The following is a 277,474-nucleotide window of genomic DNA, read 5'->3' as shown; positions in this document are numbered from 1 at the left end:
ATCCTAGCTCTGGACATAATGGGTTAGTTTTATTTAAAGCAGCAATTTTCTGCCCCAGAAAATTTCATTGTAGAAACCTGCAGGGTGGGCAATTTATGTCACAGACTGGAAGCAAACTGCTAGGGTTATCTTTAAGAGTATTCAAGGATATTTCACAGGAGACATTAAAATTGTAACAAATGCTTATGTCTAATTGTAACAATTCCTCAAGAACAACAATTTATATACCAAACAGTGACTCCTCTGAGATGTATGTATCCACCTTTGTGTTTGTAATTCATGTTAGACTGAGCCTGTGGTACAATACAGGAAATATTGGATTGGTCACCTAATATTCAAATTCATCACAATAATTGAAATGAAAGATAAGGCACTGTGTATATAGAGCAGTTTATTCAATGTTATCTATTCTGGACTACCAACAAAGATGAATTTGCAGGACTTTTGAATTGTGCCATTTTACAATAAAAATAGCAAAATCGAGCAGAGGTTTAAAGTGTATACTGCACCACTAATAACATTATACGCACTTCGTAGATTTGTACGTGAAGTATTATGGTAACCTCAAATTACTAAAATTATGGCTTTATTATTAACAAATGTTTAAAGACATTAAGGCAAGAACTCTGAATAAACATGCTGGGAATATACAACAGTATTACAAGGACTTCACACGCATTTCTCTGAATATAATTGAAGTTACTCACAAATGAGAGATGATGGCTAATTAGAAATAACATATTTAGAATCTTAGATCCATTAGTTATTATAAGTTTGCAAATTAGCTTGGCAAATCCTTCAAAGATATTTTCCACATTTTGATCAAAATAAATATGTGAATATAACTGCCAATTGTATGTGACTGTGGACCTCAGGACTTCAGAGACTCCATAGAAAATCTGATTCTCATGAGGGACAATAATTCTGAGCTAAAAATAAAATCCAGAAATAAATAAGTCTAAGAAATAGTAGGTTATGGTGAAAAACTAAGAATCGATGGTTTGGCCAATCTTTTGGGACATCAGAGTTGATGACATTTATGGTCATGTACATTTTGCTTCTGGAAAACAAGCATGATTTTGATTATATTCCTTAACATCATTTCAGTTTAATCTCAGGACCACATCCTGTTCTATTCAAACTCATTGGCATTGCTGATAAATTATAATAATAATCTGAAATATTGTTATGCAATTAACCGATGTGAAGGCTTAATCCAAAGTTTGAAAATTGGCACCATTTTAATTAAATTTCCGTTCTAAAGTACAATCTGGAGGTTGCCAACCACTCAAATAAAAAAATGCCAGGTATTTAAATTATGCTTGCTATTCATAGCTCTTTGCAAGAAAGTTTGGAAGGTATTTAACTGCCCCTTACAAGAATAATTGTCCCTTTGCAATCATGGTATCTTTAATGCATCCCTGTCACCCTAATACATGTTTTCTTTTCAAGTATAAGAGCTCGATAAGAAAGTTACTTATTTCAATGTCAATTACAATAGTTATTGTTATAGCAGAAGACTGCTATATTTTTAAGTCCATTCCTATGTATTAATTTCTTGAAGAACATCTATGGCAGGATTCTCCTTGTTTATATGTTGTTAATTATTCTCCTGGCAAGTTTATCTGTTAACACGAACTGGTCCAACCATGAAGATTCCTTCAATAAATATAGAATAATCTGCATCTTCAAAATAAGTGGATCTGCGAGGGCGATCTAATTCCTTCAATCAATATTATCTTTCAGGAGAGGGAGGGGAATGTAGCAACTCATCATTTAAATTCCATCACACAGGGTTTAATCAATTAGCAACATTAGAGACATTACACTGGACGAGAGTATATCTGTCCGTAGGTAAGGAGTGGGGAGTAGGCTGTGAGGGTCCTTGAACATCATCTTGCAAATAATAACGGGTTCCCAGCAAACAACTAAACTAAGAATTAAAGCAAAATATTAGAAGTCTTGCAAGCTCATAGAAATGACAAATTAATTTTGAAATACCAATTTCTCTCCTCGAAAACAATAAACAAATAAATAAATAAATAAATAAAGACCGCTGGGCTTTGAAATAATATTTCTCCAGGTGAATGCTGCAGAGAGTCTAGAATATTCTATGGACACATTTATTTTCATGACTGTCCCATTGTTTTATTTTGCTGTCGTCATTCATGTACATCTTATTTCACAACATTTTACTATTCCACCTTATCACTGGGTGCAGCTATGATACATCCGTTTCCTTATACTGCAGTCATGGCGGGATGGTTCATGTTGAGTGCATCATATGAGGTTATCTGTCTTTACTTTAGTGTGGCATCAAATACAGTGTGTTCAAAATCTGTTATATTAATTAAAAATAATTACAATAAAGAAACCTTTAAAGTTTTATCTTTGTTTGATGCTGATGAAGTGGCCACTGTACCGTAATTCCATTCCCAGAGTTTATAATGTCACTGGTGATAGAGAGTTGCTCACTAAAGTTCCACACAATACAGAGCAGGTGGTTGGATGGGTGGTTGAAGTTGTAGCCATGTACTCTGGCCAACGCTTGCCTGTGAATATGATGGCAGGCATGTATCAACTGAAAGTAATGATGGTCCAGTACCTGAAATGTTAGATGGAAGTATTGGAAGCCACAGTAACCCCGTGGAAAGGTGCCAAGGTGCTTGCACATTAATAGCATGCATTTGGCTAATGAGTCCTCCAATTTTGAAATTCATTGAAATGGCTGTCCTGTCCTTTCCATAACATCTGATCAGGCTGGCAAACTTTTCAATGCCCATCTGTGATCCTAACCCCCACACCCATATACCCAGAGGGTATTGTGTATAATTTTTGGTCAAGCTAAAATTGAGGCCTCACCATGTGGTGAGAGACATACCCAGAGACCAATGAGTTACACCAATTAGATGGCTTAATGGAATCCCTGCTATCAGCCCATTAATCTAGAAGAGCCAGCACCAAAGTTTCAGAACAGAAATCACCATAACTACCCCAGCACTTAACATCAGTTTAAATAATTTCAAATAAACCTATGTGGAATGTTGCCATAATGAGACTGGACACTTCTCCAGTCTCATTCAGTTATAAATATAAAAAGCGTTAAATTGTTTAATGCGGTATAACCAGACCTTCAATATATCACCGAAAATAAGACAGCCCCCTTCATAGACCTTCTCAGTCCTTGCTAACTTTAATCTGTTCGTCTTTCAATATTTGAACTAAATTTCATACTTTATATGTGGATGTTATAGCACAAGGGATCACAAACACCATTTTAACATGTGCTTTTAAAGACTATGCAAAGGAAAATGAAGTAAATTATCCAAGTCTACTACATTCTGCCTGTCATGTTTGCAAAAAGTGGATGAACAGAATAATATTTGACATTAACTTTCTTTTCATTCCTCCAGCAGTTTGATTAGGAGGACAATTTTTTGCGTAAACTCACATTCTCCTTTAATTAATTGGTATAAATAAACACACAATTTTCATTGTTAGTTAGGTTCTTCTCATGTTTTTATTATTTATTAAGCTTAATGTCTGCGCCTGACGCTGTGCAATATCCGTAGCTGTGTAAAACGCGAGTTACAACCTGCTGTATCAGTGTTACGTGTTTCAACTATTGCATAGTTTAAGCTTTTATTGTTGTTGATGTTGACGTATCTGGGCACTTTAAAAACCTTTGATAGGTTCCCAATCCTTTAGTTTCAGTTGCTTGTTTGTATACTGTTTTCTTGCTGTTTAAACATATGGCCTCCATCAGGCGCATAAGTGTTGTCTGCATCATGCTGGAATATGTTTTTTTAAATTATTTTAAATTTTTTCGCTATCATCAAATGGTAGTGCTGTAAATTCTGCAATTATTGTCCAATAAACTGCTTTTATTCATTCCAGATTGAATTTGGAGTAGTTTGTTCCTGCAGTTTTCCCTCCTTCCTCTTTATCGTTCTAGCAAAATAATATTGTTGTTTGATGAGAGGTTGAAGTTCAACTACTTTTTAAGTAAAGGTGATACCTCGAAGAGAAAATAATTTGGTCTTCTAATTTACTAAATATCTTGTTCTAAAAGTCTTATACGGTACCATTTATTCTGCTATTCGGATGATAATCCTAGGTTGAAATCTTGGCCGATTTTGGGACTGTTTTTGTAGGCTATTGCTTCTATTCTCAATTGAAACCACAGATGATTAAACATCAAATATATAGTAAGTCCCAACATTTGTGCATTCACTATCTGATCTTTATTCAGAGCACAGAATCGGTCAGTTTGACTTCAGATGAAATCCAGACTGGATGTAATAGCTCAATTTAGGCTCGGATCACCACTTGAATCTTACGTCAGGTCATAAACCTGATTAATGTCAACTGGGACCTTCGGGCAAGGGATTAAGAGACAAACGTGCAGGCAAATTGCTTTCTTTTTAAAAATATTTTTTAAATAAATCTTTATTAGAGGCATCTGCATATCATAGTCCAAACCAATACAGACTTTGTTTAACGGCTACATATTAAATATCCAGGTTTCTAGGGACCCAGTTACCAAAGTAGCTGGGATCCTCCTTTATCGGTTACATATTAACATTGCCTCTAATTATTTATTTATATTTATAGATAGAAAAAATAAAGAAAGAAAGAAAGAAATTAGAAAAATAGGATAAACTATCAATAATACAACTTAGGAGATAGGTCCATAGGTCAGAGAGCATAACTATTCATCTAGGCCTGGGTTCAGGCTTCAGTCCGGCCTAGGCGCCGGTCCAATCTACCCTTTCAAATAATCTATAAATGGAGACCGCAAATTGCTTTCTTACACAATTTCACTTTAATTTTTAAGATCAGGGGCATTTATAATAGGCTTAAATCAATTATAAATTGTCCATCTGACAAGAGTCCCATCTCTACCTTTGATAACCTTCACAAGCATCGGTCAAAACCACACTACAGGGCTTCAGGATGCAAAGGTCAGTGGACAAGCTCAGTGCAAGTATTCAGGGGGGGATGGGGAAGCATGAGAGAAAACTGAATATTATTACTTAATCTCAGGTGAGGGAAGAAAGGTGTAAAAGAAATGACAATTCTGAAATGGCAGGTCAACAATTAGAGTTCCTGTTTCTGATCACCTTCAATGGCTCTTATTTAAAATACTTGTCCATGTCGGATTCCACTGGGAAAGTAGTTGGTCTTGGCATTGATTGCCCAGTGACAGAGATGCCTATTTACTTTATCCACTGGCCAGACCTACAGTGCTCTTGGAATAATTCACATCAAGTATCAGATATAAAAACCTCTTCCTGGAAACATCTTCCACCAGGGAGTCTGCAGTAGATCAGAGGACGAAACAAATTATCCAGGTAAGGAAGCTTCTTCACACTCCACAATCCAGTCCCAAAATGTGTCATATAATGGAATTGCATCCTGACCTAAGCATTCATATTGTCAAAGTGATCCAAGGCTGAATGTAGTGCAAGACTCTGCCGATCTATTTTTCCTGTCTATAATTTGCAAGTGTAGATGGTCTGGAATACTGTCACAGATTTGGGCTTTTACCAATCATTCAAAAGAGTTCATAATGATCGATATTAGAGCAACTGGGTGGTAATCATTGAGACAGGTCACTTTATTTCTTATAATGCCCGTGTATTAAAATGTTAAACATAACCAAAATAATTTAAGAAACTACAAGGACCCTAACTTTTCCTTTGCTTCCTTTCCTGTAATCATACCATTCCTACTGAAATCAATTGGATCATGCATCCTGCACCTAATGCAGAATACAAGAGTTTAGAACCATCTCCCCAATGTGGCTCAGTGAGAATCTCAGTGAGAATTAATTCTGCAGCAGGGCTCCACGAGAAGTTCAGCTGAAGAGTGATTCAGCAGATACAGAACATGGGTTTGACTACACATGTGCAGAAATCCTGGATTTGCTGGCATTTAAATAGTTTAGGCCAGTTACCAATTTGAAACCAGGGCATTTTCCAATACACAACATCAACACCAACTGAGACATGTGACTATTTTGTACTATAGGTCAAATCACCAATATCATGCCTATTGAGACAGTCAGATATTGGGAAGGTCAATATTAACAGAAAATTGATTAGAGGAAATAATTACATAAGATTAATCTAAATGCTTTCTGATCTGCAATTTTTATGCAAAAAAAATTGCCTCTCCAGCCTATTATTCAGTGAACATTTTCTATATGCATTACAACATTGGAAAGATTTCATTTAATTTTACTCTCACTTTTTAAATGTAATTCTTATCATGCAACTGGATTGCTAGTTTTGTTTATTAGTTCATTGTCACATGTACCGAGGTACAGTAAAAAGCTTTTGTTGCGTCCTAACCAGACAGCGGAAAGACAATCTGAAGGGTCTCTAACCGAAATGTCACCCATTCCTTCTCTCCAGAGATGCTGCCTGTTCTGCTGAGTGAACAGATACATGATAAGGGAATAACGTTTAGTGCAAGATAAAGCCAGTAAAGTCCAAAAAAGATAGCCTGAGGGTCCCCGATGAGGTAGATAGTAGTTCAGGGCTGCACTGTAGTTGTGGTAGGATGGTTCAGTTGCCTGACAACAGCTGGGAAGAAACTGAATCTGGAGGTGTGCGTTTTCACACTTCTACACCTTTTATCCAATGTGAGAGGGGAGAAGGAGCGGCCAGGGTGTGACTCAACCTTGATTATGCTGCTTGCATTGCTGAGACAACATGAAGTATAAATGTAGTCAATGGATGGGAGATTGGTTTGTGTGATGGTCTGTGTCCCCAATTTGCTGCAATTGCTATAGCCTGGATTGTATGGGATTTATCAAGTGCTGTTGCAACAGCCATTTATCAGAAGAGTATTCTTTGACACTATCTGTACAGCCTGACTGAAGAATTGCTGTGTGATGTCAGTAAACATGTAACCTATGGCATTAGTGCAATTTTGCTCATAATTTATAAGCCTGATTGTTGACCGACTTCAGAACATCCTTGAGAGGGAAGGGGAGCAGCCGGAAGTAGTTGTGCATGTAGGCACAAATGATGTGGGTAAGTAGAGGAAGGAGGTTCTGCAACGTGAGTACAGAGAACTAGGTAGGAGGCTGAAAAGCAGGACCCCTAGGGTGGTTATCTCTGGTTTGCTTCCTGCACCTCCTGCTGGTGAGGGCAGGAGCAAGGAGATGGGGGATCTGAATGTGTGGCTGAGGATTTGGTGCAGGGGGCACAGATTTAGATTTCTAGACCACTGGCATCTCTTCTGGAGCAAGGGGTGACCTGTACAAAGGGGATGGGTTGCATCTTAATTGTAGGGGGACTGACGTTCTGTCATGCAGGTTTACTCGAGCTACACGGGTGGGTTTAAACTAAACAGTGGGGGGGTGGAGTCAACAACGTGGAAGCGTATGCGTGCCGTTAACGGGAAAGGGAGTGTAGGAAAGGTCACGTTTAAACTAACAGGGCAAGGACATGGGAACCAATGCAAGGAGACAGAGGGCCGTAAAAGGAGGTCAGAGGCAAAAGGTAGAAGGGAGAAAAGAAAACAAACCTGAAAGCTTTGTGCTTTAATGTGAGAAACATTCATAATAAGGTGGATGAATTGAATGTACAGCTAGTAGTTAACAGATATGATATAGTTGGAATTACGGAGACATGGCTCCAGGGTGACCAAGGCTGGGAGCTAAACATGCAGGGGTACTCAGGAAGGATAGACGGAAAGGAAGAGGAGGTGGGGTGGCATTAAAGAGATTAATGCAATAATAAAGAGACATTAACTTGGATGTTGTAGAATCGGTATGGGTAGAACTGTGAAATAGCCAAGGGCAGAAAACACTTGTTGGAGTTGTACACAGATCACCAAACAGCAGTAGAGAGGTTGGGGATAGCATCAAACAGGAAATTAGGGATACGTGTAGCAATGGTACAGCAGTTATCATGGGTGACTTTAATCTACATATAGATCAGGCCAACCAGATTGTTAACAGCGCTGAGGAGAAGGATTTCCTGGAATGTATGCGGGATGATTTTCTAAACCATTATGTGGAGGAACCAACTAAAGGGCAGGCCATCCTAGGCTGGGTATTGTGTAATGAGGAAGGATGAGTTAGCGATCTTGTTGTGCAAAGCCCCTTGGGCAGCAGTGACAATAATATGATGGAATTCTGCATTAAGATGTAGAGTGACACGGTTAATTCAGAGACTAAGGTCCTGAATTTAAAGAAATGAGACTTTGATGATATGAGACGGGAATTGGCTAGGATAGACTGGCAAATGACACTTCGGCAAGAGTTGGCGTGGAGATGCAATGGCAAAGATTTAAGGTTCGCATGGATGAACTACAAAAATTGTTCATCCCTGTCTAGCGAAAAAATAAAACGGGGAAAGCGGCTCAACCGTGGCTAACGAGGGAAATTAAGGATAGGAAGAGGCAAATAAATTGGCCAGAGGAAGCAGGAAACTGGAGGACTGGGAGAAATTTAGAATTCAACAGAGGAGGACAAGGGAGTTCATTAAGAAGGGGAAAATAAAGCATGAAAGAAAGCTTGCGGGGAATATAAAAACTGACTGTAAAAGCTTCTTTAGATATGTGAAGTGAAAAAGATTAGTGTGGACAAATGTAGGTCCCTCACAGTCAGAAACAGATGAATTTATAATGGGGAAACAAGGAAATGGCAGACCAGTTAAACAAGTCTGCCTTCACTAAGGAAAACACAAACAATCTCCCGGAAATACTAGGGGACCGAGGATCTGGTGGGAGGGAGGAACTGAAGGGAATCTACATTAGTCAGGAAATGGTGCGAGGTAAACTGTTGGGACTGAAGGCAGATAAATCCCCAGGGCCTGATGGTCTACATCTCAGAGTACTCAAGGAGGAGGCCCTAGAAATCGTGGATGCATTGGTGATCATTTTCCAAAGTTCTATAGACTCTGGATCAGTTCCTGGGGATAGCCAATGTAAACCCACTTTTGTAAGAAAAGAGGGAGAAAGAAAACGGGGGAATTATAGACCAGTTAGCCTTACATCGGTAGTGGGGAAGATGCTTGAGTCGATTATTAAAGATGTAATAGCAGTGCATTTGGAAAGCAGTGACAGGATCGGTCAAAGTCAGCATGGATTTATGAAGGGGATATCATGCTTAACTAATCTCCTGGTATTTTTTGAGGATGTAACAGGTAGAATTGATAAGGAAGAGCCAGTGGATGTGGTGTATCTGGAATTTGAAAAAGCCTTTGACATGGTTCCACACAAGAGATTAGTGTGCAAAATTAGAGCACATGGTATTGGGGGTAGGGTATTGACATGGATAGAGAACTAGTTGGCAGACAGAAAGCAAAGAGTAGGAATTAACGGGTCCTTTACAGAATGGCGGGCAGTGACTAGTGGGGTGCCCCAAGGCTCAGTGCTGGGACCCCAGTTATTTTTACAATATACAGTGCATTCAGAAAGTATTCAGACCCCTTCACTTTTCCACATTTTGTTACGTTACAGCCTTATTTTAAAATGGATGAAATTATTTATTTGTTATCAATCTACACACAATACCCCAGAATGAAGAAGTGAAACCAGGTGTTCAGAAATTTTTGCAAAGTAATTAAAAATAAATAACTGAAATATCAGTTTTACATAAGTATTCAGATCCTTTGCTATGACACTCAAAATTGAGCTCATGTTCATCCTGTTTCCATTGATTATCCTTGAGATGTTTCTACAACTTGATTGGAGTCCACCAGTGGTAAATTAAATTGATTGGACATGATTTGGAAAGGCACACACCTGTCTATATGAGGTCCCACAGTTGACACTGCAAAAACCAAGCAATGAAGATGAAGGAATTGTCTGTAGGCCTCCGAGACAGGATTGCGTTGAGACACAGATCTGGGGAAGGGTATAAAAACAATTTCACTCCACCAATCAGGGCTTTATGGTAGAGTAACCAGACGGAAGCCACTCCTCAGTAAAAGGCACACGACAGCCCGCTTGGAGTTTGCCAAAAGGCATGAGAAACAAGATTCTCTGGTCTGATGAAACCAAGATTGAACTCTTTGACCTGAATGCCAAGTGTCACGTCTGGAGGAAGCCAGGCACCACTCATCACCTGGCCAATACCATACCTACGGTGAAGCATAGTGGTGGCAGCATCATGCTGTGGGGATGTTTTTCAGCAGCAGGAACTAGGAGACTAGTCAGGATCGAGGGAAAGATGAACAAAGCAAAGTACAGAGATCCTTGATGAAAACCTGCTCCAGAGCCTTCTGTACCTCAGATTGGGGCAGAGGTTCACCTTCCAACAGGACGACTCTAAGCACACAGCCAAGACAACGCAGGAGTGGCTTTGTGACAAGTCTGTGAATGTCCTTCAGTGGCCCAGCCAGAACCCGATCGAACATCTCTGGAGGGACCTGAAAATAGCTGTGCATCGACACTCCCCATCCAACCTGACAGAGCTTGAGAGGATCTACAGAGAAGAATGGGTGAAATTACCCAAATACAGGTGTGCCAAACTTATAGTGTCATACCCAAGAAGACGTGAGGCTGTAATCGCTGCCAAAGTTGCCTCAACAAAGTACTGAGTAAAGGGTCTGGATACTTATGTAAATGTGATATTTCAGTTTAATTACTTTGCAATTTTTTTTATTATTGCTTTATTATGGGGTATTGTGTGTAGATTGATGATAACAAAAGAATTTAATCCATTTTAGAATAAGGCTGTAACATAACAAAATGTGGAAAAAGTGAAGGGGTCTGAATACTTTCTGAATGCACTGTATATTAACAATTTGGATAAGGGAATTAAATGTAACATCTCCAAGTTTGCGGATGACACAACGCTGGGTGGCAGTGTGAGCTGCGAGGATGCTATGAAGCTGCAGGGTGACTTGGATAAGTTGGGTAAGTGGGCAGTGCAGTATAATGTGGATAAATGTGAGGTTATCCACTTTGGTGGCAGGAACACGAAAGCAGATTATTATCTGAATGGTGGATTAGGAAAGGGGGAGGTGCAACAAGACCTTGGTGTGCTTGTACATCAGTCACTGAAAGTAAGCATGCAGGCACAGCAGGCAGTGATGAAAGCTAATGGCATGTTGGCCTTCATTGCGAGATAATTTGAGTTTAGGAGCAAGGGGGTCCAACTGCAGTTGTACAGGGCCCTGGTGAGAGCACACCTGGAGTATTGTGTGCAGTTTTGGTCTCCTAATTTGCTCTTGAGGTAGTGCACCGTAGGTTCACCAGGTTAATTCCCGGGATGGCAGGACTGACATATGATGAAAGAATGGGTTGACTGGGCTTGTATGAATACTGGAATTTAGAAGGATGAGAGGCAATCTGATACAAACATATAAAATTCTTAAGGGATTGGACAGGCTAGATGCAGGAAAAATGTTCCCCATGTTTGGTGAGTCCAGAACCAGGGGGTCACAGTTTAAATACGGGGTAGGCCATTTTGGACTGAGATGAGTAAACACTTTTTCACCCAGAGAGTTGTGAATCGTGGAATTCTCTGCCACAGGAGGCAGTGGAGGACAATTCACTAGATGTTTTCAAGAGTTAGATTTAGCTATTCAGGCTAACGTAACCCTTTTAGATCATTCCTTCCCAGAGGGAACATACGGAATCAAGGGATATGGGAGGAAAAACAGGAACAGGTTACTGATTTTGGTTGATCAGCCATGATATTGAATGGTGGTGCTGGCTCAAAGGGCTGAATGTCCTACTCCTGCGCCTATTTTCAATGTTTCTAAGTGCCACTTCGTTATCTGTGGTGTTCTGCATAAAATTAAGCATTACAGAAGCACCAGGAAGAACAAGACTGACCTTATACTAAAGGCAAGTGATACCAAGTGTGGCCCTTAGGTACCAATTACAGCAAGGGATAGGCCAGCACACCCCAGTTTATTAATAAATTATCATGAGTGCATGTAACAACCTTCTAATTCAGCTCGGAGGCAGTTCAGTTTATTGACACGTGCACCGAGGTACAGTGAAAAGCTTTTGTTGCACAGCAATCAAACATGGCAGTAGGCAAAGCAATTTCGTTCAAATGGTTTTGAGGCAAAGAGAATCCCTAACTACTGAAGAGGCACTCAAATAATTTAAATACGATTCATTTATGGAAACTATGACTTTAGTGGAATGCTGATTGAGTTAATCTGAATGTTAACATTTTAACTTCACATATTGGGGAAACTCCAAAGGGAACTATATAACAGAAACCCATTAATGGGCTAATTCCATTTTGAGCATTCATGGCAAGTCCTAGGAATGCTTTGCTGTGAGCTTTACATCATTGTTCAATTCAGAATCATAGTGAAGGAATCAGCAGCAAACTGTTAAATGCAAAGACATAATGAAAAGGAGTCCGACAGCACATTTAAAGGTGAAAAAAATAGGTGGGGAGGATTTGATAAGAACCTGAGGGGCAACTTAAAAAAAATACGCACAGAGGGTGATGGGTATACGGAACGAGCTGCCAGTTGAGACGGTACTATCACAACATTTAAAAAACATTTGGACAGGTACATGGATAGGATAGGTTTATATGGACCAACTGCAGGTAAGTGGGACCAGTGTTTTCAGGGGCATGTTGGTTGGCGTGGGCAAGTTGGTGCGATGGAGCATGTTTCCATGCTCTATGGCTCTAGTGCTGGCCTGAGGAAACAGATGAGATGCCGACAAACTCAATGTATTCCACACTCGCTTTGAACAGGTCAGTGAAATAAAATCACCCACTGCAACAGCCTCTGGTACAGCTGCACACAATCACCGATGCGGAGGAAAGATGAGTGAACCACAGAAAGCAGCAATCCGAGATGGAGTCTCCAGCCATGTCCTCAATGCCTGCATGGAGCAGCTGGCAGGAGTATTCACAGGTATGTTTAATCTCTCCCTATGTCAGTCTGTATTTCCTAGTTGCTTTAAGACATCTATCATCCTGAAACTGGGTAGCCTGACAATGACTACATGCCTGTGGTTCTAACATCTACTGTCATGAAGTGCTTCGAGGCTGGTCATATCGCACATCAACTCCAGCCTCTGGGACAACATTAATCTGCTGCAACTCACCTACTGCCACTGGAGGTCTGCAGCAGACGTCTTCTTTCTGGCTCTACACTCATCCCTGGAGCTCCTAGACATCTAGGTCAGACTACTATTTATTGATTATTTTTCCACTATCACCATAATTTCAACCAAACTCGTCTCCAAACACCTGGACCTAGGATTTGCCACCACCTTCTGCAACTGGAAGCTTCATTTCATGAACGATAGACTGCAATCAGCAAGAAGCAGCAAAGCATTCTCTATGATGATCTTCAACACTGGTGCACTGCAAGGCTATGTCCTCAGCCTACTTAACACTCATGATCAAATTCTGCTCTAACTGATATGTTTGTGATATGACCTGCGAGGTCCACTCCCAGATGAAGTCTGCAGTTTAGAAGTTAAACAACCCCAAGGGATACAAGAACTGGATGGTTTAAAGAGAGAGTTAGATACTCTAGGGGCTAGTGGAATCAAGAGATATGGGGCGAAGGCAGGCACGGGTTATTGATTGGGGACGATCAGCCATGATCGCAATGAATAGAATGGCCTCCTCTTGCACCAATTTTCTATGTTTCTAACTCAATCCACACCTTCATGGAGCCTTTAAGAATGCCAAGAGGGAATTCTTCATTGAGGAGTAGAATCGGTGGTCCCCGCAATTGTTTCGTGATTGGTAATGATCTAGTGAAGTCAGTGCTTTAGACTGCAGTTGGCTTTAATGAAAGGGATAAAATACACATTTTCTATTCTTACTCCCTATTCATTGACCACTGCTTCCACATATGCAATTGTGAATGCCAATATCTGGTACCACTAGGAATAGTGAGAAATTAAGCGTACTTAAAGCAAGTTGCCAATTTTATGCCCATACCTTAGTTAGAAAACAAACCACCCTGAACACTAATAGCAAACAGATAAACAAATATATATTATTGGAATAACTCTTATCCTGGGACCTCCCAGTACCATTATTTTTTTCTGTATGGGCCAACTAAATCTTTTTACTAGAAAGTGTTCCTATCACAGTGAAGACCAATAGCAACAAGAATAGTTCATTGCTCCATCGCTTCTCATTTTTTATTAGCATCTTGTACCACATCAACAAAGTTACCATAGGATTAAAGCTATTGCTCAGAACCAATGGAAGACTGTTCAAATAATGGCAACAACACTCAAGAATCAAATCGCCAGTTGTCCATGCAAATGACACTTGTATTGGAGTCGTTTAGAAAACAGAAATCCAAACTATTGAATACTGATGTACACAACAAATCTTGCAGACTTTGCCTGCATGGTTTTCAAAGTGTCAATGTTACCAATAGATTTAGGACCCCAAACTGCTTACAGTATTACAGCTTACTCAGTAGGTCTAACCAAATTCTGATTCCAGAGACGAAAGTGCAATTTCCTGTCACTGTATGCATTGCAAGCGCTCATCTGTTCCAGCACATGTTCAACCTAAATTTTAGATTTCCTGGAATGCAATTTGAACCCAAAATGCTTTCACATGAGTATTAGCAAATGAAGCAAACTGACATTTCAAATTTGTATCAATGTAAATAAATCTACCAAATAACCAGCAAACAAATTCTCTACCATAATACCTATCATCATTAGGTTTTTTCTCTCCCTATAAAGACATACAAACATTGTATCAAATCAATGGTGACGGCTTACAACATTATTTTATTTGCAACAGAAAACGATGTTAGAATCTCAATTTCAGATGAAATATCCAATCTCATTATTTTAAAGATCAAGAGGCACTGATTTTTACTTGAAGGATTATCAAAGAGAGAACCAAATATAATGAAAAATATATTTTGCATTCTTGGCATTAACACATAAGAAGGACTGTAAAATACTATTTGAATATGTAATTTAGGTGAAGAATCATCTGGTAATTCACTCGAGCTTTAACATATCAGTTCACAAATTGTAATTGTGCTTTATTGAACAATGTATACAAGTATAAGTCCGTTATATCACAGCAACAAGAACGCATCAGAAAAAGTATCTGCGTAAAGTATCATTCAGCATAGAGCAATGTATCCACTTGGAACTTATTTTCCAATTTTAAAAGAAACAATGAATTAGCAGTAAATATTGCTAGCAGGAAAAAATCATGCAACTTAAGGAAGTGATTTGCAATATATGGAAGTCCTTGATGAGAATGAAATGAACGGTATGTTTATATAAACTTAGAACATGTAACAGGCCTTTTGGCCCACAATGTCTGCGCTGAACATGATGCCAAGATATTGCGAAGTGAACCTCATTAATCCTATGTATTTCACCTTTGATTAAATGGTGGCGTATTTTAGCTAAGAGAAAATGAATATTAAACAGTCAGATTTCAGAATGTGCAATCTAAGGTTAGCATTGTGTTCACTGCTCTTGTTAATCTGCTAATAGTGTGAGGGATCATCAGATCATGTGTCCTGTACTCTTCCGTAGGGGATAGGAAAACGAGATAGCTTTCAAAGAGACAACCTACTCTGGTGGGTCAAGCTCTTCTACGATAATACAGAATGCTGATCCTTTTTCAGCACAATTTATCTTAAAAATTTAATTCAAGAGTTAAGGGCCTGTCCCACTATGGCGACCTTAGTTGCACGTTTAGGAGAGTTTGCGCTCGCCACAAGCTCGCAGCATGGTCGACACATGGTCGTAGGTAGTCACTGGTAAGTCCCCTTCATGGTGGAGAGGAGTTCCCGCATAGTGGTTGCTACTCGCGGCCTCAGTTTGGTCGAGGAAAACTTTTCTGCGAGTAAAAATTGGTCGGCATGGAGAAAATCGATACTTTTGAACTTGTAGTGCAGTGGTAGTGGGGTCGCCATGTCGTTGTAGGTAGTCGAGGTAGCCGTAGGTGATCTCCTTTGCTGACCGGGCATTTTAATTGGCTCATTTGGGGGGAAAAAAACATAAGCTCGAGTTTTCAGAACCAAGGAAAACCGACTGGTAATGTTAAATACCCGCTAAACTTCATAGCTGTGTATCTCTGGCTTATTAAAAATTGTCTGGCTTCTTAAAAGTGTCTCCATTCCTTCTTTCCTTCCCCCCCCCCCCCCCCTACCCTCCCCACTCCTTTAAAGGACTTACCGTACACTGTGCCAGCCGTCTTTAACCTTCCTGTTCATCGCGGGTATCACCTTGGCTTTGCACCGTGTGAATTTCAGACAGCGCTCCCCTGCTTTCCCTGGCCCCCGCCTTTGCGATGTGTGTGTGTGTGTGCATGAATGTTTTCAGCGCTGCCGGTCGATCCAGCTCTCGGTTTTTCAGGCGAGTGCCCCCGAGCTTGAAGGTCGAAGACAGTTTGCTGAAAAGTCGCGTAAGTGGAACCGGCCCTTTATTTGTTCAATATAAACTCAGTTAGTCGAGGTCATAAGTCAGAGATAGTTTGCCATTCCAACCTACTTTTATAGACCTCCATCAGCTATTAAGCAAAGCTGATAGAGTTGCTGCAACAGAAGATCTACCATTTGCCAATGGTGGGTAAAATAACTTCACTGCCAACTCAATGCCCATTTAAAACAAAATGGAAACATTGTAAGTGACTAAAAGAAAGTTGTGGATATTGAAGGATATTTTTATGATCCAACATTACTGTATATGTGAGCATATAATACCCACATTATTTAAATGAACGATGTCAGAAGTTATTTTATAGGTAAAATAGATAAGGCAGTACATTACCATACAATGGCATGGAAGTACATTTTCTAATGTATATTCAATGTCAGTCTTAGCAACAGATTTTGCCTTGGTATATTCCATTAATCACCTGCTGTATTTTACAGCATATTAATGGTCTCCACAGGCCATTAGTATAAATAATTGCTTGATAAGCAAATTTCAATGTATAATCATCTATAAAGCCGGTTGTGGTGCAAGGCCATTGTAGTTCACATTCCACCGCAGTGCGTACATAATTTGCTTCTCAGGTTTCCATTCATACAATATTACCTATAGTGCAGTGGGAAGAGTTTATAGTCTAAAGAAGAGATTCTCTACTGAAAAAGAATCAACATATATTAACAATGAATCTTGTTTTTTCACAGACCAAGTTTTTCCATACAGTGAAGTCATGCAATGGGGAGAATGGAGTTGGGCAGCGAGGGAGGGTCACGGAGACAAAAAGGAAGAAAAAGATGGAGCAATAAAGACCGTGCAAATATGCCTTTGCACCAGGAAAAAAACATCATGGTAGACTTGCAAGGTGCAGATCTGGCTGGTCAATTTCTGCTACACACAATTGCCTGATGGGTAAACACAGCCATCACGTGCTTAAACTCTTCATGTTATAGGAAAAGTGTGTTTAATCTGCTTAGATAATATTGTACAAATCGATTTTTCCAATAGTTTGGCCATGAAATTGAAACATGGCAAAATTTCCTCAATTTCCATATATCTGGTTAAATTTTAAGCAAAATTGCTCCATAAACGTTGTAAATACCTGACTCTCACACAGGTAAAGGTGCAAGCATCCTTAATGTTTATACCAGTATCAGATATGCAGTACATCATACATTCAGTCTGCTGCAACTACTGAATACAGTAGGCAAGTTCTTACACTATAAAGCATGCACTAGGCGGAGTTATTCTGATTGGCTAACATGCAATAGCCAATCTACATCTCTTCTTGTAGAAATGAAAAGCAACTAAGGCACTTTAAACAATATGCTGAGGGAATATGGTGGGTTAAACAAAATCGCCATATCTAGTGGGTGGCCTACTAACCCGCCCGGTCCTCGTGCGGCAGGGGGCTGCCTCATCACCCTTTCTTTCCGAAAAGATGGGGACTGGGGTTGGCAATGCCGCAGGTGACCCGATGGGCCTGAGGGGAAAGACCGCCGCGGGGGAACCGGGGGTGGACCGACGCGGGTAGCCTGGGGTGCCGGCTACAACAGGAAACGCAGGGGCGGACCGACGCCGGGAGTGAGTGGTGTTGGTCGCAACGGGAAGTGGAATAGCTGCAACAGGCGTTGATTTGAACACCAACGGTGGGGCATCAGGACCCGCAGGCGCCGGACGAGGTTCCTTCACTAGGAGGAGGTGTTGACGGTTGCGTCTGTAGAGGACACCATCCACTTCGACCAGGTAGGAGAGTGGTTCCTTCGAGGGGCTGTGAATGTGCCCTAGTTTGGTATGTCCTTTGTCAGTTTGTAGGCGTACCACTTGTCCTTGTACCAGTGGTTTAAGTGGCTTGCTGGGCTTGTCGTAACACCGCTTTTGCATGTCACATTTAAACTGCACTCGCTTTTGTACGGCGGTGGGAGAACGGACCTGCGGCTGCAGCTGTTGCTGGGGGACTGGCAATGGTGGATGCATCTGGCGCGACATTAGTCGCTGGGCGGGGGAGCCGAGAACCCTGTCCCTTGAAATGTTCCGCAGGTTGAGTAGGTCAAGATAGACGTTAGATTTTGCTAGGTAGGAGCGCTCCATGAGTTGTTTAGTGCTCCGAGCAGCGCGTTCGGCAAGTCCGTTGGACTGTGGGTATTCTGGACTGCTGGTGACAGGTTGAAAGTTCCACCGTTTGGCAAAGTTCTTAAACTTTTGACTGGTGAATTGAGTTCCATTGTCAGTTTGAAGGTGGATGGGTACGCCATGCACGGACAGGTGGATTGATAGTTTCTGGATCACTATCTCAGAAGTGTTGGGAGTAGGTCAATTTCAAACCAACCCGAGTAGGAGTCCACCAGAACAAGGTAGTGTTTCCCGTGCCATTCAAAGATATCGGCGGCCAGTGAAGACCATGGAAGGGAGGGAGCTGGCTGGGGCAGGTGTCAAGCTGTTGCAGATGGCGCACGATTCCGTCTTTTCGCATATGTACCTTGTCATCCCGGGCCAGTAGATCATGTTCTGGGCCCGTTCTAGAGTGGCCTCCGTGCCGGGGCAGCCTCCGTGGATGTCGTCGCAGTACTCACTCCGCAGAGTGGAGGGGATGACTGCCTTGTGGCCTTTGATGATTATTCCATCTTGTAGCACCAGTTTTGTCATGAACTACGAAGTAGGGTCGTATTTCAAACGGGATGCTAGATTGTTTGTTGGGCCATCCGTTCCTTATGACAGTGGTCAACAGTTGCAAAGTTTTTGTCTGCAGCTGTATGTTCGGCAAGGCGGCAATGACGGTTGGTGGGCACGAACGAGACCATCAGGACTGAGAATTCGTGTTGTTCTATAGGGTGACGTTCGCTGGTAGTACACGGGGCTCTGGAAAGCGTGTCTGCGATGTGCATGTCTTTACCTTTCTTGTATACGATGTAGCTGCATCATCATGCGTTGTAGACGAGCCTGGGCGGCAGGGATGGGCTTGTTCAGGATGGTGACTAGTGGCTGGTGGTCGGTCTCAACAGTGAAAGTTTTCCCAAAAATGAAGTCCTTAAATTTGGAGCAGGCAAAGACGACAGTGAGCAGGTCCTTTTCGATTTGGGCATGGTGTTGTTCAGTGTCTATTAGGGTGCGTGATGCAGTGGAGACAGGCATCATGTCCCCGGCTGTCTGTAGGCACGCTGCGCCTAGCCCGTACTGGGATGTATCGCAGGTGATGGTGATTGGCAGGTTGAGGTTGAAATATGCCAGTGTTGGTGCGCTGGCTAACTGGAGCTTGAGCGTCTCAAAGGCTCTTTGGTGTTGTGGGTACCAGGACCATGCATTGTCTTTGTGAGTCAGTTGTCGCAGAGAGGCAGAAAGTTCGTTGAGGCTGGGAATAGATTTTCCCAGATAGTTCACCATACCTAGGAACTGTTGCAAGCTGGTGACGTCGGTTGGAACTGGCAGCTCGATGATGGCTGCAGTCTTTAGCAGATCAGGGTTTAATCCATTGCTGGTGAACACATGACCGACGTAGGTGACTTCCGGAACCTGGAATTTGCACTTGAGAGGATTGAGTTCAAGGTTGATGTCTTTGGCACGGTTTAGTATCTTCTTTAGGTTGGCCTCATGCTCGGCTAAATCACGGCCGTAGAATAGGATATCGTCAACAATGATGGCACATGGATATTCTGCCAACACTTGTTCCATAGTGTGTTGGAAGACTTCACTGGCTGAGTTGATCCCGAAGGGCATTCTTACAAATCTGTAGTGGCCGAATGGTGTGGCAAAAGTCGTCAGAGCAGATGATGCCCGGTCCAGTGGTATTTGCCAGAAAGAGCTTTTGGCGTCAAGGACCGAGAATACCGTTGCGTTTCCAATTTGAGCAGCCACGTCCTCAGTAGTTCCCATCAGGTAATGTGGGCGTTTGATTGCTGTGTTTAGATCTTTGGGGTTGATGCAAACCCTCAAATTTTCTTTGTTTTTCTTAGTAGTTACGACCATGGTGGAGACCCAGTCAGAGGGTTCGCTGACCTCGGCAATGACTCCGATGGAGACCATTAGTTTTAGTTCAGTGTGTATTATTTCCCGCATGCCATGGGGAACACGGTGGGGTGCGTGGACCACTGGTGTAACTGTAGGATCTACAGTGATTCTCTATGTTGTGGGCAGCTTGCCAAGTTTGTCGTCGAACAGGTCTTTGTACTGGGATAGCAGTTGCTGTGTTGGCTCCTCTGTCAGGCAGAGTTTGTGGACAGCACGTCTGAAATAGACCAGTCCTAAGTCATGGCATGCACTGATGCCAAGCAGGGTTTCAGAGTTAGGATGGATGATGTAAAACATCAAGTTCTTTGTTTGCTCATTGACAATGCATTTCAAATCAGCTTTCCCCAGTGGGTGAACGACTTCCCCATCGTAGGCATGTAGGGTCGAGGAATCCTTTTTCATGGGCTCCGTGCTCCTGATCTTGTTGAACTCTGAGTGACATTACGTTGACCTTTGCACCCGTGTCGACCTTGGTGGTCAGGGCCTTGTTGTTTATCACCATGGTCACTGCAGGGTCCAGCAGTTTGCCTGAGGAGCGTAGGAGAGAAAGCACGGCTGAGTCGTTGTCTGTGTTATCGGAATCATTCCCGTGGGAAGCATCGTCGTGTTCTTGGGAGTCGGAGTCAGACAGTTCTTGTTGAAGCAGGTGCAGCTTTGTCCTTGAAGTAGTGTTCCCACGAGATCGACAACATGTAGCAAAGTGATTAAGCTTCTTGCAGTTGTGACACACTTTCCCATGGGCAACGCAGAACTGGCGCCCTCTAGAGTGGAAATTGCAGTTGGGGCATCTCGTGGCAGGCACATTTGGGCTTTTGCGAGGCACATTTGAAAAATTCCGGCGAGAGTAGTTAGCAAGATTTACGTTATGTTGCTGTTGTGGGCTGGCAGGGTCAAAATCTGCGAGCGGGGCACGACCTCTGCCATGCGACACGAATGAATGGCTTGCTCTAAAGTTAGTTCAGCGTTCCGAAGCAGTTCAGCTCTCAGCTTGCGGTCGCTCATTCCCCCCACAATCTTGTCACGTACTAGCTCGTTAGTCAATTCACTGAAGCAGCACCTTGTAGCCATGTGTCGTAAATCACTGATGAAGCGTTCGACAGGTTCATCGACCTGCTACTGTCGAGCGAAGAACCGTGTTCTCTCGAGGATGCGGTTCGAGGGCAGGCCGCTATGCTCTCTAAAGTTTCTGATTAGGACTGTCGGGTTGTTGATAGATTCTGCCGGCACAAGGACCTGGCCATTAGCGTCGTTGATTGCTGGGGCGAACTCATTTGTTGTCTGCACGAATCATTGCTTCTGGACCCACTAGATTGAGCAGTAGCGATGCCTTCATATCATCGGGGTCATTCCGGTGACTGATGCGAATGTAGTGAGCATAGTCACGTTCAAACATTCGCCAGTGCTCGGCTATGTTAGTTAAACACGAGGGGACTCGGCTTTCGACAGGAGTTGGCCATAACATTAAAAAAATAAAAATAAAAACTGATAAAGAAAATAAATTGCGGTAAACGAATGTGGGTTTGACCCAGTTATCTGACACCATGTAAGTACCTCACACAGGTAAAGGTGTAAGTATCTTTAATGTTCATTCCAGTATCACTCCAGTATCAGTATCATACATTCAGTTTGCTGCAACTACTGAATACAGTAGGCAAGTATTACACTATAAAGCATGCACTAGGCGGAGGTATTATTGCTAAGCATTCTGATTGGCTAACATGCAAATAGCCTATCTACAAACGTATTAAATATTTTGACTCCCATCCCCATCCTCAAATCTTGTTCACTCTGTTTCAGGCTTTAGATTTGGAAGGGCAGGTAGATTTAAAAACCCTTTTATAAAGAAGGCTAAAATGTTAACAATTAGAGATTTCCCTATTAATTTGTTAGAATTCATTTTGGAATGGACAATATTTTTCAAGCATGCTTTATCACAATTGATGGACCTGCATGGAGTAAGGCAGCAATATAAATTGAGCACGAGAATGGAAAAATTAATCTTTGGGGCCTGTCCTATGATTGTAAGCATTCCAGTAAATCATTAAAATCAATCTTTACTGGAATATGAATCGTATTGAAAGGTCAGCTTAATAGCACATGTTGAAATAAACTTAAGTCACATTCAAGTCATGTTCCTGTGCTTAAAAGGACCAAGAGGAAAAAAAATGTATAGAGGTGACGGAATTTCAGCATCTTTATCCATACACGAGGCTTGAGAATAGTGCAACATATAGCTTCATTTAAGATCTGTTCATTATTGTAATAAAGAATAAAACTTTAAAAGTGAAACCCACCCATAGACTGAGCTTACTTTTAAAGCTTAGCACAGATGATACAGTAGAAAGAAAATCAAAATGACCATTAGACAGAGACTCTTGAAGGGCAGAACAATCCAGGGCCGGTGATTACCATTTCAAAGTTTCTGTTTGGCAAAAAATGCCTTGGTTTTTTGACACACTGGATTAACACAAAGTGGACAACATAGACCCAACTGCTTGGAAGATGTTTCTGCAGATTTTAGATGAGTATTTACCAGGTCTGCCAGAGCCTAGAAATAGACAGTAAATGATGAGGACATGAAATTCAACACTTTTACTCAGATAAACATCAATAAGAACATTACCAAATATGCACTTCAAACTAATAGTAAATTCATAATAATAATAATACTAATAATAATAATTTCAAACAAATAATAAATAATTTCTTCTGATGGCCTCAGTTTTAAAAACACTCTCAAGCACCACTACAATGCTGCACAGTGATCAGACATCGCTTACAATCATAGGACAGGCCCCAAAGATTAGTGATCGGACCTTTGTCGAATCAGGAACACTAAATGCACTATTCTTTACTACTTCCAATGGATTAGAATTCCATCTATTGTTTCCTCTTACAATAGATGCTTGTTATTTTTAACAAAGTTTTTTTGTTAGGTTTTTGAGGGGGCATAAAAAATGAACCTTAATTGCTAGCTTGGAGCAGGCCATTTAGCAAAAGTTGTTAATCCCAACATTAAAAGGCAGCAACAAACACAATTTATGACAGTTTGGCAGCTGACATGATTGAATTTGAACATATGACCTTTGTGTCCAATGATAAAGAGAAACAGAGATTATAAACGAGGAGGATAAACGTGGTGAAGGGAAAAAGTGAGTGAAGAAAAGAATCAAAGAAAGAGAAACGGATAAGGAAGCAGCAAAAAGAAAGATACTGAGAGAAAGATGGATAATGCTGGTCTACAGCCAAGATCACAGCAGTATATCATTAACTGAGACCATGTGTAAATAAGTATCAACAAAAGATGTAGATGTCAGTAATCAAAGAAAAAAAAAGAAAAGTACTGAAAACATTTTCAGAAATATTCACTGCCGAAATTTACCGATTTCTACCAGAAAATCTGAGATAAGGAATAAAAATATATTGTCATGGAATTCAACTCTCATTTATTTTAAATGAATACATGGATAATGTGGTTTTGCACTATGGATAATAATGCCTCAGATTCCCATCTCCCCCTTATTAACACCTCCTTAATCCTTCTTAATAACACGAGGGCCACCCACACTGCATTAATTATTTAGTAGCTCAGTTACTAAATTTCATACGCTACTGCCCAGTCAAAAATAATTTATTTTTTGTAATCTGGCTACAGAATACTGAAAGGCAAAAAGTTGCTGATTCTGGAAGCTTGCGAATTAGGTTAGGTAACTCTAGAAGTTGATACAATTACAAATTTTAAAAGCCATTTCGACAGATATGGAAGGGAAGTATTTTGAAGGCTATCGGCAAATTGTATTACCCCAATATGTTAACTTGGTCAACGTGAAGAAGATTTGCTGCAAGCATTCTTAAAGTTATGAATCTATTTTTCACCAGAATAGTAAATATGTCATATTCTACCTTATGAAAGCAATGTAACAAAATACACAGTACATTTTGCTCAGCCATTTCAATTTTCAAAATTTTGCTTAACCTGTCTGAGGAATGGTTCAAACCTGTATTTTGCTTAACCTGTCTGAGGAACGTGCAATTAAATCAGAAATTCACAACCTATTTTGCACATTTATGATTATTGTATTTGTAGTTACTAATGAGCTTTGAATCGCCAAGTTATATCAAGTAAGCTAATTTAATCTTCTCTGGTTATCGTGTTATACAGCATAGAAACAGGTGCTGTGGCTCATCTTGCCCATATCGAACAAGATGCCCCATTTGCACTCATCCCACCTGCCTGCGTTTTGCCCATATCCCTTTAAACATTTCCTTTCCCAGTGTCAGTTATGGTTATGGAAATTTAATAGTTTGAATTGCTATTTCCAAAGATATATTTCAGCTTTGTTTAAAAGTAATTTCTATTTTAGTTTTATCTTTATTGTGCATTCTAAAATGTTAGTTAAAAACTATGCTTTTTACATTGTGGCTTAAGGAGGTTTCAGAGGAATTGGCTACTCAGCCTGCTTGATAACCAAAGCTGCTGGAAACCACAGATCCCCAAGAATTGATGCGTGAACAGTGAAATATATGCCTTGAATGAGATTTGAGTTCTGGGATGAGTTATTTTACTGAACAATCCAGTCTAAACTCACTGGAGGAAACAAGCATCTTTTTCAAATTATGCAATAGAAATATTTTACCTTAATAAAAAGATGATTTCCATTTAGCGCTTCAGCTCGCCTAATATTTTCCACGCCGCACTGAAATAGATTTGATGGAAAAACGAAAGAGTTACATTGAAACATCTCAAAGACTTTGTTCATTTCCAGCTTTACATAACTTGACCTTTAGCAATATTAAGTGAACAATAGCTCATAATTTTGCCTATTTACCACAGAGATCTAGCGTGGACTGATGTGTGGTAATTAGTTTGTGTAGGAAGGAACTGCAGATTCTGGTTTAAACCGAAGATAGACACAAAAAGCTGGAGTAACTCAGCGGGACAGGCAGCATCTCTGGAGAGAAGGAATGGGTGACGTTTCGGGTTGAGACCCTTCTTCGGACTGGTTTGGGATAAGGGAAACAAGAGATATGGTTTTGCAGGCTTTCAGATAAAATTGATATGTTGACCACCATTTTTTCGAAGTTCATAATATGGCAATGACAAATATCATTCACCCATTACAAATTGAAAAGGTCTACATGTATTATTTGGCATGACATAAGAAAAGAATAGACATATTGCCCCTCAGCCGCCTCCTCTGAGTAACTTGTGGCTGATTTAAACTTGGACAATGCAATTTTCCCTTTCTGTTCCCAGATACCCTCAACTTCCCAAATGAAGAGATTTATCTCAAGGTTAAAAATATTTAATGATTCAGTCTCCATAGACCTATGGGGTAGTGAATTCTAAGAATTTGCAATCTTCTGCCAGATGACTCCGCCCGCACATGCACTGCACGACCCCCCCCCCCCCCCAAACAGAGCCTTGAACAATAAGTCACCTACAGATAAACAGTTTACCCAGTATGACAAAGCGCCAAAGCACTATGATGATCATGAATCCCCAATCCAAAAAAAAATCCAAACTTCTAAATAAACTCCTGCAATAAAGATCATATATTGCAAAAACTCTGGCCACTTACCTCATTAGCTAAAACTTGCGCATATTCTATATCAAGTTCATAGAGCGTTTCAATATGATCACTGGTAAAAGCTATGGGGACGAGCAACAGATTTTTCCTTCCCCTCTCACATAATCCTTTGATGGTGACATCTGTTGAGGGGCCAAGCCAAGGCATGGGACCAACCTGTATAAAGTATTGCACAACAGATAAGGTAGGTATCATTTCATCTCCAAAAGTTACAACACAATGTAATCAATGCAAGTGATTTGTAATTTTTTGCACTTGCGACAAACTCAATGTCATTAAACATGCAAATGTACAAATGTACACCTGAACTAAATCAACTTTAATCAATGACAAATGCTAACAAATATCATTTGACAGTATCACTTCACAATGCCTCCAAAACAAACTATTTGGATTTATATTACAACAGCTCCTTTATTGTCTTGTTCAACTTGGTCAATTAAAATGTATTCAGAATTTCTAACTGGGATAACAGCAAGACAAAAACTCAGAATTAAACAATTCCCAAAAGAAAGCGGCAAAGAGAAAGTGACATATGAAGTCCTATTAAACCTATGCAAGATCAATTGCTTCCAGTAGGTACAAGCACATTTCTCCAATGGAATTACATAATTAAAATAATAAAGGTTGCTGAGTTATTTCATTTTGATAGTCAAAATGTAAGGGATTCAGTACCATGATAATACGTCTTTAATAGTTTGAAGCTACTTTGTTAATTCCCTCAAAATACAAGGTTGGATTACACTTAAAAGGTCTTGACTTTATAGTTTTATTCAACCCCAGGATCTAAACAAGGCAAGCTATGAGTGAATAAATTCCTCCTCATCTTTTTCCTAAAATATGTTCCATTCGGAAGAAGATGAGGAGGGTGTTTAGTCTTTAGTCAGAGGGTGGTAAATCTGTGGAATTCTTTGTCACAGATGGCTGTGTAGGCCAAGTCGATGGATATTTTTAAGGCGAGGTAGATAGATTCTTGATTAGTATGGGTGTCAGTATTAATATTGGTCAAATTAGAGGTATTACAAAATGGAGGACCTTTGCATTTGCAGGGCCTACTTGGCCTCTTTCTGTGAGAAGTTACAAGCTGTGAGCCGGTTGCACAAAGTCTGGACCCCAGATTGATATTCAGGATAAGGTGAGGTCGAGATGTCCTTTCCTTTGTTAAAATTCATGAAGACTTTGCAGAGGAGCTCAGAGGTGTTGCAAATGCATGGTCAGGATTGGCCAGATAAGGGGAAGTTGTAAATACTGTTAATAATGTTGCAGGGTGTTTGTACTGCTGTTTGATGATTGGCTGAAATGTGAAGCCTTGTTTAAATTGTTTATACAACCTGGGAGAATGTTGCATTACTTAGTTAACTGACTTCTTTCCAGAAGCTTCTGTAGAAACATTGTAATGGGGTACTTTGCAATAGGGTTAGGGAACTGTCAATAACTGTATAATGTGATCGATATGTGTGATTGGTTTGTAGGGGCTGCCACCCCCATCTAGTTTCGTGCCACAGGGTTCGATGACCTATAAAGAGTAGCCCCCACGAGGATCGGGGTCGATCTTCTGGAGGGGCGTTTTGGACTGCGTAACCTTTTGGAGGAGTCTGCTTGCAATAGGCTTAAGAGCTTGAACAAGCAGAGACAAGGATCGGACCCGCGGTGGTTAGGTGTTGTACAGGGAGTTCGTTATTGTTGGAAAGAATAAAGAATAGTGATCCGGTGCTTGACTCAGTGTTTTACTGAACTAGACTAATGGGGGTTAGTTCTAGGAGCATAATTACATCAGGGGTTATGAAAAGAAGGCAGGAGAATGGGGTTTGGAGGAAGAGATAGATCAGCCATGATTGAATGGTGGAGTAGACTTGATGGGCCGAATGGCCTAAATCTGTTCCTATCACTTATGACCTTGAGATCTTCAGTTCCCTGGTCATTCCCTCTTCTCCACATGGAAAATATAAAAACTTGAAAGTATGTACCCGCAAATCCAGCTTCATTGATGTTGTCAGATTATTGAAGTTTATTATTGTCACATGTACTGAGGTACAGTGAAAAGCTTTGTTTTGAATGCTATCCAACCAGATCAGATATACCATTTGATACAATCAGTTCAAATTCAAGTACAACTTTTCATGATCACGGTACACATAAATACAAATAACATTAGTGAAGAAAAATATTGAATATATTAGTAGGTTACCCTGGACTGCCACACCAGCCTGTATGGGTTACTGAAATTTATTGTTTCCATGACTCTCTGGACAGTTGCTCCGACTTCCTGAGGATAAGGGTCACCTCGATTTACAATCTAAAATAAAAATAACACCAAACCTTTCACTCTCAACTCTTGAGATGCTTGGATAAGATAATGAACAGATAATATTTACAATATGCAGTACATCAATATTCTTAGGAATAAGAGGTATCTCAGAGAATTAAACTTTGCTTCTCTCTTTGTAGATCGTTCTTGACATCTTCAGCACAGGAAGGGTGTGATTATATGATGTGGTGCAGATTCGCCAATACTTTGTCCGGGATGGAATGGTTCACTTACAAGGCTATACTGGATTTGTTTGCCATGGAGAAGAAGAGGCTGAGGGGGTACATGATAAAAGGGAATACAATTATGAAGCCTTCCTCCTTGGCCGAGGTGTCCAAGGCCAGTGGGCATTGGTTTAAGGTGAGGTATCATTGAATAAGAGGTTTAAAGGGAAGCAACAATATTTTAATCTCAAAGTTGTTGCAATTGCCCGAAAGTTGCAATGGCACGCTAGCACAGCAGTAGTTTTTGCCTTACAGCACCAGAGAACCAGGTTCGATCCTGACTATGGGTGCTGTCTGTATGGAGTTTGCACGATCTCCCCGTGACCTGCATGAGTTTTCTCCAAGATCTTTGGTTTCCTCCCACACTCCAAAGACATGCAGGTTTGTAGGTTAAATGACTTGGTATAGATCTAGGCCCTAGTGTGTGTAGGGTGGCGGGTGTATGGAACAAGCTGCCAGAGGATGTAGTTGAGACTGGGACTATCCTCTAAACTAAACTAAAAATGTGGAGGGGGCCAGTAGAAATTAAACAAGCCCAGAAATGGGATTGGTCCGATTCCCTGTCATCAGGGTCTTGTCACACCTCACACTTGCCCGATTACTCACAGACTTTCCCCTCTCCCACCATCAGGGAGACGGGCTCTGTATTTGCAAACAAGTCAGAGTTTTTTATTTCAAGTTTGTTTTAAACTGTACCGACTGTTGGCTGCAAAATGTTAAAGTTCTTGGGGCAAAAGTGAGCAGCCTCGATTCTTGCGGGGTAGTTAAGGTGCAGTGCCTCGAAAGCCACTAGCTCGACATCCTGCTTTTTCCCCTTTCAGTTTTCTTTGATTATCTGCTGTTTCTCTGCCTTCCTGCTCATCGGAAGGGTAAATCGGAGGTGTCAGTATTGCAGTTGAACAAAGGGGACTATGGAGCCATGAGGGAGGAGCTGGCCAAAGCGGACTGGAAAGATAACCTAGCAGGCAGGGGCGGAAAACCCGGGGGGGGGGCAAAGGGGACACGTCCCCCCCATGTTTTGAGAGGTGGGGGACACCCCCCCCCCTCACCCAAGTCTTTGTGATCCCGATTTTAAAATCGCCGTTTTTAGCGCTGGATTGAGCCTTCGAAGCCTCGCGCGGGTGTGTGAGCGTGCGTATGCGCGCGTGGCCGCCAAAAATTTGTGTCCCCCGTCCCCTCCATGTTTTGATAGTGAGTTCCGTTCTTGCTAGCAGGGATGACAGGGGAACACCAATGGCAGGTATTTTTGTAAATAATACAGAAGGTGCAGGATCAGTTCATTCCAAAGAGGAAGAAAGATTCCAAGGGGAGTAAAGAGCGACCGTGGCTGACAAGGGAAGTCAGGGACAGTATAACAATAAGATAAGAAGTGTAACATAGTAAAGATGAGTAGGAAGGCAGAGGATTGGGTAACTTTTAAAGAGCAACAAAAGATAACTAAAAAAGGCAATCCGGGAAGAAAAGATGAGGTACGAAGGTAAGCTAGCCAAGAATATAAAGCAGGATAGTAAAAGCATCTTTAGGTATGTGAAGAGGAAAAAATTAGTTAAGACCAAAGTTAGACCCCTGAAGACTGAAAAAGGTGAATTTATTATGGGGACCAAGGAAATGGCAGATGAGTTGAACAGGTACTTTGGATCCGTCTTCACTAAGGAGGACACAAACAATCTTCCTGATATAGTACTGGCCGGAGAATCTTGGGTGAAGGAAGAACTGAAGGACATGCACATTAGGCAGGAAATGGTGTTGGGTAGACTGATGGGACTGAAGGCTGATAAATCCCCAGGGCCCAATGGTCTGCATCCCAGGATACTTAAGGAGGTGGCTGTGGAAAATGTGGACGAATTGGTGGTAGTTTTCCGATGTTCTATAGATTCAGGATCAGTTCCTGTGGATTGGAGGGTAGCTAATGTTATCCCACTTTTTAAGAAAGGCGGGAGAGAGAAAATAGGGAATTATAGACCAGTTAGCCTGACATCGGTGGTGGGGAAGATGCTGGAGTCAATCATAAAAGATGAAATAGCCGCACATTTGGAGAGCAGTAACAGGATCGGTCCGATGTACGAAGGGGAAATCATGCTTGACTAATCTTCGGGACTTTTTGAGCATGTAACTAGGAAAATGGACAAGGGAGAGCCAGTGGATGTAGTGTACATGGACTTTCAGAAAGCATTTGATAAAGTCCCACATAGGAGATTAGTGGGCAAAATTAGGGCACATGGTATTGGGGGTAGGGTGCTGACATGGATAGAGAAGTGGTTGGCAGACAGGAAACAAAGAGTAGGGATTAACGTGTCCCTTTCAGAATGGCAGGCAGTGACTAGTGGGGTACCGCAAGGCTCGGTGTTGGGACCGCAGCTATTTACAATATACATTATAGATGAAGGGATTAAAAGTAACATTAGCAAATTTGCAGATGACACAAAGCTGGGTGGCAGTGTGAACTGTGAAGAGGATGCTACGAGGATGCAGGGTGACTTGGACAGGTTGGGTAAGTGGGTACCCGGACGTGGCGCCGACGGACGAGAAGACAAAGCAAAGAAGTGGAAGCCAAATAACCAAATGGAAATGAAGCCGAAACGCCAACTAACTGAAAGGGTGGGATGCCTAAATGCAAACTAACCGTAAGTGCGGGATGCCTAAAAGCTAACTAACCGAAAGGCTGCGTCGCCTATAAGCAAACTCACCGAATGGCCACTCTGACGAAACGCCACATACCCGAAAGGCGGTGTCGCCTAAAAGCCAACGGTGCCACTCAACAGAAAAGTAAAATAACGAACATGACGTTGCCAGGGGGCGGGACGTCAGCGATTGGTCCAGACCCCCGCGACCATCACATCACTGAGGAGGGATGAACATTGTCCCACACCTCCGCTCCATCCGACCCGCAGAGGGTGGTCGTGAGAGAGTGGGGGCTGTCCCAAGGGATGCACAACTTCGGCCGCTTACAACTTGGTGCTTTAGTTCAGATTGCCCAATCACCTATGGCTTGTGTGGGAAAATGACCCCCATGCTCCTGTCTCCCCTTCTCTCTCTCCCCCTCCCTTCTCTCCTCCTCCTCTCTCTCTCCCCCTTCTCTTTCTCTCCCCCTCCCCTCTCCCCTTCCTCTCTCCCTTCTCTCTCTCTCCCTGTCCGCTCTCTCCCATCTCTCTCTCTCCCCTCTTCTCTCTCTCCCTCTCTCTCCCCTTCTCTCTTTCCCCATCCCCTCTCCCCCTCCTCTGTCTCCCCCTCTCCTCTCTCTCACTTCTCTCTCCCCTTTCTTTCTCTCCCCCCCTCCTTTCTCTCCCCCTCCTCTCTCACTCCCCTCCTCTCTATCTCCTCTGTCTCCACCGGCAGGAGGGTGGGGGTCATATTTCCACACAAGCCATAGGTGACTGGGCAATCTAAACACAAGCACCAAGTTGTAAGCGACCAAAGGCACGCATCCCTCGGGACAGCCCCCACTCTCCCTTAGAAAGCACACAGCAAGTTCCCACGCACAAAACACCAGAATCTGTAAACTGTTTTAACCAAAGATGGACACAAAAAGCTGGAATAACTCAGCGGAACAGGCAGCACCTCTGGAGAGAAGGAATGGGTGACGTTTTGTGTTGAGACCATTCTTCAGACCTGAAGACTGGATTTTCACTGTCAAATCCATGTTGGTCGGGCTGCAAATGTGAGCAAACGAACCGATCTTCTTGGAGAGTAGCATCGCAAAGTGAAATCTGAAGCGTCTCGACCTGAAACACCACCCATTCCTTCTCTCCAGAGATGCTGCCTGTCCCACTGAGTCACTCCAGCATTTTGTGTCTATCTTTGGTTAAAACAGGGGGAGGGAGAGGGGAGGGGGAGAGAGAGGGGAGAGAGAGGGGGGGGGGAGGAGAGGGGAGGGTGGCGAGGTAGAGGTGAGGGGGAGAGAGAGAGGGGGAGAGAGAGGGGAGGGGGAGAGAGAGAGGGGGGAGGGGGAGGAGGGGGGAGAGAGGGTGAAGGGGAGAGGGAGAAGGGGAGAGGGAGAACGGGAGAGAGAGAAGGGGAGAGAGAGAAGAGGGGAGAGAGAGAAGAGGGGAGAGAAGCGTGAGGGTCATTTTCCCACACAAGTCATAGGTGACTGGGCAATCTGAATCCAAGCACCAAGTTGTAAGCGGCCGAAGGTGTGCATCCCTCGGGACAGCCCACACTCTCCCACGGCCACTCACTGTGGGTCAGGTGGAGCGGAGGTGTGGGACAATGTTCATCCCTCCACAGTGATGTGATGAACGCGGGGTCTGAGCAATTGCTGACAAGTCCCGCCCCCCCGGCAACGTCATGTCCGTTATTTCCTGTTGACCGGCATTCGGTCCGTTGGCTTGTAGGCGACGCCGTCTTTCGGGTATGTAGCATTTCGTCAGAGCGGCTATTTGGTGAGTTTGCTTTTAGGCGACGCAGCCTTTCAGTTAGTTGGCTTATAGGCATCCCGCCCTTTCGGTTAGTTTGCATTTAGGCATCCCACCCTCTCGGTTAGTTGGCGTTTCAGCTTCGTTTCCATTCAGTTATTTGGCTTCCACTTCTTTGCTTCGGCTTTTCTTCCGTCGGCGCCATGTCCGCACACAGGGTGAGTGGGCTGATGCATGGCAGATGCAGTTTAATGTGGATAAATGTGAGGTTATCCACTTTGGTGGCAAAAACAGGAAGGCAGATTATTATTATCTAAATAGCGTCAAGTTGGGAAAAGGGGAAGTACAACGCGATCCGGGGGTCGTTGTTCATCAGTCACAGAAAGTAAGCATGCAGGTACACAAGGCAGTGAAGAAGGCGAATGGCATGTTGGCCTTCATAATAAGAGGAGTTGAGTATAGGAGCAAAGAGATCCTTCTACAGTTGTACAGGGCTCTAGTGAGACCACACCTGGAGTATTGTGTGCAGTTTTGGTCTCCAAATTTGAGGATGAACATTCTTGCTATTGAGGGAGTGCAGCGCAGGTTCACCAGGTTAATTCCCGGGATGGCGGGACTGTCATATGTTGATAGAGTGGAGCAGCTGGGCTTGTACACTCTGGAGTTTAGAAGGATGAGAGAGAGATGTTGGGGGAGTCCAGAACCAGGGGCCACAGTTTAAGAATATGGGGTAAGCCATTTAGAATGGAGATGAGAAAAAGAATTTTCACCCAGAGAGTTGCGAGTCTGTGGAATTCTCTGCCTTAGAAGGCGGTGGAGGCAGGTTCTCTGGATGCTTTCAAGAGAGAGTTAGATAGAGCTCGTAAAGATAGCAGAGTCAGGGGATATGGGGACAAGGCAGGAACGGGGTACTGATTGTGGATCATCAGCCATGATCACATTGAATGGCAGTGCTGGCTCGAAGGGTCAAAGTGGCCTACTCCTGCACCTATTGTCTATTATCGGAATAGATCAGGTTCAACAAATATCAAAAGGCAATGTCAGGATCTGCAATAGGACCTGTTCAAGTTTTTCATGCTTTTAAATACAAGATTGGTTTAAGCCACTTACAGACATAGGTAGAGAATGAGCAGAGAATAAAATGACTACATCATCCCTTTTATCCGGTGGAAATCGATCAAGTTCCTGCTGTACAAGTTCTGCAAAACACTGGAAGATAAATCAAAACTGTTATGCTTAATCCATTAAAAGTAAAATAACTTTACAATTACAAATATACAATAAGATAATAATAATAATAATAATAAATGTATTTGTATAGCACATTTAAAAACAACTCACGTTGACCAAAGTGCTTCACATCAGTGCAGGTACTAATTTGTTACATACAAAGGTAGACAGACCTAACAATGCATACATAAACTGTTTACAGCGCCCCCTCAGAGGGGCTCAAAAACATTAGGGTGTAGAAATAGGTTTTGAGTCGTGACTTCAAGGAGTCGATGGTGGGGGCAGTTCTGATGAGGAGCGGGATGCTGTTCCACAGTCTAGGTGCTGCAACCGCAAAAGCGCAGTCACCCCTGAGCTTAAACCTAGACCACGGGATAGTCAGTAGCCCCAAGTCGGCCGACCTGAGCGACCTGGAGGTAGAATTGTGGGTTAGAAGATTTTTGATATAGTGGCGGGGGGGAGGGGCAAGTCCGTTAAGGGCTTTGTATATGTATAAGAGGAGCTTGAAGTTGATTCTGTACTGTACTGGGAGCCAGTGGAGATAGGCCAGGATCGGGGTGATGTGGTCCCTTTCTGCGGCGTTTTGGACCAATTGCAAACGGGACAGTTGCAAAGAGTAGGAGTAAACGGGTCCTTTTCACAATGGCAGGCAGTGACTAGTGGGGTACCGCAAGGCTCAGTGCTGGGACCCCAGCTATTTACAATATATATTAATGATCTGGATGAGGGAATTGAAGGCAATATCTCCAAGTTTGCGGATGACACTAAGCTGGGGGGCAGTGTTAGCTGTGAGGGGGATGCTAGGAGACTGCAAGGTGACTTGGATAGGCTGGGTGAGTGGGCAAATGTTTGGCAGATGCAGTATAATGTGGATAAATGTGAGGTTATCCATTTTGGTGGCAAAAACAGGAAAGCAGACTATTATCTAAATGGTGGCCGACTAGGAAAAGGGGAGATGCAGCGAGACCTGGGTGTCATGGTACACCAGTCATTGAAAGTGGGCATGCAGGTGCAGCAGGCAGTGAAGAAAGCGAATGGTATGTTAGCTTTCATAGGTAAAGAAAGCTTTTGGTGTGCTGGCCTTTATAAATCAGAGCATTGAGTATAGAAGTTGGGATGTAATGTTAAAATTGTACAAGGCATTGGTGAGGCCAATTCTGGAGTATGGTGTACAATTTTGGTCGCCTAATTATAGGAAGGATGTCAACAAAATAGAGAGAGTACAGAGGAGATTTACTAGAATGTTGCCTGGGTTTCAGCAACTAAGTTACAGAGAAAGGTTGAACAAGTTAGGGCTTTATTCTTTGGAGCGCAGAAGGTTAAGGGGGGACTTGATAGAGGTTTTTAAATGATGAGAGGGATAGACAGAGTTGACGTGGAAAAGCTTTTCCCACTGAGAGTAGGGAAGATTCAAACAAGGGGACATGACTTGAGAATTAAGGGACTGAAGTTTAGGGGTAACATGAGGGGGAACTTCTTTACTCAGAGAGTGGTAGCTGTGTGAAATGAGCTTCCAGTGAAGGTGGTGGAGGCAGGTTCGTTTTTATCATTTAAAAATAAATTGGATAGTTATATGGATGGGAAAGGAATGGAGGGTTATGGTCTGAGCGCAGGTATATGGGACTAGGGGAGATTATGTGTTCGGCACGGACTAGAAGGGTCGAGATGGCCTGTTTCCGTGCTGTAATTGTTATATGGTTATATGGTTATAGCAAAAGGATTTGAGTATAGGAGCAGGGAGGTTCTACTGCAGTTGTACAGGGTCTTGGTGAGACCACACCTGGAGTATTGCGTACAGTTTTGGTCTCCAAATCTGAGGAAGGACATTATTGCCATAGAGGGAGTGCAGAGAAGGTTCACCAGACTGATTCCTGGGATGTCAGGACTGTCTTATGAAGAAAGACTGGATAGACTTGGTTTATACTCTCTAGAATTTAGGAGATTGAGAGGGGATCTTATAGAAACGTACAAAATTCTTAAGGGGTTGGACAGGCTAGATGCAGGAAGATTGCTCCCGATGTTGGGGAAGTCCAGGACAAGGGGTCACAGCTTAAGGATAAGGGGGAAATCCTTTAAAACCGAGATGAGAAGAACTTTTTTCACACAGAGAGTGGTGAATCTCTGGAACTCTCTGCCACAGAGGGTAGTCGAGGCCAGTTCATTGGCTATATTTAAGAGGGAGTTAGATGTGGCCCTTGTGGCTAAGGGAATCAGAGGGTATGGAGAGAAGGCAGGTACGGGATACTGAGTTGGATGATCAGCCATGATCATATTGCATGGCGGTGCAGGCTCGAAGGGCCGAATGGCCTTCTCCTGCACCTAATTTCTATGTTTCTATGACAGGAATGATTGGCTGATGCCAATGTATAGGGAGTTGCAATAGTCAAAACACTGGAAGATAAATCAAAACTGTTATGCTTAATCTATTAAAAGCAAAATAACTTTCCAATTACAAATATACAATAAGATAATAATAATAATTTGTGGAATTCCCTGCCACAGAGGGCAGTGGAGGCCAAGTCACTGGATGGATTTAACAGAGAGTTAGATAGAGCTCTAGGGGCTAGTGGAATCAAGGGATATGGGGAGAAGGCAGGCACGGGTTATTGATTGGGGCGATCAGCCATGATCAGAATGAATGGCGGTGCTGGCTCGAAGGGCCGAATGGCCTCCTCCTGCACCTATTTTCTATGTTTCAAGGCGGGAGAAGATGAACGCGTGGATGATTTTTTCAAGGTCATCGAATTTGAGGAATGATTTGATTTTAGCTATTGTATGAAGCTGGAAGAAACCAGCAGTTTAATAAAACCGATTAATTTGCTCCATGTAAGAAATTTTAAAAAGAGTCTTGTCCAAAAAAATTAACACATTATGAACTGTTTTAGTCATTGTAATTATAATAATGCAATTATCAGCTCCATTATCAAGACTAAATTAAGACATGGTGTTTCCTTGAGTGACTTCCCAAAATCACAGCTAAATAACACAGCAGACCCTTCAATGCTTCCAGTTTTCAGGCTTCAACAAGAACACCCATGAATGAAACTAGAAACAGGTGCAAGACTTTGAACTTAAAGCTCCGAACACACTAATATATCCTATACCTTTGATGCCCAGCGGGTAGGTGGCAATAACTGTAAAGAAGTGTCATCAACACACTGTAACTTTACTTCGTTTTATTCATACTGTAACATTACAATGAGCACTAGCTGTACGTGGTCTCTCACGGGAACTAGAGAGAGAACAGTGGGTGGGGAGGTTGTAATTATACTTGTGATATGGGGAGTGGTTAGTAGTGGTGAGGTAACTATATTAAAGGTACATGCACATATCATCTACATCCTTCCCCTTAGAAACAAAAGCAACAAGGTAGTGACAGGGCGACCACGTCTCATTCGCTATACACGGTTACGCAAAGTCGCCATAACGGACAGGCGGCTTGACAACACGTCCCGACCGGGTTCGCATCTCGCCATCCTCCCTCCCTGCAGGAAAAAGTGGAGCAGGTGCAGGTGCAGGTGGCCGAACCGGAACAGGGGAGCTGGGAGGAGACGGAGAAGAAGGAGGCGACGCGGGCGCAGCGGCGGGCAGGCGAGGGGAGCTGAGCCGGAGGAGGAGAGGACTGATAGAGCTGAGAAGGCAGAGACCGGGGCATGCGGGGGGCGGCGGGCGGTGTAGGAGACTGCAGCGGAGGAGCAAAGGGGTCCGCGGGCGGTGGTGGAGGCTCGTTGACGAGCCGCAGGTGTTGGCGGGACCGGCGGTAGACAGTACCCGCATGGTCAACCAGATAGGACCTAGTCGAGCCCGCGGAGCCAACGACGGTAGCGAGCCTGGAGTGACCGGAGGGGGACTGCATGCGGACGACTTGACCTGGGAAAAGGCGCGGAAGGGGGCGGCAGGACTTATCATGGGAGCGCTTCTGGACCTCGTGCTTAAGAGCAATGCGTTCCTGGACAACAGCGGGTTTGAGGACGGAGGGCATGAGGGAGCGCTGGGCCACCGGGATCGGGGGCCTGGTGGTGCGAGACATGAGCCGCTGAGCAGGGGAGCCCATGGCTGGGTCGCGGGAGATGTTGCGAAGGTTAAGGAGGGCAAGGTAAAAATCGGAACGAGACAAGCGACAATGTTCCAGCAAGTCCTTTGCACTGCGGACGGCGCGCTCGGCAAGACCGTTGCTCTGCGGGTACTCAGGGCTGCTGGTGTAGTGGCGGAAGTTCCAGCTGGACGCGAAAGCACGGAACTCGGCGCTCGCGAACTGGCTGCTGTTGTCCGACTGCAGGCTGGCCGGGGAGCCGAAGGTAGCGAAGTGGCGGCGCAGCTTATCGATAACGGCCGAAGAGGTGAGGGAATGCAGCTGGTCTACCTCGAACCAGTTGGAGTAAGAGTCGACAAGCACCAGGAAGTGCTTGCCACGCCACTCGAAAATGTCAGTGGCAACTGCCATCCAGGGTAGTTCGGGAGCAGGCTGCTGTAGAAGCGGCTGACGTTGCTGGTGGGGGGCAAGGGTGTTGCAGGTGGAACACGAGGAGACCCTCTCCCGGATGTATCGAGCCATACCAGGCCAGTAGAACTGGCTCTGGGCTTGAGACAAAGTGGCCTCGGCCCCAGGATGACCGCGGTGGGCGGCCTGAAAATAGTGGTCGTGCAGCGCAGCAGGCACAACAACCTTGTGTCCCTTCACAACCACGCCGTCGTGCAGTACGAGTTCATCACGGACCAGGAAGTAGGGCACGGCGCCAGCCGGCAAAGCGGAACGCCGGTCGGGCCATGACTCTCATCATGCTTCCTGAAGTGAAGTCTCCTACCCTATAACCCATTTCCTACATACCTCGGGGTAAAACTCGATCAGCATCTGACCTACAAGCAACACCTTGAAGCTCTCCGTGCTAAAGTCTCGGCACGGAACAACCTCCTGCGTTGCTTGGCTGGATCTTCATGGGGCGCCAGGACATCTACTCTCCGAACCAGTGCTCTTACACTCGTGTACAGCGCAGCTGAGTACGCCGCCCCAGCATGGTGTCGCAGCGCTCATACTAGCAAGCAAGACGCCATCCTCAACGACACCATGCGGATCATCACCGGCTGCCTACACCCTACTCCGATGGATCTTCTGCCGGTGCTCGCAGGTATCGCACCCACCAAGCTTCGCAGAGAGTACTTCACCCACAGGCTGGTGTGCAAGGCCCCATCAGACGCCAAACATCCTTTGCACCACCTCGCCCAGGACTCACAGCAACTGGGGTCTCAACGCCTGTCATCTCGTCGCCTCTTCTCCCGTCACGCAGCGACCCTTTTCAACACACTAGGAGAATGGAAAAGCAGCTGGGAACAGACTTCGCGACCTCCGCAATTCTCCGAACACCACAGCCCCACCCGGCTCGGACCTGCCCCGCAAAGAGTGGGTCGCCCTGAACCGGCTCCGTACGGGGGTCGACCGGTACACCGCCTGGAGGGCGTTACATAACCTCTGCTGCCTCAAACGCAAGAAGAAGTGAATATGATAAACAAAGCAACCAACAAAGGACATCTTATAATTTGTTCATCCACTACCAACCTTACCTGAATTAATAAGGGATGTGTTGGCCACCTGTCTATAGTACTCCATTTCATCTTTGGCGCGATACTCTTGCTGTTATAATATCGATAAATTGCATTTAAACTACTCCCTAAAAAGAAAGACAATAATCAAAGATTCAGTACTTGAAGCGATTTCAATCTGGTCAGTGTTCATGTTTCAACATAATCTTCCAACAGTAAATAATATGAGCAGCACTTGTTTTAGTATATGTGTTTAATTTTAAATTGAGACGATATGTATGGGAGCCAGTGTGCTGAATTGTACTGGCAGTGATGAGTAAAGAAAGACCGTGAGGTGAGAAATTATTACACACTTCCAAACCTTGAAAACTGTATGAACCCAAAGTAAAGAACTAGTTCTGTGAGAGGAACTCTAGTTCTTTCATTTTCAAAGCTTACGAGTCAGAAACTTGTGCGATTATGTACAATTTCAATAAGGGCCAAGGGAGCATTTTGACGACATCAGCAAGATTGAGATAGGAGTTTAAAAGCGTAGACCTCGTGGCATCAGTATGAGGGTGAATGTGGACACAAGGGGTCAGAGTGATTTAATTCTGTGGTACATAAGTATATACATCAAGGTGATATGGGTACAGCTTAAAAATAAGAAAGGTGCAAGCACACTCATGGGATTGTACTGCAAGTCCCCCAAGTGGGAAATAGAGGAACAGACATGCAGACAGATTACTGAAAGATGTCAAAGGGTTATATTATTGGGCGAATTTAACTTCCTCAGTACTGCCAAATGCTTAGATGGACAGACTTTGTTAAGTGTGTCCAAGGAGATTTCTTGAAACGGTACGTGGGTAGTCAAACCCAAGAAGGGAACATACTGGACCTTATGGTGGGAAGTGGGTCTGGCCAAGTGACTGGCATTTCAGTGGAAGAGCAAGGGGATAGTGATCACATCTCCATTAGTTTTAGGACTGTTTTGAATAGGGAGAAGGCTGGATTTTGCAGGAAGATACTAAATTGAGCAAGTCAAATTACAACATTATTAGGCAGGAGCTGGGAGGCAGTGATTATAGGGCATATCCACATCTAACATGGGGGAGTCATTTACAGGCCAGTTGATCAAAGTTCAGAACTGGCATGTTCCAGTAAGGAGGAGGGATAAGGATAGCAAAGTAAGGGAACCTTGGATGACAAAGGAGGATGTACATTTGGTCAAAAGAGAAGCGCATGCAAAGTTTAAGAAGATGAAATCAGGGCCTTTGAGGAATATAAGGGAAAGAGGAAATAACTCAAGAGAGGCAATTAAGAGGTAAAGGAGGCCACAAAATGCCTTTGTCGACAATTTACTCAGTTAGATCATGACCAGATTCATAACTGGCTTACTGAAAGAAGATGAAGGGTTGTAAACATTGGTTAGTAAGTTTGTAGTTGACATCAAGATTGCTGGGGGTGGCAGATCGGGAGGAAGGTTGGCGCATAGTGCAGTGGGATATAGATCAGCTACAGAATTAGATGGAGAAATGGCAGATGGAGACCAAGTTCGACCAAGTGTGAGGGGTTGCACTTTGGGAGGTTGAATGCAAGGGGAAAATGTGTAATTAATGGCAAGACCCTTAACAGCATTGATGTACAGAAGGATCTTGAGGTCTAAGTCCATAATTCCCCAAGAGTGTTAAAGGAGGTATATGGTATGCTTGCTATCATTGGTCAGGACATTGAGTACAAGAGTCTGGAAGTCATGATACAGTCTTGAAAGGTCCCAACCCAGAACATCACCTATTCATTTCCTCCAGAGAAGCTGCATGTTTTGCTGAGTTATTCCAGCATTTTGTGTTTTCTTCTGCACATCCTTTCTCAATAGCAAAACAAGGAACGGTAGATGCTGGAAACTTGAGTGCTGGAGTAACTCAGCAGGTTACACAACCTCTCCAGAGGAAATAGATAGGTATTTCTGACAAATAAGAAAATGAATGAAACATTTAGAACTTGCACAATGTCAAAATCAGCAAAGGAGTGAAATTCAGAGGGATCTAAGTGTTCTGGTGCATGATTCATAAAGGATTAGCAAGTGATATTCAGCAAGTGGTTAAAAAGGCAAACAAAATGTTGCCATTTATTACATGGGGATTAGAGTTTGAAAAGTAGGGAGGGTTAGTTATAGTGTAGGCTCGGCCTGGAATACTGTGCAAAATGTTAGCCCCCTTACCTAAAAAGAGATGTAGTAGCAATTGATGCAATCCAGATGAATTTCACAAGCTAATGTCTGAGATGAGAGGATTGCCCTATCAAGAGAAGCTGGTCACCTTACTTCTGTATTCCCTGTAGTTTAGGAAAATGAGAGGTGGCCAAATTCAGACATACAAGATCCTAGAGGGGCTTGACATGGCAGATGGTGAGATGCTTTCATTTTGGGAGAGTCATGGACAAGGGGACATGATTATAAAATAAGGGGCCAGTCATTTAAAATATTATGTGTATAGACATTTCTTCTCTCGGAGTTTAGCAAATTTCTTGAATTCTCCATATCAGAGTGTGGTGGAGGACAGACCTTTTGAAATAGATAAGGTGGAGAAAGAGAAATATTTGAATGGAATTGGTGACTATTTGGAAGCCAGGGCTCAGATTAGAAGTAACATCAGTTCATTTCACAGCTCTCATCTAAGTTTCGTGGAAGAAATGACTGCAATCTCTTCAGAAATTTACAATTATTAATACTGATCTTAAAACAGGACTGGTGTATATTAAGGACAAGTTTGGCAATAAGCTTTGACAGCTATCAGTCATACCCTTGGCGTGTCTTACTTTTATGCCATTATTAGGAGATAGGTCGAGCAAAAAAAACCTGAAGCCAGTAAAAACTTCTTTAATAAGTTTTAAATCCAGAAGTTAGCCTAACACTGAAATGGAATTTTCAAAATGTGCACATTTTTATTGAACAGCAATTTTCAATATCCACATTTAACAAGTGTTACCTGTGGTAGAACAGCTATATTGAGGATACTGTGTAAATGCTACTGCTCGCTCAATGCCATCTTTCTCCATCTCTTCCACTGCTTCTTCAGTCAACGGATGAACATATCGGAAGCCAATATAAAATTTGTGTGGCGCTGAAAAAAAGAACACCAAGGTTTTGATCTCGTTACTTGGACCGAATGAAGTTGGCAGTGGATCAATTTAGGCATGGTTCAAACAAATACTGCTTAATATTAAAAAAAAAGGTCAAGTGGTCCAGCCACTTAGAAACTGAAGTCTCTCCAGTTGGCTGCGTCAACGACTCCAAGATCCTGGAAAATGAATAAATATAAATTTCTGGTGGAAAGTTTGATGTTTAACAGTGAAAATTCAGCAAGAACTAAAAAGTTACACACCATTTCGACTGTGAAGCACAATTTCTTTAACATTTTTAATAACTCTGGCACTGGCCACTTAAATCAGCTGCCCTGGACATTTTATGACTGTTTTTACTTGTATTTTAATGTTGTTGTTTTTACCTGCACTTTTTAACTATTGTTACTGTTTTATCATGGACTGATTTGTTTTTATTGATTTTATTTTATGTGTCAAATGTTCAAGTTTTATGTGCGATGCTCTGGTATTCCCTGGGAAACGTCTTCTCATTTTGCACTGTACAACTGTTGCTTTGCAAGATGACAATAAAGGTTGATTGATTGATTGTCAAATAAAAACTCGAGGAAACAGCATTTTAAGTAGGTTTCATCAAAAGGATCGCAGACCAACTTCAATGCCCATCCTTAATTTCCCTTAACAAGGTTAAAGTTCCCAAAGCAATATCCTCATCTAGTACATCAATTTAAAAGAAGGGAAGGAGATATTATTCACATTAAAATCAGCCCTTGAAGAATGAAATGGTACTTTTCTTGTACAAAATATCCCTCAAAAACTTGTGCACACTGGACCAAAATTGGCATTTCAAGAGAAGACAGATAGACCCCTTTCTCCAGTAAGGGTGCTAATATCCAGAAAAGGGCAGATAACTGTAGGTTTGTAGACATTAATATCCAGAGAAGACAAATAAACAGGGTCAAAAATAATATCAAGATGTAATTGAATGGTGGAGTAAACTCACAAGGCTGAAGGTCCTTGATCCCAACTGGTTGATATAAATGTCAAACACAAAGGCCCCAGCACTGATCCCTGAAGCACATCACTAGTCATGGACCTCCAATCCAAACCTTCCACCAACACCTTTTGTTTCCTCCCATTAAGCTATTTCTGTATCCAATTAGCTGAAACTCCCGAATCCCATACGATCTAATATTCAACCAACTACCATGCATAACCCTATTAAAGGCCTTTAGCATTTTTGTCTTTCTTCAATCTGCTGTACTTTTCCTACCAATGTCATTAGTGCCAATGTGCACAACGGCTTCTGGGTGCTCACATACCCTCTTGAGAATGTTCAGCAGCCACATCTTGCTACCACATCTTGGCATGCAAGGTTGCATTATTTATATAAGCAAATATTTTTTCAGTAGACATTCACTAATACATTTTCATCCAATCAAATCTTAAGTAATACATAGCGATTGTTGTGAGAACTTAAAAACTCGTAGATAGACACAACATGCTGGAGTAACTCAGCGAGTCAGGCAACATCTGTGGAGAAAAGGAATAGATGATGTTTCTGGTCGAAACCCTTCTTCAAAAGATTTTGCTCAACCTAAAAAATACTTTATGGAGCCTCTAAGGATTGAAATTAACGTATCTGCAGAACTGACATTTATTGCTTAATTTGTTCAACAGTTCATGATATGAATTGTTCCATGCATTTGAGAGTGCAAACATATTGTTGGCTTCTCTCTCAACTTTCAGTTCCTCTTATCTATTCAGTTCAGCCGTGTCCCACAGGGTCGTTTGCTGTCTTTGTCCATATTATCCCCTATTTAAATCAAGGAGTGGTTGAAGGGTGTTTCTTTACTACTAATTCTCAGAATTTAAAGAAAACAGTTTAAAGACTTTGACTGTCTGACAAGCCAGAGCTACAAATTTGCAAAATCCTATGTGCACAATTCACAGCAGATATTTCCCGAACATAATGTAAAGATGCAAGATGGAAAGAGTGCAGAAAAGATTTTAAAAGATGTGGCCAGGACTCGTGGGCCTGAACTATAGGGAAAAATTGGGCAAGCTGGGGCTTGATTCCTTGGTGTGCAGGAGGCTAAAGGGTGATTGTGTACAGATGTTTAAACTCATGAGGCGAATAGGTAGGGTGAATACAAGTTTTTTTTACCCAGTGTTGTGGAATAAAGAACGAGAGGAAATAAGTTTAAGATGAGAGGGGAAAGATTTAATGAGAATCTGAGGGGCAACATTTTCACACATGGGGTGGTGGGTATATGGAATAAGCTGCCAGAGGAGGTAGTTAAGCTGGTACTATAATAGCTTTTAAAATACATTTGGATAGGTGCATTGAAAGGAATGATTTGGAAGGATATAGGCCAAACGTGGCAAATAGGACTAGCTTAGATAGGATATTATGGTCAGCTAGGACAAGTTGAGCTGAAGGGGCTGTTTCGGTAATGTATGATTCTATCACTACTTAAAATATTAACTCCTACTAATTTATTTCATTAATTAGGAAGTGCAGAAAATGGTCAAAGAAATTCACATAGAATAATTTACAATCAACAAACTAATATCCAGCCCATCATGTCTATGCCAGTTGAAGAAAGGAATACCATCCCCAAATCCACCTTCCAGCATTGTGTATAACCGCACAAGTATTTGCTTTTATAGTACACACCGTACACTATATCAAATAGCACAGTCTAGACTACAATCACCCTCTGGCAATAAACATACCTACATATCCCCTCCAAGTCTTCTACTAATTACTGCACACATGCTTTTGAATCTTTTACTGTAGGAAAAATGTTGTTCTTATTAACTCTAGTTTAGATGAGTGGCACAATGTAGCAATGTTACAACATTTTGAGATTTAAAAAATCAAGTCTGCAATTTATCCCATCAGATAAAGCATAAAAAGAAGTTTAATTTGACACCTAATTCACTTTCATATCTTCAGTATTAAAAAAGTTATGGCCATTTTCATACTCGGAAATTAGCATCTTGTTCCCTATTGATTTTCTATTGACTTAACACAAAAGCTGTGATCGAGGACAGTCTAAAGCCCATAACTTTGTTAAAAATTAAGAGAACTGAAATAAATTTTCAGTTATTATAGATTGAAGCATTCTGAAACAAATTTTAAACAATCTTACTTGGATGGCCTGAAATTAAAGCATATAATTAGTTAGTTACCCAATTGTAGCTAATTCCAAAATTCAATTACTAAATCTAAACATCTATCCATTTCTTAAGGAAAGATTAACATTTTAAATAGCCTAAGTGTCCATAGAACATTCACACAAGAATTCACAATAAAACATGATTTTAAAATCTCATTGACATTAATTTATAGGCCAAATGGAAGGGATTTAGTGTTCAATTGCTGTAAATTAATGGCCATTTAAATCAGCCATTAAATGGGATTCTGTGGAACGCGCTGGTTTAGAACGCTGCCATTGCAGTGAATTTGTACCCCATGTCGGCATGAAAGATACTGCCGGTTCAGGTGGGCCCCCAAGTCAGCTACTCGCAACATAAAATGTTGTATAAAGGGATCTTAAGAAGCCCTTTTTAATGTAAAAATAAACAACCTACCTTGCGTTGTCCCCTACATGAGATCCGTCCCGTTGTCGGGGTTCGCGGCTTTAGAGGATGATTTTTAATCTACTATAACAATTAAATAACCCAATTTAGTTTAAAAATACCTGCAGCGAACGAATTTCGCAGCGATTTTTCGTCAGCAACTAAGTAGGCTGAACTACATCGATTTCAACAGCCTAGAGAAAATCGCGTTTTAAACCCGCCCCCCTCTCAAAGACGCCAAAGTCGCGCACACGGGCAGCGGCAGAACTGCAGTGCCGCTGAAGGTACGTTTTGCAACATACCTACACAATGCATTTGTGGATGATGCACTATAAACACCCTCATTATGCCCCCTACACTTTGCTGTAAATCATTGACATAGATTACGATAAGCTCTTTGTACTGAGCCAAGTGGAATCTCATTGGCAAAAAGTATACTTGTGTACCCTTTGCTTCCTTCCAATATTGGATCCAATTTAGATATTTTCATTGGGGTTTTAATTTTTTGACAAAGTAACTTTACCTCCAGTAAAAGCTTAGAGTCCCAAACTACTTAAAACCTAGAATTAGGATTCCTGCTATCTTACCTGGCACCAATTTTAATAAGAGTAAATAAGTTCTTACTACCAGTCCTAAATATAGCAGCATGAACTTTTACTCCTTTCCTCAAATGATAATCCTTCAAAAAGGCCTTTCCAATGCCGATTGGTAAAATGTCTAGTTTCCAAGTCATTTTCCAGAATGGTTTTAATCACCCAACAGGGATGGAGAATAATTATTTACAATAATTTACTGCCTAAATGCTAAGGGGTTAGATGGACAAATGGTCTATCATGAATTAGTGTACTGGTGGTTCTTAGAAAAGTATTACAATATCTCTGCCATAGAATATTTCTGCAGAAACTATTATGGTAATAAATGCCAAAGGGCTAAGTAGCAGTTTCAATGCTGATACCTGATAGAAATAGACCTGATAGAAGAATATAAAGTTCTAAGAGGCACAGATAGGTAGATAGTCAGAATCCTTTTGCCCAGAGTAGAAATGTCAAAGACTGGCTTTAAGATAAAAGGGGCAAAGTTTAAAGAACTGTTCTAAGTTCTAATGCATTAAGAACTTGAAAGTCATTAAAGAACCATATATTTATGGAATTCATCATCAGGTGAAATGAAACAGGAACAACAATGTTGATGAAAACTCCAGAGTTCTGGAAGTCAAATGAAACAAAGTCTGCTTGAGTTTTTATTATCCTTCTGCTCATTTAGAGATTAATATTCTTAGCGTTTAATTAAAGTCAAAATACCTATTAATTGCAGGAAATAGACAAAGTGAAATTGCTGCAATACTGGCATTGACCATTGGATGTATTAAAATCATTAATAAACATATAAAGGAAATTAATAATAGACAATAGACAATAGATGCAGTAGGCCATTTGGCCCTCCGAGCCAGCACCGCCATTCAATGTGATCATGATTGATCATCCCCAATCAGTACCCCGTTCCTGCTTTCTCCCCATATCCCCTGACCGCTATTTTTAAGAGCCCTATCTAGCTCTCTCTTGAAAGCATCCAGAGAACCTGCCTCCACCGCCCTCTGAGGCAGAGAATTCCACAGACTCACCACTCTCTGTGAGAAAAAGTGTTTCCTCGTCTCCATTCTAAATGGCTTACTCCTTATTCTTAAACTGTGGCCCCTGGTTCTGGACTCCCCCAACATCGGGAACATGTTTTCTGCCTCTAGCGTGTCCAAGCCCTTAACAATCTTATATCTTTCAATGAGATGCCTTCTCATCCTTCTAAACTCCAGAGTGTACAAGCCCAGCTGCTTCATTCTCTCAGCATATGACAGTCCCGCCATCCCGGGAATTAACCTTGTAAACCTACGCTGCAGTCCCTCAATAGCAAGAATGTCCTTCCTCAAATTAGGGGACCAAAACTGCACACAATACTTCAGGTGTGGTCTCACTAGGGCTCTGTACAACTGCAGAAGGACCTATTTGCTCCTATATTAGATTCCTCTTGTTATAAAGGCCAACATGCTATTTGCTTTCTTCACTGCCTGCTGTACCTGCATGCTTACTTTCATAGGCTGATGTACAAGGACCCCCAGATCCCGTTGTACTTCCCCTTTTCCCAACTTGATGCCATTTAGATAGTAATCTGCCTTCCTGTTTTTGCTACCAAAGTGGATAACCTCACATTTATCCGCATTAAATTTCACCCTGTATTCTCATAGCATCCTCCTCACAGTTCACACTGCCACCCAGCTTTGTGTCATCTGCAAATTTGTTAATGTTACTTTGAATCCCTTCATCCAAATCATTGATGTATATTGTAAATAGCTGCGGTCCCAGCACCGAGCCTTGCGGTACCCCACTAGTCACTGCCTGCCATTCTGAAAGGGACCCGTTAATCCCTTGTTTTGTTTTGTTGATGGAACTGTATGGGCAAATATACCTGTTTCTGGAGATATTTCATCAAGCAGTTTTACCATCCCATCTCCTTGCTTGGCTGTCCACATTTTAATTGGAGACCCTCCACCAATCCTGTCATACTGTTCACGAATCCTTGGAGTACGCCGTCTTGCAATAAAAGGAGCAAGTTTGCTGGAAAAAATATTCCTAAAGTTAAATTGCTATTATTGTCTCTTGGAGCATTACAGTCAACACAAAAGGGAATATGGGATATGTGTTTCTTACTTACCACCAAGATATGATGAGATTTATTGCTCAAAAAGTAACATTTAATTAAGTTTTTAGAAACATAGAAAATAGGTGCAGGAGTAGGTGCAGCATTGCCATTCAATGTGATCATGGCTAATCATCCAAAATCAGTACCCCGTTCCTGCTTTTTCCCCATATCCCTTGATTCCATTAGCCCTAAGAGCAAAATCAAACACTCTCTTGAAAACATCCAGTGAATTGGACTCCACTGCCTTCTGTGGCAGAGAATGCCAGATTCACAATTCTCTGGGTAAAAATGTTTTTCCTCATCTCAGTCCTAAATGGCCTACTGCTTATTCTTAAACTGTGACCCCCGATTCTGGACTCCCCCAACATCGGAAACATTTTTTCTACATCTAGCCTGTCCAATCCTTTAAGAATGTTTTATGTTTCTATGAGATATCCTCTCATCCTTCTAAATTCCAGTGAATACAAGCCGTCGACCCGCTCTTTTTGTTTTCTTAAATTTCTTAGCTTTTCGCACATTTTCCTTTCAAGGGACATCCAAGAAATTAGTCAATTAACCAAACAAATGCACTCATTAAGATCAACTATGTAAAAGAATTGTCGTACTTGACATAAATTTATTCCACAATCAAAATTCAGAAAGTGTACCTTATAATTGCCAAATACAAAAGACATAGTGTTACATGTAGCTTGTTTACTGAAGTATATGCAAATAATTGACCACAATAAAGAATGCTAAAACGTGTAATATTCTACTTAAACGAAGTATAGATCATTCTAATAGTTTTAAAATAGTACACCAAAAATGAAATTCAAGAGGATATGAGAGAGGACTTGCAGATGGCAAGTAAAGGAGAATCCCAAGAGAATCTATAAGTACATTAAGAGCAAAACAGTAACTATTGAGGGAATAGGTTCCTCAAAGATCAATGTGGTCATCCGTGTATGAATCCACAGGAGATGGGCAAAGTTTTAAAATAACATTTCATCAGCATTTAGCATGGAGTAGGTCATGGAAACTAAGAGATTAAGGGAAATGAATAGTTCACGTCTTGAAACATATCCATGTTACAAAACATGAGGCTTTGATGTTCTTGTTGCATATTAAAAAGGTGGATAAATCCATAGGGCCAGGCTGGATATTGTGTAAGGAAGAAATTGCACAAGGTCTGACAAAAACATTTGAACCATCTTTAGCCACAAAATGTGTTTTGCCTTTATTTAAAATTAGCGGCAAAGATGAGCCTGGGGACCTTGTATCAGCATCTGAATGTTGGAGGGATTACATTTTGTCACTAAAAGCTAAGTTTGTTAAACTTTAATACATACGTTATGCATTTACCTTTGGGCTGGAAGGGGGATCAGGTCTTTATCCATGAAAAGTCGAAGCAAGAAATCATGAACATCATCTAATGTTTCAGGACCTCCCATGTTTAACATGAGGATGCCAGTCTTGGGTTTTCTAATAAAATGATGAACAAGGAAATTATTAAGCACAGTAACATGCAATGCAAATTATCTGCCATTAAAAAATGTACATTGGTTGAAACTATATTCTTGTAAAAAAACAAAACTATTCTGAAATGAAGAGCATTACAAATTGTTTTTTGTTTTCTGCTATTTCTTAAAATACAGTCAGTATTCTCAACATAATAACCATACACGGTATTGCTTTACGGGTCTCAAAATAAATTAAAGCTTGGAACCTTTCATGGATCATGTACGGTAAATACTAAGATTATTGTAAAAATACTGCTGATCAGAACAGCCAACAATATTACTTTGACCCTGTCAATTTTGAAGACCTCTAAAGCAGGGAATGATCCCACGGAGAATACTAGAAGGAGACACTGCCAGTAAACGTACTACCATGACAATTAATCCAATCAATCCCATGCTACTTAAAAACATGCAGCCAGTGGCACCTGCTTCCTGGTTATAACACAGTATGCAAGTATTTCAACACACCTAAATAGATGAGGTGAGATAATAACCTCGTACTGACAAAATCTTCTCCACAAACTCTGATGAAGCAGAGTCCAAATGTTGTGAAAGAAAATTAAAAAGGTACACGGAATAGAATACCAGTATAACAGGAAAGAGCAGTAAACTAGTGTCAAGAAAATGTCAAGCATCTACTCTGATTCCTTGCAGTCTCTGCAAATTCCCTCCCCACCCAAAATTTTATTTTAAACACGTGGAGTATACCCAGTAGTCTCAACTGCAATTCTATAAAGCATAGGTTTAATATTGACATTCAAGACAAAAATACTGCAAGTGCATCTATCGGAAATCTGCAGTCTGATTATTTATCTGACATGCAGTGTTCGAATATTATTTCAGCCATCGCCAGTGGGAAGAGCTTTAAGGTAACAAATAGGACAGTCAATTGAATTAGCATGGTTTGAACTTGGCCTTAGGGACATTGCAAAGTCCCATTAGTATAACATGTGAGACATGGTGAACCTCCAGGTCAAAGGTGGGAGCACCTGTAATGATATGGCCACTTAAGTGGTGTTTGACTGACTTTAGGGTGAAAAAGTTTGTGGTAATGGAGCATCGAGGAAAGGAGAGTTAGCGGTGTCAACACAGAATGGCCGATAAATGTAAAGTGGAGGCAGCGTTATTCTATATGGAACCCACAAGTTTTGCAAGCAGATTATTGGTTGTTCGGACGTTTGTTGTTTTGACACATCACTGATCAACTATTTCAAGAAAAGGTAAAGGTGAACGGGTGAGTTTTTTAAATTTGAGAGGTTGGTAGTGATTACGTTTTTGATCAGTAGCCAACATGTGGCATGTCCTTATGAAGGTACTTTTAACATTGAACTAACTTTTTGGAAGAGAGTTTTTAATATCCTCTGTGCGAACAGTGGAATTTCATGCAGATTAATATGTTCAAGCTTGGGGTACATCACAATTTTAACAGTAACTTTTTAATGTGTTTAAATGCACATGCCTAGATTTGAAGAAGGGTCTCGACCCAAAACGTCACCCATTCCTTCTCTCCAGAGACGCTGCCTGTCCCGCTGAGTTACTCCAGCATTTTTGTCTATCTGCTCATATTTGAAGTTATACAAAAGTAACTAAATATTTTCCGACAGCAGCTTTGGTCCATGATGTACTAAATGGCCCATCTTTTATGCTTTTTTTCCATCACACAATAATACATGGAGAAAAAGATAACTGCAACATTTAACACCAATGCATACAATAGCATGTGGCAAGTATAATATAATTTTATTTTATGTCCTAGATTATCTTTGATCAATATAATTAAGTTAAGATTTTGATAAGTCTTTAAACATATCATGGATTTAAAAGTCAAACATTTGATGCACACACAGCAAATTAAACCACATTTAAAGGCAAGATAATTTTAAGAATCCAAAGTAACAACTGACACATTCACAAAACTATGGTTTTGCATGCCTGATAAAGTACCCACCCGTACCGAGAATTGGACACACCCAGCTTATCCAACGCAAAGATGTTAAACTATGCACTTTGAAAATCAAGCATTAGAGGGCTCCCAAATGAATAGTGTTATGCCTCAGGGTTAAAGCTTTAGACCTTATAAAAATGAGGCACTATTAACTGTTCCACTTTATCTAAGCAAGCCAAATCTCTACCATAACTCATTTTGTCATCAAACGGAAGATCATCAAAGTCAAATTCCAGCAATAATAAGATCAAAATACTAGATTAAGTGACAAAAAATGTTACAAATATCCAGCTGGCCATGCAGCTCCTCATCCTCCCCACCTCTCTCAATTCACTTGCAACAATTTAACATTAGCTTAAATTGCAGTTTACCTTTCTCTCAGCTGGGGCTTTTCTTTCATAGCCACCTGTCCCGCTGCTGCTGCTGCTGCTGCTGCTGAAGTTGAATGCCATTGCCATGGAGAGCTTGAGCATTGATTATTCAACCCGTTTTTTGCAACTGTATGAGAAGAAAAATAAGAACCCCACATTATTCACTAACATCTTTATTTTACTGATAAATAATTCCAAAACATACTAAGCAAACACAATAGACCAAACAAGTAATTTTACAACTTCATCGAACAGTTATTCATGGAGTTAACGGAAATATATCGCGCCATATCATTGTGCCAATCTAAAATAACGTTAAACCCAGAAACTTAAAAAAAACTGAAGAAGGGTCCCACCCAAAATGTCATCTATCCATATTATCCAGAGATAGTGCCAGGCCCATTAGTTACTCCAGAACTTTGTATATATTTTTTGTCTTTAAAAACAAACACGAATGTATATATTTATGCAAACTTCATTGGGTCTTGGACAAAAATGGCTCAAACACCCATGTCTAAAGTAAATGGACACCACACTCCAAGAGCATATTATTTATTGGATGCCAGCAATACAGAATATTCCATGTTATTCTCAATGTACAGAAGGTCCTATTATGAACCAACCACAATATCCATTTCAAGTGAAGTCAAGAGTCAAGAGAGTTTATTGTCATGTGTCCCAGATAGGACAATTAAATTCTTGCTTTGCTTAAGCACAACAGAAATATAGTAGGCATTAATACAGAACAGATCAGTGTGCCCATATACCATTATATAAATATATACACACATCAATAAACAAACAGATAAAGTGCAAATAAACAGATAATGGTCTATTAATGTTCAGAGATTTGTTTCAGTTGAGTTTAATAGTCTGTTGGCTGTGGGGAAGTAGCTATTTCTGAACCTGGACGTTGCAGTCTTCAGGCTCCTGTACCTTCTACCTGAAGGTAGCAGGGAGATGAGTGTGTGGCCAGGATGGTGTGGGTCCTTGATGATGCTGCCAGCCTGTTTGAGGCAGCGACTATGATAGATCCCCTCGATGGTAGGGAGGTCAGAGCCGATGATGGACTGGGCAGTGTTTACTACTTTTTGTAGTCTTTTCCACTCCTGGACGCTCAAGTTGCCGAACCAAGCCACGATGCAACCAGTCAGCATGTTCTCTACTGTGCACCTGTAGAAGTTAGAGCATACGAATACCTACATACTAATCTGAAAGATTAGTTGGACTGTGCGGGTAAAGTGACTAAAACAGTGTTAACCTTCCATCCAATTCCCAATGTCAAGAGTCCAGTTTACCTGCACAATTTAGTATCACAAAAATATAAATGTGAGTGGCAGTGGGCCTTGTACTAAGTCTTCCAGCCGACAATAAACCAAAGCCAATTTCAACTCTGCTTTATCTTCTTGCCCACTTGATTATTAAAATATAAATCTGCCGTTGGAATTTATAAAGAAAATGGATAAAAACATTTGGAAATCAATAATTCAGTAATAATTGTATGACTTCAATTCTTATTTTCAACATAGCATCACCAAATTCAATGTGTAAGAAGGAACTGCAAATGCTGGTTTAAACCGAAGATAGACACAAAAAGTTGGAGTAACTCAGCAGGACAGACAGCATCTCTGGAGAGAAGGAACAGGTGATATTTTGGGTCTGAAACATTACCTGCTCCTTCTCTCCAGAGATGCTGTCTGTCCCGATGAGTTACTCCAGCTTTTTATGTTTATCTTAAGTCAAATTCAATGTTCTCTGAATTCCAGCTGTGGCTTTCAGTTTCACATACACAGATACCCCACCAAGCACTGATCTGCAGAGCACCACATTATAGTGTCCTCGTCTCACAGCCAACACACTCTGTACTTTAAAAAACACATTTGCTTAAATTGTGGAAACTCGTGTTCCAAAAACCGAATCCCTGTCCTTCATTGGCATATTTGCAACAATGACCTTGTCCCAGTGTGGAGACGTTGGTATTGGTTAACAATGCAGCAAACCCAGAGAAGTAAACAGCAGCTTCCACCACTTCCAATGAGAGATGGTGAAAGAGACTGCAGATTCTGGGCAATGTTTCCCCCCCAACCCCCGGAATTAAATTTAATTCATAAAAACAAGTGCCGCCCATCCACAGCAATGAGCCACACTAACAAGGCCAGTCAAGATGCAACCCCAAACCCCCTCTGAACATGTGAATGTGAACTTTCCAAAACAGCCTTGAGTGAATTATGTTATGACCCAGGTTCCCAGAAGAATAGCAGGGAAAGCAGGGATTTGTATCAGGGGCCTGAAACAGTGTTACCTGTAATGCATTCTGTATAATGATGCAATTGCCCCTACATCTCAATTTCCAATAGCACTTTTTATTCCTGGAAAAGCATCCCTAGGACTAAACAAGGCTCTAACTCATTTCCCCAGTACTACATATTTTACCAATTTCTGGTTTATTGTACAAGGAATATTTCCGAATAAATGACATCAATGCAGTACAGGTATTTCTCTTGCATAAATGAAAAATACAGTGAAAGAGAATATCTGATAATTTCCTAGAGAAGCAACTTTTTCTTCATCAACCTTTGCTTCATTCATTGCTAAAAAATAGTTGCAAAATGTAAGTCAACATTTACTTGATCAGTGGGGGTTTCAGTTTTAATAAGTCATCTGAACAACTGGATCATCAACCAGGAAACATTCCCTCTCCTAAAGGTTAAGCTTTTGAGTGTAGTTTGAATGTACTTCCCCCTGATTCAAACTCCTCCACTCAGTTATGACCTACAAAATGTGTTAAGGCAGTTCCATACCTTGATATCAGGATTCAGACAAAGAGTCATACAGCGTGGAAGCAGGTTCTTCGGCCCAACTTGCCCACACCGACCAACTTGTCCCATCAACACTAGTCCCACCTGCCTGCGTTTGACCCATATCCCTCTAAACCTGTCCTATCCATGTATCTGCCTAATTGCTTCTTAAACACTGCGATAGTCCCTGCCTCAACTACCTCATCTGGCAGCTCTTTCCATAAACCCGCCACTCTTTGTGTGAAAAAGTTACCCCTCAGATTCCTATTAAATCTTTTCCCCTTCACCCTAAATCTATAACCTCTGGTCTCGATTCTCCTACTCTTATGTCTTTACATCTATTCCTCTCATGATTTTATACTTAAATTGGGAAATGAAAATGGAAAATGAGAGAAGAATAAAACCCCAATGTGAAATGTAGAAAGCAGAAATTAGGATTAACTAATTAATATTGTTGAATTAAACGCCATGTCCAGAATACCATAAGGTCAGAAGACAACTGCTGATCCTCGATCTCAGGTTTAGCTTCAATGCATCGGTGTACAAGTCCAAGAGCAAAGATCCACATGGGAATGGGGTGGAGAATTAAAATGCTACATTGGAAGCCCAGGAGTACCAGCAGACCAAAAAGAGGTATTCTGCAAAATGGCTAGTATTCTGCATTTGATGCAGCATACAAGATTGAAATACAAGTAAATCACTGCTTTACTGGAAAAACTGTCAATACTCTGAATATTGGGAAGTGGGAAACCAGCCTTGATTTCAGGATTAGATCCACCAACATTTTTTTCTTTGAATGGCAATGCTGCCTCAAGCCAATGACTGGTTGCTACCCGCTCTCTTGTGGTTTTGTTACTGTTTCAACCATCCCACAAAGAGACTGGTATAACTTGAATCTGTAAGTCATAGTGTTATATAATACAGAAATTGACTTCCCAAGTCAAACTTACTTCCTCTAATTCCATACCCTTGGAAAAAGACAGTGACCATGTATCTTATCATTTTCCCTCATGATTTTACGATACCTCTATGAAACAGACACATCAGCCTCCTATGGTCCAGGGAGGCATGTCCCAGCCCATCCAGCCACAGTCATACACCACTGAAACAAGCCCTTTGACCCAACTCATGCAAGCCAACCAAGATGCCCCTTGTAAACTAATCCCATTTGCCTGCGTTTGGCGTAAACCCCCTATCCATTACTTGTCCATTAAAAGCATCTTTTAAATGTTGTTATTGTATCTGCCTCAGCCGCCGACTCGAGCAGCTCGTTCCATATGCCAACCACTCTGAGTGAAAAAGTTGCCCCTCAGCTTCCTATCAATTTTTTTTCTATTCTCATCTTAAACATAAATACTTTGTGCATTCCCCTATCGATTCCCCTCATGATTTTATACACTTCTATAAATTTACCCCTCAGCCTCCGGTACTCCAAGGAACGAAGTCCTAGCCTGCCCAACCTTTCCCTATAGGTCAGGTCCTCAAGTCCCGGCAACATTTTCAGAAATTTTCGCAACTCTTTCCAGCATAATGACATTCTTCCTATAGCCGGGTAATCAAAGCCGAACACAATACCCCATGTGTGGCCTCGCCAAGATCTTGTCCAACCGTAACATAATGTCTCAACTTCTATACTCTGTACCCTCACTGATGAAGGCCAATCTACCAAAAGCATTCTTGACCACCCTATCTACCTGCGACACCGCTTTCAGGGAAATATGTACCTGTGTTCTTAGATCCCTCTGCTCTACAATACTCCCCAGGGCTCTTCCTTCATCGTGAAGGTCCTGCCCAGGAATGACTTGGCAAAATGTAACAACTCACATTCCTCAGCATTAAACTCCATTAACAATTTCTCAGCCCACTTGCCCAAATGATCAAGAACATGCTGTAATTTTTTATAGCCTCTTCATTATCTTCGATATCATCCACATTAGTGTCATCTGCTAACTTATTAATCACTACTGTACATTCTCATAAATATATATGAAAGAAAGTAGCTTGACAAAATGTGGGAACTAACTAAAGACCCTCATAACATCCTTGCAATTCTTTTTGGTATCCTTTCTAGCTTTAGAGTTAGATTTAGCTCTTAGGGCTAAAGGAATCAAGGGATATGGGGAAAATGCAGGAATGGGGTGCTGGTTTTAGATGAACAGCCATGATCATATTGAATGGCGGTGCTGGCTCAAAGGGCCGAATGGCCTGCTCCTGCACCTATTTTTCTACGCTAACATTTTTTCCATAGCTGGGCTAACAGATGGCACATAGTACTCCAAATGTGGTCTCATCAACATCCTATACAGGTGTAACATCTTGTCCCGACTGCTGTGCTCAACACCCTGACCAATGAAGGTGGCGCAGCGGTAGAGTTGCTGCCTTACAGTGAATGCAGCGCCGGAGACCCGGGTTCGACCCTGACTACTCCCTGTGATCTGCGTGGGTTTTCTCCGAGATCTTTGGTTTCCTCCCACATTCCAAAGACGTACAGGTTTGTAGGTTAATTGGCTTGGTAAATGTAAAAATTGTCCCTAGTGGGTGCAGGATAGTGTTCATGTGCAGGGATCGCTGGTCGGCGCGAACCTGGTGGGCCGAAGGGCCTTTATCTCTAAACTAAACTAAAAAACTTTTAAAAAGTATGCCAAATGTCTTCTTCCCCTCTGTATCTACCTGTCCCACCACTTTCAGGCAATATACTCTTGGTCTCTCCATTTTACGACAGTCTCTAGATCCTCCATGTACTGTGCATGTTTTGCCCTGGCTTGCTCACCAAACTGCAACAGCTCACAATTGTCCATGTTAAATACCGACTGCCATTCTTTGGCCCACTTTCCCAGTTGATCTAAATCCTGCTGTAATCTTGCATAGCTCTTCACCGTCCAGTAGATCACCAATTTTGGTGTAATCTGCAAATTTACTATGTGTACTCATAGCTACTTTAATTTACAGGAAGTGAGTGGAGATTACAAAGAGTTGCTCAATGCGAGAACAAGTTCAACCAGAAAAATTCCCATTCCCACACTGACATTTCTGTCCTAGGCCTCCTCGATTGTCAAGGTGAGGCTAAACGTAAATTGGAAGAACTGCATCTCATATTTCGCTTGGTCAGCTTACAACCCAGTGGTATGAATATTGATTCACCTAACTTCAAGTAACCCCTGCATTCCCTCTCTCTCCATCCCTCCCCACCCGTCGCAGCAGATTCTCATTCTCACCTAGTAATCAGCTAACAATGGCCTGTTTCCTTTATCATCGTTACTTTTTTTGCATATCTTTAGTTCATTTGCGCTATATCTCTCTATATCACATTCTATATCTCTCATTTCCCTTCCCCCTGACTGTAGTCTGAAGAAGGGTCTAGTGGAATCAAGGAATATGGGGAGAAGGCAGGCACGGATTATTGATTGGACACGATCAGCCATGGATCACAATGAATGGCGGTGCTGGCTCGAAGGGCTGAATGGCCTTTTCTATGTTTCTATGACATGAAACGTCGTTCATTCCTCTCCAGAGATACTGCCTGGCCCGCTGAGTTTCTCCAGCATTTTGTATCTATGTTCGATTTAAACCAACATCTGTAGGTCCTTCCTATTCAATTTTTTTTGCAGGTACAAGGCCTGTGTCTTTGAAGCAAAAAATTACTGGAGGAATTCAGTGAGTCAAGTAACATCTGTGAGGGAAAACAATTGCCAATATTTCGGCTGGAGATACTGGATCAAAACATAGTGTCTTTGAATGTGACAATTGAAAGATCAATTGCTCACTCACATTGGAAAATTGGCTGCATAATCTATCCCCCTCAGTCAGCACCGTTATTCAACTAAATTATGGCTGGTGTGTAATTATGAAAAATCCACTCTGTTTGGAAACGCGCAAGTGATCCATCTTCAGTGTCTTAGTGTGAAGATCAGTGTAAACATTTTCTCTATACCTATCCCTCCAAATCCTTTAATCACCTTAAACATCTCAATTAGATAATCCCTTAATCTTCAATACTTAAAGGAATACAACCCCATTCCATGCAACCTACCCTCATAATGTAACCCTTTTCGATCATTCCTTCCCAGAGGGAACATACAGAATCAAAGGATATGGGGGGAAAAGTAGGAACGGGGTACTGATTTTGGATGATCAGCCATGATCATATTGAATGGTGGTGCTGGCTCGAAGGGCTGAATGGCCTACACCTGCACCTATTTTCTATGTTTCTATAACTACTCAAATATTCCTGAAGTGGTCTAAAATAGAGCTGTGAATTATTGTGGTATAATTACACTTTTGTATTCCAGCCATGGAGCCAAAGACCACCAATCTTTTTCTTTTGTTTTCAAAGTCTATGTTTGATTCCGCACCCTCACTTTCAATGATTTTGCATATCCATAATTTCCTCAAATTCTACCTCTGAGAAATGACTCAAATACACTTAATTCCAAGTGTAAGACTTCTCCATAGTTACTGAAATACTCACGCAAGAAATTTCAACCCAAATTTACCATTAAAGTCACATATCAATTAAAGTTCAATTAAGGATCAAATTAAAGTTGAATAGGAGTCTGGAGTGTCCCAAGTCAGAGAGTATATTCAAGTTCCAACACGGAGTTAATACGGGAATCGTTGATTCGCCAGTGTGACTGATGCGAGAGGAATGCGACACCAGCAGAGCAATGACTTTGAATGTTATAGGGCCTGTCCCATTTGGCTGTCATTTGCGCGCCATTTACGAGACCTCGTCGTCGCGTTGAGACGCACGGGTAGCGTGTGGGCCGTGCGGGACGGTCGCATGGAGAAGTGCGGAGGGGTATGGAATTGCACTCCGGGGTTTTGTAGGGCACAAAATCTTTGCGCGCATCCGGCGTGACGTATCGCGTTCACACGCAGGCGTCCTGACCTCGTATGTGTAGCATATGGTGACGCATGATTACGTTAAAGGATGTTTCAAAAGGTAACATCCAGGTAAGGAATGCAGATTTTATATCCTAAAAGAACACTAGTAACCAAATTAGTTTTTTTTTTAAATTCCACCAACAATTTTACTAACACCATTTAAAAAAAAAAATTGCAAACTAATTCTTAAGTTGGGTTCAAACCCTCAAACTGCTATATTTTGTGTCTGTTGGGAGTAATTCAAAAAGTTTAAAAGTAAATGAATTTTTCCAGCAAACAATAATTTTATCAGTGTGTCACTTAACAAATGATGTCAATACGCTGACTAATTCTACTTGCAGAGCAGATAAAATATTTGATGACCTGTGCGACTGTCGCGCGTCAGTCACTACCGGCCTGTCGCGTCAATGACGGCCAAGTGGGACAGGCCCTTATGTAACGCAGTCACGTCAGTTATCAGAGGGACGGAAAAGGTCACTCGAAGATAAGGGATCACTTCTAAAATAGACACAAAATGCTGGAGTAACTCAGGCGGCATCTCTGGAGGGAAGGGATGGGTGATGTTTGGGGTCGAGACCCTTCTTCAGACTAGTTACCTCCAATGGCCTGGATACAATCTATCCTTCAAATTAACAAAAGGGGATTATTTCCGTGACCGCCTACTTAAGAACAGTAAATGCATTTCAAAAGAGAATGTAATTCTTCGCTGTGAAGCTTGGGTGGTCGTTAACAGGAAACAAAAGGCACTTTTACAATCTTTTGGTTACAATCCCGGAGGAGGCGCTGTCCTGAACGGCTGTCTGTCCTGCAGCTGTCCGTTTTTTCCCCTTCTTTTTTATTATTTTTAGTTCGTTAAGTGTACAGTCAGGGGGTCTAAATCTTTTATGTGTGGGGGGTGGTGGGGGGAAGGGGGAAACTGCTTTTCTAAGTCCCTTCCTGGTCGGAGGGGTTGCCTTCCTCCGAGCAGCGTCTTCGACTTGTCCTCGCGGCCTACCAGCGGGTCCTGGAGCGACGTTTCCCTGAGGGGACCTGGCCAGAACGTCGGCGTTGGCGGCGGCGGCGCAGAACATCAGCTTTGGCGGCAGTGCAGCGCTGGAGCGCTATTGCGGAGCGGGCGATGCCTTTCCTGGGTCGCCGCGCTGGGACTCCAGTATGCTTGGTACCGCCGAGGAAAACATCGTGGAGCCGCGGTTCTGCGGAGCGGCCAGCTGCGACGTTTGAACTTACATCTCGCCGAGATCACCAGTGTGCGGAGCTCCGTCTGGCGTGGTCTGTTGGCTTGGAAGCCGCAGGCTCCGGTGGGAAGGCGGCCGTTCCTGGCACCCCAAGCTGCTGGGGGTTCTCCCGACGCCGGCGTACCATCACCCGGCGAGAACATCGGGCGCCGTGGCGGCGACTGTGGAGGCCTCAATAAGCCCGACTATGGGTGGACAAGAGGATGGGGACTGGACTTTGTGCCTTCCCCCACAGTGGGAATCACTGTGGGGGGATGTTTTGGTGTTGAATTTCTTTATGAATACTGTGTTGTATTTTTATTAGTGTGCTGCAAGGACATCAGAATTTCCCCTGAATAAGGGGATTAATAAAGTATTTATCTATCTATCTATCTATCAATACATTGCAACATCTCGTGTCGGCTGAACTCTCTTACACCCCCCTCCTCCCCACCGTCACCCCCCCCCCCCGCCTCTCCCCCACTACCCCCTCCTCCCCACAACACAGCCCCACAACACAGCCCCACCAGCAGCAGCCCCGACACCACCAGCAGCCCCACCACCACCAGCAGCAGCCCCGACACCAGCAGCAGCCCCGACACCAGCAGCAGCGGCCGCTGCGACCACAAACACAAACACAGACACAGACACAGACCCGGCCCCGGCCGTCTCCAGCCAGGCACATCCAACCCCCGTTGACCGCAATCTCATCCCGGTGCAGAACCCATTTGTCTTTCATACAACGACGAGGCAAGTGGCCGTGAAACTCACCGACACACAGGCGACCTCTCACTCCCAGCGTCAGGCTCAGCCTCAGCAGCGCCATAGTGAGTGACTAGTAAACCCGTCCCAGGCTCCGCGCACTGCGCTCCCCACGTTCCGCTCCGCTCCGCTCCTCTGCTGACTCTTACTCACTGTACAACAAATATACTACAGGTCTTTGCAGGACAACGCCAAAAAACTACAGGGAGACGGCACCTGGCTCCTCCCAACAAAGCCTCTGGCAAGGCAGTTCATGGAAATCAAAGAGCCTTCCTTGTTTTGCAATTGATATGACGAGGCTATTCTCAGCCTCGAGTCGTACACGCTGTACATTGCTTTGTTCACTTGTTTTATTTTATTTTTTGCAGATAGAATCATAGAAAATAGGTGCAGGAGGAGGCCATTCGGCCCTTCGAGCCAGCACCGCCATTCATTATGATCATGGCTGATCGTCCCCAATCAATAACCCGTGCCTGCCTTCTCCCCATATCCCTTGATTCCACTAGCCCCTAGAGCTCTACCTGACTGTCTGTTAAACCCATCCAGTGACTTGGCCTCCACTGCCCTCTGTGGCAGGGAATTCCACAAATTCACAACTCTCTGGGTGAAAACGTTTTTTTCTCACCTCAGTCCCCTAAATGGCCCCCCCTTTATTCTAAGACTGTAGCCCCTGGTTCTGGACTCGCCCAACATGTTGCCTGCATCTAGCTTGTCTAGTCCCTTTATAATTTTACATGTTTCTATAAGATCCCCCCCCCCCCCCCCCCCCCCTCCCCTTCATCCTTCTAAACTCCAGTGAATACAAGCCGAGTCTTTTCAATCTTTCCTCATATGACAGTCCCTCCATCCCAGGGATCAATCTCGTGAACCTATGCTGCACTGCCTCAATCACTAGGATGTCCTTCCTCAAATTAGGAGACCAAAACTGCACACAATACTCCAGATGTAGTCTTACCAGAGCCCTATACAACTGCAGAAGAACCTCTCTTTTGCAAAGATTTTGCAAAACAATTGTTAAAATTTATTATTACTGAGATACAACTGTATGTTGAGAGGTATTTGAGATTTACATGTTTTTGGTTAGTAACAGCACATCAACCTATGAGGTCCAGGGTCTGACCTCCCCAGAGGAGCATGGGTGAAGCTCAACAGACTTCGTACTGGAGTTGGGCGTTTCATTGCCAGCATGTGGAGATGGGGATTCCACCAGAGCCAGCCTGTGAATGCGGAGCAGAACAGACAGCCAACCATGTCATCTCTGGGTGCCCGCTCTACCACCCACCAAATGGAGCTCAGTGCCTGGCAGACATTGACACAGAGCCAGCATATGGCTGTTCAACACCCGGCTTGAGATCTAACTATTGCTTTGGTTTATGTTTCATTCGCAAGAAGAAGAAGAAGAAGAAGAACCATATGATTGTTACTATAAGATGAAATATCGAGAGGATTTGAGTATAGGAGTAAAGAGGTCTGGATCATTGTGTGCAGTTTCCTAATTTGAGGAAGGACTTTGTTAACTTTGTTATCTTCCCTGTTTAACAAGACCTTCTCCATGTTAACTGTACTTGAGCAAATTTTAGTTTTGATTACCACAAACATTCAGTTCACCTTCTTGCACAATGCCAGGGTGACATTTATAAACTGATTTTGTGGTTTCTGACTTTTTTGGGGAAGGGAGTTAATCTTTGAGATATTTGAATTGTCAGAGGTTATGGGGAGAAGGCAGGAGAGTGGGATTAAGAGAGAGAGATAGATCAGCCATGATTGAATGGCGGAGTAGACTTGATGAGCCGAATGGCCTAATTCTACTCCTATAACTTATGAACTTATGAACACAGAACAGTACAACACATGATCAGGCCCACAGTGTCTATGCCGAACATGATTCCAAGACCATCTCTGAATTACCTGCACATAATCCACATCCCTCCATCTCCATATGCCTATCCGCCTCAATCTCCAACCATGACAGCACATTCCAGGCACCCACCACCCTCTGTGTAAGACATGTTAACTCGCACGTCTCCCCTAAACTTTACCTCTCTAGCCTAAAAGCTATTCCCTCTAGTATTTGTTTTTTCCACCGTGGGGAAAATAGGTTCTGCCTGTCTACCCTATCTATGTCTCAGAGACTCTAGTCTTTGACATTTACCCTAAAGGGTGCATAGCGTTAGCGTGAGAGGGGCAGAATTTAAAGGTGATGTGCGGGGCTAGTTTTCAAATAAAGAATAACAAACGATTGAAATCTGAACAGAATGTTGGAAAGTGTTTGTCCTTAAACTCGGGAAGCAAATGGGGAATTACAAGAAAATATGTCTGATTGAAATGACATTTCCGATGGTGAGGAGGACCAGATTGACAACATTCTATGATTCTTAAATAACGTTGAAAATACACATCACCACAACAGTAAGTATGAGTATAATATTTCACTTGCCCTATGGAAAGTATTAGTCATCAGTTCTGTTTAAACAAAATTGGCCATTCTAGAATATTTTTTTCTCTGTATTACTTCTTTTGAACAAAATCTCATATCTAGATCCCTGTAATATCCAACAATGTATGCTCGCTAATCTTGAATACACTGACCGAAATGCCATGAAACCCAAGTGTACAATTTCGAGTTACTTTACAATGGATGTAGAAATTTCTTCTCATCTTTGTCCTGAATGGCAGATTCCTTATAATTGTGCTTTATGTTCTGTCTTGTTCCCCTTACTTGCAATGCACCAGAAAATAGTTGCAATGGAGGAAATGAAACAAAAAATCACTAGACTAACATCTGTGATATTCTCACTCAAAGACAAGTGAATCTTTTGGATTGTTAACCTGGGAGGACTGCGGAGACTCAGTCATTGATTTAATTCAAAAGTCCGGTCATTAATTTTCTGCATATTAGACAATCAATGGAAATGGGGATTTAACAAAAAAACAACCTGACATATTAAATCAGTCAGGATCTAACTGAATGGTGGAGCAGGCTCAAGAGGCCAAAAGGCGTACCACTACTCCTAGTTCTTAAATTCCCCTGATTCCATACATCCCAGCAAAAAGAGCACCTTGTCAAGCCAGGTAAAGGGCCTGTCCCACTTTCACGACTTAATTCTAAACCTCTGCCGAGTTTAAAGGACATTTAAAAAAAATCAAGATTGTCGTAATCTACAAACTCCTACAGCCTTCCACGACTATGTTCACGAACTCCTACGATTATGTCTACGAATTCCCACAACTATTTCGATGCCCTCCTTACGAGTAAAAAGTTGCAATTTCTTTCATCCCAACCATTTCTTTACTCGTGGACACTTTTTATCGGGCTGGAAAAAACGTCCTGACTTACTTGATGCCACGAGTACCTACGGCTAGCATAACAAGCAGCTACGATATATCTATGAACTCCTATGACCTCCTACGGACTCGTTACGGACATTCTGTGAGTTTGAATCAAGGGGAAAACTCGGGAGAATTCGTGAATACCTCGTGAAAGTGGGACAGGCCCTTAAGTATGATGAAAACCTCAATAAGATCACCTCTCATCTTTGCAAACTCAGTAAGGTGTAGGACCAGTCTACTTAATCTCATATACAACAAATTCGACATCCCAGAACTCAATCTGGTGAATCTGTGCTGCACTCCCTGCATCATGGATGACATTGTCTGTACTCCAATCCTCTTGCAATAAGTGCCAGAGTATCATATGTTTTCCTAATTGCTTGCTGCACGATGTGCACAAGGATTTCTGGGCTCCATGATCTTTCAATCTCCCACCAGTTAAAAAGCAACAGATTTTATCTTTTTTTCTAATGCCAATGTGGATAATTCCTTACATTTTTTTTCACTTATATAATACACATAAGTCCCTCATTAAGGACATTGATATAGAGCATGGTAGTCAGGTCACATCACTAATCCCTGCGGCAGGTTTATATCAGGTAGTGATAACGTTTTCTTTAACTACATGGAAGTAAGTACTCGAGTATTTGAGTTGGATAAATGTATCTGTTAGATGGGAAAATAGGAAAGGAAACCGAGGCAAAATCTAAGACACTTTGAAAAGACATTCAACAAGCCAAACGTCAAAGCAGGTCGCAAAGCAGGTCCAAAACAACTGCCGCAACATTCTGGTCTTTCTCTACCTCTGCTGAGAAGTTTATCTTTGTAGGGTTCAGAGAAACCTTGCACACCAATTCCTTTTCATGGGAGTGGAATGCTTCAATGTTATCCAGTCATCCACATTGTTTTATCACTGGACAATTTTTTATCTATTTAATTAAATTGTTCTGCCTTCAAGAAGATATTAGTAACAGCATTTAAAATGACCTGCAGGCTTTGACTGATAATGGAGCTAGCTAACTCCAGTCTGTATGAAGTTGATGACTTGCCAAAATGCACTACTACTGACGTAACTAGCCATTGCCTCCAAAACCTCTTTTGAATTTTCTAGTCATTGGAATGAGGAGGGGAACTAGCCGATTAACACTAACTTGATAGATTTGTTCTCACTTCCCAGCTCAACATGCTTTAGTTTAGATATTGCTTCATAATAATGCTAGATATTGTCTATTGTATAATGCACAAACTAAATGTAGAATAAGATCAGCCCACAAATGGTATTGATTTATTATTATTGCCAAAGAGACACAAAATCCTGGAGTAACCCAGCGGGTCAGGCAGCATTGACTTTCAGAAGGCTTTCGACAAGGTCCCACATAAGAAATTAGTATACAAACATAAAGCACACGGTATTGGGGGTTCAGTATTGATGTGGATAGAGAACTGGCTGGCAAACAGGAAGCAAAGAGTAGGAGTAAACGGGTCCTTTTCACAATGGCAGGCAGTGACTAGTGGGGTAACGCAAGGCTCAGTGCTGGGACCCCAACTATTTACAATATATATTAATGATTTGGACGAGAGAATTGAATGCAACATCTCCAAGTTTGCGGATGACACTAAGCTGGGGGGCAGTGTTAGCTGTGAGGAGGATGCTAGGAGGCTGCAAGGTGACTTGGATAGGCTGGGTGAGTGGGCAAATGTATGGCAGATGCAGTATAATGTGGATAAATGTGAGGTTATCCACTTTGGTGGCAAAAACAGGAAAGCAGACTATTATCTAAATGGTGGCCGATTAGGAAAAGGGGAGATGCAACGAGACCTGGGTGTCATGGTACACCAGTCATTGAAAGTAGGCATGCAGGTGCAGCAGGCAGTGAAGAAAGCGAATGGTATGTTAGCATTCATAGCAAAAGGATTTGAGTATAGGAGCAGGGAGGTTCTACTGCAGTTGTACAGGGTCTTGGTGAGACCACACCTGGAGTGTTACGTACAGTTTTGGTCTCCAAATCTGACGAAGGACATTATTGCCATAGAGGGCAGAGAAGGTTCACCAGACTGATTCCTGGGATGTCAGGACTTTCATATGAAGAAAGACTGGATAGACTCGGCTTGTACTCGCTAGAATTTAGGAGTTTGAGGGGGGATATTATAGAAACGTACAAAATTCTTAAGGGGTTGGACAGGCTAGATGCAGGAAGATTGTTCCCGATGTTGGGGAAGTCCAGGACAAGGTGTCACAGCTTAAGGATAGAGGGGAAATCCTTTAAGACCGAGATGAGAAAAACATTTTTCACACAGAGAGTGGTGAATCTCTGGAACTCTCTGCCACAGAAGGTAGTTGAGGCCAGTTCATTGGCTATATTTAAGAGGGAGTTAGATGTGGCCCTTGTGGCTAAAGGGATCAGGGGGTATGGTGAGAAGGCAGGTACGGGATACTGAGTTGGATGATCAGCCGTGATCATATTGAATGGCGGTGCAGGCTCGAATGGCCGAATGGCCTACTCCTGCACCTATTTTCCATGTATCTATGTATCTCTGGATAAAAGATATAGGTGACGTTTTGGGACAAGACCAGCAAGTTTGCAGATGACACAACCCTGATTGGACTGATCCAGGATGGGGAGGAATCTGCCTAGACAGGAAGTGACACAGCTGGTGTCCTGGTGTCTTCGTAAGAAACTGGAGCTCAATGCTCTTAAGACAGTGGAATTGATAGTAGACTTTAGGAGAGCTCCCTCTCCCCTACCCCCACTCACCATCAACAACACCACAGTCACATCTGTGGACTCTTTTAGGTTCCTTGGAACCATCATCTCCAAGGACCTGAAATTGGAGGTCATTATTGACTCCATAGTCAAAAAGGCTCAACAGGGGATTGTACTTCCTGCGGCAGCTGAGGGAGCATAATCTGCCACAGGCAATGATGGTCCAATTCTATACTGGCATCATAGAGTCCGTCCTCACCTTCTCCATCATGGTCTGGTTTGGCTCAGCCATCAAGCACGACATCCGGAGTCTGCAGCGAATCGTCTGATCATCTGAGGTTAATGGCTGCAACCTTTCCCCCATTGACGAACTATACACTGCAAGGGCCAGGAAGCGAGCGGGTAAGATCATCTCTGACCCCTCTCACCACGGCCACAAACTCAATTTATCTGTCGTTGTGGTATTCACTGGAGTCCAGAAAATAGCAATAAACCCAGGTGGGAAATTAGGTGGTCATTTCGGTTGTGATGTTTTAATTAGAGTTTTAAAAATAATGCAGATATTTTCACTTTGTGTGCTATCTAGGACTTCAGTGCACTGTAAATATTAGATCCAGGTCCTTCACGTGTGAATTTGTTCACAAAGAATGCTATTCCTGTGCACTGTATACTACGATAAACATGAGATGTGCTGTGATAAGTTTGCATACCATACCAAACCCAGAAACAATTAGAAATAATAGAGCAAATGTTAGTCAGGACACTGAAGGGCGTCCCAAATCTTAATTAAATGTGGTTGTTTGCTCTAGATCTGCTTCTTATGAATTTTAGATGTATTTTCTGCACCTTTTGTGTTGATCAGCAATTCCTCTACAAATTATGTCAAGTTTATTTCACAAAATGATTTAAATATTTTGATTAAAAACTGTGGTACATTATAAAAGATATAGACACAAAAAGCTGGAGTAACTCAGTGGGACAGGCAGCATCTCTGGAAAGAAGGAATGAGTGACGTTTCGGGTCGAGACCCTTCTTCAGAAAATATATAATTAGGTGACTAGTGGGATACCGCAAGGCTCGGTGCTGGGACCGCAGCTATTTACAATCTACATCAATGATTTGGATGAAGGGAATCAAAGTAACATTAGCAAATTTGCAGGTGACACAAAGCTGGGTGGCAGTGTGAACTGTGAGGAGGAGCCTATGAGAATGCAAGGTGACTTGGACAGGTTGGGGGAGTGGGCAGATGCATAGCAGATGAAGTTTAATGTGGATAAATGTGAGGTTATCCACTTTGGTATAAAAAACAGGAAGACAGATTACTATCTAAACGGCGTCAAGTTGGGAAAAGGGGAAGTACAATGGGATCTGGGGGTCCTTGTTCATCAGTCTATGAAAGTAAGCATGCAGGTACAGCAGGCAGTGAAGAAAGTGAATGGCATGTTGGCCTTTATAAACAAGAGAAGTCGAGTATAGGAGCAAAGAGGTCGTTCTGCAGTTGTACAGGGCCTTAGTAACATGTTGAAGTGCGTTTTTTAATTTTTTTTATAATGTCTTTATGTGGGAGAAGAGGGTACGGTAAGGGGGATACCGTCCTTCAGTCGCTTCCTGGGGAGGATGCGACTATTATTCGAGTCGCATCCTCGCCCACCACCCCCCCGTGGCCTACCTACTGGATTTGCGTGGCCTTTCCTGCCGGGACCGACCAGAGCTGCAGCAGTGGCGCAGCGTTGGAAACATCGCGGGGCGGGCGATGCCTTACCGGGGATCGCCGTTTGGAGCCCCGGAGTGCTGGGCCTGCTGCACCGACATCGCAGAGCTCCCAACGCGGGCAGCGCTGATCAACATCGCGGAGTCCTGCGACTCCGCCCGGCTCGGCCTGCGGACTTGGGAGCCGCGGACTCTGGTGGGAGGTAGCTGATCTGGAGGTCCGGGACACTGAGGATGTTCTCTGTCGAGGTTCGGCGTCGGTGTTCCATCATCCTGGCGTGAGGGCCTGAGCATCGGGCCGCCCATGGCGGCGACTGCGGGTGCTCGGGAGGCCCCGACCACAGGTGAACATCTGGGAAGATCGGAGGGGTGGCTGGCTGGACTATGGTACCTTCCTCAACTTTGGTGCCACTGTGTTGTGTTGTGTTGTGGTTATGTTGTGTCGTGGACTTCTGTGTTAGTGCTTTTTAAATTTTAATATGTTTTATTTATTATTTATTTTATTTTTTATGATACTTGACTAAGGAAAATTCATTACGTTGTCTCTAATATGAGATAATGACAATAAATTGAATACAATACAATAGTGAGACTCTCTGGGTGCAATTTATTCCGTCACCTCAGCCCTAAATGGCCTACCCCATATTCTTAAACTGTGACCCTGGTTCTGGACTCCCCCCCCCCCCCAACATCGGGAACATTTTTCCTGCAACTAGCCTGTCCAATCCTTTAAGAATTTTATATGTTTCTATAAGATCCACTCTTATCCTTCTAAATTCCAGTGAATACAAGCCCAGTCGACCCATTCTTTCATCAAATGTCAGTCCCGCTATCCCGGGAATGTCCTTCCTCAAATTATGACCAAAACTGCACACAATACTCCAGATGTGGTCTCACCAGGTACCTGTTCAACTGCAGTAGGACCCACCCAGATCTCATTGCACCTCCCCTTTTCCTATTCTGACACAATTCAGACAATAATCTGCCTAGAAGGAGGAACACAAAATGCTGGAGTAATTTAGCGGGACAGGCAGCATCTCTGGAGAGAATGGGTGACGTTTCGGGTCGAGACCCTTCTTCAGACTGATAATCTGCCTTCCTGTTCCTGCCACCAAAGTGGATAACCTCACATTTATCCACATTATACTGCATCTGCTATGCATCTGCTTACTCACTCAACCTATCCAAGTCACCCTGCAGCCTCATAGCATCCTTCTCGTAGCTCACACTGCCACCCAGCGTTGTGTCATCCGCAAACTTGGAGATGTCACATTTAATTCCCTCGTCTAAATCTGAATTAACCCCTTTGTCCTCCTCTGTTGAGTTCTAAATTTCTCCCAGTCTGCTGCTTTCTCTGGCCAATTTATATGCCTTTTCCTTGGATTTAACACAATCCCTGATTTCCCTTAGCCCCGGTTTATTTTTTCGCCAGACAGGGGTGAACAATTTTTGGAGTTCATCCATGCGGTCTATAAATCTTTGCCATTGCATCTCTACCGTTATCCCTTTAAGTATAATTTGCCAGTCTATCCTAGCCAATTCCCATCTCATACCTTCAAAGTCTCTTTTCTTTAAGTTCAGGACCCTAGTCTCTGAATTAACCACGTCACTCTCCCTCCTAATGCAGAATTCTACCATATAATGGTTACTCATGCCCAAGGGTCTTTGCACAAGATCGCTAACTAATCCTTCCTCATTACACAATACCCAGTCTAGAATGGCCTGCCCTCTCCATATTGGTTTGAAAAACCATCCCGTTTCTATTGCAGGAAATCCTCCTCCTGCTACCAATTTGGTTGGCCCAATCTAGAAGTAGATTAAAGTCACCGTTGCTACACGCATCCCTAATTTCCTGCTTAATGCTATCTCCAACCTCCCTACTGCTGTTTGGTCTGGATACAACTCCAACAAGCGTTTTCTGCCCGTGGCTATTTCGCAGTTCTACCCATGCCGATTCTTCAGCATCCAAATTAATGTCTCTCCTTGCTATTGCATTAATTTCCTTTTTAACCAACAGCTCTTTAATCTTCCTACCGCAACCAGAGACCAGTGCTGAATTACTATCTACCTCTTTGATCGTAGTTCAGCACTGCTCTCTGGTAGTGATGGGACCCACTGAGTTACACTAGCATTTTTGTCTTTTCTTCAGGGATGTTGCCTGACCCGTTGATTTGTTCCAGCACTTTGTGTCTTTTTTTTTTGTAAACCAGCATCTGCAGTTCTTTGTTTCAACAAGTCCTTTTATTTACTAGTTGATATATTGGGGTAGATGCAATAAGATCTCTTAATGCATCTGGGCATCTAAAATATATTTGATGTGCTTACTGGAGCAAGGGAAGATATCAGATTTCATGTTTTAGACAAATTCCTGTAATGGTTCTATACGTACAGAACACCAATTTTCAGTAGTTAACAGTACAAACATTGCAGAGACCGGAGTGCAACAGGTTAATTCATAAATATAAAATCCACAGTAGAATATCCTTCAGACTAATTTATTGTTGAGGTCAAATGTAACACCAAAGCTATTCCGAAAATTACAATCACCTGTACATATCAAGACAAGGAGGCCCGATGATGACAAGTTACTTTCCAGTAGCTTAAAGAATTCTTGAAGTATAGATAAGCAGAAGCAGAGATATAGCTGACAAAAATCATCACTGAAATTGTGTGGTCATATGATCTCTTGAGAATTTCCAAATGCTTTATTTTATGCAAGTGATAGAGAACATGACATTTATTTTGCAGTGCTCAAGCAAGCAGACATTATGGTTTGCAACGTTGAACAAAACGTGGGTACAAAGTTACATCCCGAATATGGTATCTGTTCAGCAGCCATGTTAAGAAACGTTCCAGTCCCAAGCCATATCCGCCATGTGGACAACTGCCATATTTACACTAGAAGGAAGAAATGGCAATAAGTATCCGTTAAAAAAAAAAAATCATAGCCTGCCTAATTCAAGAAATGCTGTGTCAGTTGCAAATACATTTCAAGAAAATTAATTTGCCAAATTAATTTTAGGACATTGTAAAGACATATATGAATGATAACATTACAATTATAAGCTCTTTATTTGAGAAACAGAATTGTAAAGATCTAAAGTGAGGAGGTTTAATATTCAACTGCTCCTCTTATGGAGCTCAACACTGAATGCTCAAAATACTAGAATTAGAAAAGGGCAAAAATAACTTTTTTGGCTTGTAATTGTTGCTTTGTGAACAGTTCTGGTTGCACACAGGAGTCTGGCCTTCAACTGACACAAAGTAGTCTAAAATTCTCTCAACCATCAACAAATAGTGTCCAGAAAAATATTTTGCATTGGCATGGCATCTTAATGCAACACTTTCACATGTTTCATATCTGACTTTCTTTATTTTGAGTGATCGTTATTGTGCAACAACAATGAGCAATGAGTAAAATTTAATTTTTGTGCTGGAATATGATCCAGGACATTGCCTTACTTTATGAATAAGCTCCACTGATTGTGAATCTTAGAGGATGACTTAGGTACTCCCTTAAAATTGTAGCCTTCCCGCAGTAGCAAGTTTTGAGATGAATTACATGCTTCTAAAGCAGAACTTGACTCCCTTAAACTTCCAATGTTAAACATAAGAATGAAATAAAGGCATCAAGGCCAAATGGAGCATAATGAATGATCACTTTTGTAAAACATAAAATAACCATTCAACTATTTTTCTTTCTTCATTAAAATGGGATATGGGTGATGCTGGAAAAGTCAACATTTATTATCCATATTGCTCGAGAAGGCGGCTCATCACCTTATTGAAATGAGGGACGAGGTACTGAGGGCGAATAGCCTTCTCCGGCACCTATTTTCTATGTTTTGTTTCTATGAAATGAAGTAGACAGTGACATTGGACAAGTTTCAAAATGTTGATATAGTGAAGGTGAAAGTGTGGCCATTATCCTGGTAGGGAATCCACACCATGTGAAATTTGGAACATTGGCAGGAAAATTGTGTTTCCAGAAAATTCAGGAAAAATGTTAATACATTTAACGGTGATGTTACAAGAATTTCAGAGAGATCTGAAAACTGAGAATCTAAATAATCCAAATAAATAAACTTTGTTCAAGAACATTACCAAAATAAATCTAAATTAGAGGCCTACAATTATAGATTTGCTTATTTCAATCTCAGATTGACGGGGGAAAGAAAAATAAATTTGTTATTGTGGTATGCAACTGCTTTTTCTATGCTAGTTCAGGTTGATAAATTCACTTGAAGGGGCAATACTAATCCAGGTTTCCAGGTTTGTTTGCTGGCTCTTTGTCAAGCAACATAAGGTACTTGGGAGGAATTGCAGATGCTGGTTTATACTGAAGTTAGACACAAAAAGCTGGAATAACTCAGCGGGTCAGGCAGCATCTCTGGCGAAAAGAAATAGGTGACGATTCGGGTCGAGACCCTTCAGTCCGGAGTAGCGTCTCGACCCGAAATGTCACCTATTCCTTTTCTCCAGAGAGGCTGCCTGACCCGCTGAGTTACTCCAGCATTTTGTGTCTATAAGGTACTGGGAGGTCACACGAGGACCAGCTGCAGGCACTCATAAAAACATTATAATACATAACAAAAATTTAAAAAAACCTAAAATGCCTACCTCCTAAATCTCCCTCTGAAAGAATAGAGAGAGTACAGAGGAGATTTACTAGAATGTTGCCTGGGTTTCAGCAACTAAGTTACAGAGAAAGGTTGAACAAGTTAGGGCTTTATTCTTTGGAGCGCAGAAGGTTAAGGGGGGACTTGATGGAGGTTTTTAAAATGATGAGAGGGATAGACAGAGTTGACGTGGAAAAGCTTTTCCCACTGAGAGTAGGGAAGATTCAAACAAGGGGACATGACTTGAGAATTAAGGGACTGACGTTTAGGGGTAACATGAGGGGGAACTTCTTTACTCAGAGAGTGGTAGCTGTGTGGAATGAGCTTCCAGTGAAGGTGGTGGAGGCAGGTTAGTTTTTATCATTTAAAAATAAATTGGATAGTTATATGGATGGGAAAGGAATGGAGGGTTATGGTCTGAGCGCAGGTATATGGGACTAGGGGAGATTATGTGTTCGGCACGGACTAGAAGGGTCGAGATGGCCTGTTTCCGTGCTGTAATTGTTATATGGTTATATGGTTAAAGATAAGATCATATTCGATAACTAGTCAAAGGAATCTTTTATTGGTATTGGTATTAGTTTATTATTCCAACTTACTTGGTCAGTGTACCAGTAGTATGGAGTAGGATCAATGCCTTCACGGTCAAAGCCAGCCAAGAGCTCCTTGATGTCCCAGATACGCATTGATCCTCCCACAATCTCACCAACATTGGGCATCAGCACGTCCACCTCACAAATTCAAAGCAACAATACTTGATATTAATTTTTTTTCATGTAAGGAAAACTCCAGCATTTGTAGTTCATAAGGTCATAAAGGATAGTATATATTGAGAAGAATTTACTGCAATGACAGGCATCTTTTTTAATTACAATAATTACAATGTATTTTTAATTATTATAATAATAATTAATTACACACAGAGACACAAGAGACTGCAGTTGCTGAAACCTGGAGCAATAAACAACAAACTGCCAGAAGAACTCCACAGTCAAGTGAATGGTCAACATTTTTTGAGATCAAGTCCATGCATCAGGACTCCATAGATGCTACTTGAATATTAAACAATAATGTATTTTTTGGGGTCATAGAAACCACAACATCGTAGAAACCAATTCCAATCTATCTGCATCATCAATACAATACTTGGTATTCATCCCGGGGGTACCAAGTTAAATGGTAACACCATTATATGGGACTAAATAGCATTGCAGATAGAGAACCATTTCCTCTGGTATTTTGTGGTCTGCATGTTTCACGATCACATTTTATATATACTTACCCTTTAAGTATTACCAATCATTATGAGAATCAGTATACTACCATTGACTGTGCTATCAAAGCCAATATGCACTGAATTCCTGAGGTGACATCAGGGTACATTTGACAATGTGTGGCTTGTGGAAGATTGATAAAACCCAGTTGTGGGTGGATATTAAACACTCCAATCATTGGGAAATACCTTGCAAATACAGTTCTGCTTTGGCTACAGTGTACACCCATCTACAAAGCGCTTGCAATTACTTGCCCATGCCATTGCAGATCACCTCCCTAACCCACGATCTTTACTTTGAAGCAAGACATGACAGCAGGAGTTTGGGAACATGAGCTCCTACAGGTCCTTCCCCAAGATGTATGTCACCTGGACTTGGAAATATATCGTTATACTTCTAATTTAATCATTTTGGAACTTCCTATTCAACGGCACCATTGGAACACATTTACAGTGAGGAATGGCAAGGACTCAATGCTCACCACCATCTTCTCAAACACAATTAGGGATGAACAATTTATGTTTGCCAGCATTGCACACTTCTTGAAAAAGGAATAATTCATTTTAAAATGCTCCTCCCCCCCAAAACGCATAATTTGCAGTTAAACCAAAGAGCTAATGATTAAAATGTATAGAACAAAAACTTTCATTGGCAAAAATAATGGGTTGGTAAACATACAGAGGTTTCCCCCTGCAGTCCAGGGGAAATTGTGCAGCATTATTGAGCCAAGAAAATCAGATTTGAACTTAGATCCGGCAAACTCAATTAATGGGAGGCAGGTAGAAAGAACTGGATTAAGCAGAGCAGAGCTGGAAGCACTGAGAAGGCTCCCTCACTCACTGAGTCAGTGAGGTCAGCTGGTGACCGCTCTACCGGCATCTGCTTGCTCTCCATGCGTCTGCTTGCTCTCCCATCACAACTGTTTCTGGAAGAGCAGCACCCCATATTTCGCTTGGGCAGTTTGCACCCCAGCGGTATGAACATTGACTTCTCTAATTTCAGGTAGTCCTTACTTTCTCCTCCTCTCAGCTCTCCCTTAGCCTACTTGCTCCACCTCTTCCTTTCTTCTCCCCGCCCCCCCCCCCCCCCCCCCCCCCCCCCCCTCACATCAGTCTGAAGAAGGGTTTCGGCCCAAAACCTTGCCTATTTCCTTCGCTCCGTAGATGCTGCCTCACCCGCTGAGTTTCTCCAGCATTTTAATCTACAACGGTTTATTTGATGCTTTCCCATGTCCATTTCTGACTTACAAAAAATTCAGGTTACGTAGTTTTCCGGAAAGAGCCCTTTCAGAATGCCTATATCTATTTGATATACTACACATGACCATATTAATTGTTGGATTGACTTCATGGTCACTTTATAATCTTACAAAAGTTGTAACTGATCTTACCGATTCAGTAAGCCGGCGATCCTCCGTGCAGCGATGCATGTAGAAGGATTTGATCTCTGCAGGAAAACGACATAGGAGTATTGGCTCATTGATTGCATCAGTCATCAATCTCTCTGGAGCCTCTGGGATATCCTGTGACAAAAAAAAATTCTGTTCAATTCGTCCAAAGCATTAAACTGGTGCGAGTAAAGCAACAGATGGCTGTCAGAACACTTTTGTATTAGCTCAGATACACAAGTTACGGTACAGTCTGATTCTCTTCTACCTCTTTGTGGACATTGGACTTTGTCTCTGGAACTACTGCGCTACACTGCTGAGAACAATATTCTGCACTCTGTATCTTTCCCTTCACTCTACCTATTTTACTTGAGTTTGGCTTGATTGCAATTATGTATAGTATTATCTGATTTGATTGGATAGCATGCAAAACAAAGATTTTAACTGCATCTTGATATTTATGACAATAATAAACATAAACCTAAACCCACGTACTTGTTTCATCTAAACATTAAATGAGAAAGTTTATGCAAAATCCAATAACAAGATGAATACTAAATTAGCAAATGTATTTTTTACTTATTGCAAGAGTGTAACGCAAATAATTGAATTTACCATCTAAAATATCTTGTACCTATGCTGAATGACACACAAAGTTATCACACAAATCTAGTGGATTCGTTCGAGAGAAAAATGTTTAAGGAAATTGTCATTTCAAGCAGAATCTCTGTAGTTTCAAGAGCAATTTCAGAAATGACTTGAATAAGAACCCCTAGTGTACAGTGGTGCTTCCTGCAGTTAGTGTTTAACCAACTCACCATGGCAGTATTTACCCATTGTTCACATTCGCTTGGTTACAATAGATTGAAATAAATACCTCTCCAAATTCATAGAAAGTTCCATCATCTTTCTTAATATCATGTTCTTTCAGCCATGTGATGGCCTCACTGTAGTTCATTCTTTTGAAAGGACGCTGAGGAGGCTGGAATTCCTGATTTAAACAAAAAAAAAAAAGCAAGAATAATTACGAAAATGCAAAATTAAGAAGGAAATCAGAAAGGCAAAAAGGAGCAGCAGATAGCTCTGGTAGATATTAAGGGAAATCAAGAGATATTACATTATGGAAAAGAGGGAGATTAGAGAGCGAAGAGGGCCTCATAAAAATCAAACGAGTCAAATATGTGTGGAGCCAAAGATCTTACTGTGGAGAAAGATGCGAAGTCTGGGGACCATGGGACAATCAATATTACAGTTGAAGAGGTATATGCAGGTGGATATATCTCCTGGGCCTGACCAGATATATCCGAGGACATTGTGGGAAGCTAGAGAAGAAATTGCAGGCACCCTGGCTGAGATATACAAATCATAAGATTTGGGTGAGGTGCCAGAAGACTTGAGGGTGTCTAATGTTGTGCCTCTATTTAAGAAGGGTGCAATGAAAAGCTTTGGAACTATAGACTAGTGAGCATACAGTGCTTTCAGAAAGTATTCAGACCCCTTCAGTTTTTCCACGTTTTGTTACGTTACAACCTTACTCTAAAATGGATTAAGTTCTTTTTTTTTTAAATCATCAATCTACATACAATACCCCATAATAAAGAAGCGAAAACGGGTGTTTAGAAATTTCTGCAAAGTAATTAAAAAGAAATAACTGAAATATCACATTTACATAAGTATTCAGACCCTTTACTCAGTACTTTGTTGAGGCACCTTTGGCAGCGATTACAGCCTCACATCTTCTTGGATATGACGCTTCAAGCTTGGCACACCTGTATTTGGGTAATTTCTCCCATTCTTCTCTGCAGATCCTCTCAAGCTCTGTCAGGTTGGATGGGGAGCCTTGATGCACAGCTATTTCCAGGTCCCTCCAGAGATGTTCAATCGGGTTCAAGTCTGGTCTCTGGCTGGGCCACTCAAGGACATTCACAGACTTGTCATGAAGCCACTCCTGAGTTGTCTTGGCTGTGTGCTTAGTGTCATTGTCCTGTTGGAAGGTGAACCTCTGCCCCAGTCTGAGGTCCAGAACGCTCTGGAGCAGGTTTTCATCAAGGATCTCTCTGTACTTTGCTCCGTTCATCTTTCCCTCGATCCCGACCAGTCTCCCAGTTCCTGTCGCTGAAAAACATCCCCACAGCATGATGCTGCCACCACCATGCTTCACCTTGGTATTGGCCTGGTTTCCCTCCAGACATGACGCTTGCCATTCAGGCCAAAGTGTTCAATCTTGGTTTCATCAGACCAGAGAATCTTGTTTCTCATGCCTTTTGGCAAACTCCAAGTGGGCTGTCATGTGCTTTTTACTGAGGAGTGGCTTCCGTCTGGCCACTCTACCATAAAGGCCTCATTGGTGGAGTGCTGCAGCTATGGTTGTCCTTCTGGAAGGTTCTCCCATCTCCACAGAGGAACTCTGGAGCTCTGTCAGTGACGATCGGGTTTTTGGTCACCTCCCTGACCATAGCCCTTCTCCCGATTGCTCAGTTTGGCCGGGTGGCCAGATCTATGACAAGTCCTGGTGGATTCAAAGTTCTTCCATTTAAGAATAACGGAGGTCATTGTGCTCTTCGGGACCTGCAATGCTGCAGAAATTGTTTTATACCCTTCCACAGATCTGCACAATCCTGTCTCGGAGGTCTACGGACAATTCCTTCATCTTCATGGCTTGATTTTTGCCGACATTCACTGTCAACTGTGGGACATAGAAACATAGAAAATAGGTGCAGGAGTAGGCCATTCGGCCCTTCGAGCCTGCACCGCCATTCAATATGATCATGGCTGCTCATCCAACTCAGTATCCTGTACGTGCCTTCTCTCCATACCCCCCCAATCCCTTTAGCCACAAGGGCCACAGCAAACTCCCTCTTAAATATAGCCAATGAACTGGCCTCAACTACTTTCTGTGGCAGAGAATTCCACAGATTCATCACTGTGTGAAAAATGTTTTTCTCGGTCCTAAAAGACTTCCCCCTTATCCTTAAACTGTGACCCCTTGTTCTGGACCTTATATAGACAGGTGTGTGCCTTTTCAAATCATGTCCAATCAATTTAATTTACCACTGGTGGACTCCAAGCAAGTTGTAGAAACATCTCAAGGATAATCAATGGAGACAGGATGAACCTCAGTTCAATTTTGAGTGTCATAGCAAACTTATGTAAATGTGATATTTCAGTTATTTATTTTCAATTACATTGCAAACATTTCTAAACACCTGTTTTCGCTTCTTCATTCTGGAGTATTGTGTGTAGATTGATGATAAAAAAAGAAAGAATTTAATCCATTTTAAAATAAGGCTGTAACGTAATAAAAAGGTGGAAAAAGTGAAGGGGTCTGAATACTTTCTGAATGCACTGTATTGTCTGTGTTAGGCAGGTTACTGGAGAGTATTCTAAGGGATAAGATATATATGCATTTGGATAGAGAGGGGCTGATTAGGTATATTCAGCAGAATTTTATATGTGGGAGATCTTGTCTCACTAATCAGATTGAGTTTTTTGAAGAAGTAACTAAAAAGGTTGATGAGGGCAAAGCCATAGATGTTGTCAATATGGACTTCAGCAAGTCATTTGATAAGGCTCCACATGGTTGCTCTCAAAGGTTGGATCATATGGAATCTTGGGAGAGCTACCCGACTGGATAGGGAATAGGCTTCAAGAAAGAAAGCAGAGGATGATGGTGGAAGGTTGTTTATCGGATTGGAAACCACTGACTTGTGGTGTGCCTCAGGGCTGGGCCCTGCTGTTTGTGGTTTATACCAACGATTTGGATGAGAATGTACAAGGCATGATTAGTAAGATTGCTGATGACACTAAAGTAGTTGGCATCATAGATGCCAAGATGGCGACGCTGCCTTAACAGCTGCGGCTTGCCTGCAGTCTGTCTGATTTTTCTTTTTTTTTGTTCTTTTGTCCTGTTTTAGTTAATTTTGGTTTATTAGGTTGTGTATCTGTGTGGGGGGGGGGGGGAGAGAAACATGTTTTTGGTCTCTTCCTTTGGGGGGATGCGACTTTTCTTGTCGTATCCCCCGTCTCCGTCTCCGCCGAGGCCTAATGGCGGAGCTGGCGGCCTTGGGGCTGTGGCAGCGGAGACTCAATTTCGGAGCTATGGCGGCTTTCCGACGACTCGACTTCGGAGCTGTGGCAGCTTTCTGCCGTTTCGACTTCGGAGCTGGGGCGGCGTTCCGGCGTTCAGACGGCGGCGACCAGACTTCGGAGACTCGGCCGCGGGCCCAGTGGACGACATCGTCGGGAGCTCGCAGGTCACAGGTTGGTGACCTGTTTTTCCTGAGCTCCCGCAACAACAGCTTAGTCCGCTGGACTGAAGGGCAGCAGCTTCGACCACCCCGGGCCGCGGAGTTTAATTCAATTCAGATAATAATGAAAAATTGCAGCAGGATCGTGATCAGTTGGGCTGTGGAATGGTTCATGGGAGTTTAATAAAGAAAAGTGCAAGACGTTGCATTTTGCAAAGTTAAACCAGGGCAGGACCTTCACAGTGAATGGCAGGGCTCCGGGGAATGCCGTAAAGCAGAGGGATTTAGAAGTGCAGGGAGTTCCTTGAAAGTCGCATCGCAGGTAGTCAAGAAAGCTTTCGTCAGTCAGAATCTTTAACAGAAGTTGGTATGTTACATTAAGACATTGGTGATATTACATTTAGAGTATTGTGTTTAGTTTTGGTCATCTTGTTATAGGAAAGATGTTGCTAAGTTGGAAAGGGTGCAGAGAAGATTTACGAGGATGTTGCCAGGATTCAGGGGCCTTAGCAATAGGGAGAGGTTGAGCAGGCTAAGACTTTTTTCCTTGGAGCGCAGGAGAATGAGAGGTAATCTTAACGAGGTGTATAAAATCATGAGAGGGATAGGGTAAAAGCCTTTTACCCAGAGTAAGTAAATCAAGACCTGGAGGACATAGGTTTTCAGGTGAGAGGTGAAAGATTTAATAGCAACTGGAAGGGCACCATTTTCATGCAATGGGTGGTGGGTACATGGAATGAGCTGCCAGAGGAGGTAGTTGAGGCAGGTATCACAAAATTTCAAAAACATTTGGACAGGTGCATGGATAGGAAAAGTGAGGGAGATATAGGCTAACTGCAGGCAGGTGGGACTAGTGTAGATGGGTATCTTAATCGGCGTGGGCAAGTTGGGTAGAAAGGACTGTTTCCATGCTATATGACTATGAATAGATGGATGAATGTACAAGATGAAGTTACCTTTATGTAAACAAACACAAATAGGATTCAGTAGAAACAAGGAATTGCAGATTCCTCACAGGTTTACAGAAGACACAAAGTACTAGTAATGCAGTGGGTCAGGCAGCATCTCTGGAGAACATGGATATATGACGTTTCGGGTCGGGACTATTCATCAGACTGATTGTAGGGTTTGGAGGGGTGTGGAAGAAAGATGGAGGGGAGAGAGAGACGCAAGACGAAGTGTGGCAGGTAATAGATGAACACAAGCAAGGACGATTTTTGATAAGCAGACAGTTGGAACAAAGGCCATAGATTAAAACAGAAGGTGTGAAACAAAAGGATTGAGGAGTTGCGAATTGTGAAGCCAGAGGAAGGAATGTGGGTGGAGGGGCTTATGAGATAATGAAAAGAGGTAGTATACACAAATTTTGGAGAAGTAACTTCATGTAGCTGTTAATATAAAACTCCCGTTGAAGTGCTCAGGGTATATGTTACACAAAATACCACACACGGTCACTTACCGGGTGCAGTTCACGCACAAGCTCACCAGAAGGTGACTTGAGGATGCGGTCAACCACATCACAAACAAGGTTTTCCAAACGGTCGAGAAGCTCCTCAAAAGTAATGAATGGACATTCTGCCTCAACATGAGTGTATCTGAAATATTTAACAGAAAATTAAGACCACTAAAGTTTTCCTGACAGCATAAAGTGTTTTTAATCAGAGAGAATACTGTAAGTACTCAGCAGGGAAGACGGTATCTATGCAGACAGAAACAATTAATACTTTGACTTCATATCCACAAAGGTTCCCTTGGTGCAACACTAAACCATAAAAGTTATGGCATGAGTTCAAGGGGTCTTTGTAGCATCATCTCACATTTAACTGAACAGAGTATCACAAAAGAATAAACATTTAGTCGCATCTCCAATGTTATTGCTATACCTTCAAAGCGTTAGGTAATTGTGCTTAATTGTAATTCTTTTCATGTTGCTCTGCACTACTGGATACTATGTATATTATATAACATTGTTGTATACGAACTGGTGGGAACTATACTAACCAAATAGGAGTTGGGACAGACAAATGGAGATTAATTCAGACAAGTGCGAGGTATTTCTGGCAGGTCAAATTTAAAGGGAGAGTATACTGTTAATAGTAATACGGTTAGGAACATTAATGTATAGAGGATCTTGGGGTACAAGTCCATAGCTCCCAGAAAGTGGCAACAATAGTGCATAGGATGGTAAAGAAGGCACACGGCTTGCTTATCTTCATCGATCAGGGTGTTGAGTATACAATTTGGGAAGTCATGTTGCAACTGTATAAAACTATGGTGAGGCAACATTTGGAGTATTGTATGCTGTTTTGGTCACTACTTTACAGGAAAGGTGGAGGTTTTGGAGTGTAGAAGAGTTTCGTAAGAATATTTCCTGGATTAGAGAATATATTAATTATAAAGAGAGATTGGACAAACTTTGATTGTATTCTATCAGAGGCTGAGATCTGATACAACCACATTCAGAGGCAGTTTTCCAAATTCAAGGACAGTTTCTTCCCAGCTGTAAACATGCAACTAGTGAGCGGTCCTGAACTATCGGACCATCTTTGATCGGACTTCACTGGCTTTACCTTGCACTAAACGTTATTCCCTTATCATGTATTTGTACATTGCGAATGGCTCGATTGTTATCATGTCTTTCCACTGGCTGCTTAGCACGGAACAAAAGTGTTTCACTGTACCTCGGTACAGGTGACAATAAATGAAACTGAACTGAACATAACATACAATTCTGAGAGAGATCGATGGAAATGATAGTCAGTCTTTTTCCTTGGGTGAAAAGTTCAAACACTCGGGGGCATAGCTTTAGCATGAGAAGGGATCGTTTAATGGAAATTAGAGGCAACTTTAAAAGAAAACTCAAGAGTGATTGGTACCTGAAATGAACTACCAGGGGAAGTGGTGGAAGTATATACAATAGCAACATTTATGAGACATTTACACAGGCAGGGAATGGAGGAATACAAATGACTGCCAGTATATGTTCAATTTAATTTGGCATAATGGTTGGCACAAATGGTTGGTTCAATGGCCTGTTCCTGTGCTGACCGTTGTATGTTCTTAATATTTTATAGTCTAATCACAAATTCAGTATCAGTTTCTTAAAGAGCTGTTACATAAAAATGTTAAGTGGCAAAGTAATTTTCATCTTGAGTTAAAGCAATACGGACTAATATGGACACCGCTGGTCTAAAAATTACCGTAATTATTTTTCATTTATAGATGCAGCAACAAGCAGAAATACTTAAAGTATCAGTTTCCAATTCCAAACCAAAATGTGTTCACATAAGTCTCAATTAGGTTTTATATCCCAATCCCAAGTTATAATTGTCCCCGATAATATTAGAGCACAAAGAAATAAAACACCAACTCTGCCAGGTGTCTGCGAGTCCGGGACTGCTCCGCACGGTAGGACTGTGCCACGCAGAAAACATCCCCAAGGCAAGGGATACAGGTCTCCAGGTATAACTGAGAAGACTGGGTCAAGAAGGCCTCTTCACCAAAATAGTTCAGCTTGAATAGTGTTGATCCTCCCTCAACCTGTGTCTGGACCAATGTGGGCGGAGTGATCTGAAAAAGAAATATAATTAGTATACAAGGGTGGGGGAAACAGTTACTTCCCCCCCCTCCCCCCCCATACAAAAAAAACTGCTCACTGTAACTAATCACATCAGTTTCAAGTTATAAAATGTGATCACAAATTCAGCAAGTGTAAATGGGTCTGATAGCACGAAGTTTCATTGGAGCTCTGTAATAATGCTAGATAAAAAGAGCACTATTTGTGCAGGCAATGAGATGCAAATCTTTGACCCACACTTTGTTAACAGAGAGAACCATTAAAGTGTATTTTGTACATTAGGTGAACAGATGCATGGCATTTCTAACACACGGGTTGCACTTTCCCCCTTGTGGCCCATGGAATAGCCCGTATCTCCTTCACATGGTGAAGAGGAAAAAATACACAATACTTAACAGTTAAAGAAAATAACCATAAAAATACACAAAAAACATTCAAAAATCAAATTAGCATCAAAATACACAAAGAAAACCCTCAAAAATTGTTCAAATTTGAAAAAACGTTCTCAAAATAACCAGAGATTCTTACTGTTCTATGCATTATAAGCTTTGAATAATTTTCGATTGTATTTAAATTTGGCATTTTCTGGTAGTTTTGCCACAATGAACAAATTACAAACTATTCTAACATTTTCTGAACAAACCCCACACAATGATATGTTCTGCTTTCAATAGTTACTTCACATTGAACTCTTCATGATCAAAGAGCATGGGTGGGGGGGGGGGGGGGTCAGTTCCATAAAGCAGTAACACAAGTGGTAACCACATATTTTGGGTTCTCAATGAACGACTACGTTCAGTATTACACACTTATTTATAGCCACTTCAAATACAGCACTGAAGAAATAAGAAACATACTTCATAGTAGCTATTGTCAAAGAAGTGGTCCCTAAAGCACTGCACCAGAGCAGAGCGCACTTTGAAGATCTTGGTCATGTTTTCGCCACGTAGCATCATGTGACGGTTGTTGAGCTGGACATCAACGTCAGATTCTTCATTAAGCAGGTTATCTGCACCTCCAGCTGGAGCCAAACCAATCAGTTCCCAGTAATCACAAATCAATTCATGCCCTTCGGGAGCCTGGAACATAAGCAAAGCAGCACACTTCAGCTGGACTAGGAGTGCCATTCTGTACATTTTTCCCCCAACAAAGCTATCGGTTTCAATTCACACTGGGGCAATGGTGAGGCGAGGGGGGAGAGGAAGAACAAGAGAGAGGAACAAAGCGAGAAAATGAGGGACAAAGTAAAAAAGAGAGTAAAAGATAGAGAAAAGGAGGGAGGCAGATAGAGAGATGAGGGAGAGGGGAAAGAGCAAAGGAAAAAAAGAGGAAAAAGGGAGGAGGAAAAGCCAGAGGTGCTATTCTTGATTTTTTGTCTTTAAACTCTTTCACCCTTTTAAAATTCCCAGCTTCTCTACTTCTCTTTTAAAATTTGATAGCACTCCTTAAAAAAACATCAACCAAACCTTTGCCAAACATCACTAATATCTCCAAATATGGTGTGCTTTTCAAATTTTGTTCAACTACTAATCAATGAACCGTTTCGATTGCTTTTATTGTGATGCATTGTTACTATTTCTGCAAACATTTTCACTATTTATGTCCACTGTGAATGCTGACCAAAAAAAATCAACAATTTGCCTTACTTTTATGTTCACCTTCAATTGGACCTCTATCTGCTTATAAAGGGTCATTAAATTAAAAGGTGCCAAAGGTCACTTTAAACAATCTGATCATTTAAGACTCTCGTGTTAATTTTCCTGTAGCCTTTCTGCAAATTTTACCCGTTGTTATTTTGCATCTTTTATTTTTGTTGTTCTTCTTGATATATGGATTTATCATGTACACTTTTGTGTGGTCTGTTGTACAGCTTTATATGATCTTTAGGAGTTTGAAGCAAAAATATTACAAATATGTTTATACATTTCTAAAAACATGTACAATTTATTAATAAGATAAATATAATATAATTAATAAATATTTATAAAAATGTCTACCATTTTGCCCTCCGGCACAACTTGCAGGTTTCCATAAACTGCAATGGAGCTCTCTGTTGATAGGAGTAATCCATTGTAGCATTGACACTGAAGAAGAAAATATGTTAGAGCACATACATTACGTTTACAGAGAAATTATAATTTCCTCACATTGAAGTTATTGAAATTGGAAATTATTCAACATTCATTGTAAACTTAAAAATGATTTTGACTAGAACAGAGCAAAAGGCAGTAACATTAAGAATCAGAATTAATAATGACATCTTCACATTTTAACGATGAAATGAAGAACATTTAACAAATGTATTTGATTGTTTCGGAAAAAATGATTACCAGGTCATCACTGAGGATACATTGCAGAAATCCCGTGCCATCACGTAAAACAACGAACATTAAGTTCTTTCCTGTTAAGGTAAATATTTTAATTTTAAATGAATTGATATTAGCGAATGCTGTCCCGCTCACTTCCTTCTTACATTATAAAGGAAATTAAATAACTGAACTGACTCTCAACATTTGATAAGGTCCCACATAGGAGATTAGTGGGCAATATTATGGCACATGATATTGGGAGTAGAATGCTGACATGGATAGAAAATTGGTTGGCAGACAGGAAACAAAGAGTAGGGATTAACGGGTCCCTTTCAGAATGGCAGGCAGTAACTAGTGGGGTACCGCAAGGCTCGGTGCTGGATTTACAATATACATCAATGATTTGGATGAAGGGATTTAAAGTAACATTAGCAAATTTGCAGAAGACACAAAGCTGGATGGCAGTGTGAACTGTGAGGAGGATGCTATGAGAATGCAGGGTGACTTGGACAGGTTGGGGGAGTGGGCAGATGCATGGCAGATGAAGTTTAATGTGGATAAATGTGAGGTTATCCATTTTAGTATCAAAAACAGGAAGGCAGATTACTATCTAAATGGCGTCGTTGGGAAAAGGGAAGTACAACGGGATTTAGGTGTCCTTGTTCATCAGTCTATGAAAGTAAGCATGCATGTACAGCAGGCAGTGAAGATAGCGAATGGCATGTTGGCCTTTATAACACGAGGAGTCGAGTATAGGAGCAAAGAGGTCCTTCTGCTGTTTAGGGGTAACATGAGGGGGAACTTCTTTACTCAGAGAGTGGTAGCTGTGTGGAATGAGCTTCCAGTGAAGGTGGTGGAGGCAGGTTCGTTTTAATCATTTAAAAATAAATTGGATAGTTATATGGATGGGAAAGGAATGGAGGGTTATGGTCTGAGCGCAGGTATATGGGACATGGGGAGATTATGTGTTCGGCACGGACTAGAAGGGTCGAGATGGCCTGTTTCCGTGCTGTAATTGTTATATGGTTATATAGTTGTACAGAGCCCTAGTGAGACCAACCTGGAGTATTGTGTGCAGCTTTGGGCCCCTAATTTGAGGAAGGACATTCTTGCTATTGAGGGAGTGCAGCGTAGGTTTACAAGGTTAGTTCCCAGGATGGCAGGACTGTCATATGCTGAGAGAATGGATCAGCTGGGCTTGTACACTCTGGAGTTTAGAAGGATGAGGGGATCTTCTTGAAACATATAAGATTGTTAAGGGTTTGGACACGCTAAAGGCAGGAAACATATTCCCGATGTTGGGGGTGTCCAGAACCAGGGGCCACAGTTTAAGAATAAGGGGTAAGCCATTTAGAACGGAGACGAGGAAACACTTTTTCATCACAGAGAGTTGTGAGTCTGAGGAATTCTCTGCCTCAGAGGGCGGTGGAGGCCGGTTCTCTGGATACTTTCAAGAGAGCTAGACAGGGCTCTTAAAGATAGTGGAGTCAGGGTTGGTTCGCATGCTTGATCAATGGTGTTTTATTATTATTATTATTATTAATGTTTAGTGTTTTCTGAGTCATTCGTAACTGTCACTGTATGTCATGTTTTTATTTGTGGGCGGAGCACCAAGGCAAATTCCTTCTTTGTGAATACTTGGCCAATAAACTTAATTACTAACTTACTTGTCTAGTGTCTTACCGAGTGTGACTGAGGAGTGAATGAATAATGCGATGTAAAGCGCCTTGAGTATTAGAAAGGCGCTATATAAATCCCATCCATTATTATTATTATTGACTCAGATATTGCAAAAAGAAAACAGAAAGCAGAAGATATGGGGGGGGGGGGGGGGAGATGTCATTGAAACTTATCGACTAGTGAAAGGCCTGCATAGTGATTGTGGAGAGGATGTTTCCACTAGTGGAAGAGTCTAGGACCAGAGGTCATAGCCTCCGAATAAAGGGAGGTACTTTTAGAAAGATCAGGAGGAATTTAGTCAGAGGGTGGTGAATCTGTAGAAATCATTGCCACAGATGGCAATAGACAGACAGTAAAGAATGCAAACTCAATCCCAGCATTTATTTCAAGGAGGCTTGTATACAAAAACAGGGATGTAACGTTGAGGCTCTAAAAGACGCAAGTAAGGCCGCCTTTGGAATATTGTGAGCAATTTTGGGCACCATATCTGAGGAAGGATGTGCTAGCTCTGGAGATGAGCGTCTGTCAGCACTGGGCCTGTACCTCTTAGCCACAGATGGCTGCAGGGGCCAAGTATGTGGATAATTTTACAGCATAGATTCTTGATTGGTTCAGAGGTTATGAGGAGAAAGCAGGAGAATGGTGTTCGGAGAGATAGATCAGCCGTGATTGAATGGTGGAGTAGACTTGATGAGCCGAATGGCATAATTCTACTCCTATTCCTTATGACTGTAGAAGTCAAGTCAACGGATATTTTTAAGGCGGAGATTGACAGATTCTTGATTAGTTAGGGTGTCAGAGGTTATGGGGCAATGGGGTTGAGAGGGAGAGACAGATCAGCCATGACTGAACGATGGAGTCGACTTGATGGGCTGAATGCCCTAATTCTGCTCCTAGAACTTATGAAGTGCTAACATTATTAATGACAATTGATCCCAGACTAGACTAAAACACTATAGTCTAAAATGGCCAAGAATAAAGACTAAAATAAAAATCAACATATAAAATTCTAAGAAAGCAGCATATAATATCCAAGTTTCATGATAATGTTACAATAATAGTCACACAACATAAAACTAGCCCATGCCAACCAAGCCGCCCCATGTAAGCTGGTCCTATTTGCTCATGTTTGGCCCACATCCCTCTAGACCATTGTTATCAATGTTGATTTAACTTTTATAATATGCAACTTTATGCTCTTTCATTGATACCTACTAACTGCAGAATTCAAATGAATTATTGAAAAGGAATCCCAATGTATATGGATATTTAGATCAACACGATAGTAAAAAATGATATTGGCTCAGAGTTCTGCAGGGGTCGGTCTCGGAGTTTCGCTGGGATCGGTGCTGGGACCTCTACTCTTCACGTTGTACATCAATGATTTGGATGAGGGAATTGAAGGTTTGAATGATACGAAAATAGGTGGAGGGGCAAGTAATGTAGAGAAAGCAGGGACTCTGCAGAAGTATTTGGACAGGTTGGGAGAGTGGGCAGAGAAGTGTCAGATGAAATATTGTGTAGCAAAGTGTAGAATCATGCATTTTGGTAGTAGGAATAAAGGTTTAGACTATTTTCTAAATGGGGAGAGAATCCAGAAGGATAAGCGCAAAAGGATATGGGAGTGCTGGTGCAGGATTCCCCAAAAAGTTAATTTGCCAGACGAATCGGTAGTAAAGAAGGCAAATGCAATGCTAGCATTTATTTCAAGGCTAGAATACAAAAACAGGGATGTAATTGAGGCTTTAAAAGGCACTGGTCAGGCCGCATTTGGAGTATTGTGAGCAATTTTGGGCACCATATCTGAGGAATGATGCGCTGGCTCTGGAGAGGGTTCAGGGGAGGTTTACAAGAATGATCCAAGGAATGAGTGTAACATATGAGCATTTGACAGCACTGGGCCTGTACTCGCTGGAGTTTAAAAGGATGAGGGGGGGGGGGGGGGGACCACATTGAAACCTATGGTATAGTGAAAGGCTTGGATAGCCTTTCCGATGTGGAGAGGATGTTTCCACTGGTGGGAGAGTCTAGGACCAGAGCTCATAACCTCAGAATTAAAGGACGTTTGTACAGGAAGGAGATGAAGAGGAATTTATTTAGTCAGGGTGGCGAATCTGTGAAATTCTTTGCCACAGAAGGCTGTGGAGGCCGTCAATGGATATTTTTAAGGCAGAGATAGATAGATTCTTGATTAGTATGGGTGTCAAGGGTTATGGGAGAAGGCAGGAGAATAGGTTTAGGAGGAAGAGATATCAGCCATGATTGAATGTTGGAGTAGACTTGATGGGACTAGTGGCCTGATTTTGCTCCTATTACTTATGAGCTTATAAGATCGAGATGTAGAATCGAGCTAATTAAACCCAATGTCTCTTGACCCGAGACTCCGATAGCTGCCAGGGAGGTACCGGTTTTATTTGTCGCTCAATATCACTTCCCTGTGATTCATTTATAAATTATTTAAAAGACAGAAAACTCACCTTGTTTACGTAACCTGTGCACCCAGCCAAAGACTTTCACTCGCTTTCCTCGACTTGCTTTTGTGTCTCTGATTTTTATCTATGAAGAAAAGAAACCCAATATTGACCCTAATATGTAAACTTAACGAAAACTGCAAATATAGGGAGCTTACTTACACACTGTTTTGAGAAAATCAAATCAAGAAATCGGATGTGGAACAAAAATCATTATTTGACAAAAAAATTACCAATGAATTTACTGTATAATGGGCCAGATTTTTTTTAATTAATGCTGTCCAGGGAATCACAGAATTGAATTGTTACAATTTCCTTTTATTCATAAGTACTTTTGTTTCCTTTTATTTTTGATGTCTTCAACAATTGTAATAGAATTTTCTGTTTTCTGTATATCCATTGCTGCTTATTAACACAAATCTACAGCAGAAAATAAAACTGATCACGTCCTATCTTGGTGCCAAACTAGCCTTTTATCTGCCTGCAAACCCCACATTACCACCAACTGAATAGAAATAGGTTTTGGGGTAGTTAAATACTTTCCTATCTCTTTCAGGGAACAACTATTTTGTGAAGAGGACCTGTAGGAGCTACCAAGTGGTATAAACTGTGGACCATATCTGGAAAATTGAGTAGATTGTGGGAAAATGTGAAATTCTCCATTTTGGTAGGAAAATTAAAGAAAAAACATCCTATCATCCAAAGGGTGACAGACTGCACAGCAATTAGAACAGCAGACAGCATGTTATTGATTATTAACATTTATTAATTTATCATTATTAGTTCTATATGGCAATGGTGAGATATTTGGTGGAGGATGTTAATGCTTTGGAAGTAGTTAAGAAAAACTTGATTGATGTTTGGAAAGGCCAGTTTGCCACGATCAAAGGTTGCATAGGCGACGATAGCTTTGCGATGGATGAAACGTAGAGGCGACATGATTGAAATATTAGATTAACGCTCCACATTTCCAGATGCTGCTTCATCCACCGGGTTCCTTCAGCAGTTTGAGTTTTGATCCAGGTTTTAGCACCTAAAGCAACTGCACATCTTATCCTATGATGTTAGTCATCAGAACGATACTGCATAAAAACAGGATTTTTGACCCAACTCATCCATGCTGACCAAGACCCGATTGTTAAGGGCTTGGACATGCTCGAGGCAGGAAACATGTTCCCGATGTTGAGGGAGTCCAGAACCAGGGACCACAGTTTAAGAATAAGGAGTAGGCCATTTACAACACAGACGAGGAAACACTTTTTGTCACAGAGAGTGGCGAGTCTGTGAAATTCTCTGCCTCGGCGGTGGAGGCAGGTTCTCTGGATGCTTTCAAGAGAGAGCTAGATTGGGCTCTTAAAAATAGCTGAGTCAGGGGATATGGGGTGAAGGAACGGGGTACTGATTGGGGATGATCAGCCATGATCACATTGAATGGCGGTGCTGGCTCGAAGGGCCGAATGGCCTACTCCTACACCTATTGTCTAATGTCTAAAAGATAAATATTTCATTAAATAAATGACTTCATACAGCCAAAAAAATCTTTATAAAAAATGTTACCTGAAACGTCTCTTTGCCTAGCACTATGTGCAAACAGCACAGAAAAATCGATGACATAAGTAAAATTACCTAAACTCTAGTTTGACTTCCTCTTTGCCTGACACTTTATTTTTTGTAAATTTACTCAAAATGGCTTCCCTTTCTTGCCAGTTGAGCTGCTAACATGTTCCTTTCTCTTGGCTTCTGCAGCCATCTTCTGCTTCAGTAAGGGAAGCTGGTCGATGATTGGCCGCAATGCCCGTCGGAGACTGCGTCTGGTTGGCTGCCGAGTGATCGATGCTTTATGTGATTGGATGCAACGCCCTTGGAGACAGCGGCTGATTGAACGGCAGGAGACCGATTTGTCGATTGGACGGGAATTTTAAGAGAAGCTGGTCAGTGATGGGATGAAACACTGTTGGAGACAGCGGCTGATTAAAGAAATATAGGCCGAAGCGGAATTTAAGGGAAGCTGGTCGGTGAAGGGACGCAGCCCCCTTAGAGATAGCGGACGATTGGCCGCCAAGTGACTGGTACGGAGCGCATAATGTGATTGGACGTGACGCCCATGACGACAGCGGCTGATTGGACAGCAAAAAATAAATAAATCTGAATTCAAATTTAAATTGGAAGAATATCATGCCTGCACATAGCAACACAGTTAGAGATAAAGCCCAAGGGCCACAATGAGACACATTGGAAGACCTGGACTACACACTGGCTAATGGAACGACTGTTCAGTAGTCCGATCTGGTACATACTTTCAAGCTTTTGTATCTTCTGCATGACAGGAGAGGTGAGAAGTGGAAATGACATAGGTGAAACAAGGTCCTTCTGAATGTTGGCTTCAGAAAGTGCAGATGGAATCAATGATTGGGAAGCTGATCTATGCAATGGACTGGGTTACATCTACAACTCTCTAATTTCTTACAGTCTTAGGTAGAGCTGTGACCAAACAAACCTGTGATGCATCCAAAAAGGAGGCTTTCTACTATGCATCTTTCTATGGTGGTGAACTGGGTTCCAATTAAGCAGGTGTTTTGTCATGTTTGGTGTTAAGCTTTTGAGAGTTATTGGAGTTGTGCTCATGCAGGCAAGTGGACCTTATTCCACTATGAGAATGACAGGTACTTGGAAAGTATTGCTGGAGGGGGGTGGAAGCAGAATCACTTACAGCATTTAAGAGTCTAGCCAAACACTTAAATTGCCTACACATAGACGGTTACACAGGATAAGAGTAACAAGGACGGGGGATCAGCATGGATGTGGTGAGCCAAATGGCCTAGTTCCACGTTGTAAGTACTACGACTCTAAACATAATTTATCCAACTTGTGCCTTAGATGGTATGGCCTTGGGGTGTTAATGGGTGAATCGGTCACTGCAAGTTACCCAGCTTCTGACCTACTCTCGTGGCTAAGGTAATTATAAGGTTGATCTAGTTGAGTTTTTGGTCAATGGTGCCCCTCCAGATAATAACAGTGGGGACTTTGCAACAACAATGGCATTGAAGAAGACTATTAGCAAATTGTGTCATTACTATTGGTGTTTAGGGATTATGTCATCTTTTTGACATTTAAAGTTGCAGAGCCATCAGCTGTTATCTTTTTTTCTGACCTTCTGACAGGATGGTTATTGGTGAAACAATTGAAAATTGTTGGTTTTAGAAAATGGCTTCAAAAACCCCAATATTAATGTCCTGGGGCCGAAATGATTACCGTTTAATAACCACAACCATCTTCCTGTGTGCAAGTTGTGACTCCACTTTTACTGGGATTAGTGCTTTTTTGACAAGACAGCATTCTGGCACCACTTAAAAAGTTCGCTAGATTGATGTATAGTGGCCAATAGAGTCACATGAATGGTTATATGCAACCTGCAACTTTTTATTAAATACAAATCATTGATGACAATACCAAAATGCCACACTTGGTCAAATATTGTCACGTTTGAACCAAAGCTATGACAAGGTCTGAAGTTAAAAACTCAAACTGGCCATGGACAAGTAGGTTATTGTAAGTACGACTTGAAAATGCTGTGAACACTATCAGCATTGGCTTCCAACAATTTGTTGGTGAGATTGGATTAACTGGGTAGAAATTATCTGATTTGGATAAATCCAGTGAAAATTCAGTGCTCATAGCCATCTCCTGATATTATATGGAGAAAATAAAATTGGCTGAAAATGGGCTTCTATGTGATTGGATGTGAAGGAAATGTTCAGTCAGAAGCTGAGAAAGATAATCTATTTATCATATTTGGAGTGAAGCTTTTTCTTTAGAAATCCCATGCTATGTTGAACCTCATTGATGACAGGCATGTTCTTGCTGCTATCTTGCCTGATTAGCTGTTTAAAAGGCCATCATCATTCATAACTGGATATGGAGGGATGCAGAATTGCAATAAAATATAAATACATCATGCAATTACTGAACATCAATAGATTACCAATTACCTGACATGGCTCTGCAAGACTAGGGTCCAGTGTAATAACTATCTTTTTGGCCTCTTCCAGATTCATCTCCCGACGCAATGCATCTTCTTGCTGTTAGAAAGGAAGTTTTCAAGTGTTTGTATCACAATACTGTAAAATGCAGTTCTTCCTCTTGCCACCATAAATAATCTACAATTGTTGAAATAACTCCAAATGCCACCATCTAAGCCTTTGCATATTACGTGGCACATGCAGTACAGAAAAGGGGCACATGACTAATTATGTAGATACTTTGGCACAAATTTCACTCAATGCCATCAGACCCAAATTATTAACACAATTAATTGCATATGCTGAAAATCTGAAAAGAAAATCCTTGAACTACTCGGAAGCATGATTGGGTGGGGCAGTGAGCCACAAGAGCATGAAAGCACATACAATTTCAGGCAAAGAATGCTTCATCAGAACCAATGAAAAGGTCAACTACCTTTACTATTAACTCCATTTCTCTTTCCACTGATGGTGAGTGACCTGATGAGTGTTTCCAGCATTGTCAGTTCTTCTTTTCTCCCCCACCCCAAACCCACGCACACACCATTCTAACTGATCATTAATTATTTGATAATTCTCAGAGTACTTAAGGAAGTAGCCCCAGAAATAGTGAATGTATTAGTGATAATCTTTCAAAACTCTTTAGATTCTGGAGTAGTTCCTGAGGATTGGAGGGTAGCTAATGTAACCCCACTTTTTAAAAAGAGAGGGAAAGAGAAAACGGGGAATTACAGACCAGTTAGTCTAACATCGGTAGTGGGGAAACTGCTAGAGTCAGTTATTAAAGATGGGATAGCAGCATATTTGGAAAGTGGTGAATTCATTGGACAAAGTCAGCATGGATTTATGAAAGGTAAATCATGTCTGACGAATCTTATAGAATTTTTCGAGGATGTAACTAGTAGAGTGGATAAGGGAGAACCAGTGGATGTTATATCTGGACTTTCAGGAGGCTTTCGACAAGGTCCCACATAAGAGATTAGTATACAAACTTAAAGCACACAGTATTGGGGGTTCAGTATTGATGTGGATAGAGAACTGGCTAGCAGACAGGAAGCAAAGAGTAGTAGTAAACAGGTCCTTTTCAGAATGGCAGGCAGTGACTAGTGGGGTACCGCAAGGCTCAGTGCTGGGACCCCAGCTATTTACAATATATATTAATGATTTGGACGAGGGAATTGAATGCAACATCTCCAAGTTTGCGGATGACACGAAGCTGGGGGGCAGTGTTAGCTGTGAGGAGGATGCTAGGAGGCTGCAAGGTGACTTGGATAGGCTGGGTGAGTGGGCAAATGCATGGCAGATGCAGTATAATGTGGATAAATGTGAGGTTATCCACTTTGGTGGCAAAAACAGGAAAGTAGACTATTATCTGAATGGTGGCCGATTAGGAAACGGAGAGATGCAACGAGACCTGGATGTCATGGCACACCAGTCATTGAAAGTAGGCATGCAGGTGCAGCAGGCAGTGAATAAAGCGAATGGTATGTTAGCATTCATAGCAAAAGGATTTGAGTATAGGAGCAGGGAGGTTCTACTGCAGTTGTACAGGGTCTTGGTGAGACCACACCTGGAGTATTGCGTACAGTTTTGGTCTCCTAATCTGAGGAAAGACATTCTTGCCATAGAGGGAGTACAGAGAAGGTTCACCAGACTGATTCCTGGGATGTCAGGACTTTCATATGAAGAAAGACTGGATAGACTCGGCTTGTACTCGCTAGAATTTTGAAGATTGAGGGGGGATCTTATAGAAACTTACAAAATTCTTAAGGGGGTGGACAGGCTAGATGCAGGAAGATTGTTCCCGATGTTGGGGAAGTCCAGAACAAGGGGTCAAAGTATTAAGGATAAGGGGGAAATCTTTTAGGACCGAGATGAGAAAAACATTTTTCACACAGAGAGTGGTGAATTTCTGGAACTCTCTGCCACAGAAGGTAGTTGAGGCCAGTTCATTAGCTATATTTAAGAGGGAGTTAGATGTGGCCCTTGTGGCTAAAGGTATCAGGGGGTATGGAGAGAAGGCAGGTACAGGATACTGAGTTGGATGATCAGCCATGATCAGGCTCGAATGGCCTACTCCTGCACCTATTTTCTATGTTTCTCCTTTTGGATCTCTTATTTCTGGCTCTTAGCGTTTGGATACTCCTGGAAGTGGAAACGTCTTCCCAACCTCAAGCCCATTGCATTTGTTCCTTTCTTTTTCTCAAAATGGTATGGCAGCAATCTATCACAATAATTTAGTGCCTCAGTTCCGATACCCTTCTTAATCTATTATTTTACTCGCTCCTCACCGATGCTATGAAACCTAACATTGTGTTTTGTATTCTTAAAGTCTGATTAGACTCCTTTCAAGTTAAATTACATGGCAAGTTGTAATTGAAAACTTGCGTTTTATATTGTACCACTCACTGTTATTCATTCAAAATCTGCTGCACAACAGAGCAAAAATCATAAATTAAAAAATCTACATCAAACACAGCTGCTATTCATTGCACATGTAAAAGGAAATCCTAGACAAAAGCTTTGTAGTTCATCTTCACATGGTATAAAATTGCAAAACCAGGAAGTTTTAATTCTAAATTATCAAGTGCAATATAAAATTGAAATCAACTCCAAATCTCAACAGATTTATGTAGGTTTTGTTACGCGAAAGAATTCAGCTTAAATTTCCCAAGAGTTTGTTAAATTCCAATTTAATGTGCAGACCAGCCTCAAAAGCACCAGACATTCAATTTCCCCATACGACTCATGCAATGTACCTATTTGGATATCAAATTATTCCAAATTGTTCCATTTAAACTCAGACAGCCAGTAATTAAGGAAGCAATAGTTTTTTTTCCAATAGAATGCATTTGATTAAACCTATCCTAATAAGAAATATTTATTCTAAATTAAAACCATTGAACCTCAGATTTGTGGTGGCATTCACACCTTGTCTGAAAGAGCACCCGAGCAACTTAAGGGCCTGTCCCGCTTAGGCAATTTCTCAGCGGACTTCCAGCGACTGTCAAGCTCGCGACACTCGCCTGAAAAACCGGGAACTGGAACGGTGAGTGTCAAGAGTGGAACACACACACACAAACACATCGCAAAGGCCAGGGCCTGGGAAAGCGGGGGAGCGCTGTCTGAAATTCACACCGCGATGAACAGGAAGCTCAGTGTACGGTAATTCCTTTAAAAGAGTGGGGGGTGGGGGCGGGGAGAAGTGCGGAGGAAGGAGGAGTGGAGACACTTTTAAGAATCCAGACTACTTTTAATAAGCCAGAGATACACAGCTGTGAAGTTTGACAGGCATTTAACATTACCGGTCGGTTTTCCTTGGTTCTGACGTTTTTACGTGCTTACTTTTTTTTCTCCAATGAGCCAATGAAAATGCCCGGTCAGCAAAGGAGACTACCTCGACTACCTACAACTATATGGCGACCCCACTACCACTGCACCTACGACTACAGGATTATCGATTTTCTCCATGGCGACAAATTTTAGTAGAAAAAATGTTGGCGACCATACCGAGGCCGCGACTAGTTCCCAGAATGCAGGAACTCCTTGCAACCATGAAGGAGACTCACCAGCGAACATGTGGCAACCATGAGGCGAGCACAGTCTCCTACACTCCCCTAAAAAGTCGCCTAAGTGGGACAGGCCCTTTAAGCTCACAACTAGCCAGAAAAATAATTTCAATAATGGATGCAAACTAGATTGTTGAGTTGTTGCCTGTTGGGCATTAAATCAGAATTGCCCCTCTGGTCAGATATAAAAGAACAGGTGGCACAAATTCAAGACCAAACGAGTTCTCTTAATCATGGCTCTTACCATTATACATTAATTGTCATGACATTTATTTAATTTGCATAGATAATATGATGTGCAAATTGGTGCTGTTTTTCTGAGATTGGGGAGGGGGGGAAGAGAAAAGAAAAGGTGTTTTGCACTGATGCCTGCCAAAATATTGCAAATTTTCACATTTAATTGAGTCGGTACAAAATGCAGTTAACATTGCTTTACCTCAATCACCATATTATAAAAATTATCTGGAAATAGCCTAATAGGCTAGATACAAAAGCAAGCACTAAAACCAATTTAAATCATCCAATGCAGGAAAGGTCAAAGAAAGTGCACATAACAGTTACATTTTGTTTACCTCTTTTGTACATTTTTCTGCAGTCTTTATTTGATCACGGTGCCAAAGCTTTTTAATACTTTTCATTTGTGATTTTGATATAATTTCCCAGCGCTGAAAGACAAAATTGTTAAATGGAGTCATCATAGCTACACCATTGCATCACCATTAACAAAATCTCAGTACTCACTTCTATCACTTTATTTTCCCCTTCTCTCACCTTGCACTTTCACGGTAAATAGTGACCCAAAATAAATAGAATATCTTCCTGTGGAAATAACTGAGCAGTGACTGTGTAGCTAAGTACTATTTCAATTCAATTTACAAGGTTGTGGATAACACCACCGTAGTAGGTGGATATCAAATAATGATGAGATGGACTACAGGAAGGATACCTGGTATCAAGCAACAACCTTGCTCTCAAATGTGAGCAAGCCAAAAGAGATGGTGATCAACTTCAGGAAGCAAAGCTGTACACATAGCCCAGTATACATTGACGGCGCCAAAGTAGAGATGGTTGAAATCTGCGAGTTTCTAGGAGTAAATATCACTGGCAACATATCCTGGGCTAGACATGTAGAAACAGCCATGAAGGTACACCAACACCTCTACTTCCTTCGAAGACCGAGGAAATTCGGCATGTTCCTGTGTGTGTGTGTGTGTGTGTGTGTGTGTGGATGGTTAGTGTGTGTGTGACGCAGCAGGCCGCCCCGCAATCGCACGTTGAGGGGACGGGACCCAACGGGTCCTACTTGGTCTAGTAATATGATAAAATTCAACCTGCAGTTTGAGGGGAAAGATGAAATCAGATGTGTCGGTATTATTGGATGCTGCTGAGTTACTCCAGCATCTGTCTATCTTTGGTTTAAACCAGCATCTGCAGTTCCTTCATACATGTGTCAGTATTATTGTTGAGTGAAGGTAACTACAGAGGCATGAGGGAGGTGGCTAAAGTTGATTGGAAAGGGGCCCTAGCAGGAATGATGATGGAGCAGCAATGACAGGAGTTAGCGGGAATAATTTGGATGACGCAGGAACTTTACGTGGACGTTGTTTACCTGGATTTTCATAAAGCCTTTGAAATTGTGCCACAAGTAAGGTTGCTAAAAAAGATGAGCCCATGACATCAGAGGGAAGATACAAGCGTGGATAGATGGTTAGCGGAATTGCAGAAGGCAAAGAATGGGAATAAAGCGGGCTTTTCTGATTGGTTGTCAGTGACTAGTGGTGTTCCGCAGAGATTGGTGCTGGAGCTGCAACTCTTCACGACGTACATCAATGATTTCGATGAGGGAATTGAAGGTTTTGTGGCCAGGTTTGCTGATGACACGAAGATAGTTGGAGGGGTACGTAGTGTAAAGAAAGTATGGACACAGCAGAAGGATTTGGACAGGTTGGAATAATAGGCAAGGAAGTGGCAGATGGAATACAGCATAGCAAAGTGTGCACTCATGCATTTTGGTAGTAGGAATAAAGGCACAGACTTTTGGGGAGACGATTCAGAAATCGGAAGTGCAAAGGGACAGTGTTTTTGCCTTGGTGTTATACTATTTTTGTCTTGGTTGCCTTCAAAACCTTTCTGGCTTGATTATGAATACATTATATTCTAATTTACACTAACAACTATCCAAATGAGTTTACATTTCCTATTGATCAGTTCAAACCTCCATTCCCATCTCCAAACAAGACCACAAACCAGATGTCAAGCATATTGCTCAGTTTCAGAATAAGATACCACCATTTTATGCAGCCATATTACCCATTCAAACAAATCATGTTGCTTTATAACAAGGAGATGCTAGTGTATATTTTGCACGACTTTGTTACAAAAAAACTTGCATTTACCTCATTTTCTTTTTGGGAATCAACATAAATAGTTGGAAATGGTTCCTTCTTTACTGTTTGTAAGGCCTATAAAAAATGTGCAGAAACAATAAATTATTGAGATGCATTTTCATGGAAACAGTAATTATTTTCAGCACATCACTGATTGAAATCTTACCCTGAGGGCTGTTTTAAATGGTTTTTCTTTTGTTCCTGTTCCAATTTCATCATCTCCTTTACGATCAGAGGAATATAATTCACCTGTGAAATGTCAAAATCAAAGTCTTATTTTTTAAAGTTTTTTTCAGTGTACATAGAACCAAAATGTACAGCACACAAATAGGCTGGAGAAAACAAACTAAGAGACATACTCTCCTTCTAGCTAATGTTTTCTCATCCAGGGAAAATAGTAGTGAACGTTATCTGTATCCTCTCAGAAGTTGCCTCATCCATCCTGAAATGGGGCGAACAGAACTGCACACAATACTCGTGACCAAAGTTTTATACAGCTACAGCACGACTTTCTGACTTTTATATTCAACACCCCAACTAATCAAGACAAGCATGTTGTTGATCTGCTTTTAACACCCTCTCACCTGTGTTGCCACTTTCAGGGAGCTGTGAACTTGCACCCCAAATGTTCTATACTATATAAAGCTTCTAAACACTCTCCCGTTTACAGTATAATCTTCTTTTACATGTCATCTCACAATGGTCCAGAGAGAACACCGTCAGCTAGTTCCTGCCCACATTTCCATTGTCCACATTATGGATTCTTGAACCAACCTGTAGATGGTTTATGCATGCAACCTATAATGTAGCTACCTCAATACCACTAACCACACCTTAGTTATCTCAGTATAATTGTGATATCTTCCCCTTGCTCCTCCCCTGGTTCCAGTACGCCTGAAGACTAGATGCAGTCAGTACTGGGACGTGCCTTACATGTGCCTTTATTAAATACTCAGTAAAGTTACAAGTGTGCCAGACTTGACTTCTTTACACAACCCTACAACATCATTCCTACCTCAACATTACAATGGACTTGCTTATATGTTTCATGTGGTGGTTGAGTCAATGTGGCTGTGATGCAGCTGCAAGCAAGATTTTCATTATTCCTGTACTTCACCATAATTTTATGACAAACTTGACAATATCCCACTGAATTATTTGACAACTTTCCTCACCATCCACAACTCTACCAATTTTTGTATTGTCTATACATTTACTCATCAAACCACCTACATTTCATCTCCTCCAGTCAATATAACAATCTTTCACCAATACCTTCTGTCATCTATGGCCATTCAAGTCTTGATGGATCTCATGTGTCTTAATCTTCTGGATCAGTTTAACATCAATAAATGATTCAATGAATATTGAGAGGGTTGCTCTCAAAAGTCTTATGAAAATCAACGTAGTCAATGTCTGCTGCATTACCCTTATGCCCCTGTCCCACTTAGGAAACCTGAACGGAAACCACTGGTGACCTTGCTCGTGACCCAAGGTTTCCATGAGGTTGCCGGAGGTTTTGGTCACTCGCCTGGAAAGCCTCGACCTGGATCAACCAAAGCTTGAGCTGCATCTACCAACCAAAGATCCTATAGGATCTTTGCTACCTACCTACCGCGCACACACACACACACACACACACAAACACATTGCGAAGGTGGGGGCCATGGAGAGCGGAAGAGCGATGAAAAGGAAGACGAAGGGGTGGAGACAGTTATAAGAAGTTTAATAAATTTAACGGGCATTTTACCTACCGGCGGGTCTTCTAAGTCCTGAAAACTCCAATGAGCCAATCAAAATGGCCAGTCAGTTAAGGAGATTGCCTTCGACTGCCTGAAAGTAAATAGCGACCCCACTCCACTGGCTTCGACCAAGCGGCAACCTATTTTTAGTCAAGACCGGTTTTGATTTTGTTGAAACAATCGAAGCAACCTAAATGAAGCCTCGATCACACAGAAACCACTTTCGACCATTATGGAGAGTGACCAAAACCCCTGGCGACCTCATGGAAACCTTGGGTCAAGGGCAAGGTCACCAGAGGTTTCCTAAGTGGGACAGGGGCTTTAATCATCTTAGTTACCTCCTTAAAAATCCTAATCCAGCAATCTTAAAACATGACCTCTCCCACCACCGCAAATAAGTCTCTGCTTTTCCAGATATGGGTAGGTCCTATCCCTAAGTATCTTTTGCCATAATTACCCGGAATACTCTACTTTTCTGCCAAAGCTTGTGAACAATGCTTTTCTGTCATGTATTGGTGAAAGATTGTTATATTGACTGGAGGTCTGGCCAGTGGCATTCCAAGGAGGAGTGGGGGGGGAAGGTCATGTTTTAAGATTGAGGAGATAACTAAAATGATTAAGGGTAATGCAACAGACATTGACTATGTGGATTTTCTGCCGACTTTTGAGAGCAACCCTCTCAATATTCATTGAATCATTCATTTATAATTTAAACAAATTCTTTACTGCTTATGGCCCAAAATCAAAGTTAGTAGAACAAAAAAAAACTGCTGGAGGAATTCAGCAGGTCAGGCAGCATTCAGTCTTGCATTGTGTGTTTAAAGATGGGTCCTGACCAGAAAAATCTGTCTATTTCCCTTCATAGTTGCTGGTTGACTCAATGCGTTCCTCCCGCACTTTGATTTTTGCCGAAGATTCCAGCATCTATGGTCCCTATCATCAACATTCTGATTCCGCTTCCAGCATCCTTATGATTATGCTTTTATGAATGATTTCTTCAACATTAGTGTCCTTCAAAGCAAGTGACTTAAAAACTGGAACCCTACCAAATTATTTTATGAGATATATTAAATAGCATAACTGTTTGATAATCAAGCAACCTTGAACCGTTTCATCACACTTGATTAGTTATGCTGATAACTAAATAATTTCATTTAATACTACCCAGTGCCCTCCATAGTGTTTGGGACAAAGACCCATCATTTATTTATTCACCTCTGTACTCCACAATTTGAGATTTGTAATAGAAACAATCACAAATTGTTAAAGTGCACGTTGTCAGATTTTAATAAAGGCTATTTTAATATATTTTGGTTTCACCATGCAGAAATTACAGCAGTGTTTATACATAGTCCACCCATTTCAGGGCGCCATAATGTTTGGGACACATGGCTTCACAGTATGTAATCCCATTTTCCTGCCTTGTCCCCATAATTTATCTCTGCCTTAAAAATATCCACCGACGGCCTCCACAGCCCTCTATGGCAATTAGTTCCACAGATTAACTACCCTCTGACTAAAGAAGTTCCTTCTCACCTCCTTTCTTCAAGAGCACTCTTTAATTCTGAGGCTGACCTCTAGTCCTAAACTGCCCCACCAGTGGAAACATCCTTTCCACATTGACTCTATGCCTTTTATTATTCTGTAAGTTTCAATGAGGTCCCCCCGCAGCAGAACACCTTCGCTCAGCCCGCGTGAACCAACCTGATATCCCGGTTGCTGGACACTTTAATTCTCCTTCCCATTCCTACACGGACCCTTCTGTCCTCAGTCTCCTCCATTGTCAGAGTGAGGCTAAAAGCAAATTGTAGGAACAGCATCTCATATTTTGCTTGAGCAGCTTACAGCCCAGCGGTATGAATATTGATTTCTCTCACTTCAGGTAGACCCGGCATTCCATCTCTCTCTATCCCTCCCCAACCCAAGTCGCACTAGCTTCGCAGTTTCACTCTACAAACAGCTTACAATGGCCTGTTTCCTTTATCATCATTACTTTTTTAAATCTTTCATTCATTGTTCTTTATCTCTCCACATCTCCGTCTATATCTCTTGTTTCCCTTATCCTTAACCAGTCTGAAGAAGGGTCTCAACCTGAAATGTCACTCCAGAGATGCTGCCTGTCTCACTGAGTTACTCCAGCTTTTTGTGTGTATCTTCGGTTTAAACCAGCACCTGTAGTTCCCTCTTACACATTAGAAATCTCATTGCAGATAAGCAGAAATGTTAAGGATGATGTGCTAGATGAGGATCTGATCGGATGAATTGCAACAACCATAAGTTCAAGGAGCAGAATTAACCCATTCTGCCTTTCAAGTCTACTCCGCCAATCAATCATTGCTGATCTTTCTTTCTCTCTCAACCCCATTATCTAGCCTTCTCCCCATAACCCCTGACACACTAACTAATCAACCACAGGACCTCTGGCTCTGTTCTGTCCAGGAGGGATGGGGAGAATAACAGAAGTCTGGGCAATACAGGCACGAACACGAGTCAGAAAGCACGGAAACAGGCTCTTTATCCCAACTTGCTCATGCCGACCAAGAGGCCCCATCTACACTAGTCGCACCATGTCTGGTGTTTGGACCAAATAGAAACATAGAAAAATAGGTGCAGGAGTGGGCTATTCGGTCGTTCGAGGTAGCTGCCATTCAATATGATCATGGCTGATCATTTAAAATGAGGGTATGGAGAGAAGGCAGGTACAGGATACTGAGTTGGATGATCAGCCATGATCATATTGAATGGCGGTGCAGGCTCGAAGGGCCGAATGGCCAACTCCTGCACCTAATTTCTATGTTTCTATACTGCATCTGCCATGCATCTGCCCACTCACCCAAAACGGTCTGAAGGGTCTTGACACGAAATTCCTGCCTGTCCCGCTGAATTACTCCAGCATTTTGTGTCTAAATGCAATGGGAGTTAGCCGGTGCCCGGCGGCCAACACGAACTAGATCAACCCGCTTGGTCGCGCCGTCATTTTACCGGGGCGGGGGGCAAGAGGAAGGGAAACCAGCGCGGAAGGTGACCGGCAGCGGATCGCCCACCCAGGCGGGGCCGGGGCCGGGGTAGGAGCCGTGGCCGCCTGTGAAAGGCGACAGTCCCGCCCCCCCCCCGTCACCACCACCACCCCCATAGAGGAGTAGACGAGCCAAACTCGCTGGCCGGCGATCCAGCTGCTCCCCGCTGATCTCCGGCCCCGCCCCGCCCCGCCCGGTGTCCCGGCTCAGCAGCACCGTGTGGCTGGCGCAGGGTAACCGGCCTCACCTAATGACAGCTTCGCCGTCTCCTGACACACGTCTCCGGCAGACATTGTCCGTGCTCGCGGCTCAGCGGCTTCAGCAGTTGAAGTGACGGCGACGGCGGCGGCCGCTGATAAATGAGGAGGCGCGAGGAGGAGGAGACCGTTGGGGGGGGGGGCGGGGCTTGTGGGCCGGAACGTCATTGACCACCACCCAGAGCCGCTCTCTGATTGGACGAGCGGCGGCGTGACGGACAAGAGCAGCCCGCGCCTGCGCACAAGGGAGCTAGTCGCTGCCGGTTGCATCAGTCGGAGGGAGGGGTTGGAATACTCACTAGACGCACCGCACCCCCCTTGCTACCAGCCAACGTCACACAATGCACCGAATACTCACTAGACGCACCGCACCCCCCTTGCTACCAGCCAACATCACACAATGCACCATTTGGTGTTGGTTGAAATTAAAAGAAACCACCGCAGGTTTAATGCCGGGAAACAGCAATGTGAAAGAGAAATGAAACTGAAATAGATTTCAGAGATAGTGTCAACAGTGTTTTATTATTATATTCATTTTCACTTGCACAAGGAAGCTTTTAGTTGCTGTAGTTCATGGGCTCATTAAATGCATCAACACAACGAATAAATACGCCATTTATTAGTCATGATTGTAAACCAACCCTGATTGTACAAATCGAAATACACAGTGTAACCGTAGAAGTGCAAAGTCCATCATAGTTTGGTGCCAAGGTAGGGTTATGGTTGATGGTGCAGAGTGATGCAAGAGCCTAATGCTTGCTGCAGAGAAGCTGTTCCTGAACCTGATGCTCGTGGTTCTCAAGCTCTGTCTGATACCTTCCTGGTGGGGGCAATGAGATGAGAGAATGGCCAGGATAGTGTGGCCTATGATTGAGATTAGCTGCCCTCTTGAGGGTGTGCTTCTGTACCCTTGATGGACAGGACACCATCCACCACCATCTGCATGCTCTTCTTCAGTCTTGAGCATTCAAAGTACTAAACCAGGCTGTGATGCAATCAGTCAGTATCTTTGGTCATTATGCTCTCCATCATACACCTACGGAAGTTCAACAGAGTAGCGACACGTGACATCTCCTCAAACTTCAGAGAAAGTAGAGTAGGATTTCTGAGCCCAAGACAGATCATGGCTCGAGTGGCCGAATAGCCTACTCCTGCACCTATTGTGTATTGCTTATCATCAGAGATATGCAATTCATAAATTCTTCAAATCTACATAGCCTGGGAGAATGTGCAACCCCACACAGACAGAACCTGAAGTCAGGACTGAAACCGGGTCTCTGGAGCCATGAAGCAAACTTCACCACTGTGCCAACCGAATTGCACTAATTATTGCACTAATGGAATGTGACCTGATAACTCAGAAACACTGTCTCAGGAGATGAAGGGAAGCACACCTTTTACCACCTTAACCGCATGTATTGCAGCTTTGTATTTCCAATCCCAGATTCCTCTGTACTTTATGCTCCAATAAGCGAGTTCGGTATTCTGACTGCGCATGCCCGGGTCATAGGTCACTGGCTATAAAACAGTCTTGGCAATGGTGGTGCTGCATTGTGTGCCGGCTTGCATTTCGTCCGTGGTCAGGTTCAACTCTCCGTCACTGCGGGTGCTGTTGAGTTACTGTTGGTCCGTCCCCTCCAGGTGTCCCGTCCCTGTCTGGAGGTGTCCGGGGTGGCTCAGGGCTGGTGGGGTGGCCCCGGACTTGCAGCCGCTGGACTCTGCCTGTGGCCAGCAGCCCACCACCTCCACCCCACTCCCCTCAGCCTGACACTGAGATCCTGCTGAAGATGGGCAGCCCCTGGGTTGCGGGTACTGTTGGTGATTGTGGTGCTGGCGGCAGCAGCAACCTCCTCCCCACTCCCAAGCCCAGAGTCTGGGCCAGCTCCAACTCCAGGATGCGGCTGAAGGTCGCCTGCAGAGCGGCGCAGTCTAGCGCCGGGCCGGAGGAGGCTGAGGCCAGGCTGACGTTCTGGTGAGGCCGGGGCCCTCGCTCCTCCTTGGGGTTGTGTATGAAGTGGCAGCGGGTACCGTTGGGGCAGAAGCCGGTGGTGTGCAAGGTACGGCTTGTACTTTGCACACCACCGGCTTCTGCCCCGACGGTACCCGCTGCCACTTCATCCACAACCCCGAGGAGGAGCCGCTATCCCAGGTACGACTTGTACTTGAGGCCGTGGGCGAATTGGCACTTGTAGTTGGAGCGGGATTGGGCTGAAGTTGGGCTGGCTGTGGGTTCTGTGGGTTTGTGGCCGCTGGTGCTGTTGGTTGGCCCGGTGGGAGAGGCGGAGGTGAGGCGGAGGTGAGCTGGGCCGCGCTGGGCCTCGGGACCGGTGTCACGTCCGGATGGGGATGGGACACTCGAATGGGGGGGGGGGGGGAACGACCGGGGACGCTCCAGTGGTCCAGTGGTGGTTCGGCAGCACTTGCGGCCTACCCTCCCGCCCCCCCCCCCCCCCCCACACCCGCAACTTTGGAGTAGTGTATTCCAAGAATTGAGTATCCAGATCTGCCCTATTTTGGTCCATCTTTTTCTTCATAACTGAAATAATCCCAATGACATATTTTGCAGCCCACTAAACTGACACGTAATGGAATGCCTCATATGTTGAATCACTCTCTTTGGGTAGAAGCATTCCATTAGATTTCAGTATTTAAGTAATCCAGTCCAATTGGAATGTATCAAAGGTGACTGATGGGTGGAAACTACATAGGGTTTACCACAATCTCTCCCTTTTTGCCTCTTTTCTCACGTGGGATTGTAGCTGAAACATACTCGCCGATAATCACCCATTGCTCCGTTGCAGTTTAATATTTGGTTGTACTTTATCCTGACACACATTCCATCACATACCACTAATCGTAAACTTCCTCCATTTTAGAAAATCTAATCCAGTAATGGAAACAGTAAAGGGAAAAAGAAAAAAAGAAAAATTTAACCCAAACCTGAAGTTCCCCATCACTCAAATCTTCTCCAACTGTTGATCGATTTGATTCACCCTCGTTCCCCAAACCGCCGTGGCAATTGGCTCCTTAATTTTTCCAAAAACATACAGGTCAAGAAATTCATGTCCCTTGTCCTTCAATATTACCCTCATCAATATTGGCCAATTAAAAGCACCCTAAAAAACAATGTACAGTTTTTGCACATTTCCATAATTTCTTAAGTCTTTATGTCTCACACACACATCAGGTTTTTTTGGAATACTCAGTCTCCAAACTGTGTCTGACGCCCAAGGCCCATTCTGTCAACAACCTAACACCCACTTTTTTGTTTAAACTTTGTAGTCTTGTATTCAAGAATGAGGATTCCAGATCTGCTCTCTTTTGGTCCATATTTTTCCCCATAACTGTGAAATGATCCCTTATGACACATTTTGCAACACACAAAACCTACATACCACACTTCCTGAAACTGATATAATCTTTTCATATTTACGAAGGGGAAATCATGCTTGACTAATCTTCTGGAATTTTTTGAGAATGTAACTAGGAAAATGGACAATGGAGAGCCAGCGGATGTAGTGTACCTGGACTTTCAGAAAGCCTTTGATAAGGTCCCAGATAAGAGATTAGTGGGCAAAATTAGAGCACATGGTATTGGGGGTAGTGTACTGACATGGATAGAAAATTGGTTGGCAGACAGGAAACAAAGAATAGGATCCCTTTCAGAATGGCAGGCAGTGACTAGTGGGGTACCGCAAGGCTTGGTGCTGGGACCGCAGCTATTTACAATATACATTGATGATTTAGATGAGGGGATTAGGGGTAATTAGCAAATTTGCAGATGACACAAAGCTGGGTGTCAGTGTGAACTGTGAGGAGGATGCTATGGGGATGCAGAGTGACTTGGACAAGGTGAGTGGGCAGATGCATGGCAGATGCAGTTTAATGTGGACACATGTGAGGTTATCCACTTTGGTGGCAAAAAAAGGAAGGCAGATTACTATCTGAATGGTGTCATGTTAGGAAAAGGGGAAGTACAACGAGATGTGAGTGTCCTAGTTCATCAGTCACTGAAGGTCAGCAGGCAGTGAAGAAAGCTAATGGCTCTTCGCTCCATAGATGTTGCGGCACCCACTGAGTTTCTCCAGCATTTTGTGTACCTAAAGCTAATGGCATGTTGGCCTTCATAACAAGAAGAGTTGAATATAGAGCAAAGAGATCCTTGTGCATTTGTACAAGGCTCTAGTGAGACCACACCTGGAGTATTGTGTGCAGTTTTGGTCTCCAAATCTGAAGAAGGACATTCTTGCTATTGAGGGAGTGGCAGGACAGTCATATGTTGAAAGAATGAAGCAACTGGGCTTGTATACACTGGAATTTAGAAGGATGAGGGGATTTTATTGAAACATAAGATCATTAAGGGATTGGACACTAGAGGCAGGAAACATGTTCCCAATGTTGGGGCATCCCAGAACCAGGGGCCACAGTTTAGGAATAAGGGCTAGGAGATGAGGAAAAACGTTTTCACCCAGAGAGTTCTGAATCTCTGGATGCTTCCAATTCCAATTCTCTGGATGCTTTCAAGAGAGAGTTAGATAGAGCTCTTAAAGATAGCAGAGTCAAGGGATATGGGGAGAAGGCAGGAACGGGGTACTGATTGTGAATGATCAGCCATGATCACAATGAATGGCCTACTCCTGCATCTATTGTCTTTTCATTAAGTCTGCTTCTACACAATACTTGCTTCTATCCTATCACCGTTTTCTTTATTTATTTACTGCTGTATGCCAATGCTTCTCTCTATTAATTTAGTTTAAAGTTGTCCATGAATCACAGCTGAGATGTATCTCACCCATCAACAAGGATAGTTTCTTCCCAGGTGATATCAGGCAACAGAACTGTCCTTTCACCAACTGGTGTACGATTCCAACCTCATTGGATACTCTTAAAGGAATTTATCTTGCAATAAATGTTATACCCTCTATCCGATATCTGTGCACTGTGGACGGCTTGTTTGTAATCTTGTACAGTCTTATCATTAACTGGATAGCACACAGCAAAAAGCTTTTCACTGTACCTCAGTACATGTGACAATAATAAACTAAACTCACTGTTCAAGGTGGAAAGGTGCGTGGGTGTTAAGGTTTCAAGGCCAGTTTATTGTCACATGTACCAGTTAAGGTACAGTGAAATTTGAGTTACCGTACAGCCATACTAAGTGAAAAGCTACAAGACACACACCCACATAGAAGTTAACATAAACGTCCATCACAGTGGATTCCACATTCCTCATTGTGATGGAAGGCAATAAAGTTGAATCTTCTTCCTCTTTGTCCTCCTGCAGTCGGGGCAGTCAAACCATCTGTAATCAGGGCGATTAAAGCCCCCGCAGCCAACGATTGAAGCCCCCATCGGGGTGATCAAAACTCACGTGTCGGGGCGGTTGAAACTCTCTCCACGATATGGAGCTCCCGAGTCGGCCTCTTCTTATCAGAGGATGCGGGCTTCATGATGCTAAAGTCCACAGGCCCCACGGTTGGAGCTTCGATCCCCGACAAAAGTCACGCAGACTACTGCGGCTTGGAGCGCCAGTCGGTCTCCAGGAAAAGCTGCCAACTCCACGATATTTGGCCACAGTAGGGATGGAGATACGATATGGGAATTTTTTTTTTTAATTGCATTTCCGTCGAGGTAAGAGATTGGAAAAGAGTCCCCCCCCCCCTCCCCCCACACACACACACACACATAAAAAAAAACCTAGGAATGTTAATATTGGCCAAAATAGAGCTATAATAAAATGGAGGATCTTCGCATCTGCAGGGCCTGCTTGGTCTCTGTCTGTGAAAAATTACAGGCTGTGAGTTGGCACCAGCTAGTATGAACCCTAAATTGACATGCAGGACAGGGAAAGATCCAGATGTCCTCTCTATTGTTAAAATGGATGAGGACTTTGCAGAAGAGCTCAAAGGTGTTGCAAATGGATCAGGATTGGCCCGCTGCAGAAGGGTTGTAAATACTGTTAATAATGTTGCACGGTGTTTGTGTTACTGTTTGATGATTGGCTGAAACTACCCCCATGTAGTTCTGCCCCGCAGGGTCTGATGAACTATAAAAGGTGACCCCAATTAGGATCGTTGTCGATCTTCTGGAGGGGCGCTTAGGACTGCGTAACCTTTTGAAGGTATCTGCTTGCACGAGGCTGAAGGGCTTGGACAAGCAGAGACACGGATCGAATCCGTGGTGGTTAGGTATTGTATGGGGAGTTCGTTATTGTTTCATAAAATAAAGTTTAGTGGTCCAGTGCTTGACTCAGTGTTTTACTGAACTAGACTTTAGGGAGGTTAGCTCTTGGAGCATAATTACATTGGGGGCTCGTCCGGGATCTAAACAGGCCCCCAGACATAAGTTTGCGATTGAGGGTGTTGAGCTGTTCCAGATTGCGAGGGGAGAAATCGGCGCCACGGTGCGGTTTTCGCATCGGTTCTCCCACTTCGCTAGTCAGAGCGGATCGATTATTAGTCCACTTGTGTTGGGGTTCCCAACGAGATTGGAGAACAGTAGTCTAGCAAGCACTGAGGGCATCCTTGCCTTTTTTGGGCTTTGAGGCCCTTTAGACTTAGTCAACAGCTGTTGCAAAATTCAAATGTTAGGTATCATTGAGTTGGCCTGACATTGAAAAGTAGTTGAGGGGTTTCAGGCCCTGCCCAGACTGGGATGTCCGATTGGCTGGATATTTGAATATACAGGACTGGGTCGGAGCAGTACTAAGAGGTGAAGTACTGCGTTGTTGCTGCGGGTGCAAATTGGGAAGGCACTCTAGAAATCGGCATCGACTGCCAGCGTAAAGCGACCACGCGCTGACACCCAGTACCAAGCAGGTGGAAAGGAAGAAGCCCAAGGGTGAGCCTATGAGGGTTTGAGTCCTCGCCTGTGTGAGAAATATCTGGATCTACAGACAACAGTCCCTACAGTGAAGATGTGGATCACAAACATGTCCGAGAAACTACATTTGGAAAACATTAGGCTTGTCTTGGCGGAAAAACCAGATCAATTTCTCAAGACATGGACACTCTTCACCGAATTCTTACAAGAATAGCATGGTGCAACACAAATTTAAATTTAAATACGATGCTGGGTTGGTGAGGTGGGCGGGGGGAGGGGGGACGAGGGGCAAGGTATATCCCCACCTTTCTTTTTCTTATTTCTATATCTTTCGGCCACACTACTTTGGTAGTTTAGGATTCTTTCTTTTCTTCTTTTTCGATCTATCTTTTCACTGTTCACTTTTATCCTTTCTTGTTTTCTTTTCCTTTTCTTTTTTCATTTTCATAGTTTATGTTATAAGGTCAAATATGAAGCTGTACAATAATTGTATAATTTTAGATGCCAAATGTTTTATCTTTGTACAATTGCTTCTAATAAAAATATTAAAAAAAAAAAAAAAATCTGGATCTCCGAAAAGACGGGGGAGGAGACTCGTAAAGGTACCGGGAACTCAGTGGTTAAAGTATAAATTGGCAGAAAATACTTTTAACCAATCCTGAGAATTCCGTAACCATAAAGACATCTGTTTAAAAATTTTGAATTTGAACTTGAATTAAAAAGTTAATTGGATAAAGAAAAAAAAGGAGCTGAAAATTTTTCGATCCAAATTGAATAAATTCAAGACCTCATATTGAGGCTCTGGCTAGTTCGTATTCCAGGTTCTCATATTGGGAGCTGGATGTTGTATATTTTCTTCTAGGTTAACCTGTATATAATATAATTTTTGAAGCTGTCGTTTAAAGTAGTTTAAGATTTGCTGTTGTCGCATTGTATTTGTGTATTGCCTTTGATTTAAATTTTGAATGTTAGATACACTATTGTAATAGTGGTTCGAATCGACTGTATAAGAACATAGTTTGTTTAAGACTGCTATTATAATTGGAGTCCGACTCGTGGCTATTCAACCAGGGGTTTGTATCCTTCCGATCGTTGTATCGGGGATATTGTTCCGTTGGTTGAAAACACCACGAGGAAGGATTAAAATATACTGTGATTTACTTTTGGAACTGTACAGTTAACGAATGCGATATTAAACAAATTTTTGTATTTTATATGGGAGTGTGGTTTTGTATGATAGTAATAAGTGGTATATTCTCTTGTCTGTGTACGATTTTGCTTGCGTGTTTGGAGCTCATTTGCATGTGGAAACTGGCTGCAGAAGCATGTTTGATTGTGTTTGACTGTGTTTGATTGTTCACTGAAGCACCTTAACTTTTTGATGATTGAGGATTGTTAAAATTGTTGAGATTGTGTGGATTTGTGGAAGATTGTAGAAGAATTTGGGTACCCGATTGAAAAGATTGATTGTGCGATTGTGTTGTGAGAAGTGCGAGACTGCTGACGCGCTACGGAACTTGTAGCCATTGTTCGGGGGCGAGTTTGATAGCTTCGGAGATTGTGAGGGAAGTGTGAATTGTTAAGGAGGTGCGAGTGGCTTAGGAGTTTGTTTCCATTGTCTACAAATATGGGAAATCAAGAGGAGCAGGATATGACTGAAAACTCCGAAAGTCTATTGCAATTAACATGCAGTGAATTTCCACAAAGAGCTGAGAGATTGAGAGACCTTTCCGGGGCATTGAATAAAGAATTGGGGGATGAATTATGGCCTGAGGAACATTGAAGGGAGCGAAATACATTGAACAAACTATTTGGCAATGTAGCGACAGTGAGGAGGCGAAGGAGTTAATAGGATTGTGGAAAAAATATTATGAGGAACCGAAGGCGAGTAGAGAGGCTGGGAGAGTGGCAAGTTGGAAAGAAGCAACTTTAAAGCGTGGAATAGAACTGAAGGATACTGAAGTGTACCGACCTCCAGGCGCCTCTAGAGAGGGGCATGGATGTATAAGAGAGCAAGGGAGAAGGAAATCTTCCAAACGGAAACTGGCACCAGTAGGTCTCGAATTTGAGGACCCGATGGTTGGCGTTAGTTTTGATGGGAACGAAGATGAGTATTTAGAGGTTTGGGAAAGTGTTAAAATTAGAAATTCACGGCCTCCATCTTATTCCCCTTGCATTCCCCGCACTTCAGACACACATTGCTTAGCTTGTGAACGGAATAGACAATCAGATTCTGCAGCACAGGATTCTTTAACCCCGACCACTCCATTGACAATAGATAGTCCGGTAGTTCACGGTACCAGAAGCAAAACAAAAAAGACGACTCAAGTAGTTAAGGACAAACAATGTAGAGGAAGGGTACAGCAACCAGAGTATTCTTGCGAGCCTAAACCTAGACGAATTAGTCGAGTAGCAAGAGAAGAAAGGGACTCATTTAGAAGGTACTGTACTGTGAACCCCCTAGTGAAGAGGAAGATATATCTGGGAGTGAGACAATAATTGAAGATACCAAGATAGATCCTGATATGACAGAAAGTACAAAAGCAAAACAAGTAACTCATAGGCAGTTCCCCGTCAGGGAAGTGCCTAATCCTTCTTTTGATCCGGCCAATGCAGTGAGTGCAAATAATCCCCGTACAATAAAAGTCTATAATCCATGGAAGCACAATGAGATGATGGCAATTTTAAGCCAAGTACTCTATCGTAGAAAATCACCTGCATCCTTTGTGGATCACTTAAGAACTACAATGCGCGTATATCACGCAGACTCTCGAGATTTATGGGCAGAGATCCAGCAGATAATTACTCCAAGTGAACACACTAGATTCCTAACAACTCTAGGACACCCGACACATGAAGCACTGGCAAATATAATAGCAGACAATAGTGCAAGGGAAGAGTCAGATTTAACTGCCCTTGCGAATACTCTTCAGAAATCAATTGACCTAGCTAGAATCGTGAATGTAAGACCGAAAAAGGGAGAGGGAGCAGATGAATTCTTGGAACGATTTTCAGAATTACATACGGATCAATCGGGTGACCCAAATTATCGAAACGGAGTATATTCCCCACAATACTGTGTCATCTTATTGAATTGCCTTCCAACTAATGTGGCTGAATCCATTAAAACTATTAACATGGACTGGACAGAAAATAGTGCCAGTCAGATGGCTCGGGCAGTAAGATATCACGGGAGAGATGTAAAAAAGTCGTAGAGTCAGCCTGCAGTAAAACCGAAAACCGAATATGTAATTAGAAAAGAAGTGTCAAAATCTGACTCTGAACCATGGACCCCCAGAGTACCAGCAAATTACGGATTGGGAGAAATTAGGGTTCCAGAATATTTAGATCAATATCATAGAGAAATTTCCCCTAGAGCCAATCCCACAGAGACCAAGTTTGAGAAGACACAGAACATCAGGATTAGGCCAGTGTTATACATGTGGGAGAATAGGTCTCTGGAGTAGGGAGTGCCCAACTAGAGAAAGGACCGAAAGAGGGGGGGTCACAGAAGAAATTTCCAAGATCAGAGGGAGTGGAGAGATCCCAGAGATCAACGAGTTACAGAGAGCAAAGAGGGAACTGGCAGGAAAACCAAGAACCAAGAGGGCAAATATCATTTCCCCAAAATAATCAATTTACACGCCTATGATTAGCAAACTTAATGGTGACTGGATGCACGTCTGAAGAAGAACCTATGCTATCACTACAAGTAGAAGGGAAAAGCTGCACCTTCTTGATAGACACAGGCCCATCCATGTCATCTCTCCAATCTATTTACAATCTCCCCAAATTAAAAGAACCTATCCGCTTTTCAAGGACAAGTCTGCAGTATCCCATCTCTGAGCCAGTTGAAGTAGTGTATAGAGGAAAGGCAATCAAACACAGATTTGTGATAACAACAGGATTGGATGGCAAATTACTGGCTAGAGATTTGCTCTGCGCTTTCCAATTGAAGATAGAATGCGGCGATAAAGAAATTGTAGTGACCCCCTGGGCTCCCTTACGGCAATGTGGCCCCTCAATGGTGGTCCTTAGATCTGGACGAAGAACCCCCACTCCATATTACACTGGCTTACAACAGGAGTGGGAAGAATTAAGAGCTGGAAGCCTTCTTTAAACCACATGAAGGACAGGACTGGGAGGTAAAAGTTTTGGCACTAGTTGAAGGAAAGGAAGGAGCTGCAACATAACCAGTAAAACTATGGAATAGAACTGCAGGTGTTGCTCCTCACATTACCCGAAAGGTTAATTACCCGGCGAGTGCAAAAGACCAAGGAGCAATGGTAAAAAAAGGCAATCACCATGGCAGACCTGAATAATTACCAAAAGCAAAATTTGTCTAACCAATATCTTGTTGAATACTATCAGGCCCCAAGGACAGCTGTTACCCACCTACGTCATCATCTGGGGAGTGAGGTATGCGAGTGTGTGGACCCTCAAGTGTGGGGAGAAGACACCGCTCATGTAGGATGCGTGAACATTAATCCCATCCAAGTAACTCTCCAGAAAGGGGTAACACTTCCTTCAATACAACAATATCCACTAAAACCACAGGCCATCTACAGCATTGACAAATTTATTTGGGGATTGCTAGAACAAGGAATACTGGTGAAATGTCAATTGATCTGTAACACCCCTATTCTTGTAGGTATGTTGCAAAACCTACCTTCAGCGGGGCTGCAGATCTGTCCCAGCCCGTGTGCGTGATTTTGGCGCCGTTGAGAGGGGGGGGCGGGTTTAAAACGCGATTTCCCCTAGGCTATTCAAATCGAGGTTGTTCAGCCTACTTAGTTGCTGACGATAAATTGCTGGGACGTTGGTTCGCTGGAGCTATTTTTAAACTATAATGGTTAATTTAGTTGTTATAGTAAGTTAAAAATTATCCTCTAAACCCGCGACCGCCGACAACGGGACGGATCTCATACAGCGGACAACGGAAGGTAGGTTGTTTATTTTTACATTAAAAAGGGCATCTTAAGATCTCTTTATACAAAGTTTAATGTTGCGAGTAGCTAATTTGGGGCCCCATTAAATCCCGCAGTATTTTTCTGGGCATTTGGGGTACAAATCTACCGCAATGGGAACGTTCTAAACCAGCGCATGCCACAGAGTTCCACAGGATCCCACTCAAAAGCTGATTTAAATGGCCATTAATTTACAGCAATTGAACACTAAATTTCTTCCATTTGGCCTATAAATTAATGTCAATGAGATTTAAAAATCATGTTTTATTGTGAATTCTTTGTGAATGTTATTTGGACACTTAGGCTATTTAAAAATGTTAATCTTTTCTTAAGAAACGGATAGATGTTTAGATCTAGTAATTGAAGTTTGGAATTAGCTACAATTGGGTAACTAACTAATTATATGCTTTAATTTCAGGTCATCCAAGTAAGATTGTTTCATATTTGTTTCAGAGTGCTTCAATCTATAATAACTGAAAATTTCTTTCAGTTCTCTTAATTTTTAAGAAAGTTATGGCCATTTCAGTGTCCTCGATCCCAGCTTTTGTGTTAAGTCAATGGAAAATCAATAGGGAACAAGATGCTAATTTCCGAGTATGAAAATGGCCATAACTTTTTTAATACTGAAGATATGAAAGTGAATTAGGCGTCAAATTAAACTTATTTTTGTGCTTTATCTGATGGGATAAATTGCAGACTTGATTTTTTAAATCTCAAAATTTTGTAACATTGCTAATTCCTGCTGTTCCGAAACCAAGAAAAGAAGGCCAATATAGACTGGTACAAGATCTAAGAGAAATAAACTCTGTTGTATACCGCTCCATGCCCTAGTGCCAAATCCTGCCCACATCCTAGCCCAAATACCAGCGGAGGCAAAAATCTTCTCGATAGTCGACTTGCAACATGCATTCTTTTCCTTGCCTCTTCACAAGGACAGGAAAACTTAAAGAGATCGTTGATGCAAGCTCCGGCGTTGGGAAGACCATTGTACGACAGACCTTTCCAGCTCTACTGCACTATTTTATCCGAGTGTGCAACCTCAGTTCTGATCCAAAAACATGGGGATAGACATAGACCAGTTGCCAATTACTCTTCTAAATTAGATCCTGTAGCCAGGGGACACCCACTCTGCACCCAAATTTTAACCTGTATATATAATAGTTTACAATCAGCTGCTAATTTGACCCTCTAGCAGGAGATTGTAGTAATATAGCTCACATTCAGTGGCGGCATTGTTGGGGCAGCTCCAGACCCAGCACTTAACAATGCCTCGCCAAAATAAGTATGAGATCTATCTCTTAAACAATCCAAAACTTCAATTTAGACATTGTACATTAATTAACCCAGCCTATTTCCTTGTCTCACACCTAGAAGAGCAATCAGAAGCGGGACATGACTGTTTGTCATCGAGGAGGAAACATCTGTAACAGAGGACTTGAGGAATGCACCTATAGAGGACTCTGACATAACATTGTAGGTAGATGGGAGTGTATCTATTGGACTATGGGGTGAGAAATTGTCTGGCTATGCAATTGTTAATCAAAATGAGGAAATTGTAGAAGCAACTGCCTTTGAGTCACCGTATTCGGCACAACAGGCTGCATTGTTTGCTTTAATTCAGGCTTTCATTATTGGGGAAAATTTAATTGTAAATATTTACACTGATTCTCGGTATGCATTTGGTGTGGTGCATGATTTTGGACAATTGTGGAAAAATAGGGGATTTCTAACTTCAGCAGGGACTCAAATTTCAAATAAACAATTGGTGACAGATTTATTGAAGGCCTTAATGCTACCCAGACAAATTTCTGTTATTAAATGTAGCACCCACACAAAAGGACAGAACCAATAGATATCAGGAATCGTAATGCTGATTTAGCAGCAAAGAAAGTGTCCCGGGAACGCAAGATGGTAGTACCAAAAATATTGAGGCAGAAAGTTTAAATAACGTCCCCCTCGGAGAGACTGTTGGCGTCGCGACTCACCCGTTGCAGTGGCCCCTACAGCCTGTCTGTCTTTTTTTAATTTTTTGTCTAGTTAAATGTAGTGTTGGTGTTTTTTTAATACTGGTTTTGAATGTGTATATGTGGGGGGCGGGGGGGAACTGTTTAAAATCTCTTCCCTGTCCGGGAGACCCGACCTTTTCCCTGTCGGGTCTCCGTTGTCGTTGGGGCCTAGCACCGTGGAGTGGCCTCCAACCTGAACGACCCGGGGGCTCGGGAGACTGCGGAGCTGCGGACTAAATTAAATTAAATTAATTTTCTTTATTTATATAGCACATTTTTAGTCAACTTGCATTGACCCCAAAGTGCTTCACATAATTACATTCACACACACAGGCAAAGATGGGTGAAGTGTCTTGCCCAAGGACACACACACGGAATTTCGACTACTCACCATCGTGGGGCTGGCCGGCCTCGGAGCGTGGGGAGCGGTGGTGACTCGCTGCTGCGACTCGACTCCTGGGGTTCGGAGGCTCCAGCAACGCAGCCGCAGGTCCGGTAGACTGGGACATCGGGAGCTCGCGGGTCCGGATGGAGAGACCGCTTCCCGGAGCTCCCGCAACGCGACTTCTCCAGCCCGTGTCGCGGGGTTGGAACGACCCGGAGCGGGGACGTACATCGCCTGGCACGGCTTCATGGCCGTGGGACATTCCAGCGCCCGCCGGGGGCTCCAACATTGTGACATTTAGACCGGGAGTGGGGCCGTAAATCGCCCGGCACGGCCTAAAATGGCCGTGGGACTTAGCATCGCCCGCCAGGGGCTCCAACATTGTGACATTTAGACTGGGAGCGGGGCCATAAATCGCCCGGCACGGCCTAAAATGGCCGTGGGACTTAGCATCGCCCGCCTGGGGCTTGGACATCGGGAGAGAAATGGAGAACAGGGGAGAGAAAAGTCTTTGCCTTCCATCACAGTGGGTCCACTGTGATGGATGTTTGTGTGAATTAAATTGTGTGTATGTCTGTAGAAATTGTCTTTGTTTGTATGGCTGTGGAAACGGAATTTCGTTTGAGCCTCACTGAGGCTCAAATGACAATAAATGGTATTGTATTGTAACCATCTAAGAAATTGTTCAATTGCAGGAGGAGGCTATTAAAAGGGACAAAGAACGAAGGAGACAACTTGGGTGTGTACTGGATTGTATGATTGGACTCTGGACCACTCCAGCAGGGCAAACTTGCATGACAGATTCTTTGGCAGTATGGGTTACAGAATGTATGCACTATGCAACCCATTGTGGTGCGAGGGCAGTAGGAGACTCTTTTGGCTAATTGGTAGCATCCAAGATTACAAACTTTAGCTCAGAAGGTAAGCAATAATTGCCTGGTCTGCCAGAAATACAATCCAGGGAAAGGAATAGGATGTGAAGAGGGAAAAACACCATTGCCTATGGGTCCGTTCGAGACACTGACACTTCTATATTGAATTAGAAAGGTGAGAGGGTTATAAGTATGTACTTGTCATAGTCGATGTATCGAAGCTTATTCAACCCTTGATAATAAAGCGGCTACTGTTGTCAAGGTGTTAATGAGAGAAATTATCCCTAGATTTGGCATCCCTATTCAACTTAGTTCAGATAACAGTCCACACTTTATTGGACAAATCAATAAAGAATTTTATGAACAGCTGGGGATCCAGCAGCAATTGCACTGTGCTTATCGACCACAGGCTGCTGGACTTGTAGAATCAGACCCTTAAAACTAAATTAGCTAAATTAAAGGCGGAGACTGGACTTGGTTGGATTAAATTACTCCCCATAGCTTTATCTCAGATGAGAGTCACGCCTGTAGGGAAATCTAGACAGCCCAGCTGAAATTGTTTATGATAAACCCTGAAGAACACATTGGAATCAGAATGCAATGAAAATAATTAACTTCCATCATAGGACTGTGGAGATGACCATCTACATTCTAGCTTTGACCAGAGCATGGAGAGACTCACACTGTAGAGTAAAAGCAGCCTCTAGTTGGATGCCTTTGTTAGCAGCTTCAACTAAAGTTAAACCTGGAGACCATGTCCTTATAAAGAACTGGGTAAGGAAAGGATTAGAGGTTCACTGGGAAGGACCTTACCAGGTTCTCCTAACGACCACAACAGCATTGAAAGTCAACAGAAGGAATGCGTGGGTACATCTTCATCACTGTAAGAGTATCATTGGAAATAGGGACTAACTTACTTCATTCCAGGTTCTCTGAGAAACTTCATACTCTAAGATTGTTAAGGGCTTGGACACACTCGAGGCAGGAAACACGTTCCCGATTTGGGGGAATCCAGAACCAGGGGCCACAGTTTAAGAGTAAGGAGTAAGCCATTTAGAACGGAAACGAGGAAACACTTTTTCTCACAGAGAGTGGTGAGTCTGTGGAATTCTCTGCCTCAGAGGGCGGTGGAAGCAGGTTCTCTGGATACTTTCAAGAGAGAGCTAGATAGGGCTCTTAAAAACAGCAGTCAGGAGATATGGGGAGAAGGCAGGAATGGGGTGCTGATTGGGGATGATCAGCCATGATCACATTGAATGGCTGTGCTAGCTCGAAGGGCCAAATGGCCTACTCCTGCACCTATTGTCTATTGTCTACAATGGATCAAGCATAGATGAATTATCAAGATATATGGAGGGGAATAGCGCCCATGAAAACTCGGGAGGTGAAGACTCATCAGATGGAAATCATGATGCTACGCCCACGTAAATTCGGGAAGCTTGGTGAAATTCTGGGAAAATACATCAGCATCTTTTTGTTAAGATATCTGTTAGAATAAAGCAATCACTATTGTATTTTGGTTATCATTAATGATGGGTTATCATTCATGATAAAATGGGGGAATGTTAATATTGGCCAAAATAGAGCTATTATAAAACGGAGGATCTTTGCATCTGCAGGGCCTGCTTGGTCTGTCTGTGAAAAGCTACAGGCTGTGAGTAGGCGCCAGCTACTCTGAACCCTATATTGATATGCAGGATGGGGAAGGATCCAGCTGTCCTCTCTATTGTTAAAATGTATGAGGACTTTGCAGAAGAGCTCAAAGGTGTTGCAAATGCATTATCAGGATTGGTCCACTGTAGAAGGGTTGTAAACACTGTTAATAATGTTGCAAGGTGTTTGTGTTACTGTTTGATGATTGGCTGATGTGTGAGCCTTGTTTGAATTGTTTATACTCCCTGGGAGAATGTTGCATTACTTGATTAATTGACTTCTTTCCAGAAGCTTCTGTAGAAACATTGTAATGGGATCGTTGTAATTAGGTTGGGGAACTGTCAATAACACTTTAATGTAATCAATATCTGTGATTGGTTTGTAGGGGCTGCCACCCCCATGTAGTTCTGCCCCGCAGGATCCGATGACCTATAAAAGGTGACCTCCACTCAGATCGTTGTCGATCTTCTGGAGGGGTGCTTGGGACTGCGTAAGCTTTTGGAGGTATCTGCTTGCACGAGGCTGAAGGGCTTGGACAAGCAGAGACAAGGATCGAACCCACGGTGGTTAGTTGTTGTATAGGGAGTTTGTTATTGTTTCATAAAATAAAGTTTAGTGGTCCAGTGCTTGACTCAGTGTTTTACTGAACTAGAATAAGGGGGGTTAACTCTAGGAGCATAATTACAGGAACACTAAAATAGACTTTTTAACACATACTAAAAATAACAAAAACAGAAGAAAGGATAGATTGTTGGCGAAGCAGCCGCTGCTGGTGGTGCCACCCGGTTAGAGTGGGTTGTTGGAGGTTAAATATTAATCATCCATTTTTAAATGAAGTTGATTAGGATGTGTGAGAGAACAAAGTTGTACAGTTGGAAAGCAAAGGAGAGGGGAAGGGAATGAATGAAATCGTAGAAGCATATTGCTGTAAGCTACAAACCAAAGTTTATGTAAAGTTTTCCTTCTAGTTATTCCTCCAGTAATTACCTCCAATTGTAGACATTACTAGAAACATAGAAAAATAGGTGCAGGAGTTGGCCATTCTGCCCTTTGAGCCAGCACCACCATTCAATATGATTATGGCTGATCATCTAAAATGATTACCCTGTTCCTGCTTTTCCCCCCATATCCCTTGATTCCTTTAGACCAAAGAGCTAAATCTAACTCTCTTTTGAAAACCCCTACCGTGACAGCTTGTGTAGCTATTTTCACCTTTTTTTCCCCTTTTCATATTCTTAGATTACTTTGGTCCTCAGCCCTTTTTAGGAAAGCGATTAAACAGAAACTAAATTTAAACTGATATGTGCACTCACTTCAGCCTCAATTTGAACATGCAATGCCGAGGGTTCCCTAACCTACAACCTTTCCACCACAGGAATTTAATGTTGGAAGAGTGCATAGTTTTTCAGATGAATTCGTATCCCCCCTTCCAAACCGGCAAGAGTTTTATTTAAACCCGCTCCTGCTCCATTGCTGTAGGTGAAGAGCACTGAAATCTAAAGTTGTGTGAACCGAGTGTCACGCCCAAGAGAAGCAGCTGCAAGGAAACTAAGGATAAGAAATACGCCAATTTGTGTTGATTGATAGTTTTCCTTATTAGCTTTGAAAATGGAGACAGTAAATTTGAACCCAAGAATTTCCATCATATGTAACAGAATTAAACATTGAATTGTCTGACTAGAGTCATAAAGTCACACAGCATGGAAACAGGCCCTTCGACCTAACTTGTCCATGCAGGTCAAGATGCACCAGTCTAGAACCAGGGTCCACAGTTTAAGAATAAGGGGCAAGCCATTTAGAACGGAGCCGAGGAAACATTTTTTCACACAGAGAGTTGTGAGTCTGTGGAATTCCCTGCCAGGGCATATGGGGAGAAGGCAGGAATGGGGTACTGATTGGGGATGATCAGCCATGATCACATTGAATGGCAGTGCTGGCTCGAATGGCGCCTATTCTGCACCTATTGTCTTGTCTACACTAGCCCCACCTGACCACGTTTGCCCATATGCCTCCAACCGTTTCCTATCCACGTGCCTATCCAGATGCCTTTTGACTAACCAAAACATTTTCACACAGAGGAACCAAAGTTCCTATAATCTTTTTGGCTCTGCCTTTAAGAAAGAAAAAAAAATGAACAAAAAACCAACCAATTCTTAAATTCTATTGTTGCCAATGCCAAGCCACTTTCCAAATGATTTGGTAATCTTGCGGTTTTCCTTGGGAGTGAAGACCAGTGATAACAACAGGTGTTAAAGGCTAATGGTATGAATTTGAGATTTTTAGAATCTCGTCATGAATTTGTGGTTCAACAGAATATATGTTGAAATAATTAAACAAAAATAACTGAATCTTACATGTTTAATTGTCCTTATTTAGTACAGAAAATAATCCTGAAAATATACAAGCATATTATCTAACGCTTCAAGGCAAATAATGGTTTAAAAATGAAGAACATTTATGCTAAATATTTAATTATCTTTGAAAAAAAGTTAAGAAGCTCAGAAAATAAAAATGGCAGTGCAGATTTTAAATGTTACTTCACATCTGGATTTCAGAGTTTGAATAATGGAAATATAGAATTCCATTTTTAATAAAATTCTATCATATTTGGTAAGGCATTGTAGGTGAAACATTTGGTAATTCACAAATGCTAATAAAATTGAGTAAAGAACATAAATCTACATAAATGTTAACATGAAAAACACCAGTTGCTCAGGTAGTTTCTGCAAATCAATAAAACAAAATTCTGTTCTTTTTGTATTATTCACAACAGTCTCATAAATGAAAATTCATAAAATGTTGCCACGTAGCAACAGGAGATTAAGCTTGGAAAACAGATAATCTCTTCTTTACATTTTAAATATATTAGTTGGCCCCTGCAGAATAGATTTCCTTGTCTTTCTTTTGTGCAAATTGGAAGGATTGCAGATCTCACAACATGGAAAGTCATACAGTATATTGAACGTGTTGGAAACTTCCTCCACTTGATCCTGAGATTTAAAAAAAAGTTTTCCTCTCTGTAATTTTTTTTTCAATAAAAAATGTCAAGAAGTCAAATGGAGTGATGTCTTCAGCTTGTATTGGCACCAGCCGTCTCCTCTGTCTGAGTTATGATACGTGGTCTAGAGCGTTGTCCTTTCTTGTGGATGCTGCGACCAGAAGAAATTAAGTCAGCATACCCTCGCTGATGTGAAAACGCATAGGTTGATCGACGAACAGATGCATTCCGACGGAAAGTACTTGGCCGACCTGGTTCGGGCAAGAGTTCGATCTCGTACTTTTTGCGGTTCATTTGTATCTGTTAAAAACAAAATGATATTATTTAAAGGATTCTTCCTCATTAAAGAACCCACAAAGGAGTTTCAGGCATAACAAAGCCAAGATAATTAATATCAATTTAAGCACCAAAGATGATCAAATCATTGCATAAATGCTGCTCGAAAGTACAGGCATGGTTAGTCGTACATCAATACCCTCCAGAGATATTATCTCATACAAATATTTGATGAAAGTGATGAAGGTTTTTTTTTTTTTTTAAACTCCATCAGCCTTTCAAATGTTAAGATGTCTAGTCCCACTGCAATTTGGGCAGGATGGATTTTCCACAACCACCACCATAAACCACACCTCTCCCACCCCCCAAACCTCCTCCAAATGTTTTAAACTCAAATTTGTTTTCTCTGATTAAACAACTCCACCCTCAAGAGCAGTAGATCCTTCCTGTTCACTTGGTTTAATTCTCTCAGGTTTGTTGTTCTAGCCAAAATACTATCACTTAGATTATTTTTTTTCCCCAAAGACAAAGGGCTCAGTCCAGCCAATATCTCCTCATCAATAGGGGATATGGGGAGAAGTCAGGAATGGGGTACTGATTGGGGATGATCAGCCATGATCACATTGAATGGCGGTGCCGGCTCGAAGGGCCGAATGGCCTACTCCTGCATCTATTGTCTGTTGTCTATTGTCAATACCTGGAGGGTATTGATGTATGACAGATTTCCAGAATCATCTTGAATCTCAACTGAGCTTTTCTCAGTTTTTTACATTCTTACTCTATGGTGAACAGAATTTTATTTTGTTCTCCAGCTGTGGCCAAACTAGTGTTTTATGAATATAGTTATGAATGAATAGCATGTTCATTATCTTTTAGAATCATCATCTCTACTCATCCTACAATCTTCAAGGAATTATGAACTACTCCAAGATCCCCCCCTGACTCTCTGCATGTATTCTCTTGTTTGCCTTCTCTAAACAATTATCTGAACTGCTCCATTTTTCCACTTAACCAGTTAATTGAAATTTCTTCCTCACCATCAATTACACTGCTAATTTTAACATTGTCTTAAACTTTTAATCATGGCTATAAAAGAAAATATTACAAAAGCAAGGGATTGGTATAAAGCTGCTCATTGACTAAAATTGCCATCCACCGGTCAGCATGGCTTTCTTCCATTCAGCCAATTTCTAATCCTATTTTGCAATTTCCATTTGATCCTTTGGGGTTTTACTTTCTTGATCAACCTGCCAGAGAAACCTTGTCATAGCTTACTAACAATCCGCAGAGAATTATTAATCTTTATTGCGTTTTTCGAGAAGTGGTTTCTTCTTTTGCTAAATCTTCTCAGCATAGAAAAATTGACCTTTTCCCAAATTAGAACTTTTTCTGTTTTATTTCACAACTATGCTCATTTTGATAATGAACTTGAAAATGGTCTCCCTTTGCTACTCTTAACTGGTTGCATCCTTAAAGACAAATGTGTTATCTGTTCTCCCACCTCCCTCCCAATCTCGTTGGACTTGCCAAATAATGATATAAAATATTTTATTCAAAATCTATTTCAGGAATTTAAACACCAACAGTTCGAACCTTCTCTAATATGTTCTCAGCGGGCGAGGCAGCATCAATTAGCAATGTTACAAAATTTTGAGGTTTTAAAAATCAAGTCTGCAATTTATCGCATCAGATAAAGCATAAAAAGAAGTTTAATATGACACATAATTCACTTTCATATCTTCAGTATTAAAAAAGTTATGGCTATTTTCATATTCGGAAATTAGCATCTTGTTCCCTATTGCTTTTCAATTGACTTAACACAAAAGCTGTGATCGAGGACAGTCAAAAGCCCATAACTTTCTTAAAAATTAAGAGAACTTAATGAAATTTTCAGTTATTATAGATTGAAGCATTCTGAAACAAATATAAAAAATCTTACTTGGATGACCTGAAATTAAAGCATATAATTCGTTAATTATGCTGAAGGTAGGTATTGTAACATCACTACATCTATGGAGCGAAGGAAATAGGCAACGTTTCGGGTCGAAACCCTTCTTCAGACTGATGTAAGGGTGGGTGGGGGGGGGGAGGAAGAAAGGAAGAGGTGGAGTCAGTGGGCTGAGGGAGAGCTGAGAAGGGGAGGAGAAAGCAGGGGCTACCTGAAATTAGAGAAGTCAATGTTCATACCGCTGGGGCGTAAACTGCCCAAGCGAAATATGAGGTGTTGCTCCTCCAATTTACGGTGGTCCTCACTCTGGCCATGGAGGAGGCCCAGGACAGAAAGGTTGGATTCCGAATGGGAGGGGGAGTTGAAGTGCTGAGCCACCGGGAGATCAGGTTGGTTATTGCAAACCGAGCGGAGGTGTTCGGTGAAGCGAACGCCAAGCCTACGCTTGGTCTCACCGATGTAGAGCAGCTGACATCTAGCGCAGCGGATGCAATAGATGAGGTTGGAGGAGATGCAGGTGAACCTCTGACGCACCTGGAACGCCTGTTTGGGTCCTTGAATGGAGTCAAGGGGGGAGGTAAAGCGACAAGTGTAGCATTTCCTGCGGTTGCAAGGGAAAGTGCCCGGAGAGTGGGTGGTACGGTGGGAAGGGATAAATTGACCTGGGAGTTACGGAGGGAGCGGTCTCTGCGGAAAGCAGACAGGGGAGGAGATGGGAAGATGTGGCAAGTGGTGGGATCACGTTGGAGGTGGCAAAAATGTCGGAGGATTATTTGTTGTATGTGACGGCTGGTAGGGTGGAAGGTGAGGACAAGGGGGACTCTGCCCTTGTTACGAGTGGGGAGGATGGGGAGTGAAGGGTTTGGACCCGAAACCTTGCCTATTTCCTTTGCTCCATAGATGCTGCCTCATCCGCTGAGTTTCTCCAGTATTTTGTCTATCTTCGATTTTCCAGCATTTGCAGTTCGTTCTTAAACTAAAATGTTCTCATCTTTCTTTTGGTCCCTGGACAGATGTTTGGCTGCAGTAAAGTTTCACTCATTGTTTCTAGTGACTTGTTGACCAGAGATACCTTTGCAATCTCAGCCTGTGCTTTAATGAAATCCAATGTTAAAATGTACACCAGGATCACAAAAAGAAACATGCCCAAAACCATCTAAAAAGTAGAAAAAAAATCTACAAAAATTCCAAGTTAAAGTGGTGCTGGCTCGAAGGACCGAATGGCCTCCTCCTGCACCTATTTTCTATGTTTCTATAAGACCAAACCTGTGATACCTATGAATTCAGAGCTGGAGTAGGCTGAGTCCCTCAATTTTGGTGCCATTTAATGTCGTGGCTCAACTGATTTTATGCTTAACTCCACATTCCCATCTACCCACCGATCACTAGTTGCTTGTCTAGAATCTATCTACCTCTGCTTCGAACAGAGAAGAGAATTAAAAAACTCAAAAAACCAAAAAAAAAACACACATCTTACACAGGAAATTCCATTTTAAAAAAACAACCCTTAGATTCACATGCAAGAGGAAACATAATCTTAGCAGGATCCCGCCAAGACTATTCAGGGTCTTTCAAGATGGTTTATCTTTAAGTTCACAAATTAGCAATTAGCTAGTTTAAGAAAAATGGAAACTGGATTTTAAAATTGAATTGCAATTGTACAAATTGTGAAGATAAAATTACTGCCAGTGCTTTGGCAAGTACATTGTTACTTACTTTATCGGTTTCTGACGGGTTAATTACCCGAGACATGAAGCGGATGGCCACAACAGGAAGAAGACAGATTGCTACAGTTAAAATGATAGTCAACCATAGATATGGCTGTCGAAGGGCATTGGGAGCAGCACCTGTGAAGTATATAGTTACATTATTATAGTGTTATAAACCAAACAGAAGTTCAATTAAAAAAAAACTTTTCTCCAACCAATTATAGCCAATTCAGCAATCTATATTTGCTCTTGGTTTAGTACGAACACAGTTGCGTCCTATTACCAAGTTTAACATATCCAATTGAGTTAGGTCAATGCTCAAATGCAGGATTGACAAAGTGCCACAGTTCCAGAAATGCCATCTTTCTGTTGAGAGATTAAAAAGAGGACACATTTGACCTTTTCTGGTAGGCACAATATTTCCTTGGGTAAAATGTAGAGTTTTCTCGTGTCCTGGAGAATATTTATCCAGCAATATTGATACAACTTTGCCTTTCATCGCATTATTTTATGTGGTACCTTGTGTCTAATTTGCTTATCGCACTTGCTGTATGACAAACTTGAATACCTTTCAAATGTTCATGATTTTCAGGTGGTTTACAATCTACTTTAGATGTGAAGGATGCAAACTGGTACGAGGTTGTTTATTTTACTTTCAAAATTACAAACCATTAAACCACAAGATCAATTAGCGTGATAATCATTGCTCACCAAATACAAGGCACATTACTATGTACAGGAGGCCGGATGCAGTAGATGAGGTGCACGTGAACCTCGGTTTCACCTGGAAGGACTGCTGTGGTCCATGGATGGAGATAAGGGAGGAAGTATAGGGACAGGTGATACATCTCGTGCAGTTGCAGTGGAAAGGGGAGGGGGTGGTTTGGTTGGGAACTGACGAGTGAACCAAGGCATTGCATCAGAAGGCAGAAAGTGTTGGGAAGATGTGACTGATGGTGAGATCATATTGGAGCTGACAGAAATGTGTTGGATGCAGATTTCTGGTGGGTGAAAGGCGAGGACCAGGGGAACTCAATCTGAGTTCCGTCTGGGTGGAGGGGGAGCGAGAGTAGAACTATGGGAAACAGAGGGGACATGGGTGAAGGATCCATCTCGGATGTCCTAGAATGGAAAGCCTCATTTTGGGAGCAGATTTAGTTTAGTTCAGAGATGGAGCATGGAAAAATCAGGCTCTTGGGCCCACCAAATCCTATCAACCCCCCTTACACGAGTTCTATCTTGCACACCAGGGACAATATATAGAAGCCAATTAACCTATAAACATGCACATCTTTGGACGGTGGCAGAGACGGAAAATTGAGAGTAGAGAACAGTATCTTTGCTTCCTCTCACCCTGCCTCTTGCATACTCCAGATAACTGTGAGTTGTTAAGTCTGTTGAAAGTCTATCCCTTGTAATGTAGGCTGAGAGAACAAGAAAGGGGAGAGAGGAGTCGGAGATAGTAAAAATGAATTTGAAGGCAGAGTAGGTTAGTGGTAAAGTTAATGAAATTAACATGTTCTGCATGGGTGCAGGAGGCAGCCCCAATGCATTCAATGTAGTAGAGAAAGGGTTGGGGGCTGTTGCCAGTGTCCATTTGGAACAAGGACTGTTTGAGTAACAGACAAACAGGCAGGCATAGCTGGGGCCCATGGTTACACCTTTAACTTGGAGAAAGAGAGGTTGTTGAGAATGAGGACAAGTTCCGCCAGTTATAGGAGGGTGTTGGTACAGCGAGGTTGATTAGACCTCTATTCGAGGAAGGTCTTCCTGGTGGGGGATGGATATGGAAAGGATATGTGATGATAGTCAGGGAAGCAAGGGGAAAAAACAATCGAAGCATTCATGTACTTGGAAAAGTGTTGTTCATCTCATCCCTTTGCAAACAGCTGTGCAAAAATAGTAGGTATCCGAAAAAGAGCAAGAGTTCTTTCAATTCCACTTCCTGGATTCTGCTTTGTCAAATTCTGGGGTTTCTTGGGATTATGTGGATTTTAATTTATGATTCCTTGCATTGTTTAATTATTGTGCCAAACTGTTAATTTATATTCAACCAGTATGACAATTAACACTAGTTTTGGCAGACCTTAGCAATGATGTAGTTCTGGAAAAGGGCAAAGAATTGAAAGAAGCTTTGCTGGGATATGTCGAACAAAAATCAGGACTTTTCTTACTGCCTCTTATATCATTGTGGATGGAGGATATATATTAACCTTGTTCTTTACCAAGCCCATGACAAATCGTATTTTATCTTCAAACAATAAACAAACTGCTGAAGGTACTAAGTAGGTGAAGAAACATTGGGAGTTCCCAGGCACATTTGGAAGGAAGAGGCCTGGAGCTGCAGTTCCTCATGACGGAGTTTCCCCAGTACTTAGTTTTTTGCTTAAAATTCTAACATCTACAGTCTCTTGTGTTGCCTTGTATTTAAAACACTTCTTCTTAACCAAAACTTTTAAATTGTTACATTTCATCCCGATGCAGTTTAAATCAAACACAAACAGAATTATTGAGCCATGTGAAACAATCCTGAATTTTAAACATAGCTGGGGGGGCGGGGGGAGCAGGGTGGATGAGCAGGATAGGAGCAGTTAGCAGTGGGAGGGTGGGGCGGAACGGTCAGCCGCAGTCGGGTGTGTATGGCTGGGCCATGTAACTCGCAATATTGCATATTGAAAAGTCTGCGCGCTGACCGCAAGGAGAATGTTCTTCATCGTGAACGCCGGTGACCTCCGGTGACCTCGGGATCTACAGAAATTGCTCGTTATTTCTGGGCCTTTTGAAGAGGGGGGGGGGGGAGGGTGGTGACGTAAATCGTGGAAAACAGTGCGCCTGCGCGTTGACAGCAGCTACTTTAATCCAGAGCCGGGGGTGGGGGGCACGAGCAAAGGCATTGTGATGTCATCAGCTCTGTTTTAAAAAAACATTCTTTGATTTTAAAACAATTTTAGTAAAAAACTCGGTGAATAATGAACCAAATTTTCAGATGAGGGGAATTCTGAAATCACGAGGTGAATCTCTACCGGAATATGTAAAAAGTTCTCCGTTACCGCGTCGGATTTTGGAGGAGATGTGAAAGAGAAACAAACTAACGAAGAGAGTTTTAATAGTTATCTGTTGTAATACTTAAAAATGTCACTGACCAGTAAAAGTAAAACCTGATGGGAAAAGGATGTGGATTCCTGCACTGTGAAGATCAAACATGATTGCAAAATATAAAACGATACTTCCAAGAACTGAAAAGGCATTGACAAATGTCCAGTAAGAAGTGTCCAGGGCAATCTGCCAAAAAAAAGTTAAAATATTTAATACAGACATTCTCCATTTGATATTCTCTATTAAATAATCTATGAAATTGGCAAAACATAAAATTTGGTGAACGACATTCCTGATTACGTGATATCAGGATTACGTGATATCAGTTGTTCTCAATCATAATATTTACAAAACCAAGGCTTTATTGTTTTTTGATGATTGCTAATGTGTCTCATTGGTTAAGGAGGCACATTAGTCCTTGTCTTATTCACACAGGTCCAGAGACCTCAAGGCGGTGTCACCCGGTTTTGTCTTCATAACAACTGCAGGTTCTTGCCAAATGTAATTTTATTGAAATTCTCACAAATGCTACAGACCACAAACTTTACGTCGAAGGAAATCCCCAGGACAAGTTCTGCTTGCAAAATTGAAATGATCAAGTTATAATCATGGTATTTACATATCCATACCATAATCAATTACTAAAATCTTATTGTTACTTAATGTGCATGTTCTTGGTGCTAATACTATATTTTTGGTATTATCTTAACCCAAGGCAATCTGCTTTTAAATTAAATGATCCATTTTTAGCAAATGCTAAAATATGGAACAAGGAAATAAATTTACTTAGGAGCTCCAAGTTTGCGGATGACACGAAGCTGGGGGGCAGTGTTAGCTGTGAGGAGGATGCTAGGAGGCTGCAAGGTGACTTGGATAGGTTGGGTGAGTGGGCAAATGCATGGCAGATGCAGTATAATGTGGATAAATGTGAGATTATCCACTTTGGTGGCAAAAACAGGAAAGTAGACTATTATCTGAATGGTGGCCGATTAGGAAAAGGGGAGATGTAGCGAGACCTGGGTGCCATGGTACACCAGTCATTAAAAGTAGGAATGCAGGTGCAGCAGAAGTGAAGAAAGCGAATGGTATGTTAGCATTCATAACAAAAGGATTTGTGTATAAGAGCAGGGAGGTTCTACTGCAGTTGTACAGGGTCTTGGTGAGACCACACCTAGTGTATTGGGTACAGTTTTGGTCTCCTAATCTGAGGAAAGACATTCTTGCAATAGAGGAAGTTCAGAGAAGGTTCACCAGACTGATTCCTGGGATGGCAGGACTTTCATATGAAGAAAGACTGGATAGACTCGGCTTGTACACGCTGGAGTTTAGAAGATTGAGGGGGGATCTTATAGAAACTTATAAAATTCTTAAGGGGTTGGACAGGCTAGATGCAGGAATATTATTCCCGATGTTGGGGAAGTCCAGAACTAGGGGTCACAGTTTAAGGATAAGAGGGAAGTCTTTTAGGACTGAGATGAGAAAATCATTTTTTACACAGAGAGTGGTGAATCTGTGGAATTATCTGCCACAGAAGGGAGTTGAGGCCAGTTCATTGGCTATATTTAAGAGGGAGTTAGATGTGGCCCTTGTGGCTAAAGGGATCAGGGGGTATGGAGAGAAGGCAGGGATGGGATACTCCTGCACCTATTTTCTATGTTTCTATACGAGCTCTTCCTCCCGTGTGTCAGTTAAGCAGACCAGGAGGTTCCAAGGTTCATAAGTTAATGTGATAGGAACAGAATTAGGCCATTCGACCCATCAAGTCTATTCTGTCATTAAATCATGGCAGATCTATCTGTCCCTCCTAACCCCATTCTCCTGCCATCCCCGCATAAACACTGACACCTTGATTAATTTGAACAATTTCTTCTGGAAAGCATGCAAAACTATGGATGGCAATAAACAAAGAATGTTCTTATTCCTCATTCACTGCTAATCACTGGCAAGGAACTCAAGGCCAATTGCACTCAAATCTATACCAAGGTTATCTATTTTTGCAAGAGTGGATGAAACCATGAAACATCTACTTACCTGGAAATTAACAGCTATGATTAGAGAGGAGGCTGTGGTGACTGCAAATGACTGATAATCTGTCGGTGCCTCACCATCCTGACCCATTGTTTGAAGGAAGGCTCCATATGGTACAAAGAAAATGATCATAGACACAATAATGCCATGAAATAAGCTGAGAAAGAACTTCGTAAAATTGAAGTAAGAGCCTTTTTGCCCTGGTATATAAAGCTTTGGAAACCGAAGACTCAATTTATCTGTAACATCCTAAAGAGAAGGGAAAAGAGGGAAAAACTGAGCAAAATGGATAACTATAATCTAAACTATACCATTGAACAGTGCAAGAGAGATAAAATATGCATCTTGTGGCATAACATTTCTGCTATTGTGACCATTGGTGATTTGGCCTGGAAGTGATTTGGGCTTTGCCAAAATATTCTCCCCACGGGATCAGCATAGTCAATGAGTATGCACAAACTAGATCGATATTAAATCACGGGGAAAGCAATGAAACTGCAATAGGAAGACGGTACAAGTGCCTGAAAACTATGACCTCCATGTTCCAGAACAGCTTCTTCCCAGCAACTATCAGGCTCTTGAATACTGTGCACCACTAATCACTGCAACAGCAACAATGATCTGCTGTAGACATTATTTTGGTTACACTGCAGTTTTTGGTTTTGCAATATTATAGTTGGGTTACCTGATATTGCCAATTATTAATTTATTGTATATGTGTGTTTTTTGCATTAATAGGACAACTTGATTTTTGACCTGTTGTTAACTCAACCATAGAAAATGAAGGGATGACCTGATCGAGAAGTTTCAAATGCTATAAATTGATAGGGTAGGGAAGGACAGGTCGTTTTCCTGCACAGATAAACTAAGATGAACTAATCTTAGTGGAGAAATCAAGAGGTGTTAAATCCACATGGCAAGTGGAAATCCAAACTATCTGAAAAAAATTAAATATAAAACTGAACTTTAATTCACATTGAATGACATTAAGTTGACCTGTAATTCACCAACTGTTCACATGATGCAGAAATCTGGATTTTGTTTGCTTCAAAAGAAATAACTCAATTTGAAACATTGTGGGACCAGCATTCTGGCAGGCAGGTTTGCCACTGCTACACGGGTGGTTTTAAACTGAATAAGGGGGGTGGGGTGTCGAATGGGATAGTGGAGGATGGAGTTAAAGGGAAAGGGTTTCTTAAATGTGTGAGCGTAGAGACAGAGGGGTGTAAAATGAGGGTAGAAGCAATAGGTAGCAAGGTGAAAAGTAAAAGTGGCAGGCAGACAAAACCAGGGCAAAAATCAAAAAGGGCCACTTTTCAACATAATTGTATAATGGGTAAGAGTGTTGTAAAAACAAGCCTGAAGGCTTTGTGTCTCAATGCAAGGTGCATTCGTAATAAGGTGGATGAGTTGAATGTGCAGATAGCTATTAATGACTATGATATAGTTGGGATCACGGAGACATGGCTCCAGGGTGACCAAGGCTGGGAGCTGAACATCCAGGGATATTCAATGTTCAGGAGGGATAGAGAGAAAGGAAAAGGAGGTGGGGTAGCGTTGCTGATTAGAGAGGAGATTAACGCAATGGAAAGGAAGGACATTAGTTTGGAGGATGTGGAATCGGTATGGGTAGAGCTGCGAAACACTAAGGGGCAGAAAACGCTGGTGGGTGTTGTGTACAGGCCACCTAACAGTAGTAGTGCAGTTGGAGATGGTATCAAACAGGAAATTAGAAATGCGTGCGACAAAGGCAAAACCGTTATAATGGGTGACTTCAATCTACATATAGATTGGGTGAATCAAATTGGCAGGGGTGCTGAGGAAGAGGATTTCTTGGAATGTATGCGGGATAGTTATCTAAATCAACATGTAGAGGAACCAACGAGAGAGCAGGCTATTTTAGACTGGGTATTGAGTAATGAGGAAGGGTTAGTTAGCAGTCTTGTTGTACGTGCCCCCTTGGGCAAGAGTGACCATAATATGGTTGAGTTCTTCATTAGGATGGAGAGTGACATTGTTAATTCAGAAACAATGAACTTAAAGAAAGGTAACTTTGAGGGTATGAGACGTGAATTGGCCAAGATTGACTGGCAATTAATTCTAAAAGGGTTGACGGTGGATATGCAATGGAAGACATTTAAAGACTGCATGGATGAACTACAAAAATTGTTCATCCCAGTTTGGCAAAAGAATAAATCAGGGAAGGTAGTACATCCGTGGATAACAAGGGAAATCAGGGATAGTATCAAAGCGAAGGATGATGTGTACAAATTAGCCAGAAAAAGCAGCATACCGGAGGACTGGGAGAAATTCAGAGACCAGCAGAGGAGGACAAAGGGCTTAATTAGGAAAGGAAAAATAGATTATGAAAGAAAACTGGCAGGGAACATAAAAACTGACTGCAAAAGTTTTTATAGATATGTGAAAAGAAAGAGATTAGTTAAAACAAATGTAGGTCCCTTGCAGTCAGAAACAGGTGAGTTGATCATGGGGAACAAGGATATGGCGGACCAATTGAATAACTACTTTGGTTCCGTCTTCACTAAGGAAGACATAAAGAATCTGCCGGAAATAGCAGGGGACCGCGGGTCAAAGGAGTTGGAGGAATTGAGTGAAATCCAGGTTAGCCGGGAAGTGGTGTTGGGTAAATTGAATGGATTAAAAGCCGATAAATCCCCAGGGCCAGATAGGCTGCATCCCAGAGTACTTAAGGAAGTAGCTCCAGAAATAGTGGATGCATTAGTAATAATCTTTCAAAACGGGTAGCAAACGTAACCCCACTTTTTAAGAAGGGAGGGAGAGAGAAAACGGGGAATTACAGACCAGTTAGTCTAACATCGGTAGTGGGGAAACTACTAGAGTCAGTTATTAAAGATGGGATAGCAGCACATTTGGAAAGTGGTGAAATCATTGGACAAAGTCAGCATGGATTTACAAAAGGTAAATCATGTCTGACGAATCTTATATAATTTTTCGAGGATGTAACTAGTAGCGTGGATAGGGGAGAACCAGTGGATGTGGTGTATCTGGACTTCCAGAAGGCTTTCGACAAGGTCCCACATAAGAGATTAGTATACAAACTTAAAGCACACGGCATTGGGGGTTCAGTATTGATGTGGATAGAGAACTGTCTGGCAAACAGGAAGCAAAGAGTAGGAGTAAACGGGTCCTTTTCACAATGGCAGGCAGTGACTAGTGGGGTACCGCAAGGCTCAGTGCTGGGACCCCAGCTATTTACAATATATATTAATGATCTGGATGAGGGAATTGAAGGCAATATCTCCAAGTTTGCGGATGACACTAAGCTGGGGGGCAGTGTTAGCTGTGAGGAGGATGCTAGGAGACTGCAAGGTGACTTGGATAGGCTGGGTGAGTGGGCAAATGTTTGGCAGATGCAGTATAATGTGGATAAATGTGAGGTTATCCATTTTGGTGGCAAAAACAGGAAAGCAGACTATTATCTAAATGGTGGCCGACTAGGAAAAGGGGAGATGCAGCGAGACCTGGGTGTCATGGTACACCAGTCATTGAAAGTAGGCATGCAGGTGCAGCAGGCAGTGAAGAAAGCGAATGGTATGTTAGCTTTCATAGCAAAAGGATTTGAGTATAGGAGCAGGGAGGTTCTACTGCAGTTGTACAGGGTCTTGGTGAGACCACACCTGGAGTATTGCGTACAGTTTTGGTCTCCAAATCTGAGGAAGAACATTATTGCCATAGAGGGAGTGCAGAGAAGGTTCACCAGACTGATTCCTGGGATGTCAGGACTGTCTTATGAAGAAAGACTGGATAGACTTGGTTTATACTCTCTAGAATTTAGGAGATTGAGAGGGGATCTTATAGAAACTTATAAAATTCTTAAGGGGTTGGACAGGCTAGATGCAGGAAGATTGCTCCCGATGTTGGGGAAGTCCAGGACAAGGGGTCACAGCTTAAGGATAAGGGGGAAATCCTTTAAAACCGAGATGAGAAGAACTTTTTTCACACAGAGAGTGGTGAATCTCTGGAACTCTCTGCCACAGAGGGTAGTCGAGGCCAGTTCATTGGCTATATTTAAGAGGGAGTTAGATGTGACCCTTGTGGCTGAGGGGATCAGAGGGTATGGAGAGAAGGCAGGTACGGGATACTGAGTTGGATGAACAGCCATGATCATATTGAATGGCGGTGCAGGCTCGAAGGGCCGAATGGCCTACTCCTGCACCTAATTTCTATGTTTCTATGTTTCTATTACAGGCATAATGTAAAAGTGTGATGATCATGGAACAATATTGAATACTTTTGTAACTTTGACTACGATATACATGGTGACTCTTTGCATACTAGTTAATTGCATGGAAAACAAAATTTTCACTGTACCAAGTGCATGTGGCAAGAAAGAATCAATCAATTAATATTCAGATGGAATGTACCTGATCAAGCACCCCAACAACCAAAACTGGAAGACTGCTGTATAGGACATTGTAAAGGGTGATGAACCAGTTTTCATATGCAGTCTGAAAATGAGAAGAGAATACATGAGATTCCCTTAATTCTCCAAATCTTATCTTATGCTGCAACATATGAGCGAGAAAGCAAATGCCTGCTTGTGTGCATAAACACATTTAAAAACAAAAATATGAACAATTATGAACAGTATTTGCAGCAATGCAGAGCACAGTAAACATTACTGAAGTATTATCAACATAAATTTTTCAAAAACATAATTCATCCTGACTGGATTGGATCCCTATTGAGCACATCCCCTCAATCTAAACAACTGACATCAATATTGGTGCCTTTGTCACAGCAAGCCAATATTATTTTCATGAGGCTTAATAGGTTGAGTTAAAAAATAAGAAAGGAGCAATTACTTTAATGAGATTATATTATAGGCCAAGTAGCTAATTGGGAGAGAGAGGATCAGATGTGTAGACAGATTGCAGAAGGATGCACGAACCACAGGGCTGTTGTTGTGAGAGATTTTAGCTATAGGTTTAACTGTTCTGCTTGCTGACACGTATTGCGAAACTAAAGATGCCGTCTTGACTGAATGATTGGAGCATTGTGTACAGATATCGGTTTCTTTTTGCGTGAGGTTATTATCTGTTATCTGCAAAACCAAAAGCGCCTATGAACGGGTCTGAGTAATGTAATTTAGGTGGTTTTGATAAAATTGCAACTCCCTGACTAAGCTGTTTAAGGAACTAATGTGTGCTAGTCTACACATACACTTGTTTGTTTGGCAGTATATAAACCCATGTCATCTGTACTCTTGAGGAAATGTCACCCGGGGCAGTTCCCCTGTGATATCACGTAATAAAGTCTCATTCTCCATAAGACCGAAACCTCAATCGATTTCTCTGACAATCTGGCGTAGTTGCCAGGAGCCATAAAAAATGGGATCAGGACAGAGAGAACGCTGCTCGATGGGAAAATAGTGGCCGTGACCCAGACCTGAGGCCGAATGCCTAGAGGGGGTGGGAAGAAAAATATCCCACGAGAGGAAGGGCAAGGGAAACGGGGACGAAGGACCCCAACTAAATTTAAGTAAAATTGATTTCTCTGACAGTCCCAGTTGATGACTTTGAGTTCTCCAATATTGACTGGGACTTACTCAGAGAATTAGACAGAGCGGATTTTGCTAGGTGCTTTCAAGAAGGTTTACTTGAACAGTATGTGGACAGTCCGACTCGAGAAGGGACCATACTGGTCCTTGTATTGGGGAATAAGCCTGGCCAGGTGACTGGAATTACAGTGGTAGAAGAATGTGGGGATAGTGATCATAACTCCATATGTTTTAAGATTGTTTTGTTTTGGGACAGGACTGGATGATTGGGCAAAGTTAGAATGTAATTAGGCAGGAACTAAGGAGGGTAGATTGGGATCAGTTGTTATTGGTTAAGTCCACTGAGGACATGTGGGAGCAGTGACTAGTGGGATGCCACAAGGCTCAGCACTGGGATCCCAGCTATTTACAATATATATTGATGATTTAGATGAAGGAATTAAATGTAACATCTCCAAGTTTGCGAATGACACAAATCTGGTTGGCAGTGTGAGCTGCGATGAGGATGCTATGAGGCTGCAGGGTGACTTGGATAGGTTGGGTGAGTGGGCAGATGCATGACAGATGCAGTATAATGTGGATAAATGTGAGGTTATCCACTTTGGTGGCAAGAACAGGAAGGCAGATTATCATCTGAATGGTGTCAGATTAGGAAAAGGGGAGGTGCAACGAGACCTGGCCTTGTACATCAGTCACTGAAAGTAAGCATGCAGGGACAGCAGCTAGTGAAGAAAGCAAATGGCATGTTGGGCTTCATAGCAAGAGAATTTGTGTATAGGAGCAGGGAGGTACTACTGCAGTTGTACAAGGCCCTGGTGAGACCACACCTGGAGTATTGTGCGCAGTTTTGGTCTCTTAATTTGAGGAAGAACATTATTGCTATTGAGAGAATGCAGCGTCGGTTCACCAGGTTAATTCACGGGATGCCGGGACTGTCATAAAATGAAAGCATAGATAATCCGGGCATATTATCATTGGAATTTAGAAGTATGAGAGCGGATCTTATAGAAATATATAAAATTCTTAAGGGATTGGACAGGCTAGATGCAGGAAAAATGTTCCCGGTGTTAGGGAGTCCAGAAACAAGGGTCACAGTTTGAGAATAAGGAGTAGGTCATTTAGAACTGAAATGAGGAAAAACATTTTCACCCAGAGAGATGTGAATCTGTGGAATTCTCTGCCACAGAAGGCAGTGGAGGCCAATTCACTGAATGTTTTCAAGAGAGAGGTAGATATAGCTCTCAGGGGTAATGGAATAAAGTGATATGGGGAGAAAGCAGGAACGGGGTACTGTTTTAGGATGACCAGCCATGACCATATTGAATGGCCGTGCTGGCTCAAAGGGTCAAATGGCCTACTCTTGCACCTATTTTCTATGTTTAAAGGCCAGCAGATCAAAGTGCAGGATCAGCATGTTCCAGTAAGGAGGGAGTGACAAGGATAGCAAGGTAAGGGAACCGTGGATGACTAAAGAAGTTACAAAATGAAGTGTATATCAGGTTTAAGAAGGTGGCATCACACAGGGATTATGAGGAATATAAGGTGAGTAGGAAGGAACTCAAGTGGGCAATTAGAAAGGCCAGGAGGGGCCATAAAATATCAATGGCGAGATGGATTCAGGAAAATCCCAAGGCATTTTATATGTACGATCAAAATAGGGTGACCATGGAGATGGTCGGAAAACTGAAAGATAAAGGTGAAAATCCATGCTTGGAGACAGTTAATGTTGGCGAGGTACTAAACGAGAACTTTGCATCTGTATTCACTGAGAAGGGCTTGGAGAACAGCAAGATCAGTATGGAGAATACAAATATGCTAGGGCAGTTCGTGATCGAGGTGCTCAGTCTCTTGAAGAACATTAAGGTGGATACGTCCCCATGGCATGATGGGATCTATCCCAAGTTATTGCGGAAGGCAAGAGAGGAGATTGCAGGTGCTTAGCCAAGGAACTTTGTTTCCTCTCTAGCCACAAGCGAGGTCCTGGAACACAAAAGAGCTGGCAAAAATAGCGAGAATCCAAGGGAATTACAGGCTGGTGAGACTCATGTCAGTGGTGGGGAAACTATTGGAGCAAATTCTTCAATGATACTTTATTGTCACATGTACCTAGGTACGGTGAAACTCTATTATTGTATACAATACACAAAGTACACAATACGGAAGAGAATTAGCTAATTAGGGATAGCTAGCACAGCTTTTATGCAGCAGGTCATGTCTCACCAACTTGATTGAGGTTTTTGAGGTGACAAAGGAGATTGATGTAGGTAGGGTGGTGGATGGTGTATACATGAATTTTAGTAAAGCTTTTGAATATGGTCCCTCATGGTAGGCGAATCCAGAAGATTAAAATGTATGGGATTCACAATGACTTGGTCGTACAGATTCTGAACTTGCTTATTCATAGAAGACAGAGGGTTGTGGTGGAAGGTAAATATTCTGGCTGGAGATCTGTGACCCATGTAGGGACCCATGCTTGAACCTCTGCTTATTTTTATTCTTATATATAAAAATAAATAACCTGGATGTAAAAGTAAATGGGTTGGTGAGAAAGCTTGCTGATGACACCAATGTTGAAGGAGTTGCAGAAAGCGAGGAAGGTACAGGAAGATACAGCAGGATATTGCTGCAGAAATGGCAGATGGAGACTAACCAAAGCAAGCGCGAGGTGTTGCACTTTAGGTGGTTGAAAGGATGGAGAGAATACAGTTAACGACAAAACCCTTAACCAGCATTGATGTGCAGAGGGATTTTGGAGTCCAATTTCACAGCACACTGAAGTTGGCTGCACAAGTAAATAGGGTGGGAAGGAAGGCATATGGTATCCTTGCCTTAATTGCTCTGGGTATTGAATTCAAGAGTCAGGAAGTCATATGCAGCCATAGGACTTTGATTGGGCCGCATTTGTACCATTGTGTGCAGTTCAGGTTGCCCCATTCCAGGGGAAATGTGTTAGGTTTGGAGAGTGTGCAGAGGAGATTTGCCAATATGTTGCCTGGATTTGAGGTTTTCCGCTACACGGAGAGATGAGAGAGACTTGATTATTTTCTTTGGAGCATCAGAGGTTGAGGGGAGACTTTATAGAAGTAAATTATGAGGCATAGATACCGTAGACAGTCAGAACTTTTTTCCAAGCGTGGAAATGTCCAAAACTGGAGGGCATAGCAAAAGGCAACTTCAACTTGAATATGTCACAGGATCCAAGTAGGAAAATAATTTATGGGAAGATAATTAAAGTGATGATAGCTCACCACGATAATTAAATGCTGATATTGAAAACGCATAATGACACATTCCAATGAACACATGGAATTATTTTCCTTTTCAGAAGCAGAGTAAAGACCCTAAATTTTACTGTTCTTCACCTAACAATCCTAACTTTATCTTTTTTTTCTTCTGGTTCAGTGAACCTTTCTGGCTCTTGTAAATAATCAATGCTGGTCTTTATTATTGTAAGATTTAAAAAGCTTACTTATCACATTGCATTTTTACATTTTTCCAAATAAAATGTCAGACTTCTTCCTATTTTACCTGTGCAGAAAATCCATTGAAGAAGGAATACCAAAAGTGAACTAAAGTAAATGCAAAGTTTTTGTAGAAGAAGTATTTTAAAAACTTGCACATCCGGATGTATGACCACCTCCCATGAACCAGGAGCAGACGCTGCAGGAAACGAAATTGCCCAAAAGCATAGTCACTTGACATGACTGCCTGCATGCCTTCTTGGCCACTGATCCCTACGCCAATATGAGCAGCTGCAGTAGGGAATAAACAAAATCTACTGTCATTGTCAGCTTCATTTAAACACCGCATTTTAAGCAGAAATGAACATAGTCAAACTATTGAAGGTAGACAAAAATGCTGGAGAAACTCAGCGGGTGAGGCAGCATCTATGGAGCGAAGGAATAGGTGGCGTTTCGGGTCGAGACCCTTCTTCAGACCTGTACCATAGTCAAACTATTGGTGCATTAATAATCAAAAACCTTTGAAAGACACAAAATGCTGGAATAATTGAATTGGAGAAAATAGATCGGCGACGTTTCGGGTCGGGATTCTTCTTCAGTCTGACAAGCTTTCCTTCTCTTTCTCCCCATAACCTTCTGCCCCCCTCTCCCCCAGGCTGACCCCTCCCCTCCTAAACAATTCAATCCTTGTCGATCCTCGAACTGCACCATTTGCAACTCTCTCATGCTTTTGTCTCACACCTTTGTGTTCACCTCTGGCCTTTGTCCAACCATCGCCTATCAAAACCTAACCTCACCCGCTATGACCTGCCATGCTTCAGACTGCCCCTCCACTATTCCTGTCAGCTGCCATGCTTTGACAATCACCCACCCTTGCAATCAGTCTGAAGAAGGGTCCCGACCTGAAACGTTACCTATCCATTTTCTCCAGGGTTGCTGCCTGAACGGCTGGGTTACTCCAGCATTTTGTGCTCTTTCTTGGGAAAGCAGCACCTGCAGTTCCTTGTTTCTACAATTCAAAATGTTAGCAGTACTGTCTACCCTAGTTTTATTACAACCCTCTGGATTTTGGTTATAGGGGACAGAGCATCCCCACAATAATCAGACATCACCGTCTCTTTAAGAACACAAGATACGAGATACACAGCGCAGTCCATGAAATTAACAAACAATTGCTTTGCTGAACACTTGTGCAATGATATTCTTATAAACAATGTAACAAACAGCCTTTAGTATTTTTAGCTGCAGTGGGGCAGCACGTTGGCATAGAGCTACTGCCTCAAGGCCCTGTCACACTTTCCCGAGTTACTCACGAACTCTCCTGGGTTTTCCCCTTGATTCGAACTCGGGGAATGTCGCTAAAGTCAGTAGCGAGCTTGTAGGAGCCCGATGTTTTGTAGCGGCTCGTAATGCCAGCCGTAGGAACTCGGGGCATCAGATAAATCGGGACATTTTTTTAACATATTGAAAAATGTCCACGAGTTTAAAAAATAGCCCAGAGTACCTATGAACGGCTATTACCGTAATTCTTCGAGTTCGAATCAAGGGGGAAACTCGGGAGAGTTCATGAATAACTCGGGAAAGTGGGACAGGGCCTTTACAGCGCCAGAGACCCAGGTTTGAACGCGACTACAGGTGCTGTCTGCACAGAGTTTATACGTTCTCCCCGAACAACCTATGTACCTGCACTCCAAGATTCCTCTGCTCCACCACATTCCCAGGGCCCTATCATTCACTGCGTAGTTCCTGCCCATATTAGACTTCCCAAAGTACACCACCTCACATTTCTCAGTACTAAATTCCACCAACCATTCCTTAGCCCACCTGGCCAACCGATCAAGATCCTGCTGCAATTCTTGACATCCATCTTCACTATCTACACTTTCATTTGCAAACTTGCTAATAAATGCAATGTACGTTCGCAGCCAAATAATGATATAGATGACAAACAGCAATGGGCCCAGCACTCAACCAAGAAGCTCCACACTAATCACAGGCCTCCAGTCCCAAAAGCAACCTTCCACTATCATACTCTGCTTCCTTCCCTAAAGCCAATTTTCTATCCATTCAGCTATCGCTCTTTGAATCCCATGCAATCTAACATTCATGTACACAACATCTACAGCTCTGCCCTCATCAACCTTTTTGGTCATGTCTTCAAAAAAAATCAATCAGATTTGTGAGACATGTCCTCCTACATACAAAACCATGCTGACTATCACTAATCAGCCCTTGCCCATCCAAATGTCTGTATAACCTATCCCTCAGAATACTCTGCAGTAACTTACCAACTTCAGATGTTAAACTCACTGACCAAAAGTTCCAAGTATTTTCCCTGCAGCCCTTCTTGAAAAGAGGTACAACGTTTGCCACCAACCAGTCTCTCTCCGGCACCTCTCCTGTATTTAAGGACGACTCGTAAATTTCAACCAGGGCTCCCGCAATTTCCTCTCTAGTTTCCCGCAATGTCCTCGGATATATCTGATCAGGCCCTGGAGATTTGTCTACCTTCAAACATGATAGTACCTTCAGTACTTCCTCGACGGTAACTCTGACCCTCAAAGTTGGCCTTGCCCCAATTGAGCATTTTAACACGTCGACCCTCTCCATCCCTATCCATAACTATCTTAAACCTAATCCAACTGTGGTCACTGGTCCCCAAAGGCTCCTCCACACACACTTCATTAACTTGCCCTTCCCAATTTCCCAATACTAGATCCAGCATTGCCCTCTCACGTGTGGGGGCCTCCACATACTGCTTAAGAACTCCTGAACACTTTTGAGGAAATGCAGCTCATCTGAACCCTTCAAGCTATGATTTTCCCAGTCTATATTGGGAAAGTTGAAATCCCCTACTACAGCAACCTTATTTGACCTGTAGCTGTCTGCAATCCCCTGGCACATTTGTTCTTCTAATTCCCACGGACTATTCTGGGGTCTGTAGTACACCCCCAACAAGGTGATCATCCCTTTTTTGTTCCTCTACCCAAATAGCCTCACTCTATGAACCGTCCGTTATGTCACCTATGAACACAGTGTGACATCCGCCTTATCCAACAATGCAACACCTCCCTCCTCTTTTTCCCATCACCCATTTCAGTCATTATCCCTCTGTGATTTATGACTTCTGAGCTAAAGAATTTGGTTATGCAATTTAACGTATCTTTGCTAATTTCAAAAGAGATGAAACTGCAGAGATTATAAACTAATTTTCTCAGGCGAAATGATTCACAAGTTCTCCAAAAAGCCAAATAACATTTCTTCAATACAACCAGTCATGTTGAATGCATATTACACTTCAGCTGAAGGAGGTTTTTAAATTAATAACATCCATTTTCTAAAAATGATCAGTTCAATTTCAAAAATCCTAACGCATCAGAATTGTTTGAAATCGAACTGAAACCATGTGACGGATTGAGAAATCCTCAAGGTTTCACTATCTCTGGGAGGAATCTATTCCATTACCATACTATGCACTCTGCATCCAACCTTCCTCTAACCATGTTTTTAAAAGCATATTATTTCGAAAAGCAAAACAAAAATTATTGGATTGCGTGTTTCAGATGCCCCAGTTCGATTTTGTAACAGACATCGATTCAATGCTAAAACAATGCCAATTAGTTAATGTCCTTTCATTCTTCCCCTCTTAGGGTTCAATTCAAACCAATATGTAGCAAGGAAAAATGTTTAGAAATAGTAGGTAAAAGTAGAATTACAAAAGAGATCATTGCACGAACATGCCTTGAACTCACTTTTAATCATGTTAACATCATTCGCTCCATCTCCAATTGCCAGGGTAATTGCTTTCTTATATTTTTTCACTAAGCTCACGACCATGGCTTTCTGTTTGGGGGTGACGCGGCAGCAGATTACAGCAGAACACTGACAGGCCAAATCTACAAAATCTTTCTGCCTTATTTCTTTAGCAGCTTCATTGATTTGATTCTTTTCCATTTGCATCTTCTTCTCACTCTCAGTTTTCGGTCGCTTGAACCATTTCTTTTTTCTTCTTTTCTTTTCTTTGAGTATTTCATTCTGGAAAAGAAATATATTTAAAAAAAAACCCATGGGAACATGACTAAACCATTTGGCCAATCAAGCCTGTTCTCCCATTTATTAAGACCATTGTCCATCAATCTGCATGTGTTTCCTCCCGATCCCTTCATACCTTTGGTTAAAGAGATACTCTCAGATACTTCCATGCATGAAAATAAATAAGAGACAGCATATGTAGAGAGAGAAGCAGCATATGTAGAGAGAGAAACATTAAGAATGTTCACTAATAGTGAAGATGGAGATCGCACTGTGTCTGGCTACACAGTCATGAGTATAGAGTGAGTAGAGCAGGGGGCTGAGCACACAGCCTTGAGGTGCTCCAGTACTGATTGTTCATGAGGAAATATTTTTGCCAATTCGAACAGACTATGGTCTGTGGATGAGGAAGTCGAGGATCCAATTGCAGAGGGATGCGTAGAGACCCAGTTCTGTGAGCTTGGTAACCAGCTTGGAGGGGATAATGGTATTGAATGCCGAGCTGCAGTCTATAACCAACAGCCTGACAAAAGTGTTTTTATTGTCCAAGTGGTCCAGTGCAGAGTGGAGAGCCAGTGAGATTGCATCCACCATTGATCTGTTGTGATGGTAGGCAAACTGCAGAGGGTCAAGGTTCTTGTTGAGGTAGGAGTTGATATCCATTCTCAAAGCACTTCACCACCACAGATGTTAGTGCCACTGGTCGACAGTCGTTGAGGCACGTCACCTTACTCTTCTTGGACACCGGTATTATTGATGCCCTCTTAAAGCAGGCATTAAATCCATGACTCAAATTCCTCACAAAGTCGTTTTTGGAAAACCCATGCGGTCATGGGCAGAACGCACAAACTCTGTATAGACAGTACCCGGTCAGGATCGAACCCGGGTCTCTGGCGTTATAATGTAGTAACTCTGCCACTGCATCACCATGCCGCCCCGATGGGTTCCTTCCCTCATATGACAGAATTTTTCCTCGTCTTTGTTCTCAATCGAGTGGGCACCCAGTGCCTGAGCCATAGAAGGCAGAAAGTGCATTGTAAGAATCTACAAGGAAGGAAACTGATGCAATTGTGCTAACTCTGGAGAGATCGCCCTGCCATGTGGCAGAGAGCAGTCCATTGCCAAAGTCCTCACCTGCATCCACATCATGGCCAAGGATTATCACAGTACGCTGAAAGGGCACTGCACTAGCAATTCATTCTTGATAAAGTGGACCATGATACAGGATACAGTGGACCATGGAATTTTAATTTCCCGATTACAGCGCCAAGTGGGCATTTGTGGCAGTGCCCTGGGATGGTTCAGGTCCTATCTGGCAGACAGAACCATGCGTGTAAGCCTTGCTGGCTTTGAATCCTCCTCCACTCCCTTGGCATATGGGGTTCCACAGGGCTCAATTTTAGGGCTCCTGCTCTTCTCTCTATACCTACTTCCTCTGGGCTCAATTTTAAGAAGGCATGGCATCTCCTTTCACTTTTACGCAGATGATAGCCAGTTATATATGCCACTCAGGAAAGAAGACGACTATTCTCTAAAATCACTTCTGTCTTGTCTTGAGGACATTAAGTCCTGGATGGCCTTAAACTTTCTGGGACTTAATGAAAAAAAGACAGAGGTGATTTTGTTTGGCCCCAATGGCTGCCGTGAACCTCCCTTTGTTGACTTGGGTCCACTGGCATTGTCCGTAAAGCCAACAGTTTTAAACCTGGGTTTTAGGATGGACGGTGATTTTAAACTAGATAAACAAATAGGCGCGGTGGTTAAGTCCAGCTTCTTTCACCTAAGGAAGCTGGCAAAGGTGAAGCCCATCCTCGAGCGGCAGCATTTTGAAACAGTAATCCATGCCTTTATTACATCTAGGCTGGATTACTGTAACGCACTCTACTCTGGAGTCGCACGAGCTTCATTGGCTCGTCTCCAGCTGGTTCAAAATGCTGCCGCTCGCCTTTTAACCGGAACTCGAAAGAGGGAGCACATTACACCAATTTTGGCCTCCCTTCACTGGCTCCCAGTGCACTTTCGAGTTCATTTTAAAATTATTTTATTTGTTTTCAAATCGTTGAATGGGCTCGCCCCGCCTTACCTCTCTGAGCTGCTCCACCTATATGCTCCTGCCCGGTGCCTCAGGTCAGCTGCTCCTTGAGGTACCAAGGTCTAAGCGGAAGCTCAGAGGGGATAGAGCCTTTTCTGTTGCTGCTCCGGCACTCTGGAACACCTTGCCGTTGCACATCAGACAGGCCCCCTCACTGTCCATCTTCAAATCCTCCCTAAAAACTCATTTTTATTCTCTGGCTTTCGACACTGGCTGAGACATTGCTCCAGTTCTTAGTGCTTTTAATGTCTTTTAATTTTTACTGTTTTTTAGTCCTTCGTTTTACGTTTTTTAATGGTTTGTAATAACTTTTTGTCCATGAGTTCTCATGTACAGCACTTTGTGGCAACTGCGGTTGTTTAAAGTGCCTTATAAATAAAGTTATTATTATTATTATTATAAAGTGCAAAGTGAGATTTTCTAAAGTTCTACTAACCCCCTATTTCTTTTTGATCTTATTTAACGTGCATCAAAGATAATATTTTGTTGTAAAATCTGTTTTGCGTTTTAAAGCCACAAGTAACTTTAATTTAACATGTTTAATTATAAGAGTAAATGTAATTCTGAATTTAGACACACCCAGAATAATTATCTATTGAACTCAATACAGAGCAATCTGTTGTAAAATGCCCCTTGTCTGTAGAAGGTGCATTAAAATGATATGATATGCCATTGGACCAGAAATTAGCCCATTTGTACAGCTGTAGATTTTGTTTTGCACACATAAAAATTGAACAACACTAAGTACTTACCAACCAAGAGCCAGTGATTATCATTGCAGGGTTTTCATCACTTTTGAAGATATTTTGTGTGGGCTCTCTGGGGGTCAAATCTGTTCCTTGCATTTTCGTGAGCATGGTACTGAAAATATATTTAATAACATTAATATAATATAAATTTATGGCAACAGTACTGCAGATACGATGCCGATTATACTCAGCACCACTCTTGCTGCACAAGATCACAGTTCTTTAGTGCATTCAGATATCTTTTTGAACAAATATTGCTTACAAAATATGATTTTGTATTGCTTACATTATAAGATTTGTAATGTTCCGTGGAAGGGATCCCTTCTGGAACAGTTGGATGTTAAAAAAAAAAAAAATTGTCCATCCTAAAGCTACAAAGCTATTAATCAGATATGCATTAATCAAGAGGTATTCAGTATTCAGTATTTATTTAATATCATTTTAACTGAGTACTTGCATACACAGATGAAACGAAGAAACCGTTTCTCGATCAGTTTCTATTCATTGTAGCTAATAAAAACAGGATAAATACACAGAGCTTTAAAAAATTAAAATTACCATATCTAAAAACAAAAAGCAGGCGTAAAAATTACAATCATATTAAAACAGACATTCCGACCGACAGTGGCTTTGCTTTGACAGGAGCCTAGCTGTCAAATTATGGGCGAGGTTGAATGTGTTGGTGAACGATATATGGGGAGGGGACAAAGTCTGTTAATCAGTCTTATTGCCTGTGGGAAGAAGCTGTGTAGCATCCTGCTGGTTTTGCAGCTGATGCTCCTGTACCTCTTCCCAGATGGCAGAATGGAGAAGATGTGGTGTGATGGGTGGTAGGGGTCCTGGATGATGGAGATGGCTCTGCTGATGCTCCGCTTCTTATAGATCTCCACCAGGAAAGGGAGTGGGGCACCAATGATCCTGCTGGCTATCTTCACTATCCTGTTGAGTTGATTTTGCTCATAAGCCTTGCAGCTCCCAAACCAGGAAGTGATGCCGTAGGTCAATATACTCTCGATGGTGACCCTGTAGAAGGTCGTTAGATGAACCGTAGGGAGACCTGGTTTCTTTAGTCTCCGGAGAGGGTGGAGCCGCTGCTGAGCTCTTTTGATGACTGCTGTGGTGTTGGTCGTTGAGGTCAGGTCATCCGCCCGGTGAAGTCCCAAGAACTTCACTCTGCTGACCCTCTCCACAGCAGCACCATCAATATGCAGCGGAGTGTGATGGTGTTTTCCAGCCCTCACCATTTCCTTAGTCTTTTCCACATTGAAGGTGAGATTGTGAGATCTGCACCACTCTGTAAGCAGCTCCACCTCCATCCTGTATGCCGATTCATTGTTGTCGCTGATGAGACCCAACACTGTTGTGTCATCAGCGAACTTGTTGATATAATTATTGCTGAGTCTGGCAGTACAGTCATGAGTAAGCAGACTAAACAGCAGGGGGCTTAGGACACAGCCTTGGGGTGAGCCAGTGCTCACAGCGATGGTTCTTGATGTCCGACTGCCCACCCTGACTCTCTGCTGCCGTTGTGTCAGAAAGTTAAGGACCCAGTTGCAAGTGCCAGTATCCACCTTCAACAGCTTCAGCTTCTCCACCAGCTGCTGTGGGATGATTGTGTTAAAAGCGGAGCTGAAGTCTATAAAGAGGATCCTGGCGTAGGTGTTCTTCCGGTCGAGATGTGATAGTGCGAGGTTGTGTTGTAGAGACTGCGTCCTCTGTGGACCGGTTGGCTCTATAAGCGAACTGCAGTGGGTCTAGGTCGGCAGGGAGACAATTTTATGGGAGTCATGGGAGCATTACATCTTGATACATTCATGTAAGCTGCAACCCATATACATAATAACCCATAAAATAACCCATTTACTGGACTTCTGTGCTCCACCTGCCACCATGTGGTGTTTCAGGATCTTAAGTTGGGACATGGTCTTCATGTCAGCATAGTGCTGTTGCTTCTCCCAAGTTGGGCTGGGGCTTCCAATCCCAGAAAACTTGTATTTGTAAATAGTTAGCCTGTGGTCATTCAAAATCTGATGTATAGTTATTACTGTTGAGTAATCACATCTTCCTTGTTTCATGTGGGAGCGTAGCCAGGAGTCTCTTTACACAGGTGCCAGCTAATAATGACGAATTGAGGATAGTCTGATGCTTTGAATACCCAGGGTCTTGTTGCCACCTAATGTGTTGGGATTACAGCGTGGACACAAGCCCTTTGGCCCAGCTGACCTCTTAATGCACCATTGGTGGCGAAAAAATCCAAACAGATTGCAGAACCTGTAAATCTGAAACTGAAACCAATTACTAGAAGTTTAATTCCAGTAAATAGCATATGTGAGAGAGAAACAGAACTGAAAGAGATTTCAAAGTTAGTTATGAGTGTCTAATTGCCATATTCACTCTGACTGCTACAATTTACTTTCTTGTTGCTGGATCTTGATAGGGACATTAAACCCTTCCATGCCCATTCTACACAGGGCTTTCATTATCTTGTAGGTTTCAATGCTCATCCTTCTAAACTCCAGTGAGTAACTGCATCAGATTCCTGAAGAATGGTCTCGACCCAAAACATCACCCATTCCTTCTCTCCAGAGATGCTGCCTGTTCCGATGGGTTACTCCAACATTTTGTGTCTATCTTCCCGGAGCAGTCTCTATTCAGAGTTCCCTCTTAACAGGGGATTGTGAGAAAATTTTCACTTAAAAAATGCTATCATTCCTAACCTGTGACTGTTCAGTTAAGAAACACCAGAGTCTATTTTTTTTGGAAGCACACAGGACTGTCAAGCACCTCCTAGTCCAGCAGTAGCAGTCTACAAGTCCCACCTTGGCCTAAATCACCTTAGAACTAGAGTGGAAGTTATACTTATACATAAAGTAATGCTAAAAATGACCAAGAACAGTGACTGCACAACAAAAACAGAGGATTTTACAAATAAAATTGCTGTGGAAATAAATGGGCCTTATATCTTCTATTTTGGTAAATATATACTTACTTAATTTCCTCTCCATCATAAAGGGTCATTTCATTAGTAAGCAATTGACAGGAAAAACCAATGTTTTCAGCAGTTTCTAGTTTAAACAAATTGTTTTTATTAGAACACAATCTATTTAAATGAGATTAAATACAACATTTAGGAAAACAGCAGACTTGAATTTCTCTGTTATTACTTTTCATTTTCATAGAATTAAGTTACATGTAGGTCCACACAAAAGTAAATCAGTTCCAATTCTGCCCGAACGTCTCATTATTAAATCTCAAACATCAAGAAGTTTACAGCTATATTTTATCACTAGCTGTTTCAATTTGAACATTTTCTCACCAGGAATATACAATCACATGCTGTGCCTCAGACTAAAACTCTGAGTCATAGAGTGATTCAGTGTGGAAATAGGCCCTTCGGCCCAACTTCCCCACACCGACCAACAATGTCCCCGCTACACTAGTACTACCTGCCTGCATTTGGTCCATTTCCCTCCAAACTTGTCCTATCCATGTACCTGTCCAACCATTTCTTAAATGTTGGGATAGTCCCAGCCTCAACTACCTCCTCTGGCAGCTTGTTCCAAAAATCTACCACCCTTTGTGTGAAAAGGTTACCCCTCAGATTCCTATTAAATCCTTTCCCCTTCACCTTGAACCTATGTCCTCTGATCCTCAATGTACCTACTCTGGGCATGAGACTCTGCAACTACTCAATCTATTCCTCTCTTGATGGGAAACACTCATCTTAAACTATACACTCATCTAAAACTTTATGAAGGGCATGTTACAATCTGCTTTTATCTAATATCCAAATCAGAACATCCTCTATTTTGATTTGCGTACATTTAAAATTGCTCACATCCCAAAACCTCATCGACAGAAAATAGGTGTGAATATCACTGTAGTAAAAATGGGAAAGCAAGAGATGCAATGATATGAGGCAAGAGGTTTCCTTTTTCTTGTTTACTTGGAAACAGCCATTATTTCTTGAGCTGGTGGATTAAAAAGTGGAATCTTTGTTCTTGTCAACAAATTCCTCCATTCACTGCATATCCCTGAAAGCCTCTCAAATAGATACATAGAAAATAGGTGCAGGAGTAGGCCATTCGGCCCTTCGAGCCTGCACCGCCATTCAATATGATCATGCCAGGAACATATCTGTCTCCACCACCACCACTCAGCAGTGTATTCCAGGCACCCACTACTCTGTGTAAAAGAAAATTGCTGTACATTATCTTCAAATGCTCCCCCTCTCACCTTAAAGCTTTGCCCTCTAATCTTTGACATTTCCACCATAGGAAAAAGGTTCTACCCGTCTACCCTATCTGTGCCCCTCATAATTGTATACTTCAATCAGGTCTCCCCTCAGCATCCGATGTTCCAGAGAAAACAATCCATGTGTGTCCAACCTCTACTTAGAGCTAATATCTTCTAATCCAGTTCCCATTCTGGTAAACTTCTTTTGAATGACAGATTGAGGGATGAGAGGAGTAAGAGAAAACTACAATGGTGGAGTGGTGGTCAAGGTGAGAATAGAATCAGAAAGCTACCAGAGGGATAGAGGTCAAGTTGAAGTCTCAAGCTTGTATTTCTGAGACATATTCTAAGAAATGTACAATTTCCCAGAATCAATGACTGAGGCATTTCTCATTGAATAACCCCAAAATAGGTTTTGCAAGTATTGAGAAAGAGCTGCTTCTGTTTAAAAGCCCTGTCCCACTGCACGAGTTCATTCATGTGCTCTCCCGAGTTTAAAAAAAAAATCAAACTCGTAGAATGAACGTAACGTAGGACTTTGGAAATATATTAAGATGATATTAAACAAAATATGAATACAAATATCATGATTGTATCTGGGTGAATGTTTTTTATTTTTTGTCTGCACAAGGTAAAGATTTATTTTATGTGTATAGAATTATGAGACATAGATAGGGTAGGTAGTCAGAAACTTTATCCCAGGGTGGAAATGTCAATAACTAGTGCACAGAGCTTTAAGGAAAGAGGGGCAAAGTCCAAAAGGACACATGTGGGACAGAGTTTTATTTAAATAACAAAGGACGTTGGGTGCCTGGAACGTGCTGCCAGAGGAAGTGGTGGAGTCACATGCAATAGTGGAACGTTAGAGGCTTTCACTTTGGCACATGTATATGCAAGTCATGGAGGGTTATGGATGATGTGCAAGCAGTTTAGATTAGTTTATCTTGGCATCATGTTCAGTAGAGATATCGCAGACAAGAGGGAATGTTCCTGTGCTGTCCTGTTCCATGTTATATGTTCACAAAATCTTGTTTAAATTTACACGAGGAGAATTACTCGTGCTAAATTTTCATTCCCAAAAATACTGCAGAATTTCAAATTAAATCATAATAGTACTTTATTAGCCAAGTATGTTTTGCAACATACGAGATTCAGCTAATCCAGTGCTCATTACTACTTGGTGATATAGAGCAGCAATGAAACACTGCAATGAAAAATATCAGGTTCAATTTCAATCCAGGTTTCCAATTTGAAACAACACCCAAATCACTTGGAAGTTTTAAATATTGTTGTTGGGTTGAATTAGAATTCAACAGGTTGAATTAAAACTACCACTGCAAAAATGTAATTGTTATGTATCATTACCTTTTTTGTCACCTGTTAAAACCCAAAAATGAAAACTAATTGGCTGAACAGGACTTTGGAAATATATTAAGATGATATTAAACAAAATATGAATACAAATATCATGATTGTATCTGGGTGAATGTTTTTTATTTTTTGTCTGCACAAGGTAAAGATTTATTTTATGTGTATAGAATTATGAGACATAGATAGGGTAGCAAGTCAGAAACTTTATCCCAGGGTGGAAAGGACTGTGCTGGACAGCTGGCGGAGGTATTCACGAGAATCTTCAATCTATCTCTATCTCTGGCAACGGTCCCCAAGTGCCTGAAAACAGCCACCATAGTGCCGGTGCCGAAAAAGTCCAAAATCACCAACCTCAACGACTACCGGCCGGTTGCCCTGACTCCAATCCCTATGAAGTGCTTCGAAAGGCTGGTCCTCTCCCATATTAAATCCAGCATCCCTGCCTCACTGGACTCCCATCAATTTGCATACAGGGCAAATAGATCGACAGAGGATGCCATCTCTCTGGCCCTTCACACTGTCCTGACTCACCTGGACAGACAGGGCACGTATGTGAGGATGCTCTTCATTGACTATAGCTCTGCATTCAATACGGTCATCCCCACCAAGCTCACCACCAAACTCCACCAGCTAGGCCTCAGCTCACCGATATGCGCTTGGATCCTGAACTTTCTCACGGAGCGACCGCAGGCAGTGAGACTGGGCCTGCACCTGTCCTCCACCATCACCCTGAGCACCGGCACACCACAGGGTTGTGTACTAAGCCCCATGCTCTACTCCCTCTTCACTCACGACTGTGTCCCTGCATTCGACACCAACACCATCGTGAAGTGTGCAGACGACACAACAGTGATTGGGCTGATCACCAACGGTGATGAAACAAACTACAGAGCGGAGGTGCAGAACCTGGCGGACTGGTGCGCCAATAACAACTTGGCACTAAACACCTCCAAGACCAAGGAGCTGATTATTGACTTCAGGAGGTCCCATTCTGGAGAATACGCCCCAATCTCCATTTACGGGGAAAGTGTGGAGAGCGTGTCCAGCTTTAAGTTTCTGGGCACTCACATTTCAGAAGACCTCACATGGTCCACAAACACCGCCACGCTGGTCAAGAAGGCACAGCAATGACTGTTCTTCCTGAGGACATTAAAAAAGACTGGTCTGCCCCAACAGCTGCTGACAACGTTCTACCGCTGCACCACAGAGAGCATACTAACGTATGGCATCTCAGTGTGGTATCTCAGCTGCACGGAGGCAGAGAGGAGAGCTCTTCAGCGCGTCGTCAACAGAGCGCAGCCGATCATCGGGACAGAGCTACCAGCCTTGGAGGGCATCTACCACACGCGGTGCCTCAGGAAGGCCCTCAGCATCCATAAGGACTCATTACACCCCTGCCACGGTCTGTTTCAACTACTTCCCTCCGGCAGACGTTACAAGGCCTTCTACGCCCGAACCTCCAGACTCAGGAACAGTTTTATCCCAAGTGCTATAGCGGCTCTGAACCGGCCCTAATGAGTGCCCCCCCACCCACCCCTTTTGGACAGTCTCCCTCAGATGGTCACGTCAATCAATTCAGCTTGCTTATTTATGTATTGTATTTATTTACCTTTCTTGTACATCAGTGGAGCTGCACACTAAATCTCGTTGCACTGACGTGCAATGACAATAAAAGATATTATTATTATTATTATTAAATGTCAATAACTAGTGCACAGAGCTTTAAGGAAAGAGGGGCAAAGTCCAAAAGGACACATGTGGGACAGAGTTTTATTTAAATAACAGAGGACGTTGGGTGCCTGGAACGTGCTGCCAGAGAAAGTGGTGGAGTCCCATTCAATAGTGGAACATTAGATGCTTTCACTTTGGCACATGTATATGCAAGTCATGGAGGGTTATGGATGATGTGCAAGCAGTTTAGATTAGTTTATCTTGGCATCATGTTCAGTAGAGATATCGCGGACAAGAGGGAATGTTCCTGTGCTGTCCTGTTCCATGTTATATGTTCACAAAATCTTGTTTAAATTTACACGAGGAGAATTACTCGTGCTAAATTTTCATTCCCAAAAATTCTGCAGAATTTCAAATTAAATCATAATAGTACTTTATTAGCCAAGTATGTTTTGCAACATACGAGATTCAGCTAATCCAGTGCTCATTACTACTTGGTGATATAGAACAGCAATGAAACACTGCAATGAAAAATATCAGGTTCAATTTCAATCCAGGTTTCCAATTTGAAACAACACCCAAATCACTTGGAAGTTTTAAATATTGTTGTTGGGTTGAATTAGAATTCAACAGGTTGAATTAAAACTACCACCGCAAAAATTTAATTGTTATGTATCATTACCTTTTTTGTCACCTGTTAAAACCCAAATTTTAATTTCTCCTTTTTTTAGAGTTGCAATGGTCTCGGGAACACCATCTTGCAGTTTATCCTCTATTGCTGTTGCTCCGAGAAGCTGGAATAGATGATAAAGCGAATGGCATGTTTTAAAGTAATGAACAAACAAAAAACAAAATGTCAGTACACTAAAGGCTACTGGCATACAAGTATGCAAAATTCATAATTATGGAGAAACAAACTGAACAAATTCATAATTATGGAGAAACAATTTGAATTAGCCTATTATGGTTAGCACTATTATTATTATTTTTTAATATATGCACACTAAATTTGTTGTTGTTTATTATGGTGTTTGCAGAGTATTATGTATACATATCTGTTGTGTGGTTGCAAGAAAGAATTTCATTGTTCCATTTTCGGACATACACTTAGTGTTCAAGTTCCACTTGAACATCCACTCCTAATCATGTTAGCATACATTTCAATATTAACAAAATCCCTATTAAAACATCCAAGTCATTCTCTTCAAATATGCCATTTGGTACCCAGTTCTCCAACCTGACCAATTTTAGTGTAAAGGTGACTCTCCTGAATTCCTCCAAGATTTTTTTTCTCATAATTAATTTCCTTAAGCGGCTTTTTCACGGGGCGACTTGACGCAAGAGTTAACTAGAGTTTAACATCGTGGGAACCTCGTGCGATAACAGTACGGCATTCGTGGACCACCGTGGACCACCGTCGCGCTAACGGCAGGTAATCGTGTAACTTGGTCACTCGGGAGAAAATTCAAGAAAGTTTGAATTTCTCCAAGAGTGACTTGTACACTTGTGGTTGAGCATTGCAACATTGTATGAACATAGTGGCCAGTGCGATATCCGTGCGATATCCGTAATAACTCTTGCGGGTACCGTACGAACGGTGAGTAACTGAGCAGTTTGATTGTCAGTGCTTGGTTTACCTCATTGTTAAATAAATATATTTTTTACTATCAGATTGATGTCTGCAATTCTTCATTAACACATCACTACAAGATGAATGTCTCTAATGTTATAATCCCTCTCATGCTGAAACACAAAATAGTTGAAGGGAGGTGAAATAATCACATTTTCATTCTTTTTCATTTTTGAGTGTTCAGGTACCTCACTTGCTGAGCTTTTTTACTCCAGCAGTTTGTGTCTCTTTTTGTCTAAAGCAGTTTCTAAGACTGTAGGAACTCCGCGGGCCAGGCAGCAACTACGGAGGGAAATGGACAGGCGACACTTTCTTCAGGCTGCATTATCTCTCTCCCCCCCCCCCCCCCCCCCCCCCTACTCCCACCCACACACACAAATGCTGGAGAAACTCAGCGGGTGCAGCAGCATCTATGGAACGAAGGAAATAGGCAACGTTTCGGCCCGAAACGTTGCCTATGTCCTTCGCTCCATAGATGCTGCTGCACCCGCTGAGTTTCTCCAGCATTATTGTGTGTGGGTGGAAGTAGGGGGGAGGGGGGGGGAGAGAGAGATACTTGCATAGAGGCACAAAAGTTAAAGAAAGGGCAGATAAACAGAGAGGGGGGGGGGGGGGGACTTCCCTCAGTGCCCATCTGTTACCATTAATTGGACAGTTCGGTCTGTGAAACGCAACACGCCAGCCCCGACATCCAGCCCGGTGGTCAGTCCTTTTGAAGATAGACACCAGTTGCTTGGAGCAACTCAGCCGGACAGGCAGCAACTCTGGAGAGAAGGAACGGGTGGCGTTTCGGGTCGAGAGCCTTCTTCAGACTGAGGTCAATCCTCTGCATGGATAACAGGAGTCCCAGCCAACACGACAATCGCCCGCTGCACAGTCTCGGAGCTTCCACTGCGAAAACGGTGCCTACATTTGAGCACTTATGTGACTGAACCATCCTAACACCAATAACAGAGCATTCCTGAACTACTACCTACCTCATTCGAGACCCTCGGAATGGGTGACGTTTCGGGACGAGACTCTGAAGAAGGGTCTCGAACCGAAACGTCACACATTCCTTCTCTCCAGAGATGCTGCCCGTCCCGCTGTGTTACTCCAGCATTTCGTGTCTATCTTCCGTATGCTCTGTGATGGTCATCTCGGAGTCAAGTGGCAACTCTGGTCTGTAGACACGAGGAACTGCAGACGCAGGAATCACGAGCAAAACACAGAGCGTTGGACGAGCCTGACCCTTTGAGTTCCTCCATCACTTTGTGTTGAAGTCAGGTCTGGACATTGCTTGGCTCAGTCTCAGGCGCCGGCTAACTAGGAAGGTCGAGTCAAAGTCCAGCACTAACACTCAAGAAATAACGTTTGCGGCCTGATGTTCCCAATATTTAATTGAAATCATTAATAAAGTAAATAAATAGATACCGGTCTAATCAGTATCTACGGGATTGGACAGGCTAGATGCAGGAAGAATGTTCCCGATGTTGGGGGAGTCCAGAACCAGGGTCCCAGTTTTACAGTCTACCGTGGGAACTCTTTAACTCAGTAAAGTAAAGTAGCCTTTATTGTCATATCAGCGCACAGGCAGCAGTTGATTGTTGCTCTATTCAGTTTCCCAGGGGGTCGGTACGGGACTGGAGTTGGGAGGGAAAGGTGGGGGAGTCGAGGGAGAGGAGGGGGAGACAGATGGGGGTGTCTTCATTTACTGGCGGCGCGTGTCTGTCACTGAAACAGGCAGGTGAGATTTCACATCCACCTTGTGTGTGCCTCTCTCTCTCTCTCTCCCTCTCTCCCTCTTACACAGGCTGAGAGACTCTGCCTCTGTTGTAACAATAGGATTGTTTATTTAAGTACTGTTGTACGGGGGACTGGTTTAGAGGTGACACCGGGGGGCGCGGCCCAGTTCGGAGGATGACTGCACAAAGACAATAAAGTTCAAGTAAGCAAGACTGCTTTAATCGTCCATTATGTATAGTCCAGATAGAGACAGAACATAATGAAACATCTGTGACTGTACGTCTCTTTCTCCCCCTCTCCCACACACAGTAAGACCGAGGTACTGTGCTCAGTCCATCTGTGTCTCCCACATACACAGTAAAACATGTCTCCAAATGAGCCAATTCAACCAAGGGAGGATATTTATAGTATGTGAAAAAAAAGTGACATCATTTGTGCCACGTGATGATTTAACAACACTTCACAATGTTCATTCAAGATTTAACGGGAAAGCTCGGGAGACGGACAAGTCACTCGCACAAATAACAGAAATGCCGAGTACCGTGGGAACTCTTTATCTACCCCCCGTTATATCGTGTGATATCGTGCTAGACCACGACCACTTCACTCTGGTTACATCTTGCGTCAAGTCGCCCCGTGAAAAAGCCGCATTATAATGTAGAAGGAGATTATTTAGTACATGCTATCTCTCTGGGCAATCCCACCTTCCCAACTCTCCACACAGTTAAAAGCTTGTATTTTACATTCATACAGAATATTTCATCCCAGGAAATGAGTCTCCAGGAATTTAAACTTAATCTGTAGGGTATTGGCATGTCAATTTGGACAAGATTTCTGCTGACAGTCCCAAATGGAGAATTCTAAACCATTAAAAAAAACTAAAATTAGGTAAAAATAAATTCCAGAAATATTTGCAGAACAAACAAGATTTATCTTCTTCGCAGATCACTAATTTGAAACAATTAAGAATATCAAAATATCAAAAACGAGAAAAACTAATTTAAAACCTAGGTTTAGAATTTCCACTAGTGTAATCTGTATACAGCCGTGTCCCTTCTAAACCCTTACTTACATTGAGCAAATACTCCAATTAAACTAAGTTCTTAAAGAAATATCAATGTAACCAACAATGTATTGCTGGAACTCTACTTCCCACAGAAACAGTTTGAATGCTTGATGGGTCAAAAGTTCAAAATCATTGAAGAATTTAGAAATTAGACATTTTTTTGTCAAAGTATAGAATTTTTCTTGAGGAAATTGAAGCTTAAAATATTAAAAATCATTAAAACAAGAACTTCTCTTCTTGTTAACGAAGGATCCAGTGTCAGAATGACAGTGGCAAACACATGCGAGGGATAATGGGACTTGAACATTCATTCCCGTTTGTGTACAATTCCTTAATTTGCTATTAGTTACAGGTATAAATGTCCCCATTTCCAGGTGGAACTCTTGGCTTTTGACTTTTTCCAAATAGCAGGTACAGACTGGGCTGTGAGCCATGATAAACTGATCATGGGATAACAATGACCATTTAATAGAAAAAGTAAGTGATCCGAAAAGAAAGCATAAATACCATCAAATTTTTCTCAATTTCTTCATAAACTTTGTCGAGTGCTGCATCACGGTTGCTTGTGGAAACGCTGGCTGCTTGAAACCTGATATTCCATTTTGTAAATTCCCCTTCACTGATGTCTTTGTATGAAAGGCACAAAGTTCTGAGTGTCTCATCTGCAAATACCTATGAAACAGAGTTATGGGATTAATGTGTAAGCCAAGAAATTTCAACCAAGGATAGACAAAAAGCTGGAATAACTCAGCGGGTCAGACAGCATCAGACCCACAGAGTTACTCCAGCTTTTTGAGTCTAACTTCAATTTAAACCAGTGTCTGCACAAGTCATTTCTGCCTCTAGGTGGTAGCCAAGTGCAGAAAATTCATAAAGGTGAACAACGAATGAAATGAGATTACCAGAGGTAGGCTTACTGTGGTAGAAAATTGAATTGACAACGAATTTAGTCCTTTATGTTCTCAACCCATCTCATAGGAGTCAGAGAGTCACACAGCATGAAAACAGACCCTTTGCTCAACTTACCCACACCCACTACGATGCTTCATCTACACTAGTCCCGCCTGCCTGCCTTTGACCCATACCCTTCTAAACCTTCCCTTTCCATGCAGCTGTTCTAATAGCAGGATACTCCCTTCTGTAAATAGCTTTTCCCAAAGACACACACAAATCTGGAGTAACTCAGTCGGTTGGGCAGGATATCTGGATTAAAGGAATAGAGGAGATTTTGGGTCGAGACCCTCGAGCTTTTTGTATGTCTGTCTTCAGTTTAAACCAGTATATGCAGTTCCTCCCTACACAATATTTTTTCCAGTCTCAATATTTCTCCCCCTTGAAGGCGAGGGGGAGCAAGACTAAACTGAGACACTCATGTAATGTTCACCTCATGTGGAAATCATCAAAAGATAGGGCGGATTTTTGTCAGACTGGGAATGGGATAGAGAACGGTGAATAAATATGTTGAATGGAAGCTTAAAGTCTCGTACCCTGAAGAACAATGTTCTGCAAAGACAGAATGCACTTTGATTCACGACAGAACAGGTCAAATTTTGAATAGCAGGTATTGAAGTAAAAGTAGAGAAGGCTCGCCTTTTCATCTAGATATTGTATTTGGAGCCTTGGAGAGAAGGAAGTGAAAGACTTTGTATGGAATCTTCTTAATCTCCATGGGAATATGCCATGTGAGGACTGATTGAAGAGTGAAGCAGGGTGATGAAGAGAGAATAGCTTACTTGGAATGGTAAGAGGCAGAGAGGCAAGGGGACTTCTATGTTGGAATCGTACTGGATATTTGCTGGCTCATGTGCACCAGGAATTGAGAGAGTAATTTTGAGAGCAATTCCATTCTTTAGGCAGTTTGTTTCATTCTGCTGCAGTGTCAAAACAGGTTCTACCCCTGTCATAACAATACCATCATTCTGTTGTCCAGTTAACCAGTTTCTCATTAGGCAAAGAAGATCTCTGCATGTAATATATTCAACAAGTCTTGTATTTACCCGGGAGCTTTCATGGGAAGGAGCACGGATCACAGCAGGGAAAAGAATGAAAATGAGAGGCAACAACAGTCCAATAGCAAAGGTGGCAGCAGCAAGAACAGAGGCAACAGATCTGCGGGAGCCAGCGAACATGATCATCATTACTCTGGTTCAGTGTGGGTCCCTGCTCTAAACATCACACGAAAAATAACCATTTATCTAAATAAAATCAGAACCTGGTGGAAGATATTTTCCTGAAGATATTCAACCAGCAGGCTGAATTGTTTAGAGTGTTAGTTTACTGGGCATCAACTGAGCCTTATGCACCTTAAAACTACAAGATGAGTCGTCAAATTAAACCTGGTCCCCAGAAGATTGGCCAGAACCTCTTTTTCATTATTCTTTTAAATGCAAGGTCATCGGAAAGAAACATAGTTCCCCACGTTTATTTCTTTTATACCCTGAGATTCAGTGGTGAAGTCGAGCATGAATAAATCTCTTTTTTTACATCTCCTACAAGAGAACAAGAAGAATCTGAAGAAGGGTCTTGATCCGAAACGTCACCCATTCCCTCTCTCTAGAGATACTGCCTGTCCAGCTGAGTTACTCAAGCTTTTTACGTCTCAGAAGAATTTTAAACCAATTGACTCTCAAATAAAGTAATATTGTAAAATAAGTTTTCACTCAAATACTTTGCAAGCAAAGATAATCATAAACCATGAACTATGATGTAAAGCACAACAATAGATTGGATTTTCTAAAAATATTTGGGCAGTCTAACTTCAACCTATGCACAATTGGTCATGGAAAATCTAGTCTATTGTTATTTATGGACAGTTAATTTGTGACATTGTAAGAGATGTGCACAGGCACAAATGTGTTAGCAAGAAACTCAATTCTCTTTACCTTCAAATCTTCGTCTGTAGAATCTTTGATTGGGTTGTTTGGATGTAACCTCTCATAGATCATTGTATCAGCACCTTTACAGTAGAGTTTGATTTTACCTTCTGGGTCTCTCACTGGAAGTAAATAACAGTTCGTAACTCACCTTTAAGCAAAGCAAATACTTGAAACCATTTTAAGATCGGGATGTAATGCTAGGTCTTATTTGATTGATCACAATGAGCTATTTTTTCCAATATAAACAAGTTTCCCCATAGAATACATCTTGTCCTTTTCAAAACAGATCGTTGAATATTAGATGCCAACTTCACTTTCCAATTTCTATGTATTGTAGATTGAATATTCACTTAAATCTTAACTATAATAACATTTCTTCTAAATGTATCATTACTCAGTTGAGAGTTTAGCAATATGGTGTGGAATCAGGCCCTGTGGTCCAACAAGTCCACGCTGACTATCGATCACCCGTACACTAGTTCAATGTTATTTCATTTCCACATCCTACACAGTTGGGGCAATTTAAAGAAGCCAATTAATCTGCAAACCTGTACATCTTTTGAAACTGGAAGAAAACCAGTGCACCTGGAGAATACCCACAGTCTCAGTGAGAACATACAAACTGAGCACAGACTGCACCTAGAGGTCCCTGAAATGTCATCTATCCATGTCCTCCATAGATGCTGCCTGACCCGCTGAATTACTCCAGCGCATCATGTCTTCTCTCTATACAATAGACAATTGTCTTTGACATGAAATGTCAACAGTTTGCACTGATGTTGCCCCTTTTGCTGAGTACTTCCACAGAGTTTCCTTTTTTTTAAATTTTATTTCATTTGTCCAGAATCAACACTTGTTTGATTTTCATTATGACACTGAGAGATTTCTGAATTGGGTGCCAGAACAAAAAGCAGTAGCATGAGCTTGGTTGGATGGTTTGAAAAACTATTTAAAAAAAGTTTGCAGAAAATAAGAGACAGGATAGATTTGAGAAGGGAATTCTAGAGAACTGCTTATAAGGCGGTAAATTTTTCATCAATGAATGATAAAGGAAATTTAGTGAGGAAACAATACAGCGTTATGGTAGAGCAAAGTCACAAATAGATAAACATCGGTCTAGAAATACAAATCTGCTGTGGGATGAGGTTAATTTAGAACAGTGAAGATCAGAGCACAGATAAAGATGGCATAAATATAAGGCATATACAATATAAATAATGTGGGACAGAATGCGGGAGATGTACAATGTATAGTTTTTCACTGAGAGAAGCCATTTAGAAATGAGATGAGGAAAAACCTTTTAGACAATAGACAATAGACAATAGGTGCAGGTGTAGGCCATTCGGCCCTTCGAGCCAGCACCGCCATTCAATGTGATCATGGCTGATCATCCGCAACAGTACCTCATTCCTGCCTTCTCCCCATATCTCCTGACTCTGCTATCTTTAACCCTTTATAGCTCTCTCTTGAAAGTATTCAGAGAACCGGCCTCCATCGCCCTCTGAGGCAGAGAATTCCACAGACTCGCATCTCTCTGTGTGAAAGAGTTGTGAATTTGTGGAATTCTCTGCCTCAGAAGGCAGCGGAGGTTGATTCACTGGATGACTTCAAAAGAAAGTTAGATAGAGCTCCTTAGGACATGGAATCAAGGGGTATGGGGAGAAGGCAGGAACGGGGTACTGATTGTGGATAATCTGCCATGATCACATTGAATGGCGGTGCAGGCTCGAAGGGACGAATGGTCTATTCCTGCACCTATTGTCTATGTATCTATGTAAAATGCCAGGCACTTTGAAGTCTCAATCTTAACTATATTAACAACATTTTTAAAAAGTTTGTTATGGTAACAGAGGTGGGGTAAAAAAAACCCCACCCATCTTGGCAACTGATAAGATGCAATGCACAATTTTTTAATGAACTCAGAAAATGTTCAAATACAATGCTGATGAATGGATCACTTAAATAGAAAGGTGCAAAACATTTCACTTACAGATGATGGACATTCGCTTCCTGTCGCTGTTGAAATCCAAGAGGGCGAGCACTTCATATGTCCTTTTGATACCCAGTTCACTTATAGTGACGGTATTTTGCGTACGTGAAAGGAAGGCATATCCAAAATTCCTGGCAGCTGTAACAAGGGCCCCTTCATCTGGAGAAGCTGCTTGATATACAATTTGCCCTGTTCACAGAGGCAAAATAAAATGTGAGTCAACTCCATTAGAACCGTGGCATGTAAATAACACCTGCAATTTAAATTCTTGCTTAAAAGAGGCTAAATCATTGAATGTTTTATTTGATTGATAGAATGAAGAGCATATTACCTGTAGGGTTATCATTTTCAACTGGTGATTCATGGATATGATCAATTGGTGATATTTTGAGATCAAAACCAAGCCTTTAATTTAACTGATTGACTAATAGTTTCGTTTAGTGGTTGAACACTAAAGTTACTTAAGATTCTCACTAATACAAAATGGGTAGTCCTGGTAATATAACCAGATAAATGGAAAATAAGGTACAATGAAAGTATGGTCAGCTAATTCTGCATGATAGACTGCATATGATATCAAGGTAGAATTTGAGAGGGAACACTCCAACGGTTGAATAGAAACATAGAAAATAGGTGCAGGAGTAGGCCATTCGGCCCTTCGAGCCTGCACCGCCATTCAATATGATCATGGCTGATCATCCAACTCAGTATCCTGTACCTGCCTTCTCTCCATACCCCCTGATCCCTTTAGCCACAAGGGCCACATCTAACTCCCTCTTAAATATAGCCAATGAACTGGCCTCAACTACCTTCTGCGGCAGAGAATTCCAGAGATTCACCACTCTCTGTGTGAAAAAAGTTTTCCTCATCTCGGTCCTAAAAGATTTTCCCCTTATCCTCAAACTGTGACAATAGAAAGTGATGTGGTTGTCCTATGTCAATTATATCAGCCTCAGGACATAACTACAGGAGTTCCTCAGATCAGTGCTTAGACTAAACCACCTTCAGCTGCTTCATCAATGACCCCCCACACAAGGTCAGAAGTGCAGATGTTTGCTGATGATTGAAACATTTTTATTCTATTCATAATTCTTTATAGAATGAAGCATATGCAGTCACTGGCATTATGAAGGCATGGCTGTTTGTGGGCCAAGAATGGGAATTAAACGTCCTACAGACGTAGGTCATGTTGTTTATTGCAGGGGAGATAAATAATGAGAAATAATATTAATATGGAAGATGCGAAGTCTATACAGAAAGAGTTAAGAAATAGCAAGGGATTGGAAATGTTTATGACAATTGCAAACAAAACCCACAATAATAGTAGTGATGCTGGGGATGGCATTAAATGGGAAATTAGAAGTACATTTCAGGGTGTCAAGGTTTATGGGGAAAAGGCAGGAGAATGGAGTTGAGGAAAAGATAGATCAGCCATGATTGAATGGCAGAGTAGACTTGATGGGTCGAATGGCCTAATTCTTCTCCTATCTCTTGTGAACATGCAGAAAAAGTACAAGTGTAATCACAGGTTGGTTTAATCAAATACCATGGAGGATGAATTTGTTGTCCAGCTGAAAGAACCACATATCCCCCCACTTTAAGGTGCGGGATGGCCTGTATTATTATCTCCAGTTTTTGGAGGTCAAGCAACAACAAAAATAATAATCACCTGCTCCTATCTCTCATGTAGGCCCTACATTATCTTAAAAATCAAACAAAAGACATTTTAATCATACTTCTACAATACACTAAAACATGATTTTAATACATCAAATTTCAAAAAGTCCCCACTCCGCTCCATCGCTGGGTACCCCCAAGGCCGGTGATCAGTGATCACTCAGCCCCCACACTTTCAAAAACGCTGCGCGGCCTCTGATACATAGAGGAACCTTCTGAAGAGCAAGCCATCTTGGACTGGACAAATTTTAAAGGATTAATGAGACATCGTGCCGTTTGAGGTCTCTTGGGGAGGAGTAGCCATATTATCACAGCCTTGGTAAAATAGTTCAGAACATAAGTTGTTTTGAGACCAGCATCCCAAATCTAAGTAAAATATACTATGGTTTTATGGAGGTGAGATTTAGCCAAGATATATTGAAAACATTTCCTGTTAGGGTTGATGATGGATATGTAATGGCAAATGACACGAGAGTGCATAGATGAACCACAATAATTGTTCATTCCTGACCGGTATCAAAATAAACCAGGAAGGGTATTTCAGCCATGGCCGACAAGAAAAAATAGTCACCGTGTTAGATTCAAGGATAAGGATAAGCAAAATAAAATTAGTCACAGTAGTAGATTCACAGATACGTCACAACAATTGGACTGCAACCCCAAGGACTGACTGACAGTTTTGAAACCAGTTCAGAGGGGCCAATGTATCAATTAATCAGAGGGAAAATTAAAGTACGAGAATAAGCTCACAGGGAATGTAAAAGCTGATTGTAAATCTTATGTAGATGTGTAAAAGCAACATCAAGAGCCTCCTAAACGAGAAAAAGGAGGCTTTCAAGGTTGGTGATCGGGAAAAAATCAAGAGGGTACAGCACCACTTGAAAAGGAGTATGAAGCAGGCAAAAGGGGACTATAAAAGGAAGCTGGAGAAGAAACTGCAGTACAACAACATCAAAGAGGTGTGGAGAGGAATGAAGACCATCACTGGCTTCAAGGAGAAGAGAAGCCAGCCGTCAGGAGACGTGGACAAGGCCAATGAGTTTAACCTGTTCTATAACAGGCTTGATCTGGTATCCCCTCCCACCTCTACAGGTGCAGCCTCTCCCCCACCATCACCTCCACGAGGCAGCCCCCCCAACACCACAGCTGCAGCACCTCCTATGCCGGCATCTCCTCAACTGTTCTTCACGGCGGACGAGGTGAGAGCTGAGCTGAGGAGGTTGCGCCCTGGTAAAGCAGCTGGCCCTGATGGTGTATGTCCCAGGCTACTAAAAGACTGTGCGGCTCAGCTGGCGGAGCCGCTCCAGACCATTTTCAACCTGAGCCTCCAGTCAGGGAGGATACCAGGTCTGTGGAAAACATCATGTCTCGTGCCGGTTCCCAAAGCAGGGCGGCCGACCGAGATCAACGACTACAGACCGGTGGCCCTTACATCCCATATCATGAAAACAATGGAGCGGCTACTCATTCGTCTCCTGAGACCACAAGTCCAGCACGCACTCGACCCACTACAGTTTGCATACCAGGAGAACATTGGGGTGGATGACGCAGTCCTCTACATGCTGCACCGGATCTACTCCTTTTTGGACAAACCCGGTGGCTATGTGAGGATTATGTTCTTCGACTTCTCAAGTGCGTTCAACACCATCCAACCCCTGATTCTGAATGACAAGCTTAAGAAGATGGGGGTGGATTCCACATTTATCTCCTGGATATACGACTACCTGACGGGTCGACCACAGTTTGTCAAGCTGGGGGACAGTGTCTCTGGCACAGTGGTGTGCAATGTTGGAGCCCCACAGGGAACGGTTCTGGCCCCGTTCCTCTTCACCCTGTATACAGCAGACTTTAACTATAAGTCTGACACATGCCACGTACAGAAATATTCAGATGATACAGCGATTGTGGCATGTGTAAGGAACGGGCAGGAGGAGGAATACAGGAACTTGACCAGTGCCTTTTGTGCCTGGAGTGAAGAGAACTGTCTCATCCTGAACACAACTAAGACTAAAGAGATGGTGGTTAACTTTGGCAGCTCCAAGCTCCCCCTTCAGCCGGTCAACGCTGCAGGGGCTGACATTGAGGTGGTGCAGACATATAAATACCTTGGAGTGCACCTTGACAACAAACTGGACTGGTCTGTCAACTCTGACTCCCTCTACAAAAAAGGCCAGAGCAGACTCTTTTTCCTCAGAAGGCTCAAATCCTTCAATGTGTGTAATGAGATGCTGCACATGTTTTACAACACTGTGGTTGCAAGTGTTATTTTCTACGCTGTTGTCTGCTGGGGCAACAGCATTAGTGCAAAAAACAACAAGAAGCTGGTCAAATTGGTTAAACGAGCTAGCTCAGTGCTGGAGGGGAGAGTAGACTCTGGGATGGATGTGCTCGAGAGGCGTATGAGGCACAAGGTGCAGGTCATCCTGAAAAACCCCGGGCATCCTCTCCATGTAATTCTGGAGAGTCAAAGGAGCACTCGGAACAACAACCGGCTCCTCTCCCTGCCCTGTAGAACGGAGCGGTTCAGGAGATCCTTCACCCCTGCAGCCATTAGATTTTATAATTCGGACCGCTAGGCTGTAGGGGGATGCATTCTGCAATTTTTAATTTGTAACTGTTAATTATTGGTCTTTTTAAGTATTTATTGCTCTCAGGTAGTGTCCACATTGTATTCTATGTATTTTCTGACTGCGTTCGTTTTGAATCTGTGGGTTTCTTGGTTGGGGGCTTCTGGACATCTGAATTTCCCTGAGGGGATCAATAAAGTATTTATTATCATTATTATTATTATTATTATTAAAAAGCAGATAAATACGAAAGTTAAGTGGACAACAAATGCAATCTATTAAACAGGACAGAGAACCCAGTGATAACGTGATCAAAATAAGATAAGGAAACAGAATGTGAATGTACGTCCAATTTAATGGCACTCCAATTCAGTGCTATAGCTATTATGCAGTAGATAAATAAGCAATAAGGGATAGATAGAATGGTATTTTACTTGCCATTATCCTCTTCCACCATCACTGTGTGACAGAGGGCAAGCAGTTTAAAGAATTCTCCTGTTGATGGATCTTTTTCTGAACGGATAAGTTGAGGCAAATAATGGTCATAAAATATGAGGTTTCCATCAGCATAGCTGTTCCAACTGAAGTCCACCAGCTGCAAAGATATTTCAAATGAACTGATATTCCTTCAGGAGTTTTAATAAAAGTCAGTAATAAGTAAAATATGTTGTTTAAGAAGGAACTGCAGATGCTGGAAAATCGAAGGTACACAAAAAAACTGGATAAACTCAGCGGGTGCAGCAGCATCTATGGAGCGAAGGAAATAGGCAACGTTTCGGGCCGAAACCCTTCTTCAGACTGATCGGGGGTGGGGGGGCGGGGAGAAGAAAGGAAAAAGGAGGAGGAGCCCGAAGGCTGGGGGATGGGAGGAGACAGCAGGAGGGCTGAGGAACGGGAGGAGACAGCAAGGACTACCAATTTGGGAGAATTCAATGTTCATGCCCCCAGGATGCAGACTTCCCATGCGGAATATGAGGTGCTATTCCTCCAATTTCCGGTGTTGCTCGCTCTGGCCATCGAGGAGACCCAGGACAGAGAGGTCGGATACGGAGTCGTTTTGATCATAACAATGAGGATATTTCCAGAGGAACTAGAGATTTCAACATCCATGAATGCATATTGAGCAAGTAGCTTGATAAAAGAAAGAATAGGTGAGGAAAGAAAGCTGTGAGAGAAAACATAATTGGCATGAATGTGGAATCCAACCACATTTTGCCGATTGTTGTGCTGAGAACAAGATGGATATGAGCAAGACGAATCCAAGGGGCAAGTACATTGTCAAAAGATTCTAAGGGTGTAAATTTCAGATGAAATCAGGCAGGGAAAATTCCATTGAAACAGACATTGGAGAAGGGTTATTGGAGGAACCTAGTGCATTCAAATGATCTCTGTAATACACTGAATGTTAAATATTCACAACACAATTCCAATTGTTTCCCCAACTGGTAACTGGTTAATCCGAGTTATTCAATGTGTTATACTCACCTCTACTTTGTCAGTTTTGTCTCCTGCAGCATTACACAAATCGCCTACAAAAGCAGCAGAAAATTGGATTTAGAACTTCCTCTTGATCATTAGCACACTCTACTGCAAGATCAGCTGATTTATCATCCATGATCTTACTATTCAACTGTATCTTGTCCAGCTAACAAAACTGTTACTGAAGATAAGACACAAAAAGCTGGAGTAACTCAGCAGGACAGGCAGCATCTCTGGAGAGAAGGAATGGGTGACTTTTTGGATCGAGACCCTTTCTTCAGACTGAAATTGTGCCATGCTGTATTTTGCCATCTTTTGAGAAAAGGTTGGGGAATTGTCTGAAATGTAGTACTTTGTAAAGTGTAGCAATGTTTGAATGCAGCCTAATACAGGTAATACGTGGTATTTGAGCAATCTGAAACTCCAGTAGTAATTTTAAAAGGCAATTGGACACATGCGTCAATAAGAAAGGCACGGAGGGATACAGCTCTAATGGGGGCAAACAGGATTAATGTTGATCGGCATCAGGATGGGCTTGGATGAGATGTGCTGAATGAGCTCATTTCTGTGCTGCACAATTCTCTGAATCTATTTGTGTGATTCTCTCGTTCACTCCAGAAATCTACAGTTTATGAGATAGAAGCACACGGATTCAAATTACACTCTGAACTCAAAAATCGAGGCTCACACTCAAACATTGCTACACTTGCCAAAGTACTACCTTCCAGACAAAGTGTTAAACCAGTTCCCCAACCTTTTCTCAATAGATGGTAAAACATAGCATGGCACAATTTCAGAGCGGAACTGGGGAGTTAAAGCCCAGCTCCCGACTGTTTGGTGGGAATGTTTAGGCCAACATTTAACATGACAAAAACAGATAGCTATTTGTAGGAGATTGCTGTGTGCAAATTGGCCATCATTTTCTACATTAGAACAGCAATTTTACTTCAGATGTCCATTGGTTTTAATGCACCCCAAGACCTTTAAGTGAAAGCTACTGTGCAATTGGAAATCCGGCATTCTTCTCTTCAATTTCTGTTCATCTCCTGCTTGAATTGGAAAGCACCAAGGACCAGAGAATCCAAACATGAAAATGCATGGCAAAAATGTGGAATAGCAAATGACATTCCAATTCTCAAGAATCAATTAATATCAGTCGAGCAGTGATCTTAAGAACTGTAAAAGGGACAACAGGATTTGTAAAAGATCAAATAACAAACCATCTGAAGGGAGAGGATGCAAGTAATCTGCCTAAACATCAAACAGTAATTCTTTAGAGACAGAATCTTATGACGAAATGTGCAGGAAGGAAATGCAGATGCTGGTTTACACCAAAGATAGACACAAAATGCTGGAGTAACTCAGTGGAACAGGCAGCATCTTTGGAGATAAGAAATCGGTGATGTTTCGGATCGAGACCCTTCTTCAGACAGTCAGGGGAGAGGGAAACTATGGAAAGGTAAGATGTGAAAGCAATAGATAATAGCAGACGATCAAGAAAACGTAGAATGATGTTCAAGAGGGAACTGCAGATGCGGGAAAATCGAAGGTAAACAAAAATGAAGAAGGGTTTCGGCCCGAAACGTTGCCTATTTCTTGCGCTCCATGGATGCTGCCTCACCCGCTGAGTTTCTCCAGCATTTTTGTCTACCTTAGAATGATTCATTGTTGGCTAAGGGGATGGTGACAACAAGGCACACAAACAGTAAAATTAATCAGGAGGTCAGTGAAACAAGTCAGAGAATTGGGGTGGGGGAAGAAATGGAGAGAAAGTGAAAGCAAGGGTTACTGGAAGTTGGAGAAATCAATATTCCTCGATTAGTTTGTAAGCTGCCCATGCGAAATATGAGGTGCTGCTTCTCTAATTTGCATTTAGCCTCACTGACAATGGAGGTGGCCTAGGACAGAAAGGTCAGTATGGGAATGGGAAGGAGTGTTAAAGCATCTAGCAATCAGGAGATCTTATGATATACTGATTATTCTTCAGACTGTCATCGAGTGGAAAGAACACAAAGGAACAATCTTGGACATGGTAGGGCAGATGAAGAAAGTGGTTACAACAAAAAGCATACCAGATCATTGATTCTATAGCCAGGGACACATTACGATGTTATGATGACTCAAGATAGTATGGTGTAATGCCTACATATGAACTGATTTCATAGGAGTCAAGTCCTCAACTACAGACAGAAATCTGGATCAGTGATCAAAAGACATAAGCTTCTATTCTACAGCAGCAATTGGGGAATTTAAAAAGACTGTTCCAGATCATGTTATATGGAAGGCATCCCTTTACAGTGTGTGGGACTCATTGTCACCTCCAGTTGTTCGATGCATGTGTAAGGACACAATTGAAGGATGCAAGGAAATTGCAGAGAGTTAATTAGAACAGGTCAGGGGCTGGGAGATGGGAAAACACGAGGTGGTACATAATGAAACATACCATATGATGTGCCGTTGATACTACACTTCTTAAATGCCATGATGTTCTGGGTAAGAGTTCCCGTCTTATCAGAGAAGATGTACTCTATCTGTCCAAGTTGTTCAGTCAATGTGGATGTACGGGCTTTGGCTGGAGTATCCTTTTCAGCATAATACATCTGGAGATCCCAGTTTATCAAGTAGCTTTGACCCATGCGGATTACTTCAACACTAAGGGAGGAAAGATTGGATTGAACAATATGATAAATATTCGTAAAAATAACAGACAGCAGACACACTTGCCAATTATCACCTCAAATGCATTGGTTTGTTTTTCAATAAATAAATAAAATATTGTGGTTCAACTTCATTTCTCTATTAGTAATCCACTACCAACTGCCCCCCTTACTCGTATTCAGTATATCCAAATAACAAAAATTCCAAGTAAAATAATTTATGCAGTTTCATTTTTAGAAGAAAAATAAACGAGTTTAAGAGTAGTTCAGTGACTGACTTGCAGATATTTAAGCCTCAAAACTTTTACATTTGGGAAAGGTTACTGGACCTGAATTCGAGGAATACACATATCATAGAGTTACCAGCCTGGAGGAGAATAGAGAGATGATGATGGTGGTGGTGTGGTGGCAGGTGTGATGGCGCTGCAATAGAGTTGTTGCCTTACAGCGACAGAGACCCAGGTTCGATCCGGACTATGGCGGCTGTCTGCACGGAGTTTGTACATTCTCCCCACCACAGAGAGCATACTAATGTATGGCATCTCTGTGTGGTATCTCAACTGCACGGAGGCAGAGAGGAGAGTTCATCAGCGCGTCGTCCACAGAGCGCAGAAGAATATTGGGACACCGCTACCAGCCTTGGAGGGCATCTACCACACACGGTGCCTCAGGAAGGCCGTCAGCATCCATAAAGACTCCTCACACCCTTGTAATGGACTGTTCGAACTACTTCCCTCCGGCAGACGTTACAAGGCCTTCTATGCCAGAACCTCCAGACTCAGGAACAGCTTCATTCCCAGAGCTATAGCGGCTCTGAACCGGCCCTGCTGAGTGCCCCCCACCCCTCATGGACTGTCTCCCTCGGATGGTCACGTCGCACAGACACATCTGCACTTTAGTCTGTTTTGACTGTTTTACTGTTCTTTTTACAACCATGTTCTCGGGGTATCTAAATCTAAATTGTATTAGTTATTTAAGTTATGACATCGGATGGAAGCTGCACACCAAATCTCGTTGCACTTATGTGCAATGACAATAAAAGATATTATTATTATTATTATTATTATTATTATTATGTGGGTTTTCTATGGGAGCTCCGGTTTTCTCGCACATTTCAAAGATGTAGAGGTTTGTAGGTTAATTGGCTTGATAAAATTATGTTGTCCCGAATATGTGTCAGGTGGTGTTAGTGTGCGAAGATCGCTGGTCGGCATGGATTTGTTGGGCCGAAGGGCCTGTTTACGTGCTGTATCTCTAAACTAAACATGGAGGGTTTTCAAAGCAACAATCCAGAATTTGCAAAAAATATGAAAACAATCGATGCCAACACACAAAAGAAAGATGAGTGAATGGAATTTGGTTTAAGTTAGGACACAGCCGGAAGAGATTTGGATGACTTGATGTTTATAGTGGGTGTCATGACCAATTGGAAAAATCAAATGGTAGAGATAAAAATCATGAGAGTTTCAGCTGAGTCAAAGGACTACTGCAAAAAAGCTGTTAACAGGTTTAGGAAGAGATCGCAGTAAAGGTAGCAACCACCAAACTATTACACATATTAGATGAGAATAAAACATAATAGTGAAGCTGAAAATCTGAAATAAACAAAAAATGCTGGAAACACTCAGCTGCTCAGGAAGCATTTGTGGAAAGAGAAACTATTAACATTTCAGGCCTGAGATCCTTTATCAGAACCTTAACAGTTTCTCTTCCACAGATCCTGCCTGACCCACTGAATGATCCAATCATTTTTTTGTGAGTATGATGTCAGATCTTGGGGTAGAGCTGGAATCTCTTTCTTCTCGTCAATATTTCCCCTTCCACCACAGATGCTAACTGACCTGCTGAGTTTCTCCAGCAGTTTGTTTTTTGCTCACTTCTTTAGTACTGTTCCATAGCATTGAGAATGGGCTTATCTTTTGCTCAGATTTGGACGATTCAGAAACTATTTCCTTGAATGGAGAGGCACAATTCCAACAGAACAATATGGATACACTTACCTTACATAAAGTGAGATGGGTACCATAGTGTTCATAACAATTATATAACCCCAAAAGGCAATGAAACCTCTGTAAGTAGGTGGGTCATTTATCCCATCATCGAGGTACCACGAGCGGCTGAAATTGCCAATTTCGCTTTGCCAGAACGTATGGCCAATGGCAAGACCAGTTGAAAAGAGAATCAGCAACATGAAGATCTAGAAGAAAATGTGATCGTCCATGAAGGTTCACTCATCCCAGCAAAATACAAATACTTCCGATCTACAGAACAACATGCGTTTCTTTTTTACCATGTAAACCATGTAATTCATCAGTTGATCAATTTTTGTCCTCTTGAAGCTGGTTTTTCCACTATTCCTCATGATTTTGGTGTCTGCACCTGTAAGTCATAATGCAATGAGTACCTGGATTATATTTTCATCACAAAGAATGTCAACAATAAAACCATTGTTAATTTACCTACTCTGCTATGATGACAATATCGAGAATCAGAAGCACTTGAACCCCAAAATATTATTATATCTGGATCTTGCAATGTCTCATATTTGTATGGTGCATTGCCACATATTGCACCATTAAGGAAAAAAGTGTCTATGCACACTAGGTCCCTAATGCTTGCACATGTACTTCAAGTATGAATGACAAAGTATTAATGACAAAATGACAAATTATGTATAAAATCATGAGAGGATTAGGTCGGGCAGATGCACAGAGTCTCTTGCCCAGAGGAGGTGAATCAAGGACCAGAGGACATGGGTTTAAAGTGAAAGGGAAAAGATTTAATAGGAATCCGAGAGGTAACTTTTTCATACAAAGGGTGGTGGATAGAAACATAGAAAATAGGTGCAGGAGTAGGCCATTCGGCCCTTCGAGCCTGCACGGCCATTCAATATGATCATGGCTGATCATCCAACTCAGTATCCTGTACCTGCTTTCTCTCCATACCCCCTGATCCCTTTAGCCACAAGGGCCACATCTAACTCCCTCTTAAATATAGCCAATGAACTGGCCTCAACTACATTCTGTGGCAGAGAATTCCAGAGATTCACCACTCTCTGTGTAAAAAATGTTTTTCTCAGCTCAGTCTTAAAAGATTTCCCCTTTATCCTTAAACTGTGACCCCTTTTTCTGGACTTCCCCAACATCGGGAACAATCTTCCTGCATCTAGCCTGTCCAACCCCTTAAGAATTTTGTAAGTTTCTATAAGATCCCCCCTCAATCTTCTAAATTCTAGCGAGTACAAGCCAAGTCTATCCAATCTTTCTTCATATGAAAGTCCTGACATCCCAGGAATCAGTCTGGTGAACCTTCTCTGTACTCCCTCTATGGCAAGAATGTCCTTCCTCAGATTAGGAGATCAAAACTGTACGCAATACTCCAGGTGTGGTCTCACCAAGACCCTGTACAACTGCAGTAGAACCTCCCTGCTCCTGTACTCAAATGGAATGGAACAAGCTGCCAGAGGAGGTAGTTGAGGCTGGGACTATCTCAACATTTAAGAAACAGTTAGACAGGTACATGGATAGGACAGGTTTGGAGGTATATGGACCAAATGCTGGCAGGTGGGATTAGTGCAGATGGGATATGTTGGCCGGTGTGGGCAGGTTGTGCCGAGGGGCCTGTTTCCACACTATCACTATGACAAATATACTTCAAGCATTAATGTCAGCGCAAAGAACAACAAAAGACCAAATACCTGCAAATATTACAATTCCATGGGTTGTTTCTGTGTTGCGGACTGTACAGCCACGTAAGAGGATTGAGTTTGCATCCAAAGGATAACTTTGGTTCCTCCAGTACATAGTGCCAATAAACTTGTCCAGACGATTATTTGGCTCTTCACAATCAATTAAGCCTAGAGCAAAAACAATTGCTTCCTTTTTAGATTAACCAAAAGGATACATCTACCAACTAAAATTGATGTGCGGCAGTAATAAAGGAAGGAACCAAGTTCGAAATGGTTTAAACAGAACATTTAACACTCTATTTTGCAGCACAAATAATTCCCAGTAGTCAGTAAAAAGGGACCAGGTGGTCAGAAACACCGTCGACAACCTAAGTGTTCACGTAGAGAGCTTAACCATCTTGCTGATGAAACACAAAACAGATCTGTTTCACGTGCCATTTTTAGTCATATTTTAGCTTTCTTTTAAAGTCTGCTTTCCCAGATCCTCTCGAAATTCCCTTTGCTTGTGACTTACTGAGGACTATTCAATCTGTGGGGCTAAAGAACTTTGCAGATACATTCTGGCTCCAACACCAGAGTCCCTATCAAGGAAACAAGGGAGACCCGGTGTGGGGGGACTGCCAATAACAAAGGGGGACCTGGCTGGAGGGGGGGGGGGGGTGAAAACAAAGGGAGCAACTTAGAGTACTTTTGTCAGCACCTTTGTGACATTTGTTTTGTATATTTTGTGTGCAAGAATGTCACTGTACAGAGGTACATGTGACAATAAAGTATCGTCATTGTTACAGGTGCACAACCTTTTATCCGAAAGCCTTGGGACCAGACACTTGTCGGATTTCGGAATTTTTCGGATTTCCGAATGGAAGATTTTTAGCGTAGATTAGGTAGGTAGCGCGGGCGGCTTGAAAAGTCTGGAGCGGCTGCCTCCTCCCCGGAGACCAGGGAATCATTGTAAATCATTGCTTAAATGTTAGTCAGTTAGTTTGGAGGGATTTTATGTGGTGGGGGGGGGGGGGTGAAGGGGGAAACTTTAATTCTTAGTCCCCTACCTGGTCGGAGAGGCGGGGTGCGGGCAATGCCTTACCGGGTCGCCGTGCAGTAAGCTCCGGAGCGCTGTGGCCGCCGACTCCCAACATCGTGGAGCTGGGGGCTGCGGGCGTCCGGCCGCGGGCGGCGCCGGTTGGAGCTCCGACCCCGGCAACTCTACCCCTGGCTGCGCGGCGATCCAAATCCAGCGCCGCCCGCGGCCCGACGCCCGCAGCCCCAGCTCCGCGATGTTGGGAGTCGACGGCGTCGCAGCGCTGGGATACCAGCGGGGAGCGGGCAATGCCTTACCGGGTCGCCGTGCGGTAAGCTCCGGACGCTGTGGCCGCCGACACACAACATCGCGGAGCTGGGTCTGCGGGCGTCTGGCCGCGGGCCGCGCTGGATTTGGAGCGCCGCGCAGCCAGGGGTAGAGTTGCCGGGGTCGGAGCTACAACCGGCGCCGCCCGTGGCCGGACGCCCGCAGCCCCAGCTGGGAGTTGGCGGCCACAGCGCTCCGGTGCTTACTGCACGGCGACCCGGTAAGGCATTAACCGCTCCCCGCCTCTCCGACCAGGTAGGGGACTAAGAATTAAAGTTTCCCCCTTCACCACCCCCCCCCCCCCCCCTCACTCACCCCTTCACATAAAAGCCCTCCAAACTAACTGACTAACATTTAAGCAATGAATTACAGATGTTTAAGTGTCTCCCCGGTCTCCGGGGAGGAGGCAGCCGCTACAGTAGTACAGACCTGGGTTGACCATGGGTCGTTTCGGGTCAAGTTTGGCGCCAAACGCGAGCTTTGGTGTGCAGACGACATCCTGGAAAAAATGGCCGGTTTTCGGAGTTTTTCGGTTTCCGGAACTCCGGATAAAAGGTTGTGCACCTGTACCACTAAATGGAAAGAGCTGAAAGCTTACACTAGGAAGTGTGTAAAGTCTGCAAGTAGCTTTGAGTGGATTGAATGGATAGGGGCTCTTCCCTCGCAGATAGCCACAGAATTAGGGCCGCTGACTGCATAGCAAAATTCTTGGTGGTAATACTGCCGTAAGTTTTAAAAAGCATGTATAACAAATGTGATTGTACTAGTTGTAAATATGCTCACCATCAAATGTTTCCAACTCCTTCTCTGTCTTCATCAGTCTGTCTGTAACTTCCAATGACATTTTAAACTTCAGATTAGTTTCACTGAAAGGATAATAAATCAAAAATCCATTAGCCATACACCAAGAAGAAAGTAAGAATTTTATTTCAGTTTTCTACTCTGCAAGATTAGTTAATATCGCTAAATTGAGAACTATGGGTAGAAATCAAGAATAACACTCAATTTCCATTATGAATTTTATATTAACATAGGCAACCCATTTCCATTTGCTATGTGATAATAATTAAGATTTTGTAGACCTTGACTCATAGACCTTGTCAAAATACAATAACACAAATAGATGAATCAAGTAACTGATTACATTACGGTAAGCACAATGCTGTTGAAATGCACGATTAAAGGCTAATTCCAAACAAATATTCTTACCCATCAAGTTCAGCTGTTTCTACGTAACACAAACTGTTGGGCTCTGAACTGGACAGGAGTAGTATATCAGCCTAAATAAAATAAAAATATTTGTATATACATTGCACAGAAATCTAAACAAAATTTGAGGAATTCATTAATGCATTCCTTTGTAAGAATTAAACTTACTGGAATAAAGTCATCCCTCTTCAATCGAACAATATCTCCAACTTTGATGTTCTTCCATTTTGATGATTTAAACCTAAAATGTTCAATTTATACATTTTTATTATACCTCAACAAAACCAAAATAACTCAAAATATATGATTTCCATTACAGTTAGGTTTAACTTTTAACTTCAATCTCACACAAAACATGCTCACAAACTGGGCGTCAGCTTTCTCCGTCACGGCCTACAACCGCAATTTTATCACTGCTTTTTTTTGGCATTGAGCATATAAATGTCACTGGGTCAGGCAATCCACAGTTTGCCATTAAAAGACTAATTCTTCAATTGTTTTATGCACAGGTTGGTAGGCCCCCCTCGGTCTGCATCCTAGGTGTTGGCTGCTTGCTCCAAACCTCGGCCAGAGCAGCGTCGCTTGTGGCTGAAGAGACCAATGCGGGAGTGACAGTCTGTCACAAAGTTTACATTGTGCCCGCTTGTCTGCCACTGCTTGACAGACAGAACAGTTTCTCTTCCCCCGTTTTGAGATGTTGCACCTCATGCAATCAGCTGCAAGGCTCTCCCAAGTCTCCACATCAATGTTGAGCGCCTTCATATCTCTCTTGCAGACACCCTTGTAACGTAGCTGGGGGTGGCCAATGGTTCTCATCCCAGATGTCAGCTCTCCATAGAGGATGTCTTTTGGAATACGGCCATCCACCATGCGGAGGACATGGCCCAGTCACCGCAGTCTGCGCTGCCTGAGTAGAGTGTACATACTGGGAAGGCCAGCGGGAGACAGGATCTCGGCGTTGGACACTCTGTCTTGCCAGGATATGCCCAGGATACAGCGGATGCTTCTCAGGTGGAAGATGTTGAGTCTTCTCTCCTGCCTGGCATATGTAGTCCATGTCTCACTGCCATACAGCAGCGTGCTGACGACACAGGCATTGTAGACTGCTATCTTTGTCTTCACTGTCAGCTTTAGGTTGGTCCACACTCAAGTTGTGAGGCGAGCGAGAGTTGTAGCTGCCTTCCCAATCCTCTTATCAATCTCTGCGTCCAAGGAGAGGTTGTCGGTGATGGTGGAGCCGACGTACGTGGACTGATGGACGACGTCAAGTTCATAGTCGTCGATGGTGATGACAGGCGGCGCCTTTGCATCCTGCCCCAAGACATTTGTCTTCTCCAGGCTGATGGTCAGCCTGAAGTCCTTGCATGCCTGATAGATGCAGTCCATCAGTGACTGTAGTTCCTGCTGGGTGTGGGACACAACTGCAGTGTCGTCGGCAAACAACATGTCTCTGATGAGAGTTTCACGTACTTTAGTCTTTGCTCTGAGGCGGGTGAGGTTGAAGAGCCTGCCATCTGATCTAGTACACAGGTAGATCCCCTCTGTTGCAGTGCCGAAGGCATGTGTCAGGAGCAGAGCGAAGTACATCCCAAAGAGTGTAGGAGCGAGGACACAGCCTTGTTTGACACCACTGCGGATGTCGAAGGGTTCAGAGAAGCTGCCATTGAACTGCACTGTCCCCTTCATGTTGATGTGGAAGGATTCTATCGTGCTCTGCAGTTTTGGTGGGCAGCCTTAAATAGGCCATCTGTGCTGACGAGGTTGAACGCCTTGGTGAGGTCAATGAAAGCAACATACAGGGTCGCTGTTCTCTGCACTTCTCCTGGAGCTGGCGAAGGGAGAAGACCATGTCTACTGTTGACCTTCCAGCTCGGAAACCGCACTGTGACTCTGGGTAGACAGGTTCTGCCAGCTTCTGCAGGCGGATCAAGATGACCCGAGCAAAGACCTTGCCGACAATGTTGAGGAGGGAGATGCCTCTGTAGTTGTTGCAGTCGCTTCTCTCACCCCTGTTCTTGTAGAGGGTAATAATCGTGGCATCCCTCGTGTCCTGCAGTACAGCTTCTTCTTGCTAGCACTGGCAGAGGACTTCATACACAGGAAGCAGTAAGGTAGTCTTGCAATGCTTGACCAGGTCAGGGGGAAACCCGTCGCTGCCTGGGGCCTTGCCTGAGGCCAGGCTGTCAATGGCCTTGCTGAGCTCTTCCACCGTCGGCTCTGCGTCTAACTCATGCATGGTCGGCAGGCACTCGATGGCATCAAGGGATGAGGGGGCATAGGTTACTCAAGGTAAAAATATGCCTAGAGGAGCTATTGCATTATGGATATTTTTGTTTGAAAATGAATGAATGTCAAATATTACTTTAGAACAGCTTTGACATATTTATCGCTGAAATAATGCAAGAGGAACATTGTCATGTTCTCACTGCGACACCAGTGGGCAGCAAATGACAAAAAGAGTTTGAGCAATACTACAGTTAGGACACCTGGAATGCTCAAGAGTCTTGCATTACTGATTTGGAGAACATAATAGCTGCGAATAGACACAAAAAGCTGGAGTAACTCAGCGGGACAGGCAGCATCTCTGGAGAGAAGGAATGGGTGATGTTTCGGGTCAATCTGAAGAAGGGTCTCAACCCAAAATGCCAGTCTGAAGAAGGGTGTCAACCAGAAACATCACCCATTCTTTCTCTCCAGCGATGCTGCCTGTCCCGCTGAGTTACTACAGCTTTTTGTGTCTATCTTCGGTTTAAACCAGAATCTGCAGTTCCTTCCTAAGCATATTAGCTGGGAAATTTATATTCAAGTAGACCAATAAATCCAGAATAAAAGGCTACTGCTAATGATGGCGGAAGTGAAACATGGAAATTTCAGCATAAACTACTTCACCAGTGTTCTTCTGAAAACAATGTTTACTTTTCTGTCTATATGAATGAAGAAAAGTGACTAATCTTTAACTACCTAAAATGGCTTCTCAGTTTAAAGGCAATTGAGGATAGGCAATTACACAAATTTTGCCTGTGATGTCCATATCCCAAAACATTCAGTCAATTTCATGATTTTAAAGCTTCAAAATTAAGCTATAGGACTAAGCTAATATCATTGCCCACTATGAATCAGAGAATATCTATCAAGACTTCAATGTGGTTTCTAAAAATGTTTTGCATTGCAAACCATTCTCAGACTATTTCATCACCTACAATTGATATCCAAGGAGTCGATGCAAGCAGTATACAATTTAGTTTAAGTTTAGAGATACAGCGAGGTAACAGGCCCTACGGCCCAACGAGTCCAAACTGACCAGCAATCCCCGCACAGTAAGACTATCCTACATACACTAGAAACAATTTACACTTATACCAAGCCAATTAACCTACAAACCTGTAGATCTTTGGAGTGTGGGAAGAAATCGAAGATCTCGGAGAAAACCCACGCAGTCACGGGGAGAACGTACAAATTACGTACAGACAGCACCCGTAACCGGGATCGAACCCGGGCCTCTGGCGCTGCAAGCTCTGTAAGGAAGCAACTCTACTGTTGTGCCACTGTGCTGCCCACTGCGCCACCATGCCGCCCTTTAATATCTAGATTTAGATATTCATAATACCTGCCATCCTGTAGGACATCACACAAGCGATTATTGATCATTTTGTCCATCTTATGTCTTGCCTATAAAAAAAGACAAACAAGCCAATTTATTCACTGTACATATTACCCTCTTCAGTATGGTGTTGTAACGCTTGGATTATGTCTCAGAAAGCTGTACAGTGGATTGTTAATTCACAAAAGGACACAAAGTGCAGGAGTAACTCATAAGGGCAAGAGCATTCCTGGAGAACATGGATAGGTGAAGTTTCAGGTTGAGATTGGTGACTCAGTTGATAACAGTCTGGTAGTAGTGAAATTGCAACTTGGAAGCCAGCATAATCCCAATCTTGATCTTTAGTATGCCCTTAATGGTATTCCAGCCTTGTCTGAAGTGCATTTGCTCTGGTGCCCTTAGCCCACGAGCAGACTGTCATCCCACAAATGGTAAATGCATCTGTCGGTGCCCAATAAAAAAAATGAAGCAGCATTGGTTGCAGCATTCTCAGAGTGAGGCTAAACGCAAATTGGAGGAACAGCATCTCATATTTCGCTTGGGCAGCTTACAGCCCAGTGGTACAAATATTGATTTCTCTCACTTCAGATAGCCCGGTATTCCCTCTCTCTCTGTCCCGCCCCCACCCAAGTTACATTAGCTTCTCGTTTTCACCCTACAAACAGCTAACAATCTCCTGTTTCCTTTATCATCATTACATTTTTGCATATCTATTATTTATTGTTCTTTATCTCTCCACATCATCACCTATATCTCTTGTTTCCCTTATCCCTATCCAGTCTGAAGAAGGGTCTCCATCCAAAATATCACCCATTCCTTCTCTGCAGAGATGCTGCCTGTACCACTGAGATACTCCAGCTTTTTGTGTCTATCTTTGGTTTAAACCAGCATCTGCAGTCCCTTCCTACACAGATAATCAATGCTCTGGTGCAGAACATACTAGTAGAACAAGACCTCAGTATGAGCCTGTATCAACTGGAAAGCAGTACCAGACTAGAGGGGTAAGCGAAAGGACAATTACAAACTCCATTTCCATGTGGTTAATTCATCTATGTTGACTTTGTGACTGAAGAAACTGCATGGGACATTGCTGACACTGGTTATTAGATGATATAATTGGGCTAGAACAGTTTGGTGACCTTTACACAAAAAGGAACATTTTGAATACATGTAATTGCCCAAGAACATAATTCATTTTTGTAATATTACAATTTTAAAAAAAGTCTGAAAACCACACTCATTTTAATTGTAGGACTATTACATCATCTCCGAATCTTGCAAAGAAAATATCTTCAGGCTTGTTGCCAATCACTTCCAACTTGTACTCAACTTCATTTAGTTGAAGTCTAACCTCAAGTCTGCCAAATTTTCACATATTATTCATGGAAATTTTATCACACTATCTCCCACCTGCCAACTGCTTGTTTTAATTCAATTTCCGCTTATTATTCTATAGAAGAAGCAAATAAACAGTAACATTGAAACCAATTGTTGTCCCTGCTTATCTCCCCCACCCACCCTTCCCCAAGTTGCTTGTGTTAACCAGGAGGCTCATTATTTCATTAAAGTTTTTCGACATGTGGAGATTTTCTAAATTGATCAAAACCAATATTCACATATAGAAATCGTGGATGCATTGGTGATCATTTTCCAATGTTCTATACATTCTGGATCAGTTCCTGTGGATTGGAGGGTAGCTAATGTTACCCCACTTTTCAAAAAAAGAGGGGGAGAGAAAGCAGGGAATTATAGACCAGTTAGCCTGACATCGGTGGTGGGGAAAATGTTGGAGTCGATTGTCAAAGATGTAATTTGGATTGCAGTAACAGGATTGGTCCAAGTCAGCATGGATTTATGAAGGGGAAATCATGCTTGACAAATCTTCTGAATTTTTTTCAGAATGTGTACCTGGAAACCTTTGATAAGGTCCCACACAGGAGATTAGTGGGCAAAATGTGAGCACATGGTATTGGAGGTAGGGCATGAACATGGATCGAAAAATTGGTTGGCAGACAGGAAACAAAGAGTAGGGATTAACGGGTCACTTTCAGAATGGCAGGCAGTGACTAGTGGGGTGTCGCAAGGCTCGGTGCTGGGATCGTAGCTATTTACAATAATCATTAATGATTTAAATGAAGGAATTAAAAGTAACATTAGCAAATTTGCAGATGTCACAGTGTGAACTGTGAAGAGGATGCTATGAGGATGCAGTGAATTGGACAGGTTGGGTGAGTGGGCAGATGCATGCTAGATGCAGTATCATGAGGATAAATGTGAGGTTATCCACTTTGGAGGTAAGAATGGGAAGGCATATTATTATCTTAATGGTGTCAGGTTAGGAAAAAGGGTTAGTACAATGGGACCTGGGTGACTGAGTACATCAGTCACTGAAAATAAGCATACAGGTACAACAGGCAGTGAAGAAATCTAATGACATAACCATAGGAGCAAAGAGATCCTTCTGCAGTTGTACAGGGCCCTGGTGAGACTACACCTGGAGTTGTGTGCAGTTGTGTGTGCAGTTTTGGTCTCCTAATTTGAGGAAGGACATTCTTGCTATTGAGGAAGAGCAGCATAGGTTCACGAGGTTATATTCCGGGATGGCGGGACTGTCATACGATGAAAGAATGGAGCAACTGGGCTTGTATTCATTGGAATTTAGGATGACCGGGGATCTTATAGAAACATAAAATTATTAAGGGATTGGACACGCTAGATGCAGGAAACATGTTCCCGATGTTGGGGAAGTCCAGAACTAGGGGCCGCAGTTTAAGAATAAGAGGTAGGCCATGAGAACTGAGATGAGGAGAAACTTTTTCACAGTTGTGGATTTGTGATATTCTCTGCCTCAGAAGGCAGTGGAGGCCGATTCACTGGATGCATTAAAAGAGTTAGATAGAGCTCTTAGGGATAGCAGAATCAAGGGATATGGGGAGAAGGCATGAATGGGGTACTGATTGTTGATGATCAGCCATGATCACATTGAATGGCAGTGCTGGCCTATTCCTGCACATATTGTCTATGTATCATTGCTTTAGGAAGATCATCAATATCATCTCCATCTCATCACTCATGTAGTCACTAAACTCTCTCTCCATTTTGTCTACCAATCACCTCCTTTTTGAATTCCCAACAATGTTCCCTCAAACCTCTACGAATCTGACCTTGCAGCCTACAAAAAGTCTGGTTTAATCATTTTGCCTTTCCCAGCTAATTTATAAAAATTCAGCCCTATCTAAACCCATAATTTCTCAACCACCACGTCAAATTTCATTTTCTTTTACTCTGAAAGTCATGGAGTCTTACGGCATAGAAATAGGCCCAACGGCCCAACTTGCCCACACTGGCCAATATGTCCCATCTACATTAGTTAATCCTGCCTGCATTTGGCCCATACCCCTCTATTCATGTACCTGCCGAAATGTTGCTAAAATTTTGCAATAGTCCCAGCCTCAACTATCTCCTCCAGCAGTACGTTCCATACACATACCACCCTATGCGTGAAAATGGTACGCCTCAGGTTCCTAGTAAATCATTCCCCCCTCACCTTAAACCTGTGTCCTCCGGTTCTCGATTCCCCCTACTCTGGGCAAGATGCTCTACCCAATCTATTCCTCTCAAGATTTTGTACACTGTCAAGTTAATGATTGAGCTTATTATTTTGGATTTATTCTAATTTCTGTGAACTATAGAATTTTCCACAAATTATTTGAGTGAATATTTTTGGAACCATGTAATGGTAAAACCAGCGTCTGCTAGTTGTGAGGAAAGGAAAAAGGGTGATTTTTACCAGTCTTCTAAATTTACTAAATTTCAAGCAGTCACAAGAAGCCCATTCTTAATTGTAGGGCCCAGTTGGTAGGGTTCGACAGTGTACCCCTGCACTCCAAACACATTCATTTTTAGAATTCTGACAAGATTTCAGATGCACATGAAAATATCTGCCTTCTACATCAGTAATTTTGATTTGAACCGTTAATTGACTGAGTTTTCTTTCAGCATACATTTAGGCATCTGCTGTTTCTCCAATCCACTACCACTCATTTTTGCCAGCAGCAGAATCCTACGGACCCTGCTGTTCATGAATCTTGTCACCAATGCTTTGGGAAAGCCAGCAAAGGCATTGGGGTGACCTGAAATGTGAAGGCACACACCAGGTTTTCATGCTGCTGATACTTGCGCCTTCTTACCACTGCCTCCACCAGTAATCATCTCCAACTTGTCATTCAGTTTGTCTAGCATCAATTCTGATAGGAAATCAAAACCAATGGCAGTAATTAAACATTAGGAAAGAAGAAATGATCCTGCCACCAGTACATTCTGTTCCCTGGCAACCACCTGTTCCTCTGCTCTCCCACAGCCCACTGTCTCCACCTCTTCCTTTCTTCTTCCCGCACCCCCCCACCCCCACATCAGTCTGAAAAAGGGTCTCAACTCAAAATGTCGCTATTTCCTTCACTCCATAGATGCTGCCTCACCCGCTGAGTTTCTCCAGCATTTTTGTCTACCATCCAAAATCTGTATTCAGTTCCTGCTTTCTCCCCATATCCCTTGATTCTGTTAGCCCTAAGAGTGATATCCAAATCTCTCTTGAAATCATACAGTGAATTGGTCTCTACTGTCATCTGTGGCAGAGAATTCCACAGGTTCACAACTCTCTGGGTGAAAAAGTTTTTCCTCATCTCAGCCCTAAATGGAAAATGACCAATTGATCTTGGAAGAACAGATTTAAAAGCTGCATTCGATCAAATTGAGCTGCGTAAAAAACAAAAAATATCACAGATGCCAAACAGAAATTAATGCTCGACACAAGAAACTGCATATATTAGAATCTTGAGCAAAACACAAAGTGCTGGAGGAACTCAGTGGGTCAGGCAGCATCTGTGGAAGGAATGGATAGACAATGTTTCAGATCATGACTCTTCAGAATGTTGGAATGGAGGGGGGGGGGGGGGGGGGGGTGTTGGGGGAGAAATTCAAAAGAGAGAGCAGAGGTTGGGCAAAACCTGGGGCAAGTGATAGGTAGAAACAAGTGAGGGGGATGATTAGCAGATGGGTGGAGTTAATGACAAAAGCTAGAGATGAAAAGGAGACAGATAAGGGCTTCAGGCAATAAGATGAAGTATGGGACTCAGGCATGGGAGATGTGCACAACTCCAGTCAACAGGGATGCAACATCATCCCATGTAGTGACTCTTAATGCTGGGTTTTCTGAAAATGCCGTGATCTGTATCACTCATTTATCCTCACCATGCCTACATTCAGAAGTTCACCATCGGAGCGGCATTAACAGAGGCAGAAATCTACAGAGAAGAATGTCCGCGTCCTCGGAATTATGGCCACGATTCAAGGATTAAAAATAAGCTTGAAATTCCCAGTGAGGTTGCAGTGCAGTATTCAGGAGCAGCAGCATCATTGTCAATTTAGAATATGGAATTGGTCCAAGGTGTGGTTAATAAACTTACAAAATTCTTAAGGGGTTGGACAGGCTAAATGCAGGAAGATTGTTCCCGATGTTGGGGAAGTCCAGAACAAGGGGTCACAGTTTAAGGATAAAGGGGAAATCTTTTAGGACCGAGATGAGAAAAACATTTTTCACACAGAGAGTGGTGAATCTCTGGAATTCTCTGCCACAGAATGTAGTTGAGGCCAGTTCATTGGCTATATTTAAGAGGGAGTTAGATGTGGCCCTTGTGGCTAAAGGGATCAGGGGGTATGGAGAGAAGGCAGGTACAGGATACTGAGTTGGATGATCAGCCATGATCATATTGAATGGCGGTGCAGGCTCGAGGGGCCGAATGGCCTACTCCTGCACCTATTTTCTATGTTTCTATATTTCTATATCTCTCAATTCAGTGCTGCTATAATATTGCAAGAGATAGTTTTGAATTGATGGTGCAATCAATACACTGAAAGATGTATACAGAATTTAGTTACTGTGCATGCATCAAAAACACATTTATTTCATTGAAAAGAGCCAAAGGTAATAACTAACTTTCCTCTCATATTCCTTTGAGAGATTAAATTCCAATCATATGCCCATGCTATTACTAATACTAGTCCTTATTAACGAACATGCCGTCTCCTTTATATTTAAGGATATACTCATGTTATGCACTTATGGGGCACCCATCACATGCTGAACTGCTTTTCAAATTGGGCGAATGTTTCACATTCACTTTAACAAAAAAACATTGAGATTCAGCATGTAAATAATTAGCATCCCGACGTATAAATCTGAACCTCTCTGCTGGTATCGGTTTCAGTGTTCATTAAATAAATCCATATTAGATTATGTATTTATTCATTGTCGCATTATATACAGAGACCTGTACAGGAGAACTGCATTACTGATAGGGCTGCCATACCAGAAACATGGGCTGAACCACCGGTGGGCTAAGATTCTTAGCACACCGGTTCTTACCACTGGTGTGCTTAAAATCTGGAATTTTTCTCGCAATTAATCACCCGCATGACCTGGCGTGCAGCTGCTGCCTGCATGGGCTGACGTCCGGTGGACCAGAGTCATTCAGCACAGAGATGCCAACAACTGGAGAGCAGTCCTGAGCTACTATCTACCTCATTGGAGACCCTTGGAATATCTTTGATAAAACTATACCTTGCATTAATCATTATTCACATTATTACCTTTAACATGTATTTGTACAATGTGGATGGATGAATTGTCTTGTATCATGTATTGTCTTTCCTCCAATAGGTTAACACACAACAACATGTTTTCATGGTATCTTGGTACACGTGACAATAAACTAAACTTAAACTCAAAGGATGATAAGCACCTTTTCAGTATGTTAGCAGACTGCCCTGTTCTTCCTGCTTCACATATCACTGCCTGCTAGATGTGAAGGGAACTACCATAGGATTTATACAGCGTGGAAACAGGCTATTTGACCCAGCTCACCCATGCCAACCAGTATATCTATCCAAGCTAGTCCCATTTGGCTATTATCCCTCTGAACCTTTTCCATCCATCTACCTACCCAAATGGGTTTTTTTTAAACAATATAATTGAAAAAAAGTTCCACCCTGGTTCCTTTTAAATAATTCCCCTCACCTTACATCTATTACATCTATGTCCTCTAGTTTTAGATCCCTTTCCCGATGGGACAAAGACCCCTCATGATTTTGTATACTTCGAGTCATAGAGTGGTACAGTGCGGAAACAGGCCCTTCAGCCCAACTTGCCCACACCAGATAACAATGTCCCAGCTACACTAGTCCCACTTGCCTGCGCTTGGTCCATATCCCTCCAAACCTGTCCTGTCCATGTACCTATCTAACCGTTTCTGAAACGATGGGATAGTCCTAGCCTCAACTACCTTCTCTGGCAGCTTGTTTCATATACCCACCACCCTTTGTGTGAAAAAGTTACCCTTCAGATTCCTATTAAATCTTTTCCCCTTCACCTTGAACCTTTGTCCTCTGGTTCTCGATTCCCCTACTGGGCAAGAGGCTCGATCTATTCCTCTCATGATTTTGTACACCTCTATAAGATCACCCCTCATCCTCCTGCTCTCCATGGAATAGAGACCCAGCCTACTCAACCATTCCCTATAGCTCACACCCTCTTGGCAACATCCTCGTAATTTTTTTCTGAACCCTTTCAAGCTTGACATTATGTTTCCTATAACATGGCGCCCAGAACTGAACACAATATTCTAAATGCGGTCTCACCAACGTCTTATACAACTGCAACATGACCTCCCAACTTCTATATAACTTCTATAAAGGTCATCCTCAGGCAAAAAGTGTCCTTGCCAACCCAGCCTTTTATAATTGAAGCTCTCCAGTCCTCCCGAATACCGTTCTACATCCTTTCCAGCTGAAATGACATATTTCCTCTTGCTGGGTAACTAGATCTGCACCCAATACTCCAAATGGGGTCTCACCAACAACTTGTTGTAATTGGTCGCAATTCGAGTAGTCAATACCCTCACCGCTGAAGGCAAGTGTGCTGAAACAAAAGCTTTTCACTGTACCTCGGTACACTTAACAACAATAAACTAAAATAATAAACTAACCTTAACCTTCTACCCAGTTTAGAAACTGACATGACCATTAGACATTCTTGAATGCATTGTCCAAATTTAGAGACATCAAGACGATGTTAATTAGACTACATCATTCCAGGCATCTGACCCTTTGAGACAAGATATTTTGCACCACTCTGAAGGAAGTCAAGGAATGTTCCAGACTGGCTACTTAATCACTTCTCACATCAAATATGGTTAAAGTAATATTTGTTATTCCATAAATATTTGGGGTATTCATGTACCCAAAAAGTTACACCTCCTAACAATTGGTAAATACATATTTTGGATGTCTGAGGGTGTTTGTCCTGAAAAGCTTTTACACCATTTACATGAATATTTGACTATTCAAAGTTGCCCTTCACAGTTGAGATGTAGTTCCATTGTTACTAGGCAATTCTGCTGAACAATTTGTCTAGATTCAAAACGTTGTAGTCAACGATTCACATGATTGACAATATTCAAATCACCTACAGTTGTTATCTTTGTGTAGGAAGGAACTGCAGAAGTTGGTTTAAACTGAAGGTTGACGCAACATGCTGGAGTAAATCAGGAGGACGAGTAACAGCTCTGGAAAGAATGGGTGATGTTTTGGGACGAGACCCTTCTTCAGACTGAAGAAGGGTCTCAATAGACAATAGGTGCAGGAGTAGGCCATTCGGCCCTTCGAGCCAGGACCGCCATTCAATGTGATCATGGCTGATCATCCCCAATCAGTACCCCGTTCCTGCCTTCTCCCCATATCCCCTGACTCCTCTATCTTTAAGAGCCCTATCTAGCTCTCTCTTGAAAGTATCCAGAGAACCGGCCTCCACCGCCCCCCGAGGCAGAGAATTCCACACTCACAACTGAAAAAGTGTTTCCTCGCCTCCATTCTAAATGGCTTACCCCTTATTCTTAAACTGTGGCCCCTAGTTCTGGACTCCCCTAACATCGGGAACATGTTTCCTGCCTCTAGCGTGTCCAAACCCTTAACAATCTTATATGTTTCAATGAGATATCCTCTCATCCTTCTAAACTCCAGAGTGTACAAACCCAGCCGCTCCATTCTCTCAGCATATGACAGTCCCGCCATCCCGGGAATTAATCTTGTAAACCTACGCTGCACTCCCTCAATAGCAAGAATGTCCTTCCTCAAATTAGGGGACCAAAACTGCACCCAATACTCCAGGTGTGGTCTCACTAGGGCTCTGTACAACTGCAGAAGGACCTCTTTGCTCCTATACTCGACTCCTCTTGTTATAAAGGTCAACATGCCATTTGCTTTCTTCACTGCCTGCTGTACCTGCATACTTACTTTCATAGACTGATGAACAAGGTCCCCCAGATACCGTTGTACTTCCCCTTTTCCCAACTTGACGCTATTTAGATCGTAATCTGCCTTCGTGTTTTTTATACCAAAGTGGATAACCTCACATTTATCCACATTAAACTTCATCTGCCATGTATCTGCCCACTCCCCCAACTTGTCCAAGTCACCCTATATCCTCATAGCATCCTCCTCAGTTCACACTGCCACCCAGCTTTGTGTCATCTGCAAATTTGTTAATGTTACTTTGAATCCCTTCATCCAAATCATTGATGTATATTGTAAATAGCTGCGGTCCCAGCACCGAGTCTTGCGGTACCCCACTAGTCACTGCCTGCCATTGTGAAAGGGACCCGTTAATCCCTACTCTTTGTTTCCTGTCTGCCAACCAATTTTCTATCCATGTCAGCACTCTACCCCCAATACCATATGCCCTCATTTTGCCCAACCAGAAACGTCACCCATTCCTTTTATCCAGAGATGCTGTCTGGCCTGTTGTCATCTTTGTACTTGGAGAGTATAAAAAATGGATGTATTTGAAATTCAGAGATGTTTCTATTGGATCTCTATTGTATCTCTACAGATGATGATGCTGTGGATCTAGCTTCTCTGGCCTCCATGTGGCTTATTCAAAACCATAACAGAAAGGCTCAGATCAAAACCAGCCCTGGATAATTAGCCCAACTCACTGTGCACATCTCGCAATCAGATCTCTCTCATTCCTTCACCGAATTAATTGGTGACAGATAATTTACCCGATCATCAGCATGCACAAATGCACAATTCGTCTTGAACAAAGTCACCTCAAACTTAAGTTTTTGCCAACATTATTTTTGATATCAAATGGCTAAAAAAGTGTAGAGAAGTGGATCATTACACTATCAATAGGAGTTGTGAACTGTCATGAATTTGGTGATTGTGTTCAAGAGTTTACATGAGCACGAATGGAAGCTGAAGTGAAGCAAGTATGTAACAAAAAGCACTCCAAAGATTGAGCAACATTCCAAGCATTCCTTTGAGATGCTTTGACAGTACTCAAACCATTGCATCACGTTGAAAGATTATGTGAAATGGATGTGGAGCAAGCAGCAAAGAAATTGAATGATGTATGCATGAGATGTTTACAATGTCAGATTAATCCTTGCTGAGACTATGTGTGAAATGCACCTCCTCAGCCACTTCAGAACCCGCAGCATTGGAAAGCAAACAAGTCATCCTTCAAACCCAACCACTGCCGAAAGAGGGCAACTTGTGTATTCCAATACAATTTTGACCAACCTTTATCCTTCTAATCTAAAAACTGCGACCTGTTCTAACTCATCAACTCAAGTTGTCACTGCCTAAATGGGCTGATTCTGACATTTATTTTCAAATCTAATCTCAAGGTCTCCGGGGACACTAACCTCCTCTTGCCCCACAAGATCCCAGAGCTCCTCTGTCTGCCCTTTTTGCTTCACGGCTTTTGCTCACTCCCATTGGTTTCAGTGCATATACTCGCTTTGGTATATCCCAAGATGCGTAATACTTTCATTTGTCTTTCCTTTGCCATCCACTCATACTTACTTTGACCAAACAAATACTCTTCCATCCCAATGTTTCCATATTTGCCTTGGAGTAAGTTATCCAATCGCACATTTTTGAAATACCCAAAGACATGCAAATATTACGGAATACCATTGCTATTTATTTGTACACATGCTGATATTCCTCCTTAAGGGCCAGTTGCAACAGATTTTGATTTGCAGGTGGTGTCAGTTCTCTGTGGAACAGTTCTCCATGCCGATTTCACAGGGATTCTCTCACTCGGTCCAATTGAATTCCCCTCCTTCAATATTATCCTTTGTATCCTTCAATGCAACTTCAAATAATTTGTTTAGTTTAGTGGAGAGATACACTGCAGAAACAGACCATTTGGCCCATCGGGTTTGCGCTGTTCAGTGGTCCCTGCACATTCACACCATCCGACACATGCAAGGGACAATTTACAATTATACCAAGCCAATTCACCTACAAACCTGTACGTCTTTGGAGTGTGGGAGGAAACTGGAGATCTCGGGGGGAACCCACACAGGTCATGTGGAGAACGTACAAACTCCGCACAGACAGCCCTGGCACTGGCCGAATTCTGCTGCAAACAAACCAGGTCCAGTGGTAGGCAGATTGGAAGTATATGGATGGAGTGAGTAAATAAATGCTTACAATATCATCAACAAGATCCTTGATTGCTGTTATTCCCAACACCACCAGGAGAGGAACAAATGTAGTGTACCAGGCCAAGGTGGAGATCTGTGGAATAGCCTAAAAGAAAAAAATAATTTCATTAATTCTATTGGGACAAGCCAGTCACAAAATTTTGGGGACTACAAATATTAGGAAATTGCCCTCATGGGTTTAAATTAGACTTAATCTTTTCTTGAAACAATTGTGGACAGTGATGCCAAAATCCAATTCATTTTTGAAATTGTATTTGTTCCATAAATAAAGTGTTATGTAGGTTCGAGAGTTCATTGCTTAAAGTAACATACAGTAACATCTGAATATTAAAGTATACATTAACATGCTTTGAAAAATGTAGGTCAAATTCCTAACATTAAATGGATCCACAGCTCAAAATTCACAACATTTTACAAGCCATTTCGCATCTGACTCTCAACCTCATTTTTACCCCTTCCAATGAATGGCTAATATACAGTCAAGTTCTTGAAGTAGTTTGGTTTTAACGAAAAGCTGCTAATTTTTGTCATTATTGTTAATTTTCTGTTAAATATAACCATCTCCACAGATGAAAGCACACAATTTCAGGTTGTTGAAAGAATGAAAGGCAACTTTCAGAAAGCTCAGAAAATAAAATTGATGGTTCTGGGAATCTAAAAAAAGGTCTAAGAATAAGGAGTAAGCCATTTAGAACGGAGACGAGGAAACACTTTTTCTCACAGAGTTGTGAGTCTGTGAAATTCTCTGCCTCAAGAGGGCGGTGGAGGCAGGTTCTCTGGATGCTTTCAAGAGAGAGCTAGATAGGGCTCTTAAAAATAGCAGAGTCAGGGGATATGGCGAGAAGTCAGGAACGGGGTACTGATTGGGGATGATCAGCCATGATCACATTGAATGCTGCACCTATTGTCTACTCTCAATATTTTCTTTTCATTTCAGAACAATTTAATAAACCACCAACAGTGGTATTGGTAGAGAACAGTTGAGACCAATATTTAGTTTCTAAATAAGTCCAGAACCAGTTTGAGAATAAGGGATAGGCCATTTCGGACTGAGATGAGGGAAAACTTTTTCACCCAGGGAGTTGTGAATCTGTGGAATTCTCTGCCACAGAAGGCATTGGAGGCCAATTCACTGGATGTTTTCAAGATAGAGTTAGCTATAGCTCTTGGGGCTAAAGAAATCAAGGGATATGAGGTGAAGGCAGGAACAGGGCACTGATTTTGGATGATCAGCCATGATCATATTGAATGGCGGTGCTGGCTCAAAGGGCCAAATGGCCTACTCCTGCACCTGTTTTCTATGTTTCTAAAACAAGCCTACAAGGTTTACCTCACCATTTACAATAAATATTTGTGTTTTCCCAAAGTGCCAAGAAGAACGAACAAATTCAGAATTCCCTGCAAACTAAAATGTATCTTTTATAAAAAAAACAGCATATTTTGAATGTAAAAATTACTAAGATCTAAAATTGTATTTTTCCCTTCATACTTAGAGAGGGGAGGGGATCAGAAAGGCATAAGATATTCATACATGTTTGTTCATACAGGAAATTTAAAGTGGCCATTTTAAATACCTACTTGCAGAATGAGAAGAATCAGAAAATAAGCATTGGCTGCTCTTTTGAATTGCTCCATCAAATTAAGTGGCAAAAAGGTAATTAAGTTGTATTTGTACGTTCGAATAGCATTCCCCTGGAAAGGTTAATAGACAATGATTACATGTCAGAAGATGAATACAAACCAATGCTAACTTATTCCACCGTGTATAATTTCAAATCCCAGGTTGAGCAATGCCACTCTTGCCTTGCCAGAAAGGATGTGGGTTCAAGTCTGAGAATTTCAGAATCTCAATTCCCAAATTCTCAGCTGGCGTTCCAGTAGAGAGCGGATGGAATGCTTTTAGAGTGATGATTCGCAGATAAACATTCACCAAGCTAATGTTTGCTTTCTCAGATGGAACTTAAAGATCCCATGAAATTGTTTTAACAAAAGAGCAGAGAAGGGAATAGTTCTGCTGTCATGATTAATATTTAATCTTCAAAATGAATTACAGACTATGACATTGCTCTTTGATGGAAGCTTGTTGCCCACCAATTTGTCACCATGTATGCGACAGAGCAGCAGGACACATTACATTTAGTTATAAACTGTAAAATGTCTGAAGCATGGTAAAATCTTGGCAAGGAACACAAAATTATAATCCTTTGCTCCCAACATCAGGGTAAATGCAAAGAGATCATAATGATATTGAACTTGTTTGATGCTTCAAAGTGCACAAAAATGTTTGTTGCATGGACCATAAGCAACATATGTCCATAATCAATACTCACCGAGTACTTGCTTGTCTTATAGCAGCCATATTTCGTGACAATAAACTGACTATAGAAGTTTCTGTCATTTGCTTTGACTTTCCACGTGCACTCTGAAATGGAAGGGAAAATGAAGGGATTGAAAAGAATTTGGATAAGAATGGTAATTTTTTTCTACTTGGCTCTTGGTTTATTCAGTGACATCAGTTTAAGATAGTCACAGCAGGCCCTTCGGAACACTTCATCCAGGCCAACCAAGTTGCCCCATCTAAGCCCGCATTTGGTCCATACCTTTCCTATCCACATACCTGTCCAAATATCTTTTAAATATTGTTATTGTACCTGTCTCAACTACTTCATCTAGCAATTCCCTTCATAAGCACACATCGATGGGTTCCTGTTAAATTTTCCCCCTCTTACCTATGCCCACTATTTCTTGATTCCCCAATCCTGGGAAAAGGCTCCATGCATGGACCCTATCGATTCCTCTCACAAGTTTACAATCACTTCCCAGTCTCCTGCAATTTCACAGAATAAAGTCCTATCCTATCCAAACTCCCCATTCAGGTCAGGCCCTCAGGTACTGGTAACAATTCTCTATCCTCTTCTTGATATCATTTCCAGCTTCATGGGATCTTTCCTATTGCAGATTGGCCAAAACTGAACACAATACCCCAATTGCATTATCGCCAATGTTATAAAACTATAACATAGTATCCCAACTTCTATACTCAATTTCCAGACTGATAAAAGCCAGCATGCCAAAAACCTTCACTACCCAATGATATGCCCTTTATCTTCAGGGACTACATACTTGTATTCTGAGATTCCTCTGCTCTACATCCAGGGCCTTACCATTCACTATAAAGGGCCAGCCCTAGTTCCACTGCCCTCTATACAACACGTCACACTTATTCGGTTTAAACTCCATTTGTCATTCCTCAGTCCACTTCCCAGCTGATCAAGATCCCGCTGTAATCCTTGATAAATGTGCTCCACGTGCATTCCCCACCCCCAATGCCCCATTTTATATGATAGTAATTGTAAATAATCACATTTCATCCATGTTCAGTCTCTGTTTAACACTTCATATAATTCATCCACCATTGTACCATTAGATGTTTCATCTCCAGGCCTCCCTTGTCTTTCTACTTAAATGTATATCCTTATGCATCCAGTCTCCCCCCATTCAGCATCACACCCATATGTCCAGTGGGTCCCAGGACTCCTCCCATACCTCATGCCCTACAGATTCCACACAGGCAGCTCAACATCAGGTTTGAACCCAGGCTCTATGAGGCAGCGGCTCCATTACCTGCGCCACTGAGCACTGTCCACTGGTGATTTGAGTAAACTACATTATAATATTGCACACCTAGTGAGTCAATTGCATAATGCTTTTTCAAAGACGAAGGCTGGTAGGTGATCAATGGAATCATATGACCTTTCACCACTTCATCCTTCCGATCCTCTCTTGCGCCCCCTCCTGGTTCCATCTGCCTATCATCCCTCTCTTATCTGGTTCCACCCATCACGAGGTCTATCTCATCCCACCCACTCATTTCAAATATTGGCCATCTTCCCTTTATGCTCTTACTCCTGATGCAGTTTTTGACCAGAAACACCGATCATCCCTTTGCTTTCATGGATTCTGCTTGACCCATTCCAGCAGCTTATTTGCTGTATCACATAATATTCACCTTGCTTCTTGGATAACATTCCTAAGTGCCACAGGGTCTGCAAGTTGCCAGTTGTTGTTGAATACTTGCATTCGTCTTGATAATTAAACCCCAGAAATTCTAGATTTTAACCTTTTTCAGTTACTTTTCACCCGAGGTAGAAACACACCATTTCATTGACCAATGTTTCAGTTTTGGGAAGGTGACACAAGACAGAAATCTAACACATAACATGTCATTTTTAAAATTATTTATCCTGGTCTCAATTGAATGATCTCAGATTTACCATTTTTTGCTTGCCGCTGATCATCAGGCTGCTCGTTGATTTGGCTCTGCTCAATGTCGTCCAACCTTTCAGTGGAACTATCCAGTTCATTGTCTGTCTCATCGTCGCTGTACGGCACCACATCATCATCGCCTCGGTCATCTTCACTAAAGCTGGAGAGCCCGTCAGTACTCATCGCCGTGGGTTTCCCTGAAATAGGATTAAAGGTTTGCGTGAACACCAATTGCACACCATTTCTTCAAGAGTTGAAGGACAAAAGGGTAAATAAAAAAAAACCTTTACCAAACCATTAGGTTTGGTAATCTTACAAATCACATCTAATAAATCACAATTTCTATTAACAAAGAAACTTCTAGCTTTGACCTAATAGTCAAAGGTCACCATGATGACCTTTCAAAATAACTAACCCAATCCTCTCAGAGCTCCTTTTCCTCCATAGAAAAGCATTTAGCCATATTCAACGCTGTCAGAGATGATGGTAGAGGCAGATTCAATTGTAACATTTAATAGGTCATTTGGACTGGTACTTAGATGGGGAAGACAGGGGGACGGGTTTAATGGAAGCAAAAGGGCCTTTAAAAAAAATAAATTGTTGTTACATCTCTGACTTTCTTAAATAAGACAGTGCACAATTCCTCTCTTAATTATTTGTCGACAGCCCAAGCATTCAAGCTGGAGGTCACATTGCTTGAACAATACTCAAGGAAGGGTTGGAATTGTTCTTGTGCTGTGACTTTCTCCTTCAAGCCATGCTTCAAGAGTTATTTTGGATAAACTAAACCATTTCCAGTTATGCCGTTTTGCCCAGTCATAAACTGTGCCTCCAGAACCATGACAAAAAAAAATCCAAAAAAAATAAAAAATAAATAAATCAGTAATGACCCCCTGCCTTTGATCCAATCACAAAGCACTTTCTATTACAAACTCATCAAACATAAGGCTTAGCACTACACTATGAATCCCAATTGTGGAGACATTGGTATCGCTGTCTCGTTGTAGGACACAGATCTTTCTTTTTATTCTGGATTTTAAATCATGTATTGTGTTTTTGTATATAATTTATGATGCTCTTACAAGTAATTTACTAAGCTTTTGCATGTATTTTATGGTGTTTTTATATGCAATGTATTTTGTGTAATGTCGTCTCTTGTCTGGACATTGAGTCTGAAATAAAGCTTAATAATATCTGGCATCTCCAGACTGGACTATTCAATATTCTTCAGGTTATCCTCATGATTCATCTCTCATCTCACACGTCCATACACTATATATTGGCTGAGATGCATTGGTTTACTGTTCCTGGTCATCTTTCCTTTTTAAATTTACATTCAAGTCATTCATTGCCGCACCTCCGTGTGATCTCTTCATTCTGAATGTCTATTTTCTCAGCTTTGGCCTCAAACGCATTTTACTATCGCTGAAAAGACATTGTCGTGAGAATCGAATTTCAGGCAATAGGCTTCAGATGTCTCAAGCCCATCCTCTGGAATTGCATTCCTATGTCAATATCTTTTTATTTTCCTGTTCAAATGCTTAAAACCCATCGCATTAATCAAGCTTTTGTCACCCTGACTAATAGTTCTATTCATTCAGGCTTCTGACTGAATAAACTCCAATATTTCTAGATATTATACACCTTTTCTACAGACAATATTTCACAATAAAAGCGATAACACACTATGCTTTGTTACTTGACTACTACAAGAAGCGGCATGTTGCATTGACTCAGAGGCTAAAGTTCAAATCCCCACTACAGCGGTTGGGAATTGAAAGTAATCAAGTAATCTCCGAATGAAAATATTAGCATTGCCGGCCTTAGATAGTCATAAAATTTGCATCTGGTTCATTCAATCGTGCTGTGAAGTGAATAATGTCCAAGTCTGAGTAAATAAATGCATTGTTTCAAAAGCAGCTTTTGGGCTTCCTGAAGACACTTACTTTTTGACCAAAATAAACTCAAGCAGCCACTAAACTCAAATGTAACAAAGTTTTGGACTCAATTCATGATCTGCATCATGTTGAACGAACAGTAATGGAGTCAAATTCACAGATCATGGATTGGACTGAAATGCATCAACGAGTTTAAAAAAGGACATTAAAAAGAGCTCGGTGTTGTTCATAGAAACATAGAAAATAGGTGCAGGAGTAGGCCATTCGGCCCTTCGAGCCTGCACCGCCATTCAATATGATCATGGCTGATCATCCAACTCAGTATCCTGTACCTGCCTTCTCTCCATACCCCCTGATCCCTTTAGCCACAAGGGCCACATCTAACTCCCTCTTAAATATAGCCAATGAACTGGCCTCAACTACCTTCTGTGGTAGAGAATTCTACAGATTCACCACTCTCTGTGTAAAAAATGATTTTCTCATCTCGGTCCTAAAAGACTTCCCCCTTATCCTTAAACTGTGACCCCTTGTTCTGGACTTCCCCAACATCGGGAACAATCTTCCTGCATCTAGCCTGTCCAAGCCCTTAAGAATTTTGTAAGTTCCTTGCATATCACTTGCGTTTATTGTGCCAACTTTAATTTTCCATCTCACTGTTCCTGAAGCCTCTATGTGATAGGTTAAGACAGCTATCAAGCCAACTTCAAAACTGTACAAATGCTCTCCCATCCGGCTTAGGAATGAACAGTGAACTTCAAAAGCAGGTAAGAATTTAATTGTTATGTTTCAGTACATATGACAATTAGACACTCTTGAAGCACTACTTCATGTTTCAAAGCCAAGGAAATAACATTGTCACTAATGCATGGCCCAATCAGTGTTATTTCTGCCAGAATGCAAGATATTTTTGCAACAGCTGAACTGCAACAGAATCTTCAATTCTGACTGGGTCATCAGTTTTTCCACTATTTGTTTCACTGTAGTTAATATCGTCAGATATCCAAAATCTAAATTCAAAGTTGTCTTAAATATGTGAAAGACATTGCATAGTTCTACATTATCAAAAAAAAAAGTAATTTAAATCTCAGTGGTTGTTAAGTTTATCTAGATGTGCAAGACAGCACTGAGAGGTTTTTTTCATAATGCCTAAATTTGTCTCTACATTGACTCAAAGAAAATGCAAAATTAAACTTTGAAACAAACTGGTGTAAATTAAACTTAGTTATTTATTTGCATTAAAGTGAGATTAAAAAAGATTTCAGACCAAAATAGTTCTCTATATTTTAGTTATTTTTCCATTATGATCCAGGGTTGTCATCTTCATTCCTGGCACTTTGTTTTAAAAGGCTAATTTGTTCCTTCTAGTGATTCAGTACACGATGTGATGAGAGAACACGATCTTCAGATACTCCACAAAACAAAGCTAACGTGCTAGGCACAAAATTCTGGAGTAACTGAGCGGGATAGGCAGCATCTCTGGAGAAAAGGAATGGATGACGTATTGGGTCAAGACCCTGCTTCGAACTACAGGGGAAAGGAAAACGAGAGATATGCTCCATTTGGCCCATCTAATCCATGCGGAGGCCCAATCTCAACTAGTCCCATTTGCCTACATTTAGTTCATTTCTCTCCAAATCTTTCCCATCTGATTTTCAGAAAGCCTTTGATGAAGTGCCGCATGTGAGGCTGCTAAGAAAGATGAGAGCCCATGGTATCAAAGGGCAGATACTAGCATGGATAGCAGGTTGGCTGATGGCAGAAGGCAAAGAGTGGCAATAAAGGGGGCTTTTTAAATTTGGCTGCTAGTGACTAGCATAGTTTTGCAGAGGTCATTGCTGCCGCCACTACTCTTCACATTGTATATTAATGATTTGGGCAAGAGGATTGAAGACTTTGTGGCCAGGCTTGCAGGTGATACAAAAATAGGTGGAGGGGTGGGTAGTGTCGAGGAAGCAGGAACTCTGCAGAAGGACTTGGACAGGATAGGAGAGTGGCAGAGTAGTGGCAGATGGAATATAATGTAGCAAAGTGTGGAGTTGTACATTTTGGTAGTAGGAATAAAGACATTTCTAAATGGGGAGAGAATCAAGAAATCAAAGGTTCAAAGGCACTTGGGAGTGCTGGTGCAGGATACCCAAAAAGTTAATTTGGAAGCCAAATCGGTAAAGCAATTGTAGCATTTATTTCAAGAGGGCTAGACTATAAAAACAGAGATGCAATGCTGAGGCGCTGGTCCGGCTATATTTGTAGTATTGTGAGCAATTTTGGCCACCCTATCGGAGGAAAGATGTGCTGGCTCTAGTGAGGGTGCAGAGAAGGTTTACAAAAATGATTCCAGGAATGAGTGGGTTAACATCTGATTAGCATTTGACAGCACTGGGCCTGTACTCACTGGAGTTTAGAAGGGTGAGGGGAAACCTCACTGAAACTTACTGAATAGTGAAAGGCTTGGATAGAGTTGGTGTGGAGAGATGTTTCCACTCGTGGGAGAGTCTAAGACGAGAGGTCATAGCCTCAGATTCCTTCCTTTAGATTAATAAGGATGCTGCCACATCCTGAGGACCTGAGCTATAGGGAGAGGTTGGGCAGGCTCTTACTTTACTACTTGAAGTATAGGAGGCGGAGATAGAGATACAAAATAATGAGGGAAATAGATAAGTGCGGCACAGTGGCGCAGTACTGGAGTTGTTGCCTTACAGCACCAGAGACCCAGATTCAATAGACAACAGGTGCAGGAGTGGGCCATTCGGCCCTTCGAGCCAGCACCGCCATTCAATGTGATCATGGCTGATCATCCCCAATCAGTACCCCGTTCCTGCCTTCGCCATATCCCATGACTCTGCTATCTTTAAAAGCCCTATCTAGCTCTCTCTTGAAAGTATCCAGAGAACTGACCTCCACCACCCTCTGAGGCAGAGAATTCCACAGACTCACAACTCTCTGTGAGAAAAAGTGTTTTCTCGTCTCCGTTCTAAATGGCTTATCCCTTATTCTAAAACTGTGGCCCCGGGTTCTGGACTCCCCCAACACCGGGAACATGTTTTCTGGCTCTAGCGTGTCCAAACCCTTAATAATGTTATAGGTTTCAATCTGATCCCCTCTCATCCTTCTAAACTCCAGAGTATACAAGCCCAGCCTCTCCGTTCTCTCAGCATATGACAGTCCCGCCATCCCGGGAATTAACCTTGTAAACCTACGCTGCACTCCCTCAATAGCAAGAATGTCCTTCCTCAAATTAAGGGACCAAATCTGCACACAATACTCCAGGTGTGGTATCACTATGGCCCTACACAACCTCTTGCTCCTGTAATTGGCATCTGTAATTTGTCCCTAGTGTGTAGGCTAGAACTAGTGTATGAATGATTGTTGGTTTGCATGGACTTTGTGGGCTGAAGGGCCTGTTTCCATGTTGTATCTCTAAACTTACGATTGGACAAATGCACAGTCTTTTACCCAGAGTAGGAGAATCAAGGACCAAAGGACATAGGTTTGAGGTGAGAGGGAAAGATTTAAAAAGAACCCGAGGGGAAGATTTTTCACACAGGTGGTGAGTATAGGGAACGAGCTGCCAGAGAACGTAGTTGAGGCAGGTAATATAACAGCATTTAAAAAGACTCTTGGATAGGATGTTTAGAAGAAATGGATCAAACGCAGGCAAATGGCACCATCTGGGACAGCATGGATGAGTTGGGTCAAAGGGCCTGTTTCCGTTCTGTAGGACTCTGTAACTCTAAACTTATCTGGAATATAGTTATCCATTCTTCACACCGTACTTCCAGAGGATTAGATTGTAATTGGAGCAAGTGCAACAAATTCATTTCAATAATGCTGGTGCTCAAAGAGTTAACATACATGGCCAGATTTAACACACCTGTTCTGCATTCCGTCCATTATACAAGATACTAATAGTGAGGGATTTGAGAAAACTGCAAGACATTAATAGTGAGGGATATGAGATTAACTAGACATATTATGAAATGAGTGAAACTATAGATACTGCAATCTAGCATTCCCCAATAATTTAGCAAACCTTCAAGACAGTAACATAACATTGCAATTTAGATTTTTGAGCGACTACAAATATATATTCATTACAATACAAAGGCAGCCACATGCCGGAAAAAAAATGCAGCCAACATTTTCGAAGCAGGCCTTAATTATCATTCCTTCCTGCATGAAATTTACCAAAAGGAAAAAATATGCAAGAGCTGTCAACTGATACATTTAATGATTTATTAAATTTCTCCATATTACAATTATGAATACAAATGCAATTCTCCTTTATGAACTAAATTTAATGCACAATATAGGTGCAACATTAGCCGCAGCCTACACTCGATGTATACACTATTAGCCATGTATACATCTTCTCTCGATGTATACACTATTAGCCATGTATACATCTTCCCAGTGCTGGATCGTTTATCTGAAGAGGCTCAATTTACTTGAATGCACTGTTCATTTTCATTTGAAAACATCTGGCTGGAATTGTAAAGGATCAACAATAATAAGGGTTATGTTTTTTTTTTTTAATGGACTCTGGGAGAATGTTTCCCAAGTGGTAAATTCATACTAAAATGGTTGAGATTCAAGTGTATGAAAATTCCATTGTTGAATATGTAAATTAAGTATTAAAATTCTCCCTTAAAATGTTTCCAATAACATTCCTGCCAATGTGGCTAGGATTTAGTTTAGTTTCGAGATACAGCATAGGAACAGGCCCTTCGGCCCACCCTGTTGATCACCCATTCACATTAAACCAATTTCAATTTCATCTCCCTCTTTTCCCCATTTTAAAAAAGGTAAATGATTATATTTGCAGCAATTTCTCCAACATCATTCCTACAGCCAAGCAAACTAATTTAGGGATCAGAGCTTCCACCCTTTCATCCCTGCTTTCTCATGTTATCTTGGATACTGAAAAATAACTGCACACAATACTCAGATCTACATCCTCCCCCTTGGTCAGATACTCCGCCACTTCAATCTGGACTTCCACTGTTACGCTGATGACACCCAGATCTACCTTGGCACCAAATCCCCCCACAACCCCCCCCCCTCTCCCATATCAACTCCTATTTGTCAGCTATAAAAACCTGGATGCAACATCATGTCCTCAAACTCAACAGCGATAAGACAGAATTCCTCCTCATAGGCTCCAAAGCCACACTCAGCAAAATCAATAACCCCACTCTCACCATCGACGGCACCACTGTCTCCCCATCTCCCCAGGCCCGCAACCTTGGCGTGATCTTTGATTCCACCCTCTCCCTTGAGCCTCACATCCGCCATGTCATTAAAACCTCCTTCTTTCATCTCCGCAACATCGCCAAACTCAGACCCTCTCTCACACCGCCCGCTGCTGAAAGACTCATCCATGCCTTCATCTCCTCCCGACTGGACTATTGCAACTCACTTCTCCTTGGCATCAGCTCCACCTACATCAACCGACTCCAACTGGTCCAGAACGCAGCCGCCCGACTCATCACCCATACCAAATCCTGGCATCACATCACTCCAGTCCTCAAACAACTTCACTGGCTTCCCATCTCCCACCGGATCACCTACAAAATCCTGATCCTCACCTACAAAGCCCTCCACCATCTGGCCCCCCCATATCTCACTGACCTCCTCACCCCCTACCAACCCTCATGGTCCCTCAGATCCACATCAGCTGGTCTCCTCTCCACCCACAAGTCCAACCTCTGTAGTTTTGGGGACAGAGCCTTCTCCAGGGCAGCTCCCAGGCTCTGGAACACCCTCCCCCAACTGATCCGCAATTCCGTGTCCCTCACCATCTTCCAGTCCCGCCTCAAGACCCATCTCTTCACCTCTGCCTATCCTTAGCCCCACGTCCCCGTCCCTTTTCATCTGTGCATTAATTGCCTCATACTGTGTTTTGTATTGAATTCTGTCTTTACTTTGTGTACTAGTCATGTCTCTACTATTTATTTCATTCCCCTTACATGTTTTTCCTCTACCTGCTAAATTTTTGTAAGGTGTCCTTGAGACTCTTGAAAGGCGCCCATAAATAAAATTTATTATTATTATTATTATTAAAAACAAATCAAACTCGTGGTAATCACGTAGAGTGAACGTAGCGGGAACGGCAGAGCTCGTGGACGTAACTTAGCAACTCGTAACGCTAACGGCAGGTACTCGGGAAACGTGTTAACTCGTGAGAATTTTTCAACATGTTGAAAGATTTCCACGAGTCAAATATACTCTTGAAGGAAAATGTTGATACTTTTAAACTCGTTGTAATACCATAGTAGCCCATGAGTTTACCGTAGTGACTCGTGAGTTTATCGTATTAACTCGTGTGACTCTTAACTCGGCAGCTGGACAAAGAAAAAAAAAAAAAAGGTGAGGAAAAAAAGGTTGGCCAAGTCTGCCTGTCAGGAATGATCCCCTGATGCTGGAGACACCTGTGGGAATCTCACCTTGGCCTTTGGAATAGAGCGACCAACAAGCAATATTTCCAGATTTCCAAGGGCAGGTCACTTCCCTTGTTTATGTGCCTTTCACATTACTGCTTCAGAGGTTTGATGCGTTATGTGGGGCGGGGAGGGGGGAGGGGGGAGTGAATGCATTCCTGTTTGAATAAGTGTAGGAAGGAACTGCAGATGGTGGTTTACACCGAAGACAGGCACAAAAGGCTGGAGTAGCTCAGCCGGTCATGCAGCATCGCAGAAAAAAAGAGTCTCGACCCAAAGCGTCGCCTATTCCTTTTCTCCGGAGATGCCGTCTGACCCGCTGAGTTACTCCAGCTTTTTGTGTCCTTCTCTTGTTTGAATAAGATTATTTCAAAATGAAATGATCCACACCAACTCTTAAAAATAAATCGTCTTTATGTGAAAAATAAAGCAATTGCAAAACTTTGCCAACACGAAGGGGAATATCCTTTGGGGTCGTTCGCTACCAACCGCAGTCACGGATAAAACAGTGCAGGATATGATAACGTGGCCAATGATACAGGTGTGAGGCGAGATCCCCGAAATACAGTCTGCCGAGTGATGAATAAACAGGGGTGAGAAATGTATTAACCGTCAGCCTACAGTATATATTGAAAAATCCCAAAACTCGGGTTCAGTGAGTTTAAAAAAGTACATGTGACAAGAAACCTTTACAAATAGCGAAGCTTCGCGTATGGCAGCGCACACACCTGGTGAAAATGTCCCAAAGGGCGGAAACAGGCCCTTCGGCCCACTGAGCCAGCCGTCAAAGACTCATTTACCTCAATCTCATTTCTGCCCGCATTCACATCAATTTCCCACCTGAGCCCCATTCGACCACTCACCGACACATTGGGGGAAGGTGACAGTCCTTCAGGTGTTTTAGCCATTCTTTTCTCATCGAGTCATGGGTTCATACAACACAGCAGGTGTTGCGGGGAGCATTCATACAACAAAGCAGCGTGCGGGGAGCGAAAGGGAGCACTTGGGCGAAACTCCATAAAATAGTACCGGAGGTTAGAATCGAACCCGGGTCCCTGGAGCAGTGACAAACACTGCTCAAGTGAACGTATAATGAAATGAATGAGGACAGACAATAATCAGATTAATTGAACTCATCAAAGGGCGTAGATTTAACGTGAGCAGCAGGCGGAATAGAGGGCATCTGATGATTTTTTTCTCAACCCAGTAAGTACTGTAGTCGTAATCTGAGAACGCGATGGAGGCAGGTTTACAAAGTATATGGGCCAGAACTCGAATAACAGTCAGGAAGGCTATGGTTGGAATGGACATGGTGGGCGGAGGAGCCTGGTTCTATGTTGCATGAACCCATGACTCGATGAGAAATGAGTGGCAAAAACACCTGAAGGATTGTGAGATAATGATCATGGATGACTTTTAATGAAAGTCCACACATACAGATAGACAGCCAAGAAGAACTTCATATCTACACTCAGATGGACTGGCAGATGGAGGAGATAGGAGTTGGGGAAAGAGAGGAAAAGCCCAAGAGAAATACAGGGAAAGGGATATTGGAAAAGACAGATGCTGGAATCCTGAAACGCATGTCAAAACATTTAATAGGTATAAACACATAGCAAATAGGTGCAGGAGTAGGCCATTCGGCCCTTCGAGCCAACATTGACATTCAATATGATCATGGCTGATCATCCAAAATCAGTACCCCGTTTCTGCTTTCTCCCCATATCCCTTGATTCCGTAACCCTAAAAAATTTGAACATGGGAGGCTTTTTATAATGAAAACAAAACTGCATGACATCATTTTTATCATGTGATGATTTTTCCACATCGGTAGTCGTTGTTGGCTCAAGAGTAACTCAGGAGAGGAACTTGGTACATCGCAGAAATGAGAAGTAAACGGCAAACTTAGACATACACGTGGGAACTCATTGAAACTCATGAACATAAACTTGGAATCTCGTAGAAAACCATGAGTTTGATTTTTTCTTTAACTCGGGATAACTCGTGGGTGGACTCGCATCATGGGACAGGGCTATCAGGGTCCTGTCATTTATTATATACTTTCCTTTTGCACTTGAGCTCCCAAAATTCAACACCTCTCCCTTATCTGGATTAAACTACAGTGTAAGGGGAAATATTTAATTATTGGCAACACCCTTAAAAGCATGAGACACAAAATGCTGAATTAACTCAACGGGTCAGGCAGCATCTCCGGAGAACATGGATCTCATCCAGGTTCTCCAAGGATGCTGACAAACCCTGCTGAGCTACTTCAGCACTTTGTGTATTTTTTGTGTAAAGCAGCACTTGCATTTCCACTACCTGCAGCAACATGGTTGTGCAGGAAGATCATGCAGTCCAACTCCAAAACTCTCTGAAAGTGCCAACATAAATAGAGTGGTGACGATGGCATATTGTAGGTTTGTCATCATTGGTTGATGCATGGGGTAATGGACTCGGGGAGGCCCGGCGCAGCTTTACGGAATTTGGTTAGGCTGCATTAGAAGTATTCTGAGCAGTTCTGATCATCCCAACACAGGAAAGATGTGGAGGCTTCGGAAAGGTGCAGAGGTGGTTTTCCAGAATGATGCCTTGGTTCGAAGATATTAGGTAGAAGGAGAGATTGGACAGACTTGGATTATTTTCTCTGGAATGCCAGAGATTGCAGGGAGACCTGATAGAATTATATAAAATTATGAGGGGCATAGATTAGGTATGTTGCAAAGCCTACCTGAAGCATCGTTGAAGATCTGCTGCTGAGGGTGTGCGCGATTTTGGCGCCGTTTAGAGGGGGCGGGTTTAAAACGCGATTTTCTCTAAGCTGTTCCAATCGAAAATGTTCAGCCTAGTTAATTATTAACGAAAAATCGCTGGAAGACCCCGTCGCAAAAGCTATTATTAGGTTTAAAGGCCTTGAATAATAGTTATAGTAGTTTAAAAATCAATCTCTAAACCCGCGACCGCCAGCAACCGCAGGGTCTCATAAAGCAAATAGCAGAAGTTAGGTTGTATATTTTTACATTAAAAAGGGCTTCTAAAGATCCCTTTATACTAAGTTTAATATTGCGAGTAGCTCAATTTGGGCCCATTATATCGCGCAGTATTTTTCTCGGCATTTGGGGCACAAATCTACCGCAATGTGAACGTTCTAAACCAGCGCGTTCCACAGGGACCCACTGGAAAGCTGATTTAAATGGGCATTTATTTACAGCAATTAAACACTAAATTCCTTCCATTTGGCCTATAAATTAATGTAAATGAGATTTAAAAATAATGTTTTATTGTGAATTATTTGTGAATATTATTTGGACATTTAGGCTATTTAAAAATGTTAATCATTTATTAAGAAATGGATAGATGTTTAGATCTAGTAATTGAAGTCTGAAATTAGCTACAATTAGGTAACTAACTAATCATATGCTTTAATTTCAGGTCATCCAAGTAAGATTATTTTATATTTGTTTCAGAATGCTTCAATCTATGATAACTGAAAATTTCATTCAGTTCTCTTAATTTTTAAGAAAGTTATGGGCTTTTGACTGTTCACGATCACAGCTTTTTTGTTATGTCCATAGAAAATCAATAGGGAACAAGATGCTCATTTCCCAGTATGAAAATGGCCATAACATTTTAAATACTTGAGATATGAAAGTGAATTAGGTGTCAAATTAAACTTATTTTTATGCTTTATCTGATGGGATAAATTACAGACTTGATTTTTAAAATCTCAAAATTTTGTAACATTGCTACATAGATAGGGTGGACAGTCAGCCTGGATGGAGATATCAAATACTAGAGGGCATAGCTTTAAGAAGAAAACAAAGTTTAAAGGAGATTTGTAAAGTATTTATTTTTAGATGTTCAAACAGAGGGTGGCTGGAACATACAGTCAAAGGTGGTGGTGGAAGCAGATACTATGGTGGTGTTTAAGAGGCTTTTGGATAGGCACATGTATATACAGGGAATATGGTTTATGTACAGGCAGATCAGAGCTGGCCTCGGCATCTTGTTGTGCACTGAAGATCCTGTTCCTGCGCTGTTATGTTCCATGCTACAAAATAAATCTGTCCTCACCTTCTCCATCATGATCTGGTTTGGCTCAGCCACCAAGCATGACACCCAGAGGCTGTTGCGAATCGTCCGATCAGCTGAGAAGGTTATTGGCTGCAACCTTCCCTCCATTGATGAACTGTACACTGCAAGGGCCAGGAAGCGAGCGGGCAAGATCATCTCTGGCCCCTCTCACCCTGGCCACAAATTCTTTGAATCACTTCCCTCTGGAAGGCGACTCCAGACTGTCAAAGCTGCCACGGCCAGACAAAAACAGCTTTTTTCCCCACGAGTAGTAGCTCTACTCAACATCCAAAAATCTGTAGCCTCCCTTTGCTCTGGTGTTTTATTCAATTCACATGTTTAATCAATAATGTTTCATTATTAATGTTTAATGTTTTATGTATCATTCTTAACTGTCACTGTATGTCATGTTGTCACTTGTGGGCGGAGCACCAAGGCAAATTCCTTGTATGTGAATACTTGGCCAATAAACTTATTCATTTTATTTTATTTATTCATTTTTAGATATTATTTCTGAAAAATGTGTTGTTGAAATTTACAAAGAAGTTGTTCTAGGAATATCAAACTGGGGGAAATAGTTTGGTTGATTAATATTTTAACAATTTAAAATTTAATGCCTTTTGTTAAAATGTTGAAGTAAACTGTTGCTTGCCAAAATCAGCAGTTGAAAAGGTCAGGCTGTCAAACACAAGATGTACTGGAGCATGAACTAAACCCAGAGATGACTGTGCCAGCTTCCATAACACGTGTTACTTCAAGAACTGAGCCTTCATTCAAACTTTTTAATCAATCAATCGCATTCTTTAAAGATTCAAGAATTGAAAACCAATTCTGCAGCAATCATTCTGCTTTCGAAGGATCCAAAAATGACAGACTATTTTGTACGAAGCAGAAATACCTTAAAACAAAATAAGAATCACTAAATGCAAGTGATGCAAGAAATCCCACAATTATTTCAAGTATATAAAGTGACCATGGTCTGTACTGCTCCATATTTCTGAAATTTTCCATGCTATCATTCAGATAACCATCTTTTTAAAATGAGGCAAAAGAACTTAAGCAGGTATTATACCAGTTTTCCAGCCTAACATGTTAAATTTTGGCTCTCATGAACTGAAATCCATTAAGGGTGTTTGTGGTACAAGCTAAATGTACTGCTATTGGACCAAAAGAGAATTAGGTTGGAGATAAAACCAAAAAGCTGCAAAAAATAGATTACAGGTAGAAGACATGACAAATATCACACGCATCACATTTGGTCATTTTAACAAAAGACTCCCTTCCTTTTGGGTGTCTGGTTTCCAATTCACACAGATCATTATGTCCAGGCATTAACTAATAGCCTGAACATAGGCGAGGGTTTCCCTGACAACTCATACAAACTAAAGCAATTAAAATCCAAAATACTAAACATGTATCATAGGTGACCTGCGACTCAACCGGAAAGCAGAAATCATAATTTTTCTTCAGGTAGAGTGTTAATTAATTGACTATTTTTCCATTTATTTATTGACAGTTGTAGTTCAAAAATGGAATAAGAAAATAGTCTGATTAGACTGGTGATGAATAGCAATGGCAATGGCCTTTTATTTGCATAAAACTCCACCATAATTCAGAGGATACAGTGATACGTTCAGCTGTGTATAACATTGACTTCTCTTGCAAGAGGTTCATCCATTGAAGATGCAATTCTTACTTTTTAATTGTCAAGGTAGTCAGTATATAGTAACTAGCCTCCTAAAGGTGCCAGATGGCAAGATGAGGTGCCTCCCACACCTTAATGGACACTTTGATGTGATATGTTCCATGGTTTAGAATTCACAGCCACAGTTCCACTTTGGATGATGTAGCACCTTATGCCCCTGTCCCACTTAGGAAACCTGAACGGAAACCTCTGGAGACTTTGTGCCCCACCCAAGATTTCCGTGCGGTTCCCGGAGATTCCCGGAGGTCAGTCTCCCTACCTGCAACCTCCGGCAATCACCTGCAACCTTCGGGAACCACACGGAAACCTTGGGTGAGGCGCAAAGGCTCCAGAGGTTTCCGTTCAGGTTTCCTTAGTGGGACAGGGGCATTACAACTGTGGAGTAGGTGGCCAAATCATCCAGGGGCATGTGAATGTCTTTGGGCAATTCACCATGTTTGTAGAGGTCAAAGCAAGGGATTTCTGCAGTTGAATTAGCAATGACATTTAATATCCTGATGAGTCTCTGGGTCCTTCTCACTTGCCCAAATATTTATCTCCTGTACACCAGCACAGCTGATGTGACAATGCTCTGTGTTGGCTTTGCTCATTTTTTTGGAATAGCGATCCATTTATTGGTATCTGATCCAATTGGAAAACTAATGGGGATGCTTAAGAGAACCAAACCAAAAAACTCTGTACACTTCCAAGGAATCAATATTTCAAATCATGCTTCCACATCATAATTTCGTCAGTTCAAAGAGGTCAATTAGAATTTGCGGCTTTAATTCCACTTCGAAATTTCTATTCAGTAAATAAACCCGCATAAATAACGACAGTATTGTTTTCTCGATTAACATCATTGTTCTTGACATTGGAGCTATGAGACAGTTTCCACTCTTCAAATCTCGACAACATAACTTGGAAACAGGATGCATTACTATGCATCAGTTGGCCCTCCACGTGCATCAACACAAGGCCAGCTATCTGTCACCATTCATCTCGAAGCACAGTCGTGCCAACGTTGGGGATTATTCAGAGTTAATGAAAATATGTAAGTAGCTGCCATTATTTAAAAGCAATAAACCATCAACATATCTATCCCTCTATACATGGAAACCATCATCAGTTTGAAATTAAGGACAGGTTTGCAAACAGACAAGGACACAAAGTGCGGGAGTAACTCCGTGGGTCAGGCAGCATCTGTGGAGAATATGGATAGGTGACGATTCGGGTCCAGACCCTTCGTCAGAAAGATTGCAGTGGGGGGGGGGAAATCTGGAAGGAGAGGGGCGGGGGGGGGGGGGGCAGTGATAAAGACTGACAAGTGATGTGGATACGGTGGAAGGAGTTGATTGGAAGATAGTTGGACAGAGCTGAAAAGATAGTGTGAGATAAGGTGAGAAGGATAGAAGAGGTACGAATTGTGAAGCCAGAAAAAGGAATATAGGTGGAAGGGTACATGGGGAGGGAAGAAAGAAATATACATTGAGGTGGGCACAGGGAAGAGATGGGTTTAAAAAGAGCCCGGGTGAAGGGTGGGGTGGTTGTATTCCTAAAATTAAATCGTTACCTAAAATTAGAGATCCACTGTACTGTTTTGTACTGTATTAACTTCTAATAAAATAAACAAAACATAAAAAATTAGAGATCCAAATGTTCATGTTGTTAGGTTCTAAGCAAGCCAAGTGGAATAGGAGGTGCTGTTCCTCCAGTTTGCATAGGTCTCACTCTGGCCATGGAGGAGAGAATGAAAAAATGGAGTTAAAATGGTTAGCAACCAGGAGATTCGGTTGACCTGGCAAAGCGAACGCAAGTGTTCGGCGAAGCAATCGCCTACATTATGTGGTCTTGCTGATGTAAAGGAGGCCACATCGGGAACACCAAATTCAGTAGATGAGGGACATATCGACTGGCAGAGAGATATGATAGACAGTCAGAACCGTTTTCCGCAGGATAGATATGAAAAATCAAATACTGGAGGGCATAGGTTTAAGGTGAGAGGGGCAATGTTTAAAGGAGATGTGCAGGGCAACTTTTTTTAATATATACATGGAGGGTGGTGAGTGCTTGGAATGCACAGCCAGGGTTGGTGGTGGAGGGAGATACAATGAAAGATACTAGAGCAAGAGTAATACTAGAGCCTTCTATGATCTTTAGATACAATAGTGGCATTTATGAGACTTTTGGTTCAGCATAGTGATATGCAGGGAATGGTCGGATAGAGATTACATACAGGCAGATAAGAGTTGGTCTTGGCATGATGTTTGACCCAGACATAATGAACTGAAGGACATGTTCTTGAGTTTTGATGCTGTCTTATTTTCTACAGGAAGGGATAAGTAGGGTTTGCCTGTAACCACATAAAGCTTGGTACACGTAAACCACCCAACAACAGAGGGACTTGTAAATACAACGCCAACACAATATATTGCCAGGCAAATTTTAGGAGGTAAAGAAAAAGTTTATTTCCAAAAATGGAACTTGGTTCAGAATTAGATTCAGAGGAAGAATGTTGGATATTTTTAAAGAACTAACAAGTATTCCAGAAATGAAAAGTAAATGAAAAAATTTACAAGACCCATTTTACACATCCAGATCATCTTTGTGTTCTTGCAGAACACTATACCAGATTTTCAAACTATTTATAAGCAAAATACTGCAGGTGCCAGATACAACAGGAAATGCAAGAAATACTGCATTAGTCAGCATTGACACAAAGTGAAACAGAGCTACTAGTTTCAGGTTGATAACCATTCCAAAATCAAAGTCCTTTGAAGAGTAGAAGGTCACCACCATGAAATGTCAGCCGTTTCTCTCATCACAAAAACAATCATCCTGTTTGCTATTACTAACTACTTGCAGATATTTTCTATCTATTACAGTTTTCATAATCACCTGCAAAGGTTTTCCTGAATCAATAAAGCGCAACACAAGGTGGTACACTGGCGCAAGCTGCTTATAGTTTTTAGTGACCCCGGGTCAATCCTGACCTCTGGTGCTGCCTGTGTGGAGCGTGCACATTCTCTCAGTGATTGCACGATCTCCTCACACATCCGAAAGATGTGCAGCTTGGAAGGTTAATTATCTGCTGCAAATAGCCCTGCGTAGGCGACTGGGAGAATCTGGGGAGCGATGGGCAGAATAAAATAGTAGTGTAGGTGGGCGTTTGATGATCAGCACAGACCAGGTCAGCTGAGGAGTCAGTTTATGTGCTGTGTGACAACGACAACAACATAGGAAGTCACTTGAATAGAGAGCAATTGTCCACAGGTCAAAAATATTAATAGTGCAATACCAACTACAAAAAAAAAGTATGGCACAAAGGAAGCAGCATGCAAACATTTCCTCCTGTAGGACAGGCTTCCAACATTCAAACACATTAATGCTACTTGTGCTTCACTGGGTGATTTGCGTCCCTACCATTCAATGCCATTCAATCTAGTAAGCAGGATACCAGATGAGAAGTGATTTACAAATAATTGATCCCTCAAGGGGACATTGGATTATCATGGATTGAACAATCCTTGGATGTTGTTTCAGCTTTATGCAAACTGCAAGTCTGAAGACACAAGAAACTGCAGATGCCGAAATGGTGAGCAAAACACATTCTGGACTCCAAAAAGGTTCTGGAGTAACTCCAGCGGGTTAGGCAGCATCTATGGAGCAAGTCTATCATTCAGCAAAAAGGACAGATGACGTTTTAGTTCAATTGGCAAGTCTTTAAGTATTAACCTTTCACTACTACATAGCCATACCCCAAGCTTGCAAAGTATATTGATGGTTTGCAAAATTTACAAAAGGACTCAAAATCTTTTTCTAAAGTAGTGGCTCAGAAACTGATTGTGTTGGAGGAAATTAGCAATTTTCTACAGGTAAATGTTCCTCAAAATGTTCCAACAGCTACACAAAAGGCTCACCGTGACATAGCATCTGTCCATTTCCCTCTTTTGGTGCAGCCTGACCCACTGGAGTTCCTCCAGCACTTTATTTACTTAAAAGAAAACATCATCCAATGCAAAAACCATAAACTATTACACAGAGGTCAATAATTCCAGAAATTAGTGGAATGGAAATAAATTGTGCATAAATAATTACTGAACATTACTCATAAAACAGTCCCATTCAAATTCAGCTTTTGATGCCCTGATAAGAACGTTTATGCTTCACTATGCACTCCTCCCATTTGTGCATAGCAGTCATGTGTCCAAACAAATTGTGGAAATTATGCATAAGGAAAGCTAATGAATAAGTCTAACGATGCAAGTGAGATTGTCATTTGTAGTTTATTAATGTGATTCAGGAGATGATGGGATTGCAGACATTCATGGAATATCTGGCCCACTTCCAACAGTCAACATGGGATGCATCATTACAAAACAGTTATGATGTGATTATTATGGCCATTGGAATATATTATAATATCGAGACTGCTGACTTCCAAACATCATTGTGACTGAGGGGACGATTTTGAGCTGTTTGCAGTCAAATACAAAGGGTTGCAGGTTGTCAGTACAAGAGCAAATGCCATTGATGCTTGAAGTCCAAGATAAACAGGAAAAGATGAAAGGGCAGCAGACTAGGCACCAGGTCAAGAGGGAGAAACAGGTTCCTTGTTGCAGGTCAATGATCAGAAGAGCTCTAATAAAGTTTCATTAACTATTCTCTCTCTCTTCAATAGCACTGGTAATGGTATTTGGCTGAATCATGTTAAAAATCTAACTGCATGTTTATTCCTAGAACTCCCCCCTCAGTTCTGCTATTTAGTCATAGAGTTATGCAGCACGGATACAGGACCTCAGGCCAAATTGCTCATGCTGACCAGCATGTGCATCTGCACTAGTCCCACCTACCTGCATTTGGCTCATATCCCTCTAAACCTATCATATTCATGTACCTGTCCAAATGTTTCTTAAAAGTTGAGATAGTACCTCCCTCAACTACCCTCCACCAGCAGCTCATGCCATACCTACCACTCTGTGTAAAAAATGTTATTCCACAGATGCCTACTACATTGTTCCTCCTCCCCACCTCACCTAAAACTGATGCCGCCTGGTTCTTAATTCCCCAACAGAGTCAATATAACTTACGTAACTGTACCTGAAATAATTGCACATTAAATATTATTAACGTGCAACATTTTGCATGGTATAACTTTGAAACAAAGTAAAATTATGAATATCATGTATTATATTTCAATGCACTCTCTGCTTTGTCATTCTTGCCATTCCAGTTATGGGTCCAGTCCCTCCTTGGCAAGATAAGGGGACCAGAAGTGAAGACAAAATTATAGAGGTGTTCCAACCAAAGCAATTAGTGCAAGAGCAAGACATCCGTGGTCCTTTGCTGAACTGCTTGAGTGTGAAATGTTGTTTTGCAAAAAAATGAAAATTTTCTCTAGAATTTAAGAGAATCAGAGATCACATTAAAGAACACCAAAACAGAGCAAGTTAAATTGGCTGTTTCCCCATCCATAATTTCTGCCTATATCTATCTGGAAAAAAGAATAGTTGGATTTTTCTTTTCGTAAAACAATTTCAGCTTGAATGGCGTAGAAGTCTCCACAGAAGTTTGCACTTCATTTAAATTGGAACTCATTTCTATTATGTCACTGTATGTCATGTTATCACCTGCGGGCAGGGCACCAAGGCAAATTCCTTGTATGTGAACACTTGGCCAATAAACATTCATTCATTATTTGGAGCAGTGATAAAATGTAAACCAGTTTAGTTTATTTTAGAAATACAGCATAGAAACAGGCCTTTCGGCCCATTGAATCTGCTCCGACCAGTGATCCCAGTACAGTAGGACTATCCTACACATGATGGACAATTTTTACCAAAGTCAATTAACCTACAAACCTGGGAGCAAACAGGAAGACCCGGGGAAAACCCATGTGGTCTCAGGAAGAACATATAGACTCCGTACAGACAGCACCCATGGTCAGGATTGATACGCGGGTCTCTGACACTGCAAGGCAGTAACTCCATTGCTCCATAGTAAATTCAACCCAATCATTCATCACCATTGTCAGCGTTAAGGACTCAGTTACTTAGAATATTGACTACAATTTGAATTGATGGTGATATTTGAGAGGGTGGCTGAGCAGCATTCCCTTTTAGTACAATGAACCTGGAAAACTCTCCTCTATCGAACACGCATATTGGCTGCTGGTTTTTCTACATCAGAATAAAACGTCCATTGTCTATTGGAATGAACTAGAGGCTGACAAATTCAAAGTACTCTCCCTCTCAATCCCCGCTATAAATTACCCCAAATCATAGATTAAACATGAATTCATTTGATATTATTTAAACCAATCAAGAAGGAATTAGGCGACAAGGTAGACAGTCCAGATTAAAGATGATAATTTTTCTCCCAGCAGAATTCCAAAAGGATGGGGAAAATAAATAATCTTAGCTCAAAGTTAAGTGCAAAACTACCGAGTCACCAATGAGGAACCTGGAAACGATTAGCACTGTAGTTATTCAAGGATCTTGCCTCCCTTCAATTTCTGCTGACTTGCTGCTGCTCAAAGGACTTGGCAGCTGATGGTGCCCAGCTCAAACTCTCCAAATCCACATAAAAGACAAATCACAAATTTCTTCTTTATTTCTATCCTACCCCTAATCACACCAATACCTCGTGCATAATACTTTGTTCTACCATGATTAAATATGTCGCCAGGCATCAAGACCACAAGCTCAGTAATTCTATTTCTGAACCTGTTCATATCGCTCCACTTTTAATAACTTTCTTAATACCAACTATAGTCACTGATATTAATCACCCCTCATAATCAAAGTTGGACAAACGCTGACACCATCAGTCAAGTGCCTCCGGAAATTTTGATGATAAATTGTGCTTTATAATTAAAATTAGCTGTTGTACTCATTTTAAGTTCTTCACGCAGAAAGCAAAATTTTACCCAATTTACTGGTTAATAAAAGTTTTATTTAATACACAGCTTCTGAAAAAAAACAAGAACATTTCTTGGTATGTTTAGAAATGGTTTCAGACCAATGGGTTTTGATCAAAAAGATCATCCAGAGGATTTAGATGAGAAATCAAGGTGGTAATTGAATCGGAAGGAACTACAGATACCGGTTTAAACTGAAGGTAGACACAAAATGCTGGAGTAACTCAGCAGGACAGGCCGCATCTCTGGAGAGAAGGAATGGGTGACGTATCAGGTCGAGATCCTTCTTCAGAATGAAGTAATTGAAATGGGAAAAGAACAGGGCAGACACAAGGTAGTCCATTTTTACTTATTAGTTCAAACAGAATTTTATAAACTTGTTTAAAAAAACAAAAACTTATATTTGTTAGTTATTGGACACATGACAATCTTCAGGAATATTTGGAGAGCAGGCATTAAGGCATTATTGAGAACTCATCTTCCAAACAAAACCTGTTCAAATACAAACTACAATCAGTAAATGTTTTTTGAAATTGAAAGGACAGCTTTGCAAACAAACAATACTGTGAAAGGAGAGCACAGTCTACTGGTATGCAGCAGGAGGCTGCTCGAAAAATATGACATGCTAGCTGGCATGATAATGATATATTCTGATTTACATCTGCCAAACGCAAGAATGGGGGATATCAATCGGCCTACATCAAGCCAGGCATTAGACATCTTCAATTATTTTATACCTTTTTGACAGAAATCAAGGGAAGCTCGAGCCCAGGCTTTCTTTGTCACTTGGCACATTAAACATGGTCATAGACATATTGACTCTATCAATCCTTTGGATGGGAGGGAGTTAATGTTATTCCACCTTTCAAGAAAGGGGGGAGAGAGAAAGCATGGGATTATAGACCAGATAGCCTGACATCGGTGGTGGGGAAGATGCTGGAGTCAATTATCAAAGATGTAATAGCGGCACATTTGGATAGCAGAACCAGGATTGGTCCGAGTCAGCAGGGATTTACGTTGGGGAAAATCATGCTTGACAAATCTTCTGGAATTTTTTGAGAATATAACAAGTAAATTGGACAAGGGAGAGCCAGTGGATGTTGTGTGATTGGACTTTCAGAAAGCCTTTGATAAGGTCCCATACAGGAGGTTAGTGGGCAAAATTAAAGCACATGGCATTGGGGGTAGAGTGCTGACATGGATAGAAAATTGGTTGGCAGACAGGAAACCAAGAGTAGGGATTAACGGGTCACTTTCAGAATGGCAGGCAGTGACTAGTGGGGTACCGCAGGGCTCGGTGCTGGGACCGCAGCTATTAACAATATACATTAATGATTTAGATGAAGGAATTAAAAGTAACATTTGCAAATTTGCAGATGACACTAAGCTGGGTGGCAGTGTGAACTATGAACAGGATGCTATGAGGACGCAAAGTGACTTGGACAGGTGGGTAAGCGGGCAGATGCAGTATGATGTGGATAAATGTGAGGTTATCCACTTTGAAGGCAAGAATGGGAAGGCAGATTATTGTCCGAATGGTGTCAGGTTAGGAAATGGGGAAGTACAACGAGATCTGATTGTCCTAGTACATCAATCACTGAAAGTACGCATGCAGGTACAACAGTCAGTGAAGAAAGCTAATGGCATGTTGGCCTTCTCAATGAGAGGAGTATAGGGGCAAAGAGGTCCTTCTGCAGTTGTACAGTGCTCTGGTGAGACCACACCTGGAGTATTGTGTGCAGTTTTGGTCACCTAATTTGAGGAAGGACATTCTTGCTATTGAGGGAGTGCAGCGTAGGTTCACACGGTTAATTTCCGGGATTGCGGGACTGTCATACGATGAATGAATGGAGCGACTGGGCTTGTATTCACTGGAATTTAGAAGGATGAGAGGGAATCTTATACAAACATATAACATTATTAAGGGATTGGACATGCTAGATGCAGGAAACATGTTCCTGATGTTGGGGGAGTCCAGAACCAGTTTAAGAATAAGGGGTAGGCCATTTAGAACTGAGATGAGGAAAAACGTTGTGAATTTGTGGAATTCTCTGACTCAGAAGGCAGTGGAGGCCGATTCACTGGATGCATTCAAGAGAGAGTTAAATAGAGCTCTTAGGCCTAGTGGAATCAAGGGGTATGGGGGGGGGGGGGGACACAAGAACAGGATGATCAGCCATGATCAAAGGTCAAAGGTCAAAAACTTTATTTGCCATTTGTGCTTACACACATAGGAACTCTTATGCGGTTGTTCAGGGAGTCAAGTCAAGTCAAATTAAAAAGACACACAGAAAGACACATAATCTATAAAAACATATACTTCTCTAGAAATAAAAAAAGAAAGTGCCTAAAACCCTATATAAAGGGGAAAGTGAGAGCATTGTAACTTGCACAAACCCTATATAAAAGTGTTGATTGCATTGTAAATTGCACAGGCCCAGGAGACATAGAAACATAGAAACATAGAAATTAGGTGCAGGAGTAGGCCATTCGGCCCTTCGAGCCTGCACCGCCATTCAATGTGATCATGGCTGATCATCCACTCAGTATCCCGTACCTGCCTTCTCTCCATACCCTCTGATCCCCTTAGCCACAAGGGCCACATCTAACTCCCTCTTAAATATAGCCAATGAACTGGCCTCGACTACCCTCTGTGGCAGGGAGTTCCAGAGATTCACCACTCTCTGTGTGAAAAGAGACAATATATATCATATTATATGATATGCTATGAGGTAGGTCAGGACATCAGTTCATTTTGTTTTGGCCAAGAGTCTCACTGTGGCAGGGAAAAAGTCTTAAAAAAGCGTGTTCTGTTTGTGGCGATGCTGTCCGCTCGTCTGTGCCTGAGGTTGTATGTGCAGTTTTTGTGTTTGAGCAGGGAGTGAGCTGGATGTAGTGTGTCTCTGATGATTCTCTCTGCTCTTTTTTGACAGCGCTGTGTGTAGATTGTGTCCATGGAGGGGAGTTCCGTTGTGATAATCCTCTCTGCAGTCTTTATGACTCTTTGCAGAGCCTTCCTCTCTGTCTGTGTGGTGTTTCCATACCACACCATGATGCCTGTGGTGAGGATGCTCTCTATCAGTCCTTTGTAGACCTGGGTGAGAGGGCGACAGTGCAGACCAGCTTTTCTGAGCAGCCTGATGAAGTACAGTCTCTGCTGGGCTTTTTTCACTGTGGCTACATTGAATGGCGGTGCAGGCTCAAAGGGCCAGATGGCCTACTCCTGCACCTATTGTCTATGTGTGTAATAATTTGTGTACCCAGGGTTAGTCAGCCTGCACAACATTAATTTCAGGTATCTGGGATCTCTGACCTCAAAGTTTAGGCCATACCTGTGAAATACTTTGGCCCAGAAAAGGTGTTTGGATATTCAGAGACATTGTCAGTTAAAACTGGAGTAACTGAGCGGGACAGTAAGCATCTCTGAAGAGAAGTAATGGGTGACGTTTTGGGTCGAGACCCTCCTTCAGACTGGGAGAAGAAGGGTCCTGACGTGAAAGGTCACCCATTCCTTCCCTCCAGAGATGCTGTCTGTCCCGCTGAGTTACTCCAGCGTTTTGTGTCTATCTTCGGTTTAAACCAGCATCTGCAGTTCCTTCCTACACACTGTCAGTTAAGATGTGTTCCCATGGCAAATTTGTCATTCAAATGTAACCCTTGCTCAGCACTCAAAATAAACTAAGTCATTGTCAAACATACGAATATTAAAATTGCAATCGAACTCTTGCTGTTATTTATTCTTTTGAGAACTTTTAGTTTGTTGGGATTGTGTAAGGAGGCAGTCTTCGACCAGGCCTCCTCCTGAATATTTGCTTGTGCTGAGTAAAGACCTGGAAACTGGGATTAGTTTAGATGATTACAGACATGGTGGGCGGAAGGGCCTATTTCTGTGCTGCATGTCTGTAGCAGAACAGAGAGGCCCTCACTCATGCCTCCTCAGTACCCCGCAACTCTGCCCTTGCTCCCCCTCCCCCGAGTCACAACAGAGACCGAATCCCCCTCGTCTTTACCTTCCACCCCGTCAGCCATCGCATGCAACACATAATCCTCCTAAATTTCCACCACCTCCAACGGGATCCCACCATTAGCCACATTTTCCCATCTCCACCTCTTTCTGCCTTCCGCAGAGACCGTTCCCTCCGTAACTCCCTAGTTAATTCATTCCTTCCCACCCAAAACGCCCCCTCCCCAGGTACCTTCCCCTGCAACCGTAGAAGATGCAACACCTGCCGCCAAACCTCCTTCCTCGACTCTATCCATGGACCCCGACAGTCCTTTCAGGTTAGGCCGAGGTTCACTTGCACCTCCTCCAAACTCATCCACTGTATATCCGTTATTCAAGATGCGGACTCTGATACATCAGCGAGAGCAAACGCAAACTGGCCAATCATTTTGCGGAACACCTTCACTCAGCCCGCGTGAACCAACCAGATCTCCCGATTGTTGGACACTTTAATTCTCCTTCCCATTTCTACACAGAATTTTGTCCTCTGTCTCCTCCATTAACAGAGTGGGGCTAAACGCAAATTGGAGGCACAGCATCTCATATTTCACTTGGTCAGCTTACAGCCCAGTGGTATGAATATTTATTTCTCTCACTTCAACATTTGAAACATAGCAGATGGACACGAAAGAAGAATGTAGCTCCGGCATTCCCTCTTACTCTCTCTCTCCCTCTCCCACCTAAGTCGCACTCGCTTCTCATTGTCACCCTACAAACAGGTTGGCCTATTTCCTTTATCATGGTTACATTTTTGCATATCTTTCATTCATTGTTCTTTATATCTCCACATCACCGTCTATATCTCTCATTTCCCTTATCCCTAACCAGTCTGAAGAAGGGTCTGGACCCGAAACATCACCCATTCCTTCTCTCCAGAGATATTGCCTGTCCCACTGAGTTACTCCAGCTTTTTGTATCTATCTTCGGTTTACCCCAGCATCTGCAGTTCCTTCTTACACACAGACTTTTCTAATGTCTTCAACCCTTTTTGACTATACTATGAACTACTGAACAGCAAGAGAACAATGGAGCAACAGATTAATCAAGTGAAAAACGTTACTCATTAACACCAGCTTCAAATGTTGTCCATTTCAAATTGTGGCACATATTTCCAACTATATTTCTGAAATCATTTTGACAAAACATGGACATTTTCATCGATTAAAGTGAATTATTCAAAACAGATCAACAAAATTTCCGGTAAAATTAAATAGGTTCCGTTTAAAAAAAAATCAATTGAATCATCTGCAAATGCCAAACAATATTTATTTATGATTTATTTTAAGGGTCTGACATTTCTCTCGTGCCACAAGACAACTAGGTGAAGCAACTGTTGTCAGCAAAACAGCTACAACTAATCAATTTATAATTCTGGGGAAAAGCTGCTATATTTAAGTAATACTGAATAATTTGCACTAAGAAACGAAAGTACCATGCCCTATTTTAAAATAGAGAAATTGTTTAAATAATGAAGATGACACAACCATATTTCAACCACAGTAATGCAGCATTAATAGACTAAACAGCACAACGATTATATTTGATGCAATAAGGTTTCTACGCATTTCTTTGATGTGCAAACACACCTTTGCACCTTCCCAAAATAATCACGCCATTTCCTTGTTTACATCTCATGCAGTGTTTCCAATAGTTCAGTTTAATGCTATAATAAAAACTCAGAATGAAAAGCTACATGCTACCTGGTATTGGTGTATTAGTGTCACGTATGCTGATATACAGTGAAAGCTTTTTTAGGTCCGCAAGGCAATGATCCACAATTGGCCTCAGGTGAAGCATGTTTTATTGATTTAAAGCAACCCCAAAGACCTATCCCCTTTTACCAGACAATATTGAGATAGAATTCACAGATAGCGAATCAGTATTTGATCAAATCAAGCTTCCTGCAAGTTCTCAGCCACGACAGATGGCAAGTACCAACATTACAGCTTGTGTATTCACACAAAACTTTAAAAAAAACCTCTGACTTCCATTCAAGCGATTTGGCTTTTGGAATTAGTTGCACGAGCTGGAGGGTAGATTGTGGCCTCCACAATATATTACCCACTTACTGAGTAACGTTAGAGGGGGGAAATATTTTAAAACAGATGGTCTTAGGATCATAATTTGAATAACTGTATGAACAAATTTCCTGAACTAAAATTGCCAAATTATAATTATTTGAACAATGCACCATCAAAAAGATCGACATGATGCACCGCCTCAAGAAGCAGTTTATCTTATCAAGGATCCCCAACATCCGGGCCATGCCCACTTCTCACTGCTACTGTGAGCAGGAGGAATAAAAGCTTCAAGTCGCACACCACCAGGTGCAGGAACAGTTACTTTCCGACAACTATCAAGTTCTTGAACCAAACTGCACAACTCGACCCAAAACATCACCCATTCCTCCTATCCAGAGATGCTGCGTGTGCCGGTGTTCAACATTAATCCTACTTTAGCAGTAGAATGCCATGGACCAACGTTTGCACTACCATACACTTAGAGTCATAGTCATAGAGTGATACAGTGTGGAAACAGGCCCTTCGGCCCTACTTGCCCACACCGGCCAACAATGTCCTAGCTACACCAGTCCCGCTTGCCTGCGCTTGGTCCATATCCCTCTAAACCCGTCCTATCCATGCACCTGTCTAACTGTTTCTTAAACTCAACTACCTCCTCTGCAGCTTGTTCCATACACCCTCCACTCTTTGTGTGAAAAAGTTACCCTCAGATTCCTAATAAATCTTTTCCCCTTCACCTTGAACCTATGTCCTCTGGTCCTCAATTCCCCTAATCTGGGCAAGAGACTCTGTGATACCCGATCTATTCCTCTCATGATTTTGTACATGAGAGACTTGTTTCTTATTGTGTATTTTTGCACTAATGTTTTCATTGCAGAGTCATTTTCCTTTAACGGTCTGATAGAATTGGACAGATATGTAAAGACAGATTTCATTGAAAATAGTCTTGTTACATTTACGGCAGCAGACCTCAAGTGGCTCTTTAATCACAATATTGATATCGATTTCTTTAAAACAATTGTATGCCACTGGCAAGATATTTCATGTCATTTATTTTTAAATTAGCCCAAATTCACTATTTAGTGTTTACTTGTATGCAACTGTGATATTTGGTATTGAAGCATGGCCCATTTGTCTCAGGTGGATCACTGATTGTGTTCTTTATTTGCAAATGCTGGAGTAGTTCCAGGGTGTTGCATGGAGAGGTCCTTTGTTCACTGTGCATTAATGGGGACGAGAGCTCACTCCATGAATTATGGAGGACAACAAAAATTAAACAATTAATTGCATCAATCCTAAATTGTAGATAATTCAAGCTGCTGGAAAGCACAACATCAAGCTTGCCTGCAAATAATAGCCTTGTGCACTTCCAAAAAACAGTCACACATTCACAGTAACTTTACACTTGAAGATAATTCAATTATTTCCCATATTTAAAAAGAGCCTTACTGGCTGTAAAGTATAACTGGTGATAGTAGACATATTTTTTTTGCCAGTTAAACCTCATCGTACAACAGCGTTAGAATGAACTGTAACTATTGGCGCAGCGGTAGTGTTGCTGCCTTACAGCGCCAGAAACCTGGGTTTGATCCAGACTATGGGTGCTGTTTGTATGGAGTTTGTACCCTGTGCTCAGCATGGGTTATCTCCGGGGAGCTCCAGTTTTCTCCTACAGACCAAAGAAGTACGGGTTTGTAGGTTAATTAGCTTGGTATATTTGTAAATTGTGTGTGTTGGATAGTGTTGGTGCGCAGGGATCGCTGGCCGTTGTGGACTCGGTGGCTGAAGGGCCTGTTTCTGCACTGTATCTCTAAACTAAACTTTCCAAAAAATTTCAACTACTAGTGTTTAAAATGTTTGGCAACTTAAAATACAGACTTCAGTCACATTATAGTCAACATACTGGCCAGTAGGCAGAGAACTGTTTAAGAGAGCTAGATTTAGCTCTTAGGGCTAGCGGAATCAAGGAATATGGGGAAAAGGGGGAACGGAGTACTGATTTTAGATGATCAGCCATGATCATATTGCATGACGTTGCTGGCTCGAAGGGCCGAATGGCACTATTTTCTGTGTTTCTAGGAAATGGATCATGGAACCAGCTGGGGGATTTAAATACAGAACTCATTAAATCAATCTGGAATTGAAATTCTCTTCCCCGTAAACAAAATTTAAAAAAAGACCACATTCAGTAACATGAAGATATCAAAATAGATCCAAAGGCCTTCAAGCAATAAGGCTAGTTATCCTTTACCAGTCTACCCAAAAGGTGACTCCAGACTCTCTGATTGACACTCATTTCCTAAGCTGATGTGGCAAATAGGAATGGATAATTAATGCTACTGGCATTTCCTGCAACATCAACTTTCCCAACTTGGCCAAATGCAAATTGGAAGAACAGCATCTTATTTCGCTTGGGTGGGGGGTGGGGGGGTTACAACCCAGCGGTATGTCTTGACTTCTAACTTCAAGTAACCCTTGCTTTCCCTCTCTCTTTATCCCTCCCCTATCCTAATTCTCTGGCCAGTTTGACTGTCCTCCTGATTCATTTTATGTCATGCTTTGGTGTCACTTTCCCCTAGCTAACAATGATCTATTCTACATTTACCTTGATCTTTGTTAACTTTGACGTCTTATTTCACACCTTACCCTTGTCTCCCTCTCCCGACTCAGTCTGCAGAAGGATCTCAACCCAAAATGTCACCCATTACTTCTACCCAGAGATGCAATCTGTCCCGCAGTGTTACTCCAGCATTTTATGTCTATCTTTGGTTTAAACCAGCATCTGCAGTTCCTTCCGACACAGAAGGGTGAACACCCCAGTTCATTGACCCTTTCAGAAATGAACACAATATATACACTCATCGACATAAGGAATTTTATTGCTACATTTCCAGTCGATTAATCACATTCTTGGACTTCAAGTGGGAGTTAAATCCCTGAGGCAACGAGATTGCTTGAGGAAATAGGTGACATCACTATCTTGTGTCCAATTTGAAATGTTAATATCCACCTACGCAACTGTTAATCCTCCTCCTCTCCATAAACATAGTTTAGTTTCTTGTCACGCGTACCAAGGTGCAGTGAAAAGCTTTTGTTGTGTGCTAACCAGTCAGCGGAAAGACAATACATGATTACAATCGAACCATCCACAGTGCACAGATACACTATAAAGGAAATAACATGAATGATGTTTAGTGCAAGAAAAAGTGCAGTAGATTCCGATCAAATATAGTCCGAGAGTTTCCAATGATCTAGATAGCAGCTCATGACTGCGCAGTAGTTGCTGGTAGGATGGTTCAGTTGCCTGATAATAGCTGGGAAAAACTGCCCCCTAAATCTGGAGGTGTGTGTTATCACACTTCTACACCTTTTGCCCAATGGGAGAAGTAGGGGAAGAGGGAGAGGCCAGGGTGTGACTCGTCCTTGATTATGCTGCTGGCCTTGTGAGGAAGCACAAGGTGTAAATGGACAGGAGGTTGGTTTGTGTGATGATCTGGGCATGTAATAACTGTATGATTGTCCCCAAATTCTCCTTATAGAAAGTTCCAAGTTTTGAAATAACATCAACCCTGAATCTAAGCAGCAAGTAAGATTTATTGTTTTCCTCTGAGAAATGTGTATTGATTTGTTGAAATATCGGGGTTAAACAAACAAAAATTACATGACTTTGCTTATCCTTTCACTTCACTTAGTGGCTTAAGGTGTTGAGGAGCATCTTTATTTTTTTGCTTTGTCCACATGGCAATCATTTACGATGAAGAGAATTTCAGAAGGGAATTGGATAGGCACTAGTTGGCATAATTTGGTCCACAGGGGTAAATTAGTCATATATTGTCTTTCTGCTGCCTGGTTAGCACAAAACACAAGCTTTTCACTATGAAAATGTGGACAAAGCAAAATATAAATATATATATATATATTTTTTTAAATAAATCTTTATTAGCGGCATCTGCATATCATAATCCAAACCAGTACAGACTTTGTTTAACGGTTACGTATTAAATTATCCAGGTTTCCAGGGACCCAGTTACCAAAGTAGCTGGGATCCTCCTTTATCGGTTACATATTAACATTGCCTCTAATTATTTATTTATATTTATAGATAGAAAAAAAGAAAGAAAGAAAGAAATTTCTCTGGCACAAAGACCGGTCCGGTTGCTCAGAAGGGTAAGGAAAAGAAGGGGAGGGCAATTGTAATAGGGGACTCTATAGTCAGGGGGTCGGATAGGCGATTCTGTGGACGCAGACAGGAGTCCCGGATGGTAGTTTGCCTCCCTGGTGCCAGGGTCAGGGATGTGTCTGAACGTGTCCAAGAAATCCTGAAATGGGAGGGAGAGGAGCCTGAAGTTGTGGTACATATAGGTACCAACGACATAGGTAAAAAAAGAGAAGAGGTCCTGAAAGAAGAATTTAGGGAGTTAGGTAGAGAGTTAAGGAGAAGGACTGGAAAGGTAACAATCTCAGGATTACTGCCTGTGCCACGCGACAGTGAGAGTAGGAATGGAGCGAGGTGGAGGATAAATGCGTGGATGAGGGACTGGTGCAGTGGGTATGGATTCAAGTTTCTGGATCATTGGGACCTCTTTTGGGGAAGGTGCGACCTGTACAGAAAGGACGGGTTGCACTTGAACTCAAGGGGGACCAATATCCTGGCGGGGAGATTTGCAAAGGCTACTGGGGAGACTTTAAACTAGTATGGTTGGGGGGAGGGACTCAAATTGGAAAAGCTAGCAGTCAGTGTGTGAAGCAGGGGGCAGAGAATGGTAGCACTCTGACCCAAAATGTAGGGGAGAGAGAAGAAAAAGAAAATAATCAGAGAATAAGAGAGGGTGGGTTTCTTAAATGTGTATATTTTAATGCTAGGAGCATTGTAAGAAAAGTGGATGAACTTAGAGCCTGGATTGACACCTGGAAGTATGATGTTGTGGCGATCAGTGAAACATGGTTGCAGGAGGGCTGTGATTGGAAACTAAATATTCCAGGATTTCGTTGCTTCAGGTGTGATACAATTGGAGGGGCAAGAGGTGGAGGTGTTGCATTGCTTATCAGGGAAGATATTACAGCAGTGCTTTGGCAGGATAGATTAGAGGGCTCGTCTAGGGAGGCTATTTGGGTGGAACTGAGAAATGGGAAATGTGTAGCAACACTTATAGGGGTGTATTTAGACCGCCAAATGGGGAACGAGAATTGGAAGAGCAAATATGTAAGGAGATCGCAGATATTAGTAGTAAGCACAAGGTAGTGATTGTGGGAGATTTCAATTTTCCACACATAGACTGGGAAACACATTCTGTAAATGGGCTGGATGGTTTGGAGTTTGTAAAATGTGTGCAGGATAGTTTTTTGCAGCAATACATAGAAGTACCTACTAGAGAAGGGGCGGTGCTGGACCTCCTGTTAGGAAATGAGATGGGTCAGGTGGCAGAGGTATGCGTTGGGGAACAGTTCGGGTCCAGTGATCACAATACCATTAGTTTCAATATAATTATGGAGAGGGACAAAACTGGACCTAGGGTTGAGATTTTTGATTGGAGAAAGGCTAACTTTGAGGAGATGCGAAAGGATTTAAAAGGAGTAAATTGGGACAGTTTGTTTTATGGGAAAGATGTGGAAGAGAAATGGAGTACATTTAAAGGTGAAATTTTAAGAGTACAGAATCTTTATGTCCCTGTTCGGTTGAAAGGAAATCGTAAAAATTGTAAAGAGCCATGGTTTTCAAGGGAAATTGGACACTTGGTTCGGAAAAAGAGGGATATCTACAATAGTTATAGGCAGCATGGAGTAAATGAGGTGCTTGAGGAGTATAAAGAATGTAAAAAGAATCTTAAGAAAGAAATTAGAAAAGCTAAAAGAAGATATGAGGTTGCTTTGGCAAGTAAGGTAAAAGTAAATCCGAAGGGTTTCTACCGCTATATTAATAGCAAAAGGATAACGAGGGATAAAATTGGTCCATTAGAGAGTCAGAGTGGCCAACTATCTGCAGAGCCAAAAGAGATGGGGGAGATATTGAACAGTTTCTTTTCTTCGGTATTCACCAAGGAGAAGGATATTGAATTATGTGAGGTAAGGGAAACAAGTAGAGTAGCTATGGAAACTATGAGGATCAAAGAAGAGGAAGTACTGACACTTTTGAGAAATATAAAAGTGGATAAGTCTCCAGGTCTGGACAGGATATTCCCTAGGACATTGAGGGAAGTTAGTGTAGAAATAGCAGGGGCTATGGCAGAAATATTTCAAATGTCATTAGAAACGGGAATAGTGCCGGAGGATTGGCGTACTGCGCATGTTGTTCCATTGTTTAAAAAGGGGTCTAAGAGTAAACCTAGCAATTATAGACCTATTAGTTTGACGTCAGTGGTGGGCAAATTAATGGAAAGAATACTTAGAGATAATATATATAAGCATCTGGATAAACAGGGTCTGATTAGGAACAGTCAACATGGATTTGTGCCTGGAAGGTCATGTTTAACTAATCTTCTTGAATTTTTTGAAGATGTTACTCGGGAAATTGATGAGGGTAAAGCAGTGGATGTTGTGTATATGGACTTCAGTAAGGCCTTTGACAAGGTTCCTCATGGAAGGTTGGTTAAGAAGGTTCAATGGTTGGGTATTAATGGTGGAGTAGCAAGATGGATTCAACAGTGGCTGAATGGGAGATGCCAGAGAGTAATGGTGGATGGTTGTTTGTCAGGTTGGAGGCCAGTGACGAGTGGGGTGCCACAGGGATCTGTGTTGGGTCCACTGTTGTTTGTCATGTACATCAATGATCTGGACGATGGTGTGGTAAATTGGATTAGTAAGTATGCAGATGATACTAAGATAGGTGGGGTTGCGGGTAATGAAGAAGAGTTTCAAAGTCTACAGAGAGATTTATGCCAGTTGGAAGAGTGGGCTGAAAGATGGCAGATGGAGTTTAATGCTGATAAGTGTGAGGTGCTACATCTTGGCAGGACAAATCAAAATAGGACGTACATGGTAAATGGTAGGAAATTGAAGAATGTAGGTGAACAGAGGGATCTGGGAATAACTGTGCACAGTTCCATGAAAGTGGAATCTCATGTAGATAGGGTGGTAAAGAAAGCTTTTGGTATGCTGGCCTTTATAAATCAGAGCATTGAGTATAGAAGTTGGGATGTAATGTTAAAATTGTACAAGGCATTGGTGAGGCCAATTCTGGAGTATGGTGTACAATTTTGGTCGCCTAATTATAGGAAGGATGTCAACAAAATAGAGAGAGTACAGAGGAGATTTACTAGAATGTTGCCTGGGTTTCAGCAACTAAGTTACAGAGAAAGGTTGAACAAGTTAGGGCTTTATTCTTTGGAGCGCAGAAGGTTAAGGGGGGACTTGATAGAGGTTTTTAAAATGATGAGAGGGATAGACAGAGTTGACGTGGAAAAGCTTTTCCCACTGAGAGTAGGGAAGATTCAAACAAGGGGACATGACTTGAGAATTAAGGGACTGAAGTTTAGGGGTAACATGAGGGGGAACTTCTTTACTCAGAGAGTGGTAGCTGTGTGGAATGAGCTTCCAGTGAAGGTGGTGGAGGCAGGTTCGTTTTTATCATTTAAAAATAAATTGGATAGTTATATGGATGGGAAAGGAATGGAGGGTTATGGTCTGAGCGCAGGTATATGGGACTAGGGGAGATTATGTGTTCGGCACGGACTAGAGGGGTCGAGATGGCCTGTTTCCGTGCTGTAATTGTTATATGGTTATATGGTTATATGGTTAATTAGAAAAATAGGATAAACTATCAATAATACGACTTGGGAGATAGGACCATAGGTCAGAGAACATAACTATTCATCCAGTCCTGGGTTCAGGCTTCAGTCCGGCCTCCGTGCCGGTCCGATCTACCCCTTCTAGTAATCTATAAATGGAGAAAATATAAATATATTTCAAATATCTAAAAAGGACACTGCTGCCTTAATTTTCAACAGTCAACATTGTTGTTGCAAAGATGCCGGATCAAGGATGCAAAACCGGTTTCCCTTTACTCATTTTACCTCTAAGTCATGAGTGTCATGTTAAAAAGGCAATAAAATTGCATCTCTTCATTCTAGATCAGTGTTTCTTAACCTTTTTGGCATACACAAACAAAATACTGTATGTGATATGTAACTTTGTTACTTTCCTAAAAATGGGCTCAACAAATGGATATGTTATTTATGACCCCTTCATGTCTCTCGGTAAAGCCCCAAATGAACCCACATGGAGTCCGGACCCCAGGTTAAGAACCACTGTTCTAGATGGTGCTTAATAAATAAAAGATGGGAGTATCCGACACAAATAGGACAGTTCTTTTTAAGAGGAAACATTTGAAAAACTCTGTTGCCAGATGTATTAGATGAAGGTGTGAATAGAAACGCAGTCAAATAATTTAATATCATACTTGTATAATATCATTCTAAATATAGAAATTCCATCGTCAGATGTAATTAGAAAAGAGTGGAACAGGAATTAAGCTTAAGCTGGGTGGCAGTGTGAGCTGTGAGGAGGATGCTATGAGAATGCAGGGTGACTTGGACAGGTTGGGAGAGTGGGCAGATGCATGGTATATGAAGTTTAATGCAGATAAATGTGAGGTTATCCTCTGGTAGCAAAAACAGGAAGGCAGGTTACTATCTAAATGGCGTCAAGTTGGGAAAAGGGGAAGTACAACGGGATCTGGGGGTCCTTGTACATCAGTCTATGAAAGTAATGCCCCTGTCCCACTTAGGAAACCTGAACGGAAACCTCTGGAGACTTTGCGCCCCACCCAAGGTTTCCGTGCGGTTCCCGGAGGTTGCAGGTGGTTGCCGGAGGTTGCAGGTAGTGGAAGCAGGTAGGGAGACTGACAAAAACCTCTGGGAACCGCACGGAAACCTTGGGTGGAGCGCAAAGTCTCCAGAGGTCTCCGTTCAGGTTTCCTAAGTGGGACAGGGGCATAAGCATGCAGGTACAGCAGGCAGTGAAGAAAGCGAATGGCATGTTGGCCTTTATAACAAGAGGAATCGAATATAGGAGCAAAGAGGTCCGTCTGCAGTTGTACAGAGCCCTAGTGAGGCCACACCTGGAGTATTGTGTGCAGTTTTGGTCCCCTAATTTGAGGAAGGACATACTTGCTATTGAGGGAGTGCAGCGTCGGTTTACAAGGTTAATTCCCGGGATGGCGGGACTGTCACATGCTGAGAAAATGGAGCAGCTGGACTTGCACACTTTGGAGTTTAGAAGGATGAGAGGGCATCTCATTGAAACATATAAGATTGTTAAGGGTTTGGACATGCTGGAGGCATGAAACATGTTCCCGATGTTGGGGGAGTCCAAAACCAGGGGCCACAGTTTAAGAATAAGCCATTTAGAACGGAGACGAGGAAACACTTTTTCTCACAGAGAGTGGTGAGTCTGTGGAATTCTCTGCCTCAGAGGGCGGTGGAGGCAGGTTCTCTGGATGCTTTCAAGAGAGAGCTAGATAGGGCTCTTAAAAATAGCGGAGTCAGGGTATATGGGGAGAAGGCTGATTGGGGATGATCAGCCATGATCACGTTGAATGGTGGTGCTGGCTCTAAGGGCCGAATGGCCTACTCCTGCACCTATTGTCACTTCTCCTGCATTATTCTCCAGCGGCCCAACATCCACTCTTGCCTCTTTTTTACTCGTTATATATCCGTAGAAACTCTTGCTATCTTCTTTTATATTATTGGTTAGCTTACATTCGTACTTGAACTTTTCTCTCGTATTGTCCTTTTAGTTATTTTTTGTTGTTCTTTAAAAAACATTCCAATCCTCTGTCTTCACACTAAATCTTTGCAATGTTATATATCTTCTCTTTTGCTTGTATGTTGGCCTTGACCTCCCTTGTCAGCCATAGTCATCTTATTCTCCCCCTGGAATCCTTCTTACATAGAAACATAGAAAAATGGTGCAGGAGTAGGCCATTCAGCCCTTCGAACCTGCACCGCCATTCAATATGATCATGGCTGATCATCCAACTCGGTATCCTGTACCTACCTTATCTCCATACCCCCTGATCCCTTTAGCCACAAGGGCCACATCTAACTCCCTCCTAAATATAGCCAATGAACTGGCCTCAACTACCTTCTGTGGCAGAAAAATGTTTTCCTCATCTCAGTCCTAAAAGATTTCCCCCTTATCCTTAAACTGTGACCCCTTGTCCTGGACTTCCCCAACATCGGGAACAATCTTCCTGCATCTAGCCTGTCCAACCCCTTAAGAATTTTGTAAGTTTCTATAAGATCTCCCCTCAATCTTCTAAATTCGAGCAAGTCTATCCAGTCTTTCTTCATATGAAAGTCCTGACATCCCAGGAATCAGTCTGGTGAACCTTCTCTGTACTCCCTCTATGGCAAGAATGTCTTTCCACTTTGGAATGTTCTTCCTCTTTGGAATGAAATCAACCCAGCACAGATGTTTAACATGAAAGGCATCTGCACGTCCAATTGAAAAAAATATTTTCTTTAAGTGGAATGTTACAAAGTATTTTGCCACTGGGAAAGAAAATATGCCGGACATGCCTGGCTGTTACTGCTTCATAGCAGTGGAACCCAACTACTTTAGTTACAGTATTGCATCACAACAGAATAATAACACGCCTTATTCCTTATCTTTGCATGATACCACCAGGTGACAGATTCCAGAGTTAATAGTATTTGATTTCATAATCACATTAGTTGCATGAAACAAGAAACTGTTTCAACCTTGGAATAAAATTATTTCTCTATTGAAAATCCTCAGAATATTTTCTGACAAATTAAAGTGGTACAAACAGCACACAACGTTACTTCTGAATATCCTCAACTCGATCTGGAGAATTCCTGAGCTACAATATCTGAAGACAGTCATAACTTGAGGAAGTGGGAATACTGGTCAATGACATTATCTGGAAGCACACTTACTACTATGCTGAAGAAGGGTCTCGACCCAAAACGTCACACATGTCTTCTCTCCAGAGATGCCAACAGATCCCCGGCATTTTGTGTCTATCTACTACATGACCGACAGTTTGCTCTGACATTTTAAACAAGAGGGTAGACAAAAATGCTGGAGAAACTCAGCGGGTGCGGCAGGAAGGAAATAGGCAACGTTTCGGGCCAAAACCCTTCTTCAGACTGATGCAGGGTGGGGGGGGGGGGCGGGAAGAAGAAAGGAAGAGGAGCCAGAGGGAAGGGGAGGAGACAGAAAGGACTACAGGAGATTGGAGAAGTCAATGTTCAGGCCATTGGGGTGCAGACTGCCCAAGCGGAATATGAGGTGCTGCTCCTCCAGTTTCCGGTGGAGCTCACTCTGGCAATGGAGGAGGCTCAGGACAGAAAGGTCAGATTCGGAATGGGAGGGGGAGTTGAAGTGCTGCGCCACCGGGAGATCAGGTTGGCTCATGCGGACCGAGCGGTGGTGTTCTGCCAAACGATCGCCAAGCCTACGCTTGGTCTCACCGATGAAGATCAGCTGACATCTAGAGCAGTGGATGCAATAGATGAGGTTGGAGGAGGTGCAGGTAAACCTCTGTCGCACCTGGAACGACTGCATGGGTCCTTGAATGGAGTCGAGGGGGGAGGTAAAGCGACACGTGTAGCATCTCTTGCGGTTGCAAGGGAAAGTGCCGGGAGAGGGGGGGTCGTGCGGGTGGGAAGGAAAGAATTGACCAGGGAGTTACGGAGGGAGCGGTCTTTGAGGAAAGCAGATGGGGGAGATGGGAGGATGTGGCGAGTGTTGGGGTCACGTTGGAGGTGGCAAATATGACGGAGGACTATTTGCTTTATGTGATTGCTAGTGGGGTGCAAGGTGAGGACTAGGGGGACTCTGCCCTTGTTCCGAGTAGGGGATGGGGAGAGAGAGCGCACTGTTGCGGGGTATTGAAGAGACCCTGGTGAGAGCCTCATCTATGGTAGTGGAGGGGAATCCCCGTTCCCTGAAGAATGAGGACATTTCCGATGCCCTGGTGTGGAACGGAGGAAGCCGGGTGGGAAGAAGTGTAGTCTAAATAGCCATGCGAGTCAGTGGGTTTATAGTGGATGTCGGTCAAAAATCTATCACCTGCGATGGAGATTGTGAGGTCAAGAAATGGTTGGGAAATGTCGGAAATGGTGCAGGTGTATTTGAGTGCCGGATGGAAGTTAGTGGCGAAGTTGATGAAGCGAGTGAGTTGTGTGTGGGTGCAGGAGGTAGCACCAAAGCAATTGTCGATGTAGAGGTCGGGGATGGGGCCCTGGTACGTTCGACGTACCCTACATAGAGGATTAGATTCCCCTGTGTGAAGTCAATCCCAATCATCTAAAATCATCCCTTGTCCAGCACTTGATCCTTGGCCTTCTATGTCCTGGTGGTTCATGCACTCATCTGTGTTCTCCCTATTCAGGTAATTGACTTTCCTTCCAAAACAAGCACAACGAGAGGAGGCATCATTTTGAGAAATGTATATATAGGTTTCAAGTTAGTCTCGACTGCTATTCATGAGTATCATGATAAATAAATGAGAGCAGTTCTGAAAGTAAAATCAAAGACACAGCAGTCTAAAATATTCCAGCGGAAATTGAGAAACACCAACTTTAGCATTTGAAAGCTGTAATCTCCGAAATGATTCACCTTCTCAAAATGACACAGAACTGAGAAAACATTGAAAATAGAAGCATATGTGGGCAATCATTTCACCTTTCAAGCCTGCACCTCCATTCAATACAATCAGGACTGATCAGCCAAATTGAATACCCTCCTCCAGTTTTCACCACTTATACTTTCACCCTTCTTGCCCCAAGAGAAATATAAAACTTCTTGAATACATTTAATGAGTTGCCTTCAATTGCATTGTGGTTAGAGTATTTCTTCATTGCCAGTGAAAATGAATCATTAAAAAAAAAATGCAGCTGGTTTGGAGTTTTGGAATACCTCATTCCATTTAAGAACAATGCACACATTGATCTGTGTAGGGCACTTGTAAATCCCAGTTTGTTTTAACCTTGTGGGCAAGACTGAATATTTGTGAAACAACACAAACAAATTATGTCTTGGGGTTAGATCAGTGAATTATTTACAAATCATCATCCACTGTTGTAACACACTGTAGTTTTCAAATGAATCATTGCGCTAATTCTGACCTAATCAAAACTTTAATGGCTATTTATGGCACCTACAATCAAAAGTCATCGCTCAAATCATTTCATGGCAATTAAAAATGTGTAATTGGAACAAAGTGCAAGGTGGTTCCTTTTTCAGGTACTGTAATTTAGATTCTTGATTTCTAAGTGATAGGAAACAAAACATTTGCCTAATTCACAATGAAGAAACAGGGAACTGCAGATATTGGTTTACCAAAAAAAAAGTGCTGGAGTAACTCAGCAAGTCAGGCAGCACCTCCAGAGAACTGGAATCTGAAGAAGGTTCATGACCTGAAATGTCACCCATACATGTTCTACAGATGCTTCCTGACTCTCCAGCACTTATTGTTTCTCCTAATCTGCTCTCTACCTTCTCTTGTGTTCACAGTAATCCAGCAAGAACACAGTAGAGAAAATCTGGTAAATGTGTCCAATTGGCAATATTGTCCTATTGAGAGCATTCAAGATAAAACCAAAAATGGCACCGTTTGCATTTGTCCCAATGCAATCAAGGCAGAGAGGGGAAAAAAATGCTACAAATTTCATCTTTTTAATGATTGTAATAATTTTATTTTACACATATTTAAATTACACATTCTAGTTACTGCTTAGCAAACAGTGCAACCACACCATTTAAATTAATGAGTATTTAGCTTATGTTGATTTTTGTTTTATTGATCATTGTGTGACGTTGAATTAATGATTTTTTCAACAATTAAACTATCCAGGCAGCTTGCTGACATTGAGTTGAATGGTAGAGATCCCACTGAACCAACTCCAGGTTTTGATAGGCCAGAAAGGGACAGACTCATCTTTTGGCAGCTCTTACTGAATGCAATTATATATTGCTGGGGAAGATACAATCCAATCTTCCCCAAAACTCAAACCCAGCGCTGACAAACTACAGAACATCAGATTCCTCTTTGCTGCAAAGGATAAAACCGCTGCTACAATAGTGTAACAGCAGCAAGAACTGCTGGTAACAGCAGCAGAAAGAAACAAGTCTCCCTCAGCAAGAGGAGTAGGAGTGACAAAGATCCTTCACTCGGAGCACATATGGTTCAGTAATAAAACCAGAGCACCCCTCGGGATTTTCTATTGAACCTTTAATTTTGTCCCTGGTCAAATCCTTGTACAATAACTTTCAAGTATTTCACCCAACAACTTAAATACATTATAATAGCACACAGAAACAGGGAGGGAGCATCTGCCCCAATCATTCATGACACGCACCAGCACTGGAAATTCCTGTAGTCAAAGAGACTATCTTTTATAATGTAATAACTTTCAAAACTCCAGACCTCCCGAAAGGATATTTTAGCCATTGTTAACAAAGACCACATTACCTTGAGTGTAATCACTGTGGTAACATTGGAAATGCAATCACCAATGTTCCCTTAATTAGTAATTCAATTTTATGGATAATTAGGTTGCATAACAAAATGGTGGTAACGATGACCCAATTTAGGCACAGAGTATATATTAAAAAAACAGGCTTTAGCAGCATGACCAACTGCACAGCAAACAAAAATGAAGAAAAGGGCAGGACTTGCACGGTAGATGGCAAGGCCCTGGGAGTGCTGTGGAACATATGGGACATTGTCCCATGAAGGTGGAGGCACAGGCCATCAGGGTGGTGAAGGAAGCATTTGGCATGTTTGTGTTAAGCATGTTTGCTCTCATCAGTTAGTGTATGTATTACAGGAATTGGGACATGTTAAAGCTGTACAAGACGGTGGCAAGGCCACATTTGGCGTGCTCTGCATCATTCTTGTTGCTCTGCTATAGGAATGCTGTCACTAAGGTGGAAAGGGTGCAAAAAAAATTTACAAGGATGTTACTGGTCTGGACTGTTGGAGCAAGAAATGAGAGGCTGGGTCTTTTCTCCATGGAGTAAAGGCAGAGGGTTGACCCTAGACTTAAATAAAATCATAGGAATAAATAAAAGAAAAACAGCCAAAATCTTTTCAGATTTGAACTTAGTCAGAATGGACAAGGTGGGCAGAAAGGCCCTGTTTCTGTGCTGTAATTGAGATTGACATTCCATATTGTGTTCTCCTCTCTGCACACCCCGTCTCCCTCTCCTCCCCTCCCCCCACCTGTGTGTTTGGGGGGTGGCTAGTGTGTGTGTGATGCCGCAGCCCCCTCCCCCTCCCCCCGCCGCAAACGCGCGTTGGGGAAACAGACCCAACAGGTTTGCACTTGGTCTAGTATCCCATAAACCTATCATATCCAGGTACCTGTCGAAATGTTTCTTAAACATCACAATAGCACCTGCCTCAACTACTTCCTGTGGCAGCTCGTTTCACAGACTCACCACCCTTTGTGTGAATACATAACTCCTCAGGTTTCTATTAAATTTCCCCCCCCCTCACCTTAAACCTATTTCCTCTGGTTCTCTATTTCCCCTACTCTGAGCAAGAGACTCTGCTTTTATTCAATCAAAATTGGAACACACGTTAAATTTAAATCTCTTAAAGCATGTGTTCATTTGAACATGGTATGTCTGTTGGAATAGCTTGCCAATATTTCCAATAATGGTCTATTTAATACTTAGATATTTATTCCCCAGTCAGCTGAGAAGTTGAGCATTGTACTCCAGTTTATTTCAATAGGGAAAAAAAAGTTGCTTCTCACTCGATATTACCAGTATCATACATGCACTTACCGGGAACAGACAACGTACGTCTCTTATCCATTTAACAGTTGAACGTTTCAAAGGCGGAAGAACAGATCGAACTTATGCAGTCTGGCAAGCTCAGTATTTGCGCTTGGTTAATCATAGATGAACTTGTACATGTCCCATTTGCAAAGTAGTTAGCAGAAATGTTCTTTCATGATATTTAAAAAAAAGTCAAATACACCAGACAATTCCCGATGTAATACCATTTTCAACAGACAAACCACACCTTACAACGATGCCCAAAGGTTAACTACTGAACTTGGTTAATCATTAACAATAAAAGATGGATCCTTTCCAAACGTGGAAAGCGTCAAAGTCGACAGTTTTTTGCAATATCTCCAACCAGACTGCTACATTGACCTGAGCCAATCCAGAAACAGTTCAAGAACACAGGTGGCTGGGTACAAACAAACCGAGCCCTGCTGTATAGCAGTGGCATTCTGGTCAAGTTACTTGTTTAACAAACTAAAAACACAAGGCTGTTGTGCAAGTCGAATATAGGCTTTCTGTAATTTGAAGAAACAAAATGTGTCAGTAGTAATGATCACAAAAACAGGCTTGTTATAAAAACCCCCTCTGGTTTGCTTATATCAATCCTAAAGGGCCAAATGCTATCCTTACCTAGGCTCACCACCATAGAAACATAGAAACACAGAAAATAGGTGCAGGAGTAGGCCATTCGTCCCTTCGAGCCTGCACCGCCATTCAATATGATCATGGCTGATCATCCAACTCAGTATCCTGTACCTGCCTTCTCTCCATACCCCCTGATCCCTTTAGCCACAAGGGCCACATCTAACTCCCTCTTAAATATAGTCAATGAACTGGCCTCAACTACCTTCTGTGGCAGAGAATTCCAGAGATTCACCACTCTCTGTGTGAAAAATGTTTTTCTCATCTCGGTCCTAAAAGATTTCCCCCTTATCCTTGAACTGTGACCCCTTGTTCTGGACTTCCCCAACATCGGGAACAATCTTCCTGCATCTAGCCTGTCCAACCCTTTAAGAATTTCCAAAAGGGCCATTGGGGATAGAGCCAAAGAGTCAGAGCAATACAGCAGGTAAACAGGCCCTTCAGCTCATTTCATCCATGCCAACCAAGATGCCCAACTCGGGTAGAACCACTTGTCTGCACCAGTTACATACATTTCCAAACCTTCCCTATTTCAGCATCCACAAGGCAGAGGGTAGTGATGGGTGTGACTGAGTGGAAGACCGATTCCACAAGGATCTGTGTTTAGTTTAGGGACACAGCGCGGAAACAGGCCCTTCGACCCACCGGGTCTGTGCCGACCAGCGATCCCCGCACATTAACACCATCCTACACCCACTAGGGACAATTTTTACATTTACCAAGCCAATTAACCTACAAACCTGTACGTCTTTGGAGTGTGGGAGGAAACTGAAGATCTCGGAGAAAACCCACACAGATCACGGGGAAAACATGCAAACTCCGTGTCTCCGGCGTTACATTTGCTGTAAGGCAGTAACTCTACCGCTGCGCCACCGTGACCTCTGTTGCTCGCTAGGACCTCTGTTGCTTGTGATCCATATAAACGATGCAAATGTAGATGGGTTGGTTATTAAGTTTGCAGATGACACCAAGATAGCTGGAGTTGTGGACTGCGAGGAAGGCTGTCAAAGTATACAGCAGGGCATAGACATGGGTGGAGAAATGGCAGATGGAGTTTAATACAGGCACTTGGGGAAGTTTAATGCAAGGGGAAATAATGCATATAATGACAGGACCTTTAACAGCTTTAATCTACAGAGGGTTCTTGAAAGTGACAACACAAGTAGATAGAGAGGGAAAGGTGGAGTATGGTGTGTTGCCTTCTTTGGTTGGGAGCACGGAGTACAAGTCAGGATGTCATGTTCCAGCTTTTGACAACTTTGGTTAGGTCTTATATGGAGTAATGCGTGCATTCCTGGTTATTCGATTACCATCACTGCTTTGGATTGTATTACAATCTTGCACCCTTTTGCTGTTGTGCATTCATTGCTGTAATTTTTGTTATATCCATTACTGTGTATATAGTCTATTCAAGGTGCAAACAAGGACTTTGATTACATCTTGGTGAACAAGAAATAAACTCATCCAACTAAACTAACTAATCTAAGATGCTTCTCAACTTGCGAGTTCCATAGGCAAATTGAAAGTACACTTGTAGAGCTTTTTTTTATTTAAACTTCCAGATGGATCCCACAATCTTGTTCGATCCTTGAGTTTCTTCTCAATCCATTATGGTGGCATGGCTATAGGTAGAATGGATTGCTTGGTTATTTATCTCATTGGTGTTTGTGCAGTGTTTCCATCAAAGAATGGCCATGTTTGCTTTTGTGGAAATTCTACATACTGTCAACAAGTAGTTTGTTGTACAAATCACTTGAGGCACAAAGTCACAACTACATAAAATTACAAAATTGTAAATGGTTTGGGCACATGGTCGCACAATTGCATTATAACTCTTGCAATAGGACATCAGTCAATTCATCTTCACCACCTGCTACTTGGTGTCCATCCTTGTCCCTTCAATTTAAGCACAATTTTAAGTGAGCAATTTTAAAAGGATCTAATAATGTTGTTGAGCATGAAATTAAGGTCTTCAAATGTATATCACATTGTTTTGTTTTCTTAGGCTGCATCATCGATGGCTGGACTAATGCCTGCCCTGGAGAATGCACACACTATACTGGACATGTAGGGTTGAGTGTTCTGCAGTGCTATAACTATCAAGCAGTTTAAAAATCATTCAACAACTTGTCTTTGGACACTCGTAGCCATTCAACGAATTAACAAAGCTGTCAGGTTTAATTTTTAAACTCCCTTGGCAGGCATCGCATTTCACCGTACAATTTGCATCTCAGTCAAAAGGTCTTACATTATCCTTCATTAAAGATGTAGAATGATCGCAATGAACTGTAATGAGAGAGCAGAGTCCAACACTACAAACTAAAGAGATCTATATTTACTTGTACCTTAACTAATTGGTCAGGTACACACAAACTGGAAACACACATTTCCTCTTTCTATCCTGCCCTATTTTAACTATCACACTACAACTGATCTGAACTCCAAATTGGTCTCTGCTAATGTGAGATTCCAATTCATACAGATTGGAAAAGTTTATAATTGTTAAGAAGTGGTGTTTATATTCAAAACGCATATCTAATAAACCTGTTACTTTACTTCTGGGCATAAAAGCCTCTTAGATGCCACTATCGTATCCGTCTCCACCACCATCCCCGGCAGTGTATACCAAGCACCCACGACCCCCCTGTGCAAAACAAAATACCTCGCACCTCTCCTTTAAACTGTGCCCTCTCAGCTTAAAGCAATGCCTTCTTAGCCTTTGACATTTCCACCTGACATTGACAAGGTTCCAACTGTTTTGCCTCTCTTTAGACTCTCACTTTAAACTTTAGAGATACAGCATGGAAACAGGTCCTTCGGCCCACCGAGTCCGTGCTGATCAGCAATCACCCCATACACTAACACTATCCTACGAGGGACAACTTACAAACCTGTTGGCCTTTGGAATGTGGGAGGAAGCCAGAGCACCCAGAGAAAATCCATGTGGTCACAGGGAGAACGTACAAACTCTGTACAGGCAGCACTTGAAGTGCACTTTGAATTGTTGTGCATTTAGAAACCAACTTACATTTTGCTACATTCTGTGAAGCTACAGACATTGGATTAAATTTCAGTTTTCTTTATATATACTGTATAAATGATACAAGTTAGCACAGCCATCGTTTTAATAACATGGGCAGCAAAGGGTGATACTGCAAGAAGATGGTCTTTGTTCTGGTTTTCTCTTCTGAGATGTTCACTCCCTTGACGAGTTGCAATCCCTTAAGTGCTTGTCAACATCATACCCAATTATAATTCTCGGCAACCTCCTCACAGAATATCAGCAAATTATTTGGCTGCAGCTACACAAGAGTTCAATCCCGTCACCCGTCAAGGGAGGGGCCATGGTAGTCTGGCAGGCTGACCTCTACCTGCCTGAGGCCAGGCGCCAGCTCTTGGACACCTCCTCCTACTTACGCCTGGACCATGACTCCACAAGTCTCTTTTCTCTCAGACCATATCTGATTTTATCATGTCCGGCTGTCTGTACAAGTCTGAAGGTTGAAAATTGCGCCGCGAACCTAGCTGTGGCCTCGAGTACACGGGGACTACTCTCGATCATGAAGGAGAGTAACAAAGACCTCCTAGGACTTTGTGTCAACAATGCTGCGAGTATGTCGAGGGAAAACTTGCCAGAACCCACGGATTAGGTCGCCCAAGTGGGACAGCCCCTTTTATATGGTAACATTGCAGACCCGTGTCTGTTAGGAAATACCAGAGCAATGCAATAGAATTGTGCAACAAACCCTCAAGATTTGCCATTATAAAAATTACAGCAGTTTTAATTTATCATCAAATTGGAATATTTGTTGAAACTGAATTGCTATTTTAAGACAAAACAGCTCAAATAAATGAAGAAATTAATGAATAATCATATTCTGCATTTGGTAAAGAGCTCAGGCACAATAGATCATACAAGGTGGGAATTGGTTATTTAGAAATGATTCAAGGTGAATTAACAAGTTTAGTTACTACCGAAATAAAACAAGCTAGAACTAATATTTCTTCTGGGCATTTCTCTCTGTTCTGATCTGAACAAAGGCTCGAACTTTTATTGGCTTCTCCACCTCTTGGTGGATTTTCATCTTTAATTCACTCTCTTTGTTTGCTGTTTTGAAATTGTTTTTATTGTGTCTTTCCCATTTCATTCAAATATGAATGAAATAAGTATCCCACACCAGGAATACTCTCCTCCCCCCCCTCCCCCCCTCCTCAAGGCGCTCCCCCCTCCTCAAGGCGCTCCCCCCTCGCCAGGTCCTCCTTTGTTATTCCTCCCCCAACCCCTCATGTTTGAAGAGCTCCTGAGAACGGCAGCTATAATGTAAATTCTTGGGATGCTAAAACAGGGTGCATTTTCCGTTTTTGAAATGGACCGAGTTTTGTTTTTAGCGACTCAACTTCCAAACAATAATGGAATTGGTGTAAAAGGAACCCATAACATAGAGAAAGCTGGCATAAGGCTAGGTCTATGCAGCAAACAGATAGATATCCTATGCCATATTTCATAAAACAGCAAACAAAACAGGCTATAGATAAGTAAGTTTATTGACCAAGTATTCACATACAAGGAATTTGCCTTGGTGCTCCGCCCACAAGTAATAACAGTAAAGAGTAAAGAGATTACTGTAAAGAGACAACTAAGTAAAGAGACAGCTGAAATATTTCATGTTTCAGAGTCAAAATTTACAACAGGTTGCAAAACTTCTGCATCAAAAATGTTTTTTAGAAAATATCCAGTTGATTGTGAGTGCCAAGGTTACACCACTCCTCTCCACTCCCTGCTTTTCTTGGGAAGCTTAACCACCGAGCAACACAATAGGCAATAGGTGCAGGAGTAGGCTATTTGGCCCTTCGAGCCAGCACCACCATTCAATGTGATCATGGCTGATCACCCCCAATCAGTACCCCGTTCCTGCCTTCTCCCCACAACATAACAATCTCAAAATCCATTCCACGTGTTCACGGTTCAAACAGATTTCAATCACCACTGCTTGGTCCTGTGTATTGCTAAATTAAGACACCGTTAGTACGAATGGAACAGGAGTAGAAATGTTGCTACCAGACTAGTGGTCGGCAAGTGAAAGACACTCCATTCCAAACAGCAAAACATTTAACGCTCGTTAATTGTATCATACCTCGAGTGGCTGAAAGCAGATTAATGCTTTAATTGCAAAAAGCTAAATTATTCTTGCTATCTGCAAAATACACATCAACAAGACATCTAGAGAAAAAGGTTAACTTGGACAAAAAGAAAAATCAATTCCTGAAGAGCCTGCACCATATTTTGATCGATGGGGCAAACCCAGAATGAAATAAATGCACGAGAACATGCTTGACCAAGAGAAGGATCTAGTTGTTGAACTCGTGTTACAAGTTCAACTTGCTGTGATTACTATATGGAAGGATGGTCAAAAATAATCTGGAGAAAACTGAGAACCCACCATTGGCAAAGTTGAAATCTAATTCTGGTAAATGTCAAAAGCAAAATGGAGACAGAGTTACAGTTGCTAGAGACGCTGCCTCACAGCGGCGGAGACCAGAGGTTGATCCTGACCGCAGGTGCTGTCTGTGTGGAGTTTCCACATTCCCCCTGTGACAACATGGCTTTCCTTCATGTACTCTGGTTTTCACCCACATCCCAAAGATGTGAGTGTCTGTGGGCTAATTTGCTTGAACGTGTAGGGAGTGGGAAAGAAAATGGGATAAGATCCCAAGTGTAAAGGATTCCCATTCCCATGCTGCATCTTTCAATCAAATATGCAATGACAGTGGTACAGCTTGTAGCCCCTACCCTAGACCACCGGAAACTGCAAGCAATTTGGACAATTTCCCTATGACAGCTTGAGCTTCTGATGGATGCTCCCACTGGTTGGTTGGCTCGTTGCCCTCTATCCATTGTCCCTGGTGTGAGTGTGAATGGTAAACTCTGTGTTGAGTTGACAAAAATATGGGACAAAAAAAAAAAAAAAAGTGTGACAAGGAGAGAAGAGGAGAGCTGAAGGGAGGGTGTGTGTCGATGGGAATGGGGTGGGGGTGAGAAAGTTCTCCAAAATTGGAGAATTGTGAAGCTAGGAAAGGTGGCATTATGGGAGATAGGAGTGCGCATCAGGGTGGTGCATTGGGAAGAGAAAGGAAAGAAAAGTGGGCAGGGGGTGTGGGTATGTTGTTATCTAAAATTGGAGAAGTCAATGTTCATACCGTTGGGTTGTCAGCCACCCAAGCGGAACACTATTTTACCAGTTTGAGTGTGGCCTCCCTCTGGTAATGGAGAAACCCCAAGACAAAAGGGGTCCATATGGGACATCATTTGCAGACACTTAAAACTGTTCAATTATAGGGGGGGAAAAAAAATGTCACAAAACACTACATTGGTGACCGTTTAAAATGCAACACTCATTATTTCCACACATCCCACAGCTATTGATAAATACATGAACCCAGAGTTCAATTTGATGAATGTACATCTCCACTATTCTTGGACATACTGACCACTTGGTTTTTGATCTCAGTTGATGAAAATGAAACTTAACAGGACACCCAAAAACATAATTTATTTTCCAAAATATAATTACGAGACTTGCACGAATCATTAAAACTCGGTGTATTATTTTGTCAGAAGGGTAAAATCCTAACCCTGCAGCACTCCCTTGAAATTGCGTGAGATTTTGCATGCAACATGGTTGAAATTCTGGCGTTAAGTGGCATGCCATGAACAGCTGATCCAAAAAAAAATAAAAAAATGCAGATGCATTCAGGGTTTTGCTAATGCTCATCCACAATCTTCTTGACATTGCATCAAGACTATTGCACAACCAACAGTTCCACACTCCACCAGAGTTGCAAGGTGGTTTCTGGATGAATTTTACAGTTAATAGAGAAACCTCATAGGACTCAACAAGGAGGTTTAATGCAATTCTGCATATTGTACCTCACATCTATAACATAGGAAGCACCCATTTGCTCCAAATAGCAGTGGTAGTTGAAAAAGAGCAATTCCACAATTTTCCATGCAAGGTACAAGAAACATTAACCTACTTGTTAAATAAAGAGCATTGCTGCCTCCATCCCCCTTCAGGGACCAATTCCACAACTGTACTACCCATCCTATGTTCACCACAGTAACACATGTCCTTATGGCACAGGTTGCAGCCATTTGGCCCATCATGTCTGTGCCAGCTCAGAGCAATCGCATTCTTCTGTAACTTTCTCTCCACATTCCAATCAGTTCTCCCCTACCTCAAGAGAGTTTTATTGTCACATGTCCCAAAACAGAACAATGAAATTCTTATTTGTGGCAGCACAACAGATATATACACGTGGCACTCTGCAAAACCCATAATAAATAAAATGTTCAGTAATACTAATCTGTTATACACAAAACAGACAAATAAACAAGCAATAATAGTGCAATGTCAAAAATAATAACCCCCCCCACCCCCACAAAGTCTATACAGTTCAGAGCCTTTTTGGAGGTTGCAGGGTTTGTAGCCTGGACATTACTGTTATCAAGCTCCTATCCCTTCTTCCTGATGGCAGGAGTGAAATGAGCGTGGCTAGGGTGGCGTGGGTCTCCGATGATGCTGGCTGCATTTTTGAGGCAACTCTTATACATCCTTTGATGGTGGAGAGGTCAATACCTTTGAGGGGCAGGGCAGTATTCACCTACACCAATGACAATTTGCCAATTAATTTACCAACCAGCACAGTTGACGTGGGAGGAAACCAGAGCACATTGGTGATACAGGGAGAACATGCAAATTGCACACAGATAGCACAGTAGATTAGGATGGAACCTGGATTGTTGGGACAGAGAGAGCAGCCTTGGCATAAACTCATTTGTTATCTCCCCTCTTTAATCCTTGTTACAATAAAACCATATACCTTACTTTTTGACCAAATGCAAAATAAAATAAATCCTTCTCATTAACTATATTTCGACAGAATATTATCCATCTTTCAATTAAGCTTAGCTTTCAATTAAGGAGCCTCGGCTCTCCAGTTATAAAAAACCCACCAAAACCTATGCAAATTTACTTGACCTAAAATTTTCCATTTCCATCTGTATTAATCTCCTCTGCACCCTCTCCAGTATATGATAACTATTTTTGGCTGTTGACGTGTCATTAAATTATAATTTAAGTAAATTGGTATATAATTTGAGTTTAATTTTCCTGCTTTTGGACCCTTTGCTTTGCTTAATTGGAAACATTTTTCTTAATGTTATTTTATCATCCACCGTGTTGAGCTACCCTGCTACCAATGAGGCTCTGTGTTCATCCAGTGCAAGGTCCCTTCAATATCTTACCTCACTACTAGTTTCTGGTTTAGTTTATACATATTGTAGACACCAAATAATTATGAATATTCAAAGTGGAGATAGTTTAAATATTTGAAAGGGAATATTGGTTTGGGGAACAAGAGACAAGAGTATTTAATTGTCATTTGCATAGAAACAAGCAATGATATTCTCACTGACATAGAAGAGGAGTTGAAGTAAGTACCGATCAACCATGATCATATTGAATGAAAGGGAGGTTTGAGTGGACGTGGTCTCCTGCTCTTATTTTCTTGTATTCGTGTAACATGGAGATCATACAGTAAACACCAGCCTCCTCTGAACCTTGTTAACCAATCTTATTTAGACTATTTTGAATATGATAACACACTCACTGTACAAGTCAGTCTTAACCATGAATAAAAATCTGTAAATGCAACAGTGGAAGGCAGGGACAGTGTTGTCAAGGTAAAGGAGGCTTTGAATTCAGCCTACATGCAAAATACTATGAACTCCGTAGAGGACAACTAGGGAGAAATATGAACATAAACAGGGTTTTTTTTTTGTAAGTCATAGGAGCAGAAGTAGGCTATTTGACCCATCGAGTCTACCCTGGCATTCAATCATTTTATCTTTCCCTCTCAACCCCATCCTCCATAACCTTCGACACCCATATTAATCAAGAATCTGTCATTCTCAGCCTTAAAAATACGTAATGACTTGGCCTCTACAGTTGTATGTGCCAATGAATTCCACAGATTCACCATTCTCTGACTAAAAAAAATCCTGCTTATCTCCTTCCTACAGGTATAACTAAAACAATTATTCCACACCTCTGTTCTAAAAGGTATGTCCTTTTATTCTGAGGTTATGTCCTCTGGTCCTAGACTCTCCCACTAGTGGAAACAAACTCCTCACTTCCACTTTATCCAGGCCTTGCAGCTTGCAAATGTTAGCTGCCAATCATAAACAAAACACAAAATCACACTATCCCACAGAGAATTATTTTGCAACTGAAATAAATGCTCATCTGATTTGTACTTCTGCATGGAGGAAGACCTTGCAAGTTCAACCTGTAGCTTCCAGTCTCCCATCAGTGAATTGTGCAGTGTCATTCGCAGTCTGCGCTCAGTCTTTGATTTCCGCTGGGATGGTGAGGAAGACCAACATTCGAGAAACAACATCTAATGTTACATCCAGGAACATAGCAGCCCTATGTGACAGCCCTCAGGACTAAGTATTGAATTCAGCAGTTTGAGATAACCAAACTTTCCTGTTTGCCAGAACTCTGTTGATCATCCACCTACCTGCTCACTAACAGAAAATATTCAACAGGTCAGGCAGCTCCTGCAAAAAGGAATCAATTAATATTTCAAGTCAAATATTCTTCCCACATTTCCACCATTGTCTTTCCACATCCCCCAAGATTCTCAACAACTGCAGTGTTCTGCGTGTCACATTTCTTCACGGGCAATTTCTATCTCTCAATCTCATTGATTTTCTATTTACATTTCTCTGGAAAGATCAACTATCACAAACATTTATTTCCCTCCATGGACACAAAGTGCTGGAGTAACTCAATGGATCCAGCAGCATCTCTGGTGGAAAAGGATAGGTGACGTTTCTCGTTGGGTCCTTTCTTCAACCTCAGTCGGAAGAAGGGTCTCGACCAGAAACTTCACCTATCCTTTTCCTCCAGAGGTGCTGCATGACCTGCTGAGTTACTCAAGTACTTTATGTCTATCTTTGGTATAAACCAGAAGTTACAGTTCTTAGATTCTTCATTCATTTCCCTTCCTTTGACAGTACAACGTAGGCAATCTTAAATTCAACCCACTCAGACATGGTTTACTTACTTGTAAAAACAAGGAACTGCAGATGTTGGTTTATTTTTTTTTAAAAAGACAAAGTGCTGGAGTAACTCAGCAGGTTAGGCAGCCTCCCTGAAGAACATGGAGAGGCGACGTTTCGGGTCGGGACCCTTCTTCAGACCGAGTCACTCCAGCACTTTGTTGTTTTATTTGTTTATTTTCTTCATCACTTCCTCTTTTCTGTTCTAAAGATCAATTTTTGGTTTTGGGTTTATCATTGTCTGTGCACGGAGGTACTGTGAATAGCTTTGTTTTTCATGCAATCCAAACAGATCAGATAATACCATAAATACAATCAAGTCACAGTATAATAAATAGAGCAAAGGAGTGCAGAATACAGTTCTCAGCATTATAGCACATCAATTCCATAGTTCTGAAGTGTGCTCCATTTTATAGCTTAAACATTCTGTTCCACTTTCCACAGATGCTGCCCAACGTGATGACATTCCCTCGCATAATTGGAATTTGTTTTATCTTTCTTTGGCTTCAACTATTGCTCAGCTTACAAGTTGAAAGTTTGAAATTGTCCAACTGGGTATTAGATTGCACTAAGTCATGTCATTCTCACACACATCCACACTCCAGGTTTATTCTCGAAGATGAAGAAAGACACAAAATGGAGAAAAGGAATAGGTGACATTTCGGGTCGAAACCCTTCTAGAGAGTCAGAGAGGAGGGAAACTAGAGATATGAAAGGTTCAGAAGAAATCAGACCTGGCACCGATGACGGATTAAATTTAAATTTTTATTTAGGTGTCTATTAGACACGTTTAGATGTCTATTTCCCAATTACAGCAGTAGGTCAAAATGTTTAATCCTTCTGCAATATGTTAATAACCATACCAGCTACTAAACACAATGCATGGAATGTGGTCATGCTAATTTTAAATTAAAATTTTCTTTCCCTATTTTCAATTTCAATAAAATTAATTGACTTCAACGAATTCAGATGAAGATAAATCATCTAACAAACATACCATGATATTTTATTTGTGCAGCCAATTTAAGAATAAATGAATTTATATGTGCCAACTTTCAAGAACAATGCTCAAGTTGTCCTTCGAAGTCTTTGCAGACCCCAAAATAAGGATATCCCAAGATGGTATGCGAGTGAAAATAATGTCACAAGTTGCACACCTCATCACCTCATTGAAGAGGGGGAGGAAAAAATACAAGTCATATTAAAGAGTACAAAAGATTTAACAGTGGGTTTGTGTACAATGTTTTGTAAAGTTTTGCTGGAGGGTAATGAGCTCATAGCTTATATGTTCTAGGAGCAGAATAAGTTCATTCAGCCCATCAAGTCTGCTCTGGCATTCAATCATGGCTGATCTATCTTCCCCTCTCAACCCCATTCTCCTGCCTTCGCCCATTCCTACTAAACAAGAATCTGTTAATCTCCGCCTTAAAAATATCCAATGACGGCCTCCACAGCCTTCTGTGGTCATGAATTCCAGATTCACCGCTGTCACCACCATTGTGAGGTACACAATGTTTCCATTTCAAAGAAAATTTGATGTGTCATGCTGCTTGTATGATGGTATTTCTTACACACATGCATTTCTTTAGCTGGTATTTTTCAGTTTGATAAAAAAGGCATTTTTTCCCACAATAGGACTCACCTTTTAGATAACTAGTCCCTGCCCTTAACCAGGTTTAAACTGAAATTACAGCCTTTCCAATGAGTTTACAGACAGCTGACTGGTTTATAATTACCAGTTTAATCCTTTCTGAATGGAAGGATTCCAGTAGCTACCTTTCAATTCACTGGCCCAACCTTCAATCCAATTGAACACCATTTACTCACTGACTTCCCTCAACAATCCAAATCATTGCCGTGAGTGTGCTGCCTGCAAGTTAGATTGTCCTATTTTTTGCTAACCTGTATCTTCATTTACTAGTTAGTTGCCCACCATTTTTTTTATTGCCACCGACATGAAAATAAAACTGAAGTGACTAGTTACCATTCCCGCCACTTGATCATTTAACACAATGGCCTTTTCACTTGTAATTGAAGGCAGGTCTGGAGCTTCACCATATACATCTCAGACCTGGTAAAAGATTTGAAATACTCATTGTCAGTTTCATCCACCTCTCGACTCCACATTAATGGAACTTAATGTTGTTGAGATTTTTCCGTGTTTAAGCTGTGTCGGAATGGCAGAAGGCAAAGGAATGAATGGCTTTTCATTCCCGTGCGAGGTAAGAATTTGTGTGGGATCTACTATTGCAAATGGTGCTGCAGATGTCAAGAAGTGTTTAATTACTTTGATTACGTGAAACATGGCAACGTCTTTAAGTGTTTTTTGACATTTTAATCTTAAAAATCTTTCAGTTAAATACTTTTGAATGTCAGAAATTAATAGTTTTTGAAGCCAAAGGCAGGTGGATTTGCCAGTTTCAAAGAATAAATCTTTAGCATAATAACAAGGAACTCCAGATACTGGTTCATACCAAAGATCCAGGAAAGTGTTTGGTTTGGTTCTGAAGAACGACTGCTGAAACAGCCAAGCTGGGGTTCTAGGATTAGGTGGGCAAACAACAAGCATTGAGAACTAGAGATCGCAGGAACAAAAACAGATCAGACAATCCAGCCCTTTACGAGAGGCATGACATGCCAGATAAAGCATTGGTAAAATTTAGGTAGGGCCTAAAATAAACATTGAGATACCAGGAAATGGGAAATGGTAAAAGGAGGTAATTGTTCACACATCTTATATTGAAAGGTCATTTACCCAAAGCTTTAAACACCAAGCAAGTCATACACGATGCAAGACATTTTGCATGTATACAATTTTTGTTCATATATACAATCAGAACATGAAAGGGCTTTTAAAACATGCCCTTTTTATGTTGTAGGTATTGGATTTGATGCCAAGAGTTATTATATTTTTCAAATCATATCATTAATTCACAATGGGGAATCTCCCATCTTTCATCACAACATTCCAGCCCTTCCATTTCATTGACGATGTACTTACTGTTGGGCAAAGATCAGAAAATTCCCCAGATGAACGGATTATATTTACAGTCATCATTGTTTCACTAGTTTCAAAAATAATTTTACTGGATTTGGCAGTGTTACACTTCCTGAATATTTTCTCAGAAGCAATTTACAGTTCTTAGTCCTGCTCCAGCCAATCTGGAAACATTGTACTGCTTCATAAATAGGCACCAGTGCCTCAGGCTCACAAATATTCCATAAACAGTCTATATTTACACACATATAATTTTTTTTTTAAACTTTTGAAAAGATTTGCCTTGAACTGATTTTTGATCAAAGGATATATCTGATATATTTTGGTTTAATTTTAAAATTAGTTAATCAACTCCATACAGAGACCATATAAAGCCTCCACAGATATCTTGGGCTAATATTTCCACAGATTTATCGCCCAGAATATTTACTCTAATTTTGTTCCTAAATGCCCTACCCTTATTGAGATTGTTGGCTAAATGTTGACTCTGCCAGTGCTAGCTTGCATCTTTCCTCCTAAGCCCTCATATAGTATTTTCATGTCTCAATTAAATTTGGATCTACTCTGATAGATATTTGCTGCAGTTCCTCTACAAGTATATACTGTAAGCGAAGGAGAGAGCACAGGAGGATGAGGGGTGATTGTACAAGATCATGAGATGAATAGATAGGGTAAATGCACAGTCTTTTACACAGAGTAGTGGAATCAAGAACCAATGATTTGGTGGAATGATTTAATAGGAACCTGAGAGACATTTTTAAAAAGAGCACAAAAAGTAGGTTCAAACTGCTGGAGGAGGTAGTTGAGGCAGGTATTATCACAACATATAAAAACATTTAGACATGTACATAGGTTTATGGGCCTAGGCTGGTGGGATGTGTAGATGGAGCACATCAGTTTGCGTGGGCAATTTGGGCTGAAGGGCCCATTTCCACACTGTACGACCTATGAGAACAAAGTCCTCTACAATTTAAAGAAGGGTTCCCAACCAAAACATCACCTATCCACGTCCTCCAGAGATGCTACCGAACCCGATGAGTTACTCCAGCACTATGTACTTGTTCACAGTACTCCAGGTGTGTTCTCACTGACACCATAAAATGTAACTACAGTAAGTATTTTTTTTACACAGTGACTGTCAACCCATTTACAATTAAATCCAGGATTTTATTCAGGTTGCCACTTTGGTTCCTTCAGATTTCAGCTGCACACAATACAAAAGCTCAGAGAAAAATTAGGCTCCTTTAAAAAAAACAGTTCTTTGGCCGTTTTGGGTTCCGATTACCTGGCTCATTAAAAATAAAGGTTGTATATTTGGAGTTGAATTATAAAAGCAACTTCAATACACAAATGCTGATTGGGTCCCAAAACTTCCTCCATTCCTGCTCTACAAAGTTTCCTTCCTTTCCCACCCACCTTGATTAGTACATGTGCCTGATCCCCTCCCCACACCAATTCTAGTGACATCACTCCCCAACCCCCACCCCCTTCCCCACACCAATTCTAGTGACATCGATCCTTTGTTTGGGAACTGCTCCATCCAAGACTGCAAGTAATTGCAGTGCATTGTGGCCATCGCCCAAATCATCAGACCTTCAGTACTAGCTGCATCAGCAAGGCAACCAGCATAATCAAGGACCAGTCTCACCCGTCACTTCCTCTTCTCCCCTCTCCCACCCATCAGGCACAGAAGTTTGAAAATGCATACCCGCACATTCAGCGAGAGTTTCTTCCCGGGATCATCAGGCAACTCAACCGTCCTCTCACCAGCTAGAGTACGGTCCTGACCTTCCAGCCACCTCATGGCGACCTTTGAGCTACCTTTAATCAGACTTTAATCAGACTTCCCACCCCAGGCAGACGTCCGTCTGACACTGGAGGAGCTGCACGCCGTGGTCAACAAACACCAGACGTCTTACCCCGAGGCATTTACCACCATTGCTGGGGACGTCAATAAGGCGAACCTCAAGAAATCACTCCCCAACTTCCACCAACATGTCTCCTGCTGCACCAGAGGACCTAACACCCTCGACCACTGCTACACCACCATCAAGAATGCCTTTCTTTCTATCCCTCGCCCTCACTTCTGTAAATCCGACCATACCGTGGTGCTGCTTCTTCCTGCCTACAGGCAGCAATTGAAGAGCGCACCCCCAGAAGTGAGGACAGCACAGAGCTGGTCGGGGGAGGGGCAGAAGAACAACTCCAGGACTGTTTGGAGTCTGTAGACTGGGCAATGTTCAAGGACTCGGCAACGGACTTGAACGAATACGCCACAGTCGTTACAGACTTCATAAAGAAATGTGTGGAGGACTGCACCCCTACAAAAACCTTCCGAGTGTTTCCCAATCAGAAACCTTGGATGAACTTTGAGATCCGCACTCTTCTAAAGTCCAGACACAGGGCATTCATGTCCAATGATACAGTGGCCTACATGAAGTCCAGATACGACCTTGGTAAGGCCATCAAAAAGGCCAAAAGGGACTTCTGCTCCAAACTGGAGGATGAGACAGATGTTCAGCAGCTGTGGCGGGGCCTGAATGCAATCACCTCCTACAAGGCGAAACCAGGAGGCAGCTCGAATGTCGGTGAAACATCACTCCCTGACGAGCTCAATGCGTTTTACGCACGCTTTGACAGGGAGAATACTGATGTGCCTTCGCGATCCCCCATTCGCTGTGATGGCATTTCAGTCTCAGTCAGAGGCCGACGTCAGGAAATCCTTCAGAGGGGTGAACCCCCGAAAAGCACCTGGTCCTGATGGTATACCCGGTCGTGTTCTAAAAACCTGTGCGGACCAACTGCCGGGAGTTTTTACGGACATTTTCAACCTCTCACTTCTGAGGTCTGAGGTCCCCACCTGCTTTAAAAGGGCATCAATTTATCGCAGTCGCTGCCTCAAAAAGGCTGGCAGTATCATCAAAGACCCACACCATCCTGGCCACACACTCATCTCCCTGCTACCTTCAGGTAGAAGGCACAGGAGCCTGAAGACTGCAACAACCAGGTTCAGGAATAGCTACTTCCCCACAGCCATCAGGCTATTAAACCTGGCTCGGACAAAACTCTGATTATTAATAACCACTTTCTGCTATTTGTACTTTATCAGTTTATTTATTCATGTGTGTATATATTTATATTATGGTATATGGACACATTTATCTGTTTTGTAGTAAATGCCTACTATTTTCTGTGTGCTTAAGCAAAGCAAGAATTTAATTGTCCTATACAGGGACACATGACAATAAACTCACTTGAACTTGAACTTTATCGTGCACTAAATAATACACCCTTTATTCTAGAAACATAAAATAGATGCAGGAGTAGGCCATTTGGCCCTTTGAGCCAGCCCTACGAGCTAAATCCAACTCTGTGGCAGAGAATTCCACCGATTCACAACTCTCTGGGTGAAAAGGTTTTGTCCTCATCTCAGTCCTAAATGGCCTACCCATTATTCCTAAATAGAATATAGAATAGAATAGTTTCTTTATTGTCATTGTAACATGAACCATGTACAACGAAATTGTAAAATGTCAGCCAGTCAGTGCACCATTCAAACATTTCTAAAGCTAACGATACATACAAAGTAAAATATTTAAAAAGATAAACAACTAAAATAAATATCATAAAAATAGCATGCATAAACACCCAGCCCTACATCCTTCTGTCGATTTCATGTATGTATGTATCGCCCCTGCGTTCCTTGGCGGCTACATTTAGTGCCTTTATAGCAGTGGGGTAAAAACTGTTTTTAAGTCTGTTTGTCCTTGTCCTTGTAGATCTGTACCGTCTGCCTGACGGTAACAGTTCAAACAGGGAGTGTCCGGGGTGGGAAATGTCCTTTATAATACTCTGGGATTTTTTGATGCAGCGGGAACTGTGTAAGTCCTCCAAGGTAAGGAGAGGGCATCCGACAATCCTCTGGGCATTGTCAATGGCCCTCTGGAGCGCTTTCCTCTGAGCCGCTGTGCAGCTGGTGTACCATACGCATACACAGTATGTTAGGAGGCTCTCAATGGAGCACCGATAAAAGGACAGCAGCAGTCTCTGAGTGATGTCCCCAAACTGATCTCTAATCCTGTATCTGTACACTGTGGATGGCTTGTTTGGAATCATATAGCCTTTTTTTTGATTGGATAGCATGCGACAAAAAGCTTCACTGTACCACAGTACGTGTGACAATAATAAAATAAACTAATGACACTTGAGTGTCCACTCAAATTTAATGTTTTTCAATTGTAATTCAATGCTGTGTGAATTGAAACCAAAAGTACATTAAATATTTACATTCATATGAACAGCTATTGCCATTCCCCAAAGAAAATGTATTTTCAGTTCATTTCACAAGACAGCACCAATGGTTTTGGCTTATTCTAAATTGCCAGACCATTAATTTTCTTTGCAAGAGCGGGCAACACATTCAACAACATTCATATAATTGTTAAGTTCCAAATAATGGTTTTAGGAGACTCAGTGATCAATTTGCAGGGATTAATCAGGCATGTTGGCAGATTTTTCGAAACAATGAAGTCACTCTGGCAATTTAGCAAATGATGTGGAAAATGCTCAATTTATGGTATCTTGGACGAACAGATTTAAAAGCTGCATTCGCTCAAACTTGATCTGCGTCAAAAAACTGAAAATATCACAGATGGCAAACAGAAATTAATACTAGACACAAGTAACTGCAGATATTGGATTCTTGAGCAAAGCACAAAAGTGCTGGTGGAAATCAGTGGGTCAGGGAGCATCTGTGGAAGGAATGGATAGACAATGTTTCAGATCACGACTCTTCTTCAGAATGTTGGGGGGGGGCAGGGGGGGGGGGGCAAATCCTGGCAAGGGATAGGTAGAAACAAGTGGGGGGGGGGATTAGCAGATGGGGGGAGTTAATGACAAAAGCAAGAGATTAAAAGGAGACAGGTAAGGGTGTCGGAAAAGGAAAGAGTGAACTGGTAAACCGAGGAAAAGATGTGGGTGGTAGAGGTTGGGGGAGGGGATACAGTGACGTATGGGACTCAGGCAAGGGAGATGAGCATGGCTCCAGCCAACAGGGATGCATCATCATCCCATGTAGTGACTCTTAATGCTTGGTTTAATGAAAATGCCGTGAACCGGTCACGCACTCAAGATCTGTGTCACTCATTTAACATCACCATCCGAGCACCAGCAACAGAGGCAGAAATCTAAAAAGAGAAGAATGTGCACTTCCTCGTAATTTTGGCCACAATTCAAGGATTAAAAATAAACTTGCAATTCTCAGTGAGGTTGCAGTGCAGTATTCAGGAGCAGCAGCATCATTGTCAATTTAGAATATGGAATTGGTCCAAGGTGTGGTTAATATCTCTCAATTCAGTGCTGCTATAATATTGCAAGAGATAGTTTTCAATTAATGGTGCAATCAATACACTGAAAGATGTATACCGATTTTAGTTACTGTGCATACATCAAAAACACATTTATTTAATTGAAAAAAAAGCAGCTATTCTAATTCACCTCACAGCTCTCTGCGACAATATGCCGCGATGCATTTTGAGCAGATTCTGAAGTGGAAAGCGCAGAAATCATGAAAGAAAAGAGCATCTGAAATCTTTGCCAACAGAATGCTAGGTGCCTCCAACAGACTGCTATTGGTACTGATGGCAGCAAACACAAAAGCAACATTTAAGCGATATTTAGACAGAACTAACAGGGATGGAGGGATGGAGACCATATGCAGATGGATGGGATTCGTTTAAATTGGCACCATAGGGCATATGGCCTGGTTTTACACCATTCTATGATATATGCTCTTAAATCCTTTTATAAGAGTAAGAAAAGGAGTATGGAGTTTGTACGTTCTCCCTGTGATCGCGCAAGTTTTCTCCAAGATCTTCAATTTCCTAGAAACACTCCAAACGTGTACAGGTTTGTAGGTTAATTGGCTGGATGTATGTGTAAATTGTCCCTAGTGTGTATAGCATAGTGTTAATGCATGGGGATAGCAGGGCGGTGCTGACTCAGTGGGCCGAAGGGACTGTTTCCCCCTGCATCTCTAAACTAAAGAGCTTCTATCCATTCAATCCTCTCCAGAATCACTGGGAGATTTGAGTTACATTATTTCAGATTGAAGCAACCTCCTTGACAACACCCCTCAACACTCACTGCAATTTTTGTCGCTCCACCTAGTTTCCGGCTGAAATCGAACTAATCTAAATGACTAATGGAAAACTGTGCACAAGTTCCCCGTCCTCCAATAACACGCCAGCCTTGGCCATTGAACCTCAGTACACAGTTGGAAAGAAACACACGGGGAACAGGTTATTTCCCACTCCCACCAGACACCCCAGCTCTCCTTCCTTTATCCGTTTACATGCCTCGCCCAGTCATTAGCTAGACTCATCAATCACCCTTCCTCCACCTGGTGGCATCTGTCCAACATCCACTTACTCATCCATCTGGGTTCCTACTCCTTTGATTTGACCTTCCCATCCATTCCCTGGCATAGAAACTAGTGGCACAGCATTGCAGATTTGTCTTATGTTGTCTACAACCAATGTCAAAGGATTACGATGAGAGGTAAATGATTCAACAGGAACCAGAGGTGAAACGTCCTCATACAGCTATGGAATGAGCTGCAAGAGGAAATAGTGAAGTCAGGTACAATAACATTTAAAAAAAAATATTTGGACAGGTACATGAATAGGAAGGTTTTAGTTATCAGTCTTCTGAAAGGTCCTTCCATAAGCTAGGGTACTGTCTGGTTCACTTCTCCCCATTTGCAGCCAATGGTCTTTGTCTATGGAATGTGTTTTTTTTTCAAGATTAGTTTAGTCTAGAGGTACAGCGTGGAAACAGACCCTTCGGCCCACCAAGTCTGTGCCGACCAGCAAGCCCTGTACACTGGCACTATCCTACACACTAGGCACAATTTACAATCTTTACCGAAATCAATTAACCTACAAAACCTGCAAGTCTTTGGAGTGTGGGAGGAAACAAAGGGAAAACCCACGTGGTCACGGGGAGAACGTACAAAGTCTGTACAGATAGTACCCGGAGTCAGGTTCGAAAATGTGTCTCTGGCACGGTTAAGGGCTTGTCCCACTTTCACGACATATTTCAAGACCTCTGCCAAGTTTGCCCTTGACTCATACTCGCAGCATGGTCATCACGAGGTCTTAGGTAGGTCGTGATGCTATTCGTAGGTACTCGTGGTATCAAGTAGGTCGGGGTGTTTTTCTAGCCTGATGAAAAATGTCCACAAGTAAAAAAGGTCATGAATTAGGTCGTGAAAGTGGGACAGTCCTTTAAGGCAGCAACTCTACTGCTGAGCCACCGTGCTGCCCACTGGTGCTCTAATGCTGAGAACTATATTTTTGCACTCTGTATTTTCCCTTCTGCTCTACCAATTGCACTTGAATGGTCTGGGGCCAGGGATTTACACAACATGCTGGCGATACTATGCTTTTTCCTCAAGTTTGCCTTAAACTGTTTACTCTGTATCCCTGGCCTTCGCTTACAGTGACAGAGCTGGGAATAAAGCGTTTGATGCCAACTGTGTAAACAAACACACACCCTCTCAAACACCACCTCCCCACGTGGCAGAGTCGGCAGGACATGATCCACCTTTGAACCCACAGATCCAGCAGGGTAGAAGTTGGCGTGACAGCGCAAGAACACACTCCTTGCAAAATATTTTTCATCACAAAATTCACCATCTTTAACAAGAATTTTAAGTTTCTTCACCAGTTGAATGGAAACACAATTAATTATAAAAAAACTGTATAAAGTTGAAAATGACTGTAGAAACCAGCTTTAGTTAAAATAAAGACCTCAGGTGAGAGCCACATGATTACAGTAAACATTCACCACAGGGCTAAACGTGTGATTTGGTCCACATTATACATTTCAAACGCATACACTCTCATTTGCAGCAAGTGTTCTTGTAACGATTCAATAATACACATAATAAAAAACAAATTCACTCACCACAAATTAAATATCACATTGTTCAGCCTATATTCATTGTTCAGCCCATGAGAAGGAGTTTCTTCCCAGAGGCCATTCGGACTGTAAACTCCTATCTCACCAGGGACTAACTTTACTGAACGTTTTTCCTTCCGTCCACAATATTTAATATGTAAAATATGTGTGTGTTTATGATTGTGTTTATAGTTTGTTTGGTTGTTTGTTTGTTTGTCTTTTTGCACAAAGTCCACGAGCATTGCCACTTTTCATTTCACTGCACATCTCGTATGTGTATGTGACAAATAGACTTGACATTCTACCATCAACTTAAAATAACTAAGCAATTTGCAGTTTTTACTTCTGCACTAGGCACCTACAATAATTCCCAATTAAGTAATGTCTCATTTATTTTAATTATCTACTCTGTTATAAAATTGTTTTCTGCAATCTCTCACAGCTGTCACCAACTGAGCAATCCATGTTCCTCCGATTCCAATCCTCATTTCATCCCCAAATTTCTGACAGTGGACATCCTCTCAGATCTTTAAACCCAAAGCTTCAGAATTTATACTTTGACCAGATTTCTCTTCTACTTTCTTTGTATAGAACACTCCATAAAACTTATTTATCTGAGCAAAATTTTGGTGACCATCCCAAATTTTTTGTGGGTTAATGCCAAGTTCTCTTCCATGTTGCACTATTGAGCAATTTAACCTTACACGTATACATAGACGTGCTATTGTTACCACATTAAAATAGTGACAAAACAGGCACCAATGATTGTTTAAAAAGACAAAATGTTGGAGTAACTCAATGGGTCAGACAACATCTCTGGAGAACATGGATAGATGACTTTTCAAGTCAGGACCCTTCTTCAGTCAGTCTAAAGAGGGGTCCTGATTCAAAACATCACCTATCCATGTTTGTCAGTGATGTAGCCCTCAGAGTTAATCCAGAACTTTGTGTCTTTTTTGTAATCCAACATCTACACTGATTATACATTTTTAAGCTCTCTAGTTACTTTAAAAAAATGAAGTAAATTGTCACACACAAGGGAATCGCAGATACAGGAGTAAACTGCCACACTACCTCTCAGTCAGGTATGCAAATAACAAGTCCTGTTTCAGATCTTATAAATCACCACCAAACAAGCCAACTCTCTCTCTCTCTCTCTCTCTCACTTACTTTCTTTACAATAAAGCTCCAAATCAAAAACCTGTTTGTTTAAAACAAAAACATTTTCACATAATATAAAATGACATTTACTAAAATCAATTTAGGTACCTTAATCGACTTCCTCCAAGTTAAAATGTCCTCTTCCAGGTTTTCAGGACAGCAACTTAGTTTCTGAGCTACACCTGAAGAACTTGCTTTCAGAATAATGGCTGTTTCAATACAACCAACTTGCCAATCGGGTCTTTCAACTTTTTCTCCCCCCTTTCCTTTGCTCTCCTCCACAGCACAAACAAACATATAATGTATGTCACCTCGATGACCAACGAAACCCTAGAGGGGAAAAAAAAGTACTTCCTACTTCTTTTGGGCTGGGATGGGACTAAAGTCACGTGACACCAGGTGGAGACAGAAACATCACCACTTTGTTCTTTCTCTACTCCAATTACTAAGGGTTCATTTAAATGTTCTAGGGTTACACTGTGAATTAATTAGTGCACTTTGTTACAGTGCTGAAGTGGAAAAACTTTACAAAATACAAATCTTTTAAACTGCATTTATTTCTTGAGAAATAGAATTAAAAGAAAACCAGAAGCTGCACCCTTTTGCATTTGAAGTTAAATAGCCTGCAGGTAATCACAAACAATTGCAAGGGACGAAACAGACTCAGATAACAAGGAATGCTGAGATTTGTGTGTGTAAAATTAGTTTTTCTTCAAAGGTGTGACTCTTTCCCCAGTTTTGCATGAAAAGGTTAGATTAGGTGTTGTTACTAGGTAACAAATGAACCCTGTTTACACATTTAAGGCAGCTGGTTTGTGTGAGAAAGGGTTGTTGAAAGATGCAGGAATCTGAAAGGATAGCGATTATCAGAAAAATAGCAAAACAACAATCTTTTCCACAAATTCTGATAAAAGTTTGATTTTTCGTGCTGTTCTTGTCTCTTGGGAAGATAAATTTCCAGCTGAGGTGCTGTAATTTGAGCACCAGTTGCCTGTAAATGGCCTCCTGCATGTTAGAATTAACAATGGGCGTCTGGAAGCCATTCGACAGCAGTGAGCAGTTGATTTTAAATTGAGTTTGATCCTTAGATAAGGATTGAGTTTAAATATCATGAGGAGAAATCCAGAACCCTGCCTAACTTTCCCTCCCTCTCCTAAGTAAACACATCCCCATTTTCCTTTTAAACCCCTCCCTTCGTTTTACCCCCCCCCCCCCCCTTTCCATCCAAATCCCTCCCACCAACTTTACATTTCACTCTTCCTTTCGTCATCTGATATCATTTTGCCTGCTTTCTACCTCTGGCCTTTGTTCTGACTCTATTCATCTACCACTGAAAAGCCCCTTATCCACCTATAGAAACATAGAAACATAGAAAATAGGTGCAGGAGTAGGCCATTCGGCCCTTCGAGCCTGCACCGCCATTCAATATGATCATGGCTGATCATCCAACTCAGTATCCTGTACCTGCCTTCTCTCCATACCCCCTGATCTCTTTAGCCACAAGGGCCACATCTAACTCCCTCTTAAATATAGCCAATGAACTGGCCTCAACTACCTTCTGCGGGAGAGAATTCCAGAGATTCACCACTCTCTGTGTGAAAAAAGTTTTCCTCATCTCGGTCCTAAAAGATTTCCCCTTTATCCTTAAACTGTGACCCCCTGGTTCTGGACTTCCCCAACATCGGGAACAATCTTCCTGCATCTAGCCTGTCCAACCCCTTAAGAATTTTGTAAGTTTCTATAAGATCCCCCCTCAATCTTCTAAATTCTAGCGAGTACAAGCCGAGTCTATCCAGTCTTTCTTCATATGAAAGTCCTGACATCCCAGGAATCAGTCTGGTGAACCTTCTCTGTAACTCCCTCTATGGCAAGAATGTCTTTCCTCAGATTAGGAGACCAAAACTGTACGCAATACTCCAGGTGTGGTCTCACCAAGACCCTGTACAACTGCAGTAGAACCTCCCTGCTCCTATACTGAAATCCTTTTGCTATGAATGCTAACATACCATTCGCCTTCTTCACTGCCTGCTGCACCTGCATGCCTACTTTTAATGACTGGTGTACCATGACACCCAGGTCTCGTTGCATCTCCCCCTTTCCTAATCGGCCACCATTCAGATAATAATCTACTTTCCTGTTTTTGCCACCAAAGTGGATAACCTCACATTTATCCACATTATACTGCATCTGCCATGCATTTGCCCACTCACCCAGCCTATCCAAGTCACCTTGCAGCCTCCTAGCATCCTCCTCACAGCTAACACTGCCCCCCAGCTTCATGTCATCTGCAAACTTGGAGATGTTGCATTCAATTCCCTCGTCCAAATCATTAATATATATCGTAAATAGCTGGGGTCCCAGAACTGAGCCTTGCGGTACCCCACTAGTCACTGCCTGCCATTGTGAAAAGGACCCGTTTACTCCTACTCTTTGCTTCCTGTCTGCCACCAGTTCTCTATCCACATCAATACTAAACCCCCAATACCGTGTGCTTTAAGTTTGTATACTAATCTCTTATGTGGGACCTTGTCGAAAGCCTTCTGAAAGTCCAGATATAACACATCCACTAGTTCTCCCTTATCCACTCTACTAGTTACATCCTCGAAAAATTCTATAAGATTCGTCAGACATGATTTACCCTTCATAAATCCATGCTGACTTTGTCCAATGATTTCACCACTTTCCAAATGTGCTGCTATCCCATCTTTAATAACTGATTCTAGCAGTTTCCCCACTACCGACGTTAGACTAACTGGTCTGTAATTCCCCGTTTTCTCTCTCCCTCCCTTTTTAAAAAGTGGTGTTACATTAGCTACCCTCCAATCCTCAGGAACTACTCCAGAATCTAAAGAGTTTTGAAAAATTATCACTAATGCATCCACTATTTCTGGGGCTACTTCCTTAAGTACTCTGGGATGCAGCCTATCTGGCCCTGGGGATTTATCGGACTTTAATTCATTCAATTTACCTAACACCACGCCCCGGCTAACCTGGGTTTCACTCAGTTCCTCCATCTCATTTGACCCCCGGTCCCCTGCTATTTCCGGCAGATTATTTATGGCTTCCTTAGTGAAGACAGAACCAAAGTAGTTATTCAATTGGTCTGCCATGTCCTTGTTCCCCATCAATTGGTCTGCCATGTCCTTGTTCCCCATCAATTGGTCTGCCATGTCCTTGTTCCCCTCTTGTCAGACCTTGTCCTCCCCCCACCTCTCTTTTACAGCTTTCTCCCCATTACTTAGAATAGTAGGCCAGAGTCTTAGAATAAAGGGGAGGCCATTTAAGACTGAGGTGAGAAAAAACTTTTTCACCCATAGAGTTGTGAATTTGTGGAATTCCCTGCCACAGAGGCCAAATCACTGGATGGATTTAAGAGAGAGTTAGATAGAGCTCTAGAGGCTAGTGTAATCAAGGGATATGGGGAGAAGGCAGGCAGGAGTTATTGAAAGGGTACGATCAGCCATGATCACAATGAATGACTGTGTTGGCTCAAAGGGCCGAATGGCCTCCTCCTGCACCTATTTTCTATGTTTCTATGTTACTCCTATCTGAAGGAGGATCCCGACCCAAAATTATATCTGTCCATTCAATCCATGGGTTGCTGCCTGACCCATTGACATCCTCATTACTTTGTGTGTTATCAGAACTCATGGCCATGAGTTACAAAATGCTGGATAATCTGGGACTTTTATTCCCTGAGTGTAGGAGCTTGGGGGTTAGAAATTCATGAGGGGCATAGATAAAGTGGATGGTTACAGTGAATTTCCCTGGATCGGGAAGTCTAGATTTAAGTTTGTGTTTAGGGTTATTATTATCCCATGCACTGAGGTACAGTTAAAAGCTTTGCTTTGTATTCTATCCAATCTGATCAGATAAAACTAGAGGACATAGATTTAAAGAGAGAGGGGAGAGATTTAAAAGGACCCTTTGGGGCAAGTTTCCACACAGAGGGTGGAATGAGCTGCCAGAGGAAGCTGTAGAGGTGGGTGCAATAGCAAATGTTTAAAAGACAATTATATGTGTACATGGATTGGACAAATTTGGGGGATATGAGCTAAATGAAAGCAAGTTGGCCCAGTTTAGCTATAAAACCCGGTTGGCAAGGATAGATTGGGCTGAAAGGCTGCTTCCAGGCTGTACCGATAACTGATTCTGAGACCTCAAAGAAAAAAACTCCGTCCTTGAAATCAGAAAAGAAAAATAGGAAAAGCTGGTAATTTTCCCACATTACAACATAATTCCAAACATTTTCAATAAATATTACTTTACTGGAGAAAATTCCAACATTTTTCATTCCACTGGACATCTCGTATGTGTATATGACGAATAAACTTGACTTGACTTGTGGATGTTACTCCATGTTACACCATCTGCCATTCTCTCAATACCTTTGCAACGTTCCACCACAGAGTAGACAAGAATGTCTGCTTGACCACCCAACCTCCCCCCCCCCCCACCTCCCTCCAATTTCTCATCTACTGTCCACTACTTGGTGATATTCTTTTGCTGTGAAAAAGCCCCCACCTCCGCCCAACTACCACCTGTGCACTGGTGACTCTGTCCACTTGCAGGCTGCCTCTGATTTCATGCATTGCTTGTCTGGCATTCAGTATTGATTGAGTGGAAATATCTGCTAATTTAATGTCACGGTAATATTGCTTTCAGTTTCAACCACAAACTCTGTTTCTCGGCAACTGACTCCACTTCCTCTCATAGAAACAAGGAACTGCAGGTGCTGGTTTACAAGGAAGGACACTTCCTCCAACTCTCCTCTCCTTGGGATTATGGATGAGGCAGAACCAAACTGCTTTGAAGACATAATCTGCAGTTCCACTTTGCCCTCTGCCTTCTCCAAACTCAATTTTTAAGAAGGGTCTTGACCTGAAACGTCACCTATTCATGTTCTCCTGTTCAATGCTGCCTGACCCGCTGAATTACTCCAGCATTTTGTGTCTCCACTTCTTCTCCTTGGAATGATGGTTGAGCCAGAACCAAGCTGCTCTGCAAACATAATCTGCAGTTCCACTTTGACCTCTATTGTCTCCAAACTCGAGGCAAGTTAATTGCTTGTCCACAACATCCATTTTCATCAATGTCTTTGCCACCTCCAAACTCTACCATTCCAATGAGATACTCCAGCTACTATTGTCCTCAAGTGTAGGATGGACCTGCAGATGCTGGTTTAAACCGAAGATGGACACAAAATGCTGGATTAACTCAGTGGGACAGGCAGCATCTCTGGAGAGAAGGAACAGATAACGTTACGGGTTGAGACCCTTCTTCACTCTTGACAAGGCTCTTGACCCAAAACGTCACCCGTTCCTTCTTTCCAGAGATGCTGCCTGTCCCGCTGAGTTAATCCAACATTTTGTGTCGACTATTGTCCTCAATCTTGACAGTATCCAAAGCTCAGGTGTCTGTATCCAACTTTGCACCAAAATTTGCTCACCTCCCACCCACTGACTTAGACTGGTTCTGTGTGTGGCAATGCGTTGATTAAAAAATCTCACTGTGGTCTTCAAAGATCACAACTTTCAAGGTCTCACCTCCTCTCCTTTCCTGTCACCTTTCCTGCCACCTTTGCAACATCCCGTGTACAATGCTCCAGGTTTCTCTCCCACTTAGGTCACTTGAGTAATCCTGATTTATTTTGTTCCTCCGTTGACTTCATGCCCAGATTTCCTCCGAGGCTATTTTATTTCTAATCTTCTATGTTCTTCTACCTCTCTCTCCCTTTTTTTATGATCGCAAAAAAAACCAGCCTTAAGCCCCTGTCCCACTTAGGCGATTTTTTCGGCGACTACAGGCGACTAGGCTGTTGAAACATGGTCGCGGGGTGATGCCTATATGGTCGTGAGTAGTCTCCTCAAGCCGCCTAAAGAGTCGTAACGTTTTTCTGGTCGCTACTCGATTTTGAAATGTTCAAACCGTAGCTTGACGTAGCTTGTCTTCTCCTGTCGTAGGTTGTCGCCGGGATAACGCAGGTTGTCGCCAGGTGACATTGGTTGTCGCCGAGTGCTGACTTTGTTGAATTCCATTGCGCACTACCTACATCAACCGACGACAGTTACTGACAGGGTCGTTGCTTGTCATAGCTTGACTTTGGTTGTCGTAGTTTGTCGCCGACCACGTTTGGTGGCCGACTAGGAAAAGGGGAGATGCAGCGAGACCTGGGTGTCATGGTACACCAGTCATTGAAAGTGGGCATGCAGGTGCAGCAGGCAGTGAAGAAAGCGAATGGTATGTTAGCTTTCATAGCAAAAGGATTTGAGTATAGGAGCAGGGAGGTTCTACTGCAGTTGTACAGGGTCTTGGTGAGACCACACCTGGAGTATTGCGTACAGTTTTGGTCTCCAAATCTGAGGAAGGACATTATTGCCATAGAGGGAGTGCAGAGAAGGTTCACCAGACTGATTCCTGGGATGTCAGGACTGTCTTATGAAGAAAGACTGGATAGACTTGGTTTATACTCTCTAGAATTTAGGAGATTGAGAGGGGATCTTATAGAAACTTACAAAATTCTTAAGGGGTTGGACAGGCTAGATGCAGGAAGATTGCTCCCGATGTTGGGGAAGTCCAGGACAAGGGGTCACAGCTTAAGGATAAGGGGGAAATCCTTTAAATCCGAGATGAGAATAACTTTTTTCACACAGAGAGTGGTGAATCACAGAGGGTAGTCGAGGCCAGTTCATTGGCTATATTTAAGAGGGAGTTAGATGTGGCCCTTGTGGCTAAGGGGATCAGAGGGTATGGAGAGAAGGCAGGTACGGGATACTGAGTTGGATGATCAGCCATGATCATATTGAATGGCGGTGCAGGCTCGAAGGGCCGAATGGCCTTCTCCTGCACCTAATTTCTATGTTTCTATGTCGCCTGTGTGGTCGTAGGTGGACGTCCTAATGGGTCGCCGGTTGTCGGTAGCTTGACGTTGACCAGGTGGTAGGTTGTCGTAGCTTGTCGCAGACATTGTCGTAGGGGGGGTCCAGTCTCCGCTTTTTCGGCGACCTGCTACGACTGTGACATTCGCCGAAAAAATCGCCTAAGTAGGATGGGCTCTTTGGAGTTTTTGGACTCATAAGATTCAATGATTTGATATCACCACTGTATAATGTTTGAACATAGAATATAAAATTTAGAACAGTACAATATTTGTACCGAACATGATGCCAAGTTAAACTGATCTAATCTTCCTGTACATGATCCATATCACTTTATTTCCTGCACTTCCATGTGCCTATCCAAAAGCCTCTGAAACACCAATACCATATCCCTCACAGTGCCTTCCAAGCCCCCATCAATCTCTGTGAAAAAGAAATGCCCCGCACATCTCCATTAAACTTTCTCCCTCTCACCTCATAGATATGTCCTCTAGAATTAGTAATTTCCACCCTGGTAAAAATATTCTGACAGTCCACCATATCAATGATTCTCATAACTTTATCTACTTCTATCAAGTCATCCCTCAACCTCCGACATTCCAGAGAAAAACAATCTGTCTATTCAATCTGTAGCTGAAATCCTGTAATCCAGTATCTGCTCTCTGAGTTTCACCGTGACATTGTCCCTGATTAGTAAAGTTACCCCTCCACCTCTTTTATCCCTCGCTCTACCTCACCTGAAACATTGAAACCCAGGCATGTTGAGCTGCCAGTCGTGTCCCTCTCGCAAGCAAGTTTCCGTAATGGCCACAACGTCATAGTTCCAAGCACTGATCCAGGCTCTAAATTCATCAGCTTTACCTATAATATGCCCACGTTCATGAATTTCTCCCTGCCTGTCCTTCCTTTGAGACTTACTTGTCATAAACTCCACTTTCTCATAAGCTCTTCAATTTGGTGACCTACTGATCTGGTTCCCTCCCCCCCTGCCATCCTAATTTAACTCCCCCCACCGAGTAGCAATAGCAGACCTCCCTGTAAGCAAGGAACTACAGAAGGTACACAAAATTGCTGGGGAAACTCAGCGGGTGCAGCAGCATCTATGGAGCGAAGGAAATAGGCGACGTTTCGGGCCGAAACCCTTCTTCAGACTGATGGGGGGTGGGAGAAAGAAGGAAAAGGGGAGGAGGGGGAGGAGCCCGAGGGCAGGCGGATGGGAGGGTGGGAGGAGACAGCTAGTGGGTTAAGGTCTACTCCACAAGGAACTACAGATGCTGGTTCAAACCGAAGATAGACACAAAAAGCTGGAGTAACTCAACGGGACAGGCAACATCTCTGGAGAGAAGGAATGGGTGATGTTTTGTGTCTATCTCCCTGTAAGGATGTTGGTGCCCCTCCAGTTCAGGTGCAACCCATCTCCCTTGGTCTGATATAACTCTGATAAAAGTGTCACATAAATGCGAGTTGTTGCTATCATTTTACTCACATTAATTAATACCTGCAAGGGTTGTTGAATGGTGTCACAGAGTAATGGAGTCAAAGGCCACGACCACGGGTGAACAAAGAGGAAGATGACGAACCTTATTGCCTTCCCTCACAGTGGGAAACGTTGATTCCGCTGTGCGGGGATGTTCATGTTAAATTCTATCGTGTATTGTGTTCTATTTATTCGTATGGCTGTATGGTAATTCAAATCTCACTGTACCAATTGGTGCATGTGATAATAAATGTAACTTTAACTTGAGATAGACAGCACAGAAAGAGGAAATCTATAGAAGAGGCTTCAACTTGAAATGTTAACTCTACTTCTCCGATTTCTGATAAAGGGTGACCTGAAAGGTTGATTATTTCTCCACCATGGCTATTACAGTTTTAGTTTAGTTTAGTTCAGTTTATTATTGTGTCCGGAGGTACAGTGAAAAGCTTTTTGTTGTGTCTATCCAGTCAGAGAGAAGACTACACATGATTAGAATCAAGCTGCCCACATTGCACAGATAAAGTATAAAGAGTACAACATGTAATGCAAAATAATGTCCAGTAATGTCCGATTAGAGATACTTCAAAGGTCTCCAATGAGGTAGATGGTACGTCAGGACCACACTGTAGCTGATGAGAGAACCGTTCAGTTGCTTGATAACAGCTGGGAAGAAATGACCCCTGAATCTGGAGGTATGCGTTTTCAAACTTCTGTCCTCTTGCCTGACGGGAAAGGGAAGAGGTGGGAGTGGTTCTTGATTATGCTGGTGGTCTTGCTGAGGCAGCGTAAAGTATAGATGGAAGTGTAGATGGAGTCAGTGGAAAGGAGGTTGGTTTTCATAATGATCTGGGCTACAAGCACAGCTCTCTTCAATTTCTTGCGGTCTTTGATGGAAGAGCTTTCAAACCAGGCTGTGAAGCATCCTAATAAAATGCTTTCTATGGCTCATCTGTCGAAGTTGGTGTTGGGTTGGCAGGGACATGCCAAACTTACTAAGTCTTCTAAGGAAGTAGAATTGTTGGTGTGCTTTCTTGGCCATCGCTTCGATTTGGCTGGACAAATTGCTGATGATATTTATTCTTACGAACTTGAAGCTTTTGACCATCTCTACTTTGGTGCCATCAATGTATACTGGGGACTATGTACTGCTTCACTTCCTGAAGTCAATCACAATCTCCTTTGTCTTGCTGACAATGAGGCAGCGGTTGTTGTCTTGGCACCAGGTTACAAGGTTCTCAATCTCCTTTCTATGCTGTCTCATCATATGCAGCAACGCATGCTGTATGTACAGGCAAATATTCTCTTGCATAAATTTGGTGCATGTGCTGATGTGGTGAAGATGTCACTATTTAGAGCATACTGCACACCACTCTACACTGCGCACCTGTGGTCGAAC

The 277,474-nt window shown here is 42.1% G+C and overlaps 3 protein-coding genes across 4 annotated transcripts; all 3 read right to left on the bottom strand.

The window, feature by feature from the left end:
* Window positions 1-22,429: 22,429 nt before the first annotated feature.
* Window positions 22,430-62,666, bottom strand: fech (ferrochelatase). The gene is made up of 11 exons (XM_033033045.1): window positions 62,477-62,666; window positions 52,810-52,936; window positions 50,336-50,455; window positions 48,761-48,909; window positions 42,604-42,738; window positions 39,659-39,765; window positions 33,980-34,078; window positions 28,171-28,278; window positions 25,974-26,138; window positions 25,029-25,088; window positions 22,430-22,939 (listed from the first exon to the last, which is right to left on the bottom strand). Exons 1-11 carry the CDS (start codon window positions 62,529-62,531, stop codon window positions 22,805-22,807), a joined length of 1,260 nt encoding a protein of 419 aa, XP_032888936.1. The 5' UTR covers window positions 62,532-62,666; the 3' UTR covers window positions 22,430-22,804.
* Window positions 62,667-72,691: 10,025 nt separating this feature from the next.
* Window positions 72,692-106,899, bottom strand: nars1 (asparaginyl-tRNA synthetase 1). The gene is made up of 15 exons (XM_033033031.1): window positions 106,758-106,899; window positions 101,918-102,000; window positions 101,761-101,826; window positions 99,937-100,029; window positions 95,766-95,855; window positions 91,783-91,861; window positions 87,647-87,717; window positions 87,314-87,400; window positions 86,174-86,395; window positions 85,110-85,309; window positions 83,199-83,334; window positions 78,370-78,483; window positions 77,496-77,627; window positions 75,431-75,562; window positions 72,692-73,110 (listed from the first exon to the last, which is right to left on the bottom strand). Exons 1-15 carry the CDS (start codon window positions 106,801-106,803, stop codon window positions 72,979-72,981), a joined length of 1,683 nt encoding a protein of 560 aa, XP_032888922.1. The 5' UTR covers window positions 106,804-106,899; the 3' UTR covers window positions 72,692-72,978.
* Window positions 106,900-125,812: 18,913 nt separating this feature from the next.
* Window positions 125,813-268,076, bottom strand: atp8b1 (ATPase phospholipid transporting 8B1). 2 transcript variants are annotated; one of them, XM_033033018.1, is made up of 28 exons: window positions 267,832-268,076; window positions 202,039-202,227; window positions 200,095-200,186; window positions 199,343-199,456; window positions 197,751-197,849; window positions 186,198-186,259; window positions 182,759-182,831; window positions 182,591-182,661; window positions 182,165-182,247; window positions 180,046-180,204; window positions 178,639-178,727; window positions 178,349-178,545; window positions 176,135-176,343; window positions 173,698-173,741; window positions 172,651-172,807; window positions 167,969-168,157; window positions 165,985-166,097; window positions 163,610-163,774; window positions 159,364-159,475; window positions 154,393-154,468; window positions 151,407-151,515; window positions 148,283-148,565; window positions 144,598-144,821; window positions 139,934-140,017; window positions 135,531-135,776; window positions 133,547-133,685; window positions 130,411-130,541; window positions 125,813-126,770 (listed from the first exon to the last, which is right to left on the bottom strand). In XM_033033018.1, exons 2-28 carry the CDS (start codon window positions 202,211-202,213, stop codon window positions 126,543-126,545), a joined length of 3,723 nt encoding a protein of 1,240 aa, XP_032888909.1. In that variant the 5' UTR covers window positions 202,214-202,227; window positions 267,832-268,076; the 3' UTR covers window positions 125,813-126,542. The 2 variants fall into 2 exon arrangements, with proteins under 2 accessions (XP_032888909.1, XP_032888900.1); XM_033033009.1 differs by lacking the exon at window positions 267,832-268,076 and adding an exon at window positions 244,829-245,047.
* Window positions 268,077-277,474: the final 9,398 nt, after the last annotated feature.

Source organism: Amblyraja radiata, chromosome 1 (assembly GCF_010909765.2).
Source record: "Amblyraja radiata isolate CabotCenter1 chromosome 1, sAmbRad1.1.pri, whole genome shotgun sequence".
Taxonomy (NCBI): Eukaryota; Metazoa; Chordata; class Chondrichthyes; order Rajiformes; family Rajidae; genus Amblyraja; species Amblyraja radiata.
Note: the sequence above shows the minus strand (reverse complement) of the source record. Positions and strands in the feature narration are given on the sequence as shown.

Coding starts and splice junctions, on each gene's coding strand:
- nars1 (XM_033033031.1), bottom strand. CDS start 106,803: ATGTCTGCCGGAGACGTGTGTCAGGAGACGGCGAAGCTGTCATTAG. Junction 102,001..106,757: donor GACGGCGAAGCTGTCATTAG/GTGAGGCCGGTT, acceptor GACATTTCACAG/GTGAATTATATTCCTCTGAT. Junction 75,563..77,495: donor ATCGCCGGCTTACTGAATCG/GTAAGATCAGTT, acceptor TGAATTTGTGAG/GTGGACGTGCTGATGCCCAA.
- atp8b1 (XM_033033009.1), bottom strand. CDS start 244,859: ATGGATAAGAGACGTACGTTGTCTGTTCCCG. Junction 173,742..176,134: donor TATCAACGGCACATCATATG/GTATGTTTCATT, acceptor CTGCTTTTGTAG/GCGATTTGTGTAATGCTGCA. Junction 168,158..172,650: donor GATGGTGGAAGAGGATAATG/GCAAGTAAAATA, acceptor CTCTGTGAACAG/GGCAAATTGTATATCAAGCA.
- fech (XM_033033045.1), bottom strand. CDS start 62,531: ATGGCGCTGCTGAGGCTGAGCCTGACGCTGGGAGTGAGAGGTCGCCTG. Junction 28,279..33,979: donor CTCATTCTCTACCTATGTCT/GTAAGTGGCTTA, acceptor TTTTTATTTTAG/ATTGTAAATCGAGGTGACCC. Junction 22,940..25,028: donor GAAATCATCTTTTTATTAAG/GTAAAATATTTC, acceptor GTCTATTTCTAG/GCTCTGGCAGACCTGGTAAA.